The sequence below is a fragment of the Cydia pomonella genome, chromosome 1, assembly GCF_033807575.1.
Source record: "Cydia pomonella isolate Wapato2018A chromosome 1, ilCydPomo1, whole genome shotgun sequence".
In the NCBI taxonomy this organism is placed as follows: domain Eukaryota; kingdom Metazoa; phylum Arthropoda; class Insecta; order Lepidoptera; family Tortricidae; genus Cydia; species Cydia pomonella.
In genome coordinates, this window is record NC_084703.1 from 7,009,225 (window position 1) to 7,252,078 (window position 242,854).

Genomic DNA, 242,854 nt, shown 5'->3' on the forward strand with positions numbered 1-242,854 from the left:
TTTAAAAACAAGGATACTTAAGTGTACGGATTTTTTTTTCAAAAAAATTATGGCGCCCATATTTGTGAGTCCTTGATCACAGACCGTAGCCCGTATGTTGTGCTTAGTAGCATTTACGGCGGTTATTACTTCTTTTATAAGCACCGACAAAATTTCAGTGGAAATAGTTCCTTTCATTCGATATATTCCTTGGAGCATAAATACCAAAGCATGGTTAGCAATCACACTTGATCTTTCAATTGCACGGGACTGACCGTTGATAAAATATAGGAAGTTTCTGTTCTTTTCCTCGACCAACTTGAGGTAAGACCATTTTGCCTTTTTTCCGTCCCGAGATTAAACGCCATTTTGCAGAAAATTGTTTCGTAACGATTTAGACATATGTGGTATATCATACGAGTATAAAGTAAATATTCCCTTCCCATTTAAAAACAAGAATACTTAAGTGTACGGATTTTTTTTTTTCAAAAAATTATGGCGCCCATATTTGTGAGTCCTTGATCACAGACCGTAGCCCGTATGTTGTGCTCAGTAGCATTTACGGCGGTTATTACTTCTTTTATAAGCACCGACAAAATTTCAGTGGAAATAGTTCCTTTCATTCGATATATTCCTTGGAGCATAAATACCAAAGCATGGTTAGCAATCACACTTGATCTTTCAATTGCACGGGACTGACCGTTGATAAATATAGGAAGTTTCTGTTCTTTTCCTCGACCAACTTGAGGTAAGACCATTTTGCCTTTTTTCCGTCCCGAGATTAAACGCCATTTTGCAGAAAATTGTTTCGTAACGATTTAGACATATGTGGTATATCATACGAGTATAAAGTAAATATTCCCTTCCCATTTAAAAACAAGGACACTTAAGTGTACGGATTTTTTTTTTTCAAAAAAATTATGGCTCCCATATTTGTGAGTCCTTGATCACAGACCGTAGCCCGTATGTTATGCTCAGTAGCATTTACGGCGGTTATTACTTCTTTTATAAGCACCGACAAAATTTCAGTGGAAATAGTTCCTTTCATTCGATATGTTATTTGGAGCATAAATACCAAAGCATGGTTAGCAATCACACTTGATCTTTCAATAGATCCAAATAGTACGGGCGGGGACCGTATGTACGTCTACGTCATCTGATACACAAAGCTCCATGGGAAACGTTCATTGCCCGGACGAATTGGCCGGAAGCACGAAAAAAGTACCACTCATCTGATACAAAGATGAGACTGATGGCAACAGATAGGAATTTATATGAAGCTCCAGAAACCACTCGTCTGCCAGTTCTTGTATGGCCGGAAGGGCGTCTGCCGGGCACTTTAAAGGTAAAGAGTAAAATTTACGTCATCTGATACAAAGATGAGACTGGTGGCAACAGATAAGAATTTATATGTAGGTTCAGAAACCACTCGTCTTTTCTTTATTTCTGGGATTTGATAAGCCTAATCCATCCATCGCACAATACTCCGGTTTTTAGGGTTCCGTAGCCAAATGGCAAAAAACGGAACCCTTATAGATTCGTCATGTCCGTCTGTCTGTCCATTTATGTCACAGCCACTTTTTCCGAAACTATAAGAGCTATACTGGTCAAACTTGGTAAGTAGATGTATTCTATGAACCGCATTAAGATTTTCACACAAAAATAGAAAAAAAAAAAACAATAAATTTTGGGTGTTCCCCATACTTAGAACTGAAACTCAAAAAATCTTTTTTCATCAAACCCATACGTGTGGGGTATCTAGGGATAGGTCTTCAAAAATGATATTGAGGTTTTTAATATCATTTTTTTCTAAACTGAATAGTTTGCGCGAGAGACAATTCCAAAGTGGTAAAATGTGTCCCCCCCCCCCCCCCTGTAACTTCTAAAATAACAGAATGATAAAACTAAAAAAAATATATGATATACATTACCATGCAAACTTCCACCGAAAATTGGTTGGAACGAGATCTAGTAACTAATTTTTTTTAATACGTCATAAATGGTACGGAGCCTTTCATGGGCGAGTCCGACTTGCACTTGGCCGCTTTTTTTTAACGTTCCGTCATCGCTTTGCTAACCGAACTTAGAGTACGCTAGAAGTCCGCCAGAGTGCTGTCGAGTCGCCCGCTTTGAAAGAATTCATAAAATTTTATTTTGCCCCTGAATATTCTCCAAAAGGCTTTATTCAAAAATCTTATTTTACGAGTAACATGATTAAATAAGTCATAGTCATTGTATCAAATTTAAAAACGAAACTAACGAAACTGGGACTTAATATGTATCCAGTTCCGTTCCGGTATGCTGGCGCCTTGGGAATTTCTTCGCCATACATCATCATTATGATTTATTTAAGAGTTAGACCCTTGTCGGTGGAGGGATTTCCATGCATGTCAGTCCTCTGCCTTCTTCTTGACAGCCTGATACGAGACGACGTTAGTTTTTCCTTTACTTGATCCATGCACGTCTTCCTTGGTCTCCTTCTTCTCTTCTTCTTCTCTTAATAAGAGAGTTTCCTACCACTGTACTTAACCGAAAGTACACTCCTGATATCTTTGAACAAAATCTAAAATCAGTCGGCACATACCTTCAAGACGTTTTCATATGGAAATGACCCAGCAGCTAGTTTGTGTGAATTTTCCGAGTTACAAGTTACAATTTCAGATGAATATTTTATTTCTAAATTATATTCGTGTAGTAACAATTGCACTGAAAAAAAATGTAGTTTTATTTATTGGTATATGTGTAGGTATTTGCAGAAATCGCGAAGCCTCTGGTCGACGTAACTGGTGACCGAAGAGCTGGTGGCTTCCTCGCACAACGTATCAGCATTGAGATACAACGAGGAAATGCCGCAAGAGCCTATTTTAGATTTAAATTAGTTAAAGTAATACCACTGTTTACCGAGTGTTTCCTGTAACAGGAGCAATAAATTAAACTGTAGGCTGTACTCCTCAAACTCACCAACATTTGTTCAGCAACTTTTAAAAATAACTTATGTTTTATTTTTTATACACATTGAAGTTAATTCTACCTCGCAATGTATTGCGAATTTTGTTATTTATGTAATTATGTTATTTGAAAATTGTTATCTTTCCCATAATATACTTGTGTGTATGTGTGATTGGTCGAACGTATTCGTTCGTCCGTGAGTTCATTCGTAGCACTGCAGTCGCTTCGTATCGTAGCGGTGTCTTTCTTTTCTGTATCTTTCATCCTTTGCTTCGATCTACCAGTCTCCACATTAGTTACTTTCCACGTTGTTTTAATTATATCGGAGCTAATTTTTATTTTTTGGTTTTAATAATTACGCTTAGCGATATGGCAATCTATTTTAAACTTTTTCGAATATTGTTTAACATGTTCCTTAAATTCATCACTCGTATTGAACCGCCGTTCCTCATACAAAGCATACAATGCACGTCTTCGTTGATGTTACATTTTTACCTAAGAGGTTTGCTTAGTGACCTAAATAATTTGAAAAAGAGTTAATATAGTAAATATAGGGTGAAAGTTTTCAGTATAAACATTATTTATTAGATTTCAAAAATTACCTTTAGATTTTGTTACCATACAACTATATGCCACGACTAATTTCGTCAAGCAAATATAGCGGCCAAAAAAGCTACTGTTAACCTTAAAGCTTTAGATGAGCCTCTTAAATCTTTCTATGTCACCAAAGCCTGTAGGCAAAGACGTAGCTATTTTAGTGGCGTTCTACGTTTTTAGGGAATAAAATAGGTGCTAAGTGTCGCCTATTTATTTGTTGGGTTTTATATGACGATGAGTAGTGACCCATGCTGAACAAAATTTATCATGAATTGGTTGTGTAAAATCATATACAAAAAAACTGATGTTTTTCGAAAGTTCATAAAATATCCCTTATATTTTGTAATAACATTAATTGCGGTAAAGTTATAATTTATTGAGTTAGAAGAATGTTTTTGTAGTACTTATGCTATCCATGTACGGTAAAATAATCATGTTTCCAGTTATTTTGTTAACGACTACAGTTGTGAGTATAGTTGTGAGAATAGTGCGTTTAATATTCTTTGCAACAACACCTCATATAAATATTGGAAGAACCCTAGTTTAGGCTCTTAGCAGAATTGTGGAGCTGATAGTTAAAACACTAGTTCTCGTGGTGAATATTATATTGCAAGTGATTGACATCAGACAGCTGTACAAAAACATAACAAATTCAAACGGGTGTCATATATGTGTCGTAATAAGTTTACTATTGTGCCAGCATACACATATACAACCTCCAATACGCCCTCTTAAACTATTACGGACATACAAAGTCACTTTTGTACTTGTCTGTACTCGGTACATAAAATAAAATTTAAATTCCAAACTATTGTGCCTGACTGTACACAAACATAGAAAACCGCCAACAAATTAAATCGCATAAAAATGAAAACTAGAAAATTATTATTGGAAGAACCCTAGTTTAGGCTCTTAAGCAGAATAGTGGAGCTGATAGTTAAAACACTAGTTCTCGTGGTGAATATTATATTGCAAGTGATTGACATCAGACAGCTGTACAAAAACATAACAAATTCAAACGAGTGTCATATATGTGTCGTAATAAGTTTACTATTGTGCCAGCATACACATATACAACCTCCAATAATAAACTGATCACTAATATAGAACCCGAGAAATATTGAAAAGTCGACGACGACAAGCCGCCATTTTTGTGACGGTATGTAGTGATCCATGCTGAACAAAATTAATCATTACTTAGTTATATAATATTATACACTAATAAACCTTATGTTTTTGAAAAGCTAATAAAATTTCCCGTATATATTGTACTAACATTAATTACGGTAAAGTAATAAGTTATTGTGTTAGAAGCATGTTTTATCAGTACTTATGCCATACATGCACGGTAAAAAATCGTATATTTTCAAATATTTTGTAAACAACTACAGTTATGACTACGGTTATTAAGACAACTATAGTACATTTATTATTCTTGGAAACGACACCTCACACGAACCGATCGATTCCATAGGACTCAAGATGTGAATAAATATCAATTATATTCGGGCGTCATCTCCCCCCCCCCCCCCCTTGTTTTCGACCCGTCCCCCTCTACATATACTAAAACCGGTCCATTCGTATTCTGGAGACAATCCATACCAGATTTAGGTATTTAGAAGAGATGTCGACGACTTTTCCCAAAAAAGGCCAGTTTTCTCCAGACTAATAGGGAAATCAACTGCACTGCTTGTAAGTCCAGGGTGTAGTCTTTCAATTTTCCTTCGATAGCTAATGCTTATAAAATTAGCTGTAACAAATTAATAAAAATTTTCATTACTACCTACGTACGAGTATTTATATCTTTGACTTTACGTGAGCTGTTGTTCGGCCAGCTGTAATGAATTTGGTATCGTATTTTCACGTCACGAATATTTAGGATAGTTGGCAGCGACGACGCTTACGAATCGCAACGCTCTAATCTTTGAATAAATCTGATGCGTGTATTACGAGCTAAACAGTTTTGTAAGATATTTTATCATGAACTGTATCGTTTATGTATTAGAGTTTAAACCAATTGTATTCTTTATTGTGTGTTGCCCTAGTGCGTTCAGATTGAGATCCCTATAGAAGTATGAGTATTAAGATGAACGTATATGAGTCTCTCGATGTATTTAGATGCGTGTGGGCAGAAGGAGTGCTAATTGCATTGACAGGTGCATTTACAAGGTATGAATGAGGATGAGAAGGAATCATTTGTCGTATCTATTGCCATGTGGGCTTTATCTTACCTATTATTTCCACTATGCAATATTTCGATATCCGAGTAACCGAAATCATACGTCGTGATAATGTTGTATAGGATGAGTGTAATCTTTGTGAAATTGATACTCTGTAGAATGTGAGAATACGATAAAGATAATATAAAATATAAAACCTAACAATTATATCAGGGTTGTAATAACTCAAGTACGGGTGTGTAATGTTTAGGTAATACAATTGGGAGAATCAACTTTTTAGCGTCACTCGTTGCCATGGTTACGATTAGTTGTCCAGGGGACAAAAGTTCATTAAAATGATTCTATGGTACTTAAATGTATCAAACTTGCGTTTTTGTGGTTGTTATAACCAATGTTCATAATGGGCCCCCTACTAAGCATGATAATAGAACGGCATACAACGTCTCTTCAGAGAAATTGAGGAGAACGAAGAAAACAGTCCAACTAAATCGGCGCCCATGACCCCAAAAACGGGAAAGGAAAATAAACAACACGCTGTACCAACACCTAAGACTAATCTTATATACACTCCCACCAGACTTACGAGATCAGCTTCAAAATTGAAAAGCGATGGCTCCACTGCTTCCCGCGCGCCGCTCAGGACTAACTCCACCAACAACCTGGCTTACAAGAACACCCCGACCAGTATGTCACGACCCAACACGCAGAGACAGGTCTAGTGAAAACTGACATGCCTTTTATTTAAATTGAACAGCGATGGCTCCGCTGCTTCCCGCGCGCCGCTCAGGACTAACTCCACCAACAACCTGGCTTGCAAGAACGCCCCTACCAGTATGTCACGACCCAACACGCAGGGACGCCTATGTGCCTCTCTTCCGCACAAATTTATAAGAGTGATAGCGAGGCAAATAGATAAACAAATGAAGTGGTTCGCAGTTATATCCCTGACTGTATTGTAGTATCGTAAGCGTCAGGATGACAGGACCATGATAGCTATTTATAACGAGAGTTACTCCAAGTTTTAGTACCTTTTTTGTACTATTTGGTACCTGACATCAAAAAAATTGTACCTCGCTAAAAATCGAGAAATATTGAAAATGATGTGGTCAGCCATTCTGACGTCAAGTTGACAAGGCCAAGTCCAGTCCTCCTAGTTGTAGGTGTTAAATTGAATTCATCTGTTAGAAAATATTTAGTACCTAAGGCCGTAGCAGGATAACCCTCCGGCCGCGATGGCAACCGAGTTTGGTAACCAGTTGCTGAAAAGTATTGAATATTCTTGTTAGACAACCAGTTGCCAAAGACGAATGTCTATTCTTGCTACACAACTATAGTTGCCAACTAGGAATTTGTCAAGTATAGTTACTTAATAGGAATGATCATTCTCGTTTCATAACTAGGAATCAGACGCTAATTAGACGCCATGCTACTAAGGCCCTCCGCTCACGAGGCTACTCTCAAGCGACTTGCGTCTCATACGCGTATGCTACGCGTCGCTCGCGAGTAGCCTGCATACAAATTCACTTCGTTCCGCACACGACGAGACGCGTCTACGACGCGTTTGCTACCAGTCGCACGCTACTCGAGTCGCACGCGTTGCAGACGAAAATGGCCGCGGATCAAAGATTTAACATTCAATTTGTCCAGGAGGTGGAAAATTATGCATGTTTGTATAATTATAAGCTTGTATAGTAAGTTTGTATAACGAAAGCTCTACAATTTTTTTTTTTTTCAATGTACCGATGCACCCAGAATCTTCTTTTACATTTCCGTTTATTTCTACTGTGTATTGTTGATATAGCCACAAACTGTAACCAGACGTAGATTTTAGTGCTAGGAATTGATACTAAAACAAATTGTTAATGTAGTGTTAACTACCACACCGTAAATAATTTATGAAATTTTTTCAAGCCGCAATGTACTGCGTATACACTAATCTGACACATATCAGTTGTGACGTTTTAAAGGCAAAGTCATCATGTAGGTAGCGCTACATTGCGTGCTGAAATATTTTATATGGAAAAAAACATGTCGTTAAATTTTAATAAAACATATGAAAGTATGTTTATTAGGGTCTATACTAACTACCCTTAGCGTATGTGGTTATATCAAAAATACACGCTGTATATAATACATAGAGAAGAACATTGTCTTCGTCGCTACTGTCACTCGACATTTCCGCACCAATTGAGCGGAGAGCCGTACTGCAAATGATAAAAAATCGTCTCAGTTGCATTGCACCGTGTGCGGAGACGACTTGAAACGAGTAGCATACGAGTATGCGACCATGAATTGCATTGCAGTCGCGTCGCTTGTCAGTCGCCCCGTGAGAGAGGGGCCTAACATGAAAGAATCATAAGGTTGCTGCAATAAAACTATTTTCTTTCTTTATGATCTTTATTATATTATTATGTCAGACTACAAACGCTGAATTTGTTGAACTAAAGATTGTACAGTTGAGTTAATTGAGTGTAATAGTAATCTAAATAATCTTACAATATCATCCACATACTCAAGACCAAAGTCGCTAATGTTATTTGACGATATGGTTAAATCTGGCCAGTTTTGCTCTTGAAGGCACATTCGGCTTCGTGGTGGTATATATATAAAAGTTGTGTTCTACTAAAATTGTCGCCTTCGTCATGTCTGGTATATCTAATAAATTCGGGTTTTCACACGCAGTAAAAACGCATCTATTAGGGTCGTCGAAAGCCCGTCGAAGTGATCCAGCGAAGTAGCCACTCATTTTATTATGATTTGTAATGGTCGATAATAAGAGTTTCTAGAGCAAGTGACGCGTAAGATGATAACAATAATTATGACATGCATAAAATTGACAACTTCATTTTTTTGGTGTCACAGCAAACCTTATTATACATTATTCCTAACTTCTAGTCTATGAAATAAAATAAAACTACTTATTTTGTGTCTCTCGTACATATTTATCAGAAGTATAGCGGACTAACTACAGCTTTTATTGCTAATCGAATTTCCTCATCGATCTCCTCGTATTCTTTCTTTTTTTTTGGTGTAGTTTTTTTTAAATCATAGGATGTAGCTTCAGATTCCAAAACATCAAGCAGATGTGCCAGTGTTGAATGTTTCCGACCAATATAACTGTTGATTTTTCTATGCCATCTCTCTACATTATTGTTTGTTCTAAAGTGTTCAGTATCACAAGAACAAGATTCAGAAAAATAATCTTTATTTATCCATTGTCTCTGGAAATATTTTTTAAATTTCTTGATTTGCTCACCGACAGGGCTCTTTGCGATTACATACGTATATCCTTCAGTTAGATATTTTTTTGGTAAGCGAGCAATTCCTATACATCTCGCCACATGCCTTTTCTTAACTCTAGTTTTTATTTTTAGGGCCTTCGCCTTTTTCCAAAGTGCACTGTTGAAATGATAATAACAACATTTAAAAAGTATTTTAGGAAATACCTCTTTGAATGCATTTATTGCTGCAATTTCGAAATCTAATGTTTTTTTTTTTGGACTCCACGTAGATATTTGCGACTTTAGTAAGCGTAACAAAATTTTATACGTTAGATTTTTTTTTGTTAGGGAGAAGTGCAAAAAATAATGGTGTTATTATATGGTTCTCTTCATCATACCCATGAATAGTATAGTATAGCTGTTTGAAAGGTTTTGGGCAACTTCTAAAAGTGCCATCAGCAAAGAAATGTTTGTAATTACTCATTTTTGTTTTCACATCATCAATGCAAAATACAATTATTCTAAAATCTCCATCTTCATACTCACATAGAAATAAATGTTGATACTTCATGGGTATTATAACGTCTGTGATCTGCGTAAAACGCATTTTTTTGGTCCCAACTACTCTGTTACGCTCATTATAGAGGCCAGTTTTCACACTACTGAACTTTGGTACATCGCTGACGAGATTGTGTCCCACATTTTTTAACTCACGTATCATATTGTCGTATTGTTTAGGGATTGATTCAAAATTGCAACTACTCTTCATCTTGAGATCATCCATTTTCTTTAACAATATCATTTTCGCAAAATCACATTTACAATCGTCCATATGTGCCTTTTGCGTTATTATTTCATTGCGAGTATTTAAAGTAATATTTCCGCGGCATCCTTTTGTGGCACTACATTTCCAAAATGAGTTTTGATTTACATATATTTTTTTACGGCTGTAACGCCTACCATCGTACAACATTGATACACCACCTCTTCTTGAACTAATAAATTCTATTGTTGATGTATTTGGATATATATTTGAAGTCGACATGTTGACTGCTTCAGAAACGACTTATTTATTATGTGTAATCTGGTTTGCAATAGACATAATACTGCAATTAATCGATAACCTCTAGCAATGGGACACATTGATTGATAGATGTCAATGATGTCAGAAAGAAAACGTAAAACGGCGAATACAATCATCTAGCCCAAAAAAGGTTAGATATGTGTTTAATCCTTTAGCAACTTTGGTTGAGTAACAAGATTTTTTTTTCTGTTCCGGCAACTGGTTGCGAAACTACAAGGAGAAAGATAACAGTTATGTAACGGGAACAGTCTTTGGCAACTGGTTGTCTAACAAGAATATTCAATACTTTTTGGCAACTGGTTACCAAACTCGGTTGCCATCGCGGCCGGAGGGCAGGATAAGGAAAGAAAATATGCCCTTTTGTAATTAAACGCTGGGTTTTTTTTTACAGTTACTTACATCTAGTAGTACAATTGTGCAAAGTTCTGTTAAAAAATTCAAGTGGTTCAGCTGGAAAACAAAATTCCGAATTTATGAAAAAATATATTTCTCTAAAAGTATTGAACTTTATCATACTATCTTTATTTCATTTTAGTCAACATAAAAGTACATATTTTCAAAAAAAATATTAAGTCTCCATCTTTAACATTTCTGTAAAAAAACACGAAAGTCAAAATTTCTAAAAATATTTTATTTTATTTCTGAAGGCGTGACCACTCTAAGTGGCATTCCTAAAAAAACCTTATTTAATGATCTGTCAGTCATATTAGTTTCACAGCTAAAATCGAAAAGCAACAGTGTCAAAATGAAAAAAATATGTTGGTTGGATTTTGTTACATTTTGCTCTTAAACCATTCTATCACCGCCAAAGAACTTAAAAATAAAATCTTCTTTGTAAATAATAATAAATTAAAATAATTTTTGACATTTACATTAATATTAACTCGATATTTCAACGTATAAATAAAATAAAATAGGTATCCTTATTGTAATCACTCATCATTCTCATAGCATTCCCTTATTTTAGTCACTATCACTATCTTCATTCACGGTGACACTAATTCCGTGTGTTAGGAATTTCAGCAGGCCGAATGATTTTTGATAAATATCTTGCGTGCGATAGTTAGTACACAATAGCGGCAATGTGTGAACAACACCCTACAGTCCGCATTCCATTCGCACATTCACAGTAATGCCTCGTAATTGATCCAAATCCTATGCCGTTTGGAACATATTCGACGAAGCATCAGTAAGTTTTTCTTGAAATATGCCTTTCATTTTTAATATGTTGGAATGGTCCTTAACATATTCCAGATTCAGAGAACCATCTTCATTCAGTGCTTCTGCCAGATATGAAACGGCTTGGTTGTATTGATAGGTACCTGAATTTTAATAAATACATTAGTATAAAAACTATTTATTTACTTTAATTAAAAAAAATATATATATTGAAAAAAAGAGAAAATAATTTTATACCTGTGAAGAAAATTTTCATATCGGATTCAGTCATTTCAGGAAAATCAATGATATTGGTAGATGTTATAGATTGGAATGGCAGTTTCTTACGAAGCCATCCTTTGTTTTCGACTTCTGTAGCTAGCGTGTTTTCTTCATTCAGCTTACTCGAAAATTGATCTAGTATTTCGTCAGGTACGGCAGCGTCAGATTTTAATCTCTTTCCAAAAACATTTAAGAGGAATGAAGCTATTCTACATAAACTCCCAATTTTATTCAACATCTTGTTGTCTAGAGTGTTATTTAGATGCTTATTTTTTTGCTTTAGCATTCGTCCCGTCCCCCTCTACATATACTAAAACCGGTCCATTCGTATTCTGGAGACAATCCATACCAGATTTAGGTATTTAGAAGAGATGTCGACGACTTTTCCCAAAAAAGGCCAGTTTTCTCCAGACTAATAGGGAAATCAACTGCACTGCTTGTAAGTCAAGGGTGTAGTCTTTCAATTTTCCTTCGATAGCTAATGCTTATAAAATTAGCTGTAACAAATTAATAAAAATTTTCATTACTACCTACGTACGAGTATTTATATCTTTGACTTTACGTGAGCTGTTGTTCGGCCAGCTGTAATGAATTTGGTATCGTATTTTCACGTCACGAATATTTAGGATAGTTGGCAGCGACGACGCTTACGAATCGCAACGCTCTAATCTTTGAATAAATCTGATGCGTGTATTACGAGCTAAACAGTTTTGTAAGATATTTTATCATGAACTGTATCGTTTATGTATTAGAGTTTAAACCAATTGTATTCTTTATTGTGTGTTGCCCTAGTGCGTTCAGATTGAGATCCCTATAGAAGTATGAGTATTAAGATGAACGTATATGAGTCTCTCGATGTATTTAGATGCGTGTGGGCAGAAGGAGTGCTAATTGCATTGACAGGTGCATTTACAAGGTATGAATGAGGATGAGAAGGAATCATTTGTCGTATCTATTGCCATGTGGGCTTTATCTTACCTATTATTTCCACTATGCAATATTTCGATATCCGAGTAACCGAAATCATACGTCGTGATAATGTTGTATAGGATGAGTGTAATCTTTGTGAAATTGATACTCTGTAGAATGTGAGAATACGATAAAGATAATATAAAATATAAAACCTAACAATTATATCAGGGTTGTAATAACTCAAGTACGGGTGTGTAATGTTTAGGTAATACAATTGGGAGAATCAACTTTTTAGCGTCACTCGTTGCCATGGTTACGATTAGTTGTCCAGGGGACAAAAGTTCATTAAAATGATTCTATGGTACTTAAATGTATCAAACTTGCGTTTTTGTGGTTGTTATAACCAATGTTCATAATGGGCCCCCTACTAAGCATGATAATAGAACGGCATACAACGTCTCTTCAGAGAAATTGAGGAGAACGAAGAAAACAGTCCAACTAAATCGGCGCCCATGACCCCAAAAACGGGAAAGGAAAATAAACAACACGCTGTACCAACACCTAAGACTAATCTTATATACACTCCCACCAGACTTACGAGATCAGCTTCAAAATTGAAAAGCGATGGCTCCACTGCTTCCCGCGCGCCGCTCAGGACTAACTCCACCAACAACCTGGCTTACAAGAACACCCCGACCAGTATGTCACGACCCAACACGCAGAGACAGGTCTAGTGAAAACTGACATGCCTTTTATTTAAATTGAACAGCGATGGCTCCGCTGCTTCCCGCGCGCCGCTCAGGACTAACTCCACCAACAACCTGGCTTGCAAGAACGCCCCTACCAGTATGTCACGACCCAACACGCAGGGACGCCTATGTGCCTCTCTTCCGCACAAATTTATAAGAGTGATAGCGAGGCAAATAGATAAACAAATGAAGTGGTTCGCAGTTATATCCCTGACTGTATTGTAGTATCGTAAGCGTCAGGATGACAGGACCATGATAGCTATTTATAACGAGAGTTACTCCAAGTTTTAGTACCTTTTTTGTACTATTTGGTACCTGACATCAAAAAAATTGTACCTCGCTAAAAATCGAGAAATATTGAAAATGATGTGGTCAGCCATTCTGACGTCAAGTTGACAAGGCCAAGTCCAGTCCTCCTAGTTGTAGGTGTTAAATTGAATTCATCTGTTAGAAAATATTTAGTACCTAAGGCCGTAGCAGGATAACCCTCCGGCCGCGATGGCAACCGAGTTTGGTAACCAGTTGCTGAAAAGTATTGAATATTCTTGTTAGACAACCAGTTGCCAAAGACGAATGTCTATTCTTGCTACACAACTATAGTTGCCAACTAGGAATTTGTCAAGTATAGTTACTTAATAGGAATGATCATTCTCGTTTCATAACTAGGAATCAGACGCTAATTAGACGCCATGCTACTAAGGCCCTCCGCTCACGAGGCTACTCTCAAGCGACTTGCGTCTCATACGCGTATGCTACGCGTCGCTCGCGAGTAGCCTGCATACAAATTCACTTCGTTCCGCACACGACGAGACGCGTCTACGACGCGTTTGCTACCAGTCGCACGCTACTCGAGTCGCACGCGTTGCAGACGAAAATGGCCGCGGATCAAAGATTTAACATTCAATTTGTCCAGGAGGTGGAAAATTATGCATGTTTGTATAATTATAAGCTTGTATAGTAAGTTTGTATAACGAAAGCTCTACAATTTTTTTTTTTTTTCAATGTACCGATGCAGAATCTTCTTTTACATTTCCGTTTATTTCTACTGTGTATTGTTGATATAGCCACAAACTGTAACCAGACGTAGATTTTAGTGCTAGGAATTGATACTAAAACAAATTGTTAATGTAGTGTTAACTACCACACCGTAAATAATTTATGAAATTTTTTCAAGCCGCAATGTACTGCGTATACACTAATCTGACACATATCAGTTGTGACGTTTTAAAGGCAAAGTCATCATGTAGGTAGCGCTACATTGCGTGCTGAAATATTTTATATGGAAAAAAACATGTCGTTAAATTTTAATAAAACATATGAAAGTATGTTTATTAGGGTCTATACTAACTACCCTTAGCGTATGTGGTTATATCAAAAATACACGCTGTATATAATACATAGAGAAGAACATTGTCTTCGTCGCTACTGTCACTCGACATTTCCGCACCAATTGAGCGGAGAGCCGTACTGCAAATGATAAAAAATCGTCTCAGTTGCATTGCACCGTGTGCGGAGACGACTTGAAACGAGTAGCATACGAGTATGCGACCATGAATTGCATTGCAGTCGCGTCGCTTGTCAGTCGCCCCGTGAGAGAGGGGCCTAACATGAAAGAATCATAAGGTTGCTGCAATAAAACTATTTTCTTTCTTTATGATCTTTATTATATTATTATGTCAGACTACAAACGCTGAATTTGTTGAACTAAAGATTGTACAGTTGAGTTAATTGAGTGTAATAGTAATCTAAATAATCTTACAATATCATCCACATACTCAAGACCAAAGTCGCTAATGTTATTTGACGATATGGTTAAATCTGGCCAGTTTTGCTCTTGAAGGCACATTCGGCTTCGTGGTGGTATATATATAAAAGTTGTGTTCTACTAAAATTGTCGCCTTCGTCATGTCTGGTATATCTAATAAATTCGGGTTTTCACACGCAGTAAAAACGCATCTATTAGGGTCGTCGAAAGCCCGTCGAAGTGATCCAGCGAAGTAGCCACTCATTTTATTATGATTTGTAATGGTCGATAATAAGAGTTTCTAGAGCAAGTGACGCGTAAGATGATAACAATAATTATGACATGCATAAAATTGACAACTTCATTTTTTTGGTGTCACAGCAAACCTTATTATACATTATTCCTAACTTCTAGTCTATGAAATAAAATAAAACTACTTATTTTGTGTCTCTCGTACATATTTATCAGAAGTATAGCGGACTAACTACAGCTTTTATTGCTAATCGAATTTCCTCATCGATCTCCTCGTATTCTTTCTTTTTTTTTGGTGTAGTTTTTTTTAAATCATAGGATGTAGCTTCAGATTCCAAAACATCAAGCAGATGTGCCAGTGTTGAATGTTTCCGACCAATATAACTGTTGATTTTTCTATGCCATCTCTCTACATTATTGTTTGTTCTAAAGTGTTCAGTATCACAAGAACAAGATTCAGAAAAATAATCTTTATTTATCCATTGTCTCTGGAAATATTTTTTAAATTTCTTGATTTGCTCACCGACAGGGCTCTTTGCGATTACATACGTATATCCTTCAGTTAGATATTTTTTTGGTAAGCGAGCAATTCCTATACATCTCGCCACATGCCTTTTCTTAACTCTAGTTTTTATTTTTAGGGCCTTCGCCTTTTTCCAAAGTGCACTGTTGAAATGATAATAACAACATTTAAAAAGTATTTTAGGAAATACCTCTTTGAATGCATTTATTGCTGCAATTTCGAAATCTAATGTTTTTTTTTTTGGACTCCACGTAGATATTTGCGACTTTAGTAAGCGTAACAAAATTTTATACGTTAGATTTTTTTTTGTTAGGGAGAAGTGCAAAAAATAATGGTGTTATTATATGGTTCTCTTCATCATACCCATGAATAGTATAGTATAGCTGTTTGAAAGGTTTTGGGCAACTTCTAAAAGTGCCATCAGCAAAGAAATGTTTGTAATTACTCATTTTTGTTTTCACATCATCAATGCAAAATACAATTATTCTAAAATCTCCATCTTCATACTCACATAGAAATAAATGTTGATACTTCATGGGTATTATAACGTCTGTGATCTGCGTAAAACGCATTTTTTTGGTCCCAACTACTCTGTTACGCTCATTATAGAGGCCAGTTTTCACACTACTGAACTTTGGTACATCGCTGACGAGATTGTGTCCCACATTTTTTAACTCACGTATCATATTGTCGTATTGTTTAGGGATTGATTCAAAATTGCAACTACTCTTCATCTTGAGATCATCCATTTTCTTTAACAATATCATTTTCGCAAAATCACATTTACAATCGTCCATATGTGCCTTTTGCGTTATTATTTCATTGCGAGTATTTAAAGTAATATTTCCGCGGCATCCTTTTGTGGCACTACATTTCCAAAATGAGTTTTGATTTACATATATTTTTTTACGGCTGTAACGCCTACCATCGTACAACATTGATACACCACCTCTTCTTGAACTAATAAATTCTATTGTTGATGTATTTGGATATATATTTGAAGTCGACATGTTGACTGCTTCAGAAACGACTTATTTATTATGTGTAATCTGGTTTGCAATAGACATAATACTGCAATTAATCGATAACCTCTAGCAATGGGACACATTGATTGATAGATGTCAATGATGTCAGAAAGAAAACGTAAAACGGCGAATACAATCATCTAGCCCAAAAAAGGTTAGATATGTGTTTAATCCTTTAGCAACTTTGGTTGAGTAACAAGATTTTTTTTTCTGTTCCGGCAACTGGTTGCGAAACTACAAGGAGAAAGATAACAGTTATGTAACGGGAACAGTCATTCGTCTTTGGCAACTGGTTGTCTAACAAGAATATTCAATACTTTTTGGCAACTGGTTACCAAACTCGGTTGCCATCGCGGCCGGAGGGCAGGATAAGGGAAGAAAATATGCCCTTTTGTAATTAAACGCTGGTTTTTTTTTACAGTTACTTACATCTAGTAGTACAATTGTGCAAAGTTCTGTTAAAAAATTCAAGTGGTTCAGCTGGAAAACAAAATTCCGAATTTATGAAAAAATATATTTCTCTAAAAGTATTGAACTTTATCATACTATCTTTATTTCATTTTAGTCAACTTAAAAGTACATATTTTCTAAAAAATTATTGAGTCTCCATCTTTAACATTTCTGTAAAAAAACACGAAAGTCAAAATTTCTAAAAATATTTTATTTTATTTCTGAAGGCGTGACCACTCTAAGTGGCATTCCTAAAAAAACCTTATTTAATGATCTGTCAGTCATATTAGTTTCACAGCTAAAATCGAAAAGCAACAGTGTCAAAATGAAAAAAATATGTTGGTTGGATTTTGTTACATTTTGCTCTTAAACCATTCTATCACCGCCAAAGAACTTAAAAATAAAATCTTCTTTGTAAATAATAATAAATTAAAATAATTTTTGACATTTACATTAATATTAACTCGATATTTCAACGTATAAATAAAATAAAATAGGTATCCTTATTGTAATCACTCATCATTCTCATAGCATTCCCTTATTTTAGTCACTATCACTATCTTCATTCACGGTGACACTAATTCCGTGTGTTAGGAATTTCAGCAGGCCGAATGATTTTTGATAAATATCTTGCGTGCGATAGGTAGTACACAATAGCGGCAATGTGTGAACAACACCCTACAGTCCGCATTCCATTCGCACATTCACAGTAATGCCTCGTAATTGATCCAAATCCTATGCCGTTTGGAACATATTCGACGAAGCATCAGGAAGTTTTTCTTGAAATATGCCTTTCATTTTTAATATGTTGGAATGGTCCTTAACATATTCCAGATTCAGAGAACCATCTTCATTCAGTGCTTCTGCCAGATATGAAACGGCTTGGTTGTATTGATAGGTACCTGAATTTTAATAAATACATTAGTATAAAAACTATTTATTTACTTTAATTTAAAAAAAAAATATTGAAAAAAAGAGAAAATAATTTTATACCTGTGAAGAAAATTTTCATATCGGATTCAGTCATTTCAGGAAAATCAATGATATTGGTAGATGTTATAGATTGGAATGGCAGTTTCTTACGAAGCCATCCTTTGTTTTCGACTTCTGTAGCTAGCGTGTTTTCTTCATTCAGCTTACTCGAAAATTGATCTAGTATTGCGTCAGGTACGGCAGCGTCAGATTTTAATCTCTTTCCAAAAACATTTAAGAGGAATGAAGCTATTCTACATAAACTCCCAATTTTATTCAACATCTTGTTGTCTAGAGTGTTATTTAGATGCTTATTTTTTTGCTTTAGCATTCCATGCACAGCTTCTACAGGCCATCGAATCTTTGCGGCCCGACGAGAATCATTCGCTTCTTGGCACGGCAATTGTTTACGATTACCCTTAAGTGCTGGCATTAAAACTCGGTATCCTTTTGCTTCCAAGTGGGTAACATCCCTGAAACCCCTATCCAACACGAAAATGTCACCCAGCTGCATCAGGCTATTAAGACCCGTTGATTCATCATCTATTATATTTTTCAAGATAGTTACATCATTTTTATTGGCTGTATAAGGACCTAACATGTCCACAACTAAGCCATCTGTAGTGCAAATTGTGAATGGCTTGCACAAAGGAGCCTTTTTTTGGTCAGAGAACGAATTTCGCTGGTACTCATTATTTTTACTTTTCTGATGCCTGGTGTATGTTCCGACACAAATAAGAATCAATGCATCATCAGCAATACATAATTTTTTTTCAATTTTGGTTGTGTGGTTTGCAATCAAATCTTTCCTGTTATTAGCTTTTATGCCGAAATGCTGTGGTAAAATATTTTCAAATGCACCAGTTACACTTTTAACATATTCTGAAACATGCTTCTGTGCTTCTAATTTTAGCATTGTTTTAATAAGACGATTAGAGTTGCCAGTTCTTAGTTTGACTAAAAATATGACAACTGCTTGAATTATATTTCTATTTCCATTATTTCGTAACGATGGCAACAAGTCCGTTAAGTCGGTAATATTAGCCCAAGTCAACCCCGTAAAAACGTAAATGTCGTCATTTGACAGAGAACCATCGCCGATCCTTTGAAAATCGCTTGCTGTGCTTTCTAGTGCCAGATTATTAAACAGTTCTGTTACTTCGTTCAGATCAAGCATTGATGTATTTGATATAATACGCAATTGATTTAAATCATCTTCGAAAAACCGATTCTTAATAACGTGTTTCGTACAAGAACGATTTCCTTTTGGAATATAAATCTTACGTTTGTTAAACGCTTGAATTCTGGCTTCCTGGGGTACAACAATTAAGTCACTTTTACTGGAACACAAGCAACAGTAACCATGGCTAGATATTGTCCTTTGAATTGGCAGTTCAATCAATTCAGTATCGGTGCTAACATTTGCAGAGCATGGCACTTGAAATTCACTATCATTTTCCTGAACACTTGTGTTTATATCACTGTCGTCGTTACTAATCAGTGTTTGAGCATTTCTATATCTTTTTAAACGACATTGGTTGCACAATATATCTCCAACTGAGACTGATTTCAAATTATCTCAATAGTATTCAGTGTCTTCTAAGCTTCCATTTTCCTTTTGCGACCAGGAATGTTTTTTAAAAAGCGATTGCAATACCCACACTTTATATCGATTTCCACCTCCATTATAAAATGAAATGTACAGCTTCAGACTAAATAAATATCAGCGATCATCACAATAACGAAATACATAAGTAGTAATTCATGACATAATGTGACATCTGATTTACTCATACATATATTTAGCAAAAGAGGTTTAATCATAAGTGGCCTATCACTTTAAAAAGTACTTAAGACATGCAACCTATGATTATAATCATTGGTAATACGTATTTGAAATATTAAAACGATATTCCATACATATTAAAACTGTTTATTATTAATTAAGGTCGATATTGTGCTACAATATTTTGGAATAATTAAAACGTATGCGTTATTCTTCATTACGACTACAAAACAGTTCGTTCACACATAATGGGCAGTATAAATGTCGTAAGTCGCATTCATGGGCATCATTTTCAGGATACCAATAGTGACGGCAACAATCTTCACAATATCCAGTTGCTTTCATCCCTTCATCTTCAGCCGCACGAGGAAGTCCTTTGAAGAACATGTTGACGTAGATTGTATGAGGAAGTTTCAAACAATAAATAAATAAATAAAAAATAAATATACGTATGACGTTATTACACAAATTGACTAAGTCCCACAGTAAGCTTACTGTATAAGGACCTGTACAATAAGGCTTGTGTTGAGGGTACTTAGACAACGATATATATAATATATAAATATTTATAAATACTTAAATATATAGAAAACACCCATGACTCCTGATTCAACAAATATCCATGCTCATCACACGAATAAATGCCCTTACCAGGATTTGAACCCGGGACCATCAGCTTCGTAGGCAGGGTCACTACCCACTAGGCCAAACCGGTCATAAAACGAGGACCGCATATTTTCTATCTAAAATAAATTAAAACAATATAAACTGAATGTAAATAATCACGCTGACACAGAAACGCTACAATAACACTATAATAACTTTACTTGATCTAAAACTGGAGAATAATCTTCGAAAAAATCGTATGCCTCTCTTATAACACCAATAACTTTCATCATTGTGATATGGTACAATGATTTTGGATTTTTCGAGAACATTTTCTTAATCGCGTCCTTTTTAGAAAGCATTTTTATATCTTAATTAAGATTCAAAGATGCAATGCAAGAGCTAACAATGTCATATTTTACAAAAAAAAAAAAAAACAAAATTAAATCGCTTTATTGTCAAAATATGTTTTTTTATTTTGTTTTAAAGAGGATTTATGCATAAGTTTTGTAGCAATGAGTAAAATTATTTAAAGAGAGTCTAATAAAATGCAACTTATTTAGGTATTCTTTTACTTTAAACAATGTACCTATCCGTTTAAGCCTACAAATGGATATATAATACATATACAAACGATAAATAAAGCTTAATTTGAAATGGTGATGATCTGATGATTATGAGAAAAAGAGAGATTTTGTTTCATAAGTTGAAATGGCGACGAGTTAAAGAGACTCATAAATATGTTTTCCTCCGGATCTCCAGTCGGAAGACTGAGGGCTGCACCCATTTCTTCCACAGCTTCTTCGGCATCTATGCAGCGCTTTGATTCTCCTATCCGCACTTTGGCATAATTGAGTTTGTCTAGCTCTTTTAATCTCTTAAGGAGGTCTGGACGTCCACTGACTTCAATATTCGGATTTCCTCCTGACATTATAGGATGTCTGTTGGACTCTATAAAAGTAATTATAAAAATGGTAGGTAGTGAACCCCTGGTTACATTTGGGGAAATGTGTTGAAAAAATTTTTTTTTCTTTCTTTCGCGCCGTTAACCGTTTTGTTATCCGATTACCTACTGTTGAGTTAAATTGAGAGCCATTTTACTAATGAAAGATGAAATATTTGAGCAGTTTGTGATTCTTTGTGCTATCTGCTATGTTATGCTATCTATTAATCGTAAGTGAAATGTCAGGAGATTGTAATCGTGCCATATTATCAGGTGAACGTTCATAAATCATCTCTATTTCTGCTTTAGTATAAGCTAGCTCATAATTGTGTAGCGAACGATTAACTCTGTCTTAGTATATTTCGCACAACATTTCTTAATACAGAGACAGAGTATGTCTTGCTTTTAAATTCGGGAACAACTACGCTTTATCATCAGTAAAGCGAGGAATGTCAAGGTGACTTAGTAATAAATTGGAGTTGTGTCCAATTCAATACCATTGAATGTCTTTATTTTGCATAAGAAATGGTACTTACATAAAAGTAATTACAGAGTTTCAGACAATTTACCTACATCTGCATTAGTCGTTTCAAAGGGCAAGTAAATTACGCATTCAATATAATAACATACTTGGGATGCTGTCGGGGCATCCTAAGTACCTACACCAGAGGTTTGCTCGTGCTTCCTCGCGTTGATATTTTTTTCATGTACAGTCTATTACAGTAGGTACCAACAGTATCCTAAGTTTGGTTGTAAAGGGATACGTCCATTGCGAGGCATATAGGTACTCATGACGTAGTAAATTTCCCTACATATTTTAGTTATTTATAGACATTTTGTAGCCAAACAATTGGAATATAAACGCACTTCACAAAGGCTACTATCGATCACCTTCCAGATCGACTTGCATGGCAACAACAAACATACACAGTTGGCTTTGTTGAAATGATTGGCACGTCGTATTGTCAAAGAAACAGAGGGGGAGAAAGATAGAGGATCTGGTTTTTTTTAATATTCTTAAGTAGTTTTTAAGAGTTTCCCGACACGAAGTTTATAATACTTAAGCGCGCATCAGTACCGTGTCCCCGATGCGTGCGCGCAGGTGGCAAAATATTCGGTTATATTCGTACCTGGGCGAAGTGGGTCGGGCGCTTTCCGCGTCCCGCTCCAGTGACTCAACCCGTCTCAACTGTGACTCAGCCCGTCGAGACCATTCCATCGCCAACCATTTTTATGACTACGAAAATCTTGTAAATTCAGATGAAAGCTCCACATTTGATAGCTACTAACGCATATCTATCTATCGCGAACCATTTAACCAAAACTGCAAAGCACAGTTAATTAGTAATTGTATATAATAAAATTTCTTTGACGATCATTCTCGGATTTTAATTCATAAATATTTTTTCCAAAAATGTCCACACAGCGTATTTATTTACGAGTGTTTGTCTTTTCCCACCCCGCGCTTCCACATTTCCACACCCCGTTACAATTGTAGCCTGCGACCAGGGGCCTATTTCTCGTACGTTACAAGTCTTGTAATACAAGTGTGTATCTATGGTAACGTTTGTATTTCAATATTTTTTACAAGTTTCCATTTCACGTAAATGTATAATTGTTACAAGAGCGGGGATAAAAGAGTTTTCACAAGTGTTGTTGTTTCACAAGTTGACAAACACTAGTAGATATTATATACTAAAATAGTAATTTCGTTTCTCAAAAGCTGTACTTTACACTTGTAGCTCGTGACTTATCACGAAATAATGAGGAGTCTCTATAAACTGCTAATATGCGTTTTTGGTAAAAATCGATTAATGAATAAATGAAGATATTGCATTTTTAACATCTCAAACGTGTAAGTTTTGAATGCACTTCGTTAATATCAGTAATATTATTTAAATTTAGCTTTTATTCTCCATAAAAAAACAGTAAACTCATTCCTATGAAATTATTATAATTGGGAAAGAACCAGTAAATGACCAATAACATAATAATTTTGTAACGAATTCACCCGTATTATAAAAAAAAACTGACCCACCCTGAAGCTTGTAAACATTCATAGAGTGACTGACGAAACTGAGTTTGATTTTACACTTGTAATTGATAATTTTGAGAAACGCTTTTCATTACTACTTGTATTATTATACGCTTGTATATTCCGAAAACACAAGTCAGCCATTTTGTTGAGGACGAGATGATGAGATTGATTGTCACTTAAATTCAATAAAGTGTAAACAAACCTATTTTCTAACTTTAGACAGCCGCCTTGTAGCACTTGTAGTAATCATTCCTACGAGAAACAGAATCAATACACACTTGTACAATTAAATTTTAAATGTAAGCTTGTAGACTTGTAAACTTGTAACCTACGAGAAATAGGCCCCTATGCGCACTGTGAATTTCGCCATGCGATAAAATAGCAGTTTTCGGCAAAATCTACTTGCAAGCAAAATAAGCAACACATGCTATTGAAAAAGATCGTACACTTATGTATAAATGTATTTTTTTATTTTTTTTATAAAATCTTGGCTTTGAGTTTGTATGCTGTTGAGTTATTATTCCTATCCTAAAAAGACCATTTCCCCGCCTTATCGACTCATGGCCTATTATTTTAATAAATGTTTGTTTGCATTTAAATATAATTTATCGAAACGTTTATGTATAAACGGGTCTGTCGCGAATGTATTAAACTTTTATTTCCAACGTTTCGACGCGCGCAGGTTTCAATACTTTCAATGGTCGTGGTCGCAAAGGTGTGTTAACAAATTTTATCGCATGTAGGATCCGACGATATCGGATGTAGGACCGATATCCAACATACAATATCGGATCGGACAATGTGAAAACAAACTTTGCAAAATTTGAGCTAATGGCAAAAAAAGGTACAAAAATTCATCAAAAAAAACTAATCGAAAAATAGAATGGAATTTGTATATGTATATGATAGCTGCCTTTAAGGACAGTAAAAAAGGGGTCGGCCTAATCCTGTGTTGGCAGATTTAGATTGGCAAGAAACACGGCACAATTTCGTGTTTGAAGAAGTCTGGTCGACCGCGTATGACGAATGCAGCTGAAAACCGCCGTGCTCGTGCGGGGGAACTTACCGTAAAATGACGTGATATGATCCAGAAAGACGTTTCAGTGGATACCTGTAAAAGGGTTTTCAAAAGAATGGGATATGGTTTTTACACGGCCAAGGAAAAACCTTTACTAACGGAGTTACAGAAAAAGAAGAGGCTGAAATTCGCCCGCGAGCACTCAAACTGGACTACTGAGCAATGGCGTCAAATAATATGGAGTGATGAATCAAAATTCGAAGTAACTGTCGGCGACGAACGAAAAAAAATCGTTCGAAATAAGACGAAGCATTCATCAAGGACTGCATTAAGAGAAAAGTGAAGTTTCCTGGGTCTGTGATGATATGGGGTTGCATGTCGGCACAAGGGGTAGGCCGCCTGCATTTTGTAGAAGGGACTGTTAATGCAGTGAAATACCAGGACATTTTGAAAACCAGTTTATTTCCATCTATTCCAAGCTTGAAATATGGAAATGTCTACACTTTTCAACAAGACGGGGCATCTTGCCATACTGCGAAGACCACGAAGACTTGGCTCGAGTCTAAAGGAATCCCCACTATGGAGTGGCCGTTGAATAGTCCAGATTTGTCACCCATTGAAACATTGTGGTGGAAAATGAAAAAAAATTACGCAAGTTTCCATCGAGGTCAAAAAGTGATTTAAAAGGGAAAATCGTCGCTGTCTGGGAGTCTATAACCCCAGAAGAGTGCGAAGAGTGAGTAGCGACGATGCCATTGAGGATCAAGGCTGTTCTTAAGAGTAAAGGCGAGACAATTAAGTGGTAGGCGAACTATTTTGCGTACTCAAGATCGATAGCCGAACTATTATGCGTTGTCGTTGATAGAAGAATTGTATTTTTTTATTGCAACACATGAATATTTTTTGTTGTATTATATAGGAAATAAAGTTGAATAATCTTACAACACTTTTTTTAATTCTTGATCTTATGCTACTAAAATTACTTACTAGATTTGACTTTGAAAAAAGTTACTTTCAATTTTAAATAGTAGCCGAACTCTGTCAGATAATTAGCATGTGGAGGGTAAAATAAAAACCAGTCTCAAAGCAGCGCTCGTCTTTAACTTACGTCCCCTGTGCCCTTGCATACTGAACATGGCGCAGCCGGTTTTTAAAATTTACTAATTCATAGTCAATAGTGTTATTCGAAGTAGAAGTGATAAGATAACTGTAATAAAAACGTAAAAGTGAAGTGCTATGCAATATAAAAGCTAAAATAATTTCCAAGTACAATGGAAGCCATTTTGCAACCACCGCCGCACTCGCTCAGCACCGGTTCTAACGTTCGCAATGTTCTCATAAACAATACTTACCGTACTACTCGTTCCGGCAGGGAAGTACGACCTCCTGATCGGTGGGGATTCCCAGCCACATCATGAAGGGTGAACTACATGCAGTGAATCTAATCCCGGCGCAATTTATCAATGAACAATGAATTCAAGTTTAGATTGTTTTAACAGTCAAGTATAGGAAATCAATTGCATGTCTTTGTAATGTTTAACGTATGTATCTTAAATTGAATTTTTAATACAGTTAAGTACGTAAATTTCAACATATGTATATTATTTATTTTTACCAATGTCAGAATCTTACCTGGAAATGAATTGAAATGCATTTTTTATTGTAATTTTTTTTTACCACTTTAATGATTCTACCTGCCAATGAATTGTAATGTATTTTTATTATTTACACCAATGATGTTTTATATATTTTTTTTAAATAGTAAGGAGATTACAGATAAAACTTATTGCATGTTCAGAAACGAATGTATTAATAGTCAATAAGTAAATAATTTATGTCAACTTATATTTTATGTTACGCGTAAAATTTTACTCAGTCATAATTTATATTTAAGCGATTGTTACGTGTAATGGTCTGTATTTTTTTTTTTTCTTCTCTTTTTCTGTTTTTGAAAAAGGGAATTGTCAGATAATTAGCATGTGGAGGGTAAAATAAAAACCAGTCTCAAAGCAGCGCTCGTCTTTAACTTACGTCCCCTGTGCCCTTGCATACTGAACAAACTCTTCTGCATTGGGGCTCGTAGACGGATGTCTAAATTCAACATTAAACGGTGAATTATCGTTTTTTAAGCTACCAGCTGTTTCAGAGAGGTAAGTAGGTATAGATACCTTCTGCTTGTATTTCGATGGTTCGTTTTAACATTACACAGAACAGTTAGGTAGGTAGGGAAGTGCCCCGCCCCGGCCCCCGAAGAATGTATCAAAGATCGTTTTATATAATAGTTTCCTATTTTTATTCAGTATAAACGAAGTAACAAAATTTTTGTAAGGCAAATTCATGCCACCTTAGGTAAGTTTGAAAACATGTTTTTTTTGTTTGTGTAGATATTGTGTTGTTTTTAGTGTCATTTGATAGGTTTGAGTCTAAAACGGATAGGGCAATGGAAATTGTGTAACTAGGGTAATCCGTTTAGAAGTTATTAGGGATTTTCGATAGTGAAAATTGACAAACGTAAAATGTTGTATCTTTTTGTTCTGTAAAATTTTTGTATTGTAATACAGTCGACTCTCGTTAATTCGAAACTCGAAGGACTTTTAAAATAATACGAATTATCGAGAGTTTGAATCAGGGATCGGAAACCGGTATTTTTTGTATGGGAACGAAAACGGTATTTTTTCGTTCTTTGTTAATTATTTCATTCCTAATCGGGCAATCTAATAATACTAAGTCGTTATCTAAAAACACAACTGAGTCCTACATTTTGAGTATAAAATAAACCGAAATATATGGTTATTTCGATGTTTTTGCAAAAAACCGGTTCCGATCCCTGGTTTGAATTATCAAATGGTTCGAAATTTTTGAGAGAAAAAATATAAGTTATTAACTGCAGATGTCAACCACTGCAACCAGTGGTGTTATTGCGGGTTTTTCATTTTCCGTAATAATAGGCAGATTTTCTTGATCTTCTTTTATGAATCCGGATTATTTAAGCAGTTGAGAATCGTTACTGGTGCTAAATACAGCTCTCCGTGCCTTGTCAATCAGTAAAAGTCAAACATTTATACTTTATTGGACTCATAACTAACAATTAATTAACTAACTTTTAATTTGTATAGATAACCAACTAAAAAGTAACTGAAACTAAACTAAACAAACAAATTAGGCGGAAGTATGTGGCAAACTAATCATTACAGTAACAAATGATAGAAGTTAGAACATGTCTTAAAATGTAGGGACTTACCTCTGCAATCTGATAACTTTGAATAGTCGAGTGTTTGACGCCTATGAGTTGGAATTACCGGGTCGTTTTGTTACATAGCGATGATTTTTTTGTTCGAATTACCAAGTGAAAAAAATGTATTGTTTTTTTATTCGAAATATCAAGAGATGTCCTAGGGAACTCGTAATAACTTCGAATTATAGAGAGGTTCGAATTATTGCAGGTTTGAATTAACGAGAGTCGACTGTAGTAGTCAGGTTTATTGTTTTATTTTGTAGGATAATTGTACATGAGAACGCTAATTTATAACACTTCTGCGACTAATTTGTAATATAACAATGACATTAAAATTTAAATATTTTAGTCATTATTAATTTATATTTTCATTCTTCCCGTTTCATTATCAAAAATCAATCAAACAACTAGATACGAGTGCCACTACCAAGATAGTTTTTTGTGCATAAGCCATAGTTGACAACCCTAGAGCGACCGCCGAGCGTAGGTATGAAAAGTGAAGTACATACATGTGATTGACTTCTGTACCTACCTGTTTTGTGGTTGTGGTGACATTTGCAATGGAAGGTACTATACAGCCATACTTTACCTTTAGCCCGATATTCTTAAACTCAAACCAAGGTAGGAAAACTTGGAAATATATGACATATTTAATTCGCCTCGAATGGTCATTTATGCAGATACCACACTTTGAATTTGAAAGTGTTTGGAGTTGCCCTAACTAACCCTGAAATATTTGGCAAAAAAAAACTTTAGTCGCCAGAATCTACGATTTTTACTTATTCAAAACATCTAAGGTATTTTCGGGTAATAATGTAAGTAATAGCGCTACAACTGCTCAATTATAGTCATCCAAGTCTATAAACCCAGATTATTATACCACCCGTTAAATTTAGATTTGATTAATGTTAGTAAACATATCAGGGAGACAATCAAAGAGTGCAGGAAGTTCATTGCTAAGTTCAGAAGGTTGGTGGCATTTAGTGAGTGCCAGGGATCGACGGGAATCCGGGAGCTGGACTCGTTTGTTTACTCCCAGCGCCCGCGCATCAGAATCATTCCCGCGACCTTGAACAACGATCAGCTCTTCTTAATGTTGTTTAGCTTTATAAATGATGAATGTGCTACAAGTGGTTCGGCAGAGACTCAGTCGGGCGGTGAACCTAAAGAAACCGATCCCGCGTCGCTGCACATCTCTGAACCGGACTGAAAAGGGTTTCGCCAAAAACTTTTTGGTCAAAACAAATAAAAGAGAACTGCGAACGGGAAGGCGGGCGTGTCTATAAAAGGCCGAGAGGGGGGGGCGCGCGGGGGTGGTAACACGATCCGCGCGCTCCAGCCGGCCGGCCGCCCTGGAGCCGGCGCGGGCGCCGCGGGCCCGCGGGGGAGGGGCGAGCAGCGCTCGCGCGTCGACCAGCCCGCCCGCTCTCACTAGTCGAACGGTGCCCGACCGGTAACGTAGCGCCGACTGCCGAGTGCCGACCGATCCCGACCAGCGACAATGTCCGCCGTGGCGAAGTCCTCAAAGTACACCTACCGCAGCAGCGGTGGGGGCACCACCGACGTGAACATCGAGTATACCGCCGACCTGAGTGCTCTCTCCAGGCTGGAGGTACAGCCCGTTTACCAATCAGTGCAGTGCTGTGATAGTGTTCGCGGATACTATAATGTTGTATTTTTCAGGACAAGATCCGTCTCCTCCAAGATGATCTGGAATCCGAAAGGGAGCTGCGTCAGAGGGTAAGAGCGGCCGAAACGTGATCCGCGCGCGCGCGGCCAAAGCGGGCGCGCGCGCGGTGGGCGGGGCGGCTCTATTAATAAGCCGCCCTCGTTCGCAAGCTTTGCACCCTTGGAAAATCGCGCCACCCTCGGTGCCCCGCCCAGCTAACGTGTACTAACGGATTTTGTGCTTTTTTTTTAACTTGAGTACTTAAACCTTAAAGTGTGACTAAGTGTCTTGGAAAGTGCTTTGGATATGAGTAACATTTGGAAGTGAGTTCAATATCATCGGCACCTCATCATATCTCGTCATCGGATCGGTTTGCGTTATCTATTTTTGAATGCTGCAGTGAACTGATCGCGTAACTCCTGCGCTGTGTGAACCGCGGACAAAAATAGACGTAGCGAAAGCATTCTCACAAATCTCTACTTCTCGCTCGAGACACTTTTGAAACTGGGCCAAATGATGTTCGGAGAATGCCACAATATTTAAATGTAATAATAGACTGGCAAAAATATCCGACTTAGTCATAGCGACGATCTTTATAGGCTCAACGAAGTGCGTTATATGTATGTAACGTTATATAATTCTTAATAACGATGTCATGAATGAATTGATTTGTATATTTTGACAAGTTTGCCTCTACCATTTCTTTACTGATTACGGGAAACCCATTATGATTAATTTAATATTTTTCATGTAGGTATTGTACTTAAATAATTTAAACTCTCACAATCAGCTCTTTTTACCATGGACTAAGTACAGTTTTTATTATTGTTCAAAATCTAAATTTTCTTCATTTTCATGTTTTTGTAACATTTGTCATGTCTGCATTACTAACTGTCCTAAAGTCTAATATATCTGGTGTTTATTAAGAGTAAGATATCATTAGCGTCTTCTTTCATGTAACAGATCGAGAGGGAAAAGGCAGATTTGAGCGTGCAAGTCATCCAACTGTCCGAGAGGCTGGAGGAAGCTGAAGGCGGAGCTGAGAGTCAGGTAAATAAATAACAATATTCACGATAGGTTATCATTGAATGTTTACTAGCCAATGTTCATGACACCATAAACGAAGAAGATTCTGAAACGGACAGCAAACAAAAAGTCATAGAAGATGCCAACTGAAGCAAACATAATAGAAACAGAAAATTATCTGAATAAAAATATACAATTTCGAAAATAAGTGTTAACTGGAACAATAAGTTGAATGCATTTTACAAGAATATGGCTAATGTTTTAAAAAGAAGAAAGCGTACACTCTGAAGACTAAGAAAGTTCATAAGAAACAAAGACATTCCGGTTGCCGCTGTATATTACCGCCTACGTGAATTGACGTGTCACGCAATTATTAGTATACCATGGGTATGCTAATAATTTCGTCAAAAACTTGTGTATTTATGCGCTGCGATATTTCATTCTGCAATTGCGATATTGTTATTGCTTGGCGATGTAATTACTTGTAATTTTCAGGTCATACAGGAAATCGAACCTATTTTTAAAGCCTTCGTGTATAGTGGACCGGCAAAAGACAAGAAATGAATAAGGAAAAAATCAATATCAGTTTATTTCTATACATACAACTTTGAAAATATAGGAGTGTTCTGTTAAATAAGAATTAAAATATCTGACAGTAATCGAATAACTTTTAAAGAACATTCCTAAGGTGAATACCTACATAATGATTAGAATAAAAAATAGCCTTTATGCCTTTCCACTCTTTAATGCGACGAAGAAGCAATAACAGTATTAAGACTACGTGCATACATTCTACTCCATAGTTATAGAAGTATAATCTTAATGCAGTGAAAATACTTTAAATGAACTTAAGTGCAACAAAACTCCTACCAGCCTAACTAATTTACAAAAATAAAACTTGGACTAAAAGCCTTTTTTTACTACTGATATTTCAAATAATGATCTATTTGGTTGGTACAAGATTCTCAAGAACAGATCGTAAAGCAAATAGAGTGCAATGTATGTATGTGCCGAGTCTTCACTGTTTCAAACACCCAGAAGTTAAGGGTGTATTTTGAAATGGACCTGTACGTTTTCAGTTCGAGATCAACAGGAAACGCGACACCGAGTTGACCAAGCTCCGCAAACTATTGGAAGATGTCCACCTGGAGTCAGAGGAGACGGCGCACCTCCTCAAGAGGAAGCACCAAGAGATCGTCGTCGACTTCCAGGAACAAATCGACCAGCTTACCAAAGGCAAAGCCAGGTGAGAAAACACAACGATTTAGTGTATCATGACAGAAAACAGACTGCGCATTTGTACCATTTCTATTCTATTTATAAATGCATAGTCTTTTTTCTATTTTTTTTTTTCAAAAACCTGATTATCATTTATTCTGTAATACATCCCAATTTCATTGTATCTTAACCGCACGTTGTGTCTATTTACTAGATTAAGTTCCTATTGCCGTGCGAATATGCGAGCGAAGCGATTTTTCATGCTATCATCCTTTATAAAACAGAACACTCAAATACAAGGGTTTCCGAAAACAGAATTAAGTCATTGACTATCGTACGAGTAAAACTAGTTAGTGAAAAATATAAAATGTAATAAAGCGAGGCTGCAAGAACATACTGAAATTTGGTTCCTGTTAGGTTTTACAGTCAACAGGACAACAGAATAGTCGCTACGTGTACCGTTGGAAATTCTCAAGTTTTACTGTCACGTAAAATGATACTTTACATTGACAAAAACTATTCGTTTAAAGGAAGTGACATGACACGATAAAATTAGATAACGCTGGTTCACGTATAAACGGAAGCCGCTTGTATTTGTGCATAATTTTCGAATTTCTTATAATATTTCGAATAATATTTCTTTGCCGCCAGAGCCGAGAAGGAGAAGTCCAAGTTCCAGGCCGAAGTTTACGAGCTGTTGGCCCAAGTGGAGAACGTGAGCAAGGAGAAGATCACCGTGGTGAAACAGTGCGAGAAGCTCGAAGTGTCCATTAGCGAGCTGCACATCAAGATCGAGGAGCTGAACCGCACCATCGTCGACATCACCTCCCACAAGCAGCGCCTGTCCCAGGAGAATGTTGAGCTCATCAAGGAAGTTCAGGACCTTAAGGTGTGTATTCTATTTACCTATTTAAAAAAATCGTTTCAAAATTGCATCATGGCAATTTGTTATCGATACAATTTGCTAAATACATCAGTGAGTCCCATAAACTTTATTAAGGTGCAACCAATTTACTCGATCGATCTAAAGCTGATAGCATGAAAATTCTCGCACTGTCTAATCGATCGAGCCTTAACAGTGTCAGTTTAGCAGTTTTCCTAACATTTACCTTGTTGTAAATAAAACACCGAGCACATTTCACCACGCCTCCGTCGTGGATATGTATCCCACCGATGCCACTTCACCTGCTCAGATTTCAACTGGTTTATTAAAATAGTAACGGGTAGATATTTTGTTATTGGAACTACCTAATACCTATTATACCTTTCCAGGTGAACATCGAGAATGTGGTGTACCTGAAGAGCCAGCTGGTCAGCCAGCTCGAGGACTCTCGTCGCCGCCTGGAGGATGAAGACAGGAGGCGCTCTCTGCTTGAAGCCACTCTACACCAGGTACTTCACTAATTAACTATGTATTTACTATTCGGAGTGATTCGATTGTGTCATGTCTACCTCCCCTCCGCGGGTAGATTTTGCAAAATATATAATAGGTACCGTGTATTGAATATGGCTTAAAAATACGAAATAAAAAATCTTATAAATGTGCTGTAATACTTTACTTTTTAAATACGTAACAGATAGACTACAATCCTCTTGTATTTATATATATTTCATTTTCTCGAAAAAAGTCACTTGCCGTCATGCGGTTGTGAAATGTGAACTCCGTTTTGTGCTCAGTCAAAATAAAATAAAATGTAACTATTGTAAGATATTATTTTCGTTTCTCTAGAAGTAAAGGTACACATAGTGGAAATCACAACAAAACGGAGTAGAAATAAAGTCGAGAAGTTTCCAGTTTTCCTCGTCAGAAAACGACCAATTTCATAATTTATCGACAACCAATATAATATAAAGTTATGAAGTTGCCTTCAAAATTAAGAAATTAAACGCACATTTTGAGGGTTGTAATTGAAAAGAATTATTTTCAAGAATACCAAAAGTTATACAACATTAGCAGGTCTCTAAAATGACTACATTATTACACCCTTATATTGACCCGTATTTTGAATTAATCAGGTCGAGATCGACCTGGAATCCGTCCGCGTGCAACTGGAGGAGGAATCCGAAGCGCGCCTGGACCTCGAACGCCAGCTAGTCAAGTCCAACGGCGAGGTCCAGCACTGGAGGTCCAAGTACGAGGCAGAGGCTTCGGCCCGCGCCGAGGAGATCGAGGAACTCCGTCGCAAGTACTCCATCCGCATCCAGGAGCAGGAGGAGCAGATCGAAACCCTCATCGTCAAGATCAACAATGTTGAGAAGCAGAAGTCCCGTCTGCAGAGCGAGGTGAGACGGGTTTATTGTTACTTTTAATTGTGAGCAGTTAAGCAACTATTCCTTCTGTATCTCAGCATCATTTTTGCAGTTTTGAACCTACTTGTATTCCTTTATAGTTAAAAAATCGATTTAGTAAGTCAGTATTTTGTGTAGAAGTTTTCTAGAATTAGATTTTCTCACGGATACGGGTGGATATGGTATCAATGCATTCAGATTGATGTCCTGAACTAATAAGACAAATATATGAGATGACAAGCGCGAAAATGGTGGGGGTAGTTAATGCGACGTTATAAATTCGGCAATATTTTTTTTACTTTTTTCTTTTAAACATACATGGGGTACCAACTGAAAGCGCTCTGTGACTAGATTGCAAATATATAACATATTATAACATTTTCACTACTTGGTTGGTTGTTAATTTATTAGAAAATGCTGAAAAATATCACAATCCAGACTTGACTTTGGAAAGCTCTAACTTTGGAAATGGCTGAATGGATCAAAATTTTATACCAAATGTCTCAAGTTTAAAGCTCTGATTTTAATAGTAAATAGTTTGACATAGTGATTAAAGTTTTATTCGTAGCGATAAAACCTAAGTTTTATAAACCAAGTCGCTATATAATATCAAATTTTTATACTGACCATTCCGTCCTCAGGTGGAGGTGCTCATCATCGACCTCGAGAAGGCCAACGGCACCGCCCGGGAGCTGCAGAAGCGTACCGAGCAGCTCGAGCGCGTCAACATTGAGATCAAGTCCCGCCTCGAGGAGACGGTGCAGCTGTACGAGGTGTCCCAGCGCGACCTGCGCAACAAGCAGACGGAGTTGCAGCGCGTGTCGCACGAGCTGGACAAGACCAGGGAGCAGAAGGACGCGCTGGCGCGCGAGAACAAGAAGCTGGGCGGTGAGTCATGCAACCAGTCTATCTAAACGAGTTGTCCCAGCCGACCTGCGCAACAAGCAGACGGGGGAGCAGAGCAGAACGACGGGTTGGCATGGCGTGCGAGAACAAGGAACTGAGTGCCTATCGTGCGCGGTGCGTCATCGTGAACCTTGTCGGAATGCTCGAAGTTTGATAATGGGCTGCAGCCGCGGGCGTCAGTTGATGTCTTTGGCGGTCAAAAGGTGAAGTTAAAAGGAATGGGATTTGGTGTCGCTAGTTTCAAAACGTGGTAGTCTGACCTTTATCACATAATATAAAAAGGCCACTTACAATATTGGTGTGATATGACTATACGAAGTTCATTTTAGTTAAGTAGTTCATTTCTGTCCCCTTTACTATGTTGACATTTGTCATCCGCCAAGCCAATTTCCTTCCAAGAATCAAATTACATACCTACACAAAGCTTTGATGATATGCTTAACACTATAGGTGTCAGTGAAGCATAATAATTTAAACAAGAAAGTGCATGATATGTGAGATACAAACGAACCTTACCAGTTTATCTTTAGCCGTTTTCCGTCGCCTGACTAGCACGCTCTACTCGTCTCAAATTTTAAAGACAAAAATAAGAGTGAAAAGCTTATTCATCAAATACGTGAATTTTCTTAATAGAAGCCAAAAGTCAAAGAAAAGTTATGCACGGTATTTTTTTAAGTCCGATAATTTAAAGGGTGCATTCCTGAACTCAAATTAAGTAGCCTTCTCAAAGAAACCGGTATTCTAATTAACTAAATTTTGGAGATAATCAATGATTATTTTTTATCCGATAAGGCACCTACGAGCGTGTACACTTGCCTTAGGACTTGACTATATATTGATTAGTGTTTAGTTTGAGTTCGTTTGCTACTAAATGCAAGTGTTATCTCGCACGATTGATATTCGAAATGTCATTGGTGTGTTATTGTTTTCAATTATCTGTCCTTAATGGAGCCAAAACACGAAAAATTTATTATTATATCTCCTTGGATTTCACGGGCCTATAAATCCCGGTCTTTTGATAGGCTTGCGTGGGGATATTTATTATTATTATTATGATGGTCGGCTCTTTATCATTTGTCACCATGCTTGTCACGTTCAAACAAGTATGTAAGCGCGAAAGTGAAGGGCATAGTGACAAGTGATATAAATAGAACCATGCTGCCACCGCTGGTGGATTTAAATTTATAATGTCCGTGCCACAACAACACTATTCATTTATTTTTACGAAATATAAAAGATAAACAAAAAAACTAATTGTCATTCAGTTTCCACAAAACTATTAGTCATATCCCGAAGTTAATGGAGTTTAAAAAAATACCGTGTACCTATATTAGAAAGGAAAGATGCATTAAGCCTAAGGGGCTGATGGCATCTCCTACCTATACTGATATCAAGCTGTCTTTAAATTTTCAGTTTTGTATGAGTAGGATGTACAGTCAGCTTCAGTAGTAGCGGATGAGACTACGCGTCGAAAGTATCTACCATTTTCTAACGGCATAGTTGTGCTGTTATCGAAAATGTTCTCCGTTTTGTATGGGTAATGTTCTCGAGAACGGCACAACTATATCTAACAGCTTAACAAAAAAAGATGCGTGTGTCGGCGGCCGATCGTAAGATCTGGCAGAGCGTAATATTTTGACGGTAGTATTTTAATGTTTCACAATATACCTAGGAATTTCACGGTCTGCCTGATCTTACGATTGGCTGCTGTCATGTCATATAGGATACTTTATGTACTTTTGAACGCTAATTGTGGAGATTTACCTCTATTTGAAAAAGTGGTTGCGAGGATGGCAATTACTTTTGGTGCGTTACACTGTACATGATACCAAAGGTCCAATGGATTGTTAGTTTTGCAGTATCTTTGATCTTCACAACGTTGTGTGACGGACCGTTCCCATTGCAGATGAGTTGCACGACGCCCGCTCCACCGTGACTGAGTTGACCCGCCGTCTCCACGAGCTCGAGATCGAGCTGCGCCGTCTCGAGAACGAGCGTGAGGAACTCACTGCCGCCTACAAGGAAGCCGAGGCCGTGAGTGTTATCTAAGGGGTCCCCAAATTACAGCCCGCGGGCCATACCCGGCCCGGAACAGTTCCAGCCCTTCTAAATATAGGAAGAAGAATAGGTCTTCGAAAAACAGTTATCTGCCTCTCTATCATATGCATGAGAAATAAAGAGGCAGATAACGATTTTCGATTTTTCGATGTTAGCGGTAAGCGCTCTGAGGCCGTAGCCAACATGGCAATCGTTTATAGATAAACTCCAGTTGAACATCGAAATCGCAAATCGAGAGACGCGAACGATAATTAATGTGATCAGTTTCATATATGACTCAAGTTTGGTTAATGATTAAGGTGTTATAAGAAATCACTAATAGCGTATTTATACACATGTTACTGGCCTGAATTAGCTATGAATCGTTTGTCTTTATCTGTCATTCTGATTTATGTGTTTGTAAGAAATGGATAAAACATTATTTAACAAATTCAGGCCCGTAAGATTTTATGTATAAGAGCGTTTGTCTCTTCAGGCGGGTGTTTTTGAGAATTCCAATAAATGCCATATAGAATCACCACAAAATGCATTAAGCTGGACAGCGCCATCTCGTTTACGTATCAAATTCAAAGCACGAAATTGTCTTAGATTTTGCACATCTTACTCAATCAATGTATCTGTGGTCATGGGTGTTTGCTATGTATATAAGTAGGTATATATTTATCTATATACGTATGTATATCGTCGCCTAGTACCCATAATACAAGCTTTGCTTAGTTTGGGGCTAGGTCGATCTGTGTCAAATTGTCCCCAAATATTTATTTTTATTTATATTTATTAAGGGTTAAAATTAAACAAAGGGGAACATCAGTCATAACTAATCGTAAATGGTGCTCAACTTTTTTGTACAGAATTGGACAATGTCATAGACAAAGAAATTGACAGGTAATTCATAACAGCGACTTTGTATAGGTCGGCTAACGATAGTTTGGCAGCCGTTCAGTCACAAATTGCTACATCACTCGTCGCTGCCAGGTTTCCTACCTTGTTCTTTAGTTAGATATTTATTTATACGCACATCGAGATAAATACCAAGCTGCCCAGTTATTATTTCAATGCTAGTAGATAGGCATAATAATTGCTGTCGGTCGAAACTAATTCTGCGCCGTCTTTGGCACGAAGTGCCGTAATATGAATGAATATATAAGTTTATTTCATAAATTTAACATTACAGTAAATCACGACCCTTTGTCCTAAGCTAGGAAACTCTATGTTACAGGATCCAGCTTAGTGATACCAATTTTTTAATCTACATATGTATAACGTTGTCACGTTTCCATTGCAGCGGCAAAGTGCGGAAGTGTCAAGAGTTAACTTAATCCGCCTCTAGTGGGTAATGCCGCTTAGCAAAAATTAATTAAATCAAATTTTCACTGATTTTAACTATAGCCGCACTCCCATATAAAGCCTTATCGATATATTGTTGTAAGAGGTTTATTCGGTATTAACTATGGCAAATTGTTACATTCGCATTGCAATAGTACACGGAAATCACGAATTCGCAATGCATAGGAATATTTAATACTTAAATCATCGTAAACACGACTATAAATCAATGTAAAAACCTGTATATTATTTGGCAAACGATTAATACTGTAAACATGGCTCCTGATGATTACTGAAACCCACGCAGACGTTTACACCACTAACTAATTTACCCTTGTGGCCAGAACCATAACTAATGATTCCACGTCAATGGTTTCAAGCAAACATTAGTTGAAACTAATATATGATCTTATGATTTCCACAGTGGATATTTATTGCCGCTAATATCTTTAGGATATACTGCCATAGACCGACCTAGCAAAATAGCACGTGACTTGAGAAACATTAATGAATTCTACCATCTACACGTATTCGTAACCGCTAAATGTATATTATCAAATGTGACTCTAAAACGATATATTATATACAAATAAAATAAAAATAGGAAACTGATCGATAGCACCATCATCAACTACAGTTGATGGCAATGGACTGAATGAACTTATACTTTTGCAAATAATGTAAACAAATATGACTGATTTTGTTATTATTTCACTAGAAACCAAATAAATGTTATTTTTACGAAGGTTGTCTCCACTAAAATATTCATAATTAATATATTATATTATAACAAAAAATATACACTTAAATAAAAGATTTAAGTATTTGTCGTAAATTGTCCATAAGATCATGGTTGTCCTTAAAATGTGTGAGGATATAAAGTAATGAAATTGTTTACATTATTAGCAATATTGATGTAACCGACTAAAATAGACATGTATCCTGTAGCTCTTACTGCAATGTATTCATGGTCTATTTTCGTCCACCAGGGCCGCAAGGCTGAGGAGCAGCGGGCGCAGAGGCTGACCGCCGAGCTCGGCCAGTTCCGCCACGAGGCCGAGCGCCGCCTGCAGGAGAAGGACGAGGAGATCGAAGCCATCCGGTAAGCCTTTGGATGAAATGAGACAGGAAATCATAGTTAGATGTCCTGGGTATTTTCCGCAAATCTACAGCCTTTATGCCTATTTTGCAGAAATACAGCGTAGCGCTACTATAACCAACCCAGCTCGTCCGCGAAACCTAGCAAAGTTTTCAGGTTTCGATATACCTGTTGCTTCAATGGTGCACGGAGGTCCTAAGTACTTATTCTTGAACAGTATCTAGCTGGTTGGTTAGATTTTTTAGAGGTTAGAAGATAGGCAGATTTTGGTTTGATATTAAGATCCAGGTTTAAAAAGTAGCAAGAGAGAGTGGAAACAACTGAGTCTGGTTTTGGGAGTACAAAGCTATAGAAACATGTCTGCTGTAGATTATTTTTTCTGTGACTCTAAACAATATAATCTAACGGGACACCTAATACACTACTGTTACCAGAGATTTTAAATATTAGCACACAGAAATGTAGAAAAGAAAGAGAATCAGAAGTCATAGATAGTAAGGTATCGGAAAGCTTACGAGAGTGCCGGCATCGGTTGTGCCCCATGTTGAACGCGTTAAAAGTAGAGACCGAACATTTACACGGAACACTAGCCCTCTGTACCGTCTGGGAGCCAACTCGGAACTAAGGGCTTCGTCTCTCAATACCCCTCCCTCCCCGATGACTGACGCCTGTCACCCGAGCATGTAGCCATCATCCATGACACACTTATCTTATTGGGGTACAGCCAATAAACAAATATCATATAAATCGAACCAATACATCAAATACCCAAAATAATGAATGTAGCGGCCATCCTCTCGATAAAGATGTCAATAATATTAGGAACTAACATAAAATAGCCATGAATTATCGTAATATTTCCGGTACAAACCTAAAAGCATCTCGGTAGAATTTATCTCTAATTATTGGCACGGATACCATTTATATTTAACAAGACGCCCTATTGGTGCACAAAATAGGTGATCACATTAGCATTTTGGCACATCGTTGCCGATTAATTTGTACAAAAGACGTCGCCGAGTTGCTCACGGACCTAATTTTACGACCTCGGCCTTTGGCGACGCACGCCTCTAGATAACTCGACTCACTCATCGGTAATCGACGATTGATCCCCTATTGCTCAACCATGCCACCGGTTAAAGTGGCGACTTATAAATGGAACCGCCCTCCCACTGCGGTCTACGAAGACAACTATGGCTACGGCATAAATTTCTACCAGCCAATGATAGATTACATCTCCGACAAGGAGCACGGAGTCGCGAGTAAACCGCCGCACTTGCCGTGGAACAACGAGAGGGGGTTGGAGAAATATCGGTTCGACAAACCGGTGCAACCGTATTCCAGCGAAGACGTCTCCAGGATATCTAAGGAAATTTCTGAGCAAGCGAAGCGTGACCTTAACAAATTTGATATATCGAAGCGGGCACCGTTCACATGTGTGGCCACGGCTGCGGCAGCAAACGTCACGAAGCACGTTGGTGTGGAAAGTGTTAGTGTAAAAGCAAAGAAGACTAAAGTAAATAGGGAAAAATTTAAGGCCGAGAGGCAGAAACAGAGAATGGAGGAGATCGAGAAAGAGTTAGAGCTTTATGATAAGCAAAAGAATGTCGGTGCTGAATTGAAAGGTAAAGCGTTGATTTACAGAGGCAAATCAGCTAAAGCCATTGCACAGACTCTGTTAGACGAAAGCAGGCAGAATGTGGCTAACGCGTACGTACGAAAAATGGATACCCAAGCAAGAAAAGCTCAGATCGATCGGAATTTTGCTAGAGTGAAAAAAAGTATAATGTCAGAAAGTGAAGTGTCCAGTATGGCTAGAAAGCATGTAGAAAGCATGTGTGAAGAAACGGTGAGGTGCATCCGACGCTCGGTGTCCCCCCCGCCAAAGACGCATCTCGTTGTGGTTCATCAAGAGATGCCTATTATAGACGATTCGTATCTAAAACCATTGAGTGAGCTTAAAGAAACCTTGAGGCAATTCGAGCACTTAAATACAAGCATCATGATAGACACAAGGTGAATACTGAATGAATTTGCTAATAAGGACTTTAGTCATGGGACGAAGGGTCTAGTGGGTTTACAAAATTTTAAATTTTCATTTACTCACGACAATTTAAATTTTATATTGTACTCAGTATACAATTTAAATTATCGTGTGGTAGGAAGAATTATTGAAAATCTTTTTATCATATAGATCAGATAGTGGCAGCCAAAATAGCCAAATATATCACAACACATACTCATTCCTAAGGTAATAAAGGTCTGTCACCATCTATTTCATGCTGAGTGTACAAGTCTAATACTTGTACATGGAGTTCCATATCATGGAGAATCGAATATTTTTTCACACAACACATATTTTTACGCAGTGAACGAAAATATTCGTTTATTTATTATACATCGTCGTCGTTTATTTTACGTCGTTCGTTCTCAACTTATTTAACTTACGTCAATTGTATATCAACTAAGAAGTCCCTCTTAAACACAGCTCGATACATAACAGTTAGGTCAGTTGTTGAAAGAGGTGAAGAAAACCCATCTTATTTAAATTGGTACTTTTCAGCAAGCAGACCAGCATCGAGATCGAGCAGCTGAATGCCCGCGTGGTGGAGGCCGAGACGAAGCTGAAGACCGAGGTGACCCGCATCAAGAAGAAGCTGCAGATTCAGATCACCGAGCTGGAGCTGTCCCTGGATGTGGCCAACAAGACCAACCTCGACCTGCAGAAGACCATCAAGAAGCAGTCGCTGCAGGTAACTAAAATCAACATAATTATTCTTCGTAGAAATCGATCCAAACTCAAACAAAACAAATTTGACATCTTGTATATATGTATTAGTCTATCTTTTATACATTATATAAGTAGTAGTATTTAACTATTTATATATTTTTAAATTATTTGACTTCACGTTTAATTTTTCCTTATTATTTGTTATTATTTTTTCCTGCACCAACATACACAAATGTCTCTGTTTGACCCAATGGTTGACTGGTAGAGAATGCCTTTTGGCATTAAGTTCGCCATTTGTACATTTTTCTTTATGGCTGCAATAAAGTTTAAATAAATAAATAAATAAAATGCCGCAGAAAATCTCTACCCTGTCTCTTTTCTTAAAGTAAGCATTTGTTTTCTTTTACGAGTACATGAAATAAATGAAAACAAAGACCACCACAATTCACGTACTGGCATTACTAGCAAGATTATTAAAACCATTTGTTCGCCAGTTGACGGAGATCCAGACCCACTACGACGAAGTGCAGAGGCAGCTGCAGGTGACCCTCGACCAATACGGCGTCGCCCAGCGCAGGATACAGTCCCTCACCGGCGAGGTCGAGGAGATCCGTGGCAACTACGAGCAGGTACCTATATCTTCTGGGTGCTAGGTGCTACCGCCAAGGCTCGGAAACCGGTTAAACTTTCAAACCGTTAGCATGTCCTTGGCGCAAAACCTTTTAATTTCGGTTTCACTCGACAAACCGTTTCTTTTAAACCGGTTTTTAAATTTTATAGCTTTTTAATAAGCTCTTAAAGCAGTCTTGAGTATTTGATTAAACAGTAATGTAACGTTTGTAATGTAATGTAATGTAATGTAATGTAATATTCTTTATTTGCTTAAAATATGGTACAATGAGATGGCAAGGGTAACGTATATCAGTACAAAAACATATTTTGCTAGTTTAGCATGCAAATGTACACTTAACTTAATAACTATCTAACTTATACATAATATTACGTATCTAACATGCAAAACAGGTCATCTGTAGTATAAAACATCTTTGTTTTCAGCCAACGATAAAGTTGTGCTTTAAATGAATTAAGAGGGAGATCCTTAACATTATCTGGAAGAGCATTAAATATTCGTATACACATATAATAACTACTTTTCATGAAAAGGGCACTACTGGGAACAAAATCAATTACAAGTCGGTTCGGGTTTCTTGTGTTTCTATAATATACATCTTTAGCTTGTTTGAAAAGATACGGGCATTTTTTTACAAAAACAGCTGCTTCAAAAATATACATACATGGTAATGTCAAAATTTCATACTTTGCAAATAGTGGTCTACATGATTCCCGTTGTGGTACCCCACACATTGCCCTTAAGCACTTTTTTTGTGCTATAAAAGCCCTAACCACGTCACTGGAATTTCCCCATAAAAGGAGTCCATATCTTAACTGAGACGCAACATATCCGTGATACGCCATTAGTACTGTGTTCCAACCAGATATGTTGCGAAGTCGATTCAGAACATATGCAAATTTCAACAGCTTGTCACACACTGTGTCTATATGGTTTTTCCAACTACAATTCATGTCTAAAGTGATTCCTAAGAATTTTACAGTATCAACTTCCTTAATTTGTGTGTTATTGTGTCGGACATCTAACAACTTTCCGTTGTTTCTCACACTACGGAATTGGATAAATTGAGTTTTACTAAGATTTATAGATAAATTATTGAATTCAAGCCATTCGATTATGGATTGTATAGTATTATTAATGTCATTATTGTATTGCATTTCATCATTACATGTTACTAGAATTGATATGTCGTCAGCAAATAGCGTACATTGATGTGTAGTTATATCTGGTAGGTCATTTATATATAGCAGGAAAAGGAGTGGTCCTAGTACACTACCCTGCGGCACTCCTTGGCTAATTTCCATGTACGAAGACCTATGATGAACTATGGTTGAGTTTACAGAGCTTCTTATCTCAACACATTGCTGTCGGTTACTTAAATATGACTTGAGCCATTGTAGAGCCGGCCCTCTCATCCCAAGATTATGAAGCTTTTTAATTAGTAGGTCATGTGATACGAAATCAAATGCCATAGACATGTCGAAGAATACTACAACTGCCGGTTTCTTATCGTCAATATTTCGAATAACACTGTTAACTAGGTTAAAGGTCGCAAGTGTCGTACTTTTGTTTTTTTGGAATCCGTTTTGTTCTCTTTTTAAAACCTGATATTTCTCTAGAAATAACATGATTCTTTTATGCATGGCTTTTTCGAATATCTTAGATATGACCGGTATAAGCGTTATCGGCCGATAGTTACTCATTGAGGATTTGTCTCCTTTTTTAAATAGTGGTGTGACTATTGACAATTTCAAAGCCTCCGGAAAACATCCCACCTCGAAAGATAAATTAAGTAGATGAGTTATAACTGGTACTAATTCGTCAATGCATAATTTCAAAATCTTAGTTGATAATCCGTCATAACCCGTGGAATTAGTGTTTTTCAGTGATCGTATAATGTTTTTGACTTCGCTGTGGCTTACAGGTGTCAGAAATATTGTGTTATTAATCAATTTACAATTTGTGTATAATTCTAAACTATATTTCCGATTCACTCTCGGGCCTTCATCATCAAGTAATTGCAGACATTGTTATCCAAATTTCAGCGCAATCGGTCACCGCTATGCAAACGAAGATTGTTTTGAAGATAATCTGCATACGTACGAATATTGCAAGTAAATTAAAAGTTTGTAGATAGTTACTGATTTGTTGACGGTATTAGGATCCTACTCAATAACTACGAGTATAAATCTCTGTTAAAAAATCTCAAGTATACTGCCATAAATAGCTATAATAAAATCCAATTTTTGGCTACCGGTCTGGCCTAGTGACTGGTGGCCCTGCCTATGAAGCCGATGGTCCTGAGTTCGAATCCCGGTATGGGCATGTATTTGTGTGATAAGCACAGGTATTTGTTCCTGAGTCATGTTTTCTATGTATTTAAAGTATTTGTATATTATTTATATCGTTGTCTGCGTCCCCACAACACAAGCCTTCTTGAGCTTAGTCGATTTGTGTAAGAATGTCAATATAATATTTATTTATTTATAATTTGTCGTCCAGGCCATCCGCCAGAAGCGCGTCGTGGAGCAGTCGCTGGAGGAGGCCACTACGCGCATCAACGAGCTGACGGTCATCAACGTCAACCTGTCGAGCAGCAAGGCCAAGATCGAGCAGGAGCTGGCCGCCGTCGCGTCCGACTACGACGAGATCACCCGCGAGCTGCGCGTGGCTGACGAGAGATACCAGCGCGTCCAGGTGTGTAGGATTCCTTAGACAAGTTCTAATCTATGAACCTTCTGCCATTGAATCCGTCATCAAGTCATCTATAATTTAATTCATATAAAACAGTGAACTTAAATACTGTCAGACATCGTACATTGACAGACAGGGTTGAAGATACGACCTTCAAATTTGAAGCTAGCTGTTATTCTCCTAATGATATCGGAACGGAAGAACGGATTACTTGAAAGTAATTCCTAATGGAGTAAAATGCACGAAGCTAATCTCATAATACAGTTAAATTAGAAACATGTGTAAAGGTCCGAACATCGTGATGCAAACGACTGGTCATTGTTGTTTTTCTAGGAACCCTATGTCCAAAAGTGACGTATTATTACCGATGATCCACCGTCTATTTTTTTTTTGTTCACAGACTGAGCTGAAGCACACCGTCGAGATCCTGCACGAGGAACAGGAGAGGATCGTCAAGATCGAAGCCGTCAAGAAGTCTCTTGAGATTGAAGTCAAGGTACTCATTTTTATGAAATTGAAACCTTTGGTTTAAAATCTAAGACCTATGGTTTCAATTTTGATACTGATCAAACTAGACTGCTATTGAAACTTAATAAAGGAAGGCCGTCTTTAAGCTCTTTCGTCGCTTTTAACTATTGCGTTAGTATATACATATACACACTCCACTTACAGAAGTCGGGTCGGTTGAACACTGACTGTCTCTAAGCGACGTCTGTATACAAATGCGACAGTTCTTGCCCTATTACGGTCTTCCCTGCAATAAATTTTATATGGCAGACTACCCCCCATTGACCTTAAGTTTTGTCCTTAACTGTGGGGAATATCAATCGGATATGATTTGTTATTGTTACAGTACCCCTGAGTAACTCATTCTAATTAATATCCAATAACTACAACTGCCTTTAAATTTGTAGAATCTGTCCGTCCGCTTGGAAGAGGTGGAAGCCAACGCCATTGTCGGTGGCAAACGCATCATCAGCAAACTCGAGGCTCGCATCAAGGACATGGAACTCGAGATCGACGAGGAGAAGAGGAGGCACGCCGAGACCATCAAGATCCTCCGCAAGAAGGAGCGCCAGCTCAAGGAGGTCGTCATACAGTGCGAGGAGGACCAGAAGAACATCTCTCTGCTCCAGGACTCGTTGGAGAAGGTCACCCAGAAGGTCAACATCTACAAGAGGCAGTTGACGGAACAGGTACGATCTTCCGATAAAGATATTTAAACTTTTTCTAGATGTCCATCGTAAAAATATTATCCTGTTTTCAAGTCAGTCTCGATGGCTTATTGGGGTGTTTCTTAATTTAAATTCAAATATATTATATGGAAAGCTACCTTGCCTTTCCATGAAGTCAGAGGATATCGAGAGGTCTTTGCATTAATAATTAAGACGGGAGCTGAAGCTTGTCCTGGTGTGTAGATTCAGTCAGATTCATCCATCGAGGTATATATGAGCTATATCAATTCAGGAATATCCAATATCAATAATAATGAATTAAAATCCTATTTCCATTTTATAATTATTGCTATAGTTTATCAGGATTATCATGTTATTATTTAAATTTAATTTTTGACGATCACAATATAGATTCTTATAAATTGTCATGAATGTAATCTGTACTGCAATAATATGTTGTGTAATAATAAAATCTAAATGTATATCTACTCATAAGGCTAGTGTTTTCCGTAAACCGTCTAAGGTACATATATGTTATGTTAACCCTCTACTCCGTTCGCAGGAGGGTGTATCCCAGCAGACCGTCACGCGGGTACGACGATTCCAGCGCGAGCTGGAAGCCGCCGAGGACCGCGCCGATGTCGCCGAGAGCAACCTCTCGCTCATTCGCGCCAAGCACCGCACCTTCGTCACCACCTCCACTGTGCCCGGCTCCCAGGTCTACCTGGTCCAGGAGTCTCGCGCCCTCAGCACGGAGTAACAGCATTTCTGGCCGGTCGGGTTAAGCCTAGTCGTTTAATGTTTTATAGGGTAACAGATGGCGGTAGTAGCGAGTCGGGACGACGAGCGATACTGATTTGACAGCTTGCAAGATCTGTCTACCGTGTGATAACGTGATCACTCTCCATGATGTGGTCGCCGTCGCGCCGACGGGGCGCCAGCCTCGTACTAACGCCATCTGTCGTCCGCAGGACAGGGACGCGCGCTCCGCGCCTGCGCTCGCCCTAATGTGTCTCAGCACCTACATTAGCCAAGCGCTGACCGCCCGTCCCTGGATTTTTAAATTTTTGCTAAATAATACCAAATAAAGGAACCAAATTTCAATGAAAGCTTTTTTTTTTTCACTATTTTTTTAATATAAGGACACCGGCGACACGCTACGCGCGGTAGTTTAATGTAAATGAACTATTTTATATTATTATTTATTAATGGTGCAATGCCTATACGTTTGTAACTGTAACTTGTAATATTTAAAAATAAATGCTATTTATGTTATAGAAACAAAAAAAGCAATAAAAGTTCAAAACGGCTTGGATTTTTATTTTTGTTTGGAGTTTTTACTTGTTTTTATTAAAAAACAATAGAAATAAGCTCACACGGATTAAATATAACATTTATAGCAATTCGAGTTTCCTTGTGTAAATTTGGAAAAGTAATTACGGAAACAGAAATAGTCTGTTTCCTTTCCCTTCCTAATTTCCTTACTCCATAAGAAGGGGCGGCACACGTTGACAGCATCGCAGATTTATGAAACCGCAATTAGAATGGGATTTATTATTTAACCTAAGACAATTTCGTGCTTCGAATTTGACAGGTAAACGAGATGGTGCTGTAGGGAGCGTGCATGAACCGTAGGAGTCAGCACAGGAGCCGTCAGATTTTTGGCGCGAGGCGTAAATGTGTTGTTTATTGTTCCGATGTAGCCCACAAGATGGCTGAACCTACTATGCACACGAAAACACGTGACGTGTAAATGTGCATGTTTATGGTTCCGATTCAGGCCACAAGATGGCAGACCCTCCAACGCGCACGGTCCCTGTACAGCTGCATAAATTTTGCGGTAACTGATGCTTGACAATTCAGTGACCTTAAAACATACGGCGTAGTACAGCGCCATCTGTTTTCGATGTCAAACTAAGGGACACGTTTTTTTCTTAGACTTTACGTCTCTATTACAATCAATTCTGTTTGATATATTGAGCACAATGTCGTTTTTAATATCAAAATACGTTAAAGGTCTGAGCACATCGGATGCATGTGCGTGCACGTGCACGTTGTACATAATATCCTTATTAGGGACGGCACAAGACTTCCGTACACCGTCTACGACCACGCAACCAGTGTGCTCTTGCCTTAAATGACATTGCCAATGGTAGAGTTTGCAAATAAATTAAATAACTGTTGTAGTAGGTATAACAATATGAAATGTTTTTAATTAAGAAACATAAATTACAATCACAGAGAGCCATCTGTATAGGAAGAACATACGATAATAGTTATTTACGATACAAGTGCTGAAAATAGGAAATTCGTAGCGAGGTGATAAATTAAAACACGGCCGAAGGGAGTGTTTTAAATCGACACGAGTTGCAAATTACCTATTCGCACGTGTATCTTACAAATGTTTTGCAGTATATATATGGCTCTTTAAAGTTTCGACATATGCACGGAAAATGCTCATTCCCGCACGCGTGCGGGAAAGTAGCACCATATGTACTGTAAACATAATTTCAAACAAAATGAATACTATTCAATACATGTTAACATTTCGTAAATATATCATTGAGTACATGTTTTCATTATAGTATAAATTCATTATTATACGATAATGAAAACATGGATAACTAAGTAACAGTACATTACGATACACGTGCGAAAAATGGGAAATTCGCAATGAGTATCGCCATAAATTAAAACAAGACCTATACGAATTACCTATTCGCACATGGATCGTACAACGTGTTACAGTATATATGGCCCTTAAAATTTTCGACCTAGTGGCGTTATTATCGCACTAGTGCAGTAAAGTAGCACCATACGTGCTGTAATAGTACATTACGATACGAGTGCGAAAAATAGGAAATTCGAAACGAGTGGCGATAAATTAAAACACGACCGAAGGGAGTGTTTTAAATCGACACGAGTTGCGAATTACCTATTCGCACATGTATCGTACAACGTTTTACAGTACATATGGCCCTTTAAATGTTCGACACAGTAACATAATATGCTACTTCTCGCACTAGTGCTATAAAGTAGCCCCATATGTACTGTAAAAATATTATTGGGCTAATGGTTCTTTCGAATTCCATTCTCATTGCGAATAATAAGGTAACCGAGGGCCTACCGCCAACATAGAAAAATGGTATCCGTCTTTGTCGCTAGAATACGCAAAAGAGACAGATACATAACTATTTTCGATATTTCAATGTTACCATTTGACAGTTAGGCCCTCTGAAGTTGGCGTGACGCAAGATACGTGGAACACTTTCCGTCCTTTTATGCCTTTTATTGCCATGAAAAAGGAACTGGCGACGCAACCATGTGTGCAACACGAACCAATTAGAGCCACTTTTGTTTGACCCCTTCACAACTTGAAACCTATTTAACCTACACACATAAAATTTGGCACATTTACTCAAGCCCCTTAGCTTGTCTAGAATACAAAGTTTCATCAACGTAGCTGAAACAGTTACTGATAAATTAACGTTTAAAACGTTTCTATGTGTAGGCTATTATAATTGTCTATGTTCTTTTTCTAAAGTTTGTTTTGTTGGTAATAACTAGCCAACTCTAATACTTTATAATCTCAGGATTTTCTACACAGTACAGTACCCCTAGTGTAAATTTTATCGACATCATAACGTGACGAACGCGTTTGCGTTAAGTCTCATTTTGTATAGGATTTTGAGTTTCCAAAACGTCCCGCTTGGCGCGTTCTTTCTAAATCCAATACAAAATGAGACTAAACGCAAACGCGTACGTCACGTTTCAAAATCGAATTTATTTACACTAGGGGTACAGAACTTGGCACCCATAAAGATCTCAATTATTTTGTCGGCGAGTCAACAACGACACCTATTCTTCATATTGAACTTAACTCTCATTGGCACATTTATGTTGTTTTTGTTGGGATTAATTACTATTGAAAATAGAGTATATAATACTAACTTTTACGATCTCCTATCTTGCAGTAGTTGTAGTTAGTATGTATTTATTTGACCCTAAAAATTTAAAACTGAAGGATTGCAAAAACTGTGATATATTGAATATCTTTTGAACAGTGAACAATCAATAGCCTTAATCATTTTTGTTATTTGTACTTTTAAGATACCTTCTCATCACCAACACTATTTATTAGGATAAAATGTAATAAAATAAGCAATAAAAATTACAAAAATAACGGTTGATGGTAGATTAGAACGTAAGTACCTACTATGACGCCACTCGACACATTTGTACTGAATATACTTGTGCCGCACCACAAGGAAACACTGGTGGACTTGTAAAAAAAAAAACGTTTATATAGCAATCATAACAAATACTTGTTTAAGTTGATAATACATATACGGTGCAGATCTGCTCCTAAGTATACCAAAGTGCAGTAGGTTCAAAGAGTGGAGTTTTTGATACGAGTAAGTCGTATTGCTTGTTTAGATCATAATACGGCTGCCAAAAATTTAAAACACAATTAGCGATCTTGAGGCCTTTTTCGACAGACTATCGATTCGAATTCGAGATTTTGACTAACGCTCAATAGAAAAAAAATCACGAACATAGGTAGGTAGTACCGGCCAATAATTTGCAATTAATTGACAATATACCTAATCTTAATAGTCTTAGTGAGCCAAATAATTTCTACGGCTTCTCAAAGGTTTGCAAATTTTTGAACTAACTGTAACTGCAAAAAAAGTTGTACCAGCAGTTGTGGTTGCAGGGAAGCAGGACTCAAATGCTCAGCTGTTTGCAACTACAGCAATGGTTAATCCAGCAAGAATATACCAGACCGGAGATGTGTGCCGACATTGAAAAACCATTCATTGATGATCCACCATCAGATGACGATTTCGACCTGCCTGATCAGGTTGACGATGAAATGCTACCACGTACGCTGGGTGCAAAAGAAGTGCTGTGGATTCAGAGGACAAACGTGGTCCATCAAAGATATACAAGAGATGCGAGTTATAACAAGTTCCCTCACTGTAGTGTATATTATACACAATGATCCGAAGGGCTTTCGAGGTCGAATACTTGGATTTGTCATTACTATTTCTAAAACGTAGTGACTATATGCTCTTTGACTATTTGATGAAATAGTCAAAGAGCTAATAATAACATATATAAATAAAAAACAGAACTACCTCATTTCATGCAAGGCAACACCTCTTTTTTGGTACGATTTCCACGTATTATAGTGGTCCTCTGTGCGAGCGATGAGAAAACAAACGGGTCAAGCGCAAGTTCGTTTTACTCGCGCACCGAGGGTCCCCTATAGAGGGTGTAGCAGGCTAAAGAAGGAGAAGTGGCCCCTATTGGCTATCTTATAATATAGAAACACCTTAACTTTCAGCCCCCTATCCTGAACCGTCACCGAGATAAAGTGGTTCTCGAGATATTTAGCAATGTGACAGACAGAAGTGGCACCATAAGAGTTCCTTTTGTACCTTTTTGGTACGGGACCCTAAAAATGGTCTCGTGTAATGGTTTTTTCATAGAGGTTTTCGTTTTGATGTATGTCAACTTCATTTTATTATTACAGCTTTTTTAGTAATATGCTCTGTCTCTCTCTCTCTCTCTCTCTCTCTCTCTCTCTCTATTGAAATTCACAGTACATATTTGTGTACACTGACTAGTAAAATATCCAATCCACAAACTAACCTATATTGTTTACTCTATACACAAAAGCTAAAAATATGAAAATTGCTTCTAAAAATAAATAAATAGGGATCAAGGGCACTTCCATCTCGCTCAGTGAGAGTGATAGAAGAACACAGACTTACTGGGCCTTAAGGAGTACAGGAGAACATTGAGATTTCGTGTGATTGCTCTTATTTTTTTGCAGGCGTCATAATCATAAGTCATGTCAGTGTCATAAGTGTCATAACTTAAATGAGCCTTAATACACTTAGAGCTACACCCTTGGTAATGAAAGCAACGACACTAGACAGTTCATGGCAAACTTACTTATTTACGGCAGCTGTTCATCGGTGGAGGTCAAAGTTGGCAAGTTTTGGGCGTGGTGGTTGGTGGTGTAATATTATTAAGGAAATTATGTATTTAATTCAAATATAATACTGTCAAACGTTTCTCTTGGGGCAAACAAGGGCTAGATGACATCCCCACTTTCATTTTAAGAGAATCTGCCCTGGAAAGGTTTTGACGAAAAATCTCGGTTGTTCTCTCTAAGAAGGTTCATTATTTGAATTATATCCATATACGTATGTGATACTTTTATGTGAAGAATTATGAATATGTTGCCCTAGGCCATATTTCATCATAGTTACTAAATTTAACCGTATCACCGAGCTAGAATGGTGTTCATACTTGTACAGTCAGCGTCAAATACTTTGTAGCAACCAAAGTGGCCAAATAGTTCGTACACCATATATTTAGTATGGTGTACCGAACTATTTGGCCACTTTGACTGCTACAAAGTATTTGACGCTGACTGTACACAACCAACTCTAACCAACCAACCAAGAGCATTAAGCTAAGGGCACTGTGTCTCACTCACACATGATGCCAATGCCCATGTTATAAAGATACCATTGTGGAAGTAAGTGTAATGATACTGGATATTTCTATTACTTTTACTGACTTTTACATAACGAAACGTAGTATCCTATCCTCGTGCCGCCCTATGTGCAATATTTTGTACAAAGTGACACTCAGCTAGAGTGCGCAGATATGATTTCCTGTTTTACGGGAAAACTGCATTGGAAATACCGGATTCGATTTTAAAAATTAAAATACGGGACAGGCCGTTTTAATATTAAAAATCTAATTTGCAATACTAAAATTTGGAATAATATATTAAATAACCTAAAACAATTGCTAAATTTCTTAATGAAAGACTTTAAAAAACAATATTAAATATTATTATGCACAACAAATTTTATTATGCATCTGGAAAGTAAAATGTGAAATAATCAAAATATGGTCAAGGTATTTTTATAGTTAAATGCCTTTGAATCATAAAATTACGAGACAATGTACTGTCCCGTATTGGTTTCGCCAAATTACGGGACAGTGAAAAATGCGTGCCTGAAATACGGGGTAACTCAGGATAACTTTATAAATTAAATTCAGAGCTAAACGCTCAGTGTACAATACGCTGTACATAAAAGTATATCAGATGTCAGTTTTAAATTTTTCCGCTGAATTGGTATTTTGACAGCAGACGTTTGACAGATATTCACAGACAAGTGTTTAACTTCCGCATATAATCGAACATGCCGCCATAGGGACCGTCCGCGTTGGAGGGTCTGCCATCTTGTGGCCTGAATCGGAACCGTAAACATGCACATGTACACGTCACGTGTTTTCTTTTGCATAGTAGGTTCTGCCATCTTGTGGGCTACATCGGAACAAAACACATCACATTTACGCCTCGCGCCAAAAATCTGACGGCTCCTGTGCTGCCTCCTACAGTTCATGCACGCTCCCTATTGCGCACGACACATGGGTATGTATACCTATACTCTTGATTTATGAAGAATTTAGAGTGACATACAAATTATCCTAAATGTTTGTTATATTGAAATATACTTACTGTTATTTTTTACAAAGGCAATAATAACTATTTACATTTCTTAATCGTAAGATTATGTACATCGTAGTACACATTGCTGTTATAAAAATACGTATTGTAACATACAACAAAATATATTTTTTGTATAATTATTTTTAGGTTTACGTCTTGATTTACTTTTTGCCGTAACATACTAAAATATTTACAGTCCCAGTGTAGGGTTTCGTAAAGTTTTCGTACAGTCCCAGTGTAGGGTTTGGTTTGGTTTTCGGTTTTCATCACACTTGCTCGAAGAAGATCTTCTTTCATGCAGGTATACTGAAGGACAAATGCATGTATTGTTCCCGAGGGAGTTACAGCTTTTTTTATAAATTGTGTCACTAATTCATACGTCATCCGTAAACGGTCGAGTTTTTGTCGGTCCGGATCACGTAGTGATTATATGCTCTTTGGTCCGGATCATAGAAATATGATAAACAAGAGAGACTGTCAAACTTCAAAAGTGCGACCAAAAATAAAAAATGTGTGCGTAAATTGTCAATGTGAGATCAAAAATAGTGATGTCATGTTACAACATATTAATAATCTATCGGTGTTTGACTGCTTTATCAACTAATTTTTCAAATGTGTTTGTTTTTATTTAAAAAATGTTATATGAGTATTATTACTACTATTGGACCCTATTGCCGCTTATAGTACCTTTAATTTAATTTTTTTTTTTATTTGAATTTCGTGCCTCTTTCTACTAACAAGAAGGGTTGGGTGTGTATACCGCTGTCTTGTGTTTCCTTGTGTTAGCGGCAAAGCCGTGGAAAAGTGGCTAAAATATAAGTACTGTGTTGGAAAGTGAAGTGTAAATTTACCGCTAAACATGTGCACCTTCAAAAAAGGTATTATAACAATCGTTATTACTTTAAGTCCGTTATAAATCTTAATGATGTCTTGTGAAGAAATAATTACATAACTTTTAATATACCGACGAGTTATCGATACAGTCATATGAACATTTTGTCAAGCCCTTATATTCTAAATTATTGACTAATATTAGCACACAACTGAAGAAAAACTTATATTGAAGTATATAAACCGGCTTTTTACTCTTTTTATGCTGTTAATTTGACAAAATATCGTTACGAAAACTTCGCTCGGAATATCATAAATACCTGTGAAATGAGAATTTGCCTAGGTTATTTGGCCCTATGACACCACAATCCGACACACTACACGACACCATCTTCCCTAATTACTTTATTAATAGTTTTCTTGCTGTTTAATTTACGGCATACATATACATAAAAATACGGCAAAATGCTCATGGTCAACTGCGGCCGACTTCTAACTCAAAAATATTGTCTGCCTCTTTCGCACTCATGGGATGTTCATATACGTGATGGCTTCCCTTTCGCACTCATGGGATGTTCATATACGTGATGGCTTCCCTTTCGCACACTTCATCTGTCTCTAAGCGAACGTTTGACAGGTCTGTGGTCCGGATTAGCGAGATTCTACTGTATTAGAGAATGGCAGATATGCCGACACGTAGTTCTTTACCATTGATGCTGATTGTACCAATTCCATTAGTGTTTAAAATCTACCTCACATTTACACAAGCCGACAATCGTGTCGCCCTCGCATCGTGGCCTCCAAACCGGCGCCGCAGAGCGGCTGCGCGCGCGCCGCCCGCCCAGTCGCCAGCCGCCCGCCCCAACGAACACACCATACCGCAGGTAAGTCACATATCCATACAAAAATACACCGGTCTTTATCACTAAATCAGGTGTTAAAAGAAACGTGAATGTTTAAGTTACATTTTAGTGAAACAGTGTGAAGAGAGTTGAATTATGGAACTGTGAATAAATTACTAAATTCCTTCGTGCACGTCCAGTCTAGATATACCGCTACTGTGGAGTCGTTATTGGTGTCTCAAACAATGCTCTGAATAATATGTGAGTTGTCAATTATTTTTCCCACGCAAAGTGTATCTCTATTTGAAATTGTATAGTTAATCGTTGATTGTTGAATTAGTGGATACTTAAGTAATAAAATCACAAATTGATTCAGATTGTTTAAAAACATTATCATTGTAGTGTCTGCGTAAACAGCGTACAACAAATGCACTTAGGAGTCAGATTTAGGGTTTCAAAAAAGAACATTAACTAACGTAATTTTCTTGTACTTTTTGACGTGTATTACTTATACAATCTTTATACGTATTATATGGAATGCCGGATGCATAAAACTATTAGTTTCACATATAAAATGCGTATTTATTTTGGTGCTGCATCTAACGCACGCTGACTGCACAACCGGGCCGTTTATTTTTTAACTAGTTCATAACACGTTCGTGTTCCGGACACCGAGTGTCGGCGGTGACCTTTATCGAGGCCTGTTGCGAAACTGAAGTCAAAAATCCTGTACAAGTTGTTGAAATTTACATTCACACTAGTATATTTATAGTACAAGCACAAAGGTAAATAATTAGAGTAGATTCATTTAACGACAAAGATACCTGTGTTGCTAATGTACTCATAAATGGACTCCGTGACTCCGGACCCTACATAGACAGTAGTGGGCATATTTATTTATTTAAACTTGATTGCACAAACTACAAAAAATTACAAATGGCGGACTTACTTAAAACATTCTCTACCAGTAAAGTATAGGGCTAAACAGAAATGTAGAAATGGTGCAAGAAGAAAATTAAAAGAATCTTAAATCTGTTGCAAACAACACTACTCCAACTCTTGTTTCAGCAAATGCATATGTCTGTCTTATACCCGAAACTGACCGATACGCGTGAACTTCCATATTTTTACTATTTTTACTTTATACTATAGTAGTAAATCATGTAGCCGTCACATAAAAGGTACCATAAATGACCATATCACCAAAAGTTGAGAAATTAGAGTTAATAAATAAACATCGTGGGTTGGCTGGTGTGTTTTGATACAACAGAATAAATATCGATGTCTGCACTGCGAATTCGTTATTGTTTACATTTCTGAAGTGAGCAGCTTTTTCTCTGCATCTGCAGTGTTTACATTTAAAATCTACAAATTGGGTTAGAACTATTTCTGTGAACAGTGAATTTAATTATTAAATGCCCAACACACATAGAAACCACTGACAATTTTAATTACTCTTGAATGTGTCCAAAATATTGAACATTATCATCGATCCTTTTAGTTTTTTTATCCTATATCATCCCAATTATTGTCTTCTGTAACACAGGTTTGTACCTAGCTCGGAAGTCAGGGACTTCAATACTTATAGTAACATGTACATACATACTTTTTCCAATTTTATTTTTATTACTATTTTATAATTATTGAGCATTGGGGATTTTAACTCGCCTTCCGTGTGTTGCGTCCAATTAAGGATGACATAAAAAAAATCGTTTTTATTTAAGTTAAGCACAGTAGCGTATTTATTTACCTTGTAGCCTTAGGTTAATTTGTAATTTTTATTATGCCATTAAAACTAACGCAACTAAGTAACATATGTACAAAATTTCTTCTATTACCTAAGATTTCTCCCAGGTCTGACTTAGAGGTAAGAAATAATTTGTACCTGGACTGTAAATAACATATTTCAAAAAATGTTGATATATAATTTGATGTATCGAACATTTGAAGAACGACACACAAATACTTTTAATATTTAATGCCAAAGGAAACCGTCAGGGGCAGATAGGAATCAAACGGAAGGAACATTACCTCATATAAAATTTAGGTTATTGCACAATTTTAGTACTATGTGTAGTATGCGATGTAAAAACAAAAACGCGTCTCTACATACTCGTAGGTAAGCCACAGCAATAAACAAATTATTAATGTACTAAAAAAGTATGTGTGTTTACTTCTAATATAAAGATCAAGACATTGTTGCTTATAAATTCTAAGAACAGATAACAATTATGCGAATCACTGTTATAGTTAATAACTTATAAAATTCGAAAACAAGGACAGTAACAATTTCGGCTCTCCGTAATGCATCACACTTAAAAACGAGTCTGACTCGCCCATGAAGGGTTCCGTACCATTTATGACGTATTAAAAAAAAACTACTTACTAGATCTCGTTCAAACCAATTTTCGGTGGAAGTTTGCATTGTAATGTAGGTATATCATTTTTTTTTTATTCTGTTATTTTAGAAGTTACAGGGGGGGGGGGGACACAGTTTTTCACTTTGGAAGTGTTTCTCGCGCAAACTATTCAGTTTAGAAAAAAATGATATGAGAAACCTAATTATCATTTTTGAAGACCTATCCATATACCTCAAAATTTAATGTTTTTTTTTTTCTATTTTTGTGTAAAAATCTTAATGCGTACACATACTTACCAAGTTTGAACAGTATAGCTCTTATAGTTTCGGAAAAAAGTGGCTGTGACATAAACGGACAGACAGACGGACATGACGAATCTATAAGGGTTCCGTTTTTTGCCATTTGGCTACGGAACCCTAATTATGGAAAAGCACTAAATCACGCAAGACTAATTACAAAACATACTCGTACTAGACGTGCATCCAAATACATTAAACTCATGAACACTGTCGACTGACTAGCCGTCAAAGCATAAAACCGAAGCAATAAACTGAAATACAAACTAACTTTGTACCGTCAATAAAAGCGCTAGTGTCTGCGCGTTTGCAAACAAAATTGTACTAGACTATTGTACTTCCAAACATTGCCAGCTGCACGAAAACTTTGTCATTTTATAGTTAAATATAGCATGAACACTTTCTATTGCGATTTGTATTATCTTTATGACCACCTGTCATTTATATGTTACGTACAAATAGTACTGTTTTATGTTATTTCAGTTCCAGCAAAATTTTGGCTAATTCCGCTGAACCTCTTTCCATTACATTTCACAATATAAGGTAAACTATCCAATTCATTATAAACCCAAGTACGGGTTAACTTACAATAAGAATTAAAGGAATTAAAAATTAGCAAGGGCATGGCATTCAATATATCTATCAGTTTTAATCATTTATATTTTAACGTGAGCTTTGTTCGACGCTGTTCACAGCATACTGACAATCTTTTTACACCTGCAGCCATGGGTCAACTACACGCATAAGGCTTACAACGCTCTACGCGTGCAATATAACAATGCTTACAGGGTTCTGACGGAGTTGCCTAGTTTCTGTAGCGCCTCGGGGATGTTTGCCGATGCCGGAATAGATGGATTCCATGCTATCATGCGAAAGAGGTGTGCTTCAACCTTGAGCAGGATACGGGGCAGCCCCAATAGAATCTTAAGCGTTGTCTGAGACACGTGGGACAGCCCCCTAATAAGGCTTTGTCTGCATGCGCCAGTTCCTTATGTTCCAGGTCATAGGATAAGTTAGTTTATTTTTCTTTTTTCTTTTTATTGTATTATTTAGTTTTAATAATATTAACTGTACTTAGTAACAATTATGCTAACCCCGATGGACTTTTATGTCTCAAATAAACGATTCTTTTTTGTTATATTTTTTACCTACAAAAGGTTAAACTACAAGTAAGTTTCTATATATAATAACAAGAATAGATATGTGTACACAAATTACAAATATCAGGCAGGCATAGGTGACCATAAGACCAGCTAATCTTCACCGTGAGTAACATTCTCACTGATCTATTTAATAAAATAATCCGAACTCACTATACTTTATGTGTCAGACGACAATGTTTCTAGAACGGACGAGTATCTTCAGTAATACAAATTACAAATTTCTTTATTTTGCTTAAAAATGTGGTACAAAAGATGGTATAAGAATATATCGTGGTCACACACATTCCTCCAGAAACTGGCATGCAAAATTATTACAGTAAGTACCTAAATATAAAGAATCATGCATTGGTACGCATTTAGAGTACTTAAATCTAAAGTATTACTAAAATATCACAATTACAGATACATTACCTACTAGTATATCATAGCCACAATATACAGATGCAATAACTAATCAATTATATATAAAATGTCAGATTTGCTGTCCATAGTAATCAAAATATTCGTCAACAGAATAAAAACATTCTTGAATTAGCCAGTTCTTAAGTTTACGCTTGAATAAACTAATAGGCAAATTTTTTATGTCATCATGCAAACGATTAAAAATGTCAATGGACTTACAGTATGCGTTATTGCTGTACAATTGTGTCTTACGGCCAGGGCCAGCGAGACGATTTGGATACCTTGTATGAAAGTTGCATATATCTTTGAATGTTTTGAAGAGTTCTGGATGACCCTTGACGAATAAACAAACTTCATTATATAATACATGGCACAGACAATAAATTCAGGTCTTTGAATAGCGGCCGACAAGATGTTAAGACGTCTACATTACAGATCGCCCTGACGCACTGCTTTTGTGCTAAAAGTGCGCGCCTTGCATGGCTTGAATTTCCCCAGAGGATAACGGCGTATCTGAGCAGTGAGCAAACGTAGCCATGATAGGCCTGTATTGCGGTCTGCTTGGTGCTAATCTTAGCCAATTTCCAAAGAGCATAAGCAAATGAGTTAATTTTACTGCATAATTTGTTAATATGCTCACCCCAAGAACATTTGTCATCCAAGCAGATACCTAAAAACATTGTCTGACTTGATTCTGTTATCACCTGGTCTGCAAAAGTTACAGTCAGTTGTTTCTTTTTGCCGTTTCTATTTACAAACTGGACAAATGTGGTTTTTGCTATATTTACTTTAAGATTGTTCCTATGTAACCAATTTATTACATCAGCGATTGTCTTATTTATGTCATTATTATACGTTCTGTCATCATTACATGGTATGACGACCGATAGGTCATCCGCAAAAAGAATACACTCAAATTTTATCGCATTCGGTAGGTCGTTAATGTACAGTAAAAAAAGCAGGGGACCCAGGATACTCCCCTGTGGTACGCCGACCTTGTTTACTCTCGTGAAAGACCTGTAAGCCTCAATGGTGTTGACCGAGTCAATTTGAGATATTTCTACAAATTGAGTCCTAGAGTGTAAATAATCTCGAAGCCATTCGTTAACTATACCTCTGATCCCGTAGAGCTCGCATTTAGCCAGGAGTGTCTCGTGGCACACAAAATCAAAAGCACGAGTCATGTCAAAAAAAACTGTCGTTACTGGTAAACTCTGGTTCAAGTAACCTAAAATCTTATTTGTCAGCGTAAAGGCAGCTAGTGATGTTGATTTGCCTTTTTGAAATCCATATTGTTCAGATTTCAATACATTAAACTTATTTAAAAATGACAATAGACGTTCGTGAAACGCCTTCTCAAATATTTTCGAGATAAGAGGTACCAGCGAAATTGGTCGGTAGTTTTCTACGCATTCCTTGCTACCTTTTTTGTAAAGTGGCTTAACAAGAGAGAGTTTTAAAGGCTCCGGGAAGACTCCACTAGTGAAAGACAGATTTACTAGGTAGCTCAGGACTGCAGCAATACTTTGTTTACACACTTTTAATATGTTAGTTTGGACTTCGTCATAGCCTGCTGAGTTAGTAGATTTTAAAGTGTCAATAAATTTGCGAATTTCATTTTCATCTGTCGGTGATAAGAACATATTAGCATTATTACAATTGATTAGTGAGATGTCAGGCTTCGGTTCAGGATTATTATTTACATTAGTCAAATTTATATAAAAGTCATTAAAAGTATTAGCAATGTCAGTAGGATTTGATATAGAATCACCTTCGACGACCAGTTTCTCTATGTTTGTTTATATCTAACCCCTGAATCTGTGTCAAGTTCGCTATTGTTTCATTACTTTATTTAAAGCCGCTAGCCGAGTTATACTTTCCTCAGCTCACATTAACAGCATGTTGAGTTGGACAAGTTTTTTTTATGATATCAGAGGCAAATGAGCAGTCGAATGCCCTGATGGTAAGCTATTACCATCGTCCATGGCCACTTGCAACCAAGCAATCAAAATATTTGTTGTTGGTCATGAGTTACAGAGATGTTATTCTAATGTATAATACCAGAGGTGTTGCAAATGCGTTGCCGATAGATGGGAGTACGCTTCTTGTTATCTTGAAGGTGGTATTGGGCCAAGACAAGTAGTGGACTTAATATGTTTTTGCGATAACGTTTGCGAAATGTCAGTTAAAAGTTGAGATGGTTGTATGTCCCTATTCTGATTTTTAGAGAAAACTTCCATTGATCCACAGCAAGATCGCATTGCAAATGAATTTGGTGAATAATTTCCCAAGCGTGAAAATTATGAATATTATTATTTTATGGGACACTTACACAAATTGACTATGGATAGAAGTAAAATGTAAAATAGCGTAGGTATCAAGTATATTTGCATGTCTCGTTTGATCAAAATACTCCCTACATTGTGACATTATGTAAATGTAAAACCATAATTTTATATTGAATCAAGAATCTGCAAAATATTTTCCTCGACCGAAATTCTTCCGCCAAACGTAGTGTGTGTGCTTGTATTCTTTATTTTGGGAATAGTCTTGACTCTATAATATTACTAGCCTCTGCTCGCGACTTCGTCTGCTTTGGACGATGATAATGATTGATAAAAACTATCCTATGTTCTTCCCCGAGGCCTCAATTTATCTCTATACCAAACATCTAAATCGGTTCAGCGGTAAGAAGTAACAGACAAACAGAGTTACTAGGGTACAATATTAGTAGGGATATGACTTTATAACTTTATATTTAACAACCTGTATGTCAAGAAACCTTAAATATTGTGTAGTATTACACAAAGCGTCAACGTATCGCTAGGTAAATGATTTAAATGTACCTCATGACTCATTAAGACGCATTCATTTTAATCAACACAGGTGATCGCGGTGGACGCTACACTCCACCCACATGTTTAGCGAACGCACTATACTCCAAACCCACTATTATTAGCTACCTATATATTGCATATTTTTGTTTACGCCTAAAACAACAATCTGGAACTCACGCTAACTACACATAAAGCTATTAAAATGGAACACTTTGTTTGGAAAATACCACAGAATGTTCCTCGTTTTAATTTGTCTCTTGAGAATACGTACGCCGTTACATTTCATACCTTTCACATTCCCAATTAACACGAACGAAGTCCTGAACAAAAGCTAGTATATAATATAACTTTAAATATGTATATATCGTGGCCAGATCTCAGAATTGATCATTTCATGAAGTGGCAATTATTTCAAGAACTGGTTGGATCATATCATGAAAAGTCAAACCTAACCTAAACTTATCATTAACTGATCAATTCTAAAATGACATTAGTTGCAATTAATGAAATGATCAAATTCAAACGCCGCTCAATTTTTTTAGCTTAGTAGGTACTTTATGAAAACCCCAATAAAATCATTAGTCTTTATCGGCTTTAGACTTTGACCTTTGCAAATACAAACCCGTAGTCGTTAGACAGCATTATTATTATAAAAAAAATCTCTTTGCCATAATATTAGTAAGCTATAAATCTACTGTCACTCACAACTCCCATTTATAACTCTACTGAACATAAAGAATCTAAACATCAAAACATTAACTTAAGAATCCCATCGCAATTTATTTAAGTGCATTTAGTAACAGCATACCCTGACTCCATGACCAGTTACGCCCTTAAACCTCGTGTCTCATCAGATCACTTCATTGCAATTGCAACCGTGTATCATCCTCGTTAAGATTCACTTTTAAACATACATTAAAGAGAGGTAGGAGCTCCGGAAAGCTAATCGAAATAGTTAAAGGAATATGTCAAATATGTAAGAGCGACAAGGTTGTAAATTGTGTGTCCTGGAGGGTAGACTAACGGATATAGCGACAAACAGGGATATATATAAATAATTTGTCAGGAACTCCCATTGCGGTGAAATGCTGGGGTTATTTTTGAGCAAGTCGGGTAGGTATACGTACTCGCGGGGAAAGGATTGGAGTCAGTCTCTACTGTACAATGGACATGTTATGCTGAAGTGCCTAACATAAAATAGTTAAATGTGATCTGATGACGATGATGGGTGTCGGAAACGAAACTGAGAACTGCATATTTCAGCGAATTCGGTTTAGTAATATAAATATGTAAAATTTTACATTATACAGAGTCATCTAGTAATGCTGTTAAAATATTGTGTTTATTTAAATCGTTTAATTTATTTAACTTAGCCGTAATCTATAATATTTCCATTTCACAAGGCGTCTTTCCAGATCTTATGAAATAAAGCAAAGTCATACCTCTTTTTAAATCGGGTGATTCGAGTGATATGACTAATTTCCGTCCAATATCAATACTATGTAAAGTTTTTGAAAAGTTAATGTTAAATGATTTATTGGGTCACTTCAACAGACATAGATTCCTTACAAGCAATCAATTCGGTTTCACAAAGGGCCGTTCCACGACCGATGCTGCTTCGGTACTCATTAAACATATTTATAATATTTGGGAATTTTATGAATAATAAAATTTTAATCAACTATAAACTCTACAGGCTGATTTGTAATTTGAGGTATTTCTTTTTCTTATTTTATACGAGAGTTCCCCGCGGTTTTCATCGATTTTTGACGAGTTTTGAATCCTTACTCCTACATTTGCATTATAGATAGAAAAACACAAAACAAATAAGAGCGTATTCGGAGGTCAAAAATAAATGGTCAAACTCCAAACTCAATGGGATAAAGTTATTTTTTGCTACACAGTTCCTATGGCCATATGGTGTCCATCGTCAGACGGGCTTAATGGTGCCATCACATTTATTACATTGTCATCGAAGTTACATTAAAATTACCTATGCCATATATGCTCAATCTGAAGCCGGAAATACACCATAAGAGCCTCTCTACAGAATTTGTAGGTATGTCATTGTGATGCAGATATACTTACGTAGATATATCCTAATATTGATGGTCTCATCGGAAGATCAGCGCTGGAAGCCACCAGCAACATGCTGAGATGAGGCCATTTCGTGGCACTTTATACTTCCTTTGTTTTTGTTATATCATGTAATTTAATGTGTCTTGTTTGTGTCTACGAATAAAAATTATTATATTCTATTCTAAAACTATTATACAGAAACAAATGCGTACATAGCACTAAATCCTCCCCGTGATCTCTATTTTGTTTTCACTTGGAACTTTCTTTACAAGTGGACGTACTCTCAAAGGAAATAAGACGCACTTTTAATTGAACTTTGTTGTGCCGGTGCTTGGCACCACGCACCTTGCCGGGAAGCGGGCTGGCCCCATTTCGGAGGAGGCAACAACCCAGTCTTGACACTTAACAGCTGAGTGGCACGGCTATTTCAGACAGCCAGAAATAAATCTAATAGTTCCTATAATGTTTTGCCAATAACGGCCAAACATGTTTTTGGGGCAATCTTTCAGGAAGCTGGCGGTATGACGTTAGTGGCGGGTTCCCCCTTCGTACGTATTTCACTTTTTATCTAGGTAAACGTACTCCTAGGGAAGGTGGCAGTCATTCTCACTGCCAATAATCTAACATCACTAGTGTAAAGGAAGTAATGTTTGGGACAGCTGAGTATCCTGAGTACTACCCACTTAGCTACTGGGTGCCTATGCCTAGCCAACGTGCCGATGTCAACGCTATTGCCGTCATCACTCTCTATCATAATATGATTTTAAATTTTAATTAGGTAAGTAATAAATCATTCTTACACCCCACTTCCAAAAAGTTGGTTATTATAGGACATTATCACACAAATTGATTAAGTCCCACGGTAAACTCAATAATATAATATATGTATATGTATATTACATATTTATAAATACTTAAATACATAGAAAATATGATTCAGGAACAAATGCTCATCACACGAATAAATGCTCTTACCAGGAATACCTTAAACGTGAGCATTGACAGAAACTTTAAAGAAAATTTAACCCTACCGTCTCAGAAAGTCGTAAAGTAGGCCGGAAAATTTGACTACGTAACTTGGTCAAAACATGCAAAAAAGCTACGGTTCTTGCATTAATTATGGGATCCATGATTGAGGAATCATATGTCACTTGAAACGGAAATTTGTGGCAATGAAATTATTATTTTGACCACATTAATGGTCTAGTCGACGTTAAATACATGTTTACATTTTTTAACCTAACTTTCACGTCGACTGTCCAACGGGCAAGAATTTGTAATATGTTGAGCATCCGAAGTTTCCAAAAAAAAGTTTTCCTACGGGAGATAAAAATGGAATTAAATAGTATTTACAGTACATATGGTGCTACTTTATAGCACTAGTGTAGTTACTGTGTCGAACATTTAAAGGGCCATATGTACTGTAAAACGTTGTACGATACATGTGCGAATAGGCAATTCGCAACTCGTGTCGATTTAAAACACTCCCTTCGGTCGTGTTTTAATTTATCGTCACTCGTTTCGAATTTCCTATTTTTCGCACTTGTATCGTAATGTACTATTATGCCAACATCTGTGTTTACGACAGCGATGAATAAAGTACCTACCGCAGAACTGCCGTAAAGCAATTCGCATTGGAGTAAACTTTTTCTTGCACTAAAGTTCTTAAAATACATTATTAAAGTAAATACATGAATATTTACAAAAATAACAGTGTTTTATTTATTTATTGCGACATTGAACTTAGCTTAGTCCAAGCTTCATTTCGTATACGTTAAAAAACTTAAAACTGTAGTTTATTTCTTTAGGTATTTTGCAAATTGTAAACAAATTTGGTATTTTAGGTAACAATTACATAGTAACTAAACCAATCAATTTAACTTGTTATGAATTTATGATATAACATATTACTTACTCGGCGTAACATTGAATGCTAAAATCGAGCTATTTTGCAAATAGGAATATATCAATGATTTGATTAATCCATAGTAATTTAGTATTGTAATAGGGATATTTACTGTTTATTGCCTTATTTGAGCCAGAACGATAAGGGACAGTTCCCTAAATATTTTAATAGTGTACAAAAAAGTTTGTATGTGCAATGCAGATAAGGTTGGTGACTGTCAAAGCTCAGCAAATTCACAAACTGAAGTGGGCAAGCCATATATGCCAAGATTAAGCATACAACGGGCTATGTCGAGCAGTGAACTGTCACAGGCTGATAATGATGATGATGACGAGATACACATGTTATATTATTTACCTACTAGCTTCTGCCCATGACTTAATCTGCGTTGAATGATGAAGATTGATAGAAAAATATGTACCTCCCCGGGCCTCAAACTATCTCCATTTCAGGCTCAACGGTTTAACCGTGAAAACGTAGACAGACAGAGTTCCTTTCGCATTTATAAATTATAGTAGGAATGTATGACCTCAGACATGAATGCAAACTTACAATGTATTGTAAGTAGATATATTGTTTTCATCATGAAAATTGCTTATTTTCGTGTTTGTTATCTATAAACAGTGTATATTAATTTTATTTTAATCTACTGTTTCTGTACAATATTATGTTGTAAATAATTATTAGCATTATTAAATATGTTAGGTAGTTAGGTAGTTGTTAGGAACTTATTACATACAATCATTTAATGTTATGTAAGTACTTACATAATAATGTGTTTTTTAAATTAAAATAGTGTATAGTATAGTGTATATACTATGTTACTTGAAGTAATCACTTATTCTGGTTTGATAAAACGATTTTGATGCAGTAAACAAGTATGTGATGTGTGTCATGTAACCCGATCCTCGCCGAAACGCCCTTCTGATTCACAGGCTAAATATAATCACCTAAATCATCGTGAAGTACCCGTTAATTACCAATCGTATGATGAAACAATCCTTGAGCGCTTGCACATATTTCCAACAACATTTAACCCTTAAGAGTACTATTGCACTTATTACGTCTGTATCGGTTGCCCGCGAGCTAGTGTTGTTAAAAGATTAGTCTTGAAGACTTTGAAACCTTAAAGACTCTCAAACCTTGAAGGTTCAAGCTTTGAAAACTTAAGCGTTGAAGGTTTGAGCTCAATCAAAAACGGTTCAGAACCTTAACGATTCAAGCTTTTTACGAGCTCTTAAGAGTAAGTTTTTAAGACTCGGGCCTCATAGTTTTTAAGTTCGCGTTGCTGCTTACGATCACAGAAACCTCGAGTCTTTAGGTCTCCTAAGCTTTGAAGGTTTAAGTCTAAAAGGTTTGGAGCATTTAAGTCTTAAAAGCTTCTAACAAATTAGAGCAATCCATGCCATATTTGATAGTTTTTTTTTTTTTATTTATTTATTTAGGCAACAAACAGTCTTGTACAAAAAATAATGTAAACATAAGTAATGTGTTAATAGACCTTGAGTGCCCTACCTTAATAATAATAAGTAGCTAGTCTAGGAGCAGTAAGCGGAAAACAAAGTTATCAGTTAGTAACAATAAAGTTAGCAGTAACTTGAGTGAATCTGTATTCATTCATCCATGTATATGTATGCACGGGCAGGTTCGTTGATACTCGTACATACATCCACACGGGGTACACAAGAATATTATATACATAAGTTAATACCTACAATGTTACAATGTTATAAGTACTAATATGCAGAGGTTATTACAAAGGTGTAAGTATAACTACTTTTATTAATGTTACCTACTTAAAGAAACAGTTTGTTAATGTTTATAATTTCGATCTTAAGTGAGTAATAATTTGTTTTTTAAAACTTTCACAGGTTTTATACGAAAAAAGATCAATGTGGGATACATTTATATTGTAATAATTGAGACAACGGTTGAAGTAAGAATTTGAGCAATATTTTGTACGCGCGAAAGGGATAGCAAATAATTTCTTGTGGCGTGCAGTGCGTTGAAGTATTTTAAATAATAACCTACCAAGAAGTGAGGGGGAGTCAATAAAGTTGTTAATGATTTTGTAAAGAAACATTATATCAAACTGTGCTCGGCGATCTTCAAGTGTCAGCAATCCATAGTGAGAAAGACTATTTTTATATGAATTTCGACTCCGTCCCATACGGAAGTCGATAGATTTGAGAAATTTCCTTTGTACACGTTCTATTCTATTGATATGACACCTAAAGAAAGGGTTCCAAATGATACACGAGAAATCTAAGATTGATCTGACTAAACTGTAGTATAATATCATGTATGTAATTTCATGTTGGAAAGGCTTACAAACCCTTAATATAAAACCAAGTTGTTTGTAAGCCCTTTGAACAATGATATCTATGTGATTATTAAAAGTAAGTTTATTATCTATTATAACCCCGAGGTCACGGACCTTGTCAACCCTGTTTATATGGTGATTATATAATTTATAATTATGTGTTATTGGATTTTTGTTACGTGTAAATGTGATAATATTGCACTTATCAGGATTAAGAAATAGTTGATTAATCTCACAATATTCAGATAGAGAATTAATATCGGCTTGAAGCTCGCAACAATCATTGACTGTGTCAATAATCTTAAAAATTTTAGCATCATCGGCATATAACAGGTGATGACTGCGGCTAACTACATCACCAATATCATTTATATAAAGTGTGAATAGCAATGGACCAAGATGTGACCCTTGAGGGACACCTGAAGGAATGTAAAGAAAATCTGACATGAAACCTTTGATCGAAACAGCTTGTGAGCGGTTTGTGATGTATGACTGAATCCATCGGAACAAGCCATGGTTATACAGGGTGCCTGTGAGGAACCAGAGTTTTAACAGCGTAATCCTGAGGTCATTATAATTAAGTGTAGATAAACAATACCACTAAACGTAAAGTTAAAGATTTACTTTGACTGCAGATCAATTTTATGAGTGACATCAGTCTTTTTGCGATCTGTTCATTACTACACCCAGACATGACTACAAAGTGGCAACGTAGTTAATAATATTAGGTTAATAATATTCTTTAAAAAAACACACACAATAATGCTTTCTGCCTAGAACGCTCATTGTTTGAGCTCTTAACGTTCGACTCAGGCCTTCGAGGTTCGGGGGGCTTGAACTTTCAATCGGCCCGAGTTTTTAAAGCTTGAGCTCTCTATGAGGCCCGAGTCTTAAATACGTAGGTACTCTTAAGAGCTCGTAAAAAGCTTGAGTCGTTAAGGTTTGAGAGTCTTTAAGGTTTTGAAGTCTTCAAGACTAGTCTTTTAACAACACTAGTTAGTTCGTAATGTGTAAAATTCGTGAAAGTTTAAATCAGTGATTTATATTTTTACACTTAAATTTGTCGATTGTGGAAATAGATTTATTTTTATTTTTAAGTATATTGGTAATGGTGTCCTGATATTTATTACATTGAACGGAAAATTTCTGTCAGATTGATAATCAAAGTAGCACTCGGTGTTTAGAAAAAGAATGTCAAAAAAACATCAATTACAAAACTTAATTTATTATTTAATCGTTATCTGATGAAATATGAAAACCAACACAACATTTACAATTACTTAGGAACCTATAATATGTATAATTGTAAATATGTAAAATTATTCTTCAAATAAATAACAATTAAATAAAAACTAACAAAAAACGTCCTTGCAGAAAGATAATGCTGGCTAATACGAAAAATTTAATTTTGTAAGATAGTGTTGAATATAAAATCATGGTAATCCCATGGATATTGACACATACAGTATGGGTAGTAGGGAGTCTATAAAACATGTTTTTTTTTGTTAAGATTTTACGTAGATAATAATATTGAATTAATTCAACGACGGTGCCGCTATTCCACAAATGGATTGATACCCCCCTTTCTACCCTACAATTTTTCAATTTGTATTTTAACCTTATTGATTATACCTAATGTAAAATTTATGCTAATTAAAAATAAAATTGAATTAATTGTGTATTATATTTATTCGAAAATCTCAAGTACCCACTAAATAGTCAACAACACATTAGTCAAACGTGTTTCTAAGTAAAAGTGTCCCAGACAAATGGTCGCTGACCGAAATAGAAAACACTTCTCGTTGAAATATTATGTAATTACGCGTCGGAAGCATTGTTGTCGAGAACACAAGATACATTACATCTGATTTATACTGGCCCTTTGGCCACTACACATGAAGTTAAGATGTCAATATTAAGGGGAGTGAGTACAAACACACTTACACATTACGCGCACGCGACGTACCTACATCGTGCAGTTTTAACGAGACCAATTTCATCCTGTATCAATATAATCCAGTAACTTTGCTGACTTTAGTAATTTTGCGTTTGCGTAGAATCCGGTAGTTTTTTCTCTAAACAAGTTTGCAGGCTTGTTTATGATGTTTGCTTAATGAATAATCCAAGTTTATGACCTCGAGCACCAAACGAAACTTTGTGATTTTTTATTAATTGGGGGATTATAACCCTAAAGGATTAGTTTTTGATATTACCTTCTTGGAGCATTTTTAAATAGACTAAATTTGCTACAATTCGAGTCTAGAATTGTGTCTGTAGTAGACCTAATAGTTTCCAAGATTAAGCCTTTCAAAGTTTATAAAAAAGGGGAAAGAGTCGGCTCGCCAGGTCCAATCTACCTATATGCTATATTTCTTCCTGCTCTTAGCAAGTAGGTCAAGTTGTATATCATTTTCGTATAATTTAGGAACGAGGAATTCATTTTTGAAATATTTGTCAGGTATACGAAAAACGAATACGAAAAAACTGATTTTTGCACAATAAATGAAAATTATGTATATTATTATGTACACAAATTGACTAAGTTCCACAGTTAGCTCAATAAGGCATATATTGTAGGTACTTAGACAACGATATATATAATATATAATTATAAATACTAATAATAATATATAATGTATATGTATTTATTTGTGATAATTTTGCTTTACAATCACGCTTTACAATTTTTTGTAAAAATATGTAGCGGATGGCAGTGACCATTTCCATAGAAATGTAATTATGGCCAAAGTCAAAGATTAAAAATGTTTCAAAAAACACTTAATTTGGCGTTTTTAAAGTATGAATAATGTATTCGTCGCTTAATTATATGATAAGGGGGTGAAATTTGAAAAATCCTTTGGTGCACCCCTTATTCTAAAAAACCTACGCGCTAAAGTTGGAATCTCTAGAACCAGCGGTTTAGGCTGTGCGTTGATATGTCAGTCAGTCAGTCAGTTTCTTCTTTTATGGCAAAAATACTTACAACATTTTTGATGCCCACCATATTACATTTTAAAATAATTCAATGTCATTTTCGTAAATAGCGTCCCAAAAAACCATAAAAACGACACCCATATTGATATTTAGTAATTTCAATCCCATCGCACCCCAACAGGGAATTTGTATTCCACCTCGTTAAATTTTAAAATCGTTGTTATTTTCGTAATCCGCGACCCGATAAACCATAGAAATGATACCTATGTTGATTTTTAGACTTAGTCACCATTTCCCCCTTTTAGGGGTTGAATTCTCAAAAAAACCTGAAACACGTGTTTACTCATTTATCGTTAGGAATACTCTTGTAAAGTTTCGAATAAAATAGTCTAACTAATCTTGTTTCCCCATACAAACTTTCGACCCCCATTTCACCCCCTTAGGGATTGAATTTTGAAAATATCTTTCTTAGTGCACCCCTAGACCTTCTAAGGAACCTACGTGCCAAATTTGGAATCTCTAGAACCAGCGGTTTAGGCTGTGCGTTGATATGTCAGTCAGTCAGTCAGTTCTTTTATATATTTAGATAGATATTGAATATGATAACATTTAAGAGAAACTTTGGAGTATTTATGGTATTTCACTGAAACCTAAAATGACTACCGCCTTATTTTCGACGTGTTTCATGAAAGATATTGCAATCGGACCAACAAATCAAAACTATGTTATATTTTCTCCAGTCATGGACAGTACGAGTACGGCGCCATTCCTTTTAAAACGAAATGAAGCAAACGTCAAGTTTTCCTATATGGTTTTAAACGTTGCCAAGTGTTTAAAAACTGATGTTTAATATTTATATTATGAGATTTGTGGTTTACGTCTCAATCGTCTCATTATTAGTGCCACGTCTATTATTATAGGGGTGTTTACTATATCTTAGACGAACGAACGAAGTGGTTCGCAGTAGCCACTCTGATGCCTAGCCAACATGACAATCGTTGTTAAAGAACGCCAATCGCCAATAGAAACATGAATAATGTAAAAATACACTATGGTAAACATAACTTGTCACTCAGTAAGAACCAGGAAAGTTATACTCGACTCTTTCTTTTGGTTGCTAGTACTAGCGTAAGAAAAAGAAAGTATGATTCTCTCTGCCTATGTTTGAAATGAAACAGCTATGGGCCAAACTATATATGTAAATAAATAGTCCCATGACTATTTACATATATACCATGCTGAGTCGGGACCATTTCGTGGCTTATATGTTATGTTACTTGTTGTATTTTTTTTTTCCACAAATAAACGCTCTCTACTCTACTTTTTCTAGCATCTGTAATGCCGATACATTTTCTTATATTCGTTTCAAGTGTGTTGATGTACGATTGTCCTCTTGGCTTACCCCCGAGACTAGAACGTGCGTTACACCACGTCACCAACGACAACACGTCACCTTGGCACGTATTCTAGGGATCAATTGACGAGTGCGCGCATGCCGCCGCGTTATAATTTTTTATCAATATTTTACTCGTACAAACTACAGAGTAACATAGGCCTATCGTCTAAGGTAACTTAAGGTATACAGATCGCTGTATCCATATATATATAACCATTTCGGTCGCAGAATCATCAAAGTAGTAACTACGTAATGTGTCGTAACGGTGTCGAAACAGCTACTACACTTTGTGACTGTGTTCAGTTTTGGTTACTTAGTGTGGTAACGTGTGCACACAATGTGACCAGAATTGTTTCAGTAAGAAGAGAGTAAGAAGTTTCAGAAGAAACTTCAATTTAGCGAGACTTTAAAAATAAACAATCAGAGCATACATAAAGTCGATCATGAAAAATATCTGGGCCTAATACTTGATAAACAACTTACTTGGAAAACCCACATAGAAAAAAATCGAGCAAAAATAACTTCACTTACTGGAGCTTTACGTGGTATAGTCCGATGTCTTCCAAAACAAATGTGCTATACAATTTATAACTCTTGGTAAAACCCCATATAGATCACCTTATCGAAATGTGGGGTTCAGCTGCAGCTACCCATATAAACAGTATACAGAGGTCACAAAATAAGTTGATAAAAGTTCTATTCAAATACAACCACTCAACACCTACATCGAAAATCTATAAAGAGACTAATATCACCCAAACCTACATATATTATACGTGTCTACTAATCCGTAAAATTATGCGTAAGGACCTGCATATCCAGATAACATTCACAAGAAGCACAATATACAAGAAATGAAACTAAGGAACGCTACTCCGGACCCCACGCACTAATTATGGGAAAAAGAGCTTACTTTACGAAGGTGCCAATCTATATAATAAATTACCAAATACTATAAAAGACGCTAAATTAAATTAAGAAAAAATACTTTAACATCATGTTTTAAATAATCTGACTACAAATAATTAATAAGTATACATAAGTACTGAAAATTATTAAAAAGGGTTCACATAAAAACTCAATGAAATAAACAATTTAACAAAGTGTATACAGGGTGACCTTAGCCATTGGACAAACCCTGAAATCCCACGTAGGGTTACTTCTCAGGAATGCTCTAACGTTAATATTTTTTTTAATTGGAACAAAAGATAAAAAAATAATTTTTTCGAACAATAGTTATTTGCAATAATCGACAACAAAAAGAAACACTGTGTTAATCTTTGGCAGTGTTTTTGACAATTTGTTCAAAATATTTGATAATGATGAAATTTTTTAAAAGTCTGATGCTTATTAGTGTCATAAATAAAAAAGATAATCAAAAAGGAAGAAGGTTCCATACTATTCTTTGAGGATATTACCTTAGGAGCTACTAACACATACAGGCTGCTCCAAAGTAAAAAACGGTAATTTGTTAATTTCTTCGAAACCGCTACACCGGCTGTTATGATACTTTGTACACTGGTTCTAAATACCCTAATGCATATGTACATTTCGGCTTTGTCCAATGGCTAGGGACACACTGTATAAAGGTACCATAATATTTAATTATTGTTATTAATAATGTCACAATAATATAAATTAGACCTCAATGTTAAAAAAAAAATATGCTATTGAATAAAATATCTTGTGTCAAATGAATATAAGGTATTAAATATGTGATACTCTGAACTATGACATTTAAATTAATGTATTAAAATATAAAATATTGTTTAGTTTAAGTACATGCTCTGTTTTGTAAGCTGTGTTACTGACTTAGTTGCTATTGCAGTGTACAATTCTGATCGCCTGCCGAGCGCGGGCAAGTTAATAGCGCGCCCGAGTTAGTGTAGTAACCGTGATCTCCGATCACACATAGTCGTTACGCATCCCGCGATAGCCTGAGACCTCGCGCCTGCGCTCGCGCATGGTAACGCGCGTAGGTACTTGTTCGACTAAGTTGCTGCGGGCAAAATATTTAACACAATGTCTACCTACCCACATCAATATTTCGTTGTATAGTTTTGCAAGAATAAAAAAAATGCACTTAATGTTATAAATAGATAAAAATGTACTCGTCAATATAATTAATTCTTAGTGTAAGTATATTTACTCATGTAAGTGAATTGTAATATTCTTATGAGTAATAAAGATTATTGAAACCTATCTTAGGTAATCGACAAAAACTAGGTAATAGACTTGACCAAAACGCTGTAATACCCGTACGTAATTACCATTTTATTCACGCCCGCAAACATTAGTTAACTAAATACGTAATTCTACGCATACTACTTGTATAACGGTGTTTAGAGCACAGGTGAGGAGTAAAATTAAGACGTCAACTATATAAATATCATATACGGTTGTGCGGAAGAGCTCTTATTCGGCTCATGTTCCTGAATCCGTAGTAAATATGTATCCGCATTTAAATCCATAGTAATTTAAAGTCGTTTGAACGAACGCAACCGCAGATATCAACAATAATCCATCTATGCCACGTCAATAACCGGACAAAAATAACATACACACCGTAAACCTTATTATCAAGTCCATTCAACTCAAATTGGCATGGACCCGTCCATTGAAAACAGCTTTCATAGGCAATCTATATAGGTCAGGTCGAAAACTATTTTAATGTTCCTATTTTGAATGTATGACAAAAGTTATGTCTTCCTTTAAATTAAAAAAAAGTAATAACTCGTACAATAGGGATATTTCTCGTGTTTAATAGTTATTTGTTTTACAAGGGAGCAAGCGAAAGATTCTAAAATTTAACCACGTGCGTAGCGAGTGGTTCGAGAAATGGATTCTTGAGGGTTGCGAGGGGCAAGGCACGAAGGTTAAACAAATTTTGCCACCGAGTGAAACACAAAATTTCACCACACCAACGCGAGTAGAATGTCTACCTACTAACTGTAAAATATCAAACAAAATCGTACCAAATCAAATCCAAATAAACTTTATTACTTATTTATCATTCAAAAATCATCATTTAAGAAGCTACTCAAAATTTGGCATATTTATTTCAGATTACTTGCCATCATGTGGATAAAATCCAACTATCTTATCAGTTGTTGAACAATCAAGAGCTGACTATCAAGACTCAAATAGTGGGCTAAAATACTTACAAATACTTATAAATACAAATTTTGTTTCAAGAGACCAATTAGTTAGTAAAAGATAACATTTCACATTTCGTTCACAATATTTATAATGTTTTCTATAATAGATAATCGCTGCCGCTGCAGCGAAGTTTTCACGAGAAATATATTATTTATGCCGATAATTTAAAAACATGGAATGTCCCAACAACAACTGCGTTATTTTACTAAAATCTTATAATACTTATATCAAAAATAATTGTATAATATTATCACCTGTTTGCACTGTTTGTACACGAATAAACCTGAGGTTAGGTTCCTTGCCCCCGATAGTTCGTAGTCCTATTTTTATTCGACTGCCCCAGAAGAAGGGTAATGTTTTCGAGTTACGAACTTACGAACGTATGTCTGGTCCGTGTATTTGGCACGCTTTCTAATGTACCTACTAGTTTGCTCTGTCGCCAGAATTAACTTTTAATTAACACTAGTAAAACGATTTGACAATACCGTTAATATTTAAATTATTATCGCTGTAGTCTGTAGTTATTAACGCTATTCTTTATGAAACAATTAATACAGGTCTTCCATGTAACTTAAGTTTTAAAATTAAAGGAATAGTTATCAACAAAACTGTAACTTTCTTTAGTAAAATATCTAGTATCGTATCGTGCTTTTAAACCCTTATCTTTTTTTATGAAGCCCGACCTTGTTTCTCCTCTTATATTGTTATGTGATACTACTCATATTGCACGTACTGAAAGTACTATTCAATTTTATTATTACGACCATATTCTTCTTTTTGTCTAATGGTTAATTCGTTGTTAGTATATTTTGTAATGGTCAGAGTTGCGCCTTGTATATTTCCTGGTTAGACATTAAAAGCAGGCTTAACTATAAACTTATTAGAAATTTAACTAAAATCTCCATAGGCCAGTGGACAAGGACTAACCTAACCTAGATGTATAATTGACAAACGGAATGTCAGATAGCAACGGCTTTTCGTTGCAGTGTAAAGTCACATTATTTCATTTGCGATTGGCGTTTTGTATCAACGGTTGTCAGTTGGCTAGGCCCCAAGGAAAGCAGAAGGCTAGAAAACCACTTAAGAGCGAGGAACACTTGGCGACAAGTATGTCACACCCGCGCTATCCGTCCTGTGACACATCTAAGCGCGTGCCAACCGCCCACCGAGCCGACTGTACCTGTCGTCCAACTGCATTCGTTCGCAATTTAAATCGTTTTATAATGACAGCTAGAAACGTGGTTTCAGCATCATTAGAGTCCGTCTACTAAGGTCCAGTTGCACCAACCACATATACTCGAAGCGGACAAATCAACGCCACTAAGCAGTGATAACTATAACTATAACTTCCCATACAATAAAATTTGGCGAATGCTTTAACGATGACACACAGTTTGGTGCAACTGACCCTAAGTTTGCACCGAATTGGCACTTAGCGTAGACTAGACGTAATCTAGATTTATTATTATTATCTAGATACTCTAGATAGGCAAATACTTCGGACAAAACCCGGCCGTTGACAAATAAAATGAGATAAACGAGGATTTGGTTTAGCGAAACTATTCCGTGTTATGCTATAATGTAATGAACTACATATATAAAAATGTAATGAAACTGTGTAATTTGCAGTGATCGGATTTTCCGGTGCAACACCATGGGATACCAAGTAGAAAACGTAATATGGATATGACCAAAATTCCCGGATTTCATTTGAAAAAAAATATCGATATGATAGGTATACTTAGATAGGCAGCTCAAATTACGAATATACTCGTAAACTAAAGTTTTATCAATGCATTGAATATTCTTTACTTTAATTTAATGTAAACCTATACAGTATTTTTAGTAGATATCCATATTATTTGTTGTTATTATCACATATAAAGAGTTAAGATGAATAAAGAAAATACTAACGCTTATTATATGCACAATGCACATACACTTATTTTCCGAAAATATTTATTTTACGCGACAAAATGTTACTAAAATTTACTGAATGTAATATAGCCAGAAACTTATTCAACAATATAAATTGTGGAATCCCGGGGTATATCCATATTAGTATAATGTTTGAGGTCATTCACCCCGTGTTGCACCGGGAAATCCGATCATTGGTGATTAGGCATACATAACTGATACTTAAATCTATATAAACTGTCCCGTGCCAGTTATTTTGAAAATGTTACGTACACAACTTGCACGATATTCACACGTATGTATAAATATGTACGTAAACAGTAAGTAAATTGCTGTAATATTTGTAATTATATTTTTTTTATTTTTCAGCAGCTACGTAGGATCCACGTCGTCATCACCTCATGGACACGGGTTGATCTTAAAGCAACATGTCTTTTCGGAATTATGTAAGTTTAACAATTGAAACCTTATAATATAATTGTTGGTGCTGGTACCTTAGAAAAGAATATTTACTGTATTTAATTGAGAATGTTATTAATTTGCTCAATATTTACAATAACAATATACAGAATGGATATATACAGATGATTACTGTAACTAGCTAATATCTAAAATAGGCCCTTGAGGCATTGTAGCAAGGATGCTGGCGGCATTTCGTCTCGTTGTATCGCAATACTGATACGTTGTGCGAGGAAGCCGCCAGCTCTTCGGCCGCCAGTTACGTCAACCAGACGTTTCGCGATTTCTCCAAAACACTTGGGCGCGCTGGGTCCCCATGGACCTAGAGTTTCAACGCCAAATGGTACAAAATGGTACTCTCTACCGAGGCTCTTATATTTATTACGTTTCAAAATTTCGCCGCTTTCCGCCGCTGCGCCCGCTTTTACATTAGTCCATTGGAGGTGGGATGGTGCCAGTGTGTCTACGCAGGTAGCATCCCACACTAACATCCGTCCCAAGCTCCAAGGAACTAAGGACATCCCATCAGGCCTCTTGCCATCATCCCATTGAATATTTACTTACTATATTTGATTTTAATCTTGCAAGTTGTGCGACATGAATTTGCCACACATTCAGCCACTGGTTCAAATAAAAGGTTGTAGTAGGTAACTATACTCGTGTTTCGTGTAGAGTATTATAAAGCCATAAGAATCATACGAACCTGTGTCAACCAAAAACCCGCTCCCAATATAATCGAAGCTACGTTCTCATTTTATAACGACATGGTTAAATTGGGCGTTTTCTAAAATGAATACCTATTGAAAACCTACAAATCTGGACTTTCTTGGGCTCATTTCACTCAGAATTGTCGGCATTCCCCAGCCTGCCATTTAAAACGATGTCCCAAAATGTCCGTTCCATTACATCACGTTTTAGTGTGAACTTTTTATCACTTGTATGAGCGTGACGTAGCTAGTAGAAACTAAAATGTCCATACCAATTTTTGGGACTTTTTTTAGCATCACGATAGCATGCTAGTGATTCTGAGTCGAAAGAATCCAAAAACAACAGGGTCTGTGAGAATCAGGTCTTCAATATTTTTTTAGAAAAGCTACATAAATCACACGAAACTTAGCCATTTAACATGAACATTTATCTAAAATACCTCTATTATAGTATCTATACACCGTGTTTTTATTGAATTCCGTTAAATTCGGGGTATCGTTAAGAACGTTAAGGGAAACTAAATGGCATAGTTAATTAAAAAAAAAAACTTTTTATTTATTTATTATTATTTTTTTATAAAAAGTAATTAAATGTTGCATATAGTGTTGTTGTAACACGGGCATTACATTTAACTTAAGCAAAAAATTGAAAAATGTAACATATCAATGTCATTTCGAACATCAATCGTCCGAGATAGTATTTACGTTTAGTAGTAAATGTATTATCTGATTATCTCACCCTAAACACTAATCAATATGTAAACAGGCCCTAAGGCAAGTGTACACGCTCGTAAGAGCCTAATAAGATAAAAATTAAATATTGTTTATCTCCGATATGGAGTTAATTAGAAAACCGGTGTCTTTGAGAAAGTTATTTAATTTAAGATCAGGGATGCATCTTTGAAATTAACGGAAATCAAAAAAAAACACAGTGTATATGTTTGGTACTTATTTTCTAATTTTTGTATTACAATTTCTAGCAACGTAAACTAATACCAGACATATAGATATACGTTTTAAAACATATGTAAAACCGGTTCTAGCATGAATTTATTTTGTAACCTTTATTTAAATATGGTTTAAAATGTGTTCTAAACGCGAAAGTTTGAAATGTTATATAGATACATACTTTTTTGAATGTTTTCGTCAATTATCACGTTATTTCCGAATGTCATTTGTCTCTTAATGGATTTAATCGTTGGTACCAATTATCCAACGCGGGCTATGTATCATAACTGTCATAATCATAAGGCAGCGAATATTGATTAAGTTTAAATAGAGTATACATGTAACTGTCAAGGACGTCACTTAGTACGTAACGGTTTCTAGTTATTTCTTAAAATAAGCCCCAATAAATTAAAATCTTTGCTTAATGCAACTTGATCTACGAAATCCTATGCAATCCAACTCGGCAACATGGCACCACATATCACGTCGAAACCAAAACAGCTGAGAACGATTTGATTTTAGGAGACTTATTCCCTTCTAGGCCGCTGGAACGACATTCCTCTCTTCTGATATTAATCAGTCTTTCTTAGTCCTAAATATACTATACGGGGCTCAATAAAATCTCTCCCTACGTTATCTTATGCGTACCCTAGTCAAATCGTGATTCCTTATAATACTCTGTATTACCATGGCTGAAGGTCTACGAGGCACGCCGACGCGCAGCCCTGTGTACGTGCATTCCCTTTGCTATTTATAAAACGGTGAAAGGAACAGCTTTATGTGTGATAGTGTTGAATGGAGAATATAGATTGGGTTTTTACTGAGGGATGAATGTACTTGTAAATATAATAAATATCGGATACTTCCGTTTATTTACATACAATATTTAGTTCGACTATACCTACTCAAATGCACCTTGCCTATGTCTAACTAAGTAGATAGGTATATCCAATAAAATGTAAGACGAATTTGTGCTCATATTTAAATTGATAACTTGATGCATTTGTTTAAAACAATGTTTATTCTGTACAGAGTATGGTTGCTGCCAAAGTCAAAACGGGATATTCGATCATAAATTAGTGCGTTGGCGAACGTCAAAACTCCGTATAATTTCCATAGAAATCTCAGTTCATGTCCGTCCTTCGTCTTCACTTCCGGGTTGGCAAATGAACAAGTGATCCAACACACTCTGTTGCCACCGGTAGTTACAACACAAATACTATTTACTGCAAAAAGATATTACTCTCTTAACCTCATTTTACGTCCAAGGAGCAAAGTTACTTTTGCCATATATTTAAATACTAGGCGTTTGGGAATATACACAGTTGATTATAGTACCTATTCATTGTATTGACAAAATTTCACGCGAATGAATGGTTTAGTCCATACTAAATATTTTCTTTAACGATAATTTATATGAAATTGTTAATCTGAAGATAACATGTCATTCTTGCCATTCGTTTGTTAAAAATAATAGTTTACTTGAGTTGGACCAAGCTAACTCTTGCCATATTTTGCAATGACAAAATGCAGAGCTGTCACCATGCATGTCAATTTTCTATGAAAATATGACGATTACATGGTATTACCACACTTTGTCACGTGAAAGTCGATGCAGAGTTAGTTTAGGTATTCCAACTTTAGAAATTCCCTGTACTAAATTACATGGCAATTAATTGTAGTTTTTTCTCAACTTTCAGTCTTTTGATTCGTCGTCATACGGGCGGAATACCGCAAGAGGGAGCACGAGCTCTACTGAACGGCCTACGTCAGTCACCGCCAAATATCTCAACACAACGCCCTCTTTCAAGACCTCGAGCATCCCCATCCCCAGCACTGAACGTGCCAGAGATGAAACTCCCATTTCCGCAATCGCCAGCCGCTATGCCAGCTACAGCACCAAGACTGAAAAAGAGAAACCTCCCCCGCCTACCCCCACTACTTCCAAATATGAGAGGAAGGACTACAAACTCTCTGTGCCACCAGCTACAATCACCAGGAGTAGAGATGTCAGCCCCGTGTCAACGAAATACGGCCTCACGCGACCCTCCAGACATTTGAGCCCTGAAAGAAAAACAAAATCATATAAAGATTTGAAAAGCAGAGACCCCAGTCCTTCGGACCGCGACAAAGACATTCCAAGCAAGACTGACAAGTCTTCAGGCTACAATAGCCTGTCGAGTTACAAATTGTATCCACGCCCTACACCAACTTATTCACGGCCCTCATCAAGGGCGGAAACAAAGCCAGAATCTTCCTACAATAGGCCATCTTCTAGGACTGAAATAAAACCCGACTCTTTATATACCAGACCGTCGTCCCGAACAGAAACAAAACCCGAATCGACTTATACACGACCATCATCAAGGACAGAAATCAAGTCTGATACAAGTTATACAAGACCCCCGTCAAGAACAGACATAAAATCGGATGTTACAGTAAATAGATATGGAATTTCTAATCGGCTATCTAATAATTATTTAAGAAGTCCTCCTACAGTAAAAAGAACATCTGTTTCGCCTATAAACCACCCTGAAAACCCTAAAACAGAACCTGAGAAGAAATCGGTGTCACCTTGTACGGTTATAAAAGAAGAATCTCCAAAAAAGGAAGTAGTTGAAAATAATAAAGAAATTTTAGGAAATGGTGTGAACAATGCAGAAAAAGAAGAAGATTGTGAAATGGAAACTGTTACAGTTATAACCCGACATACATCACCTACGCCACCTGGGTCTTCTGTTTATGTAAGAACGAGGAGAGCAGACATGGCAAAAACTATAGAAAAGACTAGAACGCGAAAAAAGAAACGACCAGAAATGGTAGACAGAGAAATACAATCAGATCGATTAGATGATCCTACTCGTTCTAGTAGATTTGGTAGCACTGCTCGTGCTAGTACTTTAACAAACTGGTCTTTATACACGCCTAGCGCTACTAGTTACACGGGCTATGCAGGTCGCTACTCTACACAACCATCTACTCTACGGGATAATGCGCCAAATAACTCCTATAATGATCGAAGTAGCCGAAGTGTGAGCACCGAACCGCACCCAAGAGACATAGAATCTAGCAGCCCCTCTATAGAGAAAAAACTTACGTCTCCTCCTAATGTAATTGAATCTAATCAAGACATCACATTATATGGACAAAATAAAGATGATGAAACATCGGAAATTATTATAAACGTAAATCTAAAGTTGACAAGAGCAAAAAGTCCTTTAGCAGTTGCCTCTGCAGAGCTGGTATCACCTGAAATCACAATAACTAATAGTCAATTACCACCGCAAGTACCTAAAAATGAGAGCTCAACCAAACCAAAAAAACTAAAAGTGCGTAAAACTAGTTCAGATTCATCTACAGATTCTTCTACAAAGAAAAAAATTATAAAACGCAAAAGTAAATCGGGTAGTTCATCAGATTCCGACCAGAATTCAGAAACGGTTGACAAATCAAAAGACAATAAACCTGTTTCACCGCCAAAAAGTATTCAAAAAACTTCATCAAGTAACAATTTGTCTAATGGACATATGAAATCTAAACATTCCAAATCACGCGAAAGTAATAGTCCTGAATCTAGTATCACCTTATCTACACAATCTTCGCTTAGTGAAGAAGATATGACGTCGAAATCTAAAACTAACGAAGTTTCCAGAACATCAGCGGACGAAATATCGATTCCTACCGACCGATCGGCAAAACAACAATCTCCGGTATCTCACAAAAACGAAGGCGCTACTGAAGAAGCAAAATCATTTTTGATTAGAGCCCTAGCACCTGTCACTAGCTTATTTAAACGTCACCAGGAAAGCAGTGATAGCCGTTGGCTAGAAACTTCGACCTCAGAATCCACAGGTAAAGATGTGTCTAATATCACCACAGAGAGTGACAGATCAAAAAGTAAAAATAACACCGATAATATTGTTACTTCTAATGATAATAATCAAGTCAAATTAAAAGCTATAAGGCATATAGAATCTGGAGAAAGAGCGTGGTGGATGGACTCGGATTCAGAGAAAAAAAATACAAATACCAGTGAAAATCAGAATTCACCTGCAGAGAAAAATATACCTAAGAAAATAAGACATATTGAATCGGGTGAGAGGGCGTGGTGGCTAGAATCGAATGGCGAAAGCAAAACCGAGAAATTGCCTCCAACAAATGGTTCAGATAACTCTGATAACTTCAAAATACCAAAGAAAAATAAATACGTAGAAGATGAAAAACCATGGTGGCTTGACAGCTGCGCCAACATCCCTGAAGGCATAGAACGTTTGACGCCTCCCAGGAAATCATCAAGTGACAGTGAGAAGAGCGAAAAATACAACTTTTTCAAAGTGCGACATATAGAATCAGGGGAACAAAAAGATTGGTGGGCTACAAGTAACGAGAACTCAAGTAACAGCAAGCCTGAACATGCTAACAACTTAAGCAAATCTAATTCGAATCAAAACAGTTTGAGCAAATCTGGTTCTTATCAAAACAGCTTGAGCAAATCTGGTTCTTGTCAAAATAGCTTAAGCAAATCTGGCTCGAATCAGCCCAGTTTCCCTCGACGCATAAGGCACATAGAATCAGGGGAACGACCATGGTGGCTGGCAAGTGATAAGAACATTCCAGAAGGGATCGAAAAGCTACCCACTCCGCCACCTCAAGAAGACAGTGACTCATCGGATTCGGACGAAGTACAGGTGTATATACCATCCGCACAAATTCCTCCTTTTCCCTTACACCTCGACGACGAGCCTTTGGGCGATAGAAGAAGTCCAGAAGGTTTAGAAACGCCAAAAGAAACCGAGCAATACGAAGGCCGTATGTCTCCCTACGAGAACCATCGGCAATTTAGACGTAGAGGATCAGGAACATCGTATCAGAAGAGTGCGGATAAATTCGTGTCGCGATACACCGATATCGACGACATTCTGGGGACGTCCGGTCAAATATACAGGCCTTTCATGGACAGTATATTGGCTCGGCGAACGGGTCAGATGCCGTACGACGACGAGGTGTGCGAAGAGATCGATCCGACGCAAGTGAGGATCCACGACAGCACTGCCCAACGACCGGTCATCAAGAAGCTTCGGAGCCGGTAAGTTAATACCCTCGCATCCACAATAACATTTATAAATAAAGCTTGGAACCTAAAATCAAAGATATATAAAATTCCGTATAAGATTAACACCGGATAAAGTCTAAAAAAAAACTCTCGAATAGATAACGATAGATGGCGGACACCTTTTGATATCAGTGAAAGAACATGGGTCAAGTAGCCATATATCATTCTAAGAGTTTTAGTCCTGTGTCGAAAGATGGCAGTAAATTTAGTTGACTACAGTCAAGTGAAAAAATATGGGTGTACACATCGTACTCATAAATATGTCCCATAGCATCTTATTCCAGTGTAATAAGAGCGTAGTACAGTCAGCATCAATAGTAGCGGATGAAACAACGCGCCAAAAGTATCTGATATTCCGGATAACTTTTCCAAATATAATAAATCTCTAAAATTTACATTCAAAAGTATATTTTTTACCGTCTTAAGTGTTCTACATATATAATTATATAACCACCACATTTTGGTAAGCTGTTTCAGAACGGTAGATACTTTTAAACCTTGTTTGATCCGCTACTTTTGATGCTGACTGTACCATATTTATGAGACAATTCTTTCAATACATATTTTTGCACTTGACTGTACAAAAATTCACTTTGAAAATACGCCTCTATACGAAATTTTCTTTGCTAGAATTAAATTGATTTCGTACGTTTCGTAGGTAATAGTACTAATTTAGACGCTTACAACAGTCAGTCCGTTTGTCGATCGATCGTATCATAGTCCATCGTTTTTTTATTAGGGTACGTTGGACAAGATAATACAAGAAAAATGCGTTTTCATCAAGTGTTATAATGAAATATTTTACGAGATCTGAGGTACGGTAGTACCCCCGCCAAGAAGCGCCAAGCAAAGCGCACAGGTGTCTCGAAGCGCTTCTTCGGTTTGGATTATCCCAGATAAACAATATTCTCGGGTTATCATATGATATCAATAGTGGACTTATTAAACACAAAAAGTTTCAATTCTATCTATAAAATATCTATAAAACCTCGATTTCGTCACTGACTCACTCACAAATCATCAAAATTCTTAGTGTACTTCCTGAAGTCCTAGAATGCTGAAATTTGGTATATAATTAGTTTTAGTACACAAACAACAAATAAAAACCTAAAACATGGAACTCTTACCCCCTTCCCCTTAAACTAGGGGATGGAAGTTTGTATTAGACTTGTTATAAATTATTTCACGATTTTTAGTAAATCACCCTTTAAATTACCCCTAATTTAAAGGGTGTGGGGTGATTTACTGGGGAATGGGTATTCCCATACAAACTTAATTCCATGCTGATATAGAAAGTGGGCTATGAAAAAAGGCACAACTGATGTGTAAGAAATATACCCCAAAAAAGAAATAAAAAATGAACAAAATAAAAAAAAAATTTAAGCAACTTACAAGTCTTACAACAAGAAGTGAATCCCACCAAAATCATCGCGATATGCAAGTTTTATGACATTGAGGTATAAGTAGCACTTTAGTCAGCATCTCTAACAAAATGAACCGCACCTCAATGAAGTGCCGGCACTTCATTGCGTTTAGTACGTCTCCGACTACTGGCGAGATACCGCGCGGGTAACGAAAATTTAAATAAAATAATAAAAATTAAAAATGCCTATACGCGTTACAAGAAAAATATTCTAATAATATCAAGTCACTTTAAACACTCGCGGTGGTACAGTCAGCATCAAAAGTAGCGGATGAAACAACGCACCAAAAGTATCTGATATTCCGAATAAATTTTCTAAATGTAGGTAAACCTCTAAAATTCACGTTCTAAAGTATAACTTTATGCTCACTGTACGTACGAGTAGTACATTTATGTCAGTGTGTTATGCATAATGCAATAGTTCTTGTAGTAACGAAACGGCCAAGCCACATATTTTGATTAAGGTGTAGAGTTAGTGAAGTTAGGTCTTGTAGATTTAAGGCTTAATGTAAAGTTAGAAGCTTGGCTCTACATGAGATCTGATAACTTTTTGACAGTGCATGGGAGCCGATATATTGTCAACGTTTTACATGAAAATGTTTTTGGTGTGATAAATAATATATAGATGAATTACCAAGAGACAAAAATAAAATATCAAATATACAGTATAAAGTACCGTAACTCTTATACGAGTAGTGACAAGTACAAGTATTTCAATTACTATAACCATAACACATAGCCTTATTAAATGAATTGTAAAACGCTATTTAAAAATGAAATACGTACTTCCTCATTTTATTAACTTTGCATTTTAGTATTGTTTGCGATATTTTATCTCAAATAAGAAAAACGCTCACAAGGTTTGATACAGTACAGTCAGCATCAAAAGTAGCGGATCAAACAAGGTTTTAAAAGTGTCTACCATTCTGTAACAACTTCACAAAATGTGGTGGTTCTTTATGTAGAACAATTAAGACGGTAAAAGATATACTTTTGAATGTAAATTTCAGAAATTTATCTTTATTTGGAAAAGTTATCCGGAATATCAGATACTTTTGGCGCGTTGTTTCACCCGCTACTATTAATGCTGGCTGTACAAGTACGATAATTAAATTATTATTGTGAGAATGCGCTTATCAACTTGCTTCTTTTGAATAACGGGACCCAATAAGGTGCCGATAGCTTTTGGTGGTTTAATTGGCTCGCTCTGCGCAGAACGGCACAAAATGAACACAGTAATTCACAGTATATTCTACTGAAGTCTAAATGTCATGGTCAACACGCTTTGTCAAGTTTGTGGGGATCCAGAGTATTATTCATTTTGTTTTAAGACCAAAAAAACCGGCCAAGAGCATGTCGGACCATGCTCAGAGTAGGGTTCCGTAGTTACTCCTCCGTCACAATAAGCTAAACTGGAGCTTAAAGTATAGTAGATTGAACAACCAAGGGATGAACTGTGGATGTACGTCTTTTTACTATGAAGGGGAAACTTTTTGCGATAACTCAAAAACAGCTAAACTGATCATATCCGCTATAGTTTTCGTTTAATGTCTTTTTTAAGCTCTACTTCCAAGATTTTTTTCATATTTTTGGACCTATGGTTCAAAAGTTAGAGGGGGGGACACTTTTTTTTTTCTTTAAGATCGTTTATCTCCGAATATATTCACTTTATCAATGTTTGTTGAAGACCCCTATTAGTTTTGAGAGACCTTTCCAACGATATCCCACACAGTAGGGTTTAAGCTAAAAAAAAATCACCCCCGCTTTACGTGTAGGGGAAGTACCCTAAAAAAAATTAAATTTTTAGATTTTATTGTACGACTTTGTCGGCTTTATTGATTTATATATATCCATGCCAAATTTCAGCTTTCTAGCACTAACGACCAAGGAGCAAACTATACTTTAAGCTCCAGTTTAGCTTATTGTGACGGAAGAGTAACTACGGAACCCTACACTGAGCGTGGCCCGACATGCTCTTGGCCGGTTTTTTTATTGAGTTGGAAGTCGGCCTCAGTCGGCCAAGAGCATATTGGCGTATTTTTTAATGTAAAAAATATAAATGAATCAGGAATAAAACTATTAATAAAGTAATGTAGTGAAGATGGTATTGTGTAGTGTGCCGGATTGTAGTGTCACAGGGCCAAATAACCCAGGCAATTACTCATTTCACAGATAATTACGATATTTCGAGCGAAGTTTTCATAACGATATTTTGTCAAATTACCTGCATAAAATGTGTAAAAAGCCGGTTTATACAGTTCATTATAAGTTTTTCTTTAGTTGCGTGCTAATATTTCTTCATTTTAGTCAATAACTTGGAATATTTTGTGTGAAAAACTAAATTGTTACTTTACGCTAGGGCTCGACAAAATGTTCATATGACTGTATCGATAACTCGTCGGTATATTAATAGACACACAAGACATCATTAAGATCGACTTAAGATAATAACGATGGTTATAATACCTTTTTTGAAGGTGCACATGTTTAGCGGTAAATTTAAACTTTACATTTCAACACAGTACTTACATTTTAGCCACTTTTCCACGGCTTTGCCGTAACACAAGCAAACACAAGACAGCGTATCTTTGTCCTAACCCAACTTGTCAGTAGAAAGAGGCACGAAATTAATAAAAAAATTGAAGATACTATAAGCGCTAATAGGGTCTAATAGTAGTAATAATACTCATACATATTTTTTTTAAATAAAAACAAACACATTTGTAAAAGTAGTTGATAAAGCAATCAAACACCGATAGATTATTAATATGTTGTAACATGACATCACTATTTTTGATCTCACATAGACAATTTAACGCACACACTTGCATTTCATTGTTGGTCGCATTTTTGAAGTTTGACAGTCGTTCTTTGTCATCCAGTTCTGTGGCACAGACCCATCCGGCATTCAGCCACGATGAAAAATTCTGTAAAAATAATTTAAACGGCTATTAAATATAAAAAATAAATATTATATAACATAAACAATAAAAATAAATCATTAACGTCAGTATTATAAAAGTAAAACTCATTTATACCTACTTAGTTCGTATGAATTAGTGACACAATATTAAAACTCCTTCGGTAGTTATAGCTTTTTTTTTCACAATCCATAACTCCCGCGGGAACAATACATACCTTTATCTTTCAGTATATCTGCATGAAATAAGATCTGTTTCGAGCAAGTTTAATTCAAATTTATTTAATTATTTTCCTAGGTGTAAAATAGGAAAGTGTATTCAATCGTATTCCACACTCGTATTTCTAACTGCTTTTCAACCATGGAGGCGCATGCCCGAAAATACGTGCAAAGGATTTAAACCACGGCAAACTTATGTGTGCGATCGGAAAAATATGAATTAGACTCAATATCAACCAATAAAGCATGTATATTGCTACTTCTGTGAACTATGATAACTTTGTCCAGCAACAATCTTAGCGATGCCGGTGGATAGAAATTTATTTAAAAATTTTGGTGAACAAATTCGCCTCAGTCGCTCTTCAGCTACGATATTAACGCCAGCAAAGACATTTTTGTTTGTGTTTCGTGGAGGCGGAAATGAACGATCTTATTGCTCCATCATTAAAATCCTGTTTCGAACGAACTATGCCTACGTAGAATTATTCTAGAAGGCAGGCGAGATGAACGCTTACTCGAACTATAACGAAAATTATTGTAAAGCTTGATTTGTTGATGAAAATACAAAAATCATGATATCAGTCATCTAAAATCATTAGTCAGACCAAGCTAAGTTGGCAGCGATTTTGATAGCCCGGCCTGTGCAAGTGTTAAGTAAATGACGTAATTTCATAGAAGTTTGACGTTTAAAATAACACCTGCACTGTCTAGGTTGTCAAAATCGCTGCCAACTTATCTTGGCCGGACTCTATAAGATTTGATTTTACAAAAATGGGAACACTTTGTGAGTATAATTATACTTTGAAACAAAAAAATTAGTTTATAATTCGGTTGAGATATGATGGAGTTCTGAGGTAACAAAGGAAAAGGAATTGAGAAGCCCCTTCTTGTGGAATATTTAAATCGGTTAAAAAGAGCCTGCTTGTGCAATCGAACTGCTATTTACTCGTAGCTATAAAAGCGGTATTCCACCAGTGTGCCGCACTGTACAGCACAAGCATTTATGTACTGAATATGCTTGTGTGTGTGTTTGTGTGTGTGTGTGTGTGTGTGTGTGTGTGTGTGTTCTTCAGGGATATAATGACAAACATTAGTAAGGATATTAAGATCACAGTTACTGATCCTTAAACATTTTTGTATCTGCTTGGATTTCTTTATAAACAAATTAAGTATTCGAGTCAAAAGATCGGCAACCGTTGGGAATACAGCCTAAACAAAACCTGGCCGCGCACGATTCCCGAGATTTGTCGTTGATATTGCGTAAGTTTGGATTCATTGAATATCGTTCGGCTGCGTTGTTACCCAAGAAGACGCGTTTCCGGGTTTACTTGCGTGAAATAATACCTAAGTGTGGCCGTCTTTTAAGATCCAGAATGTCTTGGTTTTGCGATATGCACTGCGAACTCCAAAGTATACTAATGCAAATTATTTGCATTAGTATACTAGTATGATCTGTATGAACTAGCAGGTAGGTACACGATGTGACTACTACTTATTATATTCATAATTTAAAAAGAAAAACTAGTGTCTATTCCAATTCTTGGGATATGTTGCCAGCGGACCCCAAGCTCCGATGAGCCGTGGCAAAACTACCGAGGAAACGCGAGGAAGAGGATGACGATAATTTAAAAGAATACGCACCAGAACAATAGCTACTCTACACCGTGTTTTTATTGAATTCCGTTTACTCCGGGGTATGGATAAGTACGTATAAAGAAACTAAATGACGTAGTTAATTTTAAAAATATATAAAAGTAATTAAATGTAAAAATAGATATAGCGTTGTTGTAACACGCGGGTATTACATTTAACTTGACCAAACAATTAAAAACTGTGACATATCAATGTCATTTAGAACATCGATCGTCCTTGATAGTACTTACGTTTAGTAGCAAATGTATAAACTAGTACTAAACACTAATCTATATGTAAGCATGCTATAAAGCAAGTGTATACGCTCGGAAAGACCTTACTTATCAGATAAAAATAAATTATTGATTATCTCAGAAATGTAGTTAATTTTTTAACCATTAAAAACATACCTTCTCGTGTATATATGTTCTATGCAAGAAACAAATCAGCGTTCCATACTTACTATTTCCTAAATCTGGGCTTTATAATAAAAAATATATAATTGTACATCGTTTAGCGTGAACCATTTAACTCAAATGACTTGTCTAGGTTTACTTCACTAAATTTAAAAATATATTATAGAACTGTGTAGTTATAATTAGTATCAAAATTTGCTTAAAATCGATTTTTATCTCTTTCAGAAGCGAGATCATTGACTGCCGGGACGAAGATCAGGTATGTAATTAATGCGTACTTGTACTATTTTCTCAGTCTAACAATTTAATATTCTAATGACGCGAAATAATACAGGTAAGTAAGTGATTCACGCTCGCACACGCATTCAAGTAAGCAATACCCAGTATGGATGCAATATGAATATAGGTACCTATTTTATTAATTATCAAATATCAGCAGCGGTTGTAGCATAGTTCCAATTTTATCATTTGTCACTATGCCCACCACTTTCGCACATACAATCTTATGAAATAGGCATGGTGACAAATGATAAAGAGCACGACCATCTTAACCCTGCAGCTAATTTGTAGCATTGCTTTTTACGTGGGCTCTTTTGCTACATTGATACAAATCTTATCAAAACTTCCTTGTGAAGCAACAGGAAACCATCAATCGTCGAAATCAAGTATAGAGTAGTGCTTCGGCCTTGCCCACGCATTTTAGTTTCGCTACAAGCAATAAAACACTAATTAAACAATTCGTGAAGTTGATCCACCCGTATTAAATACGTACAGCAGGAAAACGAGCGGTGTGTGTAAATAAATCCATTTAGACCTTGGTTGTGTCAATATAAAGATCTCAAATCAACAGAAAAAAATTAGAACTAATATACTGCCCATAAATATGCCCATAAATACACCGCACTATGTATTATAACCACCGTTAGTAACAACCAATTTTAAATTGGAATTTACTACTTGAGATAATCTTTTTTGGACAAAGGAAAATCTGCCGCCGAGTGAAATAACTGTACTTATCTTTAATTTCTTGTTTGACTTGCGTTCACACGAAATGCGGGTGCTTTATCAATCAAACGTCGATATTTATTAAGTTAACAGAGAATCCTATAAATAATTGCATTATGTTCATTAACCGGGCGGGTTTTACATCGATCACGGTTCGGTTTTTTATCGAGTATTCAGACTGGCAACTTTTTATACATCCTTATGCGCTAGCACGATTTGCTCCAAAATTGCATTTATTTTTCTCACAGATGGGCAACATCTTATTGCTGCGTATATTCGCCATCAGATATAACGGAGATTAGAAGGAGCACGCATATATGAACAAAACCCAATTTTGGTTTTTAACTTTTATAAAGCTACTTCTGTAAGTCTGTGCTGTGGCTCCAGTGAATGGGGTAGAATCAGGCTAAGCTAACTCCCCACCATGTTTAATATCACAGAGTGAGCAATTATTTTTAACGTCATTATTTCATGTAGGTCTACCTATGTTTGACGTTTATGATGACAATTCCACGCTCTGTGCTATCAACACGGCGCTGAGTGAGCTTAGCCTGACTCTACAAGTATCACGCGGCTAGGTACAGTACAAGTATTAAATTGAACATACACCCTTTTCACCTAATCTGAGCTACAGAATTGGGGTTTAGGACCAGGACCGAAGATGATGAAATGATTATGTATAGGCTTCGATAGATAGATTCATCCATTTCATAAACGCTTGTCGAGACTAACACACCCCTTTGTTTGTCCTTTTCCGTCACTTTGATATTTGTGTTTATTTTAAATATAGGGTAACAATTTAACAAATGTGGAATAAATTTTATGAAGAAGAGACCGATATCTTATTTATCAAACAAGTACCTATGTTATGTAGCCTATGTAGGTGAGTACTACAAGCTTTGATGTGAGCTAGGCAAGAACGAGTATCTTATTCAAATTTACGGTGTTAAATAGGTAACACGTCGAGTTGTTTTTTTTGGGTAGTTATTTTCAAGGGCTATAGTAACCCGTTAAAAAGTAGTTAGACTTCCTATGACAACGGCGTTTGACTGCGAGCGGGTCACCTATAACGCTAATTGTCGGATTACTGGGCGTGCCGGATTGGCGAGCGCCGGAATACTGAGCACTTACCGTAATAAAAATCCTTGCTCTACGAAGCAGTATAACTATATTGTCACAGTATAATACTCGCCCACCATGCTAGCCGGCCCGTTGTTAACAGCAATCCATTTTAATAGCCCGTGTAAATATTTGTTCCCATTGGTCTGATGCCGTTTATGGCACTTAATGAATCGCACGCGCAAACATAGCTCTACAGTCGGCGGCAGCGCCACTGTCTTCGGGTAGACAGGTGACAGGGCAGAGTATTCCCCTTTTAAAAGGAGCAGGCAGTGGGCCCACCGCGAACCACTTCGTTCATTCGTCGATTTGCCTCTCTATCGCTCGACTGAGCTAGAGCGACAGATAGGCAGATAAAGAAATTTTGATATTCGAGGTAGTAATTTGATCTGCATATCCATCATATCTGTGCTGTGGCTCAGTGTTTATGGGAATTCGAGTGAATGGTGCGGTGAAGGTTAATGAACTTATGCTCTGTAAGTAAGCAATTGTAAAGACATGACAGCCAAGAAATAGTATGTCACAGCATTTTTTTTACTACTACGAGCATCAGGGATTATACTACGCTTACTTCTACCTTTGCGTCCGATAGCACTGCCAAATCGTATGTACAATAATCGTAAATGTTAGCTTTGTCAAGTTTGTAATCGAATTGATACACAACGTATGTATTTTCAGTTGGGGATCGTACGGCCGACGGGTTTTTGGCTCATATTATAGTAGTTGTACACGTAGACGCGAAGCTGGTTCAGGTGTCCGAATTTCGATCCGTAGGTAGTCGGTTGCATTGTGCTAATAACTCTAGACAAATGTAGGATTCTCTTTTTGGAAGTAATTTAAAGGCCGATTTTTCTGTGTAGTCGAATGCCTTTTTCGTCAGTATTCGATAACATGTGGAGGATAGATAGTGTTCTCTTCTGTAGGTACAATATACGTATAATAAATATAATTTTCATTACACTTGCTCGAAAAAGATCTTATTTAATTTCACTGAAAGACAAAGGCATGTATTACTCCCGAGGGAGTGAAGAGCTTTTCTTTAATTATGTCACTAATTCATACGAACCAAGTAGGTATAAATGAGTTTTAATTTGAAAATACTGACTTTTATAATTTATTTTTATTGCTTATTTTAAAAAAAATAGATTCATTTAATTGGCGTTTAATATATTCTTACAGAATTTTCAATCATGGCTGAGCTGAATGCTAACCTAACCTGTCAAAGAATGACAATATGGCGGACGAATATTTGAAAAATCAACGTATTTCAGAATTATTTCGCTTAAAATTTTGTGTTTTCTTCGCAAATGTGACGACATTGTGTGTACCTCCGGGGGTATGAAAACCTTCGGTTGTCGTGCACCTAAAGACCTAATTTGCAATATATCACCCCTTCCCCCACGTTGCACAATGTACTACCTATTTAAGAACAAGTTGTGATTTTGTATTTATTCCACCCAGCATGAGCTCTTCAACCTACATAGCCAATTTTATCCAAATCTAAGGAACAATAATCGATAACAAAAAAACCGGCCCGTATATTTTGATAATAAATTAAGCAATAACAATCCGATGAAGGAAAATATTGTAAGGAAACCCACATACATTCGCGAAGAATTTGAAAGACTGTAAAGTTTCCAACCGACTTTCAGGTATCGTGTGGATAGGGATTGCAAACCGGATTGATTTTCAATCCGGCCGGATCAGGGCGGATTTTGGCCGTAGTCCGGCCGGATCCGGCCGGACCGGATCCGATTTGGTATAGGGATATAAAAGTTAATTAAATGACATATTTTTCTAGTTTTTTGCGTAATACGTATTCCTAAATCTATAATTTAAAGTTAATAAATAACTTCTTAACAATAAAATAGAACTTGGTATTAAAAAGTGTCACAATGTCAATATCATTTTAAAAACAAAATTTTAAATCGGTAATTTATTATATTTAACCATTCTAAAGTGCTCAAATTTTCGTTTACAACTATAAATTTGATTAGTTTCCAAAGCCTGATGATGGGGTGTGGGGTGGGAATTGGAGCTCCTTGAAAGGACAAGTTTTCGTAACTGTTCTTTGATTGAATTCTTTGTAGAGTCTGTTCGGAAAGAGAAGAGTCGTGGATTGTATTGGGCCCCATACTTTCCACGACTCTTCTCTTTCCTCACAAACTCTAACGTTGACATCCATTCTAGCATAGAGAAATAAGAAGTACATAGAGTGCTCACTCCATACATCAGTTTTGGTACCAAAACGCTTATTATTTTCGTAGTCGACATCTAGCATCAGGCGCGGATACAAGATTTGGCTTAGGGGGGGGCCATTTTGAGAAAATCATATATTTTTGGTAAAAAATAAAATTTACTCAATTTAGTAATGTGAGAGCCAGGGTTTTAGGGGGGGGGCATTGCCCCTATGGCCCCCCCCTTGTATCCGCGCCTGTCTAGCATCGAGTAGCGGAACTCTCAGTACTGCTACTCGACAATAGATATCGCGGCAAACAAAAAGTCTAATGCTCAACGATTTTCCGCTAATATTATAACCAGAGTAACCGGAACTCTATTTTAAACTCCTACGCTTACTATTATTTATTACTTTTAACGAAGATATTTTACTTTTAACCAATAATGATATTAAATGCGCTCTAGTATTATCTTGCTCTAATTTATTTGTCCGAAAAAGTAGTAGACTGTATAACTTAAAAAAATTGTACTTTTTTTTAATTTATCGAAAAGTATATTGGTCAAATTATAAGGAACAACACACGACATGACGATCTCATGCGAAAAACAATAGAATGTATGATTGAAAACCATCGCGGAAAGCGACTCCCTAAGAAAAGTTACATAGATGAAATAAAGAATTGGCTAGACGTAGAGTAGCATGTACCAGGAGATGAAGGAAATTGCATAAGATTGGATGAAATTGTAAAGAAAAAAGATTCTCTCTTAAATTTGAATAGAAAAGAATCTATATTTTATCATATATATACATATATCGGAGAAAACTAAAGATTATCAATATTATCATATATTCTTCATTCACACATATTGATGAGCCCAACTGTAGTCGGTTAATCTCGTATCACAACATTATGACACGACATTAACTTTAGCATAAATTACAAATGCCTTCCATGGCATCTCCATCCTTTCATTTTTCCTTCTATTACAGTATTTATGTAATCGTCATATCGTGCCACCAATATGAAAGAAGAAGAAATCCTCTTCTGTTCTCAGTCATCGTCATAATATAGTACATTACGATACAAGTGCGAAAAATAGGAAATTCGAAACGAGTGGCGATAAATTAAAACACGACCGAAGGGAGTGTTTTAAATCGACACGAGTTGCGAATTACCTATTCGCACATGTATCGTACAATGTTTTACAGTACATATGGCCCTTTAAATGTTCGACACAGTAACATAATATGCTACTTCTCGCACTAGTGCTATAAAGTAGCCCCTTATGTACTGTAAAATATATTTTTATCTTACTAAATTTAAACTTTTTCATTCATTTTTTGTTCTGTTCAACTTCATACCTCGCATCCAGCGCCTTTTCCTCATCTGAAACGCACAGCGCGTGCTGTATTTAGGCGTTTTTTTATTATACCGGATCCGGTCCGGATCCGGTGATTTTTACCGGATCCGGTAGCTCCTGAAAAGTGCCGGATCCGGCCGGATTACCGGATCCCTACGTGTGGACTATAACCATCCGTCATCCGTCTATTTCTTGTGTGACGTACGATAACTGAATGATATCAGTTAGATGTAATTCTGTACCCCTAGTGTAACTTTGATCGACATCATAACGTGACGAACGCGTTTGCGTTAAGTCTCATTTTGTATAGGATTTTGATGTTCCAAAACGTCCCGCTTGGCGCGCTCTTTCGAAATCCAATACAAAATGAGACTAAACGCAAACGCGTACGTCACGTTTGGAAATCGAATTTATTTACACTAGGGGTACTGTACCCCTAGTGTAAATTTATTCTATAGCGAAACGTGACGTATGCGTTTGCGTTAAGTGTCATTTTGTATGGGATTTTAAGTGTCCAAAACGTTCCGCTTGGCGCGCTGTGTCTAAATCCCATACTAAATGAGACTTAACGCAAACGCGTACGTCACGTTTTGAAATAGAATAAATTTACACTAGGGGCTCAGTACCCCTAGTGTAACTTTGATCGACATCATAACGTGACGAACGCGTTTGCGTTAAGTCTCATTTTGTATAGGATTTTGAGGTTCCAAAACGTCCCGCTTGGCGCGCTCTTTCGAAATCCAATACAAAATGAGACTAAACGCAAACGCGTACGTCACGTTTGGAAATCGAATTTTATTACACTAGGGGTACAGTACCCCTAGTGTAACTTTGATCGACATCATAACGTGACGAACGCGTTTGCGTTAAGTCTCATTTTGTATAGGATTTTGAGGTTCCAAAACGTCCCGCTTGGCGCGCTCTTTCGAAATCCAATACAAAATGAGACTAAACGCAAACGCGTACGTCACGTTTGGAAATCGAATTTAGTTACACTAGGGGTACTGATGTCTGTTGGTATACGTTCGAAGTTCGAATTGGCCTGTGAGTGTCGAGAAACATACATAGGCTGAGAATATTATTATTTCTCACACTTGAAAATAAAACGAAATACCCGACCAGTGAGCATGACGTTAAGTTATAAATATTGCATAATATAAATAGTTTTAGTTGTTTTTGTAATAACGTGTTTATTACTTAAAAGACACATTTACCTTTTCGGATTAAAAATGTCTAGACTGCTAGAAACTTAATTTAAATAAATCGCAGTATTGCTATCGTTTAGGTTATTTATCTTTGACTAGGATATTTATATTTAACTCGTGATATGGACATTTTTAAATCGTCATATCATAACTTATATGACTTTAGTTTAATTTTATGCAAATCATATTTTATCTTTTTTAAGAAATAGGGTTATTCCCACTAGTTACCACCAAACCAAGTAGTTACCACTGGTAACAACTTGGTGGTAACTAGTGGGAATAACCCTATTTTTTAATCCTTTTCCATGCCGCACCAGTCTACAAGACTAGTTACCACCAACTTGGTTTGGTGGTAACTACTGGGATTTTTTTCCCACTGGTAAAAGTTGGGATTTTTTTTTGTCCCAGTAGTTACCACCTAAATTTGGTTATCGTTCAATATTAATAAAAACAGTATAAATATAAAGTGATTTAATTAATAATTAATTCTAAATTAATTGAGTACAGAGAAATCTACCGATATGTCATTTAAAAAAATCCGTGCAGTATCCTAAGCTACAGGATGTACTGAATCATCAATACTTACACCCATAATCCTACTTTCTGGTTAAGTCGCAGTCGAATAAAATGTTAATATTGGGGTAAATGACGTACAAATGTATAGTTAAAAGTGGAATTCATATTCCTCCGAGTCTCCTATTAAAAGAATGTCCCCTGGAAGTGTATAAGCGTTAAACTTAGATTCAGCAAGTATTTTCGATAACAAGATGTATTTTTTGGATGGTACATATCCAACATGACTGGGATTCCTTGAGGTCCCCAAATGTCAAATAGTGTGGGCATGAAAAAGGGGCCTTAAATTTATATACATACCAAGTTTCATGACTGTTCTAGAGATTTCGAGGTTGGTCTTAATCCGATTGTGCTATTACTAGATTTATGGGTTTTATAATGACAAACTAGAGCATATTTGACATTACTAGCAAACGTAATAATATAACATAAAGTTCCCCATTTTCGAGTAAAAGCTATCTTCTGTTCGTCCATATTATGCTTTGGACTAGTATAATAATGCATATACTTAATTATATATCTTTTATTTTTTTTAAATGTACCTAACCTTATTATGAAATGCAAAAACACATGCCAGAGATAGTGATAAAAAACAAAACTTTCCAAATTCAAAATAAAAAAATTGAAAAAAGAACCTTGTAAGAGATCAGGGCGGCGCGGGAGCAGTGAACTGAGGAGTGCGCTGCATCCTTGACTTAGCCCCATTGGGAATTGCGCGCTAGAGCGGGACGGTACGCAGTGTGTGCGTTGCTGACATTTTCGACCAGTGACGTCATGGCCATAGATTAAAAGGAGAGCAGTCAGTTGATTCTATTTCTTAAGGATTTTTAATTAAATGTTGAATTGCTGTTGGATAAGTATTTCACTTCTGAAAATATTGATACGAAAAATGTGCCAAAAATATGTATACACGACTTTATTGCCGTATATTAAGGTAGTGTATACATATTTTTGGCATGTTTTACGTATCGATATTTTCAGACGTGACTGTACAACAAAATGCTTATATCATTTTAATTTCAATTGACTTTAAACCCCAATGGGGCATTCATATAAACTAGTAGGTCATTTTATAAAAATAATAACCTTTTTCCATTTATCACTTTACTTTAAATGAATTATTAATAATAATTTTAGCAACTTCTATGTTAGTAATATTAGGAATAAGGCACATTTACACTAAGATTGAAAACACTTTTTTTTAAAGTTACATATATATACGAATACCTGTACTCGTTACTCTTTGAAGAGGCTTCTAGCCATTCACAGTTCATCTCTTTCTTCCGCGCCGGCCATCGATACAATGTCTTTCCTCGCCAACCCGACTAAAATCGAACACGAACGCAACGGTACTACTTTCACAGCGCCCAGGACTCCTAGACACGGCCGGGTAGTCGCCGTGAAAATTCTACCTGAGGCGGTAAGGCATGTTGCAAGACAACATGATCTTCAGTAATACATGTGGCCGAGTGCGGCGCCGGTCGGTGTCAAAACAATCGGACAATGAAGTGTGGTTTAAACTGTGAAGTTCGTTCTGTACCCCTAGTGTAACTTTGATCAACATCATAACGTGACGAACGCGTTTGCGTTAAGTCTCATTTTGTATAGGATTTTGAGGTTCCAAAACGTCCCGCTTGGCGCGCTATTTCGAAATCCAATACAAAATGAGACTAAACGCAAACGCGTACGTCACGTTTGGAAATCGAATTTATTTACACTAGGGGTACAGATCTCTCAAAAGGTAGACTTGCTAGTTTTTAAATATGTGCGGAGCCGGTATTTAAGTTAATAAACGATCTTTTGTTTTTATAGAACATGACTTGTTATAAAACTGACCACAGAGCTTTTCGTATAGAGTTCTTCTGTTTAAGGCTTTTTTATTTTAATCTATAACTATATAAAACTTGTTTCTTCTGGGACATATCAAAATACTGTGTAAATTTTACAATAGTTATTGGATTAAGAATGTTGTGATGAAAAAGTATTGGTTCACATACTTAAACCAACTTTATAACTACCTTCTTTAGCGATAGTAATCGCCCAGGACTGGTTTTCTATAGCTATTGTACACTATTTTTAAATTGGACAGTAAGTACCTATCGTTAAATGAAACAAAACGGATTAAAGACAACTCTAAAAAGCACAAAAACATTAGTAACGTTTCATTCGTTGTTTAGGATTAGTCTAATCATTCCATATTCCCTATATGGCACAAATAATGACTAAATATGACATAAGCACAAATTGTCTTTTTACGTAGTGCCCTTGTTATATCTTCTTTAGAGATGCACTGGATAATCGATTACTATCCGGTGTGTAATATACCTTATTTTGACATCCGGCCGGATACCATATAGTAAGATACTATGACACCCCCTTGACCCCCTTCCCGGATCCGCCCTTGTATATAGAATAAATAAACAAGTAGGTCAAAATTCAAAACATAGATCGTAAACTTGAGGTATACGGACTTGAAAAACTTTTTTATTATGAAATCAAAAGATGGTTATGGGAATGAAATAAATTAAACAATTAGATGATACCACATAACATTTACCTAATATAGGTTAAGGTTGTTAGTTAAATTTATATAATCAAATATTTTATTATAAGGCCTTTACGTGGGTCATTCGACTTTAAACGCACTTAGCGGCGTGCGGCATTATTTTAATGAAACTGAATTGATTTCAATATTATAGACAAAAGTTTGATGTTTTGATTTTTAGGTTCCGTAGCCAGTTTTTAAATGACGTGAATACTTTTAAAAATAAACACGTTGAAATTTAAAAAAAAGTTCGTACTCATTTATCAATCAGGCGTATAATAAATGTGTAGTTATTTAAACTTTCAAATTCTTACCATAGACTAGGATTTATTGCTGATTCCATTTATTCCTTCCCTTTGTTCATCATCTATCGATTAGTAAGCCTTTTATCAGCTGTTACTCGATAACGATAACGCAGTTCAAACAACAATGAAGTGTGAATTTTCATAAGCAGGTATTCCTATAACAAAATGGTCTTATAGACATTCTTTGACCTGACGCGTTTATGCTTTTTATATTATTCGCAGAACTTACATTTCACGGTGTAAATACTGTAAATCTTATCACTTAGGAATTGAGGTTCTTTATCGCTGGAATCGTTAGCAAACTTTTAGTGGTTTTGCTGTCCAAAATACACTAATCCATTGTAGAGATTCTATTGTTTATAAACTTACAACGCTAAGATAATTGATTGCCCAGAGGTGTCAAACAAAACTAAATAAATATACAAGAGTCACGTTATATAGCAAATATGCAACAGTACCAAAGAAATTATGGCTTGGTAAACATTTTAGTAGCGTAAGCTATTAAAATAAGTACTGAACTGTACTGAAGTTTAGGGCCTTGACATTTCAAACATACCTATAACACCTATATCTTCAAATGTTTTAGTTCAGCCGTCGTATCGTTAAGAAAGGCTTTTTTATTGGAAATTTAACCCCTAAAACATAGTTGAGAATATTAACGAATTGTTTGCAGATGAGGTCATATGATGCTATTTTTCTAGTCACATCACGGCTATTCATAACATTTACATTGCTTGCATTTATGCTTTCAAATCATAATCGCTTGTATGACTACATGACTGTCTTCTAAACATTAAGCATTAACTGTGGCTATTTTAAACTGAGCAAACTGTAAAAATGAGTGAAAAAGGCATTTAAAAAATCAGTACACATGACAGGCATCACATGCATGAGAACAAAGAACAAAAGCCATGTTCCCAGGAACAAATTAAAAAATAATGAGACTTCTTGCAACCGAAAACCTACAAGCGCCCGGCGGCTGCAGTGCTAGTGACGCGAAACGGGCTCGGAAAGATAGACTCGGAGGGTAGAACCAATCGATGAGAGAAAAATTGAGCATTCCACAAAAAGGTCTACTTTGTTGGAGACGTGGGCGTGGCGCATAATAGAAGCTCCCTTAATAACCTGTAGGACTCTGTATTGTATACCGTTGCGTTTAAAGCTAACTTATCAAACGTTATCGTGCCAAATATCGGCTTTTTAGCTTAATCTGAACTGTCACGCTCCCGACACTTTTCTAGAATGCCCCAGTTGTTTTATATGGCCGTGAGAAAGTTATTGATAAGTGTTACTGTATTTAGGCCATTTTGAATAGCCTGGAGAATATTTATATTCTTGAAGTACAAATATTTTTAATTCTTTATAAGTTTCTATTCTAACGAGTCAGATATCGATTGCTTTGAAACTCTCAAATCGAACGAAGCCCGCACGCGAGTCGATGATTGAAATCGAGTCGAAGGAATCGTGTCCCATCAATACGGCAGCACGATGGGGCTGGTTTTTTCGCGTCAACCGGTTAATAATATAAAATAAAACGACCGCCATCACACACGCATTCATAAACAGTCGCCGATACGAGCAATAAATCGCAAACTAGTTTCGAACTTGGATCGAATTAAAACGTAACGACATTTGAGAGTTCTCGAGCGATCTAGCGACAATAGCCACAGACGAGATCGACGCAAACAATATAAGTACAGCCGCCATCAGATATATCGGAGCTGCCGAAAGCTCAATAATATCTAAACACGCACTTTAACGCCATGACAATAGAAGCATGTTATAATATTAGGAAGCGTCTTGGGCGCTCCGTTATGTCTGATGGCGACTGTACACAGAGCCCTGTTTTAGTATACACTTCCTCTCGTAAAACATGATGAGTTACTAATGATTTTTTGCCTTTTACTAATAAATGATACACTTAAATCTAGATTTGGGAAGTTCGTCGTAAGTCTGACATGGCGCCAACCTGAACGCATAATAGAATAGGACCGGTTTTGATGCATTTATACATTTGTTATTCAACTTTATGTGTTTTATACCAAGCTACTGTACTGTCTGCCTTGTATCAGCCACATATAAATATTGTACTTTCTTAGAATTTGAATCTACTTTCAGACTTTATAAGGTATCCTTTGTTTTAAACACATTGCGAGCTTGATAAAGATTGTTGACAAATCTAAATAAATACCTACTGTTTAGAACGGTTCCTATTTGCAACGCAAATAAGGCGTTTTTCTAATGAATTAACAAAAGGCTAGAAAGCTTTGTTGAGTAACTGGTTTCACCTAGGACGAGCTCAAGGACTTTAAAGACGCTCTAGGTTACGTTACCGGCACAAGGCAAGAGATGTGGTATCTCACCTATAAGTTACGAGATTCTCTTAACCTCTTTCACGGACCAGATCATAAAAAATCAGCAACCTCATTGCCACCTTTTAGGTACTTTGCCCTAAAAATTAAACTTAAGAAAAAATACAAATAATTGACGTTAAAGGATGGTCATTTTTTTCTTTGTAATAAGTTATTGTGCCCTATAAAGGGTTAATTTCAAGTATCCATTAGCTCCTCGTTAATCGAAAGGTTTCTTCTCAATGCAATGGTAAGGCGTAGCTTACCGTGTTATAATTAATGGTAGATACTCTTAAGAATAACCTAAATTAACTCTTAGGTTGTTTGCGTGTTGTTTTACCTCGGCTTATTTACTGGCGTATTCTACGTTACCAAACGAAACGTTAACAGTGACTTAACAGATGTGAACAGTAATCTCGCACGACAAGCAGGTCTTCTCAGAAGCTATCCCGGTTTCTCTATGAAAAACACCCACGCCACCGTGTGTAATTTTTCCCACACCTCATTATGCCTGTGCTTCTCATGTATATGTCAACAAAAAGGGACGCATATGATATTTCTATTCCGGAAACATATGTATAAGGCTAAAATTGGGCCAAGTTTATTTTTTACTTGACAAAACCACTCTTATAGAAATAAAATTTAGTTAAAATACAAAAATGCTTCTTACGATGTTAAGAATAGCCAATATATGTGAAAAAATAAACAAAAATTGCTTATTTTTTCTTCGCTTGGTTGAAAAAATCTCATTTTAGGCAGTAAATGCTGTTAACTACGAACGACTATGGATAGTACCTAAATTATCAATAAATTCGAAGTTGATGCTAAATCCTTATTTTTTATTTCATAAAACACTTAGTTAAAGTAAACTAACATATTCTCCAACTGAAGGCAATTCGTTGGCAAATTAAAAGAAGACCTTTAAAATAAAATAAAAATAGATATTTTTTTAACAACTAAGATTGTACTTGTTTATAACTTGACTACGGAACTACCGGGCGTATTTTGAAAGTGTTATGTGTATCTGTATACTTAAACAGTTAGCATGCTGACCAGTCATTTTGAATCTGTTTTAAGTGTATTAGTAAATATTGGTTCGGAGTTACTGTTTTAAGTAAGAGTTTGCTGGAAACATAACGTAGGCGTATTTACATACTAGAAATGGACAGAGCGTGCCATACCCTCTGGTGCCCTTAGTGTACCTACCGGTATATTATACTCTAGCTTCTGCCTGCGTCTTTGTCTGTGTGGGTTGATAATGATGATTAATAAAACCTGTCCTCTATCTTTCCCCGGGCTTCAAACTATCTCCATACCAATTTCATCTAAATCGGTTCAGCGGTTTAAACGTGAAGAGATAACCGACAGACTTACAACTTCTTTCGCATTTATAATATTAATAGGGATTGGAATGATCGAATTGCGTTATAGAATAAACTCGGTGTATTTGAACAATCCTAGGTATCTTAATGTTATTCAGGCTCCGAATTAATCTGACCATTAGATTTAATTCAAATTTCCAGCGCCGTGCGCTCATACTATACCTATAAGTAGAATAGGCCCTTCAGTTTCAGAAGCAAAGTTTAAAAAAATATACCACTGACCAAGTAAGAAGGTATAGGTAAAAAACTTAAGTAAGTCACTGTATGTAATTGTGACGTGTTCGAATAGAAATATCAAATATCAAATATCAAACATTTATTCAGCAAATAGGCCACAGGGGCACTTTTACATGTCCATATTTACAAACAATAAATAAAAAATAAATAAAAAACAATTACAAATATCGAATCTATGAAATAATAACATTTGTTTTGTTTTGTTTGTGTTTGTCTTTTAAACATGTATTGTCTATTCGAACACGCCACAACTGCATACAATAGGTGACTTACTTAAGTTTTTTACCTATACAATATTTTGTACACAGGGCCTCACGGAGACGATGTTACCAGGCGTTCAGTTTAAAGATACAAACTTTTTTTGAACGTGAACTCTTGCTAGTCATACACAGACATAGAAGTTTATGTGGCACAAACGAGTGTTTGACAAAATGAAACATCGATAAATCTGTTATCGATAAGTTAGTCATAGATTAATAATTAAAAGGTGTAACTTCTACTTGCTGTAAATTACCGAGAAATATCAAGAATGAAAATCAATTACAAATCGGTACATAATTTCTTTATTAAGTACTTAACTATAAAAACGTAAACTGTGGTATACAATGCCAAAAGAACAGTAAACTACCAATATATCAAAGAAGATATCGAACGTGTTGTATATTTCGCGGTAGCTATTTTCTCATACCATGTTAAAAATATATATAACGTTAAGGTAACATCGATAACGAACATGTCGATATTTCATTTAGTCAATCACTTTATTGTGCTACCAAAACTTCTATGTCTAAGTATCGATTGAGTTAACTTCACTGTACGGCACTACGGGCCATGGCGTCGATAGTCAACTATTATCAATATCGACCGTTGATATAAAACTAAAGTGGGGCGCCCTTGCATTTCTAATGCACTCACTGTGACAACTTAATGGCCTCAGCAGCGTTTAAATTGTATATATTTTATATTAAACCTTGTATTTTATAATGCAGTACATATTGAAAAGTAAAACTGGACTTACATCGGCGGTTTTCACGATTAAATAGCAGGTTGAAAAATAAGAAACTTATTCAACCATGGAGGAATAATAATTATTTCTGAACGATTTCTATATGGGTTTTCTCAAAAAACAATCATAATCGGTTAAGAGGCACCTTTTAGGAAATTTACAAAATAACAATTATTCGTTTTATAATCATTAGGAACTGTCAAAAAACACTATTATATAAGTTATTATTATATCTCCTTGGATTTCACGGGCCTATAAATCCCGGTCTTTTGATAGGCTTGCGTGGGGATATAGATCCAACACGTAGAGGCCCCTTGGAGAGCTTTAATGTCATGTAGAACGCCTGCTGGAACCCGTTCACAGGCGCAACAATAGACACCCATGAACCGGTCGCAGCAGGCATTGGGACTATTGTAGTAAAAGTGAACAGTATAACGGTCTATGGATTGAAGTTTGAGAGGACAATGAGACTGGGTTATTGCAAAGACGTCCGGACACCTGCCATAACAATGTTTTCACTAGTTATCGAGGCAGGCGGTGACTCGCCACCCACTAGATGGGCCCCTGTAAATGCCGTCGTGAAGACGACCAGGAGCAACACCGGTGTGAGCGGCTCAGGGGTGTCGAGAGGTGTACGCCGCTTTCTACCCAGTGGCTGATAACAGCCACTGTGCCAACTCGCGTCTTATGCAAGTTTTCACTTCCACCCCTGGAGCATTTAGCTCTAACGACTCCTCTCTGGACGGCCAATGAAGGCAAGCCAGAGCTGAGAGTCCTGCGGGTCCCCTTAGGGTCCACTCCGACCGACGAAGACACGCCAGAGACGGAGACCCTGACCAACTCTCGGGAGTACTCGGGTCCGTGGGGTCGTTACTCCCCAACAGCTCGCCACAAGCTGCCCTGCAGTAATTATTATTATTATTATGAGCCCATACTGTCCCACTGCTGGGCAAAGGCCTCCTCTTATTCTTCTTATTATATAAGTACATTACAAATATATATTGTACTTATATAATAGTGTTTTATAAACTTGACAATTATTTACAACATAATATTGTACAGAAACAGTAGATTAAAGCTGCCTAAAAACTAAAATGTTTATAATAGATTATTATATATTAATACAGAAATAAAATAAAAATACCCCATAAACAAGGCCCAAATATTTCATATATGCCGGCTGCGTCGCCACGCTGAATGGCTAAGGATATTTGTTGGACCAAATAAGATCCAGTCCGGGGATCGCAGCCTCTGTGCCTCAACCGGCGTCCAATCTCCCTCCCTAACCAGCTTCTTGGCCTCGGCGCACCATGGCCCAGCCGTTTCAACAGCGACCGGAATAAAGTCATACACTGGTCCATGGTTGTACAAATATTTATTTATTTAGTTTTTAGACTTGTTTAAGTTTTAAGTAAATAATTACAATTGAGTACTTAGTACGTAATATGTAATCATTTTTGTTGTACCTACCTAATTAAATTATTCTATAGTAGTCATAAAATCGGTATTAGGTGAGGAAATACACGGAAAAACAATTTTGAACACTCATTCACATTTCCAATAAGTAAGGTTATTTCACCAAAATCTTACCAATTACTGGTACATAAGTAGGTGGTTTCATCATCTCTTATTAACTTTAGTATGTAACTCATTATTAAAAATTACACTTCTACTTTTTTAAAGAGAAGCTAACGGGACTGGCAAGTAACATTTTAAAAGTCAAACACCGAGCTGATGAGGATCTTACAGCCTTACAAGAATAGTAGGATTACAGTAATCTGCAGACATTCGAGCATAGACTTGGGGTCCTACTTGTATTATATTTAAATCTTATTTAAATGCAGTAAATAATTGCTTGGACGGTTTATAATGATTATCTGTAACTTGAAATACACAAAAATCAAGCACCGACGACGCCATACTTGTGATTGAACATAAGGACTATCTGTATTTCGACGATAACTTTTTGTTGTCGTACCAAAATCTATGACATTTAGTATCTAAGGATCTTAGGAATCTGTTGAGGACTATCCCTCTCGAACTTTGCGATTCTTTGTCTAATGTTGGCGTCGGTCTTACAAGAATAGTAAGATGATTGTATCTAGAGTCTAGACTCGTGTAAGCATTACAGTAATCTGCAGACATTAGAACGTAGACTTGGGGCCAGTGGTGAGCCGCAATTCGGCGGTCGATGACCCGCGGATGCTTCTGCTATTTGTTCCCGAGTGTGAGCGTATCCCCTCCATATTAATGACTAATTAATAGAGCCAATAGTATGATACACTAGGACTTAATGTTTTTCTTTCACACTTTTGCTAATTATGTATTTAATTGATTGAAATACTGTTAAGCTATACTCGAACTTATTCTTTTCTGTCTGGCTAAACTGATTTGCCTGTGATTGTGATCTATGATCCATGCCATTTTGCAGCTCGCTATGTATAGGTATTGGTCTCTTTAAGTAACTATCATAATCAATCCGACATTTAGGCAAAAAAATGTTTACAGTGTTAAATCAAAACTCGGCTTCCTACCGTTCTCAGGAAATTTCAAAAAATAAAGGATGACTCGCTAGAGCGGTCCGGGTCTGGGCCGAGGCATCCATCACTTCGTTTTCTATATCGAGTGATCGCGTAACGCTTTCTTTAGAAAACTGAAGTGTCGGACGTCTTGGCCTGGACCCGGACCAGTAGCGTGAGTCATCCTTCACGTTCGTATCTTATACAAACGAAGTTCTGGTGGAATGCTCCAGCTAGATCGCCTCAGTCTCTGTAAAACAGCAACGATGTACATACTGTATTTTGATTTTTATTCCCCTAGATTGATTTTTATGCTCGTTAAAGTCGGTGCTAAGAATCAAACAGTAGACAATAAAAAACCATCAAAAATGAAATTTTAAAATAATTCTTAAAAATTTGCAATACGGGCTTCTAAAAGTCTTAATTATACGAGTACATATGTTTTTTCTGGCAACAAAATATACCTAATCACGATATTATTCATAGATTCAGATCTTTCCCACGCACGATCGTAATCTAATTGTTATTTATTTCAGAATGTACTTTAATACGTTCTTTTAAAGATTACATTTTGTATACGAAAGTACGATACTATGTGACTTTTAAAAGTAACATTACAGCGGCGGTATCATGGTGCCATTTGTCACTATGCCCGTCACTTTCGCGCTTACATACTTGTTAGAACGTGACAGGCATGGTGACAAATGATAAACAGCCGACCATCTTAGCCCTACAGGTGAATTGTTTATGCTATTACCTCGGGCATTTCCCGTGACCACCGCCATATTATCCGGCGAGTTACAATTACTTACAGAACGCAAGTGAGTCGAACGCTGCTGGTATGGCCACGAGATTTGAAGTCGCGCAACACAAAAAAACTATCATAATCATAATGACAACGGGATTTTGAAATTGTTTTCGTACTGATAGCATGTTGAACCGCCTGCTGCAAATTGGACCATAAAGTTTCTTCAAGGTTTGTTTTAGCTAATTTTGTTAATTTTTTTAAATTTAATTTGTTAGTCAGCCATGGTTACCAAGTTGTAATGTTGTAATGAGCCATAAACCTTATCGTTATACAAATAAATATCTAATTCAGTTAGTTCGGGTGATATCGTCTGATTCTGTCAGGATCAGGATATTCCATAGCGCTGAATAAAGAATAGGCGAATCAATGAGGGGCTAGAACACTTCGGTTTGAAGTTTTTGTATTTCCGTGCAACGAGATCTCAATAAAGTGGCAGACTTGCTTTACTTGGGTTAAAAACGGAAAAGTACTTGTACATCGGGATCTTCAATGACAAATTGTATCGACTAGGGTGCCCTTTACTGTGCTCTTCGATGCGTGTCATAGCTCTTATTTATACGGAATTAAAAGCTTATTTTGAATAACACTAGGAACAAAAGACAACCTGAGGGAATGCTTCTCTAATTGAGAACTTAAACACCGCTTTTAATCCTTTTGTGAACGTAACCGCTGTTAACGAGTAAAAAAATGTAAACGTTTTTTTGTTTAGGCATTTTTATCAAACATACGTTGGTCAAATATTCAAAAAAATTTTGAGAACCGAATCTATTAAAAAAAAATTTTATACCTCGATTTCAAACTCGATTACTATCCCTTTAAGTGTAAATCAGAGTATAAGTAAATAAATTTAATATAGCGACGTGTTGCACAAATTAGGGGGAGTGCACATTAACGGAGCGTGGAGAATCAAAACGCAAGTTGCTTACTGGAGCAGACACTGTAATTACCTTATTTAGTAATAGTAGACAGCCCTGTGTATAATACACTTAACAAGAAGAGGTTCCGTAGAATGTAGTAATTTTAATCCTAACCAATATTGTACCTAAATGTGTCTCTCTGTCTTTCACATCTTCACGCTTAAGATGACATTTGGTATAAAGATAGTTTGAGACTTGAGGAGGGACATAGGATGGTTTTTATTATTAATCATCATCATCACTATTCCACGCAGACGAAGTCACGGGCAGAAGCAAGTCTAAACTGTAAGATGACAACCAAAACTCACTAATTACTACCAGAAGTTCAGGGTCACAGTGAACCGTAGTAGTATCAAAACCAGATTGTTTTTTTATTTGTAATAGTTGGTAGTTTTGTAACGATATATTAAGTGCGTGTGTCCTGACTGACCGACTCATCAACATAGACTACATAGAGCCAAAACTACAAAAAGTGGGAAGAAGAAATTTGCACATTACCCCTTTAGGGAGATATTATAGATATGTATACGGCAATTTAAACATGTGTTCTATTTTCAATGAGTAAAACTGACCTTGGATTGTCATTTTTGAACTGTCAGCCTGATCAGGTAAAACATTAAACTATTTATAATGTGTACAAGACATAAGAAACTATTTTGAATAGTTCAACATGTAAGGAGTGTAAAAAGGGGATCAAAGTCTGAATGTGGTACAAGTTTTATTTTAGGCTGGGAACTTAATACTTAGTAAAATACATTTTATTAAAATATGGGAAAAGTAAAAATTTAGATTTACCTAAATGTGATGTATAGGCATCGGAGTTTTTATCGCATGGTAAGACTAATAGCGAGCTATGGAGACGACATTAGCAATAAAATTCAACTCATATTCATACTCATACTCATTCATCTATTTAATTACTGATTTTAATTTTATAATCAAGGACAAGAACGTTGACGAGTTTGTAAATGATCCTTTAATTTTATCTTTGAATACTTATATAAATATGACAAATAAGAATAATGATCATTTTTGTATTAATTATATTAAGAAATTTCATTAAAAAAACTAATTTGTATATTAAAAGAGGTAAAAATAATATGAACGTTTACAAACTAGTTAACGTTCTTGTCCTAGACTATAAAATTAAAATCAGTAATTAAATAGATGAATGAGTATGAGTATGAATATGAGTTGAATTTTATTGCTAATGTCGACTCCATAGCTCGCTATTAGTCTTACCATGTGATAAAAACTCCGATGCCTAATGATGTACTATAACTATGCACTGTAAATATACTAATAGGTTTATAAATTATAATTATGAGCAATAGAACCCTAATTCAGTAACAGATGTTTCGTAAGATCTTGTTGGCAAAAACATATCTCCATATTACTGAATTCAACGTTGCACCGACCTCGTAATATCTGATTATCGTAACAATGGATTTACTGCACAGTAACTATCAAATATATTGGAGCGGCCAAGGTGCTCAAAAATATCTGAACACGCACTTAGCGTCTTGATGTTAGAGGCTTTGTCCAGATATTTGTGAATACCTTGGCTGTTCAAATATATCTGCGGGCTACTGTACTACTGAAGACCGTTTCTAAGTAATCAGTGAGCGCCTCACGATGATTGAAGCTCGCAAATGCAATCAGAATCGTCTCATTGATTGCTCCCCCTTATTGGTGCGCAATGCGCATGATATTCCTAATGACGTAACTTAAGGTATAGTGTCAAAATTAAAAGAAGGAAACAACATAACATATAAGCCATTAAATGGTCCCAACTCAGCACGGTGCTAGGCTGCTAGCGTGGCTGGGTTAGCGCTAGTCTTCCGTCGGGGCCGTGAGCGTGTGCAGCATTAAGTGTAACACAATATTTAAAAAATATATATATCATTATTATAACCATACATCGGGATTTTTGGTGCGGGAATGTTTTACACTAGCCAAAAAATGGGTAAAAACTGTAGAAACCGAGACTATTTTAACATTTCTAAGCACATTTGGAGCTTACTGTCTATTTTTAATTCATAGTTTGGTAATTATTTTACAATAAACAAAGTTATAAATACACGAAAACATCCCCGCACCAAAAACCCCGATGTATGATTATAACAAATGAATTGGATAATAAATAAGTAACAGTTCACAACGAATTTATAAAATATACATTTAAAGAATGGTGGCGGTAAATCTATAAATGATAGTAAAACATTAAAGATAAAGATAAGATAAAGATAGTTTATTATTCAAGTAGGCATATTACAAAGCGCTTATGAATGTCAAATAAAGCTACACCGGCTCTAACCCTACATCTCTGACCCGAGAAGATTTAAATCCCCCCTCAATTGGAGGAGGGTACCCCAAAATGGACCGGCAAGAAACTCGGCGGGACACATCTTTTCAAAACATTACATCTTATAATTAACATGCATAAAATAAGAAAAATAAAATACAATTTAGATTACTATAGAAATCATGCAATTACATATAGTAGCTACTTTTCTTTATAGAAAATTGATAAAAAAATTATTACTAGTCCTTTATAGAAAAATTGTTTTACTTGCTTTGCTTATGAATAACAGGTTAGTCGATATTTTATATTGTCAATCCCTCGTTATTGATGGAAAAAGTTCAATGTCTTTTCGGCATTTGTACACTAATGGTATTTAAATATTGAAAAGCTTATAACTTTCACAGACTCCGAGCTTAAATTTCCATAAGGAAGTCCGTAGAGAGCTTTAGAGCTTATTTATGTTTTTTATATATACGAATATATAAGTATAGTAATGATTCCAAAAGTTTTTAGTTGTTACCTACTAATTTAAGTCCTGTCTTTGTTTGTAATATGAGCTTTTCTTTGGTAGTGCACAATAAAGAATTTTATTATTATTATTTCCTTTATTTTTCTTACTTCATAGACAGGTTTTTTACAATATGGATATAAAAGTAAAATATAAAAACACATTAAAAAAAAATACAAAACACATATAAACACATTGTAAAAAAACCTAACCTATTATTATTATTATTAATATTCAATCAAAATCTTTCATAAATAAGGGAAGTAAATTAGGTATATTTTCGTTATGAAAGTTCACGAATAACAAAAAAGTGGCTGTGACATAATCGGACAGACAGATGGACATGACGAATCTATAAGGGTTCCGTTTTTTGCCATTTGGCTACGGAACCCTAAAAATGATGGTTACAACCATATTAGGCAGAATTTTGTAGTCGTTAGAAGATCAATTCATATAATTTGCGTTATAAATAAATAACCGACGTCGTCGTCTGGTAGAAATAACACGTACAGTGTATGTTTGTCACTTTTACCCCCTTACCGAGCATAGCATAATTGACGATGGAATTACAGTACCACAGATAGCCAAGGACAATGTCTGTACATCCTGCCGTTAATCTGGCCAAAGAGGATTACAGATTATGAAGACTTGTCAATGTAGTCGTAAAGAACATTCTTGAATTTTAAACAGCGGTTCGTTGACTTTTTTAAATGATTTATGACGTCATTGATCTTTTTGCCCCTGCGCGTAGATAAAGCTCACGTCATCAGTTGTAAGACGTTGGATGACTTCATCCCTGTTTTTGAATGCATTTGTTTTTATTACCTACGTCTAGAAATACAACAAGACTTAATTAAAAAAGTAAATATTTTTCATGAATTATATTAATCATTATTACCTAGTTTCTTAAATTTCTTACAATAGGATGATAATTAAGATATCATCGCTTCTTAAAACAAATTTTTCAATAGTTAAAACTGATTACAGAAACTATCATATTTATTACCATGTTTTTTCTCCTCGAAAACTCAAAATTTAAATTTGCGTTACAACTTGTTGCTATAACGAATTACATCATCTAAGTGCCTACTTACTGAGGTAGGTACATTTGAATAAACACACAATGAGAAAAAACGAAACACCCGGCACGACCGACTGATAGTAAAGCGTCGCTTGTCGCATGCAATTCAAAAACACATCATTAAAAACCAGTAGAACAGCATTGTCTATCGTTTCTCATGTGCCAGTGTTTTTAGAATTTTCTGGGAATTGAAGAATAACCTTAGGGGTCGTGTAAAACGTGTCACCCAACGGGACAGTCACGTGTAACGCTGTAACGGCCTATGTTCTCGAGGATTTCGATGAGTTACGACTTTGAGTTTGAGCTCGTCTCGCCGGAGTAGCCTGAGGTTTTTGCTCATTTATGCAAACCTGGTTCAAACAGTTATAACGTATTAAACTTGGAAACGGCGGATCCTTTGATCCCACCGAGTATTAACTGTGTTGACAACTTAGTTTCAAAAAAGTTTGTAAATAAAACATGTACGACGTTATTCATAAACGCACTACGAGCTTCAATTAGCTATAAATAGTTTGTCTTAAATAATCTGTCATTTTTATTTATGTATTATGTTTAAACATATTAACTGATTGTGGCTTGCAAAGTTTTATGAATAAGGGGGATGAACTAAATACAAATATTAAATACAAGTACTTCTGAATTCAAAATTCAAATAGATCTTCCATATTTGTACAAAACTACATAGACGTGAACCTTCTGGAGTTTTTAGGGTTCCGTAGTCAACCAGGAACCCTGATAGTTGTCTGTTTGTCCGTTCTAGGCTTAGATCACTGACTGGTAGTGCTACAATGCTGAATTTTGGTATTTATGTCTTAAAAAATAAGTCGCGCTGACAAAGTGGTGAAATAAAAACTAGAAAAAATATACGGTAGGTACCACACGTCAATTTTATGTTATTTGAATTCAGTTTCTCCTTGTTGTCTAAATATAAAATCTGTGTAAAGTGGCTTAAGTACTTGGCCGGCTTGTGTTACGACCTTGCTAGAGGTAACATTGAGAATACAAGCTACGAGCAGTAACGATTTTAAAGTAATGTCCATTAGTCACATATTTTTGTAGAAAAAATGGATATGGTAAATTAATGTAGAGGTAACTTCATTAAAAATTTATATGAGCCAAAATGTAGACATGAAATATGTAGATTAAAACTTATAAATGTAGGTACCAGTAAAATTAAATTAACTCTAAGCATTGTACTTACACAAATGCATAACAAAAACTGCGAGTGCTAGAGCGATTTTACAGTTTCTTGTTTTAGAACATTGCTTCAATAATTTATTTGTCTGTCGTTAATATTAATGCTGAATATGTGGAAAATTCCCTTCATACCCTTGAAGTAACAAGCCCGCCATGTTTTTAACAATCGCGTCCGCTCATGGCTTCCGCCAGGCCAATGTCACGACCAATCTCATTACCGCAAGACGTCACTCTATGTTCACCATGACGCGAACAATCCTCACAGCGAAAAGCGTAGACACCGTGAATTTAACTATCGCTCCCGCTAATGGTTTACGCCGGCAGAGGTCACGGCCAATCTCGTTAGCGCAAGATATGCACTGTGAGACTGTGACGCAATGGATCCCTTCCTACGAAAAGGCGTGTGTCCACTGTGATTGGAAGACCCCACACTTGTCGCGAACGTATTGCGAACCAGCTAATATTTGCCAACGTCATGGAGTAGATGGCGTTAGTAGTCACGTTTAAGTAACCGCTTCTAGGTTATTGGGATTTTTTGAGGGAAGTTGAGAGGGTAGATGAGAACGACAGTAGGAAAAAGGAGGTTGTGTGCGAACAAATCGACGCGGCAGTGATATTTGCTTTTAGATCAAGTCAAGAACGTTCTTATGGTGTTATTAGAATAATGATGTGTCTCTGGTATATTGTGACCAACGTTATCAGTACTCAGAGTGAACAGTGATCCAGTGAGGCTAATATGAACTTAAGGTAAACTTTGTGTGAGGAATGGGGTCGCTATAAGGGGAGGTTTGGAGGCGACTATTAAGCTCAAGAAACCAGGTGGATAATCATGTGATACTCATGTTATATGTAGGTAATAAAGTCGGACACCAGCACAACTCATATCGTCATCTCACTAACATCCAGGCCTCATAGGTATGTAGTAGATTTACATGTCGCTTTCCAGTATCCGTAAAAGCATTAGCTCATTCGATAGGTTAATACGTATGGTGAGCTTGACGACAACACTAGCGTCTCCCGAGTATCGGCATCTAGCCAACTTTATAGCTGCTACTCGACGCAACGTTGGCGCAACTGCACAGCGACACTATTTTCCTTGACTAGACGGTCTAAAACGCTTATGTAGTTTCTTTAAATCGCGCCCGCTCGTGGCTTGCGCAATCTGGTGTCACGGCCAATCTCCTTAGCGCGGGACATTACTCCGCGTCATCAATATGCGCCATGACGTGAGGAATCCCTCCAGCGATAAGCACCCGGGAATGTAACTTGAGAGATGAATGATTCCATGTGCACCATGACACAAGGGATCCTTCCCTACAACTTTATCAGTGGATACCTTTGTATCCACTGTGATTGTAATATCGCGTCCGCTCATGGCTTGCGCCAGCCCGGTGTCACGGCCAATCTCGTTAGCGCGGGACGTCACTTCAAGTCGTCCACGTGCGCCATGACGCGAGGAATCCCTCCAGCGATAAGCACCCGGGAATGTTCACTTGGAGTGCACACGTTCGGTTTACTTGTTTTGGTCTGGAAGACGCCGGCCATGATGGTACAGTCGGCAACAAAAGTTGCTAAGGGCTTGTGCACAAATCACGCGAGGTTTTTTCTGCTACTTTTTGTTTAATGAAACCGAGAAACAGTATGTGGTAAATATGTTTTCTTAGTTTCGTTCACCATAGAAAAATACACGTGAGGTTTCTTTATAATCCCCCCCCCCCTCCCCAATCTATCGTGATTTTTTTCGTGACCCCCCTTCCCCTTATCGAACCTCGCGTGATTTTCATTTTTGCACAAGCCCTAAGCGGATGAGACTTCATTATTTGTAAATTATTCATTCATAATTTATTATTCGTTGATAAAATTTTGCCAACTCGGCGTTTAACGATTTTTGTTTTCTAGTCATATATGTATCAAACCATAGATTGTTCTAATACTTTCATAAAGTTAAACAAAGTACAAAACTGTATCTGGTCTGCAGTTTTTTTTTTTGGATAAAAGTTTCTTCCTTTTGTAAGACTAAAATGTAACTCGAGCTTAAAAATAGATTGAATCACAACTCTGACATTACAACTGCTCCGATAATGCTACAGTACAGCAAACATATCTCTAACTAGGAATATAAAAACGAATAACCTAACCTTCTTTTTAGCTTGACCAGTCAAATAAAAAAGCTTAAAATCACAATTTACAAGCTTTTATTCGACTTGCGATTCGGTAACAACGTTGCTGTGAGTAAATCTCTTATAATCAGATTATCTATGGGTACTCGCACCTTCGACTTGTGTACAGGTAACCGCTAAGCCTTCATTCTAAGTTGGCTACGCTTAATTAAGTACGATCTAATGACAGACGGTACGGAACCTTCGTCTTAGGGTACTGTTATACCCCCCGGCCGTGGGTGCGCGCACTAAAACGGTGTAAGTACTTATATCAAAGCATTATTATTAGGTAGGTAATACCTATGGTAGATAATAATAAGGTAACTAAGGTAAGGTGCATACCTAGTATGATAGCAATAGTAGTAATAGCTTTATTCAAGGTAATTATGCAAAAAAAAATGTTCTGACGATTGACAACCCAAAATCCACTTCCACACGCGCCATTCAAAATAAGTAAATGCTACTTATGTTTACAGCTAACAATTATTGATAACAGCTATAGTCGGGGGTGGTTTTATGGTAGGTACTAATAAAACAGTCAACCCAAGTCCACTACATAGTTCACAAGTTCAATACGTTTAGTCAATTACTCAATATTAGTATCAAAACCAATGTTTTGGTTTGTATGAGTTATCTTGCATTTATGACAATATTTTGTCTCAGAAACGAAGATAATCGAGTTAGTTTTTTTGGACATAGTCGGGAGATTATGGACAATACTTTGGTGTACTAAAACTGGATAATATCATGTTAAATAAATTAAGATCATTAAAAATATGCAAACAATTCAAATCCATTACTTTTCACGCTTTCTGCCGGGTGACATGTTTTTTTTTTGAGATATGACCCTGTTACAATTTCGAAACGCATTAACATTACTAAGACAATAGAAACTCATAGACATTTGATCCTCAAGAATCCGATTCAATGGAAAAAAAATGTCATATTTTCAATTACACATTACGAAGGATCGAACAATACCTGTACCCCTAGTGTAAAGATTTTCGATTTTGAAACGTGACGTACGCGTTTGCGTTAAGTGTCATTTTGTATGAGATTTTTGACTTTCCAAAACGTCCCGCTTGGCGCGCTGTTCAAAAACCCATACAAAATGAGACTTAACGCAAACGCGTACGTCACGTTTCAAAATCGAATTTATTTACACTAGGGGTACTGGTAGGGACGAGCTCGCAGTCGGTTAGTGAGATGGATATATTGATTTTAACGACCGCATGTAACATGAAGAGAAGCACTATTGTGGTCGCATAGAAATTGGTTTTACATTTCAATCTTTATAGGATCTCTTTGAAACATCGTTAAGTATTATGTTTGTTTTAAGATCTAGTGTTATGCTAACTAGGAATGTAGTTAAGGAATACGAGTATGATAACACCTCACCGGAGATGAGGCGGTCAAATATTTGTGTTGTTTTCAAAGTTATGTTGTACACATTACATTTACATATTTCGTATTTCATTTTTTATGTAAATACCTCAAGATGCAATTTCAAATGCCCTTATCGGTATGGTGGCACCTCAGAAAATTGCCACATTTATTAAAACCTTATCGGGACCGCCATCGGGAAAGAATAAGGAAGCATATAGTAAAAAGTGCCTATAAAGCAGGCAAATATAAATTTGTTATATATTTAATTATATTTGATTGTTAAAAAGAGATCGTTTGTAAAAATAAAAGCACTTGATGCCTTAGAACATTTTTAGCAGTTTCCTTTTCTCCAAAGGTCATCAGATATTATATCGGCCAATGTGAAATGCTCTTACTCTACCCGCCCACAAAATTGTAAATGATTTTTATATCTATCATACAAATAGTTTATCAGAATAAACTTTTATATCTAGACGTAGGTATGCCAGATAGGTCTTAACATAATAATCATTCAATAATTTTGATTTATGGTTTATAAGAAGTGAAATCATTTTGATTGTTAGACGACAAAGTCGAGAAATATTAAATTATTATATACATATTTGTATAGCATGCACAAAAATAGCCCCTGCTGATTTGTGGATCAAATCTCTCTGTTACGTAAACTGAGCAGAAATGCATTTTATTTTGGGTTCAGTTAAGAACATTAAGCTTAAAAATACACAGAAACTGGAACAGCCATCTCACTCACGAAAGCCAGCGAGGCACACTAAGAAAAGACGAATATTTTTCAAGAGGCTTAGCTTAGCATCGACTATTCGGGTGATTCCGGGGTCATAACGACATTAAGTGATGATAATTTTCACACTGAACAACTTTTATAGGTATGAGAATCACGTAGAAATATCTCTGTACCATAAAACATGCCAACTCTATTCCAAGGCAACAACTCTGGTCGAATGTAAAATAAAATAATTAATTTCTCTTAACTTTACTAAACGACTGCGACTACTGCTTCATTCAAATAATTGTTTGTCACTCTTGGTTTTACGAGTTTTAAAGAAACGCCTCTGTGCAAGAGCGATGGAGAGGCACTTAACTAAATTTGGTTTGTGGTAGTCCCTCTGTCAATCCAAAAAAAAATACACTTTATACTTTAATGAACTCCATAACAGTTGAATGATCTCTACAGTCGTGTAAGTCCTGAATGAATGTTCGAATCAGATCGATAACTTGCAAAAATTCTAGGCAATGGTACTCGCGTTAGCCTTATTTGCCTAGTATTTCACTTTATTGCGTGCAATAGTCCTTATACTACCTACATATAAATATGTCGCTCCTTCGAACACAGAGGTACGCAGAATATCCATTCTGCAATCATTGCACAACGTCGACCCACACGATTACGTAAGCAGCTCAAAATTAGAATAGAATAGACAGAATACGGCCTGGCCGTTTATTCCCAATGCTTTCTGAGTCGAACGCCCAGGATACCCAGAGTAAACGCGACATCAAGACACGTAACGACTGTGGGGAACCTGAAAGCGTGTTATAAACCAGGTCTTCTGAGAGTGCGACTTCCGAGCTTCTGGAATAGCACACCTGATGACGCGTACTGCCGAATACTGTCATGTCTCAACACGTCTATAATCGTGCTCTGGGACAAAATATCTTGAAACTAAAAGCAGATACGTTTGGCTTGTGTTATACATAGTTCCTACCATCTTTTGAGAAAAGTGGCGAATTTGCCGGGGAACCAACAATGTTTTTTGTTCAGAGTTACTAGACGACTAGACTACCAAGTTACCTATATAGAATTTGGATAAGTACCTACCTATTTGAACGTCACGTCAAAGATCGTCACGCGTCAGCTCAGTACAGCAAAGTTATAAACGTTATAAACTACCCCAGCCCGCCATTATGACCGCTACGGACAGCTGACGGTAGGTATACCGCATATTCGACGGTACATGTAACACTAAAGATTTGAGCCTACGACCGTACCACCAATCCCATCAGTCCCATCACCTTCATCGTGCTAATTATACCCCATTTCATTTTCGATGGCAGGATTCCACTTGAGACGGTGTTTAGGCGTAAACAATACAAGTAGTGACAGCAAAAGATACCCGGCCAACTTTTTATGCGGCGTCGTGTCTTACATGTAACTGTGCAGTCTTGATCCTTTCGTGTTATTATTTGGCCACACGCTGGCTTAGAAGAGTAGAACTCGTAAAGCAATTGTTAAACAATAGATCAACGTTATGGTCCTCGTTGTGCAGTTTCAAGTGGAATCCCGCCACCGCGTCGCGTGGATCGGTGTATGTAAGTGTGCTTGCGAAGTTAATCGGAATGATGTAAGAAACGTAATTGGAAGTATTGAATTCAGAATTGATTTATTTTATTTAATATCAATGCGTATATTATTTGTTTTTTAACAGTATATTCCCAGGTATGACCACCCACTGCACATCCTAAATGCAGCTTTTCGTATTTACCAGATCGCTATTCTTAGGCTTTGTAAATTCAAGCCAGCCGCTAGATTCTAGATTCATTCTAGAAGCATTAGCGTTTGAAGTTTAAATAATAATAATATCAATATAAAATGACATATAAAAAATCGTAACGCCGTCTATGCACGATCGTGATCCGACGTCAGTCGCTTAAAGGTCAAGCTGTGGGTCAGTGAGCATCACGATTCCACAATATATATCGACCTTTATAATTGACGCGAATGGCTCTTTCTTTTAAACTAAAGAAAATACTTTCATTGCCAAGACATATAAACAGAGATGAGTTGATTACTTATAGAGACTTATTATCCTCACTAAAGTGAAATTACGAGTAGGTAGTAGGTACATACTAGCTAGAGGCTTTCGGTAATGCCACTAGTAAAGATGTAGTGCATAATTATTTTCCATCGTATTTTCACGGAAACTTACGAATGTGTCTTGCTATTTCAGTCCGTCTCGTTACAAAAAGTACAGACGTTGACTGAAAGTAGCATAACAAATACGAACTTTTCCGAGAAAATACTATGGAAAATAATTATGCATACATCTGTATCAAAAAACAGTTACGCTCTAGGTGCAGAATGTATTTGAAATTAAATTAAAATTGCATATTACTGTTTAATAAACTGGTAAAAACGCCACTACTTTGGTATTACAGCAGCTACCTAACAATTTACTCCGCATTTATCGTCCCAAAATGAATAACTTGTACAAAGTATCTAAGGCGCTAACTAGCCCCTTTATGCATAAAACTCTTACAAACCTCTGTTAAATTTTATATCTTTCTAACAAACAAAAATGTCAAAATGTCAAACGTCATCAACGGTTTGTTAGATTTGAATGAAATTATTTTGGCAGCTTCAGAAATAAATGTTAATACAATGAATCCCTGGAACATTTGGTCACCTTAGTCACTATCGTAACACAATAACACAGCAGTATTATTTACTAGATTACTCGGTCATTCGAAAAGAAATCGGATCCAGATCTATACATTACCCTACATTGGCGTTACCCATAAAGCTCCTTTGACACACATCCTCAAATAACTAATCATCGCTTTCATAGTTTTTCCCGGGCCAAATGAATGCGACCGCGAGCGTGCGCCGGCCGCCGGGGCGACGACCTCACCACCGGAGACAAGACACGACAATGTTTTCGATGTTTTTTAAATCACTTAGCAGTAAATAAAATGCACTCGAGATTCCATGTGCACTTGAGGAACTATTTCATATTGTTATTTGGACAACACGGTTGTGATTTCATGAATCTCCACAGTATGTCAACTTTTTTCAGAGAATGTTTTAAACTATTCTCTCTATGTTTTCAACCATGGGTCCAAAAATATGAAGAAATCGTGAAAGTAAAGTTAAAATTATAGCGAGCATGATCCGTTTAAGCCGGTTCAGCCGTTTTCGAATTTTTGCAAAAAATCTATTTTGAAATAAGTGTAACTACGGAACCCTACACTGAGCATGGCCCGACATTCTCTAGGCCGGTTTTTTACTACAGTTTTTAGTTCCTCTGCTGCTGTATCTAAAATTTGTTCTCCGACCTTTTGATGGAAATAAATCATACCAATTTGACAATTCCATCAAACATAGCTAAGAACCATCGAAAAACAACACACACACAAAGATTTACAAAAACTCACTCACTTCTCTAATAGCAAATCCCTCTTGAGAGTTACGATGTTATAGCCGACACACAATTACTATGTTGACTTTATAACCCTTCTCATTATAACTAAATATAACTACCTTAAACGGTTTGTCTTTAAAACAATTTTGGTTGTTATTTTGTTAATTTTCAACCGGGAATCGATTCAAATCCATGAATATAACCAGAAGAATTATGTCATATTATTATAATAATATGAATAATGAAGAATAAAGGATTTTTTATGAATAGAGGTAAAGAAACGTATAAAAAATTCTCGACTCATTTTGAATGTTTCCGTTGTTTGTGAAAGAAAATTTCATTGAGTTCCCTGAAAGATCTATGTTTAATATTTTACAATATGTGCCGATAATACTCATATGAAACACGAGCGTAACGAAAGTTGAGTGGGAGTGTTTATTTATTTACATCGCATCCCGTTTCAGTGAATATTTCGCAATAGGTACCGGTACCTACCTACGTACGTCTAAAACGAGGTATTAGTCAAATCACGGACTAATGTACCGGCTGTTTAAAAAGCTAGTGTCTAAAACATCTTATATCCATGAAAAAACCTACAATGATAACACATTTATAATCGGTTGTAAAAAACCTAAACATAACATTCGTTATCGTCAGTTGACCACGTGCGTTTGCGTTGCGCCCGCCACGCCAGTCTTGGTGCTTCGCGAATCGCGACTTCACGTGTACCACATAACTTGAAGAAAAGTCGTATTCGTGCCCAGCCTACTGTTCAAGTCAACATTCATTTGTTAACACATCCAACTTATATTTTATTAAAATGGAATCATAATTTAGGTGGATTGCATTGCATTTCAACTCACCTAACTTGCATAAAACTAAATTCGTTTCGCCTAACATAATAAAATAAAAATTGAAGGTCGAAGAACCGTAACACGATATTTTAACGTTTAAATATTGGCTCTGCATATAAATTTTGTTACAAAAATGTATTTCAGTGTAACAATGTGATTCAAAATATCAGCCTGTGATTCGATAGACTTTATAAAATTAAGTATAGATTAAAAATGATCGAACTAGTTAAAGTGAACGATAGGGTAAATGGAAGTATGCGTGACATGGTGGCGGATTCGTTCATCTGCCGCGTGCAGTACCTGGACGACTTGGACCCTTTCATGGAGTACAACGTGCGGGAGCCGCCCAGGCCGTTGTACCACACGTTCAACACCACCATACCTCTGTCGTACCAGATTGCCTCAGTACATCGATTGCTTCAGGCTCCGCATAGGGTAAGTAGTAATTACAATATAGCTATAAGTACTCCATAATTCACTGGGATATGAATATACTTATAAGTATTGATTAACGGCTAAATGCTAGCAAAGGTGATTAATATTATATAGTTCGATTTGTTTAGCATTAGACAGAAGGTAAGCGATCTTGACGTGTCTTTTTATTTAAAATCACTTTTGAAAAATAAGACACACCAATTATGTAATAATAATAAATAAATATTATAGCATATTATTACACAAATTGACTAAGTCCCACAGTAAGCTCAATAAGGCTTGTGTTGAGGGTACTTAGACAACGATATATATAATATATAAATATTAACGAATACTTAAATACATAGAAAACGCCCATGACTCAGGAACAAATATCCATGCTCATCACCCGAATAAACGCCCTTACCAAGATTTGAACCCGGGACCATCGGCTTCGTAGGCAGGGTCACTACCCACTAGACCAGACCGGTCGTCGAAATGTAACAACATACGTATACATTGTTACAGTCTTTTGCTTTCATAAGTAATGCAAACTATACTTTTAAGCGTTTTAGATATTTTGCATTAAAAAACACATCAAGATTGTTTACCTACCTTTTTATTAACGCTAAAAAAAGAACTATAATGCACTGCATTAGTTCCTTTTTATCATTGTTCTTTCATTTAAAAGAAGTTTAACACTATTTTCGTAAATTACCGTAACAGTAGATACAGACCAAGACAAGTCTGCAACGATTTTAATAGCACATGCAGGGCAAGTATTTTTTCTACGTCATAATTTCATGTGTATATATTATCATTTTGATAAACTATGATCAACACACTTAGTTAAAGTCACTTATTAGATATTCGGAAGTTTACGCATAGGTTGTGGTAGGTAACAAAGAAACTTCAGTACTAGTCTAATTCCTCGTATAACGTGTTACTCACCGCGCCGTTCAGCTAAAATTATCTGTTCCAAATAATGCTCAGGTGTTGTAACGAGTGACATAATATTCATAAAGTTATTATTAAATTTGTGCAGCGGACTGGCATTTATTCCAAACAAAATAATTCAAACTCTTGATCGCTACTCTGCTGTCGTGCTGCTAGTCTATAGGAAAAAGTGTATAAATATCATCATAACATGAAATTTCTGTGAAAATAAGACGTTTATAAATGACACTTCCACCCTTTGTTCGGAGAAAGTCGGTGCAACGTTAGCTTAGAAGTGGCTTAGAATGACTCTAACTCGGTATTAAAACGATAAAAAGCTAAAAGCGAGTATCCAAAGAATTTAATTGTATCGAACAATTATTTTTCATGGTAAATCGATGAAATCTTACTCTATGGTACCTATCCGAAAAAAGTATAGACACCTGTTTAAGAAGTTGTACTTGGATCTATGGTTCGCGTGTGTATTTAATTTCCAATTTGGGGGGCCATTTTTGAATTTCGAGCGCTCGATTTCGTCACTCGAAAAACTTTGGAAAACGGTGAATTATATTTTTTTAAATATTAGGTCATTACTCATTACCTATGAAATTGGCGTTTTGTATAGAGAACTTTTACGAAATTCGATTTTCCATACAATGAATTTTGCGGATTATTTTGTGATGGTATTTTCAAACTAAAACAAATGTTTGCCAGTAATCTGAGACATTTTTAAGACAATTTTTCTATCTCATTTTTTTAATCTGTCCCGTCAGTAAAATATAAGTCATTTAAATACTCGAGCCGGCAGCATATGAAAAGAGCTGTTTTCAGGGCGGTATTCTGAATACATAAAACAATAAAATTAAGTAGCACATAATTGTATGTAAAATCGTTGTTATGGAGCGAACTAATGAAATTAAAAAATACTTTGAAGTTACTATTAAAATAAATAAACTATGACATGACTAATACTTATGAACAAAAACGCCAAGTTCATAGGTAATGACCCAATATGAGCAATAGAATTTGGGAATCTAGTAGTATTGACCACTCGTTTTCAATTCTATTTGTAGAATTTAAATGCCTGCAAGTAGTGGAAATATCCATAATGAAGGGAGAATCGAGAACTGAATTACAAAAATCGTATAAATATGTCTTTATACATAGAAAAAGAAAAGGTGCACAGAGTTAAATAACAGATAGTTTTAGTTGTAATGCGTATAACAGTACGGGTACAGAAATTACAGAGGTCCTCTGTCGCGGGAGACGTCTAGTATCCCAATTTTATAGAAATTCAGGATGATATATTATGACAGATATAACATATACAACTCACACAGTCACACAAAGATAGATTGTGATTCGTTTAGTTACTCTCATTCCGGCAGGCTTTTCACAAAAATGCCTACCTACCAATGCGCGTTCGTTCTTTAAAAGCAGTCATATGGTTGGTCCTTAAAGAAACGGAAGAGTTGTTCAATTATCACTTAAGCCTACTGCGTCGCACTCTGTCGCATTAATTGTTTTGTCCTCCAAAACCAGTTGGCCATTGTCCGTTAGCTCCACCAGCATGCTCGGATTTCCTTACCACTTAGAAATTAGCTTCTAGATGTATTTAAATACATAGGACGTATGAATACGTAAACACTTCGGGGTCTCGTGTCACGAGATTGCGTGTGATTCATGTCGATTGTTAGGTTAAAAATGTAAAGTTGTGATATCTGTATGTCAATGATGCTAACTTTAGTTATTGATATCAGTAGTAGTTACCTTTTATTTGAAATGTTAATTATCAAAAATTGTATTGATTATATATTTTTACCTGTAAAACTATGCTTTGACTGGTTTTTCTTACTTAAAGTTTGGGTTGTTCTTGTAGAATACAAGACCAGTAGATAATTAACAAAGTAGGACTCTTCACCTTTTGAAATTACGCCTTTAATAAAGTATTCGTCTCTGTCTACTCTCACTATGCAACTACCTTTTGGTGAATATATAAAGAGATCACACATAGTCATACCAGTGACATACATGGATTTGGGTATAATATGCTTGGTTCTTTTTAGTTCTGGTTTATCATTCTTAAACTCCAAACACTGCGCATAGCAGACATTAGCAGCAGTGCATTATAGTTCATTAAGTATACTTTTTTCCCGTACAACAACACAATGTCTACACTAGTGCACAAGCCAAGGCTGATCTTTTCTTAAAATCACTCCTAAATGAATTACTCTACAAGTTATCAAAATTTGATATTCTTCTAATGCATACTTTACGTTAGGTATTTTTACCATATTGAGAAGCTGAGCAATCAATTGGATTTGGAAATAAAATCTGTTGTGCTAGTTAGTCTCTCCACTGTTTTTGTTTTACGCACTTTTATATCATGCACATTAGTACTAGAAGAAATTCTTAATCTCCTTGCCGAGTACCATTTTTCACACATTGATTGTTCAATGGTAATATCACAACATAATGTAAAAATGTCTTTATCTTCCATCGCATTTGTTTCATAAAAGTTTTTCAAATCTTTTTATATAACTGGAGCTTCACTTTTGGAGACTAGAAACTTTTATCTAAAAATATTAAAGTTTTCAAGACATATCACACAATCTTCTCTTTGAATATTATTATCAGTCTGTTCGACTAAATTTTGGCCAACTTTGCTAACGGAAGTTTCAATATCTTCTGTACAATTTTTAGTAGCAGCTTCCAGTACACGTTTCAAGGCACAATCTTCCTTCAAATCTGTGACATCGAACTGAAAAGGTTCACACTTGTGTTTCTTTGATGTGATACGTACTCTGGAATACATTTCGTTTGTAAAATGTCGGACACTTGGCTTCCCCCATTTTTGTTCCTGGCTGTTTTTAGTGAAATTCTCTTGTTATTAGGAATTAAGGATGCCAGGTACACTGTCGGTGTCGCCCACACAGAGGCTTGACGAACCACTCGGGTTTTGATCTTGTAGCTCCTGTCGCCTTTCCGGATGTCTTGCACCTCCAGTACGAGCCCAACTAACGCCGAATTTTTGCCCTTCTTTATTGTGTGTCGGGCTGGAAGATAATTTCATAGGTAATGACCCGATACCACGCACGCACAAGCACGTTCATTTTGAAGTCAATACAACCATCGTCCACAATTTTATAATATAGGTAATACGGATCCCTTTGTTTGGCATAATTATTGAAAGTCATAATGTAATGATAGTCATATTATCATTAGTCATAAACTCTGAAACCGTTAATTTTTCAGGAGTTTCCTTAGGTTGTCCTATACAGATAGATTATGTTAGGTTAGGTTTGTTTTATGGAAATCCTGAAAAGTTACGCGTTTCTGAGAAAAACCAAAATCTGGCTAACGAAAATGCGGACAAACAATACATTATGACTTAAAACTTTATGGGAAACAATAGAGACCCGCTGTAATATTATTAGATTTCATTAAAATTACTACGATGTTTACTTACTTCTTATTTGAAACTTGCGACACAATATGCCAAAGTTGCGCCCGCAAGGTGACGCTGTCGTTGTGCACGGTCCAAATAGCTATGTCTCTCTCTACTTACGTAATAAAAGGTACAAGTGTATCTTAGGCCTTATGCTTATTTTCTCTCGCTTTGCAGCCCAAATTTATAGAGGTTGGTTTTTGAAATATATATTATATGGTGTGGTCCCAGTCATGACAGTAGAAATAGAATAGGTAAGTATATTATATTCGTTAGAATTATACACAAACATGTGATAATGATGTAAAAGCAAATGCAACAGGTATGCAAGCCTTATCGCACTCACAGTTAGTTGATTTTTTAACAAATAAACCTTGCATTTGCATGAAAGGTCATTCACCATACAGGCAGGAGTAAGACAGAGTCATTTCTCATCTAATGCCTGTAAATGTTTAACTTTATGGACGAGTAAAAGTTGCTTAAAATAGCTTAAAATTGACTGTTATGGTCTAGTGCATGAAAGTGAATAGTTCTTTTAAGACCCTATTGCCTTAGAGACCATAGCCAGTGCTGTTCCGCTTGTCCACTCCTCCCAAGGTCAGAGAACTAGTTAAGGTTCATTGGGATAACTTCGAAAGTCGGGTAATTTTAAAAATGGTTAGTACAGACCCAGCAAAGTTAGACCGCAATGAAAGTTTTTTTATAACGCAACGATTTTGATATTCTGTGCAAGTGTCAAGTTAACTTCATAATTTCATATAAGTTTGACGTTTAAAATAACACTTGCACTGTCTGGGCCATATAGAACGACTGTCAAACTTCGAAAGTGCGACCAAAAATGAAATGCAAGTGTGTGCGTAAATTGTCTATGTGCGAACAAAAATAGTCATGTCATGTTACAAGATATTAAGAATCTATTGATGTTTAACTGCTTTATCGATTACTTTTTCAAATGTGTTTGAAAAAGTTGAAAATGAAATAATTGAAGTTCTTTGAAAATGTGTTCGCAAAGAGATAACTTACCAAAGAAAATTTGAATTTCGCGCCATTTCCTACTGACAAGTTGGGTTGGGTGTGTATACGCTGTGTACAAGTATACGCTGTCTTGTGTTTCCTTGTGTTGGCGGCAAAGCCGTGGAAAAGTGGTTAAAATGTAAGTACTGTCTTGGAAAGTGAAGTTTAAATTTGTCGCTATGTCGCTAAACATGTGCACCTGCAAAAAAGGTATAACAATCGTTATTATTTTAAGTCGGTTATAAAGGTTAATATCTTAATGATGTCTTGTGAACAACTAATTCCATACCTACTAATATACCGACAAGTTATCGATACAGTCATATGAACATTTTGTCAAGCCCTAACGTAAAGTAACAGTTTAGGTTTTTACACAAAATATTCTAAATTATTGACTAATATGATGAAATATTAACACACAATTAAAGAAAAACTTATAATGAACTGTATAAATTGGCCTTTTACACTTTTCATGCTGTTAATTTGATAAAATATCGTGACGAAAATTTCGCTAGGATTATCATAATTACCTGTGTAATGAGTATTTGCCGGGGTTATTTGACCCTGTGACACTACAATCCGGCGCACTACACGACACCATCTTCACTACATTAGTTTATTAATATTTTTCTTCCTGTTTCATTTATATTTTTTATATTGAAAAATACGGCAAAATGCTCGAGGCCGACTGCGGCCGACTTCTAACTCAAAAATGGTCACGCTTTTCTGTCTCTTTCGCACCCATGGCTTGTTCATATACGTGATGGCTTCCCTTTCGCACACTTCATCTGTCTGTCAAGCGAAGCGACTTATCTTGGTCTGTCTATATCTACTAACTAGACGCATTTTAATTTCATACTTCTGCAATACTTATTTTTCTTACTGTTTCTAGCAACAGTCTGTGCGCAAAGAGTCATGGACTGTATTGGTTCCATTATATTCCACGACTCGTAAGTCTTTCCGCACAGAATAACTCACACGGTCACACAAAAGCAAGAGTTTAAGAAGTTTCCGCATCATTCTCTATCTACTCAAGTAGATAGCCAGCATCTTTCAAGACAGTCCTCTTAAAGAAAGTAGCATATGTGACGTCGAAGCCTTAGCTTTATTTATTTAAACATTGCACAATACATATATGAACGTACAAATGACGGACTTAATGCCAGAAGATATTCCAGGAGAATATTATAAGTTTCTTTGGCAGTTCACTTACAAGGTTCACAATAACCTTTATTAGAAAAATTTTACATAATTATCGGAAAGAAGTTACTAGATCGTAGAGGTAAGAAAAAACCTGATCTATATATAATATTGAATTTAGGTTAGGTATTTATTATTAGTTAGGTAGTAACTATAGGTGAGTTTTTTATGGATTGTAGTTGTTACCTATGAAAGCAATTAATGACTGATAGATTACTAAATGTTTTCGAGGTAACGGAACGGATAAAACATCGAATATGTACCTAATACCTACTGATTAGCACCGAAGCGAAGGTAACATATTCGCAGTGACATCAGCTGCCGTCATACTGTTTATTTATTTTTAAATAAACAGTTTTTTTTCGTTTCTTACTTTATTAGTATTTGCTTACATCTCTATTAGAACTTTTTCGCATTTGTCCGATCCGATTTCGGATCGGATGACCCTTTGAGAAAGCCAGCTGCTATAGGATGATGTACCTATACGAGTAGAATCTATTTCTTTAGTTATTGCATGAACGCTTTCTTTTGAACAATAAACAATTATTAAATGAATAGATAATTATAAAAGGCACTTTATTACTGTTTACTTCTTCGTGGATATATCCGATATGAAAATGATGTGAAAACGCTCTTATAGCTATGACAATCAATACCATCAGAAGAAAAAAAATAACTACTAAATAAACAGAAAATGGTAGTGCATTAGTAAAAACGACCTATTGTAAAATTAAGAAGCGTCCTTGCTAATGAATGTACTTTAGGTGTCTTTTAACTTAAAGTAAACTAGCATTAGCCACCATTACTTCAAACTTGAAATAATATTCCATAATCCATGTTATTATGAAGACAATATTGAACATTTATTGGTCTCGGTGCTCGTATCCATGTCTGTCATTAGGCGATTTACTAAGAGAAACTTAAAGATATAAAAAAAAATACGAAGTATTAAAACTATTATCCCATTTAAAGAAATTATGCTAATTGTAGAAGGTCAGCTGTGAGCCGTTAGTAGAAAATGATGATGATATTGGTACTTCTATGATTATATAATAACTTTTCCCAACAAATCTGATTAGTATTGACTTGTTTGTATCTTTACTTTGAAGGTACCTACGTCAAGTGTACAAATATGGGTCCACGCGAATAACTCTAAAATATGTCCCCTAGCTCTTATTTAATTCGCCGAGATAAGAGCTATGAGACGTATTTTTGACCAACTTGTCTGCACCCATATTTTTACACTTGACTGTACCTATATGACTAAAAATATTGACACACAATATATTTTTGTAGATGAATAATTATTACGACTAATGTATGCAAACAAGGAGAAAGATAATAGATAAGGGGGAACTAACAGATATGGAGGTATCCCGCCGGTACCGGTGCTACGCAAACTAATCAATATTATGTAGGTACTTAGGTAGCTATACTCCGCGTGCCGTGCCAAGGATGTGTACACATTTTACGCCATATTTCAAATTTATACGCGCAAGATATATATATAACTACAAAGTGACAGATTCTCTGGTCTGTGTATCTAACATTAATTATCATCAAAACTGGACAAAAAGTCATTCAACTCAAATCAAAAGCGATTATTATGCGCGCGAGGGCCTGCTTGCGACGTGTCTCCATTTGAGCACTATTTTTATGCGTTATACATCATTACAGCTTAGCTAAAGTGACTCTTTTATTTAACTGAACTCATTTTCATTTTATCATCCATTCAACTCTTTAAATCTTATCCCTCTTGGACGAAGGCTTATAGTTGTTATATATATTATCAATATCCTGCAATAGATACACTGCCGTGCAAAATTTAAATCGCTTGAATTAATGGATTCAAAATAAATTTATATCTACATTTCATAGCGTGACAAGTATTAACTTCTATAATGATGTCCATAATCTTCATACATTCATAATAGTCTTTGTAAAATCTGGCAGCGAATGAAAAATACTGATAAATAATTTTAGTGATACCTAATAATGAATCAAGCGATTATAGGCAATTATAACATTTTCGAATCGTAGATAGAACTAGCTAATATAAACTCTATTCGCTGCCTTCCCGTACGGTCACGTCTGAAAATATCGATACGAAAAAAGTGCGAAAGATATATATACACGACTTTGTTGCCCATATATTAAGGTAGTGTATGTACATATTTTTGGCACTTTTTTCTTATCGATATTTTCAGACGTGACTGTACAAGTTCAGAGGTTACTATATGTTTATGTAGGTATGAATGCAAAATAATGTCAGTCGTTCAGAAGTCAATAAACAGTCAGCCATACTTGCCTTGGCTGCTTAAATGAGGACACGGTCTTATCGATAAAAATCGCATTTTATCTCTCTTGAATACGTGACTCGCTTTAAAGTCCAGGTGTTTTCCGGAGGCTCTGAGTAATCGAGCTGAAAACTCTGTCTCATCTCATCCTATCTATTTTTACAAGCTTTTATTTTACTTGCAATGTACTAAACATTTATATAAGGTGAAATCTTGCATGTCAAATTGCAGTGCAGAGCTAAACCAGGGTGGGGGTGTTAGGGTCGGCAACGTGCATGTAACACCTCTGGAATTGCAGGCGTCCATAGGCTACGGAGACAGCTCAGGCGGGCCGTATGCTTGTTTGCCATCGACATAGTATTTAAAAAAACAGCCTATGACCGAATTGGAGTACACATAACGAGACGTCCATTATTTACGTGGTGCGTTCTCAAATTCTTACTTGGTATAGAGGGTCTCAACATATTAAAATCAGTTGGTACGTATTATGTCCGTCAGGAACTGACCAGCAACTGACTCAGTTCTTCTCTTCAAGATCCCTACTAATATTATAAATGCAATAGTATCTCTGTCTATCTGTCTGTTTCCTCTTCATGCTTAAACCGCTTAACCGATTTAGATGAAATTTGGTATGTAGATAATTTGATGTCCGGGAAAGGACATAGGATCATTTTTATTAATCATCATCATTATTCCACATAGACGAAGAAGACAGTTACAAATGAAGTGACTACTTAATTGCGTAACTTATGTATTGAAATCTAGACGTTTTATAGTTTTTATTAAAGTATTGAGTGCCGTTGTTATTGTTACCTAACCCAAAAAAACGTGTTAATGGAAACTGTCCGCTTCCGTTTTTCTGCTAACAGTCTACACGTTAATTTTATCCCGACTTCCCGGTCCCAGTTTCGTTGGGAATAAGGGACACTATTCCGGGCCGCTCCAGATTTCACGCTACATTCCGACCACGTAGCGAGCGTTCGACTCGCGCGAGGAAGAATGCGAGACACTAACAATATTGTGTGATCGGTAGTACAGTCAGCATCAAAAGTAACGAATCAGAAAACGCCTCAAAAGTATACCTACCATTTTCTAATATAACATTTCAAATTTATTAATATACTCGAGTTGTGCGAGAAGTGATTGAAATGAGGAAACACCCCAGAAGTTTTAATAGGGAAGATGGTTTTATTTTGTCGTCAACTTGGGAACCAGTGATCCAGAAGCTTAAGCCATGGGATCTATCTTCGGATGCGATGTGAGTGCGGCAGTACTGAGTGTTGCGTGTCGGACTATGTGTGATTTGAAATTGTGATGCCTACCCCAAAAATTTTCATAGACTTTTTGTCGGGTTTTGACATTTTGTTGGGACATCAGTTATCCGCGACCACGCCCAGTGAAACCTGCGTATGAAAAATAAAGGTAACAAAATAAATTCACAGTACACCCGGGTTTTATTAAATGTGTTTTAAAATACATTCTCTAATAGCTTAATATAACAATATGTATCTATATGTAGAACAATTTTTTATTGACTGATTTTTCTTTTTGACAGAACGTTCAAATTCTATTGACAGATTTTTGTGGACTAGATCCTTTTTTAGGGTTCCGTAGCCAAATGGCATAAAACGGAACCCTTATAGTTTCGCCATGTCCGTCTGTCTGTCTGTCTGTCTGTCTGTCTGTCTGTCCGAGGCTTTGCTCCGTGGTCGTTAGTGCTAGAAAGCTGAAATTTGGCATGGATATATAAATCAATAAAGCCGACAAAGTCGTACAATAACATCTAAAAATTTAATTTTTTTTAGGGTACCTCCCCTACTCGTAAAGTGGGGGTGAAATTTTTTTTTCACTTCAACCCTACAGTGTGGGGTATCGTTGGAAAGGTCTTTTAAAACTAATAGGGGTTTTCAAGAAACATTTTTTGATAAAGTGAATATATTCGGAGATAATCGCTCCGAAAGAAAAAAAAAATGTGTCCCCCCCCCCCTCTAACTTTTGAACCATAGGTCCAAAAAATATGAAAAAAATCGTGGAAGTAGAGCTTAAGAAAGACATTAAATGAAAACTATAGCGGACATGATCAGTTTAGCTGTTTTTGAGTTATCGCAAAAAGTTTTCCCTTCATAGTAAAAAGACTTATTTTAATTAGGTACTGATTATGCAAATTTGCCTATTTGTTTAACTTAGGTGAAAGGTACCGTTTCATCCCTTGGTTAACAATTTACTATACTTTAAGCTCCAGTTTAGCTTATTGTGATGGAAGAGTAACTACGGAACCCTACACTGAGCGTGGCCCGACATGCTCTTGGCCGGTTTTATTCTAAATTGCGTCCAATTACAAAGTGTGACAGTCACTTTACTAGCAGGACGCGAACGCGATCTGTAGAGAACTCTTTGGAAAATAATTTCAGGGTAGCAGATACGTCTGGATCGTTGTTTCATCCGCTACTATTGACACTGAGTCAAGGTCGACATGGACAAAGTGCCAAAAATATGTATACCCAACCTTATTGCCTATACATTAAAGTAATATTACATATTTTTGGCACTTAGTCCGTGTCGATATTTAATACCTTGACTGTAACTACCTACTGGCCAATAATATAAGTAAAGTATATTATTTTTTAATTTTTATTGCATGATTGTAAAATATTTAGTTTAGTTTGAGATATTATGTTTTTAAGCAATTAGTCGAGCATGCCATGTATGGCAGATTTTAGCGGAGACTATTTTTGTTCTACATCCTATTGTACCTACCTGAAATCGTGCAAAATAAATACCATTTCAATTCATTTCACATATTATGTCAAATTGTTGTCTGACGTATTCCGCAATTTTACGCAATGTATCAATTATTCAAATTAGGAATTTACAGGGTACGTCAAACCTCGGGACATATACCTAAATGAAAATATTCTAATGCACAGTCCGTTTCTCATAATAAAAGGTTTAAAAACGGCTTCCACTTTTATTATAATACTTATTAATAGGTCAATATCAGCTTTCGTAAAACACTGGTGTTTTTTACCCAAAAATGTTCCGGAATGAATTTAATCTGCAAACATCTGGACTAAATCGACAACTCATATACAAAGAGCCTTATCATGTGGTATCCATTGACTTATATGTTGGCATTAGTATATAAAATCTTACCAATCATATTTTACTGCAGGCAAATATTAGGGAATGTAAACCGGCAAAAAAAAGCATAGAAATTACCGTTAAACCGGTAAATTACCGGTATTTTTCATACTTAATATTTCGTAGGTACTTAGCTACAGTACTGGTGGGTCAATTTTAAATGCTTTGAGTATCTACTAATACTGGCTCAACTGAATCTTATTTTCTCCTGCGTTTTGTATAACAGTTCCCGTATATAAGCGTTATTGGTTACCCTGGCGACCGGCCAACCGAGGACACGTGTGATGCACCGCCACTTACCACCTTGCCGTAGTAAACAACGTTACTCACAGCGTTGTTGGCTTTAACTCAATTGATGACTGTGCGGTGCGACAAGGTTCCAACTTGAAAGATTGTATCGTATGGATAGGCGCTCAACATTCTTTGGGTGTTCACAGTCCAGTTCCTAATTCTTTTTAGTTGTAAGTATAGACATGTTGTTAATTTTTTCCAACTATTCTTCTTACTATTTTACTATTTTACTCGATCGGACTAAATAACTTAGAGAAACAAGTAAACTTAGAGTGCTCACTTCATACATGACATTCCCTACTTATTAAATATTGCATGGGAGGTATCGAAAAACTTACTATTAACAACTTTTAAATTCGCTTAAAACTGAATACTTATTAAGCTTAAATCTTATTTTTTAATATGTTTTCGCAAAGCTTGCTATAAACTTACATAAGTATTATAAATGGGTTTTTCCACGGAATACATTAAAATATTTGTACTCCTCTACAATCACTTATATCTGTCACATGTGGGTGCACAAAATTTTGAATTACTTTTCATATATTATAGTTCGATATATCGTCATTTTGAATAACGTAATAAAAGGCATACTACCATATTACCTAATCAACGATATGCATAATGTTATTATTGTTATAATGGGTATATTTACACTTCGTCTAATATAGACTGAATTATCACATACTCTCAAACATATTTGTTATAACTATATGTTAAGTCCAACTAGATCAACAGATTTTAACCTCAAATTTCGAGGTTGAAGATTTTTGAGTACATGCTTATTCGCTTTGCTCATACTTCATAATATTATAGGCGACTCTTCAATACATCGATAAACATTGAATTTTACTACACCATAATAATATTTTGTTGCGTGGCAAATCTCACGGCTAAGTAGTGACCTACATATGTATACCCAAGTGATGTCATCTTTGCAGCTATTACGTACTATATAGATACTTGTAAGTTTAAGTGTTAAGTATAAAAAAAATCTGAATTATTGATATGTAAGTACCTTCTTAGTTGCGTTGATACATATTGTAGCCTTAGCATAAACATTAATTATATGCATATTCTAAGCGAAATGATTATTAATACTGTGATGAAATAAAATTACTAATAGTGCTAAAGGCGAGGCGCTAGACTTAATTCGTGCTGTATTATCAATTAATTTGTTCGGTTGTCGAACGATTTCTTGCAATTGGTTTTGTTTAATTATTTCGCAGAATTTCGTAGAATAACCGTGAAAACTAGAACTTAACTTTTATTTATAAAAAATATACGATGCATGACACCGCGTGGATTAATAATATAAATCTTACAATTCTTTTGCCCGCACACTTCAGTACCCCTAGTGTAAATAAATTCGATTTCGAAACGTGACGTACGCGTTTGCGTTTAGTCTCATTTTGTATTGGATTTAGAAAGAGCGCGCCAAGCGGGACGTTTTGGAAACTCAAAATCCTATACAAAATGAGACTTAACGCAAACGCGTTCGTCACGTTATGATGTCGATCAAATTTACACTAGGGGTACAGTTTAACATGCAACTTTAGCTACTGTGTGTATGTATACTGTGATGATCTGTAGTACCCCTAGTGTAAATTTATTCGATATCGGAACGTGACTGGGATTTTGAGTTTCCAAAACGTCCCGCTTGGCGCGCTGTTTCTAAATCCCATACAAAATGAGACTTAACGCAAACGCGTACGTCACGTTTCGCTATCGAATTAATTTACACTAGGGGCTCTGATGATAGTCAAATTGTACGACTTTAACGCCATCTGTATCAGAGCCAACATATTAGAACGTCAGCAGATGAAACAAACTGTTCGCTGCTCACATGCGTTTTGCTAATCAAGTGTTACGGCCGGAATGCAGATAGCGCAGTAACACGTACAGTGTGCAGCATTCTGACTGCTGCAAACAGAATCCAAGACATGGCTACGTACATGACGAAAACTCTGTACAGTGTAATCTAACCAGTGTGACTACACCTGCAGCTGACTGTAGTCACTTAAAAATATTCATAAATATGTGGCTTGGCTGATGGATCAGAGAAGTCTTTGTGCACGTGGAGCATAAGGATCCTTTAGGCATGGGCGCCACATATTTTTTATCAATAGAACGAAGTAATATAAATAATGGAAAAATCGAATGGCGAAACAACAACCGTAATTAGTTACATGCATGTAATTAAAATATAGGTAAGAAACGAACGAAGTGAGTTTATTAAAAGGGCCATACGTGTATTTTAATGCCTAATTATGTACAGTAGTTACATACACTATTTTGTCTACACATATTATAAACATCATATATTCACTAACCTCATATTACGGCCAACTTTGGGGCATCGTTGCTCTCTTGACGGACCTCGCGGATATGAAGTGGCGACTCCGAAATATATTTTGCTATAGTTAGTTTCAAAACAAATTAACTGTATACCTATAAGTACTTAAAACGAAATATGAGATAAACTATACGTAAAATGGCGGTAAATGAAAACTCTTTACACGCATGTCACGCATCCGTAGTTTTTTTTATTTTATAATTCAGAGACAAACTAGTGCCGGGGTCCGATTTCCGTATCTGCGATACAAACTAACATGCAAGATTTCTCAGCATGCAATTTACATTTCATTTCGAATAAAACGTCATCTTGACTGATGAATTGCTTTTTTTTTCAGAGATGTTCGAAATTCGAATGTCATTACCAAATTGATTTTAAATATTGAAGCAATTACAACATTTTCACAGATAAGAAATATGTTGTAACAAAAAGTTTATATTATTATTGTATGTTGGACATTATTTACGGATTTTGAAGGCGTCATAGAGGATTTATGATATATAATAAAATATGTGTGTAGATAAAAGTTATAAACAGTAAGTAAGTAGCTTTCGACTTGACTGTGAATATCAAATCCATACTAATATTATAAATGCGGATGCGTGTCTGTCTGTTACCTCTTCACGCTTAAGCTGCTGAACCGGTGTGAACATTTATTATTTATTAATATTTGTTTATTCCATGCAGACGAAGTCGTGGGCAGAAGCTAGTAACAAATAAAATAAAAGGATTATCAACAAAATTCCCTTGAAGGCCGCTTATATACAACAAAAGGCGCTCATTATTAACAAATGTGTTTTTGTCAACAGTTGGACGACGCGACCCTGCAGGTGTTTAAAGATGGCGACTACGGGCCGTACCTCGACCTGGACTCCACGCTCAACGAGCAGGATGAGGAGCTGGAGGGCCTGCAAGAGAGGTACGACTATACACCGTGTAATTACAGTCCGCTGTAGAGATGGGCGACGCGACCCGTCAGGTGTTCGAAGATGAGGACTACGGGCCGTACCTCGACCTGGACTCCACGCTCAACGAGCAGGATGAGGAGCTGGAGGGCTGGCAGGAGAGGTAAGACTATACACCGTGCAATTACAGTCCGCTGTAGAGATTGGTGACGCGACCCGTCAGATGTTCCAAGATGGCGACTACGGGCCGTACCTCGACATAGACTCCACGCTAAACGAGCAAGTTGAGAAGCTGGACGGCCTGCGAAAGAGGTATGACTGTAATTTATTCTCTTTATTCATCTTTGGTCTTAGGGTAGATGTTTATATAACACAGTTTACAAAATACGTGAAAACAAAAACCTAATCTAGGGTGCCCCCGGTAGCGTGTGGTTAAGTCCGCGGAAGGCGAAGCCAGGAGCTGGATCCAATCTCAATCACGCGGCGACAGTGTCTCAAAATGATGGTCAAGAGTTCGAGACTCAGCTCTGAGACAGTTCCCTAACACACAACTATCGCTGAATCAACTCCCCACATGTCCGCAAGCCTTTCGAGTTATAGGCGCCATCCTGTAGAAAGGCTTCCACGTGGGGTTGCCATATAAAAAAATTAAATATTTTGGCAAAAGTCCGGCCATCCGCTCAAAAATCTTTACAACTCCTGGACGATAATTTCTCCAAATAACCCCTCTCCCCCATTAATACATTTAATTAGACCTCCGTAAGTGGAAGTTTTTTTTTAATCTTATAACTTTATTAAGGGCTCGTTTTTGCCACCCTTTAATTCGCCAACATATGTAGCTACAGCATTACCTACCCTTGCCACTGCCCAAACTTATTGCTAGCTTCTAGTGGTTAGTTAAAGTTTATAAAATACCCCGACAAAGGGCCATAAATCCTGACATGATAGAGGAAATCATGACGCATGGCAACCCCACTTCCACGTCTTTATTGGTAAAAGGAGGCGATCACCTTTTTCCAGCGTTAACAAGGCCCACATACAGTAAACTCGTAAGTGGCAGCTTCAAGGTCTTTAAAACGGCCAGATGCGACCTGTGACGTCACAACTCGTCAGAGTCAGCGGGGCCCTGGTTGAATGGATGTGCGTACGAGCGGCCCCGCCGGTGCACTTCCTCTTCCCCCTATCCATCCTGCTCGTCAATGAACGGTTTAGCCCACCATCCATTAGGACAGTTTTTAGACTGGCACTACTGGCTAATAATACTGCAGCTCCATCGACTCCATCGTGTTGAGTTTACCCGACTTCGGCAATAGCAGGATAATAAGGGACTATTATGTAAAATGTAAAAATCTCAAATATTCGAGGTTTTTTAATAATTTTGAAAATTATTATATTAATTAATAGGTTTTTTGATATACAGTGTATAAATCCAATACGAGTGATAAATTAAACTAGATATATAATTTATCCGTGTAATCATTAATTAAGAAGTTTTTTAAGTTACACTTAATTATGACCCCGTTATTAATTTGTTAAACTTTACCGAGTAGCAATGTACTGCATACATTACGAGACACAACATTATCTGACATTACGAGATACAAGCTTTTCTAGTAACTGCCAACAAACGTTGACAAGTTTTTGTCTTGAACTTTAACTCGACCATTTATTTTAAGAAATAGGCAACAACGCATCAGGGGCACTTTTGCACTTCAAGTAAGTTATACCAAGTTATACGCAATAAAAATAAATCATTAACAATTATAAAATACAATTTCAAATATCAAATCAATGAAATATTCACAATTAAATCACGATTTAAGTATTAAATACTTATCGTTTTCGCCCTTGCTATTTTTTTACTTAGTGAGTCCGTTCTAGTAGCTACTAAGTTAAGTGCTCATTAAATTATTATTTTCTTAGTTCACAATATACCTAGCAATTTGCACTATCCGTAGACCTTACTATTTAGTCCTATTGGCTGGGGTAGTGGAAATCTTTGATTTATTATGATTGACTGCGATTTAGCTTCTGCCAACACGATTGCTCGTTGGCTTACATAACAATACTAGTTTCTTCACTTTGCTTTGTTTACAAATTACAATATATTGTATCCAACTGCAGGTACAAGGTAACATTTCCTCGAGGTCAATTGACCTCTGATTATACCAATGTAACTATATCCGTATGTGCCTAAATAATACATTTACATTATAGTATTTCTCACATAGGTTTGGTACGGTGACAGGTATCATCTGAATACATGTTATCAATGTTTTACGTTCTAAGGTGATGATGACAGCTATCACCGTACCCATTTTATGTGAAAAATACTATAGGGTTGTTTTTGCCGACTGTAGATCGTGTCATTCATAAAGTCGCGTGTCTTGATTTTGACTCGTAATGTCATGTTCTTAAAGGTTAGATTTGACAAATCGGCGTGTCATCATGGATGACCCGACCTATAAAAAGTCTGCTAAGAGCATCGATCTGTGAGGATCATGAGATCATGACGTATACGGCGTTATTTTTGAGTTCCTTAAAATGTGAGTGATGTCCATTTTTTTCTCTGAAATTATTGACTTTATTTTTTACAACTTCAGTACAAATAAGATCTAACTGAAATTGTTATTACACTTACAAGTTTTACCATACAATTATTCTCAATTGCATACCACAATACAAGAAAATAGATAACATTTAATATTTCCTGTACAAAAAGGTATTCCATAATTATTTACCTAATAAATAAGATCCTGCCGGTACTGGCGGGTTCAGGAGTGCACCGGGCTCAAGCAAATCTATATTATAATAAGTACTTATAGTTGAACATCAAATTAAAGTAGGGTGCCCACATTAGCTCGTCTCGTTGGACATCGGTTCACCTTTCGGTCTCATACTACAAAAATAATGGGGTTGGACGGTGGACATATTTTACAGATGGCGCCAGCCACATTTTTATTTTTGGAATATTATCGCCTAGCCCTATAAGTTAAATCTCATAGATTAACAAAGCTATAGACAGGCACAACATATGCTGGCGCCATCTATAAAAAAACCCTAACAGTTGCCAACACCATTGTACCTTTCTGTTTCCTAAAGTGAAAACATTTAAAGAACCATGCAACTATTAAAGTTCATAATAATTTGTTTATTTTTTATAATATTAAATATAATTGCATTTAAAAATTATATTTGACGCTTTGATCTAATTAATGTCAATTTAATGTGTGACGTGTATGGCTAATTATACAAAAACTATATGACCAATTCTATCTCTAGAAAGCTGAAGCGAAACCGTGAGTGCGTCGCGTCGGTTTTTCGAGCCGATGAAGGTGAACCCGCGCAAAAACTGGGTCTCGCGCAGACAATGCACTTGCACTGCGGCTACAGGCTGCTCTTGTTATGAAAATGTGGACCAAAAATATTTACGCTTATAAGACCACCTTGACCTACACTAAAAAAATGCCAAACTAATTGAGTAATTGAAAAATAACTGTATTATTTACTTAAGATAAAGAAATACATTTTGATCAATATCTTAAAACCGAGTACGTGTAACAAAAAAAATCACAAATCCCAATTTCTTGCGAAAACAGTAACATAATATTTTATTCCTGTAATGCAGTTAATTTTCTTTCTGTGTAATACTGAAGCAGCAGGTTTTAGTTCAGGTACGGAAATGAGATGGATGCGACGATCATTAAGGAATTAAAATTGACCGAGAAATTGGATCCCCACTTATAAACACTTTTGGTAAAGTATTTTTCTATATCTTTAGTAAAGCAAACGGTGATAAATGAACGAATGGATCGTGCACGACGTCTTACTTCGGTACCTCTGTTTCGAGCAGCAACGAATCACTGTTTTCATGATAACAACTTTGGTGAAACAAAAGCACTTTCGTTTTCTAAATGTCCCGTATTTACCTAACAAACTTTATAACGCTTGGGCAAACCAAGAAAAGAAACATTGGTATAACTGAATATGTGAGCTATGTTTTTGGCCTGGTGGTAAATTCTTATCAGTTAAGTTGAGTCTTAGTCTGAATTTTGACTCTTAGAGACTCTATACATCTCTAAGGATAATTTGATAAAAATCATTTAGTTATAACATTTAGAGATATTTACACCTCTAAGTAATTTTAGATTATTTTTGTGTTGTATCTGTTTGTGTTATTTATTATTATTATTTTTTTTTGCAATTCGTCATTTAGAGACTTAATACATCTCTAAGTAATAATAATAGTTTACTTACTTTTTCTTTAAACAATAATACTTTATTTTGCATTAATTTTTTCAATTAATTGTATTTTATAATCGTTGATGTGCTTGTTATTGTTTGTATGTAAAATCCATGTTGACGTGTAAAAGTGCCCTTGTGGCCTATTTGCTAAATAAATGTGAAGTAGAAGTAAATCTATCGCTGGTCATTAGGGACAAAGAAACATACATTGTCTACTTATATCATCATAATGGACCCACACTATAACAAATGAGTTTGAATAGGTACACATCTTACTCAAGTCAAGTGTAAAAATATGGGTGTACACATCTTACTCAAAAATATGTCCTATAGCATCTTATTCCAGTGTAATAAGATCGTAGGACCATATTTATGAGACGATTTATTCGATACATATTTTTGCAACTTGACTGTGCCTACCTACTACAATACGCAAATGATGCGTCAACTTCTTTCATGCCGTGTATAGCCAATCTCTTAATTTAGGATAATAAAATGATGCGTTATCCCTATCCCGATCGCAAACGTGGCCATCCTACCGCATCCAGTCGCTCGTCTGGCTGAGCGAGCCGTGACATTCGTACCTGGACTAGTGAACACCCCGTATGTAATAGAAAATGGATGTGCAAGATCTTGCCGATGAACCGGTGGGACAGAGTGATTCGAGTATCGCGGAGATAGAGGAGTTGTGGTTGACGTGCTTGCTGTTGCCAGACATGCTCGAGGACGATGAAGACATGTGAGGGTTTTTGTGATTTCTCCTTTTTGGTTTCGTGATTTTGTGTAGTGTGGAACAATATCGGATAAAAAATTGTGGGCTTTAAAAATAATGAAGTGGAACATTTAATGGTTTTTAGTATAGATTTTAGTAATAAAATACTTATTGTATATTTTATAAGCCCCTCTGGTTGCGGATTAGTTACATTCAATCTAAACATTTTGTTTCAGATTTATTCTATTCTACTTAGTACGATAAATTCAGGCCTATGCTCTAAACAATTTTGATTTAAAGATAAAGTTTCTAGTACCTCTATACCTGATTACCATTGCAAACGATAATGCGGATATGAATCAGAGCCAAAACACCAGTCAAGTCATGTCGGTCAAAGAACTGTCAAGGTTTCCGTACCCTATACTTACTTATATTTTGTTTGGAAATCTGTTTAAGAAAAATGTTTACGGGCCAAAAATAATGGTACAAACATCAAGTAAAATATGAGAATGTCACCAATCACATTACTTACTTCAACCCTTGGGCTAAAAATTAAATAGTGTATTCTTAAGCTTGCGTATTTTGTTAGTAAATTCTGGCAACTAGGCCAGAAAGTAAGCGAGACTTGTGAAATGTTTCAATGGTGGCTACACATAGGGTCACTGGAAGATCAGGTCTTTTCATGACATTCCAGTTGCTGCAGGAATCACTTTTGAAGTTTCTATCTTCTCGATGAAGTTCAATCAGGTATTTAATGCGTGATGTGCCGTCAGAAAATTTTCAAAATTGCATAATAGCGACTAGGAAAACATTCGGAAACTTTTCATAATTTAAGTAGGTATGTACAGGAATCAATATTTTCCATTTCTAAAATGAAAGTTCCCTTTGTTTCCTGTGTGATTGTCCTCAAATAACCGAGAACTTTACCTACTTTTTGAAAACTTTCCGCATTTGTAATACGAACTCAAGGTGTCAAATCGTGGTTATTATTTACATCACCATATCCTATTAATATGTAATTATAAGACCCTTTCACTAGAAAAGGTTAGGAAAAGGATTAGATTAATAATGTTTTTGTCCGCAGTCGGAAGAACGCAATCATTCTGCGAACACAGCTGTCGGTGCGGGTGCATGCCATCATTGGTGAGTATCCTCATTATACAATTCCATCTACCCTTCCCCGCGAATCGACAAGCAATAAGCGGTAATGTAGGTATAATTTAATTAAGTTGTACCTGTATTAGTGTCGGTCGGATCGGAAATCAAATTCGCGAATTATATTTGAAAAAATATTTGGTTGAAAAACTTAGCTTTATCAACGTTAGTTCGTGAAGCCCGATTGTGGTGCCCCTATGTCGATTATAATGAATAATGAATAAGATCTGAGCGCGCTCTTTATATTTTGACAAAACATTGTTTGGGGACACGACCAATCCAATCGCGTTGCGGAATTCTGGACCGTCTTTGAAAAGTTAACAAAAAAATACCAGCCTGTTTAAAACACCTACCACGCAACGCGACTTTGTTGTAGTCAAAGCGAATGTTAAATTTTTGTCATTTTACTCCTTTGTAATAAGCAAAAAATTTTAAAAATTCTCGTTTCTTAGACGTCGCACCTATCCATTTTTGCCCAGGCTTTTTACATTTAGGTTATCGATAGAAACAAAAAGTAGTAAACATTATGAAATTTCGATCCCCAGAAAAATTACTCTCGACGAAAAAGATCCGAAACACCAAGATATAATAACAATAACAACACGCTGTATCGTATAGCTGTAGTACTATTTAATTTCATTACCAGCGCTGAAATCATGCTGTTAAGTTTTGCATTAAATTTAATCATGAGTGCATTACGGATTCCGTGACAACTGATTGTCATGCCAACGACGGTTGTTTATTTTCTTCACACTGCGTCACGCCGGTTTAGTGCAGTTTTAAACGGCCATGGACTAAACACTAGACACATGGACTAAATATTAGAAATCATCAAATCAATCACATAGTCTTTATTGTATGCTGTGGGGAGGCATTTACTACATATGCAGTATACAGTGGTACTTGCATACATTACAAATAACCATGTAATCTCCAGTTGCTTTGCTTAGTAAGATAGCGGGGCCGGCGAGTAGTGAAGAAGTAGGTACTTGGGTAACTGCCGTAACTTGTTTAATATCTTACTCGCACCTGCCTATGCATAGTTGACGAGAACTATTGGTTGCAGAAGATATTGTACAAATTACTTGGAATCCCTTGGAATTTCCTGATTGTCATTCGTCACTGCAATTTTTTTAGAACTCCTTGAATACATACTACTTTTACTTTACATTTGTTCACAGAGAGGCTACTCCACTCCCAAGGAAGAGAGCTCCGGAGAGCGCTGTTCACGCTCAAGCAGATCCTTCAATCGGACAAGGACCTGGTTCACGAGTTCGTGGCCAACAAGGGCCTGGACTGCCTCATGCAAGTCAGCAGCATGGCCGACCACAACTACTTGGATTATATCCTGAGGGCACTGGGACAGGTAACGGAACTAGAGTCAGCCCTAGACTAGAGTAGCAGATTTTGGCAGCCCAGACAATGCACGTGTTAATTTAACCGTCAAACTTCTATGAAATTATGACGTTCACTTAACACTTGCACAGGCTTGGCTATCAAAATCGCTGCAGACTTAGTTAAGTTTGCAGCGATTTTCATAGGTAAGCCAAGACCAAGTTTGGTCTGACTCTATCAGTCTTGTTGAACTTCTAATGAACGTGAAGTTTTAGGTTGTAAATTAACAGATACTCGTACATAAATGTCAGAAAAAGGGGGAGGCATCGCCATTTTTCCCCTAACTGCTGTCGTTTAATTTTAAGGACATACGTTTCATGTACAATAGGTACATAATTTTATTTTGCCACCCCCTATGGTGGTATTTGGGACCACTTAACGCATACATTTTTATACTTATGTTTTCTCTAAAAAGCACCGTGTATTGTCTTATGATGCTAGACAGACAATACACGGTATTTTTTTAAATTCTTACGAGTATATTTAATTTATATTGACCATTACATTATTTTTATACTTCAACTGTCCTTACAGATACTACTTTACGTTGACGGCATGCACGGAGTTATGGCCAACAAGCACTGCATCCAATGGCTCTACTCCCTCATCTCCAGCAAGTTCCGTCACGTAGTCAAAACAGCGCTCAAGCTCCTCTTAGTCTTCGTAGAATACACTGAAAAGAACTGCCTCCTCCTCATAGATGCTATTAACACCGTAGATACTTCTAAAGGCAGACAACCCTGGTACAACGTCATGAAAATACTCCAAGACTTCGACGCCTCAGATACAGAACTGCTAATTTACGCTACAACGTTGATAAATAGGTGTCTGAATAGCGTCCCCGATAGAGACATGTACTACGACCAGGTTGATGCCCTGCAGGACCAAGGGATGGATAATATCGTACAGTTGTATATGTCGAAACAAGGGACGGATTTGGATCTACTGAGGCAGTTGCAAATTTTTGAAGCCGTGCTGCTTTATGAAGATGGAGATGAAAGTGGAACAGCTTTAAAGTGAGTACAAAATAATAACTGTGATCGAGTGTTGCACCAAACCGACGGTGACATGTCAAAGTTAACGAGTTCCGTAAATTTGTATTGTATGCACATCCAGTAAGAGATGTCTGTGGTAATATTCCGAGCCAAATGAAGCTAAATTTACCAACAATACCAATTATTTATTTATTTATTTAGCTAAATTTGGTTGTATAGAAAGTTTCATCGTTTACTGCTGATGCACGTTGATCAATCCGCTAATTGTGGTTAGTGCAACATGCCATCTTGTAAACTGGCTGATTATTTACAAGACTTGTATGTTTTAGGCAACTAGACGAGTCTGTGATCAACTCTGTGCATCGGCGAAGCCTAAACTTAAACACGTCAGACAGGAGAAAGTCCAAAAAGCAACAAATGAAGGACAAAGGTATTTTATATAGAAGTTTCATTGTTTTTGGAGTTTCATGGCAATGCTTTGTCGTTCGATTGTTTGAAATGATTTGCATGATACCTTAACTTTGGTTTTATAATATTTTTCATTGTGCCGCGTAGACAATAATAAAATAATACGGAGATCCCTAATTATAGATTTGAGAATATTTTTCCTCATACCATACGCAGTCTTACACATTAAATTCATAATACCTGTAAAGTATTGCATTTGGAGTTATTTGATTATTCATATAATTTGAAGTTGGCATTGGACTAGTTCAGCGGTTCCTAACCTGGGGGTAAAACTGGTATTTCACGGGGGTAATAAGCTTAATTAAACATAACAAAGATTAGACCTATAAGAAAAACTATTGATGATTATTGAAAGGAGGGGTAAAATCAGGATCCCTAATTAGTCTTAGGGGTGATAGAACTGAAAAGGTTAGGAACCACTGGACTAGTTCTTATGTTATTACTGACTATATACCATTGGGTTCTGAGGGCATTACCCTTCTCAAAAAGGATTTGATTATGCTTAGCGTCAGTACCAATCTCTCAACTCTCAAGCAATACTGTGCAAATTTTTATACTCACATTACTTATTGTTTTACGTGAGCTTACGTCCTTCCATTTTACTAACAACAGCCAAACAAGCTACCCACGCTGAACCCGAGCCAAGCATAAGAGAGCCCAAAACACTGAACAACATACGACCGCCCTTCCTACCTTCTATACTCGACAACAAGGAGAACAAAGAACTAAATACAGTTTTAAAAAGAAGACGTGACCGGTTCACAAGGCAAGCCCATCACATAACACAGCAACGAGAAATGCTCAACTCCAATGGCTTCAGCGGTGTCAACGGGAATCTCACGAATGGAAGTTACTTTTATGGGGACTATTCCAACGGAAATTATTGCAATGGAAACGGAAAACCCTTCAGCAACGGCGTCAACGGCCACCAAGAAGAAGAAGAGAGGCCCCATATTAATAATCTGTGCGATAAACTCATAAACGGTTTGTCCATTTTCTAACCCTACATCTGAAGGTATACCCTTCACAAGAACCAATTGTGCCTAGATTCTGATTAACGTTCCTCACAAGGTGTTCGTAGCTTACAACGGGACAATGGTTGTTGTGAAAGTAATCCCTCGATTTTCATGCGCTTTTCGCGTGTTGTCATGCAGTTTGCTTTAACTAGAGTGTTACATGCTTTTTCTAATTTATATGAAATATAGGTTAGTCATACTATACTAGTTACCACTACGCTCAGATTAAAAAAATGGACGTCATACTTTCTTACATCCGGTTGTTAGGAAAATAGAAACTTGCTAATAAAATTCTGGAGCTATCCAACCAACCATTAAATTATAATCAAACCGGGACTGGTTAAAAGTTGGTAAGCTTAAAAGTTTTATTACATATGTTATCAAATTCGATGATTAAAATGACTTAGTAAAAAAATCTGACAAAATATTCAAGTAATGGAACCAATGTCCTTTTAGTAAAATGTAAAAGTACATATGGTGCTACTTTACCGCACTAGTGCGAAAATTAGCATATTACGTTACTGTGTCGAACATTTAATGGGCCATATGTACTGTAAAACGTTGTACGATACATGTGCGAATAGGTAATTCGCAGCTCGTGTCGATTTAAAACACTCCCTTAGGTCGTGTTTTAATTTATCGCCTCTCGTTTCGAATTTCCTATTTTTCGCACTTGTATCGTAATGTACTATTATTCTATTGCCCTTATTTCCTCTTACCACTAATCATATATTTTAGGAAACCAAAGATATACAGCTGGACTGAAACAAAGAATACAAAACGGCACTCTAGGCCACAGCGTCACGCCCGCAGACGCTCTCACGGTCATTCGTCAGAAGATGGAGCTTCCCGTGGACTCCATGGACGACCGAGGAGTATTACTGAACAGGGAGCACAGCATCAAAGACCTGGCGCAGCGCCTGACGAGCCCCGTCAGCCCGACCACTGAGGAGAAACCTTTGAGAGTGTCTGACATGGCCGGAATAGTATCTAAAGCCAAAGAAGAGTTAGCTAAGTCTCAATCAAAAGGTAAGTTCCGACAAAAATGTTTTGTGTCAAAACTAGACTTTTTTTTTTTTTATACTACGTCGTTGGCAAACAAGCATACGGCCTGCCGGATGGTAAGCAGTCTCCGTAGCCTATGTACACCTGCAACTCCAGAGGCGTTACATGCGCGTTGCCGACCCTAACCCCACCCCCCTCGTTGAGCTCTGGCAACCTTACTCACCGGCAGGAACACAACACTATGAGTAGGGTCAAGTGTTATTTGGCTGCGGTTTTCTGTAAGGTGGAGGTACTTCCCCAGTTGGGCTCTGCTCTAGATCTGGAATGACATCTGCTGTGCTGTGCCCTACCACACAAGGCGAGATGACATTCACATTGCCCATACCTCTCTTTTGGACGTAGTTTAAGGACATACCCGGGTCCAAAAAGACTAAATTAATGGTATCTACAATTTCTCATTTTATTACAGAGGTGATAAAGAGTCCAACAATAGAGAAAAGTCCAAAGCTGCACGAAATTAAAATATCAGAGAACGATCTCCATTGGGAAGAATTGAAAAAGGGATGTCTTAACAGGGAATTCCATCTCTGTGATCTGGACTTCTCGGATTTGCGTCAGGACACTGACGACGAAATGTCATCGCCGGCTACCAACGCGGCCGGTATCCCGCCACCGCCCCCTCCGGGAATGTTCCCTCTAGTTGGTGTCCCCCCTCCACCTCCTGGTTCATTTCCACCATTCGCGAAGAACGTTCCTGCACCACCACCAAAACATTCGCTCTCCGAGATCTCAAACGATTCAGATAGTTCAATTATCAAGAAGAACAAGAAGACTGTAAAGCTGTTTTGGCGAGAGATCCAGGAATGTCCGCCGCCGACGGTCAGGACGAAGATTGGAGGATTTATATGGGACGATCTGCCTGATGTGAAACTGGACACGGCGATGTTGGAGCATCTCTTTGAATCTAGGACTAATGACTTAATAATTAAGGTTGGTTTTAGCTGTTCAGCTTCGAAATTTTTAGATTAGTTTTCCTGATATTCAAGAACGTTCAATATTTAATATGAATTCTATACTTATTTCAAATATCGCCTATTTTTGCCTTATTTAATTATTTATGTTTACTTTTTTCATATCGCTGACACCAAAACGGCATCAAATCCATAGGAGGTGAGTGTTTTTTTTTTTACTATTTTTTGTATGTCTTTACCCATCACGGAACAATGGTGTTCCGGACATTTGGAACGCGTGCGCGGAGCCAACACGACAAAGCCGTTTGACACTTTAATGAGATGGAGGCACACCGAGCCGTTGCTGCCCTTGGGACGCACGCAGACGCAGCATACGCTATATATAAGGACTATTGTAACTATTAATAATTCTCGTAAAATCTTCATGAATCTTAAATGAATGAACCAAAAACTCCATTCGAAAATTTTATTTTCCAGAAGCTAATGGAACCAAAGAGGAATCTCATACTAGATGCGAAGCGATCCAACGCTATAAACATAGCAATGAAGAAATTGCCCACGCCACAGACCATCAAGGCGGCCATCATGAAAATGGACGCCACAGTGATCGGCAGGGAGGGCATAGAGAAACTGCTGACAATGCTTCCGACTGAAGAGGAAAAGGTCAAAATACAAGAAGCACAGGTAAGTCTACATCTAAATGGGTTTTTAGCCTCTACGGTAAAATGTGCCTACTTTGGTCCAAAATTGAAAAATTCATTCAAATTATTATACTGTGGTATTAAGGTATGTTGATGTACATACCGATTTAAAGTAGACTATCACTATATCATGCTGTCACCCTTAAATGAGGTTGATATAGTATATGGTACCTAAAAAAAATATCTGAAACTCGCCACTCGATATGGTGCAACCAGCTCTTTAAATCTCCGTAGGCTCGTGTTCTTCTCTCACTCTCATGAGCGTGTGCGTGTTCGTTACCGCGAAGTGCGGATATCCTGTCTAAACTTTTAATTAGCTCAAAGTTCGTTTTAGACCTATTTTCGTGATTTTTAATATCGAGCGAAAGTCAAATAATTAAAGAGGTCCGCGAACTGTTTTGTGCGGAGCTCTTAAAATCAGGATTCGAACGGATGAAGTCCCTAGAGAAAATCCTCAAGATTGTTAGAGTCAGACCAAGATAAGTTGGCAGCGATTTTGACAGGCAACAGAGCAAGTGTTATTGTAAACGTCAATAAAATTATGGCGATTACTTAACACTTGCACAGGCTGGGATATCAAAATTGCTGCCAACTTATCTTGGTCCGACTCTAATTAAATTTTTGGCAACCGTGTTGTTATCTAAAAAGCGGTACGATTTTTCAATAACTCCGCTCTTCGAACTCCGCTTTTTGCTCTATTTTAGTAGGACCACGCCATGGTCCACAACTCCCCACAAGGTATAACACCAGGTACACGACGATGATTATTTCTCTTCCTTTTTCATTATTTTATACCTATTAACATTTTTTATTCCAGTACGCCAATCCAGACCTGCCACTGGGCAGTGCAGAGCAGTTTCTCTTGACCTTAGCTTCCATCAATGAGCTGTCATCTAGGCTCAAGCTTTGGGTCTTCAAACTAGACTTTGATAACTTAGAGGTGAGTTGAATGATACTAGGGCTTGCATCCGGATAGCCGTTTTATCCGGATATCCATTCATTTTTACTATCCGGATAATTACTAAGTTAATATCCGGAAAAAACGAATAATTTAGCAGCCTCCGAAACACGTAAAACCAAAAAAATGACATTCCTCCCGTTTGATACTTTGTCAAATGATAGTTCAGATGCTGTTGTTAATTTTAAAAAAATCGTTAGCCGGTTATATCCCGGTGGTTAGAACGTCAGCTGGTCGCATCAACATGTAAAAAATAAGCGCTATACCTTTTATGATAGCAAAAACAAATCATGAAACGTTGCATGTAGCATTTCATCAGGCGTAATCGCCTAAAAAGCCATCAACGAATTACGCAATTTACACATTACGCATACTTTGCCGCACATAAAGTGGTAGGCGCATATTTTTTACATGTTCATTTTACAGCTGACGGTCATTCCACCACGATAGAACCGGCTGACGGTTTTTAAAATTTAAAACAGCATCTAAACTATCATCTGACAAAGTATCAGCCGGGAGGCGATGACTGTCGAAATCTGCTCCTGGCCCGCGGTCTATAGGGCATCCCGGGGGAAAAACGTCTATCTGGTCGTCCCAGGTACTGCTGGAGTGATGAAGCCCGAATAGACCTGTTCGCCCCCGGATTGCTCACCTGGCGGGAAGTGGCACAGAATAGGGCTGAGTGGTGTTTGTCAGAGGCAGGGATCCTTTTTGGGTCACTGAACCAGTGAATCAGTAGTGAATCATTTTGATTTTGAATGAATCTGCAATGAAAAGCTTGATTGCCCTTAAATTCAATGTAATATCTCAACAAGAAGAAACTGTTTTAACAGTTAGAAGAAGTATTCGATCCTCTAAATATCATCAAAACTATACGTCAATAAGACGCCAATTTATTGAAGGTATTGACTTGCACTAAAATCCATGGTAGTCAAATTTACATGAAATAAAGGCAAATATTGATAAACTTTATTAATGACTCTGGATACAGGCATTATCAGTTTTTTCAACTGCCTGACTGCTGTACAAAGAATAAAAATAATAATAAATATATCTTGAACAACTGAAGTAATTTAGTAAAAAAAATTCGCAGCGCACTAAACCAATATCAATCAGAGAATCGCTATGACCCATACACTGTTTCAAATTCAGTTTGTGTCACCAGTTCGGAAAACCATCTAATCAAGTAATTAAAGCTTGTGTAATATCATTGGTATTTTTATTTTATTTTAACGTCTCAACTCAACACAATAATTCATGATAGCATAACTCTAACCTAACCTAACGGTTACCAACAATATGTTTGCACATCATCTTCAAATGACATTTAACGTTTATTTTACGTGCGTCGTCGTCGCGCCTAAGGAATCAAATGTTGTATACATACCATAATAATAATCTACTTAGACAAAATCGAATCCCAATAAAATTTCCCTTAATCCCCGAAGGTTAATATTCACAGTAAAGCATCGGCAAAAAGTTATTTTCAAGTGAAATTCGTAAACAAAACAGCGAAAAGGTAGGACGCCTAAAATACCTTAACACTTGCTGTTACACATACTTATATACAATACATTTGATTACATTACTTTTCATAAAGTTCGTGTGAGTTTTATTAAATAAAAAGTAAATATTCGAATTATCAACAAAAATATGTTAGACTCAACATGTTGTCGACTTGCTAAATCCAACAAAACAGTATTTATTGCGGGGCCAGGTATCTATAATGAACTACCCGATAACATTAAAAATATTGATAATGAGCAGACATTCTTTGCGAAGGTAAAAAAATGGCTGACCACAAATGCATTTTCCGACATGTCGGAATATAATAATAATTCAATTTAGTTTTAATGTAATGTTTTGACTATTTAAATTGTATTGATTATTTATTACGTGTTATTTATTGTTTTTATTTCACTCTTTTTTGATGATAATTATTTTAATGAATTGTGATTTAACTGACATACTTATTAATATTACACCAATGACATATATATTTTTAATTTTATGAATAAATGCAATTGGAATATGGAATATCTGTTGTAAAATAACAAGTATTCGAAATATCCGGATACAAAAATGGCCGGAGAATTGCAAGCCCTAAATGATACCTACTCGTACCACTGTTTATCAACATTATCAATCTTAAAACAGAGCTAATTTTGAATATCATTCTGAAATTGTATTCTATTATTTTTACAGAAAGAAGTAGCAGAACCACTAATGGACTTAAAGCAGGGCATAGAGCAGCTAAAGATCAACAAGACGTTTAAGGTCATCCTCTCTACCCTGCGGTCAGTGGGGTCCTTCCTTAACGGCAGTCAGGTCCGAGGGTTCCGGCTGGAGTACTTGTCCAAGGTTATGGAAGTGAAGGATACGGTGCACAAACATCCATTACTGTACCATATTTGTGAGATGATCATTGAAAAGTTTCCAGATAGCACGGATTTTTTCAGTGAGGTATGTGGCGTCATATCATTATACTGCATGTTGGTGGAAGTCTTGCATCAATTTACACTCTTGAGCAAAGAAACATAATTACTTCAAATGCTTGGCTTATTCGCTATGTTCTAATTAATTTTCAAAATAAAATTATATAAGTTACCTACCTTAATTATTGTTCATTTTCGTAGTATTACTTTCCTACGTTTTACAATGTCTCACGAGAAACAGATCACATGATACTTTTTTTTTTTTTATACTACGTCGGTGGCAAACAAGCATACGGCCTGCCTGATGGTAAGCAGTCTCCGTAGCCTATGTACACCTGCAACTCCAGAGGAGTTACATGCGCGTTGCTGACCCTAACCCCACCCCCCCTCGTTGAGCTCTGGCAACCTTACTCACCGGCAGGAACACAACACTATGAGTAGGGTCAAGTGTTATTTGGCTGCGGTTTTCTGTAAGGTGGAGGTACTTCCCCAGTTGGGCTCTGCTCTAGATCTGAAATGACTGACATCTGCTGTGCTGTGCCCTACCACACAAGGCGAGATGACATTCACATTGCCCATACCTCTCTTTTGGACGTAGTTTAAGGACGTACCCTACCTAACTCTTGGTTTTTCAGGTGGGCCCAGTCATCCGAGCTTCCAAAGTGGACTTTGATATCTTAGCCGCCAACCTATCCAAGCTGGAGTCCGACTGCAAGGCCTCCTGGGACCACATGAAGCGAGTGGCCAAACACGACAGCTCGCAGATCTTCAAGACTAAAATCAACGAGTTCCTCACAGATGCAGCCGAGAGGATCATACTCCTCACGATCATTAAGAAGAGGGTTATGAGCAGGTAAGGAGAAAAAATATGGAAGTCCATGGCGAGTTGGTATGTGATGTACAGAGAGGTGTGCTCGACGTACAGAAAGGTGTGCTCTTTATGTAGGTAATGAAAGCGCATCCTCGCTCCGATCTCATGAAATTTTTTTAAAAGGCGACGCGATCTCACGAAACGCTACGCGTGTTGAGTCGAATCAAATTGTATTATTTTTTATGACCAGATTCACACTATGAACATCCCACGTGACACTCAACACGCGTCGCATTTCATCAGGTCGTGCCCAATGATATAGACGGGCTCTCCATATTTTCAATGATTAAAAGAAATAATGAAAACTGTCATACAGGTTTGATTGGTTTGAAGGAAACGTTTGTACATTGCTAAGCGATTTCTATACTTAGTTAAGGTTCCTGCGCTTCGCGATTGCTATTGTTATTTTCTTTATATACTTCTAGCAGTACATGATAAGTACCTTTCTTAATTATTTCAGCCACTTTTTTGCGTAACGACGCAGTCTTTTGCACACAATCGCTCTGTTGTTCCAGGTACACCAAGTTCCTTCTGTTCCTGGGGGTCCCGGCAGCGGACATCTCTAAGACCAAGCCCTCAGAATTCCTGAAGGTCATCGCAGAGTTCGCCCTGGAGTACAGAACCTCGCGGGAGCGCGTGCTGCAGCAGTTAGAGAAGAAAGCTAACCACAGAGAGCGAAACAAAACTAGGGGCAAGATGATTATTGATGTAAGTACCTAAAGTATCCTAAAGCATAGATAAGATGCACTAAGTGGAACAAATTATCCAACGCCAGTACTTGTTGTTGAACTAGATAATGGTGCCTAACTGTTGTATACAACAGCACAGCTGCACATTTTGTGGTAACTAGATTAGGTAATTAATATCAAGTATTATCAACCTAGTTACGGGCTACCACTACTAGACCGTGGAGCGCCTTTTACTTCAGTTGTAAAATTATTACCGTAAATCTTATGGTGTTATGCAGCGCTATCTAGTTGAGATGAAAACCAGGTTTTGGATAAAATACTCCGAGCTACTTATTGCCTCTTTATCTTTGATAAAAGCTAGCAACGTTTTTAATAATGGCATGTGCCTCTGATTATAATGCCAAGTTATTTGTTTTATTAGGTGGCAAACTATTCCGCTAAGAACGGTGACCACACGGCCGACAACGCTCTAAAGGAACTCCTTAAGACCGACCCAGACACGGACAGTCTCACCGACGGTCGTCGCAAGATGCAGGTCAATTCTAGGAGGAACCTCGTCAAGTAAGTGCCTATGGTCGTGTATTTACCATTACCCATCTGAACCTGCGTTCGAATGCCGTAAACGATCATGATAAAATCATTGTTTAGTAGATACTCGTACGCACATTCTCATCGGTCGTGCGAGAACTGGGAACTAAAATTACACATAACGCTTATCTCGTCGTATCTATAATGAATTGGGGCCTAAAAGATAATCGTATCGCAGTAATTGCGTTGCACAAATGTGGGCACCCGCCAAACATGACTTTGAAGTTGCTTGAAAACTTAAAAATCAACAAACAATTTGTTTATCGCACAATTAATAGATATAATAGTACTCAGTGCTTCGATGACCTCAAGAGGTCTGGAAGACCACGCACCGTTCGGACCACAGCTCTAATAAAGGCAGTGAAGGCGAGAATTGCAAGAAATCCCGTCCGGAAGCAAAAGTTGTTGGCAATACAGATGTCTGTGAAGAGAAGCTCCCTAAAAAAATTATCAATGAAGACCTTGGACTACACGCTTACCGCAGACAAAAAGGTCATTTGCTTAATGGACGATTAAAGACTATGAGGCTAGAGAGAAGTCGCGTGCTATTGAAGCGGTACGCACAAAATGGCCACCAAAAATACTATTTACGGATGAAATTTTTTTTACCATTTAAGAATGTTGTAACCGCCAGAATGACAGAGTGTATGCAAAAAACAGTCAAGAGGCGACTGCAGCTGTTCCGAGAGTGCAACGAGGCCATCATCCCTCTTATGTGATGATTTGGCTGGGTGTGTCATACTCAGTGCTAACACAGGTTCATTTCTGTGAAAAAGGTGTGAAATCTGGGGCCATAGTTTACCAGGAAACCGTTCTCGAACCAATAGTGAAGCCCTTAAGCCACACCCTATTTCAAAACCAGCCATGGGTCTTTCAACAGGACTCAGCTCCTGCACATAAGGCAAAAACAACTCAAGCCTGGTTTCGAAGGAACAAAATTGACTTTATTGCCCACGAAGACTGGCCGTCCTCCAGCCCGCACCTTAGCCCCCTGGATTATGCCATATAGCAGGTTATTGAGGAGAAAGCCTATGCTAAACCCCACACAAATCTTGAGTCCCTCAAGCGGGCCATAGTTAAGACAGTGACGGAATTAGACATGACAATCGTGCGTGCCGCTATTGATGACTGGCCTCGTCGTTTGAGGGCCTGTGTCAAGGCCAGAGGAGGCCATTTTGAATGATATTGTCATATGTAATTCCTGATTTTGTGTACTTCATTTAATATATAGTTTATTCAACTTGCGTTCGTATATTTTATGTAGATAAAGATTATTGCAGGAACAGAATTTAGTAACCAACTAGGTATGGAGTGCCCAACCCTAAAAAGTATAACATATTTTTATACATTTTTACTTCTAAACTAAGTATATAGCTATGTTTCTTATAATTTCCGAGTAGAATGGCTATGACATACGGACGGAGGGAGAGACAAACGAGCATGACGAAACTACAGGGGCGTTTTGTCAATTTTGGCTTCGGTACGCTAAAAACAAAACTTAATTTATATTACGCTACGAGCCAGCCCTACGGTCCCCGTGGCCACAATATTTTTGACAATCTTTTAACTTTTATTAGTTAGTGTGAGTCAAATCTTGGAAGCTAAATCTGACCCTCTTCCCGATTTAGCTTTTTTTTAAATTGGATGACAATGCAATATTATGATAACATGGAGCTGTTCTGATGATGGAGACAGGAGGTGGCCATGGGAACACCGTGATAAAACGACGCACACTAATTATGTTGGGGGTAGAATTGTCAAGATGAGTATTAGTTGGTTGTGGAAAGAAAAGTACGGTCAGCGATCTAAGCTCAGATCAAAAATGAAATGTTTGCCTAAAACTTATTTGTGAGGTAACGGTTCTCTTGTTTTCCAGTGGAGACTTGTCTGCCGACGACGAGATCATAGAGAGTCTCGTGCGCTCCGCAACGACGAAGCGCAGGCCCGTGACCCGCGAGAGGCGGAAGAACCGGCTTTCCGACAAGAAAAACTGTAAGAGTTTATTTTATCTGCCAGTCCTAAGATTAGCTTAAAGCTAAAATGTCCTTAAGCTGATTTGTGGTATTTTGGATCCATTTTAATCAGGGGATACTCCCAGGATTAAACTTGTATGGCGGGAACGGGGAATTCCCGGTTCCCGGCCTGATTTCGTATAGAAAACCTTACTGACTGATATTGTACCGAGAGCACTCCTTTTTCTAGCGAACGGACTTGTTTTTATTGACTGTGCAATTATACCAAGGTACACCATATTGTAATAAGGTAAAAAGTAACTATTTTGTACTGTCTCCCTTATGTCACGAAAATAACATAAATTATGCTGGGCCCTTCTCGCCTTTACACGTTCGGTGGCGGTACTTACGGTGAAAGCTGTATTGCTAAATCCTAAAATTTTAAATTCAATTATAGATATACGACATTATTTTGTTAATCACAACAGGTATCTAGAAAATTGTGTAGGTCATGGTCATGATTTCATGACATGGCACGCCTTCCTGAGGACCACATATGCTCCATAACATGCTATGCAGCCTTTGCGAAGTGTTAATTGGGCGTCATAAACATACAATATTTGGGCGTAGTTAACCAAAAACGTTCCGATACTTCCGATTCACAAAAAACTGTCATTGAAATGAATGATTACTGTTTTTAACCAAACGTTGAATGACAGTTGCTTGTGGGTTGGAACTATTGGAACGTTTATGCGTCACTACATCCATTTCAAATATGGAAGGTAGAGGCAAGGAACAAAATATCCATATACCAAACAGTGTCCGACAAAAACCATAAATAGGTTGCGCTACAATACCTAGAATACTTGAGAAAAAAATCTAATAATAGACAGCGCACTTCACTCCATCAATAACGCCTAGGTTCTTAGCTTCTCTAGCGCTACTCTGGAGAGATTTGGAACTATTATTTATAGCTGACAGCTGCACACTTTTGCAACAATTCTGCCTAAGGAGTTTCTATTCCTTGCGTTTACCTTCCATAATTTCAAAGATCCATTTTCACATCAAAAAATCTATTAGAGGTCTAACCACTTATCTCAGGCGGTTGGTAAAGAAGTTGCGCACTTATTTTTCAGTAGAACATAGGAACATATTAGCTGAGTATTGGGTTTATACAGAATGTAAGTAGGGATTTGTTTAAGGGCAAATTTGATGAGAAAAATATTTAGCCATTGTATGGAGGGTTAGCCGCGATTTGGACGACCCACAGAAAAAAACATAGTTTAAAAAACACTAGAATAACACGCTTTTTAACCTTGAAACCTGATCGTGTTCAAAGTCCAAACCTTTCTCACAAGTGCAAACACGACTATGATACGATATTCCAGTGCAGAATGCCAGTGCCTATCTTCCGGCTTCATCATCAGACCTTGAAACCTAATCGTGGTCAAAGTTCATTAGAAGACTTTTCTAACACAGTTAACGTTATTATCCGCATCAAAAAAAATCTTCTGCCTTTTCCTAATCAGAACACGATACTGAATATACCCTTAAATGGATCCCCACTATTTTTCTTACTTTCACGATCAACATTCATATCCAGATACCCGAACCAATGCGTTGCCATCTTCATTCTAAGATGAACATAATACCACGCTGTTTAAGACATAGCTGAAGGGTTAATAAGACAGTTATTGTATTATTTGTCTACATCTACCATCAACAATTTGATTCTTTTCATTGTGCATTAAAAAAATAGTCATAGAATATTTCATTTGGGCAATGTTCTTTGCTACATTTTGAAATGAGTTAAGTAGCAGGGTTACATATATTTTAGGACATGAATGAACGGGTTTTATTAGGCAATATATATTTTTTTATAATATATTTTTGTCCTCAGTGAACAGAACGTTGGACGGGCATTAGGATAACCAGAGAAGTTCTGTAAAGGTAACTCTTTTTGTTATGGACATATGAAGATTCCGGAGAAGTTAAAACTACCATATCGCTAGAATCACTAAGCCTTGGGAAAAAAAATATCCTCACAGATTATCGTAACGCATGGTTATTTTTAGGGGTAAGGATGAAGATTGACGCTATTTTGTGTGTACGTAAGTTACACTGTGTGTTAACCGACTATTGGCGTGGTCCGACACCGACTTGGCCTGTATTTTTAACCGACTTCAAAATTTCTAAAGGAGGAGGTTATCAATTCGGTTGTATGTTTTTTTTTTAATGTTTGTTACTCCATAACTCCGTCATTTCTGAACCGATTTTGAAAAATATTTTATGTTTCAATTTATATATATACAGATTGGTCCCGTTTTTGTCAAAACTCAGTTCTGATGATGGGATCCACGAGGAATCGAGGGAACTCTTCAAATGTGAAAGGCATACTTTTAGTGATTTTTGTATTTTCTTTAACAAATCAAGCATTTACTTTTAAAAAGTGACATTTGATGAAGTGGAACTGCTGATGATGATCAGAATGGAACTCTTCAACGACACATGGTACACGTTTGGCAATTTCTCCTCTTCGCTGTATTTGTTAAGTAAATTAGATTTTCAAGACAAATTTTTGTCAAGGTCGAGTTCTGACGATGGGGTCTATGAGGAATCGAGGGAACTCTTCAAACATGAAAGGCATACATATAGTGATTTTTGTATTTTCTTTAACAAATCAAGCATTTACATTAAAAAAAGTGACATTTGATGAAGTGGAACTGCTGATGATGATCAGAATGGAACTCTTCAACGAAGCATATAGTACACGTTTAGCGATTTGTCCTCTTCGCTGAATTAGATTTTCAAAACACATTTTTGTCAAGTTCGAGTTCCCGAATACCCTATTGCGGGTATCTTACCAGTCAACCATAGGGCAAATCTGTAATGTGTCAAGGTGGGTGCAGTGACAAAAAAAAACATGTTGCCTCCTTTTCTACATAATTAGGCGTAGGACCCTGTCTTTTTAATTTCATTGTATGAAATCCAAAATCAACAATAATCGTTATTTCACCGATCTCCCTCATTGAACTCGGTTTTTGTTCTTAAAAATTATTTGTTAGATATACGAGTATACATAAGTGTGGGATGCATCGAAAACAATACTTATTATACAAAAATCAGTATATTATTTTTATTATAAAATTTTTTGATATGTAGATGAATAAAACCAAACGTACATACTTACTGAAATGAAAACAAAGAATGTAAATATGAAATATCTATTAAATAGTCTTTTTTTTTTTGCAGGTTGCCGGCTAATGGGGTTAATAGGTATAATTGTAATAAATTAATTTCTAAATTTATTTATTGAACTAGGGAACCTTGAATCTCATTTCCACTCAATCGTTTATATGTATAAGCATTTCTTTTGCCTTTATATTAACTTCCTAAGTCTGTGTTTGTTTTGTAACTCTTCGTGATATTATTTCTGTTAAAATGAATTAGGATACTTATGGTACGTACGGTAAAACGGTAGTTAGAATCATTGCAATAACTTTGTTAATTTAAAAATCGACTAAACGAATGTTTAAATAGAAAATCTGCTGGTACGAAGAAAGAGAGCGAAACATGAAACATCACAAATTTGAAGAGCCTTCGTAAGGCAAATTAGTGAGATTAGTTTGATTAGGTTTTTTAATATACTTACTCAAAAGCGAAATAATTAAAGGTAAATATTTCCTACCGCTTTATAAAATCTTGAGGTGTAACAACAATTCCTGGCATTTGTTCATTTTCCGTATTTATTTGATATTTTGAATTTTCCCTGCGAGGAAAGGCAGCGATATCTATATAAATTGAAAATATTTCGCTTTGAATGTGTTGTATATTTTTATCTAAATGTATATTTATTTACCTGTACGACACCTGTTTACATTCTTCTGTATTTATTTTCTGTTGTAACTAACTATTATATAATAATACTATTATTATATTTAAAAAAATCAAAGAGTTGTGTAAGTAAATAATTTTACATGCATGTAGGTAGGGTAGGTTGTTTTAAAGTTTACTGCAGTAATTAATTAATCTTTTCTGTATCCCAGTAAAATATTATTCATCTTTCTTGTGTAAATAAATATGTGTACATATGCAATTTGGAATTAAATCTAGTTTAATCTTTTTGTACTGTTGAAACATTAAAATAATTCCTTTTGGTATTTTAGTATCCGTGTATCCATCTGACGCTTTTTGGAGATAAGGCGCCGTCAGATGCTTAAAGTAGGTAAATGCCGTTCTTTGTTTCATAAAAGTAATATAAAGATACATATAAATTCACCATTTATGAACTTAATTGGAATGAATTCGATACTAAGTAGTTTTAAAGACCGCGGATATCCGTACGGTCGAGTATACGGTCAGGTATTACATGTGATACGAGCCAAGTTTACATCTATATACTAATAGTGCCTTCCTTTGTCAAATATTACTATGAACTATCCGCAGTCTGCAGGTTACTAGGTATTTTTTTATTCTCAACTTTAAATAAGTAAATGTAAAGTGGTAATAAAGTTTTTCATTTCCCCATTCCTTCCTATTTATAAGTGGCTATCGCTATTCCTACGGCGATCTAGGCAATACGGCGCGGCGATGTATCCATCGTACTCGCTTGGCTTTTATATACGATATACAAGTAGGTACAAAAGTGCCACCGAGTTCTCCCGGCGATGGGAGTGCTTAAAATAATGTAGGTATAAATAATTATTTTTTCAACACACTTGCTCAAAACGACGTTTTTATTCCACCGATTTTTGGCTCATAATCCTAGATATTAAACACGCGTGCTTTTTCAGTATATTATAACACTCGTGCTTTTTCATTATAATATCCGACTGAGTTAAGAAGGTAACTGATTGCTAATAATATGCATGGAAACGGAATTTGGACGAGTAATATTTTTTTAACCAACTATTAGGTTTCAAATGTTAGTTCAAAGAGGTTTTATCACACCAAACATAATTTATAGATTAAATTATCTCGTAAATTACAATAATGAATAAACTTAACATTTTATCGATTTGATCTCCATCCGTCGAATAGAAATACGAAAATACCTTTTTACAGTTTTTACATTTTTTCAATTGGCTGTTTGTCGATTTCGTTCGCGCCTTTGTATTGCGCGCGCATTGGAATCGTGCTAAAAAAACATAACGCGCCAGCCATTTTCCGTATTTGTCATAAAATTGGAATACGAGTAGTTTTGCATGTTTTTAGTTTAAATATATTGACGAAAATGTCATTATCAAGCAATGAAAATGAAGAACATATAAAATTGACGCTGCCAGTAAAACTAATAGAGGCAAGAGCCGAGAACGATAGCCTTTTACCATCAAAATCGGGTGAAAAATAATTGGTGGCATATGAAATTTTTATTCAATGGAAAATCAGCAAAAACGCTCATTCTTTCTAGGAAAACGTGTTGGTAGCATACTTCAATGAACTGTCGAATAAGTGCCTACAAGCCCAGCACGCTTTGGTGCAATTATTCGATGTTAAAACGATAAGCCACCATTTTGAAAATTGTACTTTTTTCCTCGCAAGTGTGTTGAAAAACGTCGTATGAAACGCGTGTGCTATGGTAATTACACACATCGGCTTTCTTGTTCCGCACAATATTGCCTCGTGTGTAATGACCAACTTAGCACACTTGTATCATAATGTACTATTTTACCACACCAGTTCGCATATGTTCACTTTTTACTTAAAATCCTGATAACAAAGTCAAATTATATCCGCAGTGGCAATCTGATGCAAATTTTGAGTTGTTTCCTCACGTTGGCTGGTGCAATTGACATATAAGTAATGATTTTGAATGATAGATATTTAATCACGTTCATTTGATTTTGTTTTATTAAGTATATTTCCTTCACGTTGGTGTGGTGAAAATATTGTTTCACTCCGAAGCAAATTAGTTTAACTCGCTACGCTCGTGGTTCAATTTTGCAAACCTTCGCTTTCTCGGGTATTAATATTAGCGCGAGAGGTTAGATTACAACTACGCGCCCTTGTAAAAAAATACATAAGAATTATTGATATTCTCTACTTACCTTCGATTCTGACAAAGGCCCTAGAGAGGCTGCCATTTCTCTAATACAATGGAATCTTGAGTAAACTGTAATGCTAAGGGACGCAGCTACGCGGTGAAATGAGATAGTAATATCACTTGCTCCCTCTAACGCATAAATGCGTCCCTAGGACTGGCCTACGCTGGGCAATCGTGTAGAGGAACCATTACACATGTTGAATAATATAACACAATTTAGCTAAATGAATAAAAAACATTATAAAAAAGTGGAATTTAAAACACATTGAGATTATAAAAAATCAACAAGGCTCCAAAATCACAAAAAAAAAACATTCGATTCCTTACATTTATTGAAAAATAAACTGTATAACAACTATACAGGACCTAGCCATTGGAAAAACCCTGAAATCCCACGTAGTGTTACTCCTCAGGAATGCTCTGACGTTAATATTTTTTAAATTAGAACAAAAGAGAAAAATGGTTATTTGCAATAATCGACAACAAAAAGAAACTGTTAATCTTTGGCAGTGTTTTTGACAATTTGTTCGAAATACTTGATAATGATGACATCTTTCAAAAGAAGTTTATTAGCGTCATAAATAAAAATAATAATCAAAAAGATCGAAGAAGGTTCCATACTATTCTTTTAGGCCATTACCTTAGGAGCTACTAACACATACAGACTGCTCCAAAGTAAAATATGGTAATTTGTTAATTTCTTCGAAACCGCTACACCGGTTGTTATGATTCTTTGTACACTGGTTCTAATAGTGCATATGTACATTTCGGCTTTGTCCAATGGCTAGGGACACACTGTATACAAAAACGCAATATTTCAGGGCCAAAATAGCAATTTTCTTGTTCTCAATACATTTCGGACAGAATAATGTAATATGACGTCACATTACGATATCATTTAGTTAGAGGCGTTTCAACGGGTTATTCCCACTAGTTACCACCAAGTTGTTACCACTGGTAACTACTGGGATTTTTTTCCCACCTTTTACCACTGTTAACTACTGGGAAAAAAAATCCCACTAGTTACCACCAACTTGGTTTGGTGGTAACTACTGGGAATTTATTTCCAACTCGACGGTTGAAACGGGTTATTCCCACTAGTTAACACCAAGTTGTTACCAGTGGTAACTACTGGGAATTTTGGTACCAAATTTTGGTGGTAACTACTGAGAAAAAAAAATTTTTGTTACCACTGGTAAAAGGTGGGATTTTTTTTCTCAGTAGTTACCACCAAAATTTGGTTAGCATTCAATACTAATAAAAACAGTATAAATATGGAGTTCCTTTATCAATAATTAATTAACCGTCGAATTAATTATAAGTTAATTAAAAGTAATAAAAAAACCGGTCTTTGACTGATTTGTTGGTTCGTTCGTGTAATTGTGACGTTATTTATTGAAAGGGACTTTATTGTTGATGGCGCTTACGCCATTATCAACGCGTTGTATTTATATAGGAGCATCGTTACCACCAATTTGGTGGTAACTAGTGGGATTTTTTTTCTCAATGGTAAAGATGGGAAAAAATTCGCAGTAGTTACCACTGGTAACAACTTGGTGGTAACTAGTGGGAATAACCCGTTTCAACCGTCGAGTGCGAGCATCAGTCTTTAACACATTCACTGTCAGACAAAAAACGGCGCACTACCCCAGAAACCGGTGGTCTATAGCTGCGTACAAAAAGCGGGTTGTCCGGCATCTGAACAAAGTTCACGAGCGCCCACCAGGCGAGTTCCCGGCAGTGAATGTGTTAAATCTCGACCTTTGTGTTGCTTAAATGCCACGAGTCCTAGTCCTATATAGACATTAAATGGAAATTTGCTCCTCAGAAAAATCAAGATCGATTGACATTATTTACAAAAAACTGTCAAGTAGCTAATTCCATTGTTTGGTATGGCTCTAAAGTAATAATAATTATAACTCAATTCATATAGTCTCAGGGTCAATAATATATGTATACCTACCAACTAAAGGCTCCAGACAAATCAAAAAGCGAGTATGAATTACGTCAATAGCCGGCTAATGGGGTTGGCAATTGACAAAGTTTTTATCGATGGCGACAGCATCAGTTTTGTTCTCTGATATTTGGCTTAATTAAAAACTTACATCTACTCAAAAAAATCCTAAAAAAGACTATAATTTAACACTATTCGTAGGATTAACTGGTAAAAACCTATGCTGGCGCCATCTGTAAAACTTCTACCGGCCAATAGCATTAATTGGAACTGGCTTACTAATATTATAGGGTAGGGTTTAATTGAAAACAATGTCAGGTTCATTTACATTAAGCAATTTATTTATTGGACGGATACTTATAAAATAATGATTCAAATAAATGCATTATAGAAAATGTGTGTTTACTCGTAATAAACTAAACACATATTCGAAGTGATAATTATAAAAATACAGGCAGTGTAAAAGACTAAAGTCAAAAAGTTACACAAAAGTAAAAGTAAAGTCTGACAAAGTTAGACAAAATATTATATTTCATACGATATAACGCCGTTCAAAAAAACGAACATTGTTAAGGATGACAATTTGACAATGTCCATCCTTTTATTACAAATATTTATTCCTCAACTCCCACCGTCGCAACAACGTGTCATATTTTAAAAAATTATGAAAAAATGGGAGGCAATAGAGTAAGAGAAGAGCTGAGGGCCTACCGCGAACCACGTTCGACAAGTTGCCTCCCTGCCACCCTTACGTACGAATTTACAAGTGCGACAGAGAGGCAACACGCCGAACGTGGTTCGCGGTAGGCTCTCTGGAAGTTGAGGGGTTAAAACAAAAAACGTACTTCAGACGACACCACAACTATTTTTTTAAATATTAGGAACATACAGAACCGCCACCTTTTATTTAATTTTAGTTTTCTTAGTGCCTGCTTTTAATCATCGCTCAATATTGCCCACTTCCCAGTTTTCGATTGAGTAGTTCCCGATAGTGTTGGTAGGAACTCGAGTATTTTGAGTCTTAATTTGAAGCACTCAACTCGTTTTTACGAGACTGCGAGTACTGCGACCCGAGTCGAGTGCCTTTACGCAAAACGACTCGGGCCTCCGAATTTAGATTTGCGACCAATTTTAAAGTTATATCTAAATTACCAGTAAAGAAAATAGGCATGGGTAAATAATGTGTGATTTGTGTACATAACACATGAATTTCATGTGAAGACATGAAATCAAATAAAAAATACAGTTATCTGAAAAGAACAGAAAGATAGGAAGTTCCTATAAAAGACTCAGGTCTCTAACAAGTTGAAAAGAACTCGTATTTCAACTTTTTTGTAAAACTGAGTAGTCTTAAAGCAGAGGACTCAAAGTACTCGAGTGTTAACCAACGCTAATATTTACGTGGCATCTAAGTACTCAAGTGTTAACCAACGCTAATTTTTACGTGGCATCTAAGGCTTGGTTTACATAATTAAAAACGACTATGGCGGGAAAAGGGTCATGTAAACTAATAAGTAGTAGAGTAGAACCAAAAGGATACCTACCTAAATGCGTATCGGTCTTTCGCATTGCCCAACATTCGCATAGCGTTAATTTAAGTATACAATCTAATCAGAACGTTACCTGTCGGAAAATCGATGAAATAAAAATATAAAATTCAGAATTATCTTAACATAAAATGTAAAAAAATATCTTAATAATTACATCTAAACTTAATCTATCAGATCTCTAAGGACGGAGTACACGTACAGTCAGCAACAGATATTCAAACGCCAGTTTAAGCAGTCCATACTAGATTCGAGGCTAAGCGAGAGCAAGAGAAGTGAGTAAAGTCTCATAGAGTCCGTTTAAGCTCTCTTTGCACCTTTGTTTTTCCTGACACAGTCCACACTGCGCCGAAAGGTTTTATTTCTAAACAAGATCATTTTCTCTTACGTTGCTCAGATATACATGTGTGAATATCCGTTGACTACTGTTTTTCAGGCACTAAATGGCATAGACAATATGTGTTCAGGCACAAAATGGCATATTTTAAGTAGGTTAAGCCTTTATAACGCAGAGGGAATATATTTCCCACCTGAGTTCGAACTTTATGTTATACTTATTACGTTATAAAGGGTTAAATAAAAATTTCAGTCCATTAGGACTCCCCAGCCTATAAGTCAAGCCATGTAAAAACTCAGGAATTCATCAAAACCCCAATAAGACAAGAGTATGTAAAAATGCATTCTCATCAGGCTACCATAAATCTTCCAACTCAGAAGCTAAAGAAATGGTTCAACAGCTCAGCAGTCAGCACCTATTCGTGTCAAAGCTATATTTAACTAAATAAAAGAATCTAAATAAAGCCATTTAACGTTTCTAAGATACTGTCAAAATTTGAGAAAATATTCATGATTTCTACTTGTCATTGAGTACAAAAACTATGGCTTAAACATTATAATGGTTACGATCGATCATTATAAAGTACAAAATCTAAATCTAATTAAACTAATTATTGCCAGGGAAGTGGTAACTGCAAAGCATCTTCTTTATAACTTTGTTAAACCGGTTTAATAATTAATTCCAGGATCATTTAATCTGGGATACTCTCGGTACTCTATACTCATTACATTTTTTTTTTTCTCTTCAGATGTCAAATATACCAACATCGTATTATTTCATAACTACAAAATAGAAAAAAATTGTTAAATCTCAGATTAATTTTTAATTTCAGTTGTACCAAGCCAACAGTTACCACTGCTACAATAGAGCAGTTGCCCCACACTTTAGATAAACATATATCCGTCGCCTACACTAAAAATACTCATGCCTGTCACGCATAAGAAACCTTCTGTTCATATGCTTGACAATCCTCCGTCCAATACCCTTGCAACACTGCATGATGTACTGGTAAGGTGTCATGCCTTAGCTTACACCACGAAGCTCCGAATCTAAGCATCAGAAATATCACCAACAGGACAAATAGAGATAACACGGCCACAGCTGGATATAGTATTAAAAAGGACATGGTTATTAGACTTATATGTCACTCTCACGCTTATGTAACTCTAGGTACTCTTGGGAAGACGTCAGTGGTTGAGTGGAGATAGATGGAGGGACGTCGCCCCTGCCGTGTTCCTCGTGGTATTCAGTGGAGTATGGTTGGGAGTAGCGGACCGGCAGGTAGTTGTTCTCTAACTCGGTCAAGTCAAGCGGTGGCTGTAGGTGCGGAGTGGTGGACCAGATGGACACAATCGAGCGGTTGCCTGGAGACAAGTTATTATACAATTTAACAAAGCACTCAGTATTCCATCGCTCGCCAATCTGGCACACCCAGTAATCTAGCAATCAGAGACTTGAACAGATGAATTTATCCCTACTAATTAGGGTCATCCTTATTTTGTGGAAGTTATTTTTTTCATCAAAATATACCATAAATTATCATAGCTCGATTTTTTTGTGGTAGATTTTACATTAAGCGGGCCCCATAGAAAATTATAACTTGGACAAAATAAGGACCACCTTACTAATAATATTATAATTGCGAAAGTAAGTCTTAAACCATTGAACTGATTCAGATGAAATTTGTTATAGAGATAGTTTGAGGCCCGGAAAGGACATAGGATAGTTTTTATCAATAATCATTACCATCATCCTATGCAGGCGAAGTCACCGGCAGAAGCTAGTTATCTATATAAAGCTTTTACTTCCCATCCATGTATAAAAATATGGCAGTTCTAACAATCATAGGCAGAAAATTGGTAGGCATAGGGGGAAAAGTTTAGGTGCCAGATTACAGAGTGCTACAGAATCAGAATCAGAATCAGAATCAGAATTGTTTATTGCACTCATGTTAGTGTACAGTTCTTTAAAACTATTTAATACAGTTCCACATGAACCCTGTAAGGGTATAGCAATATTCTTAAAACTAACTTATGAAATAACATGCATCATGGGCATAAGCCAATTAGAAAGGGCTGGTGTATGATATATATATTTGTATGTCTTATTTGTGCCGGTAACGTTATTCGTCCATATTATCGTTAAAAAAAATCATTTAATGTGTAGTACGTTTTTTTTACTAGATAAGTTTTAATGAATTTTTAAAGTTACTAAAATTATTTATTTCTTTAATTTCATTTGGGATTTTATTATATATTTTTATGGCCATGCCAAAAGGGCCTTTGTGGATCATCTGTAGCGTAGAGTTTGGTGTGGCTAGTCTAGTTTTAGGTCGTAGGTGGGCCGCTCGCGAGTATTGAGGAAAGAGATTTCCATTATTCTTTACGAATAGACACACTTCCAGTATATACATGGAGATTAGGGTTAGGATTCTTAGTTTTAGAAAGTATGGTTTGCAGCTTTCCAGTTGATGAAGTTTTATTTCTTTAACACATTCACAGCCAGACAAAAAACGGCGCACTACCCCAGAAACCGGTGGTCTATAGCCGCGTACAAAACAACCCGCCCAGCGGGTTGTCTGGCATCTGAACAAAGTTCATGAGCACCCACCAGGTGGGTTCCCGGCAGTGAATGTGTTAATCTCCCAGTGCTAACATTTTAACATTTCCCTTATGCCAAAACTGCCAAAAACTGTCATGCTGCACTTACTAAATTATTTTGAAATACAGAGTAAATACACTTACTAATTTCTATGGTCAAAATATAGGGAATATTATGCAAAACTCTGTGTAGAGAGTGCCACGAACACATACTGAGAGCCTGCCATGAAACACAAAAATCTAAATTTTGTTATCTGCCTCTCTATCACTCTTGCATATTCAAGCAATAAAGAAGCAGTGACAACATAAAAAATCCCTTAAAGTGATAAGTTCACCTTTGTACTGCTTATCCTGTGCCATATTTATATTTTGTCTTTTGTAGGTATCAGGAGTACAAACGCTTGATGCGATTTGTAGGTAATTAAAGACTGCAAAACGAGTTAGTAAGCGTGATCTAGGCATACCCACATTACATATATATCACAATAAGTAAGATCAACTTTACTTACCCGTGTGTCGATCCAGCCAGTAGTCCGAGTACCTCGAGCAGCAGCACCCCACGTTCAAAATAATAATCAACCCCAATATTACAGAACTAATGGCAATGGCTATATAGAATGGTGTAAAATCTCCCACTCGCGACACTAAAGGGTCTATGGCTTTGTATGTTCCGTTCCCTGTAAAGTAATAGGGATGATCAGAAGCCGACATGGTCTAACAAACCTGTTGAAGAAAGAAAAATATGTCAACTTGTAGGTTTCTGCAATGCGCATGGACAAAGAAATTCAGCGTTATTCGAAAAGAGCTAATTGAAGTTAATTAGGCTTCACTCGTGTGAAAATAAGAAAAATAGGTCTGTTTTTAGGTCACGCATCATGAAATACGAACTGAGACCGCACCCTAGCTTGTAGGGCGTGGTAAACGCTAACCATTTAACCAACACTAAAACTCAGAAATAGGTACTGACCTGAATTTTGTTTTGAGATGAGTCCCAGTTAAAGTCCCATAAAGTTATTGCTATTACAGATATACACATTTATCGCAGACAGTTCAGTTCACCGACAGCGTACCGTTGTAAGTTGTAACGAAATTGTTTCAACTCGCAACGAAAACTTCATGTCATCCACAGATACAGAATACTATTGCATTGTTACCAAAGAATACAATACAATACTCACAAGGAGAAGAAGGCTACTCCATATAAAAAAAATGCCTTTTTCAAAACTTCGCTTATACTAGTGGCGCTCTCTTTGTATCTCAGTACTATAATTAACAACCGGCTTAGCCTGGCGGGTTTTTGGTAGGTAATCCAGTTCAGGAAGCTAGTGGTTCTGGGTTCGAATCCCGGCGAGGGTATTTCTTTTTGTATTTTTTATTTTGTTGGGGTTTTTAAATTAGCATTTCTCGAATAGAAAAATATTATGTTAAGTAGATATTAATCAAAATCACTGGCATCTTTTGTACTAAGAGATAATGATTTCTAAATTAAGAAGTTGTTTCAATATAAAAGGTAATAATACAGTTATAATCAAGTTATAAATATTATTATTCCTATATATTAGGATCAAAAGAGCTTGATTCGAAAAACATAAAATAGGCAAAAACATATTATTATAAATTTATGTATCGGACGGGGCTTGTTGAACTAACTGTGGCACTTCTTTATATCTAATTATCTACATACCTATATGAATTTTATTCAATGAGATCATAGATCGGTTGTTTCGGTTCATTAATGACGTGCCTACCGAATAACTTATGCTGTACGTGTGATTATTATCGTTTGATTTTTTAAAGCATTATTTTAAACATAATTAATAAGATTTTTTAAACATAATTAATAAGAATGACACAATAGAGCTAAACTAGAAGCGATACATAGAAGAAATTTAAAAAAAAAAGTACAAAATGGAAGAATGTAACATCATAGCGACACGTAGTGAAGTGGGTCTTGAACTAAATTCAGAACCGTCAAGTAATGAGGAGACGACAAGAAAGTGCAGAGGACTCATCGGAAGCCTAATGTATGTAATGATGGGCACGAGACCCGATATATGTTTCGCTATAAACTACCTATCAAGATTTCAGTCGATGGGATCTTCTGGATTGTGAAAAGAATTCTTAGATACTTTAAAGGAACCATGGATGTTAAATTAGTTTACAATTGCAAGGCAGCTGAAGAAGCACCGATATTATTGGGCTACATCGACGCTGACTGGGCGGGAGACAAAGTGGACAGAAAATCAACAGCAGGGTATATTATGAAGGTTTTCGGTTGCACAGCGGCATGGGGTTGTACAAAACAACAATGCATTTCCCTTTCTTCAACCGAATCGGAATATTTAGTATTGGGAAAGGTGGTAGCGGAACTCACGGAGGCCTACTGGATCCGTAACCTGCTTTTGGAGCTTGGGCTACATCTTCAAAATTTTAAATTTTATATTGATAATCAGTCGGCTATTCATGTTGCAAATAATGTAGATAACAAGAGGCTTAAACATATTGACTTAAAATATCATTTTGTGAAACAAAAAGTGACTGAAGGTCTATTGTTATTAGAAGATATTCCAACAAGTCAATAGTTGGCTGACTTGTTTACAAAAGCGTTGGGAAAAGTGATTTTTCGAGACTTGTGTTCTCAAATAGGTTTGAGTGGTAATCTTTAACTTAAACTTAAAAGTATGTAGATGGTAGGTAGGTACCTGACAGACCTCTAAAGTGTTCTTTTAGTTTATATATTGCTAACGGTTTTTTTTTGTTTGACGGACTTTTAAAATATTCTATTAGTCCCAGTTTTTTCTGCTGTCGGTACCTAGCTTCTTTTGTTGAGGAAGGGTGTTTATGTACGCATCAAAAAAATAAGAGTATAGAATATGATATAACATATTTGATTGACAATAAAACAAATGTAGGTGATCTTTTATTGTGAGAGAGGCCATTACTATGAAGTTTTGCCTGAGATAATTAAACATTTATTTGTTGTTAAAACAAGCTTTTCTTTCCTGCTTGGAGCCCTAATCCTAACATTTATCAAACGAATTACTACTAATTATTGGTAGTAATTTACTACCAATAATACCCGCCAGGCTAAACCAGCTGTAAATTTTAGTTCCATTGGTATACAACGAGAGCGCTATTAATATAAACAAACTTTAAAGGGATATTTTTTGTATGGAGTAATCGTTCTCTTCCCACTTAATATTATATTATATGGCTCTATAATGTTTTTCACATAGCTTGGGTTCTGTGGCAGCTGTCATATCAATAAAATTTGGCATTTTAAGGTTAGAAATTGTATTGAGATGACAACTGTCACAGAACCCAAGCTATGTGAAAAAGATTTTACAGTCAGTAAAACCTCTATTAAAGAATGATGACGTTTAAAATAACACTTTCAGAGTCTGTGCTATCAAAATCGCCGAGTTAGCTTGGTCAGACTATGTCACTTTAAATGATTTTGGTTCAAAGTTGTATATCCCTAAATGAATATTTTTTTATCTGTAAAATAAGTGTTGCGCATGTGTTGCTGTTGTGCTTATCTGCATTGAGCGTTTGAAGTTGTGCATGTTTTTGGTGTTTTCATTCGTTCAGTGTACAAGTGTATCTCTATACTCATACTTATAGTATATCTGACTATATGTATTCATAATATTCATTCATTCACTTCACCGGAGAGGCGACCCGTCTATCAAGGGAATTCTTTCACATTGATTTTACAAGTTGTTTTTTTATAAATGTATTTTTGTTAGTCAATGTGTTGAAGCAGCGGAATTCCACTTATTCGCAAACAATTGAGACAGTTAATGTGTAATAAACTAATATGCCATGTACCTATTAGACATCAATGGCCGTATTGCTGTTTTGTCGTGCTTCAATAATATGTGTTTTGTCGTGTCTGGACATTAGATTGTAATGTTTCAATTGAATAATGTGATCATGCATAACTATATTTGCCGAAAGTGGTTCCTGCTGCTGTTATTCGTGGTTTATCGAAAGCTGGACCCTGTTGAAGGTAAATGTTTTCGACGCTCTTAAGATAAAATTATATTCTATACAGTAGTAGGTATGTTTTTATAGATAGGCTATAAGCAGGCTAGGCTAACGAAATTATGGTCAATCACGGTCGACGCTGTAAGAAACAAGTTATGGGCTTCTTGTGGCATTCGCGTGCGTGGGTCTGCCATATGCATCTTTATATTTTGGTTGGTCGTCGTGTTCAGAAATAACCTTAAGTTCATGCATAAATTAAGTCTGACCAAACTATATTCTATATATGACCAATGTGTCCAGTTAAACTTTTAAATTTCATTTCGTATGTCCAACAAATGCTGTACCAACATACATGTTGTTTGTTTTGTAAATAAAAATGAAGTTGCAATTATTACTGTGATTCTATTTGCCAATTCAAAATTTTAATATGTAGTATTTCTCATTAGAAACATTAATATTATCACATTATGTTCAGTGTGTTATTGTATATACTTAGGACTACAATATATAATTACATAACATCACAATTATTGCCAAGTTTTGCAGTTGTGGGCATGCGTCACTAATATATGCTAGGAACAGGTTTGTAACATGTTTTACCAACAATACATGCATTTGCAAAATGTCTCATAAAATTTAAATTTAAGTATTATTTAGTTCTGAACACTAGTTATATTTATTATTTAGCTGTCACCTGAATACTTTATTATTTACTCAGCTTTTTCTAATACACCTCTCACAGTCTTCCTATTGCTCATATTCTAAATAATGGTAAAAAACTCTAGAAGAATGTTGATGAATGGCGCAGTAACATGTATGCTGGCACATATTAATGTGTGTAAATTCCATATTGGTTTCGTATAAAACTATTCTAACATTTCATAACATGAAGTGGTTTATTAATTGACTTGTTATATGTTACAATTTAGGAAATGAAATATGAGATGAAGATTTTTTGCTGACTATATTTTTTATTTGAGCCAGTTTTATGTGTATTTAAATTAATTTTGAGATATGTAAATGACAGTTTTATTGGCTATTTTATTAACCAATGTCCGGTTTTGTAACATTTTTTAATAAAATAGATTAGTTGGATAAATTTGACCAATTAATCTTTTATATAAAAACATAGGGATAATATTAATCAGGGGTACAGATCCCAGATTTTAGGTACAGACCTAATTACATTTTACATTCTGATGCAGAATATGGAATGAAGTTACAGTACCTATGCAAATATCTAGCTCAATTTAAAATCAGGAATCTGGACAAATTTAACTCACAAGATTTCATTATGGCTAAAGTTGAAACGGAATATACACTTGTAACAAAGCAAATGTGTTACTCTTTGAAGGCTGCAAAAATTATGTGACACACTTATGGCTCTGCAAATAATGTCATCAGATATTTGTTGGCGCCTTCTTTGTGTAACATATATTTGCAGGTGACTGTACAAGAGTTCTATGAGAAGTTACAGATTTGCTACTGAATTGATTATCTACAATACTTATTGTTGCCGGAACGCCCTTCACTAAGAAAATTGTGGGTGAATATGTCCTTTAAACATGATCGAGTTATCAAGATACATGTATTCAGATGAATGCGACCTTGCCAGTGCCAAGATATTCATGTATGCCTGCAGTGCAGACTTGATTGACATACTGACGAAAGCCGCAGCACATGCAACATGATACTATTTCAATATAGTGGAGATTTTAGGCCAGTGTAGACAGTACCTTGCAGCGTGGGTTGTATGTTTACTTTAGATTTAGTCATGGCAGTAGGTACATAACTGTTGTGATTAAAGCCCTCATTGTAACTTTTTAGAAAAAATAAAGAAAGACAATATGCAAACTTGAACTGAAATATAACAATGTCAGATGACATTTGGCTCTAAATTACAAGTTCAAGAAATGGGGAAGGCGGATATTTTTCATGAGGATACATTTTATTGCGATAAACAGACGATTATTACGTACATGAAAATATCCTACATGCTCCTGTCAAAACAAAACTTTTTATTTGAATGGCTTTGAAACTTTATCCAACAGTTGCTCGGCCTCAGATACAAAGTTTAATACTTATACAGAATTTAATTATGAAGTTTTATTAAACATTGGTTTATTAAATACATTTTTTTTAAGTTATAAATTTCATACAACAAGTTGGTCGAGTTGTCTCAAACTCTAGTGGCGCCACCTAGTAGCAAAGTTTGGCAGCCGCCTTCCCGATTTAAATATTTTAAATATTGGTTGTAGGATTAAGTAAATAATTCCTTACCCCTTTATTCCTAAAACTTTACAAGCCTGAATTACTTTATTTTTTTCCCCTTTTTAAAGATCTAATAAGAATCTAAAACAAAAACGTTAAACAAATTCTTTAGAAATTCTAATTTAACCTTATTTGGATTTGGTCAGGTTTAAAATGTTACTGCGACACAACGGGCCCCAGCTGCCAGAACGAGACTTGCGAGACCGACGGCTTCTGCTTCGCGTCCACCACGCTCAAGGACGGCGTCGAAAAATACGAATACCGGTGAGTTGCCACACGTACATTCAGTGCTCACCAACACTATGGTTGTGTTATTCCAAATTTATACTGGGTCTCAACTCAACTTAAAATCACTATTTGAATTTTATCTTGATCTCAAAGGTACTAATCTAATCAAAATTATTCACAAAGATAGAAACCATTGGCAATAAATATCAACACAAACCTGCAATTGATAGATGTGGCTTGTGCACTGTAACACGTGTTTAATGTAATGGTTGGCCTATAGCGAGGTGTCCAAAAGCTGTTTAAATGGCTTACCCCCGGACGACCCGCTACCATGCAGGAGTCCAAGTAATTATTGCTGTAAGACCGATCTCTGCAATTCCGATGAGATTTCCAAAGAGCGTATAGCGAGCCAACGCTCCGCCCCTCTCACGGGTAAGCTCCTCCAGGCCGTGTGACTTCTTGGAAAATGCCGATTTTGAGTTTGTTTTTGATGTACTATTAGAATCATAATTGCATCGTCATTTCCTATAAGTTTTGTGTTGAGATGCCAATTCTAACATCGCTTCCTGATTAGAATATGTACCTATCTACTAAGTATCCGGGCCGGCCCGTTAGTTTTGAATGATGTGCCGTCTTTAACAAAAACTATTTTCCGAGTGTGCCATGGTTTTCGCTTTAACCTACTAAACATGATTTCTGGCTTCCCCGCGACGCAGCTGTATGGACCGTAAAGCACTGATACCGCCGGAGCACCCCTTCGGTTGCTCCACGACGAAGGCTAAAAATGAGTCCGTGGTGATACAGTGTTGTGACAGTCGTGACATGTGCAATCGCGATATGCGTCCGCAGCTGCAGCCGAAGCCGCCAGGTAGGCAAGCGCCCGTGACGCTAACCGCACCGCTTGCCGGTACATAGACACTCCTAACCGTACTCTAGTGAACCGGGCGCCGCGGCTACGCGCGCGGCCTGCGCTGCGATCACGCACCGCTCCTCGACACCCAACTCAAACTAGAGTCACATTCACATTATAAACCCTCTCACATTGTCTTGGGGGATATCGGCTTGAACTAGTATAGCATAATCACTACACCTTATTAAACAAAGTCTGTCTGTGTGTCTGTATGTTCGCAATAAACTCAATAACTACTGAACGGATTTTCATGCGGTTTTCACCAATCAATGGAGTGATTCTTGACGAAAGTTTAGGTGTATAATTTGTTTGAGTAACCCGAGCAAAGCCGGGCGAGTAACTTAAAATTAAAGCAGGTATACCACGGAAGTACTCGTATTCCTGCATGTTGTCCTATCAGGTTCAATATCGGAACCGGCATCAATAAGTCGATCCCAATTTGGATGGGTCGGACGGAGCGCTTTTGCCATTTAGTAATTTAGTCCGTTCGTGCTATTTGTGGAATGCATGCAATATAAGTATTTTTGTCATCAATCTGACATAAGTCGCAAGCTGTAAAAAAACGTTCTATAATTAATCTAACGCACCGTGAGAGTGTCGTGCTGACATGTAACTCAGGCATATGAAGATTATATTTAATGAACAATTGGTACATGACATGAGGTGTCAACTTGTTTGCTAAGTTTTCGCAGCAACATCTTGAAGTGCGTGTCGTCTCACTCTTTTCACAGGAGCTTCTATTTTTATAAAAAGTCAACAGAGTCCTCGTCTCGGTACAATATTACAACCTCAATACATAATACCCTACAGGAATCGCGTTCAAACCTACTTTTACATAGGAGGTTAATATAAGGTGGATAGAAACGCATCTGATCTTATCCATACGCGGCAATTTGGCCCTTTAAGTAAGACTAGCTTGTTTTAAGGCTTAGGGCGCTCGTATAAGACAAGTCGTCACGTATGGCCAGTTGATTATGGGTCTACCTAATTCTAAAACGGAATCAGAGGTTGACTATAATCGCAGTTGGTGTGTCGATGAGCGCCGCGTCTCCGCAGCCCCGGTGCGAGTGTGCATGGCTAATAGAGTTGTTATTTTATTTTTATTTCTGTTCTAATTACACTAAATTTCTTCCTCTATAGACGACCGGCATTGATCACCCGTTAGACATGTTTCTAATGTTATTGATGTAAATAGATGTTGGGAGCAGGAATCGGTATTCCCGCCCGGGGACTGGCCTATATGGTGTCAGAAGGGCGATGTATTTTGCTGCTCTACGGACCTCTGTAACCGAAGCGACGAGCCAGGTAGGCCCTCATAGGTGCAAAAGGGCTCTTGTACTGTCTTGTCCATGTCCCTGAATGTTACATCATTGGGAACAAAAAACTATATGGAAGAAATTCAAATTCGCATGAAATGACGATGCTGAATGCTGAATCGTAATTAAAACCTAACTACAATTTGTATATATAAGCTTTGTACTTGTCGATCCAAATGAGTTTATGTACAAAAATTATCAGGGTTTTCTTACTATTCTATGAGAAGTTTTATATTTAAAGGATGTATATATATAACTAGGCATGAAGGGATGTCGACGCCGTCTCGAATGCGAAGGCGATTCCATAGGTATGTTTCGAACTACCATTATTGGGGCATAACGAACGTGATCATCGCCGGATTTCTTCTTTAGCATGTTTTTTTAAATACTAATCGCATGTCAATAACCTAAATTCTAAGTTTAACCTAAGGTTGTTTTACGATATTATTTTCTACTACCAAGACATGAATTTCATCGGTTTCATTAGATTTTCCATCATTGAGTCGGGAAGTTTCGTACCGTTAGCAAAAAAGTTCGTCGATCGCACTAATTACGCGGAAAATTTGGTCGTAATGAAAACTTTTTGTCTTCAACCAAATTTTCCCCGTAACTAGTACGAGTGTGAACCAGGGTATCTTTACTATGATACATATAAAAATACGTATCACTATTATCACTTTTCTAGACTGATTTACGTTTACCCTGCATTTTACTTTAGATGCCCGTTTATCTCACTAAATAGTTTTATGCCTCAGGAAAAGGTCAAAGAGATAATTCAGAACCGGTAACCGCTAGTAACTTTTAGTATATTGTTGAGGCCCCAAACTGCCGGGAGACAGTGGCGCAGGCCAGCTACTTCAGCGTAATGACGTCATCAAAAGGGGTGTACGCCTATAATAACTATAGAGTCTTGCAGGAGTATAATATAATACTTAAGTATCATGTATATGTATTCCTATAGATATATTGATCATGGTAATCGGTTACAAAATTATTGTGCATGATGTTCACAGTTGCTTTGTTTAGTCTGAGTGTGCTTTGCATTGTGGTGGGCATTTTGTGTGTAATAGTGAGTAATCTTATTTAAATGTAAAATTCTTCACGACGTGAAGTGCTTGGACGTATGTCAACAATAATTATACTTCTTTTCTAGTGCAGCAAAGGTATTTTTTTTTTTATCTTGTGCCTGAATTTTTTTCGATAAACATGACATAAATATGATTATACCTATAATGTTACTATTTGAGTCCATACCATACAGGTTTTTTAAAGTGTCGGCAACGCGCATGTAACACATCTGGAGTTGCAGGCGTCCATAGGCTGCGGTGACTGCTTACCATCAGGCGGGCCGTATGCTTGTTTGCCACCGTCGTGGTATTAAAAAAATACTAAAAAGTAGGTTACTAAATTTAGTTTGTCGCAACCGGATCGAGTTTTATAAGTTTTTTGGGCTATAAAGAACTAATTTATAAACTAATTGAATTAATTGTTATTGTTATTATAAAATTCGCTAAACTTAATTTTATTATTTTGTCGCTGTTGGTCAAATGAATGATTATCCCTCTGATAACATTCTACAGTATAATAAATAATGCAAATAAATTGATACTAAACTAATTAGCATTGTTTTTCATATTTTTTATTAAACAGATATCATTAACCGGTATCGTATAAAGTATAATGCTCCTAGGGTTATGATGCATGAAATGTTCGATGAGAGTGAGTACTCGAAGTAATTGCGGCGGAGACGGGGCCACTTATGGCGCGACAACTTTAGAACAACGACTTCCCCTCTGACTCACCTAGGTACACTCAGTTAGTTCTTACTCTTACCTGAGCCTCGATTATCCTAACCTCTATTATCCGAACCCTAAACTATATCCATTCATATCAAAAAAAAATTCGTGAGATATTTTAAAATATGTATATCACGGTTACACTCACTTGACTTTCTCTCAAACCTGACTTGCTTTCTTTTCTCAAGCCTGAGGAAGCACCCCCGATGGGTTCGAAATATGTCGCCAATAGCGACGAAATAGTCAAGTGAGTGTAACCAAGATATTTAAATATTTAATCCATACTTATCCGTTGTTTTTCAGGTGTTTTATAATTTAACGTTAATTTATACATATTTGTATGCAGGGATGCTAAGTTAATAGTTTTGCTGACTATACGTCAAATTTTTATATGCTCTGTTAATTATATTTATTTATATAATTGCGACTTATTTCTGCTTTTATTGATGATAACCTGGTTTTTAGTATGTGTGACCGCGTAATAAAATCATTTTTTTAAACCATCTAATTAACTTTCAACTGAATTGAGCATTTAACGTGGAACAACGTAATAACATTTTATTCTCCCAAAAGACACAACGCCGACCGCGGCGGCATGGCAAGTGGTGCCCTGGATTATTGGCCTAATGGTACTAGGCATTTGCGCCGCCATAAGCTTCTGGTGGGCCAAGAGGTCCCGAAAGATGCTCAAGAGAGGCCTGGGCTCCAGGCCGCTGTTCCCCGCCGAGGACTCGCTGTGTGAGCCGAGACATCCGATACTGGGGGGAACGGCTACTATCAGGGATATGATTGAGTTGACAACCTCTGGCTCTGGATCAGGTGAGTCAATTACCTATCCCGAGGTCTGCAATTTTTGGGGCATTTCAGAAATCGGGTACGTGACGCTACTTTTGAACACTACTGATAAAACTAAGAAGCCGATATTTGGAATGATAACGTTTGATAAAGTTAAAACTATAAATTAAATGGTATAAAATACACATTTCTGGTTAGTATGGTAGCTGACATACGCGTCACGTCCCTGACGAAGTGGACTTTTTTGTAAATACTCCCTTGTAAATTAAAACACCTGCGTGTAGCTCTAAAATCAGGAGCCAGCGAAGTGAGCATAACAGTTTCCAATGCCTCTAAGACAATGCCGACTCACAGTTCGGAAACTAGTCGTCTAATCAAGTCTAGTAATGTCTTAAGGTGGGACAAGATTTTTGCTCCTCCTATCCTGAATTACCACAAGTAGGAAAAATAAATTAAAACCGAAATCTTTGTGTGCCTCATATCTTTGGTCAGTTTGAGATATAGGTACGCGTAATACTGATGGAATTCGGTTTCCCAGGTTTGCCACTACTGGTCCAACGTTCCATCGCCCGCCAGATCCAACTGGTAGACATCATCGGCAAGGGCCGCTTCGGCGAGGTGTGGCGCGGCCGGTGGCGGGGTGAGAACGTGGCCGTGAAGATATTCTCGTCGCGCGAGGAATGCTCCTGGTTCCGCGAGGCCGAGATATACCAGACTGTCATGTTGCGCCATGAGAACATACTCGGGTTCATCGCAGCTGATAATAAAGGTAAGGTCACCTGTTGATTTAACATTCCGCTGCCTGGAAGCACGGTTGGCAATAACAGCTTGTGAATTTTTTGTCAAATACTTGTTTTAAAGACTGTTGGCAGGGGCATGAAACAAACTAGATAAGATGTAGTTGCTGTTTCGAGAAATCCGAATATAACTTTAATCTTTGAACAATTTGAGATTACAATATTATCATTTCATCATGTATACATTGTTGTAGTGTTTTAGCACTAAAAGTATGCTACGTTTGTTCCCAATTATTCCATTCCCTCTTTGGTTTTAACACGGAAGTATCTTCAGTGATATTTCAATATGTTAATAAGTATTGCAGTTTAGGTTGTAAATTTTCCTTAAATGCAAATGATATTTTATAATATATATAATAACGATTTTAAATAAATTCTTCACAATTCACCAATTAAATTGCCAAGTGAAACAATAATTATTCCACATAAAGAAATGGGAATCACATGACTTTATTTGTCCAGACAACGGCACATGGACACAGCTATGGCTGATCACCGACTACCACGAGAACGGGTCGCTGTTCGACTTCCTCACCGCGCGTACCATCGACTCGGCTACGCTCGTCAAGATGGCGCTCAGCGTCGCCACTGGCCTGGCGCATCTGCACATGGACATCGTCGGCACTAAAGGTGAGAGTACTCTCTATTTCATTCAATGATGGCGCCATCGACTCGGCCGCGTTTGTTAACATGGCGCTCAGTGTCGCCACCGGCCTGGCGCATCTGCACATGGACATCCTCGGCACTAAAGGTGAGAGTACTCACTATTCCACTCAATAACGGCGCCATTGACTCGGCCGTGCTCGTCAAGATGGCGGTCAGTGTCGCCACCGGTCTGGCGAATTTGCACATCGACATCATCGGCACTAAAGGTGACAATACTTTCTGGTCGAATCCCTAACGGTGCGCACTATTGACTCGACCGGCTTATTTCATTGATAATGAGCCCATGCAGTTTGCAGCTTGCTATGCAGATAGGAACAGAAATTGAAATAATATTGTTAACACAACGCACAGCTGTTACTATTATTTTTAAAATCCGTTATTATTGCACAGGCAAGCCAGCGATCGCCCACCGTGATCTCAAATCGAAGAACATTCTAGTGAAGAGCAACCTCACCTGCGTGATCGGTGACCTCGGGTTGGCGGTGCGGCACAACGTGTCCAGCGATTCTGTGGACGTGCCGTCGACTAATCGCGTCGGCACCAAGCGATACATGGCGCCGGAGGTGAGGCATATGAACAGAACAGCAACACAACTTATGATTAGTGGATCTTATCTCGTTGGAGTAGGAGCTACTAATGGTATTTAGTGTCGGTAGGAACTCGAGTCTTTTGAGTCTAAAGAAAAACTCGACTCATTTTTACGAGGCTAGAGCTTTAAAAACTTCTAAGGCTTTTAAGTCCCGAGTCGATACCTTTATTGAGTTTTTTTTTAAACTCAAGCACATTAAAACTCGAGCCCCTGAGTAAGGACTCGTCAACGACTTAATAGGTTTTATCTAAATAACAGTAAAGAAAATAGGCGTTGTTGTATGATTTGTGTATCTTACACGTCAATTTTAGCTATCAGAGATAAGACTTAATTTTGTACTAAAGACTCGGCTTCTAATAAGGACTCGAGCTTCGACTTAATTATTAGAGTCTGAAAATCTCAGTAGACTCTTAAAGCTGAGGACTCAAAGGACTCTAGTCTTAACCAACACCAATGGTCAGTTAACTGTGTTGATGATGGTTGAGGGAGTCCATTGTACTTTTCGAGCGTAACACAGTGTAATAAGTGTGTACGTACAGCTCTTTTGGGGCAATCAAACTACATTATTACAATATGAACTAAGATGTTACTTGTCGATAAGTAATCTCGTTTTGTTTTGTAAGTTCTTACTATGGCCATGTTAGTAAGTAGAGTCGGGCTAAGCTAACTCTGCGTGGCATTTGCAATGGCAAAGTGTGTCAATGCCATATTTCTATGAAAATACGACGTTTATAATGACACCACCTCACTTTGTTCTATTCAAGTCAGTGGAAAAATATATTAGGCTAGTAATATACGTATAATATATACAATTTTATCAGTTGCGACAGCGGCACAACATTTAAAATGGCATTATGTAAGGGCATATATTTTTGTCAGAACTTAATAAAAGCCTGTGACTTCTGAAACTACATCAGGAAAATTTTGCGGCCATACTTGACCTTCTAAAGGACTTTATATTCGCATAATTCAAATTGGTTTGTTTACGTACAAAAATATCCAGTCCTATCATTGCGCACGTTGTGTACCTGATAATGTCCCCCGCGTTACCTATCAAAGTGCTTATCACGTTAATGAGATGACTGATTAGATATAGATACCCCACCCACATGATTGCATCACAGATTTACTTTCTAGACGGATCATAAAATACCAAGCGGCCCTCACACAATTGCGTTCTTATAAGAATTATATTTATCGCGTCGAATGATGATTGCTATGACAGTTCATTTGTATATGGAGTAGCTTTCGCCTAAAACATTTGTAGACATGTGTTGAAATGTAGCACTTACATAATTTAGAAATGTAATATTTAAGAGGCCTTATTCCTACAGACGAGCGTATTTTGTAAAATGCTTCCTTTTTCATTCAAGATTACGACGTAACTATTAGTATTTATTCAAAAACTGATAACGTACTTAAATAATCGTTTCCTAAACTAGGGGCTCCAACAGTTCAAATTTTCATTTTCTCTTTTAAACCTCTTTTTTAATGAGGTTTTTTGGGAGTCTTTTCCAAATTTTGCAGTGAGATGTGGCGTTTCGGTTCTCAATTTTGCTATAAACAAGAATCATTTGGTACATGAATGACTACAATTTGATTCAACATATCTCGTACGAGGGGCTGGAATGATTAACAATCGAAGATTCATTTGAAAAAACTGATAAAATACCTTCCGAGTTTTCTTCATTTTTTTGGCGAAAACAGGGTTTTATTATATTTTATTTCCGCAAATTGTACGCATATTTTGCTTTAAAAATAATATTATAGCAAACTGTAACTTTATGTTAACCTATAAAAAAAAAATCGTAACTATGGGACCTACATTGCGGTAAATTTATATTTTTTTAAAACACGTATAAATCACGCAGCAGCGACGCCCCGCTCTCAGTCCGCGCGGAGCGCGCTTAGAGGACGGACCTGTGCTCGATTGTCAGGCATTCGTTGCGATCGTAATCAGCTACGGAGTTCCGAGAAGTGCTATATACTGCGATTAGAAAATCTTAATAAAAGTTCATTTTTTACAGTATGCCTAACAGACTTGCTTATTGATGGATTTTCAGTGTTACTTTTTTTTTAATACTAAGTCGGTGGCAAACAAGCATACGGCCCGCATATGTACGCCTGCAACTCCAGAGGAGTTACATGCGCGTTGCCGACCCTAACCCCCTCCCGCCCCTCGTTGAGCTCTGGCAACCTTACTCACCGGCAGGAACACAACACTATGAGTAAGGTCTAGTGTTATTTGGCTGCGATTTTCTGAAAAACGCATTTTCACTTGAAATTACGTTAGGGTTTGCATTATTATTTTTGACCCGGATGAAGTCCAAGTTCTCATGATGGAGTCAGGAGTTGGTCACCAGAACTCCTAATCTACTAATTATAATCCCATCGTGTTTGGGCTCAAAAGATTTGCCCTGACGAACACCATCGATCTAGATGAGGTCCAGGGTCTCATGATGGAGTCAGGAGTTGGTCACTAGAACTCCTAATCTACTCATTATAATTCCATCGTGTTTGGGCTCAACAGAGTTGCCCTGACGAGCACCTTCAATCTAGATGAGGTCCAGGGTCTCATGATGGAGTCAGGAGCTGGTCACCAGAACTCCTAATCTACTCATCATAACTCCATCGTGTTTGGGTTCAATAGAGTTGCCCTGACGAGCACCATCAATCTAGATGAGGTCCAGGGTCTCATGATGGACTCAGTAGTTGGTCACCAGAACTCCTAATCTATTCATCATAACTCCATCGTGTTTGGGCTCAATAGATTTGCCCTGATGAACACCATCGATCTAGATGAGGCCCAGGGTCTCATGATGGAGTCAGGAGTTGGTCACCAGAACTCCTAAACTACTCATCATAACCTCATCGTGTTTGGGTTCAATAGAGTTGCCCTGACGAGCACCATCAATCTAGATGAGGTCCAGGGTCTCATGATGGAGTCAGGAGCTGGTCACCAGAACTCCTAATCTACTCATCATAACTCCATCGTGTTTGGGCTCAATAGATTTGCCCTGATGAACACCATCGATCTAGATGAGGCCCAGGGTCTCATGATGGAGTCAGGAGTTGGTCACCAGAACTCCTAAACTACTCATCATAACCTCATCGTGTTCGGGCTCAATAGATTTGCCCTGACGAGCATCATCAATCTAGATAAAGTCCAGGGTCTCATGATGGAGTCAGGAGTTGGTCACTAGAACTCCTAATCTACTCATTATAATTCCAACGTGTTTGGGCTCAAAAGATTTGCCCTGATGAGCACCATCGATCTAGATAAAGTCCAGGGTCTCATGATGGAGTCAGGAGTTGGTCACTAGAACTCCTAATCTACTCATTATAATTCCAACGTGTTTGGGCTCAAAAGATTTGCCCTGACGAGCACCATCGATCTAGATGAGGTCCAGGGTCTCATGATGGAGTCAGGAGTTGGTCACCAGAACTCCTAATCTACTCATCATAACTCCATCGTGTTTGGGCTCAATAGAGTTGCCCTGACGAGCACCATCAATCTAGATCAGGTCCAGGGTCTCATGATGGACTCTGGAGTTGATCACCAGAACTCCTAGTCTATTCATCATAACTCCATCGTGTTTGGGCTCAAAAGATTTGCCCTGACGAGTACCATCGATCTAGATTAAGTCGAGGGTCTCATGATGGACTCAGTAGTTGGTCACCAGAACTCCTAATCTATTCATCATAATGGTAATTTGATGGTGCTTGTCGGAGTAAATCTATTGAGCCCAAACACGATGGAGTTATGATAAATAGATTACGAGTTCTGGTGACCAACTCCTGACTCCATCATGAGACCCTGGACTTCATCTAGATCGATGGTACTCGTCAGGGCAAATCTTTTGAGCCCAAACACGATGGAATTATAATGAGTAGATTAGGAGTTCTAGTGACCAACTCCTGACTCCATCATGAGACCCTGAACATCATCTAGATTGATGGTGCTCGTGAGGGCAAATCTATTGAGCCCAAACACGATGGAGTTATGATGAGTAGATTAGGAATTATGGTGACCAACTCCTGACTCCATCATGAGACCCTGGACTTCATCTAGATCGATGGTACTCGTCAGGGCAAATCTTTTGAGCCCAAACACGATGGAATTATAATGAGTAGATTAGGAGTTCTAGTGACCAACTCCTGACTCCATCATGAGACCCTGAATATCATCTAGATTGATGGTGCTCGTGAGGGCAAATCTATTGAGCCCAAACACGATGGAGTTATGATGAGTAGATTAGGAATTATGGTGACCAACTCCTGACTCCATCATGAGACCCTGGACTTCATCTAGATCGATGGTACTCGTCAGGGCAAATCTTTTGAGCCCAAACACGACGGAATTATAATGAGTAGATTAGGAGTTCTGGTGACCAACTCCTGACTCCATCATGAGACCCTGGACTTCATTTAGATCGATGGTACTCGTCAGGGCAAATCTATTGAGCTCATATACGATGGAATTATAATGAGTAGATTCGGAGTTCTAGTGACCTACTCCTGGCTCCATCATAAGACCCTGGACTTCATCTAGATTGATGGTGCTCATCAGGGTAAATCTATTGAGCCCAAACTCGATGGAGTTATGATGAGTAAATTAGGAGTTCTGGGGAGTTCTGGTGACCAACTCCTGACTCCGTCATGAGACCCTGGACCTCATCTAGATCGATGGTGTTCGTCAGGGCAAATCTTTTGAGCCCAAGCACGATGGAATTATAATGAGTAGATTAGGAGTTCTGGTGACCAACTCCTGACTCCATCATAAGAACCTGGATGGACTTCATTCGGGTCAAAAATAATAATACAAACCCTAACGTGATTTCAAATAACACTGAAACTCTATAGCACTAATGTGCGCAAACGATTGGCATCTTGACTAGGCAGCATGGGTGCGTAGTCACCATGCCAATCGATACGACAACGAAACACTATCTGTCTCTCTCTCGTACTAATATGCACAAACGATTGGCATCTTGGCTGGGCAGCATGGGTGCGTAGCCAACATGCCAAACGTTTACGATACGACAAGGAAACACTATCTGTCTCTCTATCGCACTAATATGCGCAATCGATTGGCTTCTTGGCTAGGTATCATGGGTGCGTAGCCAACATGCCAATCGTTTACGATACGACAACGAAACACTACTCTCTCTCTATCGTACTAATATACGCAAACGATTGGTATTTTGGCTAGGCACTAAGCAAGTGTGTGGCCAACATGCCAATCGTTTACGATACGACAACGAAACACTATCTGTCTCTCTATCGCACTAATATACTTTATTTATACCTGCAGTCATTTACTAACTTCTTCATTTTCCATTGGTGTGAAAGAGACAGAATAAAGAGCAAGGGTTATAGTACACTCTGTAGTCTGTACACTTAGTAGTAGTGTACTTAAAAAAAAAACTACTGTGCATATACAATAAAATAAAGAGTGCCCATATGATATCATATGACACTAAAATTAATGTTGCTTGAAATTATATTGAAAACTATCAAGATTATTCTAGTCTGCATTGAAACGCGCGTCGCGTTGCCGGCGCTCGCGTACCGAGCGCCAACGCCATCTATCGAGCGTTATTTCGTGAAATCGGAGAACGCTCCAAGGATTAAGGGCTCTTAAGTAAGAAAAATTGCGATAGTAACGCAATTTCTTCAGTTATTTATTAAATTAAGTCCAACCAGAAGCGACTTGTATTAGTGAGAGGTATAATTATGGTAGTTAAACCGCTCATATCAGTTAATGTCCACGATTACGATGTGTTCTCGGGTAAATTACACATATCAACAAGAAATAGTTCTTAACGTAAACGTGAGTTATTGTATAGGTATACAACTTATCTTAAGGTCTTTACAAACCGCCTGTGAAGTCAGCGCAACTACTTTTAGGTGCGCTGACTTCATATCAGAAAGTAGATTAAATTAACCCGTTGAGCGCTAATCACGACACGTCGTTTTGCCTCTACGAAGTATTTCCTCTACATACGGGGAAACCTATGTTATCGGCTACGACGTAGCACTTCACCGTAGCTCAGTGGTGAAGGTGTTAACTTAACAACATTCTCGTAATACAAAACGTCGCATGCAGCCTTTTAAGTTTTTAACCCCCTTCGTTAAGTGGTAGACCTGTTGTGTGAAAATGGTGTAGGATACAAGTCATCGTGTGTTACAGCATAGGATTTAACAAATAAAAGCCCGCCTACGTGTTGGTCCGGACCAAGCTCACTCTTTCCAAGGAATTGAGCTGAATTAACGCAATAAGTAATCGACAGCCCACCTGTTTTCCGGCCAGCGTCCCCGCACTAAATCTACTACCTCTAAAAGCTCACTCTTCATGACAAAATGTGGCTATGTCCACCATTAATGCCAATTTTATATTAAAATATAACATTTTGCCATGTTCAAGTCGACGCATAGTTAGCTTAGACGGACTCCAGGGTGTCTTCCCAAACACCTCATAATGCGGTGTCTGTGGGAGGTAGTCTATATATTTCACATATTCTATTAGCCCGTGTTTCGTATCTCTCTGATAACATAGAATTCTCTGTCGGGGTGAATGTCAACAGGAGCTTATAACTAAAATGCATTAAGTAGTTTAGAACTTTTATTGAAATATCGACGGTGTGATTATGTATTTAAGGTGCGTTAAAGATTGACGCTCTAAATGTAAGCAGAAGTAGCGTTGGTACGAGTCTCTTACCTACCAAAACCACTTGTCAAATTAAGTACCATATAATCAAAATAATCCATGTCGAAGAATGATGAACTGACAAGAATGTACCGTCGACTGATTTTGACTTTATTTTTGACGTTCTAGCACATTTTAGCAAAAATTTAAGTTATAAATAATGCCATATGTTTTTTTCTGTAAGTGGGCCTCAAGGGCTCTTTCACAAGTATACAATATTTGCAGTGAATCGTGAAAAATAAATAGCCACATATATAAACACCTACGTAAACATGAACAGCTCGATCTACACCACAAACGAGTTAATTCCGCATAGCATTATTTCCATTCGCATTTTCCCCATTTTATATTATAACCAATCGTTTATTTTTGTAGTTCTATGTTTAAATACTGGTCGCTTTTTTCCCCATAATAATATTCTAACGGTAGTCACGCTCAATTTATATGTAGGTAGGTTAAATTCGTTAGGTAGCTTCAGATGCCCGAAGGGCAAACCGCCCAGAAATAGGAGCCTATAGTTAAGTTGTGAAAGTAATGTTTTGGAAAAGAAACGATTGGAATAAAAATCTATCAGAGAAAATAACGCCTGCTAGCCCATGCGAATGTGGAGGTACATGAACGGAAAGAAAACTGTAGTGGGAAAAATACGAATGGTAATAATGCTACGCGGAACTAACACATTTGGGGAACTGATCTGTACAATCTAATAATCTTAAAATAAATAATTACCGCAAAATAACAGATATGTATAGTCTCTATGGTTAGGTTCTCTCAAGTCTCTAAGTGTCAAAGAAATACAAATGAAATGTATATGAAATACTTGTAACTGGTGCTGTTTTTAAAATCCCATAGGTTTTTTTTAGATCTAGAAACGTAGTACAGTAACACAAAAGAAAACAATAAGAGGGTTGACGCTCTGAGAGTAAAATCTAATTCGTGGTACCCTCGTGAGGCTCACGATCCTACTGTAATAGTATTTATTAAGTTTGAAGAAATTTAAATCATTTTCAATCGGAATAGAGTTGTAACTATTTTGCTTCCTTCATTTTTTTAAACAAAGCAAAATCAAGTCTGTTTACTGGCAAATTTTGGATTATATCATCATACAGTCAAGTGTAAAAATATGGGTGTACACATCTTACTCAAAAATATGTCCCATAGCATCTTATTCCAGTGTAATAAGAGCGTAGTACCATATTTATGAGACGATTATTTCGATAAATATTTTTGCACTTGACTGTACTCTAAATCATAGGCTCATCATAAGCTAAATTAGAAGGTCTACTCAGTTTTGCTCTTACGCAAAAAAAAATAGTCTTATTTATTACACGGTTTAGGAATTTGTCCTATACCTAGTAAAAATTGAATCTCTAGGACCTACAAAATGGCCTCACAGAGTATAGCTCAGGGCTCCTACCGGGAAAATCGAAGCTCGTCAATTGCGGGCATTTTTCTCTGTCACTCTAAATACGTCTTAGTAAGAGTAAAAGAGAAAGATCCCCGCAATTTGCGAAGTTCGGTTTTCGCGGTAAGCCCCCAGAGTTCAAAATCCAAAGAGTTCACAAATACCAGCTTTCATTATCGATAAATTGATACGGCTTTCACTTGTTCTACGTATTCTGCAAGATATACAAAATATCGATTATTTGTTAGCCACATTACGTATCACAATTAAGATAAAGTCAGCATAGTGAAAAAACAAATAACACTCGTCAGACGAAATTCAATCTTATTTCAATGTCACAAAAAGCTGAAGTGTAACATTTAAGGTTTTATCTGTGTTGCGTTTGTAATCGTCCTGTTTATCATCTCGACGCAACGTATCTTCCATTACGCGAGTTGTTGTTCGAAACTAATGATTAACTGTCTAGTAGTTTATCAATCACCCAATCAGCTTCGATTAGCGTTGTGAGCGAGGTTGTTACTATTACATTTTGTAAATTGAACCGTGCGTCTAGTTGTTATCCGGAATTAGACAGAGTAAATATAATTTGGTTAGGAACTGTCTCATTTCAATGAGTATATATTTTGTTCTAATTTGCTGTCAAACTGGGTTTGCCATACTATATATGGAAGGTAGAGGTAAGGAATACAATCTCCATAGGCAGAACTGTTGCCAAAGTGCCCAGGTGTCAGGTATAAATGATAGTTTCAAATCTCTCCAGAGTAGCTAAAAACATAGGTGTTATTGCCGGAGTGAAGTGCGCTGTCTATGATTTGATTTTTTTTTTCAAGTATTCTAGGTATTGTAGCGCCACCTACTTAAGGTTTTTTGACGGACAGTTTTTGGTACATGGAGATTCTATTCCTTACCTCTACCTTCCATAATACTGTAGATGCGTCATACGTCAGGGATTTAATTGAACTGATCGTTCAGCGTTATCCAGTAACTTCGAAAACGGGATAATTTTGGAAATGCCACATATATATAAAACCAGATGCACTTCATACATTAGCAACGATTACGTTACTGCAACGCTGACCAGGGCAACATGCGTACTGTTACTACAGTAGAAAGTGCTTCTAGTTTAGTAGGTTTTTGCCATTTTCAGAATTATCGTGCTGTCGTAGTTATCCCAATGCAAGGTACATAGAGTTGTTAATAGTAAGAAAAAATATTAAATGAATCAGGAATTTATTCGCAATTATATATTAAATGAAAATGAATAAATTATGACAATAAAAGTAACTCTTCAATGCGGTAAACGAGCAATTCTTATCAAATATTGGATAGCAAACGTCGTTTTATTCTTATTCCTCTGAATACCACTATAGACTTTTAAAACGTTATTGATTCATCCATTAAAATGATTTTTTTTTATTCATTCATTAAAATGAAATACGCATTACATATTTTAAACAATCCTTAGAACGAAGAAAGGCTTGAAACTGGTTTTTTCTTCATACAAAAAATACCAGTATTATTAGGTTCTTTTTCGTTCTTTGGTTTATTACGAAGTTGTTACCTAAATACATACATGATTCCGTCCTGCGTGAAGAGCATAAAACAATTAAAAATATTGAGTTAAAAAAAATCGGTGTCGAGCCCTGGAATGGAACGAAGTCCGATAGTTGTTATCCGCAACGATAGCGTCGTCAAATAAAAACAAGAGATCCCCCAGAGGCCTTTATAATGGTTGATAACAGGGACTAGAAGTTATATATAGACGTAAATACCCACCAGTAAATAAAGACTCCATGACGCTAATTGGCTGAAGTTTAAAAACAATTTTTCGCATTTGTAAAAAAAACTTCATAATATGCATAACTTTTACATGAGTGATGCTATTACTTACACGGGTGACAACAATCTTAAAGCCATTCTAGTATGCACCTTACTTATTTATGCATTATTTGCATTAACCCACTATGAAATCAAACTTGAATCTGTATGAATTTCATTCCATTTTATTATCTGCTTAATCACAAAATCGTATTCTCTCCAAAGAACATATCTAACAGTTCTCTATAAAACAACGAAACATGGTTATTTACATAACCAGCAAAGATTGCATACTAATGTACAGTCAGCTGCAGAAAAAAAGAACCCGCCCTGCATAGAAATTTGTATGTAAAGGTGCTAAGCTAATCTTCTTCTTTGTCCAGCCCATTTCCCAGTTCAGCTGGGGTCGGGCCTCCTCGTACGTCGGCGCCAGGACAGTCTATCCTGGGTTGTCCGCGTGGTCAAGTTTTGTGTCCTCATCTCTCTTTCGACATAGGACCACCAGGTTGCTGGTCTTCTGCCTCTTCCTTTGGGGTTGCTTGGGATGTTCATAGCCTTCCTCACTGTGTAGTTTTCGTCCCTTCGCAAAACGTGACCATACCACCTCATTCTACTCTCTTTGAGTTTTTCGGTAATAGGCGCTACCTTGAACGAGCCGCGTACATATTCATTGCGAACCTTATCGAGTCGCGTGACACCGCCAGCCCACCTAAGCATTTTCATTTCCGCCACGTGGAGTTTTTGTTCATGCACTTTCTTAGCGGTCCAGCATTCTGCTCCATACATCATTGCAGGTCTAACGGCGGTCTTATATATTTTTCCTTTTATCTTTATTGGCATTTTAGGGTAGCACAGAATGCCGGACAATGATCTCCACTTTAGCCACGCTGAATTCACTCGATGGGTGACATCATTGTCTACGTTTACGTTTGCTAATGGTAATAATAAAAGGTGCTAAGCTAATAGGATCACTGACTGTAATTACTGCGTTTAAAACTTATTTTCCCGACCACGGAAAGGCGTTAATCGTGCACGCCACGGGCGGTAATAAAGCACCCGTCAGATCGCATGTCAATAGCTTTGGCTACGATCGGAAAAGTTCACTGCCTACAAAAATTCTTCGTAAATTGTCTTTGTACTTTCTTCTTGTAAGGTCTTGGGTTCCATCCCAGACTGGCACATATCAAGATGTTATTTAAAATTTGCCAGAAGTTCTTTGGTAAAGGAAAAATCACGTGGAAATAAGAGTATCGCAAAGAGGCGAAATATTTTTCCAGGCTGAATAAAAATGAATCGAAATGACAGATGTGAACGATAAATTTACTTTACGTTTAGCGATTAGTAGTTATCACTAACGAATGTCACCTTCGCTACACCTGCAACGCTTTTATTAACTACTGTTACTGAAAATTAAGATGTACAATGACATTTACATTGTCTGGGAAGCGCGGGGTCTCCTGTCATACTGTACTTACTAGGGGACTCCATTAACGTGTATTGTCAAAACAAAATATTTACCTAAATATATTTTTTTTTTTCATTTACATCCAACAATACTTCTGTAACTCTCACTTCCATCTGTTCCATTCCAGGTGCTAGACGAGACGATGGACACGCGCCAATTCGATCCGTACAAACGCTCGGACGTGTACTCATTCGGATTGGTTGTATGGGAGATGGCGCGACGCTGCGGCGCGCTGCCTGACGAATACCAGCCGCCGTACCACGATTGTGTACCGCCCGATCCGACTCTTGAGGACATGAGAAGGGTCGTGTGCCTGGAGCGCCGGCGGCCGAGCGTGCCCAACCGGTGGCATTCGGACCCGGTATGTACTTGTACAGCTTCCTGTAGATACCGAACGAGTACCGCCCGACCCCATCCCTGGCAACCAGTGACACTCACCCTCCACTCAGATAATACTGACAACCTCCAGTCTGCGAGATGCCAGACGAGTTGGAGTAATACCGAAGAGCATGCCGTTTATTCTAAGATTACGTTTTGCTATATTCTTATTTAACGGCCTCCTAGCTTAGTCGGTAGTGACCCTGCCAACACAGCTGGAGGTCCCGGGTTCAAATCCTGGCATTCATTTCTGTGTTCATCACAGAATACATACATATCGTCGTGGGTACTAGCCCATAACACAAGCCTTATTGAATTTACTGTGGGAGTAGGTCGATTTGTGTAAAATTGTCGCTTAATACTTATTTATTTATCTGTAGACTACATCTTATAAAGATAATTTATTTATAAAAGTCTGAGAACACGATATACACGTTAATAAAACGCTCTAAAAAATTACAAACAGACAATAAGCTATCATTACTTGTCAAGCAAGACTTTCTAAAAATCCCTCTGTAGTTATTAGTTTTTAACCCCATGTATGTTTCCATTACAGGTCCTCTCCTCAATCTCGAAGGTGATGAAGGAGTGCTGGTACCAGAACCCGGCCGCGCGACTCACGGCGCTGCGCATCAAGAAGACCCTCGCCAACATCGGCGCGGGCGACCTAGGCAAGATATAGACTGAACTAATGCCGATTGGACGGCCCAAGGTCAGGTCTGTTACGCTATAACCACCATGTTTTCCATCAAGCTTCGTTTTCACGCAAAAATATTGCTTAGCCGGTTGTCAATATGGACGATTTCTAAGTGCATTTGATTGACAATCGAGGTAACTTTTTGCGGAGGATGACTTACGCTAGTTACAGAAGGTGGAGCAAGAAACGCACTATAGGTTACTACACCAAATCTGGTGTGCATGAACTAAGCAATGGATCTACTTGTGAAAGACATGCTTTCGCACATTTTACTTGACAGATGTTGTTTTGTTTATTTCATTCACGCCAGCTTTGATCCGTACGCAAAGCTTACTTATGAAACAATAAAGTAAAAACTATAAGGGTTTGTATTACTGAGCGTTTTCAATAACTGAAATATCCTAGGTTAAGATGGTATTCCGTCTGTCCAATATCTTGGTCCAATGTGCATTGCATCTCACTCTTTCATTAAACAAAATGTAAGACGAAAATACACGTTGGACCTATTGGACAGATGGAATATCGCCCTTACACCTCATGTAACTTACGCGGTGGTTAAAAGACGCCAATTGTATAAAGATAGTAGTATATTAGCAGCGCTGTGCGAATTTAAAAAGTGTCATGAACTAGGGAACTTGTGTTCGTGTTGCTTTTTTAATATGTACGACTGAATAGTAGAAACGAGTCATTGTAATAGTAAGGAAAAGGAACGCTTGGCGTATTGCGTTGGGGTTCTCGTTATTAAATATAGTGCAATGGAGTTCTAGGTACAAAATTTCAATTCTGAATTAGATTTACTACTTACCGTTTGTGATGAAGAATTCATAGTATTTGTCTGAATTGAAATTTTACTACTTCAAAAATGAACTATTCTATAAGACGGTATGCAGCCATTGCAACCTTATGATGGAATCTCGAACTTTCCGTGGAATATCGCAAATATTGCAAAAATCATTTTATTTGATCCTGAGCGACGGTTTTCTAGCTTGGCGATTGTAATCATCTACACCTAATGTATAACGAGATTAGTACCAGAACTCTATTGCAACAAAGAGTTCAATCGGTTGAAAGTTATGTTTTGATAAAGACCGGGCGCACGCAGAATCCAAATATACTATCGATGATTCTAACGATAACTGCATATTGAGCCGTTTTAACTCTAGATGTTTATATGTTCTAGATGTATTTGAAGGTATTCATGTACCTGATGTCTGTTTGCGTGCGTCTAGGTCTTCCGCTCTCGCCTTACGATACATTTTGCGGTTTGGTCTAGTTATGGCTAGTGTTTCATCTTGTAATTGTAAAGTATTTGTGGTGTGTGTCAAATGTAGATAAAAACAGAGACGTTAGAAGGCTAAGTCATGTGCGTCATCATAAGAGATAAATACATGTTTAATGTTTCTAGATGTCGTAAGATTAGGAGATCACTTGACCAATACACCCCGAGTTTCTCAGTACATCTCTTAAGTCAAACGAGAGACACGAACGGCAATGTGTATCGCGGGACGTAAGCCCAGTTCGGCCCCGCCGAATTGTCCTGACCCCTACCTCTTAGATTTATATTATTAAATATAATAATATCAGAAAGGAGCATTTAATAAATACGTTATACGGACTTCATGTAGTGATATTATTTTGTTACCAAGAACGTAGTTTTTATTTGTTAAGGCTATCCTGTTTTATGAGTTTTCTTTGTAAAAAGCTTTTTTTTTTAATTTTTCTGTGATATTTGACTTCGCAGATAGCGTGTTGTTTCCGAGTGTATCTAATAAGTAGGGAACCCATATAACGCGTCGAATTGCGAATGTAATTTACGAATTACGAAGGATTGCAAAGTACACTTACACTAGTAAGAAGATTTGTATCACTGACTATTTCAGTGACTACGTCGAGTTGGCGCGTTACGTGTGTCCGTGCTGTATCCGTGTTTGTTACCACGATTGGTAATTTTTGCTTTCGCATGATTAAGAATCATTATTAAGTACAGCTACTTGTTCACGAGTAAAGTGTAGCCTATGGGCAGTGATTGTACTATAATATAAAGTAACATACATACATAAGCAAGCGAAAATTACGACTCGTAATGCGTTTCATTTCAAATATAATTATATACCAAATCTATTGCTGCGTTATGCCAGGGTGAACGGAGCGTCACGATTTGTTGGCTTTAAAAAAAAATAGGTACACGGTTGATCTCTTTAATACTCGAACGACTAAGTTACAACTCGTCGATCCGAAAAGTTGTGCAAACGATATTGTTTGAACAACTTTTCGGATCGTCGTGTTATGTGAAGTAATTAATGATCTCTCACAGTAGATCTAGCACATGATTGGCGCGACAGTATCTCGCGGCAAGATAGACTACCCGTCTTTTTGTTACTATGTTAATTAAAGAGGGACGGGTAATGTATTTCGCCGCGAAATACTGTCACGCCAATCTTGTGCTAGCCTGGCTGTACTAGCTAAAAACTATTTGATTTTAGTGCTTTTAAATAAAACCCTTACTGACAACGTTGACGCAAAGAAAACAGCTTTCGACGTTTCGTACACATGTCAGAAATAACATGTGTTAAAAAGGGACAGATGTAATGGAACGCGATTACTTTGATCCGCTAACGTCGCTCCCTTCACTCTCGTAGTCTCGCACTTTATTCGATGCAGGAGCGTTTTCAAACTAGAAACTTACATCTAACACAATATTCGCAACTACTACAAAGTGGACATTGCATTTTCATATAAAATGAGTCTTACATGCGTTCGTGTAATAATTAACAACGTCACAACAAATATTTGCTTTGGTGACAGCCCATAGTGTCAGTAGAGTAACTAACATGTTTAGTGTATTATACAGTTGAGATGAATGGCTTAAGGGTAATGAGAAAATATATAAATATTGATCTCAAAGGCAGATACATAAAAACTAAATTTAAGAGAAGTTTCACCTTCTCACTTCTTCCCTACACTCTTTTATTTATCTTGCTCCTTATATATGTGTGCTTCAAATTTGAAATTCTTCTTATATTTTAATTCCGATGACAATTCAATAATACGCTTCCTTGGAGCTGATCTGCGGATGCAGTCAAAAGAACTTGTTGAAGGCAAAATACAGACATAGAGTTTAGGCTAGTAAGAAAGGTATTGATGTGTATTTGATAGACATGTAAAGGAGAGGAAAGTAGTCAGCAATTAAAGGGTATTTCAAAGTATATGACACCAACTTGTTTATAAAATAATATTCTCTTTACTAGAATATTTGACATTAAATTGGTTTTTAGTTGCATAGTCAATGGACTGAGGCCATTTGTTTATTGTATAAAAACGTCGACGTAATCGTAGGGAAATCATAGCATCGAAGCTAGAGGTGTAAAGAAAGCAAATGAGGTGATTTCGGAGGCGTAGACAGAAATTTTCACGAAATACTTACTATCAATGGCGTAACTGGCAACATCAGTGAATCGTTTCAACAAATCCAGTAAAAAAGATAATATATACGACCAAGTCGTAGACATTCGGTCACGTATGTAGCTTAGGCGAGATATGATATTGATGGTGATTGCAGATACATTGGGTATTTGTGAGCAGGGGGTATGGAAGAGAAATGATGATAGTTCAACTTGTTTTTATAATGTACAGTGCGATATGAAGGAGTAGAAATTAAATAAAATGCTACTAAATAATTTCCATATAAAATAATTGCCGTGTTTAAGCATATTATGTGAAAAATGTGACAGTTACCAAGAAAGTGGCGCTCTCATATAAGTTCAACTATTTTATGTCGCATGTACACTCGTACATATCTAAATTGATAAAAATATTAGGTATTAAACCTTTTCTTACCCCCGAAATTGGTCACCATTTTACTTTGTCTTCCAATTGTAATTATTAAAAACCTTTTTTATATATTTTTTTATATGGAATGAATTGGGTAAAGCGGGGAAGCCGCCTAATCCGTATTATCGACGTGATGCTATTGCTTTCGAAGCAAATATTGACAGTAGTGTCTCAATGTAATGAATATTTTATTTTTATTTTAGTTCGAGATTTTTAAAAGGAACAATTTTGTATCGAGGATCGTGTGGAGGAATAGAGTGCTATTAGGTTTAACGGAGGATCGGGACAGATTGATTAAGTAGATTATTTTATCTCAATGAATTGTGTAGAGAACAGTTGTAGATGATAAATTTCCGTGTTGGTATGCAAAATCAAAAGCATGGAAATAATCGTATATGATTTATAATTGTTACATATTTGCCGTGACTTATTTATCAAAAGCGTTTTTTAATTAAAAAGACATCAAGATCGCTTACCTTTTTTCTAATGCTAAAAAAACGAAACTATTGTTCCAATGATGAGGTAGTTTTAAGCACTGGGATTCGCCTAAAGCTTTTTTCTAACTTGCCGTCATGCGATGACAAGGCAATATAGGATGCATAAGTGTAAACATAACACATATACATCGCTCGCATAAATAGTATCGCGCTTTATAAATACTTTTGGTATATTGTTGTCATCAATCGACACGAAAACGTGATAATTTGTGAAACACGCTCCTGCTCGAGTTCGGTGCATTTTAAATTGTTGAAATGACAAATTGTCCTCGTAAGCTTCTATCAGTTATGTTCAGTCTATATTCTATCATACTGCGTGTAAACAACGCCAATGTTAAAAGTTTAAGTTTTGAAAAAATACAGTATACTCGTTCGTTTCTGGCAATATTTTTACTTTAAAGTATTACAGCAAGTAATCGGTTCTTATAAAAGGAAAAAAGAACTCGTACACTCATTTTTAAGACGTTTCTAAAAGGATAGACACAAGCTTTTAACATTACGGTTTACATGTTTTATAGTCTATAAAGATTTATTTTGTAATTTAGGACCCAGTTAGAGTAAGCTGAGGTGAGAGATCAAAATAATTTAGCAAAGCACGTATTTTAATACTTATTCCAAATAATAATCTTATAAAACATTTGGAATACGTATTCGGCCGCGTAGGCATCTGCCGTACCGTGTACTTTTGGAATTGGTTTTGTTACGCCGGATGCTCATATTATATCCGATTAGAACTTACTTAATTAATACTTACAAAAGTAAGTAAAAGTGACAGATACTTACAAACATGATGTGGTACGGTATGGTAGATGAACGCGGCCTTAGAGGCAGCCCTCTTTATACGATCTATTATACCTACGCGTAAGATTTTGTAAGCACGTAGATTTCGTACATAATGCATAACTTGTACATTTTGTAGACATTGAGATAATTTATTTTGTTGATTTATTTTTTTATTGATGCCGTTGTGGCGGATATACTTTAACTCGAAACGAAGCGGCCTGTTGTACAAGTATAAAAATGAGTTAAAGTAACAAAACAAACTTAAGAAAAACACGTGAATGTGTTCCTCCGCGGGCGCCATAAAATATTGCATTCTGTTCCACTGGTGGGAGTTGCGTGTGCATTGTTTTTCCAACACTACGTTATTTTTCTTAAGTTTTTGTTTTATTTTGTTACTTGAAAATTGGAAGGCTTTTTCATATGCGTTTCCAGTTCTAAGTTAAAGATTAATTAAATTAACGATTACGCTGAAATAATTTATTTTTGCATTTGCTAAGAGTTTTAAGAAACATTTGACTGTTGGCCACCATAACACAAATAAACAGTTATTCTTAATTTACACTTTACTTTTATTCATTTTATCATTATTCTCGAAACGCGTATGAACTTGCTCCGATTAATCGTATTTTGGAACAGAAAGGAGAAAAGTGATTTGTTTTAAAGTTCACTTCTGTATAAATAGTTGATAATTTGAGATTTTGTTTTAGTTTTTAGATATGCTTAAGGAATCGTGTATATTTCGATTAAGCGTAGTGGAAAGAAAATGACGTAAATATGTTAGTTTGACGGCCATTTTCTTTTTACTGTGATTCTGATTATATATATCACAGTCAACCTGAAATCCTGTGAAATACCGCTAGAGACTGACACTAAACAGGTATGCTTCCTCACCAACCACACTGCCCATGCAACCAATAATCCTATTCTAGATAATTTAAGTTGACAGAAAATGAACACGCTACTGGATTTATACAGTTAAAAAGTCTAAGATTGTGTGGACAGTGAAACATCACTTGACCGTTGAACTAAATGACGCTGCACAGAACCATGCATTTTAGGATTCTAGTCATCACACAATATATGGGTCGTTTGCGATAATTTGAACATAAACATTAAAATCAGTTGAATTTTCGTTAATATTGAAAAACTCTTTCATCTAATGGAGCCTGGCCAGCCATATAAAAGCTCACGAAAGGAAAAACCCTTGATTGCTGAGGATACCGTCATCGAAATCGATGTGGAGGACTATCGTTTGTCCTTATCCGTCATTTTGACATTTGCGTTTGTTAGAAAGGAACAGAATTTATTACATATTAACGTTTAATATGAAATATTGTTACGAGGATAACAATTACGGAATATTGCCAAATAAGATAAAAATAATGTCAACTAGACAGTAGGGGAAGGTAGTGAAAGTGACAAAGTTCCGTTTCGTTCGTTTTGTAACCATTAATATATTTGTGTACCTTTAGGGATTTGCCACACTAGATGCGTTCTGCTGTCTGCGGTTAGGTCATTTCAATTTGACCTGACCTGACCGCACACCGGATCCAGTGTGGCAGATCCTTTATTTAACGCAGTCTTTATAGCTGCATTATATTTTAAATGAAGTAAATGCCTAATTAATTATTACCTACATACTAACTTTTGATAACTCAGACGTTAGTTTTTAAGATAGAGGTGTAGAGATAATGAGAATGAGAAGAATAGAAAGAAATTGCTACTGTTTTAATTATTTAATATCCCGTTATTGATTCAGACTAATCAAACTAGATTTAAAAATCAGACGTCCTAAACTCTACACAAAATGCTTATTTGAGGAACTTAGATCCATAAACATTTTGAGCGCCAAATACTCACTTTGAACAAGAAACGTTATCTCTGATTGCAAGTCTACTTATCAAGTCCAGTGTTGGCAGCATGGTTCCATTTTTTATCACCTGTCACTATTCTCGTCACTTTCACGCTTACAGTAGGGCTAAGATGGTCGGCTCTTTATCATTTGTCACCATACCTGTCCCGTTCTAATAAGTATGTAAGTGCGAAAGTGACGGGCATAGTGACTAGTGATAAAAATGGAACCATGATGCCGCCGCTGACTTGTTAGAACGTGACAGGCATGGCGACAAATGATAAAGAGCCGACCATCTTAGCACTACAGAAAGTTTGCGATAAAACATTAAATCAAACTTTTATTATTCAATTGGCTACCTCCAAATAGTGTTCCTAAATCAAATATGACAGACACCAAAATACAGCTTATGTCGCTTAAGGTCTGTGACACGTCATTTGTGTTCGATGGGTCTAGAACAAGCAAATGAGAGAAGAGACCGTGTTGCAATATCGTGCTAGGGTAGTATTCTACCTGTCCAATTTCTTGGTCCAATGTGCATAGTGTCTCACTCTCTCATTAACCAAAATTTGAGACGCCACATGAAATTAGACAGGTGGAATAACACCTAAGCAAAAAAACGATTTTGATGACAGAATATCTCCGAACTAAATTGTATGCGTCATTTGCATTTGGTATTCCGGCGGCCAGGCCGTTCCAATTATTGTTGCCATTTAAAAACTTTTAAATATCAGTTGCTACTTCCATTAGCCCGAATCTACACAGTTGACTGACTTTTTAAACCTTTTTGGCACGAGATAAGGTCTACTATTGATCACCTCTGTCTTGGTCCGTGTAAATACATGTGTCGTTTCCAAGCAAACAGTCCCACTTTGTCCATTGCCATAAGGACGCGTTGACAGGTTATTCATATAAAGATACAAGCAAATTTCGTCCTTATGGTAAGCGTCAAAGTGGGACCTTTGACTAGACTTCAACACATATATGTGTTGTTATATACCTCACAGTCCTGTCTCGAGCAAGTGGGCCTTGGTGGTTTTAAAGTAATATCGACATCTACCACCACAATATAATTTATAAATCTATATTGTAAATAGGGATTGCAATCCGGTCCGGCGGATCCGGTAATCCGGCCGGATCCGGCACTTTTCAGGAGCTACCGGATCCGGTAAAAATCACCGGATCCGGACCGGATCCGGTAAAATTAAAATAATGCCTAAATACAGCACGCGCTGCGCGTTTTCGAAGAAGAAAAGGTGACGGATGAGAGGTATGAAGTTGAACAGAACAGAAAACGAATGAAAAAGTTAAAATTTAGTGAGATAAAAATATATTTATTATGACGATGACTGGGAACAGGAGAGGATTTCTTCTTCTTTCATATTGGTGGCACGATATGACGATTACATAAATACTACTACAGAAGGAAAAATTAAAGGATGGAGATGCAATGGAAAGCATTTTTAATTTATGCTAAAGAGAAGGTTAATGTTAAAAAGGTTATCTCTTGTCTTTACAATTTCATCCAATCCTATGCAGTTTCCTTCATCTCCTGGTACGTGCTACTCTACGTCTAGCTAATTCTTTATTTGATCCATGTAACTTTTCCGCGATGGTTTTTAATCCTACACTATTATTTTTCGCATGAGATCGTCGTGTCGTGTTTCGTTCCCTACAATTTGACCATTATACTTTTCTGTATTTTTTTATCATACAGTTTACTACTTTCTCGGACAAAAAAATTAGAACAAGGTAATATTGGAGCGCATTAAAAGTAAAATATCTTCTTTTGTTGCTAGAATGGATGTCAACGTTACAAAGAACTCAATCAGAGAACAGTTACGAAAACTTGTCCTTTCAAGAAGTTTCATTTCCCAATCCACATCCCATCATCAGGCTTTAGAAACTAATCAAATTTATAATTGTAAACGAAAATTTGAGCACTTGCAAATAGTTAAATGGGTGAATCAACTTTTTTTGTTTTGTTATCCTGTCCCGTTGTCCAAGGGACAACAGTGGCACAGTTTGTTTGAAGAGACGTTGTATGCCGTTCTATTAACATGCTTAGTAGGGGGCCCATTATGGACATTGGTTATAACGACCACAAAAACGCAAGTTTAATACATTTAAGTACCATAAAATCAGAATTTCAATGAACTTTTGTCCCCTGGACAACTAATCGTAACCATGGCAACGAGTGACGCTAAAAAGTTGATTCGCCCAAATATAATAAAAAACCGACTTCAAATTTTGTTTTTAAAGTAATATTCACATTGTAACACTTTTTAGTACTAAGTTATATTTTATTGTTAAGAAGTAATTTATTAACTTCAAATTATAGATTTAGGAATACGTATTACGCAAAAAACGATAAAAATATGTTATTTAATTAAGTTAAATATTCCTATACTAATCCGGATCCGGTCCGGCCGGATCCGGCCGGATCAGAGCCAAAATCCGGCCGGATCCGGCCGGATTGAAACTCAATCCGGTTTGCAATCCCTAATTGTAAAGATTACCTTTGGCGATGTGCGCCCAAACTATTAAATTAATATCGCTATAAAATGGTAATATGCTAACAACTTCCACTTAATATAACATGTAGCTACAAATATTACCGACTGGAAGCTGTCCACATACAATAAATAAAATGTAGCGAGCCCTTGTAAAGATTCAATACACTCATGGTCAGTTTTGTACAAGGCGGTAAGCCGCATCCTATTGTGTCTAATAGTTCTGTTGAACTGTATGTATAGTAAAGAATAATATCACTGTTATTAAATATTGTCACACAATGAAGGTCTCTAGATTTCTTAAGCAGGTGGCAGTTATGAGGCCCGCTTAACTGGCAAGCAAGCGTTTGGAAGAAACCAGTTTGCTGCTGTAATGATTGTATTTATTAACATGCACTAGTATGCGCTAATATTGGCTATGTGCATATAAAAGTGAAATTCATCACAGCGCACGCTAAACCCTAAAAAAAGACTTATACAATGCGAAAAACAATTAACACACGAGACAATTTATGAATAATCAGAGTGAAAAGTTCACACAAGACTGCGATTGATTTGACTTTTAACACCACTGAGCCGTAAATGGATGTACACCTTAATACAAAAGTCTGTTTTTAACAGATAAGAAAGCGACTTTTTATATAGGTAACAGGCTTTTATAGGTACAGGCATATAGCCGATAGTAAAGTGCTACATTTGTTGATTCAAAACGGTACACCTCCAGTAGCGCCTTCACAAATCTATGGACCAACATTGGCTTCCTCCGATTGCAGAAACCATGTACTATACTATACTTTTATTGTCGTTTATAACTATAATTTATAAGAGATAAAATTATTTAAGATGCTAGACTTAAATGGTAAAGTTCAAATTTTTAAACAATGTACAATCATCAAACAGTTTGTTTGAAATTTGACGAGCAATACCAAGAGTACAAGAATTTTACTTAATTCTGCAATAAGGCGCGGACGCGGCATATCACACTTCGAGTTACGGTTATTTATTCCAAATATGTATAATGATAATTTTAAAGTACCACATACGATTACTTTATTACCCTGCCTAAGTTTTATTCATTGGTTATGGAGTGGACTAATTAATTTAATATAATAAATAAAACAAGTGTTTTTATAGTTCTGTCGTTTTATTGAATATTCCTTTAAGTGTTCGATACATAATGTAATAATAGACCACCAATAGTAGATTGTTAGCCGATGCCGATGAAGGGCAGCACCCATTTCTGATGAAATTTTATTTGCAAAATTCGCACGAGCCACTAATTAAAATGTGTAGTGTTAACGTTCTAGGTATGTGCATGGGTCATTTTACGAGTATCTATCTCTTTATACATTTTTTGAGGTACAATATATATTCCCCCTCCTCCAATATAAAATTTATACAACATTTTATGTGCCCTCAATTGACAACAAGTTTATATCATGCTTTGAATATTATCTTATAATGAAGCCCAGTTCTTGTACGTCTATTAGTGGTAGGTTTTATAAATTTAGTTGCTTTCATATTAATCTTGCGGATGATGGAAGGAAGCCTTGCAACTGTGACTACAAACTTAAAAGCTGTGAGATTAATAATAATAAGTTACAAAAAAGTCGCATGTCAGCAAATTTAGTCAGACCAAGCTAAGATGGCAACGATCTTGATAGCCCAGCCTGAGGGCCCAAATTTTCATACGAAAAGTGCCTTAGGAAATGCACTTTTCAGAATGACTCCATGGTAAAGAAAATATAACTTTCCGTATGACCTGCGTTTAAATCAGTTTCTCCAGTACTTTAGAACGCTTTCTCTTACATCAAAATGTGGCATACACGCCAATATCTAAACTAGTGAGAAACGAATTTAAACCTTATCTGTCAACGGTAAAATTGCTTTGACGGAGTCTGCCATGACCCCTTTAGTGGTCGTTGGCGAGGTAGGTACGACAGCACACGACCACTTAGGTTTGGCTCTTGGCGTTCAAACGGTTAATACCTATGGCCAAAAAGAATAGAGAGGTGAAGTCTAAGAAAAAACGTGCTCCTATTTTGACATTTAGGATGTCAGGCGCTGTACTGCAGTTTTGCGATCACTGAATTGTCAAGCGTCAACTTTTGACAGTCAAGAATTACTCGCCAGCGCCATCTTGTCTACTTGTCAAATTCAAAGCACGAATTTGTCTTAGATTTTACGCATCTTACTCAATCATTGCATCTTTGCTATGGCAAAGCAGATTAGGGCCTGTTTACGCATTGATTAGTGAGAGTTCAAACATTTGCTGCTAAACGAGTAGTACTTTGATTTCTGTTAGTTCATAACTCATAGATTGGCCACAAAACAAGTATTTGCAAGTAGCAACTGTAAACACTGTCTAATCAATGAACACAGATCCTTAGGTTCTAAGGTAATAAATACTGCACTAACTCTCAATAAATTTATTTATTACGTTCAAACTGTAAATATTCGATTCGACAGCGCAAGCTGCCGCCTCGTTCTAATTACTAATAAAATAACAGACCATAGAAATATTTTTCTATTACACTAAGTCCTACGAAATATGCATACTTGTATATTTGATATAATTAGTTTTTGGATAAATGCAGTAAAATATGCAATTCGATGTAACGGCTGCATGTACAAAATCATTACATTGTTTATATAGAAGATTGCACACAAATTGGATTGTTTTCTGTATCATTATTTTAAATATATTTCTGGAACGCTTATATGTATAAAATAAATGCGACTGAATACTCAGTATCGACATTATTACACTTAAAATGGATGGTTGGATATTGTGTAAAATAAATATGTAAGAGTTGAAATGTAGGTGATCATAGTCACATTAATTTCATTGTGCAAAATTGACTCATAAACATTTTGACCGACACAAATCTGTCCACAACTTTTAAACTTCGTTGTCATATTTCACCTTGAAATAATATCTTTTCTATGTTTCAGTTTAAGGTGTAGGTTAAAACATTCAACGCCCCAACTGTTAAACCTAATAAACAGAAACTATGTATAGAGGCCCGATTTCATGGTAGGTAACTCCAAAGACATTTTGAGTAACGCAAGAGATACCATATTCGCCCAAAAAACCAACATTTAACAGGACGTTAAATAAGGGTTCCGTTTTTTCCTTTTGAGGTACGGAACCCTAAAAAACGATAGTGGTCCAAACGATTTAAAAGTGAAATAAAACAATTGCAATCTCCATGGCCACATTTAAGGAATGGGGTAGTACATTAATTGTACCTATGACATTCACAGTGTTAAAGAGACAAATAAGAATCAACTGTACTTAACCAAACCAATGACAATGTCTGATAATGATAAGTTAATGACAACACATGATAATCGTTTACCCCATAGTGCTTGCGTTATGAGCATTTTGCCGCCCGTGGCGAAAATACTATTGAACACAGTAATTACATTTGCCAAGATATTTCTTTTGCTCATAGGGTTCGATTTATTTTATCTCATAAAAATGATTACATTCGCAGTTACAAATTTCTGCCCAGGCCCACAAGGCCCAGGCTTAGGGACCAAGGCAATCGAGCAATGGTTTTGAGATGGAAAAGGGGCCCTACATTTCCAGTATTATACCAAGTGCCTAGGGCCTGTAAATCGGATTTATCCATTACATTTGGGCGGCAATATGCTTCCCATGCGAGCACTCGCATTTCACAGGGTTGTGCGACTACTCTAGAGCTATGCGGCACGCAAGTTCAAAAATTCACTATTATAAAGGCAGCAATTCAAAACTGTACAACACCTGTAATTAATTTTCCAATAGCACCAACATTATAGACTTTACTAAGGTCACTTCTCAATTAATAAAGGCCAGAACACCGGCTGCATGTGCGTAGACAAGCACGTGCGAGTGGGAATGTTGGAACCGTGCACGCACACGTCACGCAAGCGATGTGCCGTCTTTCATAAGGATCTGTATGCTGCAATGCGCACGTGCATGCGGTGGGCACAGGCCTTTACATTCAACATTCCATTGCCTTAATATTAACCCTTTGAACGCGTTACAACATAAACAAAAACGACACTTATACGCCAAGGTTAAAAGCGCAAACGAGCTAATAATAACCTTACTTGAAAGTGTGAAGGTTACTTTGACAGCGTACGTCACACAACATTTAGTGTAAGGCCTGAGTGGATGCTAGAAGCGGGGCGTGCAGCCTGGCGGGTTGCTCACAAGTGATAAGAGCAGCGTCCACTGAGGCCGCTTCTGTATAGTCGCCATCAGATATATCGGAGCGGCCGAGGTGCTCTATTGTGTAGTTCGTGTTCTGATATTTTTGAACACCTCGGCCGCTCCGATATATCTGATAGCGACTGTACGTTTGCATTAACGCCCCACTGCATGCCCAACTCGAGCGTCCGCTCAGGCCTTACACTTATAGTTGTCCATGGCACTGTGGGCACGAATAATTACACGCCTTAGATGTTCTTGGCGTTCAAAAGGTTAAAGTCACGACTATAGCACTAAAACATCCCGTGCCTCGAAAAGAACTCAGAAGACATATTACAATAACTCTTTTATTATATTTTATTTGAAGGCCACAAATAGGCAGATATTTCAAAACAGATCTAGTAATTTGATTTTTAATTTAAATCTAACTGTATACTCATATAAATTTTACCAAGCGACTTCACGTCCTAATTTTTTTAAGACGCTCAGACGCCATTTTTTTTTCTTTAATTATAGGGTTAGGACACTAAGGCGCATGGCACACTGCATCCGTTCTCACGTCTCTCCGATGATTGAGCGAGACAACGCTATTGCAACAGTCCGCTCGCACATCGAAGCGACGTGCACATCAGATGCAGTGTGCCATGCGCCTTAGGACCCGTAAATATTATATTTAATCAAGTTCATTTTTGTGCGCTTGTTACTCGATATTTCGTTTGCTTGTCTGTTACCAAACTACAATAATATGACCAATAGATGGCCTAAATCACACACTAAAACTACCTAATATAGTGTAGGCCAGATGCCTTACTTTAAAAAGTTTCTAACTTGTAAAATATAAGTAGTGCGAGTTTATTACAAATACTAAGTAGGTATGTAATACTATACAGTAATTTATTTCCTTTCTGTTGATATATATTTTCTACGTATGCAACGCCATCAAACAAATTTTTTTAGCGTTTGCATTGTCGTAACTAGAATGAATGAAAAATATGTAGAACGTGTTTTACATTGTGCTTTTCACTGAGTGTTTTGTAAATCTGATTTCTCAAATTCTGTGTAACCTCTTACTATTTAGCTGAACCTAAACGTAGATAGGTACTTTTCGTGCTTCTATATAAAGATATGTTTAACAAACATGGAAACTATAGGTCTAGATTAAGACAAGAAACTGTAATAATATTTTTTGTATGACCGTTTGTTTCATATTTAAATAAAATAAAATAAAATAAAAATAAAAATATGAGCTCGTCGTCAATTAGGTTCACGGCCAATATAGCAGTACGCAGAATTAATAATTAATCTAGTACTTTTGATAGTTTCTTCTGACAAATAACAGATCTAGTCAAAGAGAGCTTTAATGTTAAATAAAAAAAGGCTATTTCTAAAATATAGTACAATAAGCACCAATAGTAGCAGATGAAATAAAAAGTGTCTGCCACCTTGGAATACTTTTGCAAAATATAGATATATATCTACAGTTCGCGTTTAAAATAGAGACATAGATATATTATCTTATCTTTTTGTCAAGCTTGATAATGCTTTTTTTGATATTTTTGATGCTGACTGTACCCGCAATTATGACAGCAAATATATTTATGTAAAATGTTTGTATGTATATATTGTATATATCTATATCTACTGAATATGTCTAAATCTTAAGAAACGGATATGTGATTTAGTTAATCATGTTTATTTGTATACTTTATTAGTATAATTTAAAATTTGTTTAAATTTAATAAAAACACTACATTACTTACGTATAATTATTTCATAACATTGTATAAATGATTGCTATTGATTACATATAAAAGCGCCAAAAAACTATATACATCTAATCTACATATATATCGATTTATATACATCTTTTTTGCTAAAAAATATTAAATAGCAGACTGTAGTCATTAAAAATAAAATATACAGTGTGTAAATTCAATACGGGCGAATATTTAAACGGAACATAGGACCTAAGTAGTATATTGAGATAATTTTTTTTAGAAATAAAATGAAAATATTAACCATACAAAATAATTCGACCCGTAATGTAAAACAACATACAAGTTACGAGTTTTTTAAAGTAACTGACAACGCTTGTTGGCAGTTACTGTAAAAAGCTCGTATCTCGTAATGTCATGTCTTGTCTCGTAATGTTTACATTACATAGACTACATAGTGGCTCGGTAAATTTTCAAAATTTAATTATGGGATTATAATTAAGTGTAACTTAATTAATGATATATAAATTCTATATCTGGTTTAATTTATCGCCCGTATTAGATTTACATACTGTATACGCTTTGTGATGTTATTTATAATATTATGCTTACGTATTATGAAACATTTATTAATCGTACTAGATCAGTGAAATCTGTTACAATTTTACTCTTCAATTTTGCCAGCTATACCCGAGATGGCGCTGTACGGTTCAGTAAATTATGCGGCAACTTTGGTAGTAAAAAAAATTACATTTTACTAATCAGTAACCACAAAATATACGACACAGTTCAGCGTTATCTGTTTCTGCTGTCAAACTAGGTGGCACGTTTTTTTTTTTGGACTTTATTCCTGTAGTACAATTAATAACTGTTTGGTATAATCAAAGAGAATTTGAAATAGAGGTGTATTGTCAAAGAAAACTTTGTAGCTACGTAAATTTACTGTCATCTTTCTACACATGATTAACACTTAGAACGCCATTTGACTTTGATCCTTATTCTTTCACTGATGGTCAATTTGTTAAATATCAAAAAGTGGCGCCATCTAATAAATCAAAGGCCAAAGGTATGGCGGCATCGTTTCGAGCGATGGCGCCACAACCTTTAGCGACGGCCGGCAAGATGGCGCCACACATATTTAACACATATCAGTGAAAGAATAATGATCAAAGTCAAATGGCGTTCTAAAAGTTTTAATCATGTATCGAAAGATGACAGTAAATTTGCTGTGGCTACAAAGTTTTCTTTGACAATACGCCTCTATTTCAAATTCTCTTTGGTATCATTTAGTATCTACGAATAAAAGATTCAACGTATTAGGACGACCGCTTCTTCTTCTTCGTCCCCTTTCGTCATATCTTGTCCCAAATGGGCCATATTGTAGGCTACGAACCGGTACTAGTAATTCCACTTATTGTTAATTTGTATCTTTATAAAATCATACAACTTTGTCTTTGATTTTACTACCCATTAAAAATGGACATAATGTCTGACGTCATCAAAAATAACATATCGAAACCCATAAGTTTTTTTTTTCAAATTATAAAAGTATTATTATTATTTATTATGCATGCAATATGCTCACTCTTGACATTGTTATGTGCCATACAAAAATGTCTCCCTGTATGCACGTATCAAGAACGGAAAAGTTCTGTTTAATCCATCATAAAATGCTAGTTAAACAACAATAAATAAATGTTGATGAATTTGCAAATTCATCTATCATAGAAAATATCACGTTTTACTAAAGTGTGGACACTACATAAACTATCATAACCCTTCCGCTCAATGCTTTTCCTAAATTTTACTTGCAACCCCTCCGGTGTTGCGGGTGTCCGTGTGCGACGGTAATCGCTTAAAAAAAGTATGTAACAATCCATAAAATGTCTGTTTTTTTCACGACTATGATTACAATTGATTCTTTATTCACTGCCCTGATGATTAGTAAATTGTTAGTAAATTCAGTCTATTAGATATACGTTTTTTACGATTATCTTTTTTTAAATATAAACAATTGGGCATATGAAATAACCATCTGTTGTCAACTTTGTAATAAGTAACACATTCGGTGCAAATTGTTTGTTTTCTATGTCTTTACGACACAATGTGTCAATGCCATGCCAACAACCTGACATGTCGTGCTAACTCTCCTAAGGTGTATCATTGATATCTGACATTTAAACATCAATTGTAACTTTCCATAAATGGTCTAAGAACACTAACACAATATTCTGTGAATATATCTGCTAAAATATTTGATATATTGATTTAAACCAACACGATTTACATTCATAATTTTAAAACTAATACGGGACTTCATCGCGTAAACTTACGTTTATTATATGGCCTGACGTTTCGAACGTGACGTTACGTTCGTGGTCACAGGCAGACTTCCGAGAAATTGTATCAACATCTTACTGCGCGGGTTTTGGGTAAGTTTACGCGATTAAGTCCAGTATTAGTTTTAAAATATTTGATATCATGAACACCAAATTTTTCAATAAAACTGTTGTAGTTGTAGATTTGAATTTCTATCAAAATATTATATTTTGAACCGTAATAATTTGCTTGTTTGGGGCGGCATATTGCTACTATACGGGACATTACATAATTTGGTACATTTAATATTATATACACCTTTCGGCCGTACGAACCTCATACGCCTAACTTCTTATTAATTAATTTCAAAGATTCTGTGATTTGTAAATAACCTGTAGTCTAAGATAAAATCGTGCTTCGAATTTGACAGTGTATCGTATTTACAGCTCCGTACGTTATGGTAACACTGGTTGTCAAAAGTAGACTTGGGGCAATTCAGCTACCACAAAATACGAGTATATGTGGCTATACACCATCGACTTTAGCTGCCCAATTTGACACGATTTTTTCTTAAACCTCCATCTCTAATCTTGGTTGAATTCACCGTGTATACGTGTGTCAGATATTAATATTAAGGCTCAGGCTGTAGTACAATTTTGTTTACGTTTGTGGCCACTGTTGACGGTGGCTGCATGGGTTGATCAGCGACCTTGGACCAGCTTGAGATGAACTAAGAGAGATGACAGTTCCAGCTCCTCGGAGTAACCGTTGGTCAGGATCACGCTTCGGTATCCGGTCCGTAGGCCCTGTACGGTAAACGCATATGTTCATTTATTGTATGCGTTAATTGCTAATAATGTACATAGTTATAGTTCGTGTCATTCACGATGACGCGCAGAATTGTCAAATCTAATCTTTAAAAACATGACAATACGTGTCAAAGCACACGTCTTCGTGAATGATACGGTCTATATAAGCTCGATGACAAGTTTTTTTTTTATTAGTCGGTTTGGTTTGTTTTGAGGATCAGTGTGATTCATAAGTCGTGATCAGAAATATGTGTTTCTTACGCTGTACCTTGAGTACAAATACTTGTAGGTCAGTATATTCAAAAATCTGTAAACGTATTTTGTTTTTTTTTTTTCACGGACTGATGGCATATTAATCAAATTATTAAATCAACCTCTTTGTATGTGCTGGCAGGAGACTAGAAAAAGTAATAATGACAATGAAAATTTTCATAAGTCATAAGTGTCATAACATTGCGTTCTTTACATTGAAATTAAATCCAAGTCTCGTGATTTGTAGGTTGACCATCAGTATTGATAAACAGGAGTTTTTTTTAAATGTAGTAATTAATTAAGGAGCTAATTAATTATTATTTGAATTCGCGCTCCGCGTTACTTTAAGAAAGCTTTATCGCGAAATGTGGTTACTATTCACGACTTAATAATCAGCATGTATTTCCATTCCTTACTTTTTGTTTACACGCCTTAGGGAGGCGCATGGCGACATCTATCGTAAGAAATTTCTATCCGCTTGACAGACCGCAGGCGAATTGCTTGATAAAAATTAGCTTAGCACAAGTGAATTAGTAATGTTTTCCTAAATAGTCCATGTGTTTTGTAAAGGTATTAGACACAAACCTTGAGGGGGTAGGTGGCCTGCCCGATGAAGTTGGGGTCGCCGAACATGTCCTCATCTTGCACCAGGAATCGGATAAGCGCCAGCTCGGGGTTGAACACTTCGAACTCGCATATGTCGTTCCATATCGGGTTGATACCGTTGTCGGCTGCAAAAAATACGAAATAGTCTTTCCTAGGCATACTTAATGTAGATCTTTATTTAAAAGCTAAAAGGTAGTTAAAAAGCCTGACAAAATTGTATTTGGCCAGAATATAGTGTTGCTACAAGCACCTTACATATGATATTGCAATAATATGTGTAGGTCATGTATAATCAAGTGCGTGCCGTTCAAGATCAAGTAGGTGCCGGACTGCCGCTCATGTCCACGACTAATGTCAAAACGTAATCTTTCGTCCTTTAATTGATGTACATATTTTTTGTAGTATGTAACTTACCGACAGTCTTAGTAACAAGCTTGGGCCCTGAATCGTAATCAGCCCCAATGATCTCCACTTCCACGAAGGGACTCGCCGTGCCCCGCCCGGACTTGCACAGATGCCGCGCCCCAATAACTCTGAGCATCACCGTCACAGGAGTCACTTTCCTCTCTATACTCTTTTTGTCGTAGGGGTTGTAGTTTTCCTCGAACATGAACTGGGGCTTTAAGACGAAGCCGCAACCGCCGTTTTCCTTAAACTTCCCCATATTTAATTGCATTGGTTTATCAGCGGTTTGGTAATTTAGCGCCACCATTTGAGAGCCGCAGTTCCAGAATTGAACTGGGCTGTAGTTTGAGGAGTCTATGCGTTGACCTTTGGGGTAGATTCTGCTGAGTTGTACGGTGTGGTATTTGAGGAAGAAGTTGTTGTCTTGTTGGCACATGAGGCGCTCCGCTTTGGTCTCGGGGAAGGAGGACATCTCGTTGAAGATGAAGCCCTTGTTCCGGAGGCGGTCCTGGCTGAAGGCGACGGAGCGGCAGTAGACTATGAGGTCGGACATTTCGCGAGCTATGCGCCAGGTGCGTTCCATTTTGCGGTGCTGTAGAGACCTTGCGCTTGCGCTACATGAAAAAAATACAAATGGTTATTGACGATTGATGTGCCATCGGAAAATTTCTTAATATGCGAAACTACAAATTTCTAAAACTTCTCATACTTTTGTACGAGGATTTTATTCAAAATAAATTGATATTTCCGAGAACTTTTCCAACTTATTTGAAACTTTCAAATAGTTGCACATCTGTATTCACCCTACACAGATTACATCAGAACATAAATATGTTTTTAAGAACGGCTATTAAATAAAACAACTAAGGCCAAATTTACAAGCTTCAAGGTTTTATCAACCCAAAAATGGTGTTCAAGTCCAAAGAATAATTGAAAATTCCTATTTTTCTAACAAAACTTTGTGTTACATCTGAACTCCAACATTTCCTTAGGAATTGCGAACTAAGCGACTTGTTATAATAGATACTACTCCGCAATTTCTGATGAAAGCTCATCATCATCATTTAAGAGCATGGCTCTTGTCGGTAGAGTAGACGTCAGTTTTAAAGCTACATGTTACTATTTCACAAGTCAGTTACATTGGTCATGGTCAAGCAACTTTACACCTGCAAAAACTGTAACTTGTAATTTTTGTAAAATGAATTACGAATTGGTTAATTCGTTTTACACCAGACAACTCTGCTCCCCAGTTCATAATCCGTAAACGAAATACCTGTGCGCCGCCTCCTTGATAGCTGAAAGCCACTCGAGTGCGAGCTCGTTGTTGGGCGCGCGCATCTCAAACGGCGCGCACATACTAGGGCTCTGTATCCGGACAAGCCAGCGGGGTGAACCGTCCTCTTCGCCCACGAACAAATCCACGACGGCGCCGTTCACGTCCACCACGCCCTTCTGCCAGGAACCGAGCGCGCTCGCATCGGTTTCGAGGCAACTCTGAAACGAAATGGATTAACAATTTTATTTATTTATTTATTTGAACAGCGAACGCATAATGTATTTTCATACTGAAGTTTGAAGATAACTTCTTTAGTCACCCGTCTCTGGCTGGGTCGCCGTAAAATGAGGAATGTCAGAATCTCATCTCATCATCATACAGTTATAACCGGCCCTTTCATTTCGATATTCTGCACAAACTTGGTGAAGAAATTTGATAATGTATGTAGCAACAAATATTTAACAGATCTCACGTATATTATAGTAGCTGCATTTACTACTGCACTGTACAGTTATTACGGTACAGAACTGAAAATCGAAGATATCCTAGTTTGCCATTAGACCTGGGATACGCCGTCAGTGGTCAGATCGTGGACGAAAAAAAAAATTCATTTTTCTCTTTAAGTTGGCATATATTCCGCCTAATTTTGCATATGATGATGTTAACTCACAGCGATATCCGGTACTCTGGTCTCTATCTCCTGCACGTAGTTGGCCGGGAACCAATGATGGCGCTTGCCACCATAGTCGCCCCGCCACCAGCCCGCATCGGGCTTGTCCACGTTGGTGATGATAGCGTGCTTGCAGAACGACAGCTCGTCGTCTTGACGAGCTCGGTAGTCGTACAACGCCTTTACGGTCACCTGGAGGGTGGGATTGAATGGATGACACGACTTGTCATGTATGCATGTTTAAGTACCGTCAACCAAGAATATTGTTTCTTTCTTAAATTTAAGTTCAGATAAAGGGCTTGTTTCCCTTCCAATCGAGCCTAAGTAGCAGGAACATTATTTGTTACTAAAGTTTATTTCAAGCCACAGTAGCGTAATGTTCGGCAAGTAAAAATATTTAATTATATTTTAGTATACACCAAAGGTTCAGAAATACTTACTATACTTATGTTTCTTATAAACTGACCCAAAAAAACAGTCACTCTCTTTTGGAAAATCACAATGTAGCATCCCAATCCCTGTTAGTATAAAAATTCAATAGCATACAAGTGAAAAATTTGTGAAATGTTACAATTTTCATAGTAATGGTGTGAATATTTTATGTACTTAATTGTAATAAAAATGATCTTCTAACTACGAACAACATTTATCTACCTCTACCACTATAGTATCTACCAACCAAGCCTGCATTAAAACCAAGGAGGGGACACAATACAGACGAATGGGGGTGAAGCAAGCACATGAAAAGTAAACAAAGTTTTTACCGTAGGTCTTCGCCGTGTCTTGTCAAGTGTGGAATGAAATGTAATGTTAATAACACTTCTTACCTTTTGCTTAACATACATATTCATTTTGTGTTTTATTAAACTCATTGTTAAATTTTGTTTTGTTTAGCCTACATACGTACAGTCAACCAATTTGAATCCTAGGCCACTATAGAACCTTGTCACTTTTACTACTCTATACATGACATGCATCACTCAATAAGCACTGTCGTAGAAGTCATTATGACTAGGAATCAAATTGGTTGACTGTACATATTTACCCCTCAGAGTAATAATAGTCATTAAAGAACCACCAGCATAGCATATTCGTCTGGCTTCAGGTACCATTTATGAACTAAACGTTGTTTAGTTCATAAATGGTACCTGAAGCCGACGTTGTTTGGTACGTCAGTGAAACAAGTATTTTATTAGGGACAATCTCTCCCGTTCGGGACAAACCTACAGCCCCAACTCCAGGGAATTTGGCTGAATGAATGCAATAGGCGATCGAAAACCTGCCTGTTTCCGGCCAGGCGTCCCTGCACAACATTTACATCTGCATCTACATCAAGCCCCGGGCAGGACGAAAAATATCACATCGCACAGCGACCTTTTCCTCTTCATGATTTTTATTAATTGTACATTCTAGATTTTAAAAAGGGCGAAAGCACGTTAGATACCTAAGTATTCATCGTTAACCGAATAAATACTTGACGAAAATGTATCTGCATATTACTCTAAATGAGGAGTAGACCGGAATAGCACTGGAGAAAATAAAATTGGTGTAATGTAATTTTTGTGACTTGACTGTACGACTATTAAAGCTTAGCAAAAGCAATCACATCTGTCACTTAAAGAATTCTATGCAGTCCAAACCAAACTCCTAAGATCATACTACAGACGAGGCAGCGGCAGTTTGAGCGGTATGGCTCCGTATATGTTGCGTTAGCTAGATTATCAAGCTTAGAGTAGAAGAACCAAGTTACCACAAGACGTAACGGCGCCATCTGCTGTCAAATTTGCTACTTCAACTTGCACTACTTTACTCGTACTGCGTATCGTATTAGGGCAGGTTGCATCAAACCGCCTGTCTACGTTACTAGTACCATACTTTATTTAAATTTGCTAGAAGGAAACGTTTGACAGTTATGCAGCAGGGCCCGTAGATACATTAAATTTCATGCCGTTGCCAAAATGGCGTAATTTAGCATAGGTACAGGTAGTTTTTTTAGTTATATTCCAAATTTAGATAACTACCCTATTTACGCGTAGAAAAATAAATACTTAATACGTAAAATACACTGTCAATAATCAAAAATATGTCTTATTTAATAATCTAACAATCTATTATTTAGTTGAGTGACTAAAGTCAGACGTTTGTGTACTGATTGTCAAATATCTATATCAGTTAACTAAAGAGATTGACATTAATTAGTTAATAATAATATCAATTAACTAAAGATATTGATATTAAGACATTAATTATTACGAAAATAGTAATTGAAATCAACTCTATGTAGCGTGACGTCATTTTTCCGTCAACGGAATGACATTTGATGATATGTACGGGCCCTGTCTATGAGATGACAGCTACTGCCGCCATTTTGACATTGACCAGTTCGTTAATTGTGCGTGGTGCAACCCGCCTCTTAGTATAGCTTCCTCTATGTCTAAAACGTATCTCAGATAACTGATATCTAACTACCTACCGGTAAGCGAGCCTAGCCAATAATATCAGTCTCACTGTAAAGTCTTACCAAAACCTTTGCCCGTTCACCTTTCATAAAATGCCACAGAGCACCTTATCTATAGAAGAGATGCATAATATATAACATTCCGATTAGTACAATTAATATGTTTTAGAGAAAATTGGTACCTTACGTACCTTGGACGTGAAAGAGGTGGGGTCCATGTAGCCGGGGGTTCCATACACAGAGCTGTCGTCGGGTTCCTAAAAAATCATATTCATTACTAATATTATAAGACCGATGTTTGACAGCAGAAAGTCACGAATAGGGAGTATTACTGCAATGTTCTGCCGCCAGAGTGCAGCACTAGCACCTTTCCTAAACCATAGAGTAACTTATACATACTGTGCCTTAAACTGTTTTTGGCAAATTTTCACAGATAATAAAATATGACATTGATGCATCAAGGCGGTTTGTTTGTAAAGGGCCTACTGGGAAACTAAAAAATCGAAATTTAATTATCTGCCAATTTATCGCCCGAATATGCAAGAGTGTAGATAACGAAATTTCGATTTTCTTGTTTCGCATTAAACCCTCAGATTGTGATGGATTGTGGTAGTGGCGCCCCTTACGCAGAGTTTCGAGTAATATCCCCTATTATGTTGTTCCTCCCAAACACATGTACATACGAACTCTTTTTCTACGTACGTATTCTAGAGTGATATATGTACCACTGCCGTCGCCAAATTTGGCATGTAGGAAGTTAAGTCTCTAGGGCCGAACATTGCTTAATTTATTTTTGGAAATACACCCCGGGTGCTCTCTGCATTATGACAAGAGTGCAAAATGCAAGATTTTAAACAGCACATATATGTAAAGCCCTTAATGTACCTATTAAATATAAAGGCTTATATATATATATATAGAGTCATATAATCGGAAATGGCTATTGTTCATGCAGTGTACAAGTAATGATCAAAATTCTGAATCAAAAGATGCCAGTTTCGATTCACAATAAGGCTGATTGCTAATCGCATCAATAGCGGTTATCTATAACCGATTTTGTCTAAGAACGTATGTCAGCATTAAAATACTCACAGATATAATCTTCCTAACAATATCGTCGCTTATCGGATACCAGAGGCGTACTTTTTTGTACAGCGGATGTATCTCGTAGTAGGAGACGAGCTCAACCAGGCTTTCGAACGTGACTGTACCTATGGCGTACAGGCGGCCCTCTTGCTTTATCCGACAATGCTTTATCTCTTTCTCTGTCCTGAAATCAATATTTCATAATGACATAACTAAAAATCGGGCAAGTGCGAACCATGTGGCTTTGGTAAGCTCATTCAATCGATTACCATATTTCACAGAATAAAGATAAGTGCAAATTGGGTTGTCAATGTTACATACGGTTGTTATGTGGGGCTGAATGGGATAGTTCTAGAGTGAGAACATTTCCTATACGAAACTCTAAAGGGGGCAGACTGACACACTGAGGATTCCGTAACACCGATGTATGACAATGAGTAAGAGTGAGTCCAATAATCAGACCGAGCTGCTTCGGTAATTTTATCGAGAGAATGCTACGAATAAATACGTAGGTGTTAGCATTGACCAAATAATACTAACGCTAAGTTTAAATATAGGCATGTGAAAAGCGGTTTTAATAACAAACCTGTGAGACATGGAAATATAAAATATATTAAAATGAGCCACTCAAGTATTAAGTCAAAGATTACTCGACATGTTCCGCTCTATAATTTGTAGCTTCATCGGGAGCATGTGTTGGCGGACCGATGCAGATGTTATGGCGCGATACATGTCGAGCAATCTTCGAGTAAAAATTCGTGAGTGAACGGTTTTTGAGTAACGACCTTTAGCTAAGGTTTCAGCTTGGGCAAAAATGCTTTCGTATATCCAGATATTCTTCTCTACAGGTCGAAATTTTTAACTGATTCTCGTGATATTTTGTGAGCAGGTTCGATGATTAGATTAAATAACTGTTTTTAGGTAATTTTTTTTCGAAATGGCGGAACCATAAATTTATTCAGTTTTAAGGTATATTAGCGAGGTCTACAGCTTACCGAGCCACTAGTAATATATTTAATATGTCTAAAGCTGTTTTTATTAAACATGAACGTACCGGAAGCTAATAGCGAACCCGCGGTCCTTCTCGCTGGGGCGCACCAGAAAGGCGCCGTCACAGTTGGCCTTCCTTAGCAGCTCCTCGGCCTGGGCGCGGTTCAGGTGCGGGTGGAACCACTCCTTGCCCTCGTGCTTGTTCGGTTGGGGTACCGGCTCTTTCAGGGTTATCAGGAACTCCTATAGACACAGTAGTTTATTTAGTTTTAAAGATTTGAAGGTCTTGAAGATCGGAATAAGGATTAAAGTCTGACTCATTGGTGTGATTTCAACTATACGTATAAAACCATTTGTATACGGGACAAATTGTAAGGTTAACCTTACCGATGGTATTCTTGAATAAACTCTATACTTGAATGAAATAAAATGGAATAGTGATGAAAAACTTGACGTTAGACATGTTTTAGTACAGCATTGAAGAATATAAAAATCAAATTTATTCATTGAAAAACTATACGTAGAAGAAGAGAATAGTTATAGAATGTTTAGTCTGTCTGCTGGTGATACCCTCAAAAACAGCTGTGTATAGTGTTTATAAATAAACAGAGATGACGCTAGCTGTATACATGGTATTACAAATTCTACGCGAACAATATTACGAGCAAATGCTAGTAAGTCTAGTACCTAACGCCGAAGGCATATTGAACCGTAGATTAAAAAAAAATTAAAATGAAAATAGACTCACCTGACTCCTCAGCGGATGCTGCCTATAATGCGTAATCAAACTGTACAAGCTGTCGAAGCAAATAGAATCAATCAGGTAATACTTCGTCAGCCCCCGCTCCTGTTTCAACTTTATCCGACAGTGGTTCGCCTTGCCTTGCCTCCAGAACGACAGACAATAATCACCCACGAACGTCACACTTTCCCGCACTAAAAATGTACCATCACCTAAATGTGCATGGGCTCTTAATAAGTCCTCTGCTTCTTGTCTGTTGCCTGCTAGTTTCCCGTGGAACCAACATTCTCCGAAATGCAATTCGTTCTGAGGTACAGAAACGTTGCTTTCCGTCTCCGATTCACCATCGCTCTCCGCGTCCGTCTCAACTTGTGTGTTATAATTCTCTGTGTAATACAACTTGTTTTCTGTTAAAAAGAAAGCATGAGGATGCCATTCGCGATCTACAGGATCCTCTAGTAATAAAATACCATTTTTGATAGTATTTCTTAAGTCTAACTCTTTGCCCTCCTCCTGTTTGATGGAGAAGGAGTTTTCTTCAGCGCCGTCGGGAAGTTTCTTGTGTTTTAAAATGACTTTGCGTCTCAAATCGTGAGGGGATGGGAGGCTGGTTTCATTTTTCTCGAAAGGTTGTGTTAGGAGCATGTCTCCGAAGACATCTTTGAATGCGCCGGCCATTCTTCTTTGTTGTGGTAAGGAGCAGTTGTCTTCAATAGATAATATTAGTGGGTAGTCCGAGGTGATGAAGGCATGTTCCTTGATGGTTCGCAGAACGTCCATGAAGCGTATTTTGGTGGTCAGCGTGTGTCCGTGGTAGATGAAGGGCGTGCCGTCGGGGCCGTCCCAGCAGTCGAGCTCGATGCAGCGGCAGCCGGACCGCAGGCACCTTACGTAGGCCTCTAGGGAAGACTCGCTTGAGAACTGGTCGCCGGTTAGGTACCTGGGGAATTTAAATTTATTGTGAATTTGCTTGTGGTTGGTAGCAAACGTTTGTAAAATTTGTGTACAACATTAAGGCTTCAAGTCTTAATTCCCTTACTATACAGTTGAATCCATTTTGTTTTGCGTAAATTAGTCACACATTTGTATGCTTCGTTGCACAACGGAATCAATTAAGTTGTCAAAAAATAAACTTTTTAACTAATTGTTTTTTATTCATCCTCGTTCTATTTAAAATGCAAATGTAGTCAGTATACAAGTACAGTATTACATTGCGAAACTGCTAAAAATTAAACTACAAATTGTCTATAGGATGCCAAAAATTTAATAATTCATTACTGATTTCAGTGATTTCATTGACATTTTGTAGCGCTTGAATATAAAATTATAAATATGTACTTTTTGACAACACAGAACCAAACGTCATAGGCCAAACGTAATTAACCCCCAGATCTTGACAGCATGCATAACTCACGTGTTGTGCGAGGAGGATATCCAATAGTGCGAGAGCGGGCGTGTCATGTCCTGCGTCACGTGGTCATGGCGCGAGTCCCAGATAGAGTTGTGCTTCGAGAACAGCATCTCGATGAACTGTAGATAAACATTAATATATATATATTAGTTAACTTTCAAACACTTGGTGACTAACGTAGACGCTTTGAAGGCGATACACGCCAGCGTATGAGGAGACGTAATTATAAATAAGACTAGAGACATTATTAATATAGTTTGGCCAGAGACGGTCTCACTTCAAACTTAAGACTAAGAGATCATGTCTTTGTATTATGCTAGTACTCGTATATAGTTTTTTTTGTTCTTATTTACTGACAAAATGAATTTGCCCGACTATAAATACAGCAAAAACCGCTTAACATGCTGAAGGGACTACATCAAAAAACAAGTCTTGTGAGGAAAAGCGTATTAACAAAAAAAAAAATTATAAAAATACAAGTCGCAAGGACCAGTGTAAAATGTCATATTTACGCATGAAATTGATCGTATTACATGCTGTACAGTCAGCATCAAAAGTAGAGTATGAAACAACGCGCCAAAAGTATCTGACATCCCAGATAACTTTTCCAAATACAGAAAAAAATCTAAAATTCACGTTCCAAAGTATATCTTTTGTTGTCTTAGTTGTTCTGTATTAAAGACATCACTTTTTAGGGTTCCGTAGCCAAATGGCAAAAAACAGAACCCTTATAGATTCGTCATGTCCGTCTGTCTGTCCGATTATGTCACCGCCACTTTTTTCCGAAACTATAAGAGTTATACTGTGCAAACTTGGTAAGTAGATGTATTCTATGACCGCATTAGGATGTTTACACAAAAATAGAAAAAAAAAACAATAAATTTTGGGGGTTCCCCATACTTAGAACTGCAACTCAAAAAATCTTTTTTCATCAAACCCATACGTGTGGGGTATCTATGGATAGGTCTTTAAAAATGATATTGAGGTTTCTAATATCATTTTTTTTCTAAACTGAATAGTTTGCGCGAGAGACGCTTCCAAAGTGAAAAAATGTGTGTCCCCCCCCCCCCCTTTAACTTCTAAAATAACAGAATGAAAAATCTAAAAAAAATATATGATATACATTACCATGCAAACTTCCACCGAAAATTGGTTTGAACGAGATCTAGTAAGTAGTTTTTTTGAATACGTCATAAATGTACGGAACCCTTCATGGGCGAGTCCGACTCGCACTTGGCCGCTTTTTTTTTGTTAAGCTGTTATAGAATGGTAGATACTTATGAAGCGTTATTTGATCCGTTACTTTTGATACTGACTGTACTTTCTCACAAGTTTTTATTTAACTTGCATTGTTAGTATGTTAGTTGGTTTGTCATTTACTGTGGGACAAATCTTGGAAGCTAATTTTGACCCACATCCCGGTTTCAGATTGAGCTGAAAATGTGCACACATATGTAAAGTCAAGTGACAATGCAATATTATAGTACCAGTAGTAGCTGCGCTGAGTAGTAGTAGCTGAGCCGATGATGGAGACAGGTGATTTGACCCACAGAGCCACACTAACAAACTAACAGGGCAAGTTAAATAAAATCTTGTAAAAAGTAATTACATACAATTTAGTCATCATACTAAACTCGCCGCTATATTGCTCTTCACACAGTAGGCCATAGAGATTATGACGTTTTAAGTGTATTTGTAGCCAGGACTTGAACCCGTGACCTCCGGATTGAAAGTTGGACGTCATATCCACTCGGCCACCACCGCTTCCAATATATTATAATCCAATATATTCTATTGTATTTGACTTTTGAGATAACCTCTTCTGTCAATGCTGTGTTTGTGTGATATAAATAAATTTGAAAAAAAAGGATAAATGTTGAAATGCATTCATCAATGCATTGCATGAACAATCATAATAAATAATTCATATGTTTCATTGGACAGTGAATGATCTTGAAGCCACATATTGACCCTTATCTGGATTTAAAATGCATTTACTTAACTATTACTTTACTGGAGTACGTTTTTACGGAAGCGCTCAGTTAATAACAATAACCACCTAAAAGTGCAAGATACTCGTAATAATCGATAAAACATGTATTTTTGACAAGCTGTAATTAATTCGGGCTGCTTTTTCTTCAAGCTAGGCCCTCCAGGTCAGTCAAGCCGATGAGAATCGAGTTCTAAGGATCAGACATAGGAATCCGCGGGGCAAAAGTGTTGGACAAGTCGGGAATTCCTGTTTCGATAAACTCAACTATCGATGCTAGTTCTATATACTAGTGATCACTCAAGGGTTTGCTTGTAAAAATATGTTTTTATTAATAGTAAAAAAAATAATTAAATAATAACTCAATGTACTCTTCTTCGTTTTTAAAACAAGACAAGACAATTTTATAATTTTACCCCCATAATTTTAGATGCGTAATACCCGAAAATATGGAACAAATTCTGGCCGTTTACTTTAACAATAGTAAATGGGACATTCACGAAGAAAAAAAATGGGATGAGTAAAATTATAAAATTGTCTTGTCCTGTCTTAAAAACGAAGAAGGCTACATTGAGTTATTATTTAATTATTATTTTTACTCTTAATAAAAACGTATTTTTACAAGCAAACCCTTGAGTGATCACTAGTATATATAACTAGCATCGATAGTCGTGTTTATCGATACAGGAACTCCCTACTTGTCAAACAATTTTGCCCCGCGGATTCCTATGTCTGGTAACGTTATTTAACTGTAACATAATTTAATTGTAATTAATATTTACTTAATTGTATAATTAATAATACATTTATTTATTTTGACATTGTGAGTGTTGTGAGTGTTTTGGGGTCAACTGTAAGCCCGGTTTTTTTTTTCAAATAAAATAAAATAAGAGTAAAAGAGGGCCTATAGCGATCTCTCTGAGAATCCTTCTGTCCTAATTAACTACGAAGCTCTCGCCTCGTCATCTCCCACACAAGTCACGCAACCTCACAAACTCAGGTCAATAAGTGTGAATGAGGGCTCATAGCAATACCTCTAAAGATCAACGCCTTCGCCTCGTCATCTCCCATACGGTCAAGTTGTTCCACCAGTAGAAACCTTTGGAACTCCCGTAGTGTCGTACCCCAAAAACTCACAAACTTACCTCAATAAGTGTGAATGAGGGCCATGAGGGCGCATCCCTCTGAGGACCCTTGAGATAATACCGTATAAACTGTGAGCCTTCGCCTTATCATCTCCCATACGGTCATGTTGTTCCAACGGTAAAAACTTCGGGAACCCGCGTAGTGTCGTACCACAGAAACCCTCAAACTTACCTCAATAAGTGTGAATGAGGGCTCATAGCAATCCCTCTGAGGATCCTTGAGATAGTCCCGTATAAACTGCGACGCCCTCGCCTCATCATCTCCCATGCGGTCATGTTGTTCCACGAGTAGAAATTTCTGGAACTCGCGAAGCGTTATCGTTGACCCGTTGGAGCAGTACAGCGAGTACTTGTCGAAGATGTCGTGCACGTTCTGAAAAAAATACACGCTTTAGAACGGTTTTTTAGATTGTCCGAGTTTATGTATGTCCTAGTCGACTCATAGAGACGATTCTACTCAACATCAATAATTGCAATAATTAATTTGACAACCAGTCTGGCCTGTAGGTAGTGACCCTGCCTATGAAGCCGATGGTCCTGGGTTCGAATCCCGGAAACGGCATGTGTTTGTGTGACAAGCACAGATACTGTTCCTGAGTCAAGGGTGTTTTCTATGTATTTAAGTATGTTATATAATATATATTTTGATGACTGGTCTGGCCTAGTGGGTAGTGACTCTGCCTAAGAAGCCAGTGGTCCTGGGTTCGAATCCCGGTAAGGGCATTTATTGTGTGATGAGCACAGATATTAGTTCCTGAGGCATGGATGTTTTCGATTTATTTAAGTATTTGTATATTATATATCGTTGTCTGAGTACCCACAACACAAGCCTTCTTGACTTACCGTGAAACTTAGCCAATTTGTGTAAGAATGTCCCTATAATACATATTTATTTATATATCGTTGAGCCCACAAGACAAGTTTTATTTAGCTTACCGTGGGACTTAGTCAGTGTAAGAATGTCATATACTATTTATTTTTATTGCGGATTAAACAACGCGCCAAATGTATCTGCCACCCTTGAATAAAAAGTTTCACGTGGATATGTATCTGTCCTGATCTAATTGTTCTACTTATAGAGAATATAGAGATATATCTCTTTTTGATAAATTTAGACAAAATGTGTTTTGACGCAGTCTGATCGCTACATTTCATACTGACTGTGTATACAGCCCGCTACGTTTTTTCTTAATCCCATAGATTGTGTTATTTGTGCCGCCCTGCCACTCTACGTTGTTGCAGCGGCAAACGGAGAACAAGCTGCACGGGATCGTATCGAACCTAGATCTCGTCATTCGAAGCGAATTTTAAATAAAATGCGTAATGTCTCGTACAGTTTGCCATATCGGCTTCATACTTACGTTCTCATCGAATATGAGCTTGTGGTACAGTGTAGAGAAGTCATCGAAGCTTATCTCGCCTCGTTTATTTGTGTCCACCTCCTGAAATCATGTCGTAAACATCAGTAATTTAAAAAAAAATCTTCAATAGATCGCTATTCATAGTCGCCATCAGATATATCGAAGCAGCCAAGGCGCTCACAAATACCTAAACACGCCTCTATTGACAAGGCATTAGAGTGCGTGTTCAGATATTTTTGAGCACCTCGGCCGCTCCGATATAGCTGATGGCTACTGTCCAACATGTCAAACATAAGCAAGGACAATGCAGTTAATTTTGAGCACCCTTGTTGCTAAAACCTTGTGGAGAAGTTAGATTAAGTGAGAAAAGGATTGATTTATTTAGTCTAGACCTTAAAATGTAAACAAAAAAATCCTACCATTCGGCCTACAGTCTATGACTTTCTGACTAATCGCTTTATTAATAAACGCCTGTTAAATCTACCAATTTCTGTCTTTTTATGATATTTGTGTACGTTAAAGGTACACAATTTGAATATAGTTTATACCATTTCGGCCATTAATTTTTCGTCCGAAATGTATGACTACATAATTTTTTTGCAACCCGTTAGGATTAAAAACTAGGCTATATTTACCTGGAATATGTCTCTCAGCTTGCTCGTCGATATCTTGCAGTTGATCTTCGGCAGGAAAGCCTTCACCTCTTTCAGAGATATTCTAAAAATATGTGGTCAGATTAATAAATAATCATATTAACAATATTACATAGGTAACCTTAGTGTTGTTAAAGCATTTCGCATTGCGCAGCGCAGCTGCAAATATTTAAACAACATACCGCTTAGCATAATTTATGCTATCGCGCGCATATGTACGACTTCAAGTACGGTTATATTTACATAGTTTAGATTCTGTCTAACCAAACAACAACAAAGTGAGAGAGTGCCATATTTTCATAGTAGTTTGAAATTTCCACACTTAGTCATTGCAAATGCAATGTAGTGTTAGCTTGGTCCGATTCTATCAGTGGTGGTGCATAATATATTTTACAGTACATATGGTGCTACTTTATAGCACTAGTAGCACTAGCACTTTGTAGCGAAAATTAGCATATTACGTTACTGTGTCGAACATTTAAAGGGCCATATGTACTGTAAAACATACATAGGTGTATATAGATTTATGTATATGTTATAGTTTGCTCTCGTGCTACTTTTATGTGTATCCAAAATTCCCATATTGCTACTATAAATATTGATGTCTTTTCGCATTTTCTCAAAGGTTAGCTGGAAGAGATCCCTTTTAGGGCTAAGTTCGCCTTTGTACATAATATTTCTTTTTTGTTTTGTTTTGTCTGTTTTATGTTAACCTGTTTATGTGCAATAAAGTGCCATACATACATACATACCTACATTTTATAGATCGTGTCATTCGGTTCTGTCAGACGCGTGCCTTGCCTCGTGTTGTGTTATTAAAGGTTAGATTTGCCAAATTTGCGCGTCATCGTGAATGACACGAACTGTAACTGTCTACCTATTGAGGTTCATAAGATACCGGCGAAACAGTCCGCTTACAGACAGAAAACGACCAAAAAAGTTTTCATACAAAAAGCCGAGGTCGCATGAGCTTTAAGAACATATTATCTATAATGTAATTCGCACGGCAGCAGGGCACACAGATCATAAAGCAGTAGATGAACCATATGTATATTATAAGCCGCATGTCAGTTCACTGCTCATTAGCCGTGTCCACGCAGAGCGAACATACGCGCGAGGCAATTTCCTCACGCACAAGGCACCGGCCAGTGTAGACGTGCCTCGGCCGAGGCGGTGTGTGGTATGTGCTCGCTCGCTCGCTCTGTGTGGACCCCGCCTATTGCCGCTCATTTTAAATATGGTGTTCTTTACATTGGATGCGGATCTGCACTCCGCTCCGGTGTGCAGGCGGGGCTTCGTGCATATCGCTGTCTCCTTCACGTACTGAAGCGGCGTACCAATCCATATCAATGATATCACATTGAGCGTATGAGCGCGCAACCGCTCATTTGTGTTTATGTTTACAACACAAGTAAAATAACAAAAATTGTAGTATAATTTGGGGTAGGATGCCACTGAGCAGTACGGCAGGCGGCGTAACGCTTTTATAACACTAATGCGGTCCGCAGGGCGCTTCAGTATGTAAGCAACACAGCGTCATACTCGTATACGGCGATGTCCTGCTCCCACTCCCTAGCTATGTCCGGAACCGCACCCGGATAAGACCGTTTAATTTACAAGTAACGAAGCGCTTATGTGTGGTGATCGCGAATATTCGCAATCGCTTCAAAATGCGGAGCCTGTGTAAAGAAGTCAATGGCAGGGTGCAATGAGCAGTCAGAGCGCAGACAATACATTATACAAGCGGATATTGAGCGTTACATAGATTGCCGATGTGTATGAGAGTGAATACCAATGTCGATGCAGCTGAGCCCTATCTCCGTCATAGCCGAAGTGAAACGGAAGATTTTACTGTTATACTATCGGTCAACCATCAAACTGAGGTAATTGGTATGCAGTTATAACAGTCAGCTACTGGCTGGTTATAGGCTTGGCTGCATGAAGTTGACTTGTGTTATATTAAGTAAAGGTATATGCATGCAGGTATATGTATAGGCACCAGTTTGAATTCCAAAACTACCTACTAGTGTAATATTATTAGTGTGTTGTCCTGTTGTCATGGAAACCCATACGATTTGACATTCTGTGGACTAATAAAATTAGTCCACGAACTGTCAAGTTGTGTAGGAAACCATGACTACACACTAATAATATTAGACTAATACCGTTAGTGAAAATTATATTATTGTACAATAAGTTCGTAGATTTAATACCTAACTGTAGTTTGTTCTGTAGATAGTGTAGTGTTCATATTGTTTAATAGTTGTATGTAGTCTATTAGTTAGTCGTAATTTGTATTTCTTTGCAGATTGGATACTCCACCGAACACTGTCTATGACCGTAATATGATAAGATTCATATACTAGCTGTGTCTTATCCAACCTCGACATTGGCAGAATCATCAACACCTTGATGGAGCCATAACACGAAAAATTGATTGATTGAAATGGGCCCCTGATCTCTACTCGACTACTCAGCAAAGTGACAAGTTATATGAACACTTTCAATACCATTCCTGCTACACTAATATTATAAATGCAAAAGTAACTTTGTCTGTTACCTCTTCACGCCTAAACCACTGAACCGATTAAAATGAAATTTGGTATAACGATGATTTGAAATCTGGGAAAGGACATAGGGTATAAATATGAAAAACTGTAAGGAATTATTTTTGATAAACAAAACCATTGTTTCAACCACTTTAGTAAACAAAATGGTACATCATTTAGGGAACTTTAAGTACGTAAGTAAGTTAGTTTTACGAGAAAAAGAAATATTGATTACATCAGATAAATAGAACATTAATAGTAGTTCCATAATATATACTAGTAACCTTACGGTCTGGTCTAATCCATTTCTACGGAATTATTTAGTATTTTGCTGCTGATATCAATACCATTTTTGTACTGCAAAAGCGCGCCATTCGTTCAATTTATAAAATGAAGGTTAGAGATTCTCTTAGAAATAAGTTTAAAGATATTAATATACTTACTGTATACTGCCAATACATTTATGCAAATATTGTTTGTGTTCATAAGCATATCAATAACTTCAAGGGAAATTGTGACATACATAATATTAACACAAGAAACAAGGACAAGTTAGCAGTGCAATCCACACGGCTGCAAAAAATCAAAAATTCTTTTAAAGGTAATTGTGTACGATTTTACAATAAACTGCCAAATAATATAACTAATCTTCCAATGAATAATATTGAATAGATTTAAGAAATACACTAAAAGTAAATTAATTTTTAAATCTTATTATAGCATCAAAGATTATATTAATGACAAAACTGCTTGGGACTTAGTTAACATCTGATTTTTATTTTTATATATTTTTTTTTATTCTTCGGATTGACTTTTATTCCCTTGTTTATATGTAATTTTTGACATTGATTAATTGTTACCAATTGTTATTATTTATTTCTTGTTTAAAATCCAATGAATGTTTGTTATATATAGATATATTTAATTTTTTGTATACTGACTTGTCAAAAGTGCTTATTTTTAAGCCTACTTGAATAAACGATTTTTGAAGTTGAAGTTTGTTTTAATACGTTAAAGCAACTTATTATTTTATTTGAACAGATTTGCAATGCAACCAAAAATCATATTTCTCGTCTAAAGGCCTATTTTTATTTGTATTATTTTATCCTGTTGTTATATCAGCAACATAAATTCACATTTTAAGGATAGTTCTCAAAAATGTCATAAAATACGAGTGTTCGCGGGGCAAATATGCACTGAGCACGAATAAATGGACAAGTGAGGTGCGACATTTCTTTGGTATGCAGCAATTTAACCTTTTGAATACTTTATGTCATAAACACAACCAGCACTAAATCCCAAGGGAGCTAATGTAAACCTTACTCGAAAGTGTGAAGGTTACTTTGACAAAGTTAATCAAAAGGAGTAAGACAAATGAGGTGCCATGCGAGAGAGTAACAGAGCACCACTCTATTGTCAAATAATAAAGGCTAATTAATGTAGATTGCTTTGAGCATGTTTTTCTGCAAAGTCTGTGGTTATAACTGTATACAGTCAGCATCAAAAGTAGCATACCAGACTACGCGTCAAAAGTATATACGCTCCTCTGATAGCTTAACAAAAAGAGATGTGCTCTTTAAGACAACTACAAATAACAAAGACTTATTAGATATATACTTGACTGGTGAACAAATTAGGAATGTACAAGTAACTAAAATGCTGGGTGTGCATATTGACGCCCTTTTGAACTGGAAAGAAGAATGAAGTGGAATCGAAAGTTCACTTGGCTCAGCTTGTTATGCTCTTCGCTGTTTAAGGGATGAACTAACATTGGAGCAACAATTGTCAAATCAAAGCTAAGATACAGCATCAAGCTCTGGGGCAATAGTTATAAATATAACAATCAACGTGCTTTTGTCTCACAAAAAGAGCAATACGAACTATGGTTCAAATTCCATCATGGGATAGAGAGCATTTTAAAAATACCTGCCCTTTATATTTTAGTCCTCTTGACGGATACAATCAAGCATAGATATCGCTTCGAATCGGATGAGCAAATGGCTTTAAGAGAAAAATTCAGGACTAAAAATAATACTCATATTATTACACCCCATCTTGTGGTGGTCGAGCATACTACCCGAGTTCAAGCCATGCGATTATTCAACAAAACATCAATCGAGCTAAAGGAACTTGTCAATCATAAGATTTTTAGTTATAGGTTAAAATAATACTTGCTCAACAAATGTTTATATGATATTGACGATTTTTGAAACTACAAATTCTTTCCTTTTATTTTTATTAATGTTTTATTTGTGTATTTAGTTTAATTTGATTAGTATTCTTGACTTTATTTAATCTTATACTTTGACGATTAAATAAAACAAACACAATTCAAACACAATTGACATTGTTTGTGATTAAATATCTTGAATCTATGCAAGGTGTAAGAAAAATAGTGAGGATGGGCGAAAGGTGAAAAATTTGTTCACTAGAGTCCGACCAAGATAAGTTGGCAGCGATTTGATAGCCCAGACAGTGCAAATGTTAAGTAAACATCATCATTTCATAGAAACTTGATATTTAAAATAACACATGCCCCATTTGGCCTATCAGAATTGCTGCCAACTTAGCCCCGTCTGACTCTATTCATTACTTTTTGTTATAGGTTCATGTAACGAAACCGCCTAGCCACATATTTTGACTAACATGTAGACTTGTAGAGTTTGTGAAGTTTGGGCTTGTAGAGTTAGCAACTTGGCACTACAAGAGATCTGATAACTTTTTGACAGTGCAAGAATTATTGTCTTCTCTTGGCAATGTTTTATATGAAAATGTTTTAAGTGAGATTTTTCTATTTTACATGGTTGAATCTTACATAAAACAAAGGGTCTTTTATCTTTCTTTACATATATAATTCATATGTACTGAATTGCCAAAATTGCAAGTGTATGTATTTTACCAAACCTACTAACTACCTAACTTTTTTATTAAAAGCATTGTATTATATTTTATCAGTCAAAACCTTTGAGACAGAACTTATGACCAGACTATGTTATGACTGTAGAACACAAACTGTTGAGATTTGTCTATTTTTAGAAAAGTTTTTCAGGGTGACAGATACTTTTGGTGCAATCTTTCATGCGCTACTATCGATTCTGACCGTATCCCCATCTTAATAAAAAAGATATAAGAATTATTTGACATATTATTAATATGTCACAAATATAACCAGCAAAGTAACACTTACTTTTCATGTGAGTTCTCTATAGCATAGAACTCTTTCCGAAGCCACCTTTCAATCTGCAGTGGGTATGGGGCATTAATTGCTTCATCCACCAGGAACCTGACTCCCTTCACCCAAGCCTCGCAGTCTTTGTCCGTTTGTGCTGAAACATATGCAGTTTATTTGGAATGCACAGCTGCCAAGGTATAAATTTGCAAGCAAATCACAACAAAGCTGTTCACTTTCCATGAAAACATTCCGAGCTATATTTATCTGTATGCTACTTGCCATTGACTGAAGGTGGCTAATTGAAAAAAGACCTTAATGTTATAGCAGCAAGATTTGTGCCTTTAGTGTTTCAAAAATAATACAAATGCAGTGGCTTAGGGCAAAATTGATTCACATTCCGATAGACTAGATTCATCGACTTGTGAAACAGCTTGTTTGTTATGCAGTCTTATGACTTATTAGTAAGTTATATACAGTGGGATCAAAATAGTAATATGAAGAGAGTAAACTCGTACCTAGCTGTAATTGTAAGCAATTAATGAGAATTAAATTACGAGTTCGTATCGTTATTTGCCATAAATATTATCCCAAGAGTCTTACCAGCAAATGAGGCAGATCGCAACTTAAACTCAGTGCCATAGTATATCGTAAAGCACTTGGAGCTCTCAAGACGCTTCGTGTCCTCGGGCCAGCGCTCGAAGTCCTTCGAAGACTTGCCCACTCTGACCTCCTTGATCTCCCGGATGTCGAGGGCGCCCTCATAAGCGTGCCTTTGCTGGGTTCCACTCGACGACCGATACCAGATTACCTGGTGCGTCTCTCGCCTCACCGACAGCGTCCGCTGGTCCGGCCTCTTCCGCGGATAGAACAGCACCACCGTTGACCCCCGTTCTATATACGATATGAGCTGATCGGCCTCGTGAATGAGCCTGTCGCCGCCGCCGTTAAAGCACACGGAACTCATCGCGATGTATTTGCTCACGCGGCCCGCTTACACTTTTCCAACCACATGGAATATATAAGTTATAAACTAAGGATCAACTAAAAGTATTTCATAAAAAACTTTCGGTTCAACCTAAAGTTAATAAAGCAAATTGAATTAATAAAATCTGCACTGCACTGTGCAGCATTCCGCTGTTGTTTGTTTGACACTTCTGTCTGACCGACTGAGGCGTTTTTTTCCTCTAACGCCAACTAAACAAAGACGTATTTTATTGGATTTTTTAGCAAGCGCGTATCTTGTGTGTACAGTGCACATAAAAATCATAAATTCCCATGTCAAAACTACAACATGTATGACAAAACAAATTTAATTTTACAGTAATGTTTTTTGTACGTACTGCTATTAAGGTAGTGGCTAAAAATTACCTCCTTACAATTTTTACTCAATGCTTTTAGCTAAAAAAAAAATTAAATTTTTCAACAAATAATAAGAATACCTAACCTTAACAAAAAAAACCTAACAAGTATTGTTTATATTAGTAATATTGCGACTATATTAAATAATATAGAGAATAAAATAAAATATTATCCTTTTTTAAGTATAATATTCGTTACCAACTGATATGTTTAAAGTCGGTGACAAGCCAAATTTTGAAGCATACCATGATATTGGTGCGATTCGATAAGAATGCGGCTATATAAGTATGCACAATACGTTGGATTGCCTTACACGACAGCAATGAACATAGTTTTTGTAGGTAGGTACACACGGTAGAACCTCCTTAGCGGTGTCCATACCATGTTTTACGGTATAGTAGTAAAAATTCAATGCGTTTATTTGCCGTCGTAATTTTGAAAGAGCTATTTTTACTAATTTTCGAACTATCCATAGCGCGCAAGTGTGGAATTGAGACTGAGTTATTTCCAGCCCCTTATCCAGAGAATTTCATTTCCAAATATAAAACAATTCAAGGACCATCTTCATGGCTTAAACTTTTTACCTTCATGCCGAATTTTACCTAAATTGATTCAGATGTTTAGCCGTGAAAAGGTAACAGAGGCATAAATAATTAATTCCACGTTTATGATTTCCTATTACTACAGTTGTAATATGATTTATAGGCATAAATCTGATTATTTTTGACCGGTATTGTCACTATTTGGCTTAGCACCGACTTCAAACATATCAGTTGGTAACGAATATACTTAAAAAAGGATAATAATAATAGTCGGAGTAATCGGTGAACATACTACATTAAAAAAATCATCATCATTATCATCAAAAACTCGTCATCATCACATCTACTTCATCAAATTGATGGTTTCAGAGAGAAAATGCTCGATTTGCTTAAGATAACACCCAAATCCCCATACACGTGCCTTTAAAAAATGAGGACTTCCCTCAATTCCTCATGGAGTCCATCATCAGATCAGAACCAAATTAAAATGGAACTAACTTGGAAGTAACTCCTTTCAAACAAAAAAAGAATTACTCAAATCGGACCACGGGTGTCGGAGTACACGTACATAAAAAAAATGCCTCAACCGAATACAGAACCTCCTCCTTTTTTGAAATTGAAGTCGGTCAAAAACAACATGCAAATCAAGATCCTGTGCACTTCTTCTGCACATAAATGAATGCTAATGCGCTATTTTCAGCTCCGGTCAGGGCTACTGTACGTAAATGTGTTCCCAACGGATATTGCAATGAAGCAGTTACTTCAGAAGGTTGCATTTGTATCGATTATGGGTGCACTTGACCAAAATAAACGAAGTAAATAAAATATTCAAAGATTACGCTAAGCGCTACAGTTTGGTATGAAACGTTTGTATCTCATGCTGGATGACTATTAATTGCGTAGGTGAGCTATAAGGTAGATTAGCTTGATTGTATTTGCTGATAAGTTTATGAATACCTAGGTCTAAGTAGTGTACTCAATTAAGTAGGAATTATTATGATATGCGGAAAACATAATGTTTTTCTAGTCCATCAATCATACAATACAAATATATTGATTTTAAATGTCGTCCACTACCAATAGCTTTATAGGAACCTTCTTCTTGCCTAAGTGGATTAACTTCGAAAGTACAGTCAGCAGCAGAAGTTAGATCAGAATATCTAGGTACTGCGAAAATAGACATTCTAAATTTAATTATCTGCCTCTATCGCTCGAATATGCAAGTGATATGTTAACGGCACCATGGGACATTTAAGAGAAAATTTGGAGTATATTTATGATATTTCACAGACACCTGTAAAATTTCTACCTATTTACGCTTTAAAAGTTGAATGTCCAAGTCGTCCTTTTGTGTTTTCTATGTATTTAATGAAAGCTACTGCAATTAGTTTCAATATTATTAACCAATTAAAACTGTGGTTTTTTGCTCCACTTATGGGATGTATGGCGCCATTCATTTTCAAACTAACAAATATCAATGAAAAATTAAACTTAAGCAGCTCTTGGGCTCTTGTTTATGGAAAAATGTTGCCAGCTTTTAAAAATTGATAATAAATACTTGTTTTACAGGATTTGTCTATACCATCCCATTACTGGTGCCTGTTCCATTATAGGCGTGTTTACTATAGTGACTAGAGAGTGAGAGTCAGATTTTCGCGGTAGGCCCACAGGCGCGGATCCAGGATTTCGTTC

General features: G+C 36.7%; 6 protein-coding genes and 1 pseudogene across 11 annotated transcripts; 4 read left to right on the forward strand and 3 right to left on the reverse strand.

The window, feature by feature from the left end:
* Nucleotides 1-8,650: 8,650 nt before the first annotated feature.
* On the reverse strand, nucleotides 8,651-9,430 carry LOC133529440 (uncharacterized; annotated as a pseudogene).
* A 19,684-nt stretch (nucleotides 9,431-29,114) lies between these two features.
* Nucleotides 29,115-47,834, forward strand: LOC133524261 (paramyosin, long form). Its single transcript, XM_061860200.1, has 16 exons — nucleotides 29,115-29,315; nucleotides 29,387-29,443; nucleotides 30,336-30,422; nucleotides 31,478-31,644; nucleotides 32,268-32,505; nucleotides 32,889-33,008; nucleotides 33,633-33,899; nucleotides 34,547-34,793; nucleotides 36,718-36,845; nucleotides 39,185-39,297; nucleotides 41,858-42,047; nucleotides 42,520-42,654; nucleotides 45,159-45,353; nucleotides 45,751-45,846; nucleotides 46,265-46,546; nucleotides 47,088-47,834. Exons 1-16 carry the CDS (start codon nucleotides 29,205-29,207, stop codon nucleotides 47,283-47,285), a joined length of 2,631 nt encoding a protein of 876 aa, XP_061716184.1. The 5' UTR covers nucleotides 29,115-29,204; the 3' UTR covers nucleotides 47,286-47,834.
* On the forward strand, nucleotides 40,309-41,314 carry LOC133524686 (paramyosin, short form-like). The gene has a single exon (XM_061860834.1). It carries the CDS (start codon nucleotides 40,421-40,423, stop codon nucleotides 41,312-41,314), a length of 894 nt encoding a protein of 297 aa, XP_061716818.1. The 5' UTR covers nucleotides 40,309-40,420.
* Nucleotides 47,835-55,533: 7,699 nt separating the features above from the next.
* On the forward strand, nucleotides 55,534-166,175 carry LOC133524847 (FH1/FH2 domain-containing protein 3). 4 transcript variants are annotated; one of them, XM_061861021.1, is made up of 21 exons: nucleotides 55,537-55,783; nucleotides 78,883-78,959; nucleotides 82,328-85,713; nucleotides 92,576-92,609; nucleotides 141,413-141,522; nucleotides 147,550-147,608; nucleotides 148,802-148,986; nucleotides 149,550-150,031; nucleotides 150,340-150,440; nucleotides 151,091-151,462; nucleotides 152,233-152,523; nucleotides 152,969-153,489; nucleotides 153,948-154,154; nucleotides 154,989-155,111; nucleotides 157,335-157,592; nucleotides 158,200-158,417; nucleotides 158,951-159,143; nucleotides 159,546-159,685; nucleotides 161,589-161,704; nucleotides 163,565-163,614; nucleotides 164,917-166,175. In XM_061861021.1, exons 2-20 carry the CDS (start codon nucleotides 78,942-78,944, stop codon nucleotides 163,588-163,590), a joined length of 6,840 nt encoding a protein of 2,279 aa, XP_061717005.1. In that variant the 5' UTR covers nucleotides 55,537-55,783; nucleotides 78,883-78,941; the 3' UTR covers nucleotides 163,591-163,614; nucleotides 164,917-166,175. The 4 variants fall into 4 exon arrangements, with proteins under 4 accessions (XP_061717151.1, XP_061717005.1, XP_061717077.1 ...); XM_061861093.1 differs by having other exon boundaries at nucleotides 55,752-55,783; nucleotides 78,886-78,959; XM_061861167.1 differs by lacking the exon at nucleotides 151,091-151,462 and having other exon boundaries at nucleotides 55,534-55,783.
* A 6,374-nt stretch (nucleotides 166,176-172,549) lies between these two features.
* Nucleotides 172,550-175,289, reverse strand: LOC133525216 (uncharacterized). The gene is made up of 3 exons (XM_061861538.1): nucleotides 175,113-175,289; nucleotides 174,655-174,868; nucleotides 172,550-172,909 (listed from the first exon to the last, which is right to left on the reverse strand). The coding sequence occupies exons 2-3, from the start codon at nucleotides 174,854-174,856 to the stop codon at nucleotides 172,683-172,685; spliced, it is 429 nt and encodes a 142-aa protein (XP_061717522.1). The 5' UTR covers nucleotides 174,857-174,868; nucleotides 175,113-175,289; the 3' UTR covers nucleotides 172,550-172,682.
* Nucleotides 175,290-177,558: 2,269 nt separating this feature from the next.
* On the forward strand, nucleotides 177,559-205,866 carry LOC133525087 (TGF-beta receptor type-1). Of its 2 annotated transcripts, none has more exons than XM_061861436.1 (9): nucleotides 177,559-178,157; nucleotides 180,553-180,670; nucleotides 182,740-182,849; nucleotides 185,230-185,475; nucleotides 185,990-186,220; nucleotides 186,711-186,878; nucleotides 187,305-187,477; nucleotides 199,028-199,261; nucleotides 199,835-205,866. In XM_061861436.1, the coding sequence occupies exons 1-9, from the start codon at nucleotides 178,058-178,060 to the stop codon at nucleotides 199,958-199,960; spliced, it is 1,506 nt and encodes a 501-aa protein (XP_061717420.1). In that variant the 5' UTR covers nucleotides 177,559-178,057; the 3' UTR covers nucleotides 199,961-205,866. The 2 variants fall into 2 exon arrangements, with proteins under 2 accessions (XP_061717420.1, XP_061717353.1); XM_061861369.1 differs by lacking the exon at nucleotides 182,740-182,849 and adding an exon at nucleotides 181,351-181,502 and having other exon boundaries at nucleotides 177,560-178,157.
* A 5,999-nt stretch (nucleotides 205,867-211,865) lies between these two features.
* On the reverse strand, nucleotides 211,866-240,702 carry LOC133525306 (1-phosphatidylinositol 4,5-bisphosphate phosphodiesterase gamma-1). Of its 2 annotated transcripts, none has more exons than XM_061861624.1 (15): nucleotides 239,862-240,702; nucleotides 239,277-239,415; nucleotides 233,523-233,604; nucleotides 232,888-232,968; nucleotides 231,699-231,899; nucleotides 228,395-228,510; nucleotides 226,987-227,920; nucleotides 226,303-226,481; nucleotides 225,255-225,432; nucleotides 224,345-224,419; nucleotides 221,705-221,896; nucleotides 221,032-221,252; nucleotides 219,768-220,372; nucleotides 219,333-219,478; nucleotides 211,866-218,492 (listed from the first exon to the last, which is right to left on the reverse strand). In XM_061861624.1, the coding sequence occupies exons 1-15, from the start codon at nucleotides 240,223-240,225 to the stop codon at nucleotides 218,388-218,390; spliced, it is 3,618 nt and encodes a 1,205-aa protein (XP_061717608.1). In that variant the 5' UTR covers nucleotides 240,226-240,702; the 3' UTR covers nucleotides 211,866-218,387. The 2 variants fall into 2 exon arrangements, with proteins under 2 accessions (XP_061717608.1, XP_061717645.1); XM_061861661.1 differs by having other exon boundaries at nucleotides 224,354-224,419; nucleotides 239,862-240,701.
* Between the last annotated feature and the right edge of the window lie 2,152 nt (nucleotides 240,703-242,854).

Excerpts from the sequence above, each read along its gene's own strand:
- LOC133524686 (XM_061860834.1), top strand. The coding sequence starts at position 40,421 with ATGCCACCGGTTAAAGTGGCGACTTATAAATGGAACCGCCCTCCCACT.
- LOC133525216 (XM_061861538.1), bottom strand. The coding sequence starts at position 174,856 with ATGTCGGCTTCTGATCATCCCTATTACTTTACAGGGAACGGAACATAC. Across the intron at positions 172,910-174,654 it reads CTGGCTGGATCGACACACGG|GCAACCGCTCGATTGTGTCC; the intron begins GTAAGTAAAGTT and ends ACTTGTCTCCAG.
- LOC133524847 (XM_061861021.1), top strand. Across the intron at positions 92,610-141,412 it reads ACTGCCGGGACGAAGATCAG|TTGGACGACGCGACCCTGCA; the intron begins GTATGTAATTAA and ends TTTTGTCAACAG. Across the intron at positions 141,523-147,549 it reads CTGGAGGGCCTGCAAGAGAG|TCGGAAGAACGCAATCATTC; the intron begins GTACGACTATAC and ends TTTTGTCCGCAG.
- LOC133525306 (XM_061861624.1), bottom strand. The coding sequence starts at position 240,225 with ATGAGTTCCGTGTGCTTTAACGGCGGCGGCGACAGGCTCATTCACGAG. Across the intron at positions 224,420-225,254 it reads TTGTTAGGAAGATTATATCT|GAACCCGACGACAGCTCTGT; the intron begins GTGAGTATTTTA and ends ATGATTTTTTAG. Across the intron at positions 219,479-219,767 it reads GCTTGTTACTAAGACTGTCG|CCGACAACGGTATCAACCCG; the intron begins GTAAGTTACATA and ends TATTTTTTGCAG.
- LOC133524261 (XM_061860200.1), top strand. The coding sequence starts at position 29,205 with ATGTCCGCCGTGGCGAAGTCCTCAAAGTACACCTACCGCAGCAGCGGT. Across the intron at positions 34,794-36,717 it reads CGAGAACAAGAAGCTGGGCG|ATGAGTTGCACGACGCCCGC; the intron begins GTGAGTCATGCA and ends TTCCCATTGCAG. Across the intron at positions 45,354-45,750 it reads AGAGATACCAGCGCGTCCAG|ACTGAGCTGAAGCACACCGT; the intron begins GTGTGTAGGATT and ends TTTTGTTCACAG.
- LOC133525087 (XM_061861369.1), top strand. The coding sequence starts at position 178,058 with ATGTTTCAATTGAATAATGTGATCATGCATAACTATATTTGCCGAAAG. Across the intron at positions 187,478-199,027 it reads AGCGATACATGGCGCCGGAG|GTGCTAGACGAGACGATGGA; the intron begins GTGAGGCATATG and ends GTTCCATTCCAG. Across the intron at positions 199,262-199,834 it reads ACCGGTGGCATTCGGACCCG|GTCCTCTCCTCAATCTCGAA; the intron begins GTATGTACTTGT and ends TTTCCATTACAG.